This window comes from Bactrocera dorsalis, chromosome 5 (genome assembly GCF_023373825.1).
Source record: "Bactrocera dorsalis isolate Fly_Bdor chromosome 5, ASM2337382v1, whole genome shotgun sequence".
Lineage (NCBI taxonomy): Eukaryota > Metazoa > Arthropoda > Insecta > Diptera > Tephritidae > Bactrocera > Bactrocera dorsalis.
The window spans coordinates 52,812,385-53,100,742 of NC_064307.1; the positions used below are offsets into that span (position 1 = coordinate 52,812,385).

Below are 288,358 nucleotides of genomic sequence, written 5' to 3' on the forward strand. Positions count from 1 at the left end.
ATATATTTTTTAAAGAATCAAATGGCTTTTAAGATTGTTTTATGTGGGAAGTAGACGTAGTTGTAATCGGATTTCGCCCATTTTTACACTCTAACATAAGAATGTTAAACGGAATGTGATATACCGAATTGAATCGAATTGAAATCGATCGAGTAGGTCCCCAGATATGCGATTTCACCTAAAAATGAGCAGTGCTACTCTCATTAACTAATTTTTACTCTAGATGTTATAAAGAGTTCTCATATGGCTCATACATACTGTCATTTGGGGGTTAAATTTATGTCTCTGCAACTGCAAGAACCTGTGCCAGCGGTTCGATTACGTCCATCGATGAACTGATTATCACGTTTTTGTCAATGAACACGTCTGCGAAATTTCAATATTATATCTAAATGTTTACTCAAGTTACAGCTTGCACAGACAGACAGACGGACAGACAGACACCTCGATCACAACTCGTCTCGACATCCTGATCTATTATATATACATAAGTCAATAGTTTCAATAGAGTTGTGAACGCCCTCGCTCTCTTCACTTTTAGGAGTAATACATCCCTATTAATATTAAAATGAAGGATAAATGCTCGGCTGTCTTTTAAATATAATCCAATTTTAAGTTCTCTAACCTTTGCTGTTACTTACTGGGTACTTTTGTGGTACATATTACAAATGGCGGCAAAACACACAAAATTATGCAAATGGTTGGTTTGTAATGGGCAAATGTAGAAAGAACGAGAGCGTGCGCCTAAAATTATATTTATTTTGTAATTATGCGCAATAAATTAATTGAAAGAATACCTGTGGATATTTTCTACTTGTTGCTTTTACCATCTATTTCGCATTGTCGTAAGTTCTGTTACAAGAACAGGTCGTTATAAAAATAAAACTACAACACATTTTTTAGTTAAGTTTATTTTTGGAATAATTAGATTTTCCGCGACTTCGCTCCCATTTAATTTCTTTATAAAATAATAGAGATTATTAAAAAAAAAAAGTATCATGCGATGATCATCTTCTTGGTGGTGGTGGTAACCAGAAATACTCATTTTGTTTGGCTAAATTTTCAACAAACAATCATATCTTTTAAAGTAAATTTTTTCAAAATAAGAAAATAATTTATATTTTTAAAATAATAAGCATGCTATGTCCTTTCTTATGCCAATAAGAATATGAGTGCAAAGCTTTAGAAAGATCTGTTAAGTGGTGTGCAAGTGAAAGGGTAACAAACAGACATTCGACAGGACATGTTCCCCAACGTGTCCCCAGAGCTATGAGACCAGGAATATTGTTTTTAAGCTCTCCATTGAAGAAAGGACAGCTTAAGAAAGAACTGCTTTACTAGGGTTTTTAAAACATTTAGTTCGAACATTTTTGCTCAGGTTTTAATCCCTTTTTGCGGTGAAGAATTGTAAATCAATCCCGTGAGAGTAAGCGAATCACTGAAGAATGCGTCTGTTGAGCTTAATTTCCTTCAAGCACGTTATCAGAAGATGGCCAGTTGACCCACAGTATCTTTCATATGGATATCATCTCGAATATGTCTTGACATAGATTTAGTCAATATATCAGTTCTTCTTGACATGATTTTTTGATTTCATGGGGGTTTGAAGACAACCTCATCTTCTGCGATTGCCTTGGAAGCTTTTTATTCTTTATCTGTTTTACATTTAGATCTATTATTCAATATGTTAACGCGCCGTACATATCGGTCATATTTTAATTCGAGCGAAAAAAATTATATTTTCAATAGTTTTTTTTATTATAGCATAATTATATGATACTTAAAGAATATAATAAAGTGAGCTGGTGACACAGAATCTTCGCAGGCGTTCCTAAAAAAATTGATTGGCGGTGAACCGCATAAATCATGACTGGATCATTTGAAATTAAAAAAATCAAATTGACTTGATTAGTTGATAAGTTTCATCAGGTAACGCTGTCGAGTTTTTTTTAATGATTTTTCAATTTTTTACAACGCTCGGAACTCAAATTTTGTTGTTTAAAAATAAGTTAAAATTAAAAAAAAAAACTCGACAGCGTTACCTCGCAATTTATGTAAGAAAAGACTGTGCAAAATTTCAAAAGAATCGGTTCAGTAGATTTTGAGCTACAGAGTTCACCGGCTTCGAAAAACTGAAGTGTGAGAAAAACACGTTTAACAAACGCTCGCAATCAAATCGGAGGGCGGAGACTTACAAGTGTATATCTCCGTCAATTTTGCTTTAATTGCTCTCAAATTTTCACAGAATAATCTTAAGATATATAAATACTTTACTACACCCCTTAATAAAAGATAACGTCGGTGGGCCTAGAAGCATATATCTATCAATTATTTCATTCTTCACTTGAAAAGCACGTTAAAAACGCAGTTTAAAAGCCCACTGCAACTGATAAGCGATTTGTTTTATAAATGCCTGCCATCCAAATAATGCAACGTGTATTCGTATAGAGCGGGCGGTAGAATAACACTTTATGTTGTCGAAGAAGATATCAGATTTTAATTGGTTATGCTATTATTTAAAAAAGATACCTATATCGTTTTAAGAAATAAGGGCGTAGTAAAAATTTTGCAATAAAAATCCTAAGGCACTACATCGTAATTGAATGCCACGGGATATGTAGGGCAATTCCTTTGAACTCACCTCAATCCCATAGGGCTTATGAATTATTGTCATGCCAATGAACTCAAATATGGTAAATAAACAAGTCAACAAATCAAATTGTCTAAGTTAATGAACTTTGCACCCTTACAGCAAATTATTTATTTACAGTTATGAGTTTGAGAATTAACAAATATGTTTTAGCTTGACCTGTTGAATTTGCATTCAGTTACTTTCGTATAAATGAATTATTTATAACATCTATTCCCTCATTACACTTTTCTTATTACTAATGATGATTTTAAAATTAATATATATTATTATTCGAGAATATCCATTGTTTACACTTTATGAATGTGATGCACTTTCCAATAACCTGGTCATGAATATGTTTTCTTTTTCACGATTAGTTATAAATTCTTGAAGAGAGTGTTCGACTTCAATAAAACCTTAAATTATAGCTCGGAGGTGATCTAATAATGTCGCCAAATATTAAACCCAAATCTTTTGTGTGAATTTAGATTGCAATGAATTCCGCGACATGGCTCAATATTGTATTCCTCCAATTCCATGTCGATTTTTGACTACACTGAAAAGACAATTGCGATTGTTTTTTTATAGAAATATAATAAAAATAAACTTTACTAAAGAAGTACCATATAACAACCTTCATATATAAAATAGTATTGTAAAGTTTTGGAATAAATTCCTTCACCAAATGCCAACATTTAGTGTTACAATATCCAACTTTTATTAGCTTTGTTTGAGACTTCAAGTCTTACCAATACAAAAAAAAAGTAAAAAGTAGGAAAAATGTATATTTAAATAGAAATCATCTCCAAATCATCATTTCACTGATCGTTAAGTTTAAGCATTCCTCTCCTATTAAAGATTATATACATAAAAGCAAAACATGATATCCAGTTGAAAAGAAGGCAACTGGTATATATATTATTATTCGAGAATATCCATTGATTACACTTTATGAATGTGATGCACTTTCCAATAACCTGGTTATGAATATGTTTTCTTTTTCACGATTAGTTATAAATTCTTGAAGAGAGTGTTCGACTTCAATAAAACCTTAAATTATAGCTCGGAGGTGATCTAATAATGTCGCCAAATATTAAAAACAAATCTTTTGTGTGAATTTAGATTGCAATGAATTCCGCGACATGGCTCAATATTGTATTCCTCCAATTCCATGTCGATTTTTGACTACACTGAAAAGACAATTGCGATTGTTTTTTTATAGAAATATAATAAAAATAAACTTTACTAAAGAAGTACCATATAACAACCTTCATATATAAAATAGTATTGTAAAGTTTTGGAATAAATTCCTTCACCAAATGCGAACATTTAGTGTTACAATATCCAACTTTTATTAGCGTTGTTTGAGACTTCAAGTCTTACCAATACAAAAAAAAGTAAAAAGTAGGAAAAATGTATATTTAAATAGAAATCATCTCCAAATCATCATTTCACTGATCGTTAAGTTTAAGCATTCCTCTCCTATTAAAGATTATATACATAAAAGCAAAACATGATATCCAGTTGAAAAGAAGACAACTGGTAGCTAACTTATATATATACTCGTAATAACATAGTCTTAGATTCACTATCTTTTATTATAATAGTATTTTTAAGTACATATGTCATTTGTTTGTTCGATTTTGTAGACACTAAGGTTTGGCAAACTCTCTCTTTTTTACTGTCATATTTAAATTATTTTAAAGGACGACCTTATATAAAATAAATCGTAATTACAATTTTGATAATTATTTTTTAATTACATCATGCAGCATTTTCTACAGGGTTACTATACATATGCACTGTGCGTGGCTGTAGCGCGAACATATTTCTGCGACCGCCTTTTTCCTTTTACAGTGTAAGGTCTTGTTTGATTAGCGACAAATATTGCGTGCTGAACGGCTATCCGCTAATGCCTAACGCTGTTATCCCTTTGTACTCTCCATAACGAAATTTTTCTCGTTTCCACCAAATTGTAGCGCCGTAATTAAAGCGAGATCCCTGTATGGCGCACGAATGCATTGTTTTTCGAACGGCATCACGAGGTTGGGTTTTCGTTGACATTTAATTTCAGTGAAATTGCTTAGCTTGCGAGCATTTGTTTACTTGCACCTAGAGAGTATACACTCATTATGAATATTTAGATAAGTATGCTTGTGCACATCACAAACGCCAAAAAAATATACATATGTATGTGTCATAATTACGTTATAAATTAAATAGGAACTTGTATAATTACCAGCTCCTTTCCGCCCATAACACGATTCAGAAAAGTTGTAGCATTTTTAGTAAAATTTAATATAGTATAAAGCTGCCGAAAAATACTGTCTGTATTAGAGGACGGAAGCAATTAGACCTATTATGTTGCCTTGGCTAAATGCGCAATTTCACCTTGGTCTCCATTTAGCCTGTACCGAAATTGCTGGGTCAGAAGTGAAATTTGTATGCTTCAGCCCTCAGGCGAGCTGCCGTAACAACACATAATTTTTGTTTATTTACATATCTGGTATGTTAATATAAGCGAGCGTATTGATTTTTTGTTGCAGTTATTTATACAATAGCTTGCCTTGAAAATTATACCTTGCAGTAATATTTTCACTTTGCAGTAGCGTATCTATTGCAGACATTTTAATTTGAGGGGCTATAAGAGTAAGGCGTTAATAGGTCGCTAGTTCATAAGTACATATCGCAAAAATGAAAACTAGATCAGGTTTGAAAGAGAATAATAATAAGGCGTAACACTTTCAAAACTTTTAATTTGGAATGGAGTGTCCTAAAGTTCTAAGTTTTCTCTGAATAGCTGATGGGATTTTGAAAAAGCGTATATCAGTTTACCAAGTCAAGAATTCCTTTAGTAGGCAACTGTCAAACCTGTTTTTAAAGTAAACGCACGGGCTTTCATCCAAAATACATTGTACCAAGTTGTTCAATAAGTTTTGTCGTTCGATAAGAGAGGGCGTTGCTACTAACCCAAATTTTTTTTGTTTTGTTGTTTCATTTCAATCAAATCATAATTCTTTGTTTACAAGCCATTTAGTGTCGCCGTGTATTTTTTTACAATGAAAAAAATTGAATAACGCGCAGTGATAAAATTCTTATTTTTGGAAGGTGTAGCACAAAATGAAATTCACAAACGAATGTTTAAAGTGTATAAGATTGTTCACCTACAATTAGAGTAGTAGAAAGATGGGTTGCTGAATTTAAACGTGTTTGTACACGCCTGGAAGACGATACACGTGAAGGACGTCCAAAAAACACCTGAAATAAAAGCCAAAATACAAGATAAGGTTTTAGAAGATCGTCGATTGACAGAGACAGATTTAGTAGAGACTCTAGACATCACATTAGGCAGTGTGAGCCATATTTTAAGTGAAATTTTGGGTGTGTGCACAATGGGTGCCGCATTCGCTAAAAATGGAACAAAAACACATTCGAATGGGACTTTATCAGCAACATTTGGAGCGTTTTAAAAAAGATAAAGTGGAATTTTTGCATGGATTCATCACTATGGATGAGACTTGTGTCTATCACCATGATCTTGTATCAAAATAAGAGGCTAAAGAGTGTTGTGAACCTGGTTGTTCGGCTTCGAAACGAGTAACAATCAATTCTGAAAGAAATTCAGAAGAAAGAAATCCTTTTTCATCAGGACAATGCACCGTGTTACAAGAGCATTTTGACAATGGCTAAAATTCATGAATTAAAGATCACCAGATTTGGACCCCAGCAACTTCTAGCAAGTGTATTAATGTTCATGGAGATTATACTGAATAATAAGTCTATTTTGAATCATAAAATTGTGATTTTCTTATCAAAAAACAAAACTTATTGAACAACTGGGTAGAACATTCAAGTAATGATTTTCATAAGTTAGTATTAAGAAATGAAACATGGAACGGAAACTTAATCGCCCAAGGGCTTTCATTCAACAGAAAACGTTTTGCTATATTCTTGTAGCCATTTTTTTGATATGAGCAACCTTTAAGTTGAATTATGGGTACTTAAAAATGAAAATCTTATAAAAGCCTCTGTCATGATTTTTATGGCAGTTATATTTGGAGACTGTAGCGTTGCCTTGGATAATAATTCATATTAAATTTCGGGAATATATCCCGCCAAATAAAAATAATCCATTTGACTTTGATCGGACAGTTTGTATGGTCCGATATCGGTGGTTTCGACAACGATCTAATTGCTTCTTGATTTTTATACTAGAAAGTGAATGAATAAAAAATAATTTAAAATTGTGCTATATGGAATGTGGGCGTGGCTCCATTTCGATTTCGCCCATATTTACGCTGTAACATAAGAATGTTGTAAAAATGTTACGTATTGAATTTGATTGAAATCAGTGGAGTAGGTCCCCAGATATGAGATTTTACCTGAAAGTGGGCGGTGTACAATAAACCTTACATAGGGCCATACCCACTTTTTCAAGATTTTCAGCCAACAGGTATCCCTTCATACCGCATTCTCCTGTGCATAATTACGGTGCCTAAATAGAGTTCAATGTTGTGGACGTGGCAGTATTTCCATTACACCTATCTACGAACTCCGTCTTACCTTTTTGCCAAGAAACATATGTACCAAGCTTCTTCAAGATATCTTAATGTTTACTCAAGTTTCAGTTTGAACAGCCGGACAAACAGTGACCCGTATTTCAACTACTCTCGTCATCCTGATCATATATATATACAAGTATATTGCATATATAGATTGTATATATAACCCTATATCTACTTCGCTTAGTTTTAAGTGATACACACAACTGTTATGTGAAAAAAACTAGTATACTCTGTTGCAATATGTTGCAGGAGTATAAAAACGAAGTAAGAGTAAAAGAACCATTTTATTTAGTTCATTTTTTTAATGAACATATTATTTAGAAGACATTCTAAAATAGTTTTTTAGCAAACTTTCCTTAAACCTGATTCACTGATTCATATATACCAAGTTATTCGCATTTCTGGTGTTAAGTGTTTCTACAGAAGTAAATACATATGTAGATAATAGAGCAGAGTTTTAAGAGGGGCTTACCTTAGGGTAAGTATTTTTACTTACGTATGGTATTCGCCTCCATTACTGTCGGGTCTACGTAAACGGATCAATAAAATATTTATCAACTTTAAAATTACTTTTTTGAACTTAAAAAAATACAAATAAAATTATTGAAGACCTGATTGGTTTAAGTGACATTATTATTCCACTTCACTTAATTTGGTGTGATTTATGATTTTGTGCTACTCTATTCTAAATTTATTCGGGAATTTAATAATTCGAATCATTTTTGAACCGATAACATGCTCACTTAATTCAAGGGAATAAATAGCTTTGAAAATCTAACGAATTCTGCAAGGAGATATGTCCATTTGTAATCTGCTAACCGAGCGAGTAAATGACGAATATACTGCGGAAGACTACTGGCTTCTTACACTACCCCCGTACATAGTTCCTTACATATCTGAAGCAGAAAATTGAAAGAGTCTAATAAAAAAGCAATCAAAGCAAATTATGCCAACAAATGAATTATGAATGTCAATTAGCGAAGATTCTGTACTCGTTATTGTCGACATGGACTTGAACATAAAGCGCAATGTAGAGTTCCTACACTTCATTCGTATCATAAAATTTATATTTATGTATGCGATGCTGTTATCGCCGTAATTTTGACTTGTTGCTTGGCGAATTTCGCAGCAGATCAAAGTCTCTGCTGAAGTTTCACGTGTACACGCATACATTCACAACTGTGTAAGTGTGCATATGGCATGAGGAAAAGTTGATTGGTGGAAGGCAGGTGCGATAACAACCGTATGGCACAGCAGAGAAAACTGCCTTTATTTATTCACTTAAATATTCACCCCACTGAAATTTTTTGCCCAAGGCTAAGTGCCATAAGAAGGCAGGGAGGGATGGCAAAGATGAATCAAATAAGGTTTTTGAGATAAGACATAGGTGAAGCAGATAAAGAATTTAGTGATCTGCTAAGTTTTGTTTAAGCTGCTAAGGGCAATATACCCACTTCTGAAGCTGATATTTGCGCAGAGCCACATGTATTGGTTCAAAGAAAACCGTGGTATTACTTTCATTATTTTCCCACTAATAAAGTTGCTTTTTATTTATCGATAAGAAACAGAATACTACTACAGGTATTTCATCAAAGACAATCTCGCTTTTGGCGCACATGCAGAAAACCCTCTTAAAAAGAATTGCAGTGTTCGAATTTCAAATTACTATTTTTGAATATAAACTTTAAACCAAAGCAAATAAGAAAAAACGGGAAAGAAACAATAAAAAGTATATACTGTATTTTAAGAAAGGTTACAAAAGGTTTAAACATTTAAAATAGCTTCCCGTCGGAAATATTGTTGGGAAAACTGCACGGAACAAATTTTTATTGTGGGACCTTTCTCTTTATGAAGCGTAGCAAATATTAAGCGGATTGGAAATCGCAAAGATTTGAACGATATAATTAGCATTCGTGGTAAAAATACATATTCAACATGAAATTTTCCACTCAAAATAATGGCTTTAAGAATGTTTCACATGATTTTTTTTGTGGCTTTTAAATATCGAAGGCAAATTATAGGTAAGCATGGGTCATGCATGGCTGTAAGATTTTGTCGCTATTACATAAAATAATAAGTTCAATAATATGTATATGGTTTTTTATGCATACTAACAAAATTCTTGAAACAAAAATGACATCCTAATGTGATAGCTTACCTCAATTGACATGAAGTTTCAAAATATTTTCCCTAACTTAACCGCAGCACCAACTGTGAGGACAAACTAGAGTGCAGTCCGTTGGATCCAACATGCTTCATTCCGAAATAAACCAAATATTATAAATTTAAAATCGATTAAATAAAAAGTTTAAATTGGACAAGTTCCATGCACAGTTTCATTGAAATGTCGAATATATCATTGAGCGGTCAGTTTGTATGGCAGCTCCATTCTACAGTGGTCCGATTTGAACAATATGTTCGAGACTGTGATGTTGTCAAATGAAAAATATTGAGCAGATTCATGGGAAGAAAAGAACTAGGGAAAATTAAAGATTGATATCTCAAAAACTGAGGAATTAGTTAGATCGCTAAAACTTTTCTTTACTGACATGGACACCGCTTACGCGGTTATAAACTTAATTCGCTGAACTACTTATGTCAATGTCGGCGTATATCTCATAAAGCTCATCGTTCCATCGAATGCGATATTCACCGTGGCCAACTTGCAAAGGACCATAAATCTTTCGCAGAACCATAGGCGCAGTTGAGGCAAATTATATCAATGTCATCGGCGTACGGATGCAGCTATGCACTCTTATAGAAGATTGTACCTTCTCGATTCAGCTCTTCAGCTCGAACTATTGTATCCAGCAGAAGATTGAAAAAGTCGCACGACGGATTCGCCTTGTCTGCAATTTCATTTTGTAGGTTCTTCTCGATCCGGACAGAGCTTGTGATATCGCTCAACGTCAGTTTACACAGCCGTATTAGTTTTGCGGGGATACCAAATTCAGACATCGCTGCATAAAGGCAGCTACTTTTCATGCTTTCAAAAGCAGCTTTGAAATCGACGAAGAGGTAGTGTGTGTCGATTCCCTTTTCACGTGTATTTTCCAAATTTTGGCGCATGGTGAATATCTGGTCAGTTGCTGATTTTCTAGGTCCAAAGCCACACTCATAAGCTCCAATCATTTTGTTGACGGTGATCGTTAATCTTTCACACAATATGCTCGATAGAAACTTATACGGGATGTTGAGGAGGCTTATCCCGCGGTAGTTGGCGCATATTGTAGGGTCTCCCGTTTTGCGGATTATGCAGAACACACTTAAACTTTCGTTCGACCATATTCTACAAAGACGCTGATGCAAGCTTCTTATTAGTTTTTCATCGCCGTATTTAAATAGTTCGGTCGGCAATCCACCGGCCTCCACCGCTTTATTGTTCACGTAAGTGAGGAAAGTTTTCTGAGCGCCATTAATTTGAGAGTGGCTAGAAAGTATTATTTTACATATGGCTCAAGCAGCTGACGACTTCCGGTCTCAAACATCCGTTTGAAGGCGAGCTAAAATGAGAAGGCGAAAAATCCTTATCCAGGGTAGCGGGTCTTGGGCTTCGCCACGTAAAAAAACATCACCAATGAAATGTTTGCGAGTATACAGTCAAAAAGACGAACATGACTAAATCGACTCAGTCATTCTGATCTTACAAACATATACATATATACTCTATAGCTTCTTTAACGTTTCCTTCTGGGTGCAATAAACTTCACGGTAAACTTAATAAACCCTGTTTAGTTAAAATTTCGATATGCACATCAAAATTGTGAGCTTTAAGAAGTACTATATATATGACGAAGATATTATTGTGGGATGGTTACTAAAAATTTTTACTAATTTATGTAAATTAAAAGCAAAAAGAAGGAAAGACGTTGACAAGTTGTATTAAAAATCTCCAAGCCAGGATCTTAGATTAAAAATTATTATTTTTTTAATTCCGTTTTTAGAAAGTTTTGAATTCAAAAATTCACAACCCTTGCAGAGGACTTAAGTTTCTATTGAATGTAGTACATTTTGTATTAATTTTCGCAAGAATCGAATTTGCGAACGAGATGGTATCTCAGTGAAATATTATTATAATGTTCGCACTAAACTGTTGAAGAAATGGAAATTATTGATCAATGTATAAGTTCAGCAATTTAAAAGAAAAAAATAGAATCTTCCAGGGAGAGAAGTTAAATCAGCAGTAGAATGTTGTAGATAATTATAAGTGTTGAAGTGATGACTTTGCATGCTAAATACATATTTCCCGGTTGTTGCAGCTAACGAAATGTATTTATACACATTTCTCTAATTATATTTAATTTCTCAACATTTTATTACAACCAGCACATTTTGATGGACTTTGCTGCGCTACCGTTCTGAAAACTGAATGTGAAAATTTATTACGCGTCCAACTTCATGCCACACTTTGTTATTATTGTAGTGAATATTACAGTAATTTCGTTCGTTCCACACTCCAAATGAGAGTGTGTTAGAGTCACAAAACTTTTCGTAAGGATATGTGCCACTGTCTCTGTCTCTGCGGTGTGATTATGACGAAAGCAGCTGCAACAACATGGCCAAGAATTTATGAGTAGACGCGAATGTGTGTGTGTGTCTGTATTTATATAAGCGATATACATAAGTATTTGTGTAAGCCGGGAGCAACTATTTTCAGCTGCGCTGCTTTCTCCACAAATCACACACGCATACTTACCAGGCTCATGGGTTTGTACATTTGTTTGTCTAAGTGCTAGCCGCCAAGCATGAATACTTGCAATAAGTTTATAACTTTGCACTGGACGACCTTCGGCGCCTTCTGCTTCATTGTACATTTTAATATTCAAGTGCAAGGTAAAAGTGATGAGCGGATATATGAAATTGAAACGCCAGACGAGCGCAGCTTACTGAGCGCTGCCGAGAGGGGCGCTGGGAGGCACTGAGTTGAAGGTGAGTGTAGATAATATGGCAGTCAGCACATTTGTGGACCTTCAATATGCTTGGAAATATAATACCTACCCATGGCCTCCACACCCTTATAGCGGCCATACACAGGCACACTTGTGCGTTCGATCTGTGTGAATTCGTTTGCCCATACACGACACACAAATCCATTTTGCGTTCGTTCTTCACACAGTTAACATGTGCGACAGGCAAGCGGAACATTTCTTCGATTTTATTTCTAATGTAGCACTTTTATCTATTTCTTTGTATTTCGTTAATAAGTTATTCCAACTTTTATTTTTCTCAATTTTATTTTTATATTTATCACTTTTCGTTTGCCAAATTGCCAATTAATTTTTTATAAGATCAATAAATTCAGATACGAAATCTTTATTAAGGGGAGAGCCTGCTTTAGAAGATTCAAACAATCGCTTAAATCTCTTTAAAAATTATCTAACAACAAACAAAGTTATAGATTGGAACTCGAAATATTGTCGAAGCTAGAAGGGAAATAGTGTCCGAGCGTCAGACAGATTCATACAAGTATATGAGCGCTTGGGCAAAAAGCGAAAAGCGCGATTTCTCGGTTTTTTATTTTTACGATTATTTTAATTGGCGGGCAAAGTTGGAATTGGGCAAAGTTTATTATCTTTGGCATAAAATTGTCTTCTATTTAAACTAAAAAAAAAACTAGGAAAAGTCAAGTTTGAACATATTTTTAAAAAAATAAAGTAAATTTTTTTTGGAATTCTCTTAGTTTAAGTAGAAGATAAGTTATTAAAAAACATGAATCTCTTTGAATTTTTTTTTTTCCTGATAAATGCATATGCGAGATGCATCGGGTGATTGCTTCCTAAAGGCAGAATATCAAAGATTTCGTATTCAAAAAATTTGTGAAAGATGTTCAAATATATGACTATAAAGCCTAGAAATTTCGCTTGAATCAATTATTTCTTTCCCTCCCAAAAAAATCCTCAAAAAAATCGATTTTTTGAAGCCTCTAAAGCAGTCTCTCCCCTTAACACTTGCAATTGTCCGCGATCTTCACTGCTCGGCGACACGAGAGAAATGAGATTTTGTGCGCTCACAACGCCATACACGATAAACATGCTCGCGCACCGATCGTAAAAAATCAAACATTTTCGCGAACATGGATCGGTACGCGAACAAGCCCATACACGAGTAAACCGCATGTTTACACATACCGATCGAACGCACATGTGCGCCTGTGTATGGCCGCTATTAGCGTCTTTCTGTTGCACCAATTATCCCCCTTAATTTTTAGGGCTCTTTGCATATGCTGAAAAAAGTAAGAATTTCGAAAATATATGTCGTAATAAATATGTTTATAGTTGTGTACGTCTGCTTTTGCATGCATTATTTATTGCATATTTTTAGGTGCACAATAAAAAGAATTGAAAAGTTTCGCAGCGGAAACGAAATTGCAATGGCGAAAGTGTAAGGACGACAAAGTGTTTCACTAATAAAAATAACAGATGCGAAATGAAATGGAAATACGATTGCAGCTATGAAATGTTATTGCAATAAATTAAATTGGATGTGACGCTCCGCTATAGAGCGGCGGCGTGAGTGTGCTGAGAAGGCAAATATGCAAAAACTTTTACATAACAGTATCGAGAACTTATAATTAGGCAAGAAATATGGAGAAAATAGGAACATATTTATACCCTAAACTGAGTATATTAAGTTTGTCACGATGTTTGTAACACCTGGTCGATTTAGCCATATCCTTCCGTTCGTGTGTATATACGTGAAACAGTCCCTCAGTTTTTGAGAAAGAATTTTGCAAATTCTTTTTCTCTTTCATACAAACTGATCGATCAACTCAAGTTACCTCAAGTATGAAAAACGTTTATATCTTATATACTTTCCCGAAATGTCGCATTATTGTCCAATTCAACGTCACATTCTCCGAAGAAATTGCTAGGAAAAGACCATTAAATCATTTCTTTTTCTTTATTGGCGTAGGCATTGCAAATGTTGCCAAGTCCTTCTCCACCTGGTCTTTCCAACGGAGTAGAGGTCTCCCTTTGCTTTCCCTGGCGGATACTGAGTCAAATACTTCCAGAGCTGGAGTGTTTTTATCCATCATCCATGATGGCATGGCCTAGCCAGCGTAGGTGCTGTCTTGTAATTCGCTGAACTATCTTAATGTCGTCGTATATCTCGTACAGCTCATCGTTCCATCGAATCGAATCACACAAACTCGAAATTAACGTTTTTATTGTTTCTATTCCGACTGCATACTGAATTTACAGCCTTTGTTTTATGACTTCCATAAGAAAACTGCCGAAAATCTGGTATTCAATACTAAAGGATTGGGAAAGTCTAGAATTTGTAAAATATATTTTTAATAAAAAAATAAAAGTTGTTTTTCAATTACGCCGTTATATGAAAAATTTATACAGATCTAAAAGAAAACATAAATTATAAACAAATCTTATTTAGATCAAGAACACGATTTTTTTTTATTTCAGATATCAATAGTTTAGAATCATCTTCTCCTTAAGATACTATCTTAAAAAATGGGATTCTTAAGATTTCCCAAATGGCATGTTTTGTATTAAAATTTGAATATAAATGGCAAATACATGTTAAATAAAGTCTAAAGGAAGAAATTTATATTTTTTCCATGCTCACTACAAATACAGTAAAATTTAGGACCTTTTAGGGGCTCTAAACAAGTCTAATACATTAAACACACTGCAGTGCTTCTTCATCTTATCTATTTTTGTTTTTAAAAACAAAGTGTATAGAAATCTGTCTTAAATGTCTAAAAATAATCTTTCGCATTTGTAATTATCCTTAGATATCTAGGGGACTTTCTCGGACTAATCATATAATCACTGAATATATTGCATATGTCGCAGTATTGTACGAGTTGCTGGGTCGGCGAATTTTTCGGAAACTTTATTGACACGCTCAAAAATGCTCAAGCCACTAGGAAGGCACATGTTCTTATGGCGTGAAATTGTTGTGTCTCCTGTTCGTTAAGTCACGTTTTCCAAACAAATCCCTCAACACATACTCGTTTACCCACACAGAGCCTTTCATTTTGCACACTAAATAACCCTCTAGGAAAAACTAATTCTTTTTAGAGAACTTTTTAGTTTGCAACTGAGATTTCCACGATGTGCCTGAAAACATTTAATTATTAGTTCTCATTATCGAGTTGTTGGTTGACCTGATAATCTCGTGAATAACCACGATACCTTAATCCCTCCATTTACCGTCTATTTAGTAATTGGAAAAGTCGAAGCCAGCCAAGATCGTCGTACCAAATTCTGGGTATAATAATTGTATTGAACATCGGAAAAACGTTGGCTAAGAGCTTTTGATCCAGATATTAGTCAAGTGATTTCATTGTTAATTTTTAATCATACTTTTAATAAATCTCCTGCCGAATAAGACTTACACCTATCGGCATAGTCTTTAACTTTGAAAAATAAATGAAAAAAGCTGGGAAGAAATTTCTCTGTTACATAGGTCTAAAAAGAGGACGAGTTGGATCAATAATTGTTGAGAAATCTATTGGAATACATTTTGTAACTACCGAGTTTCCTGCAGGGACCCCACACCGATTTGCACACACAACAAATTTTGTCAACAAAAAGCTGGCATTCGATGAACTACCGTCTATATGGGCGTGATAAAGCACGACAAAGTGAAGTAAAACGCGTGTACGGGTAAATACGAATGTTGTGTGGATATCCTCCAGCGACGCGTGCAAATTGAAAGTAAACACGCGAATATGTGGGCAATGAAAGGAAATGAGCGAGTGAATTGGTTGACATTGCTGTCATGCTTTCACATTGATACAATTATGCAATACATACATATGTGTGTACGTTTATATATGCAGGATGTTGTTATAAAATCAGTATTTAATTCTTAAATTTTTATTAATATAATATTTTTTCTCCATATAGTTTTTGTTGTTTGTAATTTCCTAACACTTATTTCTCACAGTGTGCTCTTCCTTCGTCTACGATAGTCGAACTATGTTTGTCACGCACACATTTCGCAAAAAAGTTTGCTAATCTTTCTCTCCGTAAATGATTTTTTGCTCACCACTGCAAGCTTTCGGGCCAGTAAGCAACAGTTAGTCACACAAAGCGCCGCTAAAGCTTTCGCTAAACAATAGTCGCTCTTTTCCCCTCACCAACACTTGCCATCATAAAGATGCGCTCTCACAGTCAGTTTTCTCTCTCTCTTATGGTTCGTCCTAGCACTTACTGTTCGAGGTCGCTTGGTCCCTGTTGAAGGCTTTTACTAGCTTGCACGCTGCCGACTTGAAAATTCCGAAACAACGACAACAGTTTGTTGCTTAAGTTTCGCCGTTTCGGTCGTGTCCTGGTTACTGATTTTTGTAACAGCGGTGGCTGACAGAAAAAAATATCGAACTAGAAGAAGCGGATTAATTAATCTAAAATAAAAAAGTAATTTGGAGTAGTTATACTCAAACGGACACCCATACATATTTATAAGTTTAATGTATGTGAGCCGTTGTGGCGTTAAGTAAACGCGCGTATGTGTGTGCGTCATTCTACACGCTCAGGTGTGTTTTTATCGAAGGTTGTCGCAGTTTTCAAATTATTGGTAATAGTTTCGATGCTTGTCTGTATTGGTGAAGAGTGTACGAAGTGCTGCAAGGCATTTGTGTACAAGCTTGTACTTGTATTGGTGGAAATTTTTGAAAATTGTGAAGTATGAAGCGTAAAGTGAAATCGAAAAAAATAACTGCAGTTGTCTCCATTTTGTATACCACATGTATATTTAATTCATAAAGAGTTTAACCAATCACTTAAAATAACAAAAAATATTGAGTGGAGAGTGCTTTAAACTCAAAAATAGTGACAAAGCAAACAAATAAATTAAAAAAGTGATATGTAGGTATACTCAAATTATTATTATTTTTTTATTAAAATAATCAATATTTTGGATGATCAATTTAATATAAAATAATTATATTAATATAAATTAAAATGTTTTTTTCTAACAATCAATATATTGATCCACGATAGCATTCAATACTGCAAATCCGAAAGCGCAAGTGCTCTAAACTCAACTAACAGTGTTGCTTTGCGCCATTTGTGCGATTATGAAAAGTCTGTGAAAATGTTGTTTGCAGTGTGAATCCTCCCGGACACCGCTTGAAAATGTCATGTGTTGGTGGCATGTTGGCTGCACATTGGCGGTTGTGTATATAAATTATCAAATTAAATTATAATTAATTGTGTCGTGTTATATATTGCTGCACTCGAGCAAAAATTGCGAATAAATAATAATATAAACAAGGCTGGTACATGCAGAAGCCTAAACTAATAAATACATACATAAATACTCTCACATACACATGTATACAACTAAACAGAGTAATGGCATTGCTTCGTGTTCCCAATGGTGTTGTTTCGAGTTTTCGAACGCTTCAACGCATTCGATTTGAAACGACTAATGGGCTTAGGTATACATACATTTACAAAACATACTAACATATATCCATGCATACAAACGGGTAAACACACACTCAAGCAAATTTCGATACTTTATTTCCAATAAGTGTGCAATCGTAGCGCTGCGTCCACTTAACGGTTGATTTGGGTTGTCACAGTTTTGCAAATGTTTGCTTAATTTTATATTGGCAATAAATTTAATGCCAAAGTGTGAAAATATGAGGCGGAATTCAGGAAAACGCACGTTTTGCTTCATTTGCACTGTTTCACAACCCTAAGTGGATCAGTGTATTAATTCGAGAAATTATTATTAAAATTATAAATTGTTTCTGAATTGACATCAATTTATATTTTATCATTTTCTTCTACATACTTGCACTAAATTTTATCGTTAAACGGATTCTAAATTAATAAGTTATTATGAAAGAAAATTGAAGCGATATAATATATTACATTATATAAATTATAAATAGGTGTAGATTTTAACTAACGTTAGTCGGTTGAGAGAAGTCAGTGCTGTTTTTAAGTGAAAAAGTGAATCAAATATAACATACTTAATATAGTTTAAGTTTGTCTATCAGTAAATCCAGATTTGGCTTACGAGTTTTCAAAGATTGGCGCCCGAAGTACATTAAATTCAACTTCAAACAGAAGGTTTGGAATTCAGTCTGCCACTGGAATTTTTTTGAAAACTATGCCAAGCATTTTCCTAAAATTTGTAGCTTCCAAACCAAGGTTCAGACGACTTGTATAAAGTGGCAGACCATAGTGGAAAATATGATATTAGGTTTCTTAACAAAAAAAGAAATTGTGTTTAAACGAATTCCAACACGCTTAAATTTAATTTATGGTTGGAGTTCCAAATTGCAGAAGCGAGTTCAAGGATGAGACTCAAACATGATTAGGAAAAACTGCTGTCTCTATTAAATATGGTAAAAAACGTATAATTGCCTTTAATATTGGGTATGCCTACCGATTTTAATGTCCCGAAAACTTCCATAATTTTGCAGTTTTGATAAATACTTTTTATACTAAATGACAGCATTTCGCCAATGTGTGCCAGAACTCAGAACACGGGAACTAATAGAAAACATTTATTTGCGTTCATTTAATATGTATAGTATTTGAATATCACGCTCAAAGTATGAAAATATTGTCAGAGCTTTCTATACATACATATCCTAATATAAATATTTAGTAACTGCCTTTCCGTTTTCTTTTGTTATTGTGGAAAGTAAAATTTTTACTATAATGAATATCATTGTCATATCTCAGCAATGCAATTTTCTTATAAGTCTTTCTTTTATGATTTTTTGTTACAAAAATACTTTGCTCCAATCTGTGTAACGCTTTTAGCCACGTTCTTTCATAGTAATGTATATTCATGTTTTCAAGATGGCATGAAAGAGTTGAATTCCTTGCGTTAAACCTGAGAAATATTGATGAAACTTGATAAACGTGCTCCCTTGTACTCAAGAAAGATTGGTACGGAAATCCGATAACTAAACTTAAATCTAAGATACAAAACTACAATTTTCAAGAAATAGGCCAATAGGCAAAAAATTGGAGCCGGTTTTAAAATTGGACAACGGCCGTGGCCCATATTTAAGTGAAATCCCAATAACTGCTCTATAGATTTGAACACAATTTTATATGTTTACATGTTTAAATTTGTGCCTCTGACTAACTTTTTAACGAAAAGATCGGTCAATCTGTGAAATTTACTAATAAAAATTTGGATAAAGGCTTTTTATCATAAGTGTATGTTCCTGTGTCAAAAGGGGTACCATATACTCCCATAAACCTAATTTAAATATTCTCGAACTTCCAGTTAACCGATCAGTATAGGATATATTATAAATAAATAAAGAAAATTTATCGATAATGGATAAAATCGGACCGAAAAAGCCCTTGCTCCTTATACCTTACGTCAACAAGTAAGATACAAACTTAAACCTATTCAAAAATCAAATATCTACCAGAGCTTAATTTCGAAAATCTGTACAATTCGTCTCTGAATTACCACAACTTCCATTTGCTATATAATGTGCGAATTGTCTTCGTCGCGGATATACAAGGAGCATTCCAAAGTAAACAGGGCTTTAAAAAAAAAAACAGAACTAATGGGTTTTTCGGCGAAATCAGTCTATTTTATACAAAACAGTCTCCTTCTGTTTCAACACAGCTTTGAGCTACGAGTGTTTTAGCTTTTAAATGACCTCTATGTCTGCATAACGCTTTCCTGTCATGGGCAAATGCATTTTTCCGAAAAGTAAGAAGTCGCACCGTGCCATATCAGGTGAATACGGGGAGTGGTTAATGCTTAAAATGTGATTTTTTGGTCAAATAATCGGTCACAAGCGCCGATCGAATGTTGGCTTCTGAGCAATTTTTTATCGTCAGTCAATTTGTGCGGAACAAACCGTGCACACACCTTTCGTTAGCCCAAATGTTCGGTCAAAATACGATAAATCGATATTTTGGAGATGTTAAATTCCATTTTCATGAATTTCAATGATGATTTCGGCTGATTTTTGATTAATTCACCCACAGTTTCGATGGAATTTCCGGTGATCACGGATTTTGATTGGCCCACATGTTGATCGTCATATACATATGTCCTCACGACCACCTTGAAAACGTTGAAACCAATCGTGCACTCTAATACGAGATAGGCAATCATCGCCATAAACTTCTTTCATCAATTGAATTTCGGTAAAGTTTTACCAATTTCAAAACAAAATTTAATTATTATTATAATTATAATTTAATTTAATTGTTCGAAGCTCATTTTCGCACCGATAACACAAACATACTGACACTTAAAACGCAATTCACTTCCAATCGGTGAAATGTCATGAAATTCTTACTGAACAGTTGATAAAGATAGTAGATTCTAACGCACCAATCGACATATAGATGGCGCCACCAGGGTCGCTAGATTCAAATTTAAATTTCAGATTTACTTTGAAACGCACCTTGTATAAATTAAGTTTCTCTTCTTTGTTTGAGTTTATGTCACATCAATCTCAAAAAGCTTATTTTTATGTAAAATATTTTGAGAACGAGGCAAAATCCAGCATTGGAAGTAAGTGAATCTACGACCTACAATGTAAGTAAATACATGCTAAATACAATCATTCATGGTTTCGTCGAATAATAAGTTTCAATTCTTTCGCAACATTTTTATTCTCTGAACAAGGTATATGAATTTTTATATGCTGTTTGTAGCACCCAAATCGAAACGTCGGAGTACCTTTAAAGTGAATATATAAATTACCAACGGGACGAGCTGAATCGATTAGCTGTCCCTCTGACTGTCAGTCAGTCTGTGTGTATAAGCGCGAACAAGTCCCTCAAGTATTTTTCTCCCCTAAAGGCTGCTCATATGTCACTTTAGCATATATGTCATACAAGCTAAACCATCAGAATCAAGTTTTTGTATGGAAAACTTTTTCACTTGATGGTTTATATTCTAGAAATTTTGCAGAGATTATTATCCAAGGCATTTTTTATAATTTACGAACATATAGTTCAGCTCGACCACTACAGTTTATGGCTGCCATTCAAAATAACGGAGCAATACAGAGTGGAGAACTTCTTATGTTTTTTTAATTTCTTAAAGCATGTTGCTTTGAAGGGTATTATTACTTGGGTGCAGCCGAAGTTAACGTTTTTTAACATAAACCCTCGAGTCGACAATTATTTTAGCAAAGCAAAACTTACTTACTTTCTTTGGCTATAAAATAAAACTTTTATTCTTTTTCACAGTTTTAGTGCCACAAAATTCAGTACGATTCTTGACTCCTGCGAAATCTCTACAATTTAAAATGTCATACCTGCATATATACCTTAACCCTCGTCGAGACCAACGGGTCTGGCCAGGCATATTTTGTTTTTAAATGTTATTTAAATATATTTAGAGTGTAGCAAACGACTTGCGCTTCCAGGTAGCTTCCTAGAATTTTATTGTCTATAGAATTCATAAAAAAAAATTCAAGGATATAGTATCGAAAAGGACGAAAAAAGGATATTATAATATTACACCTTAGTCGAGACCAATGGTGCTTGGCTAGACCCCATATATTTTGTATGAAAATATATGAACTTTGGTATGTTTCTATCACTTCGCACGGTTGATTTATCTGTTTTCATGTTCGTTACATGTCCAAATTGGTTTGTATGTTTATCTAGGTCAAATACTTTAGCCGCTAGAGCGTTTTAAAGGTTAAGAAAAAATGTACTTTTTCTCAAAATGTTACATTTTTTGTGAACGCTATTGTCACGCCCCTGGTAGGGATAGAGGGGAAGTTGAGGGCTTTCCTGAAAGCCCCAGGGGTGAACTAACTCGCATAATGGTTTTGATCTCCCCCGGCCCCATACCCCCCCAACTGTAGTGAAACAAAGGGGGGGACATGGTGAAAACCCATTTTCGACTATTGCCACGCCCCCGGTAGGGCCTTGGGGGCGAATTATACATTTCCTGAAAGCTCTTTAAATTACGTAACCGGTGCAATTTATTTGACCTACCTATTTTAGCCGTTAGAGCGTTTTAAAATGTTAAGAAAAAATGTACTTTTTCTCAAAATGTTACATTTTTTGTGAACGCTATTGCCATGCCAAGCGTGGACATGGCAGTCAATTTGATTTCAATCAAATCGAGAGGTAAGAAATTTCAAAAATGTATCTATATTGTACATATATGAGCGTAAATACAACACGTATTTCCATACAAATGTATGTAAACACATAGGGGCCTAGCCAAGCACCATTGGTCTCGACGAGGGTTAAACTCTTGCCTTTTCAGAGTCATTTTGACTACTTAAACATAAACTAATAACAACAAAGCACTCAAACGCGTGAAACGATACCAAAAAGTCAGAGGTAATACACGAAAGAGTCGCACACTTCTATAAAAATATAATTCTTTGAATGAAAGCAAGCGTACGTGCTTGTGTTTGTGCTTTTCCTCCGTAAGGCTTGAGTCAAGGTTGTGCCAAAAAGGTGCAACAATTCACTAACAATAGCAACAATAACTGCTAAAAACATAACAGCACTTGAATGTTGAACAAGAAAAGTATGGAGGAAAACAAGTTAGCAAACAAAAAGCAGACAAATGCACTTATCTCAAAATAAAAAGCGAAAATGTGCTCACTTACTGCTGGACGAGAGGGCGGAGCGAATAGCGGTTCATAAATCCATACAAGTGTGTAATCTTTGTGTGTAGTTACATTAGTATTAGTAGATCTATGTGCGTGCAAGTGAGGTGGAGGTGCCAAATAATTGCGAAGTCACGTGGAAAATTCTTTACTTAATTATACTTGGATGGTGTTTCCAACGGAATAACTCCCTCGCTAATGCGAAAGGATTCGCAATAAGACTCTATCTTTATATGAGGAATACTAAAGTTGCTTGCATAGATTGTGTCAGGTTTCGTGACATTGTTACAAGAAAATTTTAGTAACATTTTACAAAAAAATGGGGAGAATGAACCCATTATGATTTATTTCGATGATCTCCGAAAAAAAATTATACAATAGTATATTAAAATTGATTCCACTCGATAGCGTATTTAAGGATTATCACGGATGGTAAAAATAAGTTTCGAAGTTATTTTGAGCCCGGAAATAGAATTTTAAATAGCTTTTTTGTAAATATCATAACCCTTAGCGCCACCTGGCTTTTGTAATAGTGAACTCCTGCCAAACCTGTATACCTATATACTCGTACACACATTTATAGACATTACACTTCATGACTTTATTATTTGCTCTATGTGGTATGGTAATTCGTAGAACAAAAACATTTTGGTTTCAAGAAACTAAACTTCTAAGCTCCTTTTTTGGAATAAGTTTACATAGTTTTAAAAAACATAAACAGCGAAATTTTATATTTTCAATTCGTAATTAGTCGACCTACATATGTATATGTTTAAGTGGTTTCAATTTTTTTAGTCAGAACCATAAACGTTTCTTAAATCTCCACATATTTTTCCAAATGTTATATAATAATTTCTTTTTTTTCTCAAATTTTTAAAGAATTTTTTTAGACTAAAATTAGTAGGATAATTTCGCCTGTAAATAACGATAGATAATCGCTTCTATAGACGCAATTTTTTTTTACATCTCAAGTATAATAATTTGTATAAAAAAATAATAATAATAAAGATAATAAATTATTGCTTTTGATAGTTCTCTCGGAATAAAATATTTAAAACGAGTCGACGGTCCATTATAGTGTAACACCCGATCATTTCTATTCATGGAAAATAACTCACATCAAATCAAATTTTTTTCCGATTAACAAAAACAACTATATTTTTCATACAAACCTTTATTTTGCATTTAGTCTCCTGAGACAAGCATGCCAACACTTCATCCAATCTTTCATGAAATTGGTATAACTCCGGTTGGTTTGGCCTTCAGCGTCTCTATCGTTTTTCGCTTTCGGCACATCTTATATTGTTGCACAGTTTCGATTTCATATTCATAAGCTCACGTCTCATCATCATCATGCGTTTGATGGTTGTGGGGTCCTTAGCTGAGTTACGACCTATATCTGCGTAAATATTACAAAATATTAAAGTTTTTGGTACAAGCAGACATATGCTTCCTACCCAAAATATTAACCAAAATGTATGAGCATGATATGAGGTGATGTTGAGATCCTTTGCTATGTCCTTGATGCCAACACGACAATTTCCAAGCACTGTTTCTTTAACTTTTTTCAATGTTTTAATGTTTCAGGTGGATGGATGGCTTACAGGAGGTCAGTTTACAATGACTTCACGGCCTACACTGAATGCTTTGTGTCACGCAAATACTTATTTGTTACAATTTTCATATTCAACATAAAACATTCAGATATCAAAATATGACTGCCCATGAGGGGTATAAGCAATTACCTCGTCATTGTGGTAAAAAATATTTTCCATTGATTCTGAGAACAATAAAGTGCCGCATATAGCATTTTCCAACATTTTCATGATTCAATTCGCATATAGTAAATAGTATATTCCTACCAAGCATAACTAAATAACGGTACGATACAAGTTGGTTTCCGAAATCCAGTTAGGTGTACACGTTTAAGTACGCTTAAGCTGTTGCATAGTTAACGGCGCACAAAACAATGCATGCTGCGCTACAACTATGTTTAGAACTGTACATTCACTTACAAACACACACAATCGCATTTACACGGAAAATGCATTAACGAGCAAACAAAGCACTTGACAAAGTCATTGGCAGAAACGAACAGTCCAAAGAGGCTGCTAGTCACGCTGGTTCCAACGCAATACAAATGCACGCATGTATGTGTGTGTGTGCGAGTACGTGTAGATGTGCATCCATTGCTGGCGGGCGGTTTCAGTGCGTATAAGCACCTAACTTGCGAATGTTGCAGCAACCAAAGCATTATATATACATATGTACCTTTGTATGTATGTATCTGCGTGTATAGTACACAATGCTACGTGGCGAGACGTGTGGGCGGGTGTGTTATGAAAAGTACAGCTTGGTGGTGCTTGGCTGCAGCTCAGCGGCGAACTAATGCAATTTCACAGGATTAAATTTATAATAATTCCATAATGAAGCACCGTAAGCAGGTGTCAAATTGTCTCATGTTATGTTATGTGGGGTATGCCTTTGTAGTGTGCTTTGCGTTTGTTGTGGTAAAACAACTGTGTAGAGCTCGTTAATTTCGGTTTTATTTTCAATTACTGTTATCATATGCTTCGTTATTTTAAGCCTTGACCGAAGGATTCAAGACCTTTAAGCCACCGCCGAATGGCTGGTTAATTTTTGTATTGTGCTCTTTTAATGTCCATTGTATAGGCTTAGTGTCTAATGTTTGGAACAGGCCAAAAATGATCAGAGTACAAACATGAATTGTATCACATTTCAATATATTTATTTTTTTGGGGAAGCATATGTCCTTACAACAGTTAACAATCGGATGAAAATAAGGAAATAATAAGAGTTGACTAAAAATAAAAAAATATTTCTTAATAATTTGAAGTAGACTGCCGAGTTGTTAGTTCTTCGCAGAATAAAAATTTTAGTTCGTTCGGATTAACCGCTTATCGTTGAACCAGAAAAGTTCATTGATTTTGGACTGCATATCATCAAAGGAACGGTCGCTTATGTTTTGATTTCTAAATTCCCTCATAAAAAGAGATCAGGACGACTTAAATTTGACGGCCTGAGTACCCAATCACACGACCAAGAATTTTTTATTGTGGAGGCGTTCTTCAATAGCACATGAAATACATTTGACTTTCCATAGATTTTTTCATTTCTTCTAAAAAATCTGGTCGCTTATCAACAACTTTAGAAATCCCATATTCTTTTTCACCCATTCAAGTTTGGCGGCAATATCCTTCGAGAAAATTACACTATGAAGCAAAGTTAAATAACACTAGTTAGCTAGAGGTTGTTTGGGTTGCTAAAACCAAAAATGATGGTTTAGTCAACATTTACTAAAATGACAAAAATAGCTGGAAAAATTTTTGTTCAGATTTGTAGAGTAGTGTAATTCTTCAAGGCTAGTATAAATATTGAATATTTTGAATAACACATAGGTAAACAAGTAAAGAAGGGTAAAGTTCGGATGAACCGAACATTTTACACTCACGCGAAGATCAAAGGCAGGTAAATAAATTCAAGTGTAGGCAGAACTTTATTTTAAGGTATGTTGCTAACAAACGCCAAACTAATTGTTTGTCGACAGATTTAAAGGATTACAATCATGATTTCTTATTAAACTATTTGAGCTTATTGTGGTCTAGATCTATTTAATTCATATGAAAGTATTGAGGTATCAAAAGTGTATGAATAGTGATCAAAATATATGACATATTCGGTGTAAAGTCAACATGAAGTTTGAAAATCATTATTCTAGATACATGGCGGCAAGAGAAAGTAGCGACCCCTTTTTACGCATTTGTTGATCAGACCCTCTCAATATTTCAATAATATATTCTCACAGTTTGGCAGCTAATTTGGGTAAAAAATCAACCATAAACACTGAGGTCTACATATTCGTAACAGTATGGAATTTATTATTGTGTTTTATGAGAAGTTTGCATGGTTTTAGTCAAATTTCGCTCATTTTCACATCCTTGGATAGGTATGGTAGGATAACGAAAATGACCAAATTTGAGTAAAATTACCTTAAGGTGGTCGTTACTACGCCAGTTGTAAAATTTTGATACCGCCTCCCATGAACCCCTTTCATGCCATCTCGCGTGAATATTTAAAATTTTTGACGCGTACATACAACATAACCATTTTATTTCCATACTGTCTGAAGGTACTCTAAAAATATTTATTCTGATCGAATTTAACGGATTATTCTTTAACCGTTTATTCACATGTATATTAAACATATTTTTTTCACAATTTGACGCCAAATCGAAATTCCAAGCAAAGCCAGGTTCAACGGAAGTTGAGGCCAATGATAGCAATATCATCGGTGTCCGTAGTAATTGTACATTCTTATAAAAGATAGTGTCTTCCCGTTTGGTATCGAATAGCTCAGAGAGGTCCTTCCCGATCCTGACGGAGCTTTTGGTATTGCTCACCGTTAGTTTACACAGCCGTATTAATTTTGCGAGGATACCAAATTCAGATCTCGCGACATGAAGGCCTTTCGTACTGTCTTTTCACGGGTCTTTTCCAAGATTTGGCGCATGGCGAATATCTGTTCGGTTGTTGATTTTTCAGGTCTAATCAGTTTGTTGTCCGTTCGATAGAACCTTATATGCGATGTTGAGAAGGCTTATCCCACGGTGGTTAGCGCAGATTGTGGGGTCTATCTTTTTTTTTATTTTTAAGACAGCTACTGTCCTTAAAATAAATTAATTTTAAGGCTAGTTTGCGATGTTTCTCTTAATTTCATTCTAATAAACCGAAATTAATGTTCTTCTGCACTTGCATTTACAACAAATATTTAGCATTTTGCTGTAGAAATTTAATTATTCCATTTCAACTTATAAACCTAAAAATAAATATAAAACCACAACACTGCTGACATAACCACAACTTAAAAAATAAGCTATGTAGAATGTATTATATTTGTACACATCTCAAACACACTCAAATAAATGAAATAAATAGCAGGGCATAAAGAGAAATCTAAATAATTTACTCACGCACTGCAGATGCAATAATTTTGCGTGCGGCTCAGTTGAATTGATGGCGTAGAACCGTTATACAAAACGCACAAACAAACAAACAATAAAACACACATGACACACGTGAGTTGCCTACGCGCGGTTACAACCAACACGTAGACATCCCTAAAAGTATGCAATACGCAAGTACTCATTTATGAATATTTACAGTAATTCATATGGGCGGCTTCCACAACCGACAGTTGAACGGAAGTTAGTAGGTGCGAGTTGAATAAATTATAACAACAAAGCCAAATTGGCATCATTTGCCAAAAGGAGGAAAATACACTTACATTCGTTTTTGTTGTTGTTATTTCTTATGAGTGATTGTGGTGCCCTATGATTATTGAGTGTTGTGAATTTGTGTGAGTGAATTTCTTGGTTAACGGAAGTTTGTAACAAATCTAGAACAAGCAATGACAACAAATTTAGTTGAACAACAACAACATACAATAAATGTTAACAAAAACTACTTCTTCTTTTATAAGAAGCGTTTGGCTGTGAATAATAGCTACATATGTATGTATATACCAAAAGCAAGTGTTTCACTAATTTAACAAAAACAAAAAATAATAAAACACAACAAAGTTACGAGAAAGTATCTTAGGACATTCCCACAGTGAAAAATAAAAAAAAAATTGTTAGAGAACGGTGAATCGCAGCCATCATTTTACCGCTAAGCAAGTAGATTAGTAGGAAGAAATAAACAGCGCAAAACAAACAAAGTATATGTACTTAAATCGACAAATACAAATAAAGCATTTGCGGTACCGTTCATGGATTAGCCCCATCGAGGGTGTTTCGTAAGCATGCAAGCAACGGAAATGAATACTTGAAGATGTGCAAACAAACGGATCAACCGCAGAATGAGCAACAACAAAGGCTGGCAGCTGAAATTTAAACGGATTACAGCTGTGTGCGAAATCTCACGCGGAAATAAATGGCGTGCGCCCACATATTTGTCTAGCTAAAGAGTACAAGTACAATGCTAAGAGGTGAGCAGAAAAAATTAATCAAATTAATGTTGAAGTAACATTTTAAATATTTGCTGACACATAAATCGCTAAACCGAATGTTAGCTGAACAAACTGTGTTTATAAAAATTGCGTTCACTTCACTATAATTATAGAAAATTTGAAAGATCGTGATTTAATAATAATAAATATAGTTAAGATAAGTAATAGAGAACCATAACGCAAAGACTTTTAGAACCAAATCCTATTGCGACGAATTTTAACTACTTAAGAATAACCTATTTTAATATTTTCAAATTTATTTCCAAACAAAGCATTAATACTTTTAGTTAAATAATACTGTCCCACTTGTGTCAGAAGTACACCATGGTCAAAGTTTCGCTGTAGATGTTATGTATACGTCCCGGCGCACAAAAGTTTCGAGTTTTCGCTTTAATAACAAAATTTACTTATTGTATTAAAATGTTTGTATACTGGACGATAAGAGTTAAAAACAAGTAAGGAAGGGCTAAGTTCGGGTGTCACCGAACATTTTATACTCTCGCATGATAAGGTGATAATCGAGATTTCATTATCCGTCATTTACATATTTTTTTTATTTTGGTTCCTAATGTATATACATACTCGTATTATACAGAGAAGGCATCAGATGGATTATATTGGAAGAAGGCGTGGTTGTGAACCGATTTCGCCAATATTTCGTGCATGTCATCAGGGTGTTAAAAAAATATTATAAACCGAATTTCACTGAAATCGGTCGAGTAGTTCCTGAGATATGGTTTTTGGTCCATAAGTGGGCGACGCCACGCCCATTTTCAATTTTTAAAAAAAGCCTGGGTACAGCTTCCTTCTGCCATTCCTTCCGTAAAATTTAGTGTTTCTGACGTTTTTTGTTAGTCGGTTAACGCACTTTTAGTGATTTTCAACATAACCTTTGTATGGGAGGTGGGCGTGGTTATTATCCGATTTCTTCCATTTTTGAATTGTATATGGAAATGCCGGAAGGAAACGACTCTAAGGCGAGCTAAAGTGAGAAGGCGAAATATCCCCTACTTAGGGTTGTGCGCTGGGTTTAGGACCCGCCACGTAAAAAAACACCCCCAATGAAAAAGCGTAAACAGCCTCGGATGAGAGACCCTCCTTTTGATGACGACCATGGCAAACGAAATAAGGACTACGAATTGAGAGCATGCACCTGGAATGTCCGGTCCCTTAATTGGGAAGGTGCCGCTGCCCAGATGGTTGATGTCCTCGTGAAAATAAAGGCTGACATCATCGCCGTCCAAGAAATGCGATGGACGGGACAAGCACAGAGACGAGTAGGTCCTTGTGACATTTACTACAGTGGCCATATAAAGGAGCGCAAGTTTGGTGTGGGATTCGTGGTGGGAGAGAGACTCCGTCGCCGAGTACTATCATTCACTCCGGAGAATGAAGGTCTAGCCACAATCCGCATCAAAGCGGATATGTTCTTCAACATGTCGCTGATTTGCGCCCACGCCCCGACGGAAGAGAAGGACGATGTGACCAAAGATGCCTTTTATGAGTGCTTTTCGACTTCAACGCCAGGGTGGGCAAAGAAAGTATCTTTGGCACTACGGTCGGTAAATTCAGCCTCCACGAGAAAACATCCCCGAATGGGCTGAGGCTGATCGACTTTGCCGGGGCCCGAAATATGGTTATCTGTAGTACTAGATTCCAGCATAAGAAGATACATCAAGCTACCTGGCTGTCTCCGGATCGAAAAATCACAAACCAGATCGATCATGTTGTGATAGATGGAAGACACGTCTCCAGTGTTTTAGATGTGCGTGCGCTCCGAGGTCCTAACATCGACTCGAACCACTATCTTGTTGCAGCTAAGATTGGCACCCGCCTCTGTGCAGAAAAAATGCTCGTCAATAAACACAAGGAAGGTTCGACGTCGAGAAGCGCAATCACAACAGACAGCCGAACGATTCTCTACTTGGCTTGCACTCCTCCTCTCTGAGAGCACTCGTCAACAACTCGGTATAAGGGAACTGTGGGACGGCATTTCAAACTCCTTACGTACAGCTGCAACCGAAACCGACGTCGAGAAGCTGCAATCACAACAGACAGCTGAACGATTTTCTACTCGTCGTGCACTCCTCCTCTCTGAGAGCACTCGTCAACAACTCGGTATAAGGAAACTGTGGGATGGCATTTCAAACTCCTTACGTACAGCTGCAACCGAAACCATTGGTTTTCGGAAAGTGCAAAAGAACAGCTGGTACGTCGAGGAGTGCCGTGTCGCAGCGGTGAGAAAACAGGCTGCCTACCTCGCAACGTTACGATCGACCACAACACGTGCGGGATGGGATAGATACCGAGAGTTGAAGAGGGAAGCGAGACGCATTTGCAGACAGAAGAAGAAAGAGACCGAAATGCGTGAGTACGAAAAGCTTGATAAGCTGGCCGACAGGGGTAATGCTCGAAAATTCTACGAAAAAATGCGGCGGCTTACAGAAGGTTTCAAGAACGGGGCATACTCCTGTAGAACCCACCAAGGTGATCTAGCCACCGATGCCCAGAGCATACTTAGATTATGGAGGGCTCCCTCCATATACTTCTCCAGCCTGCTGAATGGCAGTGAACGCACAACACCAGGAGAAGGCGAACCCGATACCGATGTCGATGACGATGGAGCAGACGTTCCATTGCCCGACCATGAAGGAGTTCGAATAGCAATTGCCCGCCTCAAAAACAACAAAGCGGCAGGGGCCGATGGATTGCCGGCCGAGCTCTTCAAACACGGCGGCGAAGAACTGATAAGGAGCATGCATCAGCTTCTTTGTAAAATATGGTCGGATGAAAGCATACCCAACGATTGGAATTTAAGTGTGCTATGCCCAATCCATAAAAAAGGAGACCCCACAATCTGCGCCAACTACCGTGGGATAAGCCTCCTCAACATCGCGTACATGGTTCTATCGAGCGTATTGTGTGAAAGATTAAAGCCCACCGTCAACAAACTGATTGGACCTTATCAGTGTGGCTTCAGACCTGGTAAATCAACAACCGACCATATATTCACCAAGCGACAAATCTTGGAAAAGACCCGTGAAAGGAGAATCGACACTCACCACCTCTTCGCCGATTTCAAAGCTGCTTTCGACAGCACGAAAACGAGCTGCCTTTATGCCGCGATGTCTGAATTTGGTATCCCCACAAAACTAATACGGCTGTGTAAACTGACGTTGAGCAAAACGAAAAGCTCCAACAGGATCGGGAAGGACCTCTCCGAGCCGTTCGATACCAAACGAGATTTCAGACAAGGCGACTCCCTATCGTGCGACTTTTTCAATCTGCTGCTGGAGAAAATTATTCGAGCTGCAGAACTGAATCGAGCAGGTACAATCTTTTATAAGAGTGTACAGCTGCTGGCGTACGCCGATGATATTGATATCATCGGTCTCAACACCCGCGCCGTTAGTTCTGCTTTCTCCAGACTGAACAAGGAAGCAACGCAAATGGGTCTGACAGTGAACGAGGGCAAGACGAAATATCTCCTGTCATCAAACAAACAGTCGTCGCACTCGCGACTTGGCTCCCACGTCACTGTTGACAGTCATAACTTTGAAGTTGTAGATAATTTCGTCTATTTTGGAACCAGCATTAACACCACCAACAATGTCAGCCTGGAAATCCAACGCAGGATTGAAAAGTAAAGTCCTCTCTCGACGAACAAAAGCCAAACTCTATAAGTCGCTCATAATTCCCGTCCTGCTATATGGTGCAGAGGCTTGGACGATGACAATAACCGATGAGTCGACGTTGCGAGTTTTCGAGAGAAAAGTTCTGCGAAAGATTTATGGTCCTTTGCGCGTTGGCCACGGCGAATATCGCATTCGATGGAACGATGAGCTGTACGAGATATACGACGACATTGACATAGTTCAGCGAATTAAAAGACAGCGGCTACGCTGGCTAGGTCATGTTGTCCGGATGGATAAAACACTCCAGCTCTGAAAGTATTCGACGCAGTACCCGCCGCGGGAAGCAGAGGAAGAGGAAGACCTCCACTCCGTTGGAAGGACCAAGTGGAGAAGGACCTGACTTCGCTTGGAATATCCAATTGACGCCACGTAGCGAAGAGAAGAAACGACTGGCGCGCTGTTGTTGACTCGGCTATAATCGCGTAAGCGGTGTCTACGCCAGTAAAGAAGAAGAAGAATGCAATATATGTTCAATATAAATTATAATTTTATTTCAATCGTTATGGATTAATTTGCAAGTAGAGAAGTATCAAACGTTGTTGGGAGTATTGATTCGAACTTATATATTTTGCTGTACTAAGAGAGTAGATATTTGCTACAAGTGGACGTAGCCTCGTAACCCATAATGATTCAATGTATCTATCTTCCAAACCGTTGAAGCTAACTAAACCAAACTTGCTGAGGAGAAGTCCTTTTACCACCCATTCATACGGCAAGAAAATAGATAACAGCAGGTAGCAACTCAGCCCACTCCCTACATAACGATTACGATGAAAACTATCAAAAGTGCGATAACTCAATAAATAAATTCATAAGCATTAAATAGTATTGAGATGAATTTATCTATTTTTGACATTATCACATACTATAAGCAGAAAAAATACTCTCTGAGTTTCAGTCATCTCACATACCTTAAGCAATATACTATTTTAAAGACTAAAGTCAACGAATGTTTACAAATATTGATATTAGTTATATGGGGGCTACGGAAAGTTGGGTTTGGGCTTTCTGTAGTCCTAATACGCTCGTCTACGAAAATCCATTTGTTTGATTTAATTGCCGTACAAAGGAGTAATATTCAGCTTCCCTTACAATAAAGGGATGTCCATTAACCCATTGATCAAGATATCAATTTAATCGAGTCTATGGGAATTCGCTTTTAAATAACAACTAGCCTTATCGATTTTTTAAATATATTCAAACAGAAATTTTTTTGGCTTCAGTAAAAATTAACTTCAGCCAGTGTCTGCTAAATATTGCTTTGTAAACATTAAATGAATTGAATTTATTTATATATATTTGTATATAATTCTTTTATTTTTACGTGTTTTGCATGTTTACTGTAGTTGAATTGCTCTATACGAATATTTTGTGTAATAAATGCCAACAAAAATATGTTCGATCATCATACAAATTGCACACATCTAATATAGTATCAGTATACATATTATGTGTACATATTTAAAAAATATATCGTACTCCAAACATTTTCAACTTAGATGAAAATTTAATGAGAGTTTTAATTCTTATTTCTTATTCTTAATTCATATGGCTCCTGTAGAGTAGATTGAAAATGTGGCGGCAATACTATATAAAACTACATTTTTTATTATTTCGAATATGAAAACTACGATTTCACAATTTTATTTAGATAACTCACATATTGACCGTATAAAGGCTATTGAAAAACGTACCTCTACTTAGATCAACCGTTATTAGGTATATAGGAGCTAACGGAAATAGTGACCGAATTCAAACCTTTTTTAACACACAGACATACTAAATACTATCAGGAAACGATGAATTTGAATTATATAATGTAAAAACTGAAAATGCAACTACAAGGTTTGCCCGAGAAGTAAAAGGACTGATTTTCTTCCGCCGCGACTGTACTTGGGAGCGTGCGTACACCGACTGGATTCGGTAGAAAGCGTTCCTAGCGAACGAACGAACGGCTGGTCAGTTGTCTCCGAGCCAGAACAAATATTTTCGCGCGACGAGTTTCTGTGAGTGGTGAAAGCCGAAACTCGGTAAAATTGCGACTGAGACGTCTGATATGATCAAGCAGACTTACCCAGTTGTTGCTTTGGCGAGAAGTGGTGTGTTTTGGTGGTACTAGGCCTTTTTGAAAGGCCGGGAAGAGGTCGCTGATGAAGACCGGAAAAATGAGCAAATCCAAAGTGAAAACAATGCACGACGAAGGGTCAATCGGGTCCGGCAAGACATCGTAGCCGATTCTTGTGAACAGCTAATTAACTAAGGCCGGCATCCCAACGCTTCCGCAGCCACCCAGATGTGGCTCCATCGGACTTTTTTGTTGCCTTGCCTGAAAGGGCCGATGAAAGGCAAGATTTTGACACGGCAGAGGGGATCCAAGCAGCATTCACCTCGGCTCTGAAGGCTATTCCGCAGAATGCCTTTCGTGACGCCTAGGAGCCTATTTTGAAGAATTGTAACGATTAGTTCAATAAATTTTTTTAAATCGACTAGTACTATTACATTCCGGACTAACCCTTTATAAGAACTGTGTCCACATATTCAGAACCTATGAGTCATGAACAATTTTGGTTTGATTTGGGTAATTTTTAGTCATAAGGTGACACATCTCAACTATTCGCGCAAGGTTTTATCCTGATATATTAATTTATTCTTGATTTGTACATTGGAAAGGAAAGTTTAAAATGGAATTTCTACATTTTATAATTGTGTTATATAGAAAGTATGTAAGTCCGATTTCACCCATTTTTACACTATAACTTTAAAATATCTGGGGAATGTTATGTACCAAATTTGGTTGAAATCGGTCGGGCAGGTATCGAGATGTGCGTTCATCTAAATGTGAGCGGTGCCACACCCATCGTCTAGGGAGTAAAATTTAATTTCTCTGGCGTATTTAGATATATCAATATTGCGCTTTTGATAGTTTTTAACAGTACCGTTATATGGGGAAAGAGGTGGGTTATCATCCGATTTCATCCAGTGTCACTGTCGGTGGAAGTTTCCACAATATTTGCTCTAAGCAAAATTGGTTCGAGTAGCTTAAGTAGTTTATGAAATATGGACATTAAACCTATTATAGGGCTGGGCCACACCCAGGTTTTTTTCAAAATATTTAACTGACTATGCTCATCTACGAACACGTCCCTTAAATTTTTGCAAGGTACACGTTTTCCAAGTTTTATTAGGATTCCACAATTTCAGTCATTGTACCGCTTGCAAAGACAGACAGCCGGAATTCAACATTCCACATTGTCGTACGTGAAAAAATAAATAACATTGTAAAATTCTTGCATATGTATGTATACGAAAAAATTATATATAATTTGCAAGAAATATAAGGTTCGGAAGCGAAGACAAATAGTACTAAAAAAGTTGATCAAGAAAGTTGAAAAAAGAAAATGTATCATCCTCGTCAACATCTCTGTGGACTAAAAAAACGGAAATATGTATAGTAATTCTTAGGCGTATATGGGAATCATAGCACAAAAGTTGTATATGTGAAATCTAAGCTGAAAGTAATTGGTTCAAGTCAAAAATTTCTCTAACGAAAGTCAAACCTATGAGAATGCGCATATGATTGAAAAGCTTTCGAAGACTTTGACAGCTATTCAATATGTACTTAAAGGTATCTAATTATTTGACCGATATCGTCTAGAATTCGAAAAAAAATGTCAAAAGTTCTGTAGTCTATCACACCTCCTTCGTTATATAATTAGCTTCACAATCCAGCTTTCTGAAAGTTATTTAATTTCGTACTGCACCCCATAAAATATATGCCAGCCACCCCCTACGAGTACAACAAAAATTATAACTTAGCTCCTTCAAGCTTTTTCGTTCATTTTGGTTTGCCTCTCCAATATTTCATAGACTCTCGACAATTGATTGTGCTTCGATTGCTTTTTGTCGGCCATAAGTCGGCGCATTTGAAATCAGGTACTCAGACAGCCGAACATTTTTGAATTATTCACAGACACGTGTTCGGTTTCAGGCATACGCACCCATTAACCTGCTGCTCCTCCGCAAGTTAAAAGCATGTATTTGAATGAGAGTGAGTGTATAAATGAGTGTGTGTTTGAGCGTGTGCGCGTGACTTGGTCAGTGCCTGTCTCACTGTGACGTTGCGTTTAGTAACAATTACTTTAATAATTTTCTGCTTTTGATGCTTGTTTTAACATTTCTTTCTCCCTTCTCAACAGGGGACAGTACAGCCCTCCGCTTCAGTGTTCGCAGTTAATTACTTTGCCACATTTCTAATGAGCTTGAACGCGTGTGACACGCACAAGCAAGAAAGCAAATACATATATGTATATTAGGGTGTGCCATTCTGAGGCAATCTTTTTATTCAACTGAAAAACAGGCTCAAAACTGTCGAAAATGTGTAAAAAAAGTCACTCAAGAGATGAGCTCCTAATATTAATATTAAGAGGTGCCTATTTCAAATTTTCTGTTTTCCATATAAATTACATAAAAAAAAATCATTTTTTTTTGTGGTGGTTATTGTGCGGAGGTTTTATATGTGCCCCGATGGCTGCCAGTAGGGATGGTAAACTCGATTCCGATTCTACTCGAGAATCGAGTTTTCTCGTAAAATAATCGATTTTTCGAATGTCAAGAACCGATTCTTAATCGACTTCGACTACGACTTCGATTCCGAAATCGATTATCTTTTGAGTGACTTTTTTTACACATTTTCGAAAGTTTTGAGCCTGTTTTTCAGTTGAAAAAAAAGGTTGCCTCAGAATGACACACCCTAATGTATATATTTATGTTTGTATAAAAATGCTTATATAAAGTATATTAGAAAGGCTTCACTATAATAATGTGTGCTTATGTAGGTTAACTCAGTTGTGTGCACCCCTCTGGCATGTGCGTGTGTGTCTTAGAAAAGTCTACCTCCAAGCCCGGCCGAATGTAGGTTTCCACAGTTATTCATGTAGCTTTTGCCATTTTTTATACAGAAACTTCTCTTTGTGATTTTTATCATTCATTGGACTCATCTTTCAACAGCCTGTCGACCTGCTCTACTTTCAGGCCGCACACATATACACACGCCTACAAAGCACAGAAAAAGGTAAACTTAGAGTGTCCTGAGCACTTGCCGATTGCAGGACATTCACACGAAACTTTTGTTTTGTTGTCATGTCTTTTTTTGGTTCATCATCTTTTTTGTTGGCTTTTTGTTTCAACTTATTGGAAAAGGTAATGCTTTTTTAATAATATATTATGAAAGAGTAAGGTTGCTTTCACATGTGCACACTTAGCTTCGGGCCAAGTACCGTATGAAATTTAAAATACGAATAGGTTGTGTGCATACATAATTTACGAGTTTCAAACGAATTTTATTTAGTATGCAATATTTTAATACCAAATAAAGAGTGAGACGGAAGTATTTTCAAAATAACATGTAAGCAAGGGTTAAATTTAACATAACCGCAAGTTATTTGATTCCTCTGTTTGTAAAAATTCATATAAAATATTTCGAAATCTTTATTCCTTTTGTTTGGTTACTATGCGAAATTATGTAATTTAGTTTCATTAAGGCATCCGACTTAAAATTCCGAAATTTCTAGTTTAAAGTATATTCTTCTTCTTCTGTACTGCTGTAGACACCGCATACGTGATTACAGCCGAGTTAACAATAGTGCGCCAGTCGTTTTTTCTTTTCGCTATTTGGCACCAATTCGAGATACCAAGTGCTGCCAGGTACTTCTCCACCTAATCTCTCCAACGAAATGGAGATCGTCCTCTTCCATTGCTTCCACCGCCGGCTACTGAATCGAAAACCTTCAAAGCTGCAGTATTCTCTTCCATCCGACCGCCTGTTATAAGATCGACGCCCGCTCGCAGCCGCTCCCGAAAAGTGAATATGTCGGATTAGGTCCGCTGTAGCTTCTTCTCTTTTAGCCGTACCCTAGACTCCCCACGGGCTACCGTAGTGAAAAGTTGAATATACATAGATGCGTTTAGAGGGCTCATTTTTCGAGGTTTATGTTTAGACGATTTATTTGAGATATATATCTATCAGAAACATTAATCACTTCTTTAGTGAGATTAACACAAAGTTTCCGAAAGGTTGAAGGCACATAAGACTGCATTTAGCATCAGTTTGTTATACTATATTCGCTGACCACAGCTCGAGTTCCGATAGCTTCTACCTGTTTACGTACAAAAAAATTCTACGCTTGACTATTTCGTTTATAAAAACTATAAGATGCAAAATATTTCGATTAACCATAAAACCATCAAGGCCTTAACATATTAGCAATCTCCTATTCGTCAAATCGTGTTAAAATGCGAATCAAACAATTAACTGTAATAAGTAAATTAAACTGGCATAATCTAAAAGATAGTGATTTAGCTAACTTTTATAACACTTTTTGAGGTGTGTACACTTCTCCTTGTATTTAATTCAACTTTATAAATTTGTTATTGGTTTTATATTGCAATTTTTTAGCAAGAGAGCGCGGGCATTTTTTTGTGCTTTCTTACTATTCCAAGTTGGAAGCATAAACCAAACAAAATGTCGAAAAGGGTTCTTATTTTAAGCGTCTGCATAAAAACTTACCGGCTGAAAGAAAGTAGCTCCTTCGCTTCGCTTTTGGTTTCACTCAATACCAGCACACACTCTCATTTACTCAGTACACTTCAATTATATTTGCATTGCCCATTCAACATTTCACTGAAAAGCAATTCATTATTTATTTATGGAAAATCAACATAAATTAAGTACACCTCATTGATTGCACCAGCAGCAGGGTGAAAGGGAAACATATTCGCCGGAAAAGTCCTTACATAATTGTATGAGGCACTTGAACGCAAAGCGAGTGCCTAGCCAATCGGTGAGGGAGATGGCTTTTTGAGATCGCCAGCCTACCAATTAGTTGAAGAGCCACATTGCAAACGCACAGTAAAACGTAAAAATGAATGGTTATTTGCCACTACCAATAATAAACGGAAATGTAGAAACCACAATGATTTCCACTTTTGTAGCGGAATTTGAAATTAAATGACCTCTGTCTAAATAAAAAAGCAAATCTAAACCATTTATTTTCTCTTCAGAATTTATTTTTATTTCCATTTTCATTGCCTTTGCAAAATTTTCCTTTCGTCGGAAAGTTATTTTACCGGAGCGGCTTTGCCAGTGAAGGCTGAAAAGCTTTGCCGAACGCCTAGCCTGGATCAACAGAAATAATATAAAATCAGACGTCACATTTTAATCGCCTTTATTTGTGGGTAATTGCATGGCAGACGAATTCAATGAATAACCGATGAAATACACAGCAAGAGAAAAGCCGTCAAAAATATACAAAAAATGAAGACTCTGAAAATAATGCTAAAAGCTGTTCGTGCTATTTTTAAGCAATAAAGTAAATGCACGAATACCCGCAAAGAAGAAAATTAAAAATCATAAAAGCAGACTCTTTTGTTGACGAAAAAAGTGCACAAAACATTAGTACAGATTTGAGCAGACGTGGACAGAAAAGATTATACGGCAAAATTCGAAAGCAATGTTTAGAAACAGTGAAACTTGCCTAATTTGAACATGACAGCTAGTTGAAACTCATAATAATAGATTAGTAAGTATACTATAGAGGGTTTGAAAGCGATGATATTATAATCATTGCAACTACCCTAAATACAGACAGCCAAATCAACGGCAAAGCTTTATTATGAGGTCCGAAAATCGGGTAAAACCATTAAATGGTAATTAAAGTTTTGTCTCAGCCGCCCATTATACTTTGACCTTCCCCTTTCCGACTACCATATACGAAAAGCATTCGATGAGCAATACTTTGAATAATACTATATATGTAGTACATGGTTTTCTTAAATATACGTTCCAATTTGTAACAAAACAACGAACGAATATAGTTATAGACCCAATATGTACGGATATTTTTGTCTAGTTGAACTTTGTTTTCTCGCTGGCTTACCACACAAACCTTCATGCATAAATTTATAAACAATATCCACCATATACACCAACATTTATATAAAAGTAAACATATATGATTAAAACATTCTACACTCATAAAAATAATAATTTTGAAACTTATCTGACGATACTAGTTTTACCTAATGATACGAGTATCAAGAAGCTGAATAAATAAATATCTACTCAATTTAAGAACAATTGACTGTACACCAAATAATGCTGGCAAATATGGAAATCTAACTACTCTGAGCTCCACGCCGTTCTCTTTCATAGAAATTTCTCTTTTACGTCAGCCAAGTTATGGCTCCCCCGAAATAATTCAAAATTAAATAATTTTAAACAGAAAATCAAGATTACATAATGGAACGAAATCCCTCTTAGAAATCTGATATCTTCGCTCAGATAAGCGAGCAATGTATCCCACGCTGTCTTATCTTAAGTCAAGTGCATTTTAAGTTAATTGCTTGCTTGCTTGTAAGATTGTTTCGTTCTAATTTAATAAAGTTTAATTGCTTTATAATCTTTAAATGAGATATTTATACCCTGAACAGGGTATATTAAGTTTTGTAAAACCCAGAAGGAAGGGCCGGAGACCCTATAAAGTATATATATAAATGATCAGTATGTCGAACTGAGTTGATATAGCCATGTCCGCCTGTCCGTCCGTTCGTCCGTCTGTCTGTATATATACGAACTAGTCCCTCAGTTTTTAATATATCGTTTTGAAATTTTGCAAACGTCATTTTCTCTTCAAGAAACCGCTCATTTGTCGGAACTGCCGATATCGGACCACTATAACTTAAAGCTGCCGTACAAACTGAACGATCGGAGTCAAGGGCTTGTATGGAAAACTTCCGCATTTGACGTGGTATCTTCACGAAATTCGGCATTGATTACTGCTTAAGGTAACAATATAATCTCCAAAAAAATTGTTCAGAACGAATTACTATAGCATATAGCTTCCATACAAACTGAACACATAGTTACTAACAGAAATGCACCTGTGAATGGTATTTAGCTTCGAAGAAGTTAACGTTTTTTCTTGTTTTCGTTCTTTTTGTATATGCAAATAAAACTAAGCGATGGACTTTATTGCCAAGTAGTACAAAATAGTTAGGAATTGTTTTTGGGCGTAGTGGAAATATTAACTTAAAGTGCAGTAATTAAACTGCGATGTAATGAGTGAGGAGAAACAATGATTTTTTATAAATCTTCAAATATATAAATATCACATTGAAGGTAAAACTGTCTTTGGGAGTGGCCGAGGTAGGTACATATATATAAAGCGTATGTTTAAATAAATATAAGGTCTAGTATACAGAAATTGTTCTATTATTATATATATACGTATCAAATATATTAAATAGTGAAAAGTTACAGGCTAAAATTTGATTTAAATAGCTCAAAGAAATTGAGAAAAACGTGGGAAATTTTAGAGCTCATAGTACATATACCGTTACAAGAAAAAGAGCAAAATTGATTAATTTTCAAACTATCTTCTATACTTTGGTAAAGTTCAAAGTATTGAATAGTAGAGGCACTTTTCTTTAATCTTGTCCAGGTAGATCCCAATAAAATTTGTTTTATGAATACAGATCATAAATTGGAACCAATTTCCGGTATCGCTTACTCCTATAAACAGTATTTTCACGCTTATTGTATTCGAGATGTGTTCAGAAAATAACGGATGTTTTACATTTTTTAAGAAGCGCTGGTATAAGTGCAAATAATAGTATCATATGCGAACTATTTTGAAGGCGACAACGTTAATTGCAAACCCACTCAATTTTAACTTGTTTTAACCGACTCTGAACCGAGTATGTTAAGTTTGCCACGAATGTTCTAACAAGTGATCCAAGTAGAAGTACTTTCAATAGCCTTTTTTGGCAGTTCAACTTTGAGTGTTTCGAGCGCTTCGATCAACTAATGGTCAACGCAGTCGGCGTAATAACCTATTCGCAACACTATCAACCATATTGAGACTCAGTGATCATGATCACGTCTAGCACGCAGTGAAGAAAATATAGCAGCCGTAGATGAGAGTGTACACGAAAACCAGAAGTTCGTGATCTCAGCGATATTTGGTTTCATCAAGATGGCACTACTTTCCGCATATCACATCAATCAAGGGATTTATTGATAGAACATTTCGGTGAGCAGATAATTTCAGGTTTTGGGCCGGTCGATCGTGTGATATCACACTGTTAGACCTTTTCCTCATTGAAAATTGAACTTAATGGATGAACCATCTCAGACATAGCCATGGCCGATATTTGAAAGAGATAATCTTCAAAAAATAAATGCCAAAGAATGTTCTTTCAAATGATAATAAGCATTCCTAATTAAATGATTATTTATTTTTCCTTTAAAAAAGTAGGGAACCTGTAAATAGATCACCCTTTGTTACCCAGTAGGATGAAACCAAATTCTTGTATGGATAGCATTTTTTTTAAATAAAATATCATTTTAAATTTTGGCATATATAATATTACTAGAGGACCCGCCCAAGTTTTACTGTGGCTGTTACATAGGTAGTACTACTAATACCATCGATATGATTTCTATTAGTTATATTATAAATATTATTTAAGGAATAATCGCATTTTTGGTGAAGCAACTTGTGTTAGTTTACAAAAAAATGAATCATAAAGAATTTCGTGCGTTAAGAAAGAATTGGTTTTTGGGGTAAAAATACTATTGAATTTGGGCTGTGCATCAGTGAAATCAATCGAGTCCAATCGATTGTCAGCCTGGTGGACTGCATATTAAGAAACGTTTCTCAAGAGGTGAAAAGACAAAAAATCGGCTGGCAAGGTTATGGCATCAGTCTTTTGGGATGCCCGTGGTATATTATTCATCGAATGATAAATGAGCCAGTTTTAATTCATTGCATTGTGTGTTTGATTGCAGTTCTATTCTACCATTCCTAATATTTAGCAATTTTAATATTTTTCAGGAAGGATCAGTTTGAAATTGTACGCATATATGTATTCATCGTTCCCGCTTAAATATCGCATTGCTCTGTGAAATGCTTCGAAAAGATTTCTGTATATCTCAAGTCTTAATAGACCTTTTTATCAACACTTTAGTTATGCCACTTTTTTTATGCCAGACCATTTGCAATTGTAAGTTGCCTGTCAAGATACCCCCTCCAATAGTTAGCAGGTGTGAAAAAAAATATTATAATATAGATGTATTGAATGACCCAATTTATTACTTAAGAACGAACAACTCTGTCCACAATATGAAAACTTGATCTACAGATGTCACCTGGGATCCCTACAAAAAGCTGTATATCGAAATTCTTTTCGTACAAAATTCTGAAAACTAACGTCGCGAAATTCTGTAGTGACAAAATTCTGCATTTACAAAGTTCTGTAAAAGCGAAATTCCGCACAGGCAAAATTCTGTATTAAAAAAATTCTGTATTGACAAAATTCTGTGTTGAAAAAATCGTGTATTGACTAAAGTCTGTTTTTTATTTGATAATTTCATGTACCAAGTGAGTTGCTATTAAATAGTCGTATATCTTATCAATAAAAACAATTAGTATTTAAGAAAAGCAAAAGATTTATAAACTCCAATATTAACTTAAGACATTATTTATACAAAGCAAAATAAATGAGAATTTTAAGTCCAAAATAAATATTCAACAAACAAAAGACTTCAATATTAATTCAAACGATAAGTACATGTATGCAAAAAATTAGAAATGAGTATTTCAAGTACGAAAAAGTAGTACATATAACGGGTGATTTTTTTGAGGTTAGGATTTTCATGCATTAGTATTTGACAGATCACGTGGGATTTCAGACATGGTGTCAAAGAGAAAGATGCTCAGTATGCTTTGACATTTCATCATGAATAGACTTACTAACGAGCAACGCTTGCAAATCATTGAATTTTATTACCAAAATCAGTGTTCGGTTCGAAATGTGAAAATCCGCTTTTTTATCGACAAATTTTGTTCAGCGATGAGGCTCATTTCTGGTTGAATGGCTACGTAAATAAGCAAAATTGCCGCATTTGGGGTGAAGAGCAACCAGAAGCCGTTCAAGAACTGCCCATGCATCCCGAAAAATGCACTGTTTGGTGTGGTTTGTACGCTGGTGGAATCATTGGACCGTATTTTTTCAAAGATGCTGTTGGACGCAACGTTACGGTGAATGGCGATCGCTATCGTTCGATGCTAACAAACTTTTTGTTGCCAAAAATGGAAGAACTGAACTTGGTTGACATGTGGTTTCAACAAGATGGCGCTACATGCCACACAGCTCGCGATTCTATGGCCATTTTGAGGGAAAACTTCGGACAACAATTCATCTCAAGAAATGGACCCGTAAGTTGGCCACCAAGATCATGCGATTTAACGCCTTTAGACTATTTTTTGTGGGGCTACGTCAAGTCTAAAGTCTACAGAAATAAGCCAGCAACTATTCCAGCTTTGAAGACAACATTTCCGAAGAAATTCGGGCTATTCCGGCCGAAATGCTCGAAAAAGTTGCCCAAAATTGGACTTTCCGAATGGACCACCTAAGACGCAGCCGCGGTCAACATTTAAATGAAATTATCTTCAAAAAGTAAATGTCATGAACCAATCTAACGTTTCAAATAAAGAACCGATGAGATTTTGCAAATTTTATGCGTTTTTTTTTTAAAAAGTTATCAAGCTCTTAAAAAATCACCCTTTATAATTAGATTAAAAACAAATATTTCTTGCTATTCTTTTCAAAAAAGATACTTTTCCAATAATTACTCTTTTTTTGTTATTCTTTTAATTTGTTTGTTAGATCTAATTGATTTTAACTTTTTTGGAAAAACTTCTCCATTTTCTACTCTTAAAATTTGCGATTTCACATAAATCATCTCTGCATTCAAGTTAGCTATAAGTTGATAAATACCGCAATTTTTTTTCCCTACAATGACATTAAGTCGTCGATGCCAAGCCTCTACACTATTTTGAGTTTTAGGAAACTGACTCGTTTCTACATTCCTATGCACTGACCAAAATGTCGGCTGATGTTTTACCAATGTAGCGCCTTTCAAACCAATTTGCGAGTCTCAGCATATCATAATCATCTAAAATACTACAAAGACTGTTGTAGTATTCCGCGATTTCATCGGGAGGAACAAAAGCTAGGCTTTTCAGCATTCGAACTTGCAACGAAAAGTTCTCATAATTTCCATATTTTTTAACCAGTCTAAAAACAATGATAGTAAATGAAGATTACGCAGATACATTTATTAAATGCAGACAATCACCTTTCCTTTTGAACTTTTCTCCAGATTATTTGACTGAAGTGGAAAAAGCAGCCACGCAAATCAGTGCCCGGGAAAGAATTTCTTAGCGCCGATATCAGTCCAACTTCAAAATCGCTGATAATTCTTTCTGGTTGAAGATTTTCGCCGTACTCGGATGCGATTCGGAACAATTCTTCAAATAAAACCTCGTATAGTTTTTTGGACTTGCGGCTCATAAGGCAAAACACGAGGGGGAATGTTTCACCTTCCATTATGCCATGAATTGTAAAGAGCTGTCTCATTATTTTCGGGGCAACGCAAAATGTTCCGTCCACAATCCAGCAAGAACTCTGACTCAGAAACTTTAAACACGACTTCGTACCACAAATAATTACACATTCATTCCTCTCTGTGAACTTTTCCACCAATACAAATAATTCTCCTTCCAGAGTATATAAATTTAAAGGAATATCTATGTCCTCCAAAGTTTGTGGTTCTCGAAAACGAGGTGCTTAATGCCTTGATTTTCGAATTCTAGCTTTTTGGGGATTTCGGGATGGTAAATAGTCCCGACAGCTCTGCTCTGCTTCCACTGTAGCTCTTTGTATTATCTGACTTGGCGCTAAGTGACTTCTCCGAGCCATGCGCTTTACTTTATTATTAATTGTTGCAATTGGTAACTCATTGGGAGCTGGTTCGTGGCAATGGTCCGCGGGTTGTTTAACAATAACGTGATTGTTCGCCAACACCTTTGTTACAATTCTGGAATTGCACTTATTTTTTAATCTTTTAGAACACGCCCAATTACAAGATTCCATTTGGATATAAAAAATAGCCGTCTAAGAACAATTTCTTTCCTCCTTTATTGGAAGTTATAATTTGTATTTGTGACATAACGAATAAATATTTTAATGAAAAAACATTGAGCAAAAACGACACGTGCTTTAGTTGCTTTGACAATTCTTACGACAATGATAGACATTAGACAAAGAAAAATACAGCAACGAAAATGCAGTCTACACTAACAGCTATTACCATTGCAGAGTAGTGATCATCAGCTTTGTTGTGCTTACTCACGGTGTACTGACTAGTTTAGTGACTTCACTGCATTGAAATTTTGTTTAGAATTGTTCAACTGCATTGCTCAGTTGACAACAACAACTTAAACGAAATCAATTAAAAAGAAGTAAAAAGCAAAACAGAGATAAAGAGAAATGCAAACAAAACCAGGTAGGTTATTCTGTATTTACTTAATTCTGTAAATAAATGATAAGAAATACAAAGAATTTTATAAAAAAGTGCGCACTTTAAATACAGAATTTCGCATACAGGATTTTGTCAACAGAATATTGTATAGTACAGCATTTCGTACTCAACCCATGTCACCTTTTACTTTGGCATCGTTTTGTTTAATGCACGTTTACGCCAATTTAAGGTTTGAATATTGAATACTGCGATGGTAGCGCCATCCATCGGTCAAACATTTAAAATTAGCAATTAATTACAAATGAAAAATTAATTTAAAAAAACATTTTCCAGTGGACCAAATTGTAAATCTAAACCATTCTCGAATCTCCTTGAACATACACACAAAATTTCATCAAAATCGGTCCATCCGTTTAGGAGCAGTTCAAATGCAAACACACGGTCATAAGATTTATATATAAAAAGATTGTCCAACCAACTTTACAATCTCCGAATAAATTGCTTAAAACGTGTTGAAGTTGTAATCTTAATATTATTAATATGGCAACCTTCTAAATGCACATGCATTATCTGCACATGTATTATCTGTATCATAGATTTCTAACTGTAACCGTAAATTACTTTTTACATTGTACATTGAATTCAGTTCAGTTCTTATTAAACCTTTAAACTATAAACACTGCGTTTTATTATCAGTGGTTCTCTGCAACAAAACGGAATAACAATAACGGCACATAACTGTCACAGAAAATCAAGATAAAAAGATTTTTAAGCAATTTTATTCCAAAGAAAAATTATTTTTCATATTTCGAATTTAAAGCGCTCTTTATTAAATTTTTAAATACCAGCAAAAGAAGGGTCGGTCTGTATTATTTTCAATTCCTCGCCACTTAAATAAACAATGGATTGCGAATATTCAGACGAGTATGCGCTTTCTTCTACGGGTTTAATGTGCCATTACAGTCGGGGCTACGAAACCCAAACAGACCAGTACTTTTATTCAGAACCAAGCATAACATTAACAATCCTCAAATATAATTGAACATTTTGCCCCTACAACAATAACATTTTTGACATTTGTCAGACCACATCATTTTTATACCCTAAACAGGATAAATAAGGTTTGCCACGAAGATCATAACACCCAAAACTGCTTTTAGTATACATATACATATATGTATACATATTAAGCTGCTTCAAAAAAAAGTTTTGAATTTTTTTTTCAACTCTTACCCCCTCAAATGTTAGTGATTGACAAACAAAAAATCCTCCCTCAAGCCAGGCGCTGTAGCTTAACTCTAAGGGATCGCTATTTTTTTAAGTTCCCATACATTTTACATAGGAATTTTACTTTTTTTGTTCAAACTAAAATTTCACCAATTAATTTTCATTTCTCAAAAATAACCATCACATATTCAGAAAGTTCACTATTCAAAATTTAAAAATTTCGGCGAAAAAGTGAGACGATTAAATGTAGTGATTTGAAATTTGGAATTTTTTCAATAAAAATATAAAAAGTTTCTGAGAATAATAATTTTGTCGCGGGTATATTAAAAGTTTGAAAAGCCAACTTTCTCGTTTTTCTCTCGATCTAAATAATTTTAATAATTAAACAAATTATTTTCACTTAAATATCTCTGCACTCTACTTGACATGCTTAAGCCAAATTTTGCTTTGACTTCGACCATTATTGTGCGTGAGGATTCGAAAAAATTTTACATTTTCGAACAATTATTTTATCATCGCAATGGAGCTGTTTTGTCAGGCGGCGTCATACAAATTATGGTTTGAGTTAATAGGTTGGGATCATACTTAAAATTTTTATTGATATCGTACACCTTTTTTATGGAACATTTCACTATATTAGCAGTTTTTACTTGGCTTGTACCGTTTTTGTGAAAGTCCCAAATGATTCCTCTTTTTTCAATGAACAGTATTTTCCCATTGCTAATTTATTAAAATTTGTAATAATCTTCTTCTTCTTTACTGGCGTAGACACCGCTTACGCGATTATAGCCGAGTCAACAATAGCGCGCCAGTCGTTTCTTCTATTCGCTACGTGACGCCAATTGGATATTCCAAGCGAAGCCAGGTTCTTCTCCACTTGGTCCTTCCAACGGAGTGGAGGTCTTCCTCTTCCTCTGCTTCCCGCGGCGGGTACTGCGTCGAATACTTTCAGAGCTGGAGTGTTTTCATCCATCCGGACAACATGACCTAGCCAGCGTAGCCGCTGTCTTTTAATTCACTGAACTATGTCAATGTCGTCGTATATCTCGTACAGCTCATCGTTCCATCGAATGCGATATTCGCCGTGGCCAACGCGCGAATCCTGCGTTGGATTTCCAGGCTGACATTGTTGGTGGTGTTAATAGTGGTTCCTAAATAGACGAAATTATCTACAACTTCAAAGTTATGACTGTCAACAGTGACGTGGGAGCCAAGCCGCGAGTGCGACGACTGTTTGTTTGATGACAGGAGATATTTCGTCTTGCCCTCGTTCACTGTCAGACCCATTTGCGTTGCTTCCTTGTTCAGTGTGGAGAAAGCAGAACTAACGGCGCGGGTGTTGAGACCGATGATATCAATATCATCGGCATACGCCAGCAGCTGTACACTCTTATAAAAGATTGTACCTGCTCGATTCACTTCTGCAGCTCTAATAATTTTCTCCAGCAGCAGATTGAAAAAGTCGCACGATAGGGAGTCGCCTGGTCTGGAACCTCGTTTGGTATCGAACCGCTCGGAGAGGTCCTTCCCGATCCTGATGCAGCTTTTCGTGTTGCTCAACGTCAGTTTACACAGCCGTATTAGTTTTGCGGGGATACCAAATTCAGACATCGCGGCATAAAGGCAGCTCGTTTTCGTGCTGTCGAAAGCAGCTTTGAAATCCACGAATAGGTGGTGAGTGTCGATTCTCCTTTCACGGGTTTTTTCCAAGACTTGGCGCATGGTGAATATCTGGTCGGTTGTTGATTTGCCAGGTCTAAATCCACACTGATAAGGTCCAATCAGTTTGTTGATGGTGGGCTTTAATCTTTCACACAATACGCTCGATAGAACCATGTACGCGATGTTGAGGAGGCTTATCCCACGGTAGTTGGCGCAGATTGTGGGGTCTCCTTTTTTATGGATTGGGCATAGCACACTTAAATTCCAATCGTTGGGCATGCTTTCATCCGACCATATTTTGCAAAGAAGCTGAGGCATGCTGCTTATCAGTTCTTCGCCGCCGTGTTTGAATAGCTCGGCCGGCAATCCGTCGGCCCCTGCCGCTTTGTTGTTCTTCAGGCGGGCAACTGCTATTCGAACTTCTTCATAGCCGGGTAATGGAACGTCTGCGCCATCGTCATCGATTGGGGAATCGGGTTCGCCTTCTCCTGGTGTTATGTGTTCCTCCATAGTCTAAGTATGCTCTGGGCATCGGTGGCTAGATCACCTTTGGGGGTTCTACAGGCAGGCTTCTGTAAGCCGCCGCATTTTTTTGTAGAATTTTCGAGCATTACCCCTGTCGGCCAGCTTATCAAGCTGTTCGTACTCACGCATTTCGGCCTCTTTCTTCTTCTGTCTGCAAATGCGTCTCGCTTCCCTCTTCAACTCTCGGTATCTATCCCATCCCGCACGTGTTGTGGTCGATCGTAACGTTGCGAGGTAGGCAGCCTGTTTTCTCTCCGCTGCGACACGGCACTCCTCGTCGTACCAGCTGTTCTTTTGCACTTTCCGAAAACCAATGGTTTCGGTTGCAGCTGTACGTAAGGAGTTCGAAATGCCGTCCCACAGTTCCCTTATACCGAGTTTTTGACGAGTGCTCTCAGAGTGAGAGCAGGAGTGCAAGCCGAGTGGAAAATCTTTCGGCTGTCTGTTGTGATTGCAGCTTCTCGACGTCGAACCTTCCTTGTGTTTGTTGGCGTGCGTTTTTTGCTGCACAGAGGCGAGTGCGAATTTTGGCTGCAACAATATAGTGGTCCGAGTCGATGTTAGGAAATCGGAGCGCACGCACATCTAAAACACTGGAGACGTGTCTTCCGTCTATCACAACATGATCGATCTTGTTGGTGGTTTTTCGATCAGGAGACAGCCAGGTAGCTTGATGTATCTTCTTATGCTCGAATCTAGTACTACAGATAACCATATTTCGGGCCCCGGCGAAGTCGATCAGCCTCAACCCATTTGGGGATGTTTCCTCGTGGAGGCTGAATTTACCGACCGTAGTGCCAAAGATACCTTCCCTGGCGTTGAAGTCGCCAAGCACTCATAAAAAGCATCTTTGGTCACATCGTCCTTCTCTTCCGTCAGGGCGTGGGCGCAAATCAGCGATATGTTGAAGAACCTCGCTTTGATGCGGATTGTGGCTAGACGTTCATTCTCCGGAGTGAATGATAGTACTCGGCGACGGAGTCTCTCTCCTACCTCGAATCCAACACCAAACTTGCGCTCCTTTATATGGCCACTGTAGTAAATGTCACAAGGACCTATTCGTCTCTGTGCTTGTCCCGTCCATCGCATTTCTTGGACGGCGGTGATGCCAGCCTTTATTTTCACGAGGACATCAACCAGCTGGGCAGCGGCACCTTCCCAATTAAGGGACCGGACATTCCAGGTGCATGCCCTCAAATCATAGTCCTTATTTCGTTCGCCATGGTCGTCATCAAAAGGGGGGTCTCTCATCCGAGGCTTTGTTTGCTTTTTCATTGGGGGTGTTTTTTACGTCGCAGGTCCCAAACCCAGCGCACAACCCTAAGTAGGGGATATTTCGCCTTCTCACTTTAGCTCGCCTTCAAACGGATGTTCTTAGGCTACCCAGAGGATACTTGGTCAAAGACCGGAAGTCGTGAGCTGCTTGAGTCACATGTAAAAGAATCGTTTCTGGCCACTCCCAAGTGAATGGCAATCAGAGAACTTTCCTCACTTGCGTGAACTTCTACACATGACTCCATCCTCCATCATTTGTAATAATATTAACTACTAAACACAACTTCGGGGAGTAGTTATTTGTTATATCAAACATAACCAATACCGAAAACTATACCTGCGATATTATCCAAAGCATTATAATAGGCGTGGGAAACAGTATTGATCTACTAATAATAAATACATGGAAATATCGCTCGCTTGTAAATAACAGTGATATTTTTATTTATAAGTATAAGTGCGGTAAATCTCTATCCATAGCTGTATATTTACTATAATATGGACACAATAGCTTCGGTGCAGCTGGATAATATATGCATATGCAATGAGACTGTTACAACCGTTTTATTGTCCGTTTGAAGTTTGAGCAGCAAAACTCAATTAGTATTTGTTCGGAAGCCGTTTTTATACGACGCGTATTTTCATTAGAATCAAGGCTAAGGTATCGTTGAAAATGTTGCAGAAACTGTCCAATCTAGCGAATGGCGCTCCACCGAAAAACCACTGAATTCTATGGAGCATCAGCTCAGGAGCCTATTTGGAAGACTATAGTAGTAATTTGTATTAAAATACGTTGCCCTAATTACCCTAGCTACCTGATGTTAGGCAGCTTTGATTATGTTATGACTGGTCATATAAAGAGAAAGCATGCTTGTTTTCGATTTTCAAGTAAAAGAATAAAAGTTCAGAAAATGTTGAAAACAAAGATAAGACCAAATGTGTTCAAAAATCGTTATGGCTCGACAAGGTTTTTCCGACAAGGTTATGCCGATAAACAATGAAACTCTATTCGCCATAAATCATACACGTACTTCTAAGCATAAAGACACCGGGGAAACCAAATAGGTATTCCGCAAAGGATGTCAACGTGTGATAAGAAAAACAACGAAACCCGTTACCCGCCAAAGTGTGCGCCTCCAAAGTAGCGAACGCAATAAAATCAACAGATACTCAGAAAATCATAACAAAAATATCAGTGCAGACAATAAGCAGTCATAACAAACAAGAAAGGAATTGAAGTACTGACAACTTGTAGAAATAATAAAAGCAACACTGCAATATAGTAAAACGCATGAAGTGGCAGGTTTTGTAGATCAAGTAGTGGCAACTTTTGGCGCAGATCTTGTAATGCGCAACGTGTGTGAGAAAGCAGCTGAGCGATGAAAGCGAAGGAAAGGTATTAAACAACGCATGACATTTGCATATTGTTTGTAAAAGCTTGTGCAACTAAAAGTATGTAATATGCATATGAGTCCGATATGTAAAAAGCTGGGCAAATGCCGCCTCTTCGTTAGCGCGCGGTAACTGCGGGCAGCGCAAGGCGAAAATAAAATAAGACAATACGCTCGATAGAACCTTGTACGCGATGTTGAGGAGGCTTATCCCACGGTAGTTGGCGCAGATTGTGGGGTCTCCTTTTTTATGGATTGGGCATAGCACACTTAAATTCCAAGAAAGCTAAAAGGAAAAATGAAAGGCATACTTGTAATACTGTATGCCTTGCCAGTGAACACGTGCCTCTCTTGCAAGCGCCTCGCAGGAACTGTGACTCACTTAACGGCAGCGAAGCCGCAAGGCTTTGGTAGTTTTCCATTTTTTACAACTTTTGCCATTTTATTTTGCATCTTTCTTTAAACATAGCCACGTGCATATATACGTTACAGTTTCAATTGTGTCTCGGTATTTTGCTATCATATTTACATATTTTTCTGCTGAAGAGTGTGCTTGTGTTTCTCGTGCGTACCTCGCGTGTTTGCGCCCGAAAGTATGCTATATACTGTATTATTCTGCGTGAAGTTAATTTATGTGCTGTTTGCTGGCTGCTTGCTTGCCCTTAACATATGATGGAATTGTCAACATTATTGCGTTTCTTTTCGTTTTTTCGTGTTTGTGTTTGTGCTTGTGTTGGGTTTTATTGTAAGGCCGTTTGTGGAACGTAGTATAAACATTGCTTTTGGTGTAATAAATTTTCGGCAACGCAATAAAATTATATGTAAACAGTATTGCATTACAAGGACGTCGCACACACACACATATACCTGCCTCCTTAGTCGCACACATATACACCATACTGGAAACATCGAGTTTCGGCGTGGCGATAAAAGACACGCATAAGCTTCTTAGATTTGTTATTAAATCAGCGTAAATTTTGTATGCGTTGGCAAATTCGTACACATTAAGGAAGTAATGAGCCATGCCGTGACTTCCACTAATGAACAAAGCGTTTTATTTGGACAACATATTGAGTGCAAATGAGTAAATTGTTTAAGTGATGTAAACGAAATTTCGCGTTTCTTAGCAAATACAAAACGAAAATATTAAAAAATCGTTGTTTAATTTAATTTACACATTATTGTACCTTTAATTAATATTTATTGTTATAACTTCGTATATATCTACAAAAAAAAAGAGAAGAGAAATATTTCCTCCCATTATTTAAATATCTGGGAGATTCATTGTCATCTTGTGTAACACTAGTTAAGGTCAGAACAATGGCAATAATGACAGTAAGTAAGGAAGGTATAAGATCAGGTCGAAGCGAACATTTTTAATCTCGCAATTTCTATAGAGCAAAGCCAAGTTGTTCAATAAGTTTTGTCCGTTGATAATTTACAATGAAAAAAATTGAATATCGTGCAGTGATAAAATTCTTATTTTTGGAAGGTGTAGCACCAAAAGAAATTCACAAACGAATGTTTAAAGTGTATAATGATTGTTCACCTACAATTAAAACAGTAGAAAGATGGCTTGCTGAATTTAAACGTGGTTGTACAAGCCTTGAAAACGATACACGTGAAGGACGTCCAAAAAACGCGTCACCACCTGAAATCAAAGCCAAAATACAGGATAAGGTTTTAGAAGATCGTCGATTGACAGAGACAGATTTAGTAGAGGCTCTAGACATCACATCAGGCAGTGTGAGCCATATTTTAAGTGAAATTTTGGGTGAGTGCACAATGGGTGCCGCATTAGCTAACACATTTGAATGCGACTTTCTCAGCAACATTTGGAGCGTTTTAAAAAAGATAAAGTGGAATTTTTGCATGGATTCATCACTATGGATCAGACTTGGGTCTATCACCATGATCCTGAATCAAAACAAAAGGCTAAATAGTGTTGTGAACCTGGTTGTTCGGATTCGAAATGAGTTCGTGTCCGCAAATCGGCCATGAAGGGTTTGCATCAGTTTTTTGGGATGCGAAAGGAATTTTGTTTGTGGATTACTTGAAAACTGGGAAAACATTTAGTTCTGAATATTATTGCAACCTTTTGGACGAGTTGAAGAAAAACAATCGTCAAAAAATACCCGGTTTGCAGAAGAAACAAATTCTTTTTCATCAGGACAATGCACCGTGTTTCAAGAGCGTTTTGACAATGGCTAAAATTCATGAATTAAAGTTCGAATTGTTGAAGCATCCACCGTAATCACCAGGTTTGGCCCCAGCGACTTCCATTTGTTTCCAGAACTGAAAAAAGTTATGACTGACAAGCGTGTTTCGTCAAATGAAGAGGTCATAACGGCTGTTGAAGCATATTTTGCAGACCTTCCGAATTCGCACTTCTGGGATGGGGTCCACAAATTGGAGGATCGTTGTAGCAAGTGTATTAATGTTCACGGAGATTATACTGAATAATAAGTGTATTTGGAATCATAAATTGTGTTTTCCTTATCAAAAAACAAAACTTATTGAACAACGCTTTACAAACCATCAAAGTCAAATTAAACGAATTCGCTCAAATCTTTTTGGCACCTTTTGGCACAGTCTGAGTTTGGGTAAAATTCCACTAACTACTACTAAAGGTATGATAATTCCTTAAATAAATGCATAAGAGAAATTAAGGGACAATATACATATGTATATACATTAAGAATTTTCAAAAATCGATTTTTTTGTTTTATTTTCTTAATATACAAGTACGAGTATATGTATTTAAGAAAAGAAAATTTCATATGGTTCTGTTGAATATTTCCACAAATTTGAAAAGGAGTTTCAGAGTGCTAGTATAGTGCAGTCAAAATGATGTTTTCAAAGTCGGAGACCAACGACTAAACCAAATAGTCTCAAGTTTTAACACGAGCTTCTTATATATATTTTGTAGTATTTAATCGAAGACTTTTTCTCACCGATTACTTTTTTTATAAACAATTTAAGAACGAAATTTTGGCCAAAAATCGATTTTTTATGCCTTTTTTTTATCTTTTAAAATTATTTTTTTGTGCTCATTCCTTGGATTAATTTTCTGATCTTGCATTACTTTATCGAAATTTGTTTGGTTTTTTAATTTCAGAGGATCCAGTTCAGAGATTTAGTGGTCACCGCAAAACGTCTTTTTTGAGAGGAGCTCCCGCAGATCAGCTGTAGATCCTTTCCAAATAAATAGTTTAACTTAGACTAAGTCTTAAAATATGGTTAAAAGATGCCATAGTACGAATATGTATACAAATTTTGGATAAAAAAATTTAAAAGTTTTCTCAAAAAAAATTTGGAAAATTCGCTTTTTTCGGCCTTCGAACTATATAGTATATAACCCCTTAATTTGACACCATAGATGGCATAAAATGAATTCATTGAAACCTCTGTCAAAATTGGAAAATAACCCAATTACTGAATATGTGGTCCCCGGTGGCTAAGGCTGATTTTTTTTAAGAATATATGAAAACATAGATCAATCTACCCATATGTAGGGTGTTCCAAGTAGAAGAACTTTTTTTAGTTCAAACTGTCATGTTATTTTTGTTCAGTATTGTTTGGCATTTCATCATGGAAAGACTTACGCCTGAACAACGTTTACAAATCGTTCAACTTTATTACGAAAATTCCCGTTCTGTAAAAAATGTGTTTCGCGACGATTTGGGTCGAAGAGCAAACTGAAAAGATCCAAGAGCTACCATTTTATTTAGAAAAAAACGGTTTGGTGTGGTTTCTGGCCGGTGGAATCATAGGTCCACATTTCCCGTGAGAACCTTACCGTCAATGGCGACCGTTATCATGCCATGCTAACCGACTATTTGATATTGAAATTGAAGCTGGTGATTTTGTGATTTTACCGATATTTCATTTCAACAACGACACCATTACCCACACATCATATCAATCTATTAATTTTTTGAGGGAACATTTCAGTAAGCAGATAATTTTAGGTTTTGGGTATGTCGATTGGCCACCAAGATTGTTTGACATCACACCGTTAGACTTTTTTCTGTGGGGATCTATAAAGTCTTAGGTATATGCGAAGAATCCCGCTTAGATTCAGACCTTTGATCAAAACATCCTGCGTGTTATTCGCCAGTTACCAGTCTAAATGCTGGAACCAGTCATCGAAAATTGAACAATATTTCAAAGAGATAATCTTCAAAAAATAAATGCGAAAGAATGTTCTTTCTAACGATAGTAAACATTCCCCATTTAATTTGAAATTTCTGTGTTTTTTATTTTAAACAGTAGGGAATTTCGAAATGGATCACTCTTTATTATTGATAGAGAAACGTTTCTATACAATGTACTAATAATGTGCCCTTGTGTCAAAAGTGGATTGAATCTGGATTGACAATGTTTCAATTCTGTCCTCTGCATTAACAATTTTTTCATGGTGCAAGGAAATATGTACACCAAGTTCGTTCAGATATTTCACTTTTCAGTTTCAATTGGTATCATCCTGATAATAAATAAAAATCGCAGACAGTTTATATAATTTATAATATTATAAGTTATTTTTTATTTGGCAACATATAAAACCTCATACTGAATTTACAATAATCGTACAGCAAACAGTAGGCAGGCGTTAGTCAGGGTTACCTTGGATTTTATACTGTATTCGGAAGTTAGAGCTCCATGCCTTGTATGTTCTAGCCGATTTTAATATAACTCACTATACTTTTAAATAAACGTAACAATGTAGATAATGAAATGAAAGAATTCATGCAACCATTCTTTAAATTTCCGTTATAAGCAGTTAAAGAAGCGATGGCTCAAGGATCGTCTCGTCAGTGTTGAGAAAGTAAAATGCGGCACACTTAAAGTCTATTTCGCACTCTCCTCTCCTGCAGCCATTGCAATCTGCCTCGGCCCACATCAAAAGGCACTGTCTGACACGCAACACTATTGCGGCTCCGAGCAGAATCCATAAATACTTCATGAATTAGCTAATTAAAATTTAATTTCTGCATTTTATCGCTTAACCAGTTGTCTAAAAGCCGCGCTGTAACTAAGGCCGCACTGCTGATGGAAGTCGGTGAATGTAAATTTTAACAACTTAACAACAACAACAATGGCAACAAATCACATTAGCGCGATGAAAAGTCGAAGACAACAAAGTTGTAGGTGCGCGGCGCTTCGTCGGCGCTCATTGGCTGTGGAAAACTTTTGCAGAGTTTGCAATTTGGATTTTGCAAATGCAACCGAAATAAAATCCTTCATAATTGTGGTGAATGCGCTTAACCGAAATTGCGTTCGTGAGCTAATTAAGTGCTGAATATAAAGCACTGTTTGGTTGGGCTTTTGAATTTTTCGGTGTCTTGATAGTTTTGGGAAAAAGCGCGTTCTTAAATGTAAGCTGATGCGATAACTGTTAATTAAAGAAAAGAAAAGGGAATTAAATACTGTATGTAAATGTGCCGCTATGCAACTTGACTTCAACTCGCAAACAAGAGGTAATTTTTTAAAATCAAATCATCAAATATATGGTGATTTTCAAACGGGATCAAAAAAGTCCTCAGTTATATAAAAGCTTCGCATGATAGCGGTATTTTAAAGTTATTAATAATGACTTAATCAATTTGGTGATTTTGCTTTTCTCTCCACTATTCTTTCACGCTCAATTAGTTTTCAATTGTCAACAATTTCCATATGACTTTTTGCTTTTGTTACTTTGTAATCAATATCAACTTTGCCCATTTTACGGTTTTGCTTTATTTGCGGTTTCTGTGCAATATTTGGCTAACTAAACTAAGCAAATAGTGTACGTTGTTGATTTCTCTCCTCTTTTCTCGCTTTTATTAGCCAGCTCTTGTCAAAGGCAATTTCTTCTAGTAGCCTATTTTTTATATTCTTGTAAAAGTTGATACACAGAGAGTAACAATTTTGGTCACCTAACGGTTGTTCGCATCACCTTAAACTAATCAAGATAGATATGTAGTTCCCATTTAACACAATTTTCCGTCAGATTCTTTCACTTAACCGTACAAGAAGTACCATATCGAAATATGCACAAATGGTTCCTGACTTTGACCGGAAAATATCATTATAGTTTGCCACGATTTTTCCCAAAACAAAATGTCGGACACCCTATAAAGTATATACCATAACATATTACATTACTCAAGGTAAATGATCAGCGGGATGAGATGAGTCGAGTGCCTGAATCGAAATCAAGTCCTTGTAAGGAACCTTTTGTGTTTGTGAATAGTATTATAGCTTCGGTGCTACCAAAGTTAGCGTTTTTTCTGGTTTTTCAAACAATGCGACTGAAGCAGCTATCAAAAAGTTTCAGAACTGTCGTCACCCGTAGAGATGCTTTTGCACAGCAATATTCTTTAATAAAATTGTATCAAAAGGTGCATAAAAATAACAATTAAGGGGGTATTTCTAGAGTTTTGAAAAATTCGGGTTTTTTCATATATTTAAAGTTTAGACCCTTAAGAACATATCCTCCAAAGGATTTTTAGAAATTAAAATTATTTTAAGAGCTACAGTTACTTTCGTGACGCATTACCTAGCCCGGAAGGTAGGTAGACTCACTTTTTTAAACGTGTTTTTCCCGAAACTACTTTTTTCCACACGGTACCGGCATTATCTCAAGTTCTGAAATTTTGTGTGAACCTTCTTTATATAATCCTTAATCCTTTGTTTTTAATATTTAAAAAAAAAAATCAGGAATTTCAAAAAAAAGCGTAAAAAATGATTTTCATTTTCAGGCAGTCGCCATTTTTCAAACAAATTTTTTTTCGTGTTCCCTGAGGTAGGGACTATAACAGCATCCTTACTGATTAAGAATTTCTTTTGATTTTTTTTTGAGACAACCAGGAGAGTCAGGATCAATGTCACCAGGATGCGCCATTTTTGTTTACACCTGTCTCTACCCCCTCTAATTATTTTAATTTTTAATATTTTTTAGTAAATTTTTTTTTCTGTATTCTTAATATATCAATAAAAACATTATAAAAAAATGGATACTAAAAATATTTTTGGTTTTTTTTAAATAAAATTCAAAAAACTGCCCAAAATTTGATTTCTATAGTAGAATACCCCCTTAAGGATTAAAGCCAGGGAAGCACCTTCCGGCACATAATGGCTGTTAGTTATATGGGGTCTAAGGCGAGTTTTCACTCGATTTTATTCATTCTAAGCTCAAATATGCACCGTTATAAGAAACATTATTGAGATAACTCACTTATTGGTCGATATAGGGGTATACTCGTAAAGTCACCCGGAAGTTCGAAAATCTTTATATTTCGTATATGAGGTTAACATAAGTACTAACCCGATTCAACACATTAGTAGCTCACAGACGTACTACTTTCAGGAAAGGGCTGTCTCAATTTCAGTTATAAATCTGACACATTGACTAATACTTTCGGTAAAAATTCAAATATAGGTACTGAGGTCCAAATATTCGGTATTTTTGGACAATTCTTGGCCATAAGGTGGCATATTCTAAAAGCATTGTTCGCGCAGAGTTTTAATCCTTTGTTTTTAATATTTAAAATTGTATTAAATGGGAAGTTGGCGTTCTTATAGCAGATTTCTCCTATTTTCACATTGTAACATAAAAATGTCAGGGGAATGCCAAATACCAAATTTGGTTAAAATCGGTAAGGCGGGTCTCGAGATATCTGTTTTCATCTGAAAGTGGACGTTGACCCGCCCATCGTTCAATTTTGAGCCCTATTCAATTAAAGCCTTGCCATGTCATCTCGGGAGTTAAAATTTAATGTCTCTGGCGTATATAATTATTGATTTATCGCCCTGTTTGGGGAGTAAGCGAGGTTATTATTCAATTTAATTTTGTGCTTACACTTGTAACTGCGATCCCCTAAATTGAATTACAGTTTTATATTTGAATTCAATGCCTAATTATGGCTCTTTGTAAGTTTTCAGTTAATTTTTTTTATTTTGTTTTTAAAACATCAAACTATATTTTGTTCATTATTTACTTCATATACTGATATTGTACATCACCTGAATTTGCGATACACGCCACATCATAAAACCTTTACCATAGGTACGAGATTTTATTTATTCAGTGCTGTTACAATTTTCCTCCAAACAATCTTACGACCTTTTATTACCAAAGATGCAGAACTTACTCTCATCTGAAACAAGTAAGGAAGGACTAAGTTCGGGTGTCACTGAACATTTTATACTCTCGCATGATAATGTGATAATCGAGATTTCATTATCCGTGAGATTTACCGATATTTTCGGTAAAAATTAGGTTAGGTTAGGTTAGGCACTGATTTCTTCGTGTTCGATATCAGGGACCTTGAAAAGTTATAGTCCGATCACGACAATTTTTCCACAAGGGATACCTCCGCACAAATACCGTATTTGTGTAAAGTTTTATTCCGCTATCATCATTGGTTCCTAATGTATATATTATACAGAGAAGGCATCAGATGGAATTCAAAATAGCGTTATTGGAAGAAGGCGTGGTTGTAAACCGATTTCATCCATATTTCGTACATGTCATCAGGGCGTTAAGAAAATATTATATACTGAATTTCATTGAAATCGGTCGAGTGGTTCCTGAAATATGGGTTTTGGTCCATAAGGCGGCGCCACGCCCATTTTCAATTTTTAAAAAAAGCTTGGGTCCAGCTTCCTTCTGTCATTTCTTCCGTAAAATTTAGTGTTTCCGACGTTTTTTGTTAGTCGGTTAACGCACTTTTAGTGATTTTCAACATAACCTTTTTATGGGAGGTAGGTGTGGTTATTATCCGATTTATATGTATATGGAAATGCCTCAAGGAAACGACTCTATAGAGTTTGGTTGACATAGCTATAGTACAAAAAACTTAGTAGAGGGCGGGGCCACGCCACTTTTCCAAAAAAATTTCGTCCAAATATGCCCTTCCCTAGTGCAATCCTTTGTGCCAAATTTCACTTTAATATCTTTATTTATGGCTTAGTTATGACACTTTATAGGTTTTCGGTTTCCACCATTTTGTGGGTGTGGCAGTTGGCCGATTTTGCCCATCTTCGAACTTAACCTTCTTATGGAGCCAAGAAATACGTGTACCAAGTTTCATCATGATATCTCAATTTTAACTCAAGTTACAGCTTGCACGGACGAACAGACAGACATCCGGATTTCAACTCTACTCGTCACCCTGATCACTTTGGTATATATAACCCTATATCTGACTCTTTTAGTTTTAGGACTTACAAACAACCGTTATGTGAACAATACTATAATACTCTGCTTAGCAACTTTGTTGCGAGAGTATAAAAATAATTTTTTCCAAAACTATGGAGGCTTTTTTATATGCTCTTTTGCAAAAGCCATCATCTTAAGTCGATACCCTTGATATGAGGAGCTCTCTACCTGCCACTCTGCTGCGAAATTTGGATTGCTGTCAGTCATGGATGACAGTTATTATGTTGCGGTCTTCTCTTTCAGTTAGTTTTTTGGATGTCTAGAACGTGGCTTGAACTCCTCGGAACTGAGGAGTACTATCGCCTAACAGTTTTTGGGATTTCTCGATAACTTTTGCTATTTTGCAACAAACTAATAACGATTTTTTCCCCAGTATACTTGTCTATTTTTTCGTTTCTGATCCAAAATAAAAAATAAAAATAACTACGGTGATTATATACTTTTTAGATGTGCTATTATTCAGGCTAATTATCGTTTATCTTTTACAGTAAAATTGATCTAACAACTTGTACTTTTCATGCAACAAACCTTCGCTATATAAAGTGAACGCACACTTTTTCTGCTCAATTTTCTTAAGTATCGGTTCAAAAATCCTGTTAACTCAGAAATGACTCAAATTCTACAACATTTTGCACATCACTCATCGAACAATTGCTTTTAAAATAGTGAAAAAACTAACGAAAATACATACAAGTATACATTTTTTTGGAAAATGCTTACATACATTTGGTACAGTGGATGAACGCAGACTTTTTCTGCCATGTATCTGTATTGTGTATTTCAAAAAATTTTTGAGTAAAATTGTCGGGTGCATATGTTGACTACCACTTTCGTCATCTCAACAACTTCTTAGTAAGTACAGGAAAGGTGCAAAATTTCAGATTGATATCTCAAAATTAAGGACAATTACATCTATATACCGACATACAGGCAGACATGGCTAAATCGACTTAAATCGTCACGCTGATCATTTAATTATCCCCTATAGAATATTTGACGCTTTCTGCTCAGTGTTAAAAAAAATCGTGGCAAACTTAATATAGTATAGCCTATTCAGGGCACAATTACAATAAAACGGAAAATAGTTTTACATTAGGACAATAATCACAATTAGGCGAATTTCAAAAAAATGTATGTTTATAGTGTTGTTCCGATCATAAAATGAGATATCACATTATTCAAATAAAAAATCTTTTAATGCCGATACACACATAATCATACTCACAATGCAACAGCAATCACAACTGTTGTAAAAACGAACGTAAAAAAGCAACACATATAGGAAATGGGTCGTACAGAGCACAACAAATAGTAATAAGCAAATAACTGGAACACAAAGTGGAAAAAGTCCTTAAATTCTCTGAAAAACAGAGAATAAAACAGCGTTGTTTTGGTTCAGCAAAACTGTTTTGCAATTGCGCTGCAAAATGTTATTGCAACGTTATGTTACGGCAACGTTGCAAAATGAAATGCAAACAGCGAATGCCGGGCGACCGACCGACATGTCACAGCGCTTCAACGGCATATTGACGCATACTTTTTTCCGCACTTGAGATTTGCATACATTAAGCGCACACACACAGACACAATCGCATAGAGCGTTGCCACACATGCGTGCATCTACAGGCATATTTAACTGCATTTGAACTTTAACTGCATTATAAAAATTTGCATATGCTACGCCACGCATACGAATACCGTTATTACGAGCTTAAACGCACACATTAAATACTTGAAATTATTCATGCGCGCTTCTATTTAATTCTAGTAAAGTGAACCGTAAGTGGGTTGTTGCTCCTACGGCAAGAGGAGCAGCAGTGTCGCAATAATTGTGGCGCTTTTACACACACACACACACATACGTTCATAAAAACAAATTTATATGCAAGTTTATGATAACGGCGCAATTTCAAATGACAATCATAATTTACGCAAACTTAAATTTCAAGTCCGATATTATTTTCCAATAACGGCATTGTACATTCCAACATATTTCCATTTATTGGCATAAAATAACGTTGTTTGTACAAATTACTGTAATGGTTAAATACTTGAAAGTATTGACAGTATCAAATTAATTACTTTCGAATACATGTTTTCATGGAGGAAACTCTTTGATAAGTAAACTTGGAATGCTGCCGACAAATAAATTGTTGTAAATTCCAAATTATTAAAATACATAACTCATCTGAAATCAATTCGGTATATGAAGATCGAAAAATATAAATATGTCTCTAACATATTGAATCGAACAAACAAATGGAACAAATCAAGTGGGTTGACTTAATCAAAAAACCTCTGACATAGCGATGAATCGAACAAACAACTGGCGCAATCAAAAAGAGGCAGAATTGCAGACAACAGTGAGTTATGCTCATAGTCACTTGTATTGAATTCAAACCATAACCTCGTTGTCTTGAGGTGTCTCGGATAGAGATTTGGCAAATCGAAGACCACTAAAGATTAAAACTAAGTTAACAACCTTTAATGTGCAACTCTTTAGACCCTGTGGTAAATTCGATCAATTGCAACGAAACTGTGCAAAGAATTAATAATTATAAGATTGCAACGAACGGTTGTTGGTTGTATCAGCGAAAACAAATTGGTTGTGTGAGAAACTTTGTATCTGCAATACTATCCTTTCATATTACAGATTAGAAAGATAGTAAGAGTAGTGTTAGAGTAAAAATGACCCTTTTAGCCTTACGAATATCAATATATAATATTGCCTTTTATATTTCGGAACTTGGCAACCCTTGTGTTACAATCTGGCAACTCGCAAATTTATCGTAAAGTTTGACTTTTTTCGTGTTACACATACTCAGAACATTATGACATATTTGTGTTTGTATACCATACAGTAACTCAAATAACCGAAATATAAAAGGCAACCTATGTATTTAAAGTTAGTGTTAAGTCAATAAAGAGCGTCAAAAAAAGAAATAATCGTGATTACATATAGTGTTACACTTGAACACTTGAATTTATTTAACTAGTCGTGTAACACGTTTTTTGGAGGTCTGAAAGCAAAAAAGAAATCGCACGGGTCCAGTATGAAGAACGCGGGGCAGAATTTCGTAGTATATGCCTTGCTATGATAAAATAGCATTTTCTTCTTCATTGAATATCTTGTCCTCTCCCAGTAATACATATTTCCGACTGAAATGACAAACTTTGCTTTTTATATTCTTACAACCTGTTGCGTGGCCCGCCCTCTAATAAGCTGAATGTACATAAATCCTAAGCTACTAAAGCTACAAGAAATTTGCTCAGTGCAAATATTATAGAACCTCCTACCGGCAGTGTGAAAATGGATGAAATCGGCCCCTTCACTCCCCATAAAACAGTACTATTAAAAAAACTAAATGCGCAATAAATCAATAACTACGAGTAATTACACCAAAGTCTTTCTCCGAGATGGTATGAGAAAGCTTTATGGAGCTAAAGTGAAAACTGGACGATGGACGTGGCACCGCCCACTTTTTGGTGAAATAACATATTGTTCAAATCCAACAAAAACTGTTCAAGTCCCTAGGTACCGAATATTTTGACTCAAGTTGACTCTTGTTCGAAAATATTGGTCAATATGTAAGATATATAATTTAAATTCAGGTATAATCCTTTTCTGAATATGATATGTCTGTATGTCAAAAAGGGGTTGAATGGGGCCATTTTTTCCCTTAGCTCTCATATTCCTAATATAAAGATTTTTGAACATCCGGGTACCGCATATATCGGCTAATTTGTGAGTTATCTCAATAAAATTAGAAAGCGTATTTTACTAATAATAGTATATCTTTGTGCCCAACATAGATATATGTAATTGGACGAAAACTTGAAGTAGCCCCCATATAAACATTACTAGGATTTTCGAACATCCAGCTTACTTCGCTCCATACGATTGGGTGATTGTACGTGAGCTACCTAATATGGGACATGATAGCGGTTAATAGATCAAATCGGGTTCATGCTACTCCATCTCTCATAACTACGTATAATGATTTTCCTTTTTCTAACAAATCTTATGTCGAATTTTTCGGTCAGTGTATAAGTTGTTAAAAAAAGATTCACGGGATAGAATCCACTGTTGCGACTGTTCTTTTGTCTCTGATGTATCGATATTCAATACATTTCTCAGCAAACTGCGTATTCAAGATTTATTATACAGTAAATTCATCCTTAGCCTTAATTTTGAATTGACAAAAGCAAGCACTTTCTTTTGACAAGTAAAAATTCTATACAAAAGTGTCAGATCTTGTGCGAGTTTATTTTGGAAGCAATTTGCAAATATCGTCTATACGTATAAGAACATAAAACAGGTCAATGCTTTCAATATATTGCACAATACCAAATATGATACATCAATGAAGGTATGTATACTTTCCGATTAAGTTCCTATTAAAGTAAAATATTTCTGAAGTTAGATCCGGTTGAGTTCTCTTGAAATAAAGTATTTCTGAGGTTATTTTGGGCTATGAGATCGATCATAATTGGGATTTCACTTGGACAGCTGAAAATGCCGGTCCGCCTTGTTACCTAAACTTCTATATAGGATCTAAGATTCTTGCAAATCGACAAAGCGCCTTGAGCTTATCACAAATATAATATATTGTTGTCAGTGTCGATAATGCCTCTTGAATCGCCGAAGATAAGACTGCCAGGATGCTTCAACCTCAGTTTTGTAAAGGCTGGGAGAAGAAATTGCCTGGATGTTTTCACTTCATGCTTCGCCATACAATTTTGACAACTTGCGTCCGTCAAGATTTTGTCAAATCAAAAGTGTTGAAAAACGATGATTTTTTTCTAATCGAATCATAAAGAAATGTCAATGCCAATTGGTCGCTTAGGTCCTGCTTGACTTTGTTATACAACTTTTTGTTATGATACATCAAACTATTGGTCAGTTTTTCAGATTTATGCGAATAAAAATGTCCATATGCTTGCTAGGGTCATAAAGTTCTATCGGAAGTTTGTTGTTTTCTTTCAAGTAATGCTAATAGTGTAAATCACAACTAAGTAATGACAAAAATTCACTATCAAATTCCACATAGATTAATATTAGGTAATTCCACAATCGTATATTGAATAAGATAACGCTGTAATTGTTTCCTTTATGCATACAAACAATAAAATCTCCTAACTCTCATTAATATTTCAAATATACATACATAAGTATGTATTCGCATTTTAGGTTTTACGATCCATTATGTGACCGTTATATGTCAATAAGTGAAAACGCTTGTCCTCCCCACTGACTAAGTGTTCCAAGAATTCATTGCTTTTGCAAAGTTAAGTTACTTATGTAATTTCCGTACACAGCAATTGCACAAACAATTCATTTATTATAGCACCTTGAATGGATCTGCGTATATCAGTTTCTATACACTTAGGTATGTAAGTGTGTGTGCTCATATAACTGTTATTATGCATCAGTCACACAGCCGTCAGACACAAATCCTCAGTTGCTGCTAATTTCATTTACGCAATCATAATAAAGCACACAAATCCCAACGGTCGAAGCCAACTGGCCGCAGCTCCGTTTGGCCGGATGTGGGATGGGCGGACAGGGGACAAAGGCATTATGCGACATTCGCAAATGTTACGCTGAGAATTTTATTGTCATTTTGCCGTTCGTGCGCATTTGACAAACTCAATGTGGTCATTGTGTTGCTGCTTTATGTGTACCGTCCTTTAGAGCAGATGGTGAATGTAGTCCAAGAGTGGCAGTGTGCTTGATGTCATGAAACTGGAATATTGAAAATCTTGGTTGTGTTAGATAAGGTGGAGTATAATTTTCAATAGAGTGCTCTGGAGCCATCTGTACTCTTAAATTAATTTGTAAAATGTTTATGGTAACTTAAGTATTGAGTATCAGATTGTCTATTTGCTTATATATCCAATCTTTTCCATTATTCCATTCCATTAAAATAAAAAAATCTGAAATTGCAAAATAATAGTCCAGTTTTAGTTTTATAGCTTAGGACTGTGCTAGGAGAAATTTAAATAAAACCCCTCTTCATTTTTCAATCTACTTTGGTAAAGTTTTAAAAGCCATGGCACTGCGGTCACTACAAATCTACTGTTGGAACGTCTCCACAAGTATTTTGTTATAATGTCCATACCTCATACTTAGAAGGGAAAACATTGACTATTGGAAATAAAATATTTTATGTCTTAGACGAATAAGCGTTCGCAACAGCTTTCAGGCTTTGTGTGAATACGTTATGTGAATTGAAAGTAAATAACTAAAAAGATCTTTGGTTTTTAACGTAGTACACCCACATTATGTCGTAAGGCACCTATTCGGTTATTATATATTTTTAATGTCTATTTCGATTTTGCTTCGACGACTATCGTGGTTTCATGGATAGTGCAACGCACTACCATTTATGACTTCGACCGCAGTTGCAGACCAAATACGATGTATTCCTAATAGGACACGCGGTGTGACCGCCAAAGGTTCCATCAGTTGTTCGGAGTGACTGCTCAAATGGGTGGGACTAGAAGAAATTGTTACCAAGTACCTAGCCGAGGTGAAATCATAATACACATACATATATACTCCCTAACCAATATTACAACCAAGGTTCAGCTGAAAATTTGCTAAATAAAAAATCGTCATGGCCATAGCTGCGGACAGCTGCTTCTTTGAATGCTTTCATACAAAGCAAACATATGGTGATATTTCGCTCCATTTTGCAGCTTTCTTATGGCTTATTTGCAGAGTCCGCAAATAATTTTACTCGCACAAACATTCCGTAGCCTTCCTTCGGCGCAGGGCTATTGTAATGTCCAGACCATAGAACGCATTAAGCAATTGTAAATTTATAGAAGTAGAAATAGATAGATTTAGTATACATAAGATATATATGAGATTTCTCCATAAACAGTGACCTGGTGGTTTGAAAAATCCTTTACTGAAAAATAAGCATACAAAAGAAGAGAATCTTCTCCATACTCTAGAAGGATTTAATAGCCTTATCATTCAAATCCTGGTCAGTCATACAAAGGGGCAAAGCTTAATGTACACTCATACAAATAAAGATTTAAGAATTTCTATGCTCAAGCATACACTTGCCTTACGCCAAAGTACCAGAGGCAGCTTTAAAGATTTTTGCAAGGATTTAATAATATTAAAAACGAATATCCAATAATGAGTTAGTTTGTATGTAAACTCTAGAAAAATATTAAGGGGATAAAATAGTATAAAATGCTAGTGAAATAAAAGCGCTCAGGGAGAGGGAGGAAAAGTAGAGAGTAGTGAAAATAAGATGCCGATAGAAAAATATAAAATTGTTGAATCAGCAGCGAAATAAAGAAATGAAGATATCCGTTCTGAAGAAATACCAATTCAATTCAAATAGTTGCTATGAAATAGAATACAAATACATTAACAGAAGTTCGTTTACACTTAGTCACCTCAATTACCTAATTTAATTAAATTCTGCTTATTAGAAATTTAATTAATTCACTTAATTTTAATTGAAAAAGCACCTCGATGCTCAATTTTATTGATTTGCAAAAACAACTCACCTCACTGATGAAACCATTAGTTAGTAATTTTACACATACATCTTAGCAAATCATTGCGCTCTTTAAAATGAGCGACAGAGAGACACTTTCCAGCATACCTGTTACAGTTTCAGCTGTATGTATTTAATTGATTTTAGATTAATGTAATTAACTTAAATTAAATTATTTTCTTTATTTACCTAATGAATATAATTTGGATATTTTAAATTTAGTAATATAATTTTTCTGGGAGATTTAGTGTTCATTTCAGCTTCCGTAAAAGTCAATACTTAATCTTGTGAGATTCAAAGTTTGCTTCAAAAGGAAATTTTAATTCTGAATTCAGTAAGTTTATAAAAATTATTAAAAATTACTAGCGGACCCGACAGACGTAAACCAATCGATAGCATGTGAGTATTGTGTATTAGTATGCTTTCAGAGATGTTAAATGTCGAAGCTGTGTTGAACAAAAACTCGAAGCCGTTTAGTGAAAAAGTTGGATCTTAAACTATTCTAATAACGGGTATTTATTCTCAGAGTTAATTATCTACAAATACTGAAATTATCGTAATGCCATCGGATGTACAATATTTTTGGTTAATCCTTGAGAGGTATAAATAAATAAATTCGATGGTTTTCCCACCCTCGAGCACGCAACGTATAATTGGCCATGAGAAAAGCACGGATTTTCTAAATCTAGTCCACAAATCGTCATCGTTTGACCTTGTGCCTTATTAATAGTCATAGCAAATGCCAAGCGGATTGGAAATTGTAAACGTTTAAATGGTATCGGCGAATCTGAAGGAATCATTGGAATCCGTGGTAGAAGTACATCTTCACCTTGAAATTTTCCACTCAAAATAGTGGCTTCAAGAATGTTGGCCATGATTTTATTATGACTAATCGCGTACCATTACACAATTTTGGCGCATTCAAATTTCGTACCAAAATTATAGGTGAGCCAATCTTTAATCGCAGGTTATGTGGTGGCATTCCAGGTAAATCCAGTGAATTTAAAAATTCAACAGGATAGTTGACAACTTCATCTGGATCAACAACAGCGTCAATTGATTTAAATGTAAATTCATTACCAGGCAGTGACTGTTGTATTTTGAAATTGATCGTGTCAACATCTACATTTTTTGCAGCTAAAATAGCTCGCTCACGTAGCCATATATGGTTTGTATAATTATATTGTATCTCTGGAAAAATACTTTGCATCAACTCTTCTTTGGTAGCCACCATAGTGCAGAAGTTTTCTGGAAGTTGAATTTATTGCGTATCCCCATACAATTGAATTTCACCATTACCAATGTTTAGCAATTGTTCAGAAAATCGTGACGCTGATGGGTCATTTTGGAGTTGAACACGCATATTGATTGTAAGGTTTAATTTACTGACATGTCGCCATAGATAGGACTCTTTCAAACATGCATTTATTTCGCCCGCATATGTTGCTAGTGGGATGACAGGCAAGGTTTGTCCAAAATCACCAGACAACAAAATCAGAGCACCACCAAAAAGCCTACGATTATTCCTTATATCTCTCAGGGTTCTATCGAGTGCCTCTAGCGGATGCTTATGGACCATTGTGCATTCATCCCAAATAATAATTTTGCACTTTCTCAGAACTTCAGCCGTTCCTGAATTTTTTTTATGTTACACATTGCGTCGGGATTTGTATGAATATTTAAAGGTAATTTCAGTGCTGAGTGGGCAGTTCGACCACCATCAAGAAGACTGGCTGCAATACCTGATGATGCAAACGCCAATGCAATGTGATTTTGTGAACGAATGCTCGCAAGTATCAGTGAGATAAGGAATGTTTTACCAGTACCATTTGGTGCATCCAACTAATAGAAACTTCCTTGTTGTGCTGCTATTGATAGGTTGATTTTATCGTATACATTTTGTTGCTCAGCAGTAAGCAATTGTTCATTATTAGCAACAAAAGTAGCCAAAGAGTTTATATCAAATTGCTGTTCACGCTGAACATCTGCTGCTGGGCGGCTGGGCGCTGCCATGCCAAACTGTATGAGCGGCGTGTTTGAAATCAGAATACAAAAGTCTTCAATAAATATTAATGCCTCATTATATATCTCAGCGGAGAATTCAATATTGACATTTTGATTGGTTATTCTAATACGATGCAAAATATCTTCACTCATTGAGTCTTTATATTTGTTCCACAGTGCAGATGCTTCAGATGGAAAACACGTTGTTAATATTATTGAAAATAATTGACGAATTTGGTGCGGCGATGAGCTCAGTGCTGCATCTGCAAGCGTGAGATCCCAATGATTATCATCTTCCAATAAACGTAACTCACGACAGGCATCGCAGAAAGTATTGCATACAATACTATTAACTGTACGCAAAGATTGGAAGGATGTGGGTCCAGGAATGTTGATCAATAACAAACGTAGGAAAAAGCATTCACGTTGCTAAGGATGAACTGTGTAGAGTCGGCCTAAAGTATTTGCCATAAATATATTGTGAAATCCTGGGACTGGAATGCCTCGTTTTCGTGGTTCCCAATGTTTTGATTGTTTATTCCATATAAAAATTTGCACATTATGAGAACGTCGACCAATGTTTTTTGCTCTTCCACGAAGACGTGGCATTTTTTTGTAGTAATAATATATACAATGAATCTATAAAGAGTTATGTAAAATATGTACTTCGTAATAGTAACAAATTCCAAAATTTTTTTTAAAGCAATGAATCTAATTTCACCCCAAATCGACTTAACAAATGAAAAACTGCATCCACTATTTCTATTATATGGAAAATATTTCAAAAAAAGACGACTTTTATTTCAAAATACTATATGACAATCTTTTCTTTTGATAAATATTAAGCGATGTGATAAAAACTTGATCCACAGATGTCGCCTTTTACTTTGGCATCGTTTTCTTTAATGCACGTTTACGCCAATTTAAGGTTTGAATATTGGATACTGCGATGGTAGCGCCATCTATCGGTCAAACATTCCAAAATTAAAAATTGATTAAACTTGAAAAAATAATTTTAAAAACATTTTCCAGTGGACCAAATTGTAAATCTAAACCATTCCCGAATCTCCTTGAACGTACACAAAATTTTATCAAAAGCGGTCCATCCGTTTAGGAGCAGTTCCAAGGCAAACACACGGTCAGAAGATTTATATATATAAAGATTGAGAATACGTCTAATACTAATAGATGTATAACTGGTTCTCAAGATGACGAAAGTTTTTATTGTCTCGAAGTATATATTAGTCTCCACTTTAACAATACTATTAGGTATTAATTAGATCCGATATCTCTATCACACAATACATCGACCCACTGATCCTTCGCTATACCAGATTGAGGTTAAACCACCGGAAATGACGTGAGTTTGTTGATTTTGTCGTGGAACAATAAAACGTTAACGATTTTTAAGAAAATCATCTTCTCCGATTGAGCTCACTTTCATCTGAGTGGTGTGGTAAAAAAACAAAAAATATCGATTCTAATACGAAAACAATCCTTAATTTATTCATGACAACCATTACATTCACCTCAATTGATATCTTGGTTTGGTTTATGGTCTGGTGTAATCATTGTTCCGTAGTTCCTTCGAAATGAAATTTATTAAAATAAATTACTCTTACGGGATGTAAAAGCAGCGAACTAAATTTAAAAATACTAGGAAAATTAAAATTTAAAATTTTGAAAATTAAGTCATATTAAATAAAAAATAAAAAAATGTTTGGTAGATCTTTTTTTTTAGTTTGGCAATATTAATTGATATGCAGTTAATTTAGCCCTCAGGTACAAGCACAAGTATTTGACTAGCTTTTGCCATTTTGCAGATTATAGCAAGTTCACAGTGAATTGCTTCATATAAAAAACATGAATTTTGCATATATAAATATGTCAAACTAGCGGTAGCTGCTTTCGCAAAAAGTTGTGCAAACTTTTCCGCCATAGTAGCTACCTGTGATGTTAACATATAATACAAAGAAGTATTATATCTGGATTCATTTACCATACATACCCGCTTAAGTATTCACGATTGACTCTGGCCTTGGATCGCATATTTAATATTGCAACAAGTCGAAATGCTATTATATATAATACGGTTATGACAACCATATATATATATATTTGTACCATATATTTCCATGGCAGTGTCTTTTAGCGCTATACTACAACTGCATTACATATAGATTTGTACGCTTACGCCTCTGGGGTAGCATTTAAAAAAGCCATTTTTGCGGCGGCGCATATGCGCCACAATTGTTGCCGCCTTTTGTAGTAGCCTAAATGTACATATAAAAGTTTAAAATGTTGCTGTAGTAAAGCATTTTGCATAAATTATTTGTGGCGTGGCAGAAACGAACATGACGTTCTCACGAAAGCCACTACAGAACAAAGCTTATAAAGTATGAGTGCATGAGTACATTTGCAAATGCCCAATGAGAAAAACGAGTGGCAGCTTTTTGACTTTTCGGCGTGAACTCTTATTCCAAAATATACAAAATTCTCATCGAAATTTTTGGAAAATTTCTCTGCATACATTTGCAGTTATATGATCCTGCATTTTACTGGCTACATCTACTTCCTTCATACTAATTCATCTTCTCTGCAGGGTACACAGCTATATTATACAACCTCACATATTGCCTTTTATCCATAGCACAATGTTTGCAAGGAAATGTGCTTTAACCACTCGTCACTCACCACTGCAGTATGCGCTCTCTCACCATTACTCACACACATGCAAACCAATTGGGCTTCCGGTTCCGGTTTTAATGCGGGTTTTCATAGCGTACACTCGCCAACAGCAAAATTGACAGAGTTGATGACGTCGGTCCGCGGTTGCCACCGTTTTTTCCGCTCTCTCATTCAAGTAGACACAATACACATTACATAATGTGCCGGTTGGTCGATCAGCAGTATTTCTGGGTGTAGCGGGCGCTGTTGGGTGGGCTTTATTTGTATGTAGACCACAAAATCCCACTTGAAGTCAATTTCCAGTTCATTGTTTAACTTAATACTGTAAAGATTGATGCAAGATATAGGGGTATAATAACCCGTTAGGACAGTCGACAGGATTCATCTAATAAAACACCAAATACATATTTATTTTTTTCATGGAAGAGTTAAGCTATTCAGTAATTTTTGATAAATTTCTTTTAAAGTGATAATAACTTGCTTTCGATGCTTGCTTTAGCGTTTAGCATTATTTGTGATGTCAATACCAACTTCTTTGGCATTTTCGCCTTTTCAATTAATATTAAAACTAGGCAATCATAAACCATTTTGTGGTTGAAATTTGAAAAAAAAAATCGGATGTCTTAATATAACTTTATACTTACTGTTTTGCAAAATGAGCGTTAGTATACAGATTTCAATGCTGTGTTTTCGTTATGTCAAATTAAATTACGAAAAAGTAGGAAAAAGAAATAAAAAGACTTCAGTCTTCAGATTCATGACTACGATTGTCAGTGAACTTGAGCTAAAGCATTTCACGAAAAACCCCAGTTCTTGACTTTAATTATGTCATGACTTCATGCCAATCAAAAATTTTGCTTTATGCTCACATATTTTAAGTAATAATGCAATGGCTGCATGTCTCATTGATTCGACAATAAATGTCAGAAAATTTGCCGTAATGAATACGACAGAAAAAATTACTAATATAAATGTCAGAAAATTTGGCTTAATGAATACCGCAGAAAAAGAGAACATATAGTCAGCGTTTAACTGAAAATGTTATTACATTAATAACACTATGTCAAGATTTTTACAAATACACTGCAATACGTATTGATATATGTATATTATGCGATAGGTGTAGTTCTACAATTTGTAAGACAACTTTTAAGAGCTAATTTTAAAACTATGCAAATATTCATGGAGTAATGTTAATTTTTTGAACCATATGTACAAAAGTACATTTCAACGTTAAAATGTAAAGCAACAAAATAAACTGTAATAAATTTCAGTTGGGCTTAATTATGTATTGTAAAGTAAGGTAGCATAAGTAAGAGATAAGGACCGTCCTTCTTAACCCCTATAACCCCTGTTGAAAAAATCAAAGATCTGATAAAAATATCAGCAAGTGTAATAAATGTAGAGGTCGTGTCTCGCTGACGGCTTGGGGGTATATTGCAAAATTAAATGAACTGATTTAATAAAAAATGGCATTATATGGGCAGTAGACGTGATTAATCTTTATATATAAAAAGGAAATTTATGTATAAAAAGTGTCACCTTGTTTGTCCGCGATAGACTCCTAAACTCCTGAAATAATTTTAGTAAAATTTAGCACACTGTGCCCAGTTCGAACCAACTTAAAAGATAGGAGAGTAAAAACAGTTCACATATAAAAAAATATAGTGAAAGCACTATTAAATGGACGGCCTATTAAGCGGACATCTCCATTAACCATGCACATTTGATGTTTATTAAGTGTAAGCGTACAACTCTATTAACTGGCCACAAAGGCTGGTAACCAGACATTAAAAACTTTCACTGTATTGAATAGTTTATTATATGAATGATAGTATAAAATGTATACCACAGCAACGCGTGCCCGGATCCCCTAGTTGTTAATACGATTATATTGAGCACCAATATTAAAGATATTCTAAATATTACTTAGATTCCACAATACACTTGTAAGGTATGTAGTAAATTATATCTGAAAGTAGAAGACAACGCCGTCATAAAATTTTTACTTCTATTAAATGTTATTGTTTTACTTTATTAAAGCTACATAAGAAAGGTAATTGATGATTACTAAGCAATTACAATGCTCTCTATGCGTTTTAGGGAAATCATAAAATTAAAAAAAAAACGATAGAGAATAAATTGGACAGATCTTAAAAAAATCATAAAATGATTGAGAAAAGAGAATTAAAAATTCTTGATAAAACTTATAGTTGTTCTGGCTCTTTGAAAAGTTTTTAAGGTGTATCTTACAATACTATGCTTTCGTACTTTAGTAGCCGTTCTAATTATCATGATATGAAAAATTATGATATAAATGACCTATACTTATAGGGTATACTTTAAAGACTTACTCTGGAAACTTCCAATAATTCAACTGAACTTTCCAGTTTGAAAAATAATACAAAATTATAATTCTTGCTTCACATGGATTAAGGACATAACTTAACTTTAATAAATAGTTTTTTCAACTCAGTTCAAATTGGATGAAACAGGTCTAAAAGCTATGGTATATGAAGAAACTATCTGAAGAGAGCTTGTAGCGGTATTCATTTTTGTGACATTAAGAGTGACGCCCTGGCAGCCTTTTACCTAAAATAATTTCAAACCATTGTTGAACGCAGCCGCTTAGTCCCTAAGGTGGCACTAGCACATGTTCACATTTGCGCCGTAACTACGGGATTTTCTCGTAGTGCATGAGTCTCAACACACACATACATATGTACATATTGTGTATTTATTTACGCGTGCTTTTGTGTTGAAAATTGGCATAGAAATGAGTGCAATCTACTTTCAGGCGTCCTGCTTTTTAATGGCTGTGTGTTTCTGCGCCTTTGCTTTCGAGGTAAAGTCATCAGCACGACACACAAAAACACTATAAGACATACAATACATGTGGGCTTTGCATAACAATGGCTTTAAATAGGCGAAGTTGAGTAGCAGCGCGGCGACTGTGACTTAATTGAGCAAGGATAATATGAACAAGAAATGACTTAGGTAATGAAATTTTTATAATTGCACAAGCGAGTTCTTATGCCACCACTATTGTTGTTGAGCGTGGATTTCTAAGCAAGTTAAGTGTTGTTGGCGAATAGAAAAAGTTTGAAAAGGATTTGAAATTAAGTATGAGAAAGAGAAAATACTATGAAAATGCTTGGTGTTGCTTCTCTATTTACGTTTGCAACCTTCTCTAAAGGACAAATATTTTAACTTCTTTTATTTAAAATATTAAAAGTATGTTTTGAGTTAATATTTCTATGGCTTCTTCGGATATTACTATAAACACATCCACTTGTAGTACTCATGCACACATATACGTTAGAGTGTTCCTTATTTCCAATGTTTTTGTTTTTGCATTACATTTCTTATCGCCACAACAAATAAACCTATAACTTTGAAAAGAGGATATTCTAATACAAATTTTAGCCATATGAAAAAGTGAATTAAAGTTATGCCTCAAACGTACTGGACATTTATATTAGGAAGTGCCTTATAAATTCTGTGTTGCTCATGCGACTTGGTACTGTACGAGTATGTATGCTCAGCACACTTCATGTATGACTTAAACCCTAGCATATTACCAATGTTCTAGCTTTAATTGAAAACAAATCACTGGTTATATAAATGAGAAAGAAAATATGAGCTGAGCAAAAATTGGAAGTTCAGGTTGGGTTTCTTCTTCTTCTTAATTGGCGTAGACACCGCTTACGCGATTATAGCCGAGTTAACAACCGCGCGCCAGTCGTTTCTTCTTTTCGCTACGTGGCGCCAATTGGATATTCCAAGCGAAGCCAGGTCCTTCTCCACTTGGTCCTTCCAACGGAGTGGAGGTCTTCCTCTTCCTCTGCTTCCCCCGGCGGGTACTGCGTCGAATACTTTCAGAGCTGGAGTGTTTTCATCCATCCGGACAACATGACCTAGCCAGCGTAGCCGCTGTCTTTTAATTCGCTGAACTATGTCAATGTCGTCGTATATCTCGTACAGCTCATCGTTCCATCGAATGCGATATTCGCCGTGGCCAACGCGCAAAGGACCATAAATCTTTCGCAGAATTTTTCTCTCGAAAACTCGCAACGTCGACTCATCCGCTGTTGACATCGTCCAAGCCTCTGCACCATATAGCAGGACGGGGATTATGAGAGACTTATAGAGTTTGGTTTTTGTCTGTCGAGAGAGGACTTTGCTTCTCAATTGCCTACTCAGTCCGAAGTAGCACCTGTTGGCAAGAGTTATCCTGCGTTGGATTTCTAGGCTGACATTGTTGGTGGTGTTTACGCTGGTTCCAAGATAGACGAAATTATCTACAACTTCAAAGTTATGACTGTCAACAGTGACATGAGTGCAAAGTCGCGAGTGCGACGACTGTTTGTTTGATGACAGAAGATATTTCGTCTTGCCCTCGTTCACTGCCAGACCCATTTGTTTTGCTTCCTTGTCCAGTCTGGAGAAAGCAGAACTAACGGCGCGGGTGTTGAGGCCGATGATATCAATATCATCGGCATACGCCAGCAGCTGTACACTCTTATAGAAGATTGTACCCGCTCGATTAAGTTCTGCAGCTCGAACTATTTTCTCCAGCAGCAGATTGAAAAAGTCGCACGATAGGGAGTCGCCTTGTCTGAAACCTCGTTTGGTATCGAACGGCTCGGAGAGGTTCATCCCGATCCTGACGGAGCTTCTGGTGCCGCTCAACGTCAGTTTACACAGCCGTATCAGTTTTGCGGGGATACCAAATTCAGACATCGCGGCATAAAGGCAGCCCCTTTTCGTGCTGTCGAAAGCAGCTTTGAAATCGACGAAGAGGTGGTGTGTGTCGATTCTCCTTTCACGGGTCTTTTCCAAGATTTGGCGCATGGTGAATATCTGGTCAGTTGTTGATTTGCCAGGTCTAAAGCCACACTGATAAGGTCCAATCAGTTCGTTGACGGTGGGCTTTAATCTTTCACACAATACGCTCGATAGAACCTTATATGCGATGTTGAGGAGGCTAATCCCACGGTAGTTGGCGCAGATTGTGGGGTCTCCTTTTTTATGGATTGGGCATAGCACACTTAAATTCCAGTCGTTGGGCATGCTTTCGTCCGACCATATTTTACAAAGAAGCTGATGCATGCTCCTTATCAGTTCTTCGCCGCCGTGTTTGAATAGCTCGGCCGGCAATCCATCGGCCCCTGCCGCTTTGTTGTTCTTCAGGCGGGTGATTGCTATTCGAACTTCTTCATGGTCGGGTAATGGAACGTCTGCTCCATCGTCATCGATTGGGGAATCGGGTTCGCCTTCTCCCGGTGTTGTGCTTTCACTGCCATTCAGCAGGCTAGAGAAGTGTTCCCTCCATAATTTAAGTATGCTCTGGGCATCGGTAACTAGATCACCTTTGGGGGTTCTACAAGAGTATGCTCCGGTCTTGAAACCTTCTGTAAGCCGCCGCATCTTTTCGTAGAATTTTCGAGCATTACCCCTGTCGGCCAGCTTATCGAGCTGTTCATACTCACGCATTTCGGCCTCTTTCTTCTTCTGTCTGCAAATGCGTCTCGCTTCCCTCTTCAACTCTCGGTATCTATCCCATCCCGCACGTGTTGTGGTCGATCGTAACGTTGCGAGGTAGGCAGCCTGTTTTCTCTCCGCTGCGACACGGCACTCCTCGTCGTACCAGCTGTTCTTTTGCACTTTCCGAAAACCAATGGTTTCGGTTGCAGCTGTACGTAAGGAGTTTGAAATGCCGTCCCACAGTTCCCTTATACCGAATTGTTGATGAGTGCTCTCAGAGAGCAGGAGTGCGAGCCGAGTAGAAAAACGTTCGGCTGTCTGTTGTGATTGCAGCTTCTCGACGTCGAACCTTCCTTGTGTTTGTTGGCGTGCGTTTTTTGCTGCACAGAGGCGGGTGCGAATTTTGGCTGCAACAATATAGTGGTCCGAGTCGATGTTAGGACCTTGGGTTTATAACAAAATAAAAGGCAAACCAAATGAGTACCTTCTTTGAAAGAAAAGTGTGTATGCTAAATTTCAGATCGATGTCTCAAAAACTTAGCAATTAGTTCGCGTATATGCAGACAGATAGACAGATAGCTGGACATGGCTAAATCGATTCAGCTCATTATGTTAATTATTTATATGTATGTATAAATATACATATTATATTATAGTGTCTCCGACATTTTTTTTTTTGGTGTTCAAAAACATATATGTATACTACTGTGATCAAATTGATAGGTGTATTTTTAATTTATACTTGGTAGTACTGTTAGTGACATCTATGGTAAATTTCACGTCAAAATATTTATTAATATTTGAGATACCTGTCATTTTGTGAGGCTCTAAAAGTGAATTCTTCGATTTTTACTGTGACTGAATTTATTGAACAAAGAGTGCGATAATGCACCATCTCATACTGCATTGGTTATTCGTAACCACGTTTCACCACATTTTTAACTAATATTGTGCCGCAACCACTCCATTCGCCTGATTTACCTTCGTGTAACATCTGCCTATTCAGCAAGTTCACATGACCACCCCGAAGATTGAGGATATAAAAGCTGAATCGAAGAAGGCTCTGATGGCCATCTCGATGGAGTATTTTTCCAAGTGCTATGATGACTGGAAAATTTGTTGGCATAAGTGTATAGCAGCGGGAGGGACCAACGAATGCCCTTATATACATATAAATATATATATACATACCTATATACATATCATACCTCAACATAAGACTAAATGTGTACTTTTTTGAAAGGTTAGCATTTGACCTTTGTGAATGACTGAATTTCGCAAGTGAAAAGGACAACTGCGATGAATTTAAGTGGCAACCCACAAACGTAGAGGATTTGATATTTTTGGCAGATAAATACAAGCCAAATGAAGCTTTCAAGATTATTTGAGCTCAAGAAAGTCTTAGTCAAAATTACTAGATAAAAGGAAAATTGTTTCAAGGTCGTTATAATTTGAAAAGCCAAAATAATTAATTTGAACTTGATTAGAAAAATGCTGTTAGCGTTTTATATCGCTTTGAGTAAAATCATTTGATCACAGTAAAGAAATATTATTCCTTTCTGTTAATGTATGTATACTTATATAATAAATTAGTAAATAAATAGAAATGATAAATCATTAGAAAAGTATGGGGAAGTAATGAATGGGTTCTCGTAACTGAAAATTAGTTGTAATTAGTTTTAGTAGGCATTGGAACAGTACCAGAGTTTAATATCGGCCTATATACCGGCGTAGTTTAATTAGCAATAACAAGTTTAAGGATTATATGTCTGAAGCCATGAAGAATATATTCTGACATTTCAATGACAACTGCATATCTTCTTCTTCTTCTTAATTGGCGTAGACACCGCTTACGCGATTATAGCCGAGTTAACAACCGCACGCCAGTCGTTTCTTCTTTTCGCAATGTGGCGCCAATTGGATATTCCAAGCGAAGTCAGGTCCTTCTCCACTTGGTTCTTCCAACGGAGTGGAGGTCTTCCTCTTCCTCTCCTTCCCCCGGCGAGTACTGCGTCGAATACTTTCAGAGCTGGAGTGTTTTTGTCCATCCGGACAACATGACCTAGCCAGCGTAACCGCTGTCTTGAACTATGTCGATGTCGTCGTATATCTCGTACAGCTCATTGTTCCATCGAATGCGATATTCGTCGTCCAAGCTTCTGCACCATATAGCAGTACGGGAATTATGAGTGACTTATAGAATTTGGTTTTTGTTTGTCGAGAGAGGACTTTGTTTCTCAATTGCCTGCTCAGTTCAAAGTAGCACCTGTTGGCAAGAGTTATTCTGTGTTGGATTTCCAGGCTGACATTGTTGGTGGTATTTACGCTGGCTCCAAGATAGACGAAATTATCTACACCTTCAAAGTTGTGACTATCAACAGTGACGTGAGTGCCAAGTCGCGAGTGCGACGACTGTTTGTTTGATGACAGAAGATATTTCGTCTTGCCCTCGTTCACTGCCAGACCCATTTCTTTTGCTTGCTTCTCCAGCCTGGAGAAAGCAAAACTAACGGCTCGGGTGTTGAGGCCGATGATATCAGTATGATCGGCGTACGCCAGGAGTTGTACACTACTATCGAAGATGGTACCTTCTCTATTTAGTTCTGCAGCTCGAACTATTTTCTCCAAAAGCAGGGTGAAAAAGTCGCACGATAGGGAATCGCATTGTCTGAAACCTCGTTTGGTATCGAACGGCTCGGAGAGGTCTTTCCCGATCCTGACGGAGCTTTTGGTGTTGCTCAACGTCAGCTTACACAGCCGTGTTAGTTCTGCGAGGACACCAAATTCAGACACCGCGGCATAAAGGCAGCTCCTTTTCGTGCTGTCGAAAGCAGCTTTGAAATCGACGAAGAGGTGATGTGTGTCGCTTCTCCTTTCCCGGCTCTTTTCCAAGACTTGGCGCATGGTGAATATCTGGTCGGTTGTTGATTTGCCAGGTCTAAAGCCACATTGATAAGGTCCAATCAGTATTTTGACGGTGGGCTTTAATCTTTCCCACAATGCGCTCGATAGAACTTTATATGCGATGTTGAGGAGGTTAATCCCACGGTAGTTGGCGCAAATTGTGGGATCTCCTTAAAATCTAATAATTGGGCATGCTTTCGACCGACCATATTTTAAAAAGAAGCTGATGCATGCTCCTTATCAGTTCTTCGCCACCGTGTTTGAATAGCTCGGCCGGCAATCCGTCGGCCCCTGCCGCTTTGTTGTTCTTCGAGCGGGCAATTGCTATTCGAACTTCTTCATGGTCGGGTTATGGAACGTCTGCTCCATCGTCATCGATTGGGGAATCGGGTTCGCCTTCTCCTGGCGTTGTGCATTCACTGCCATTCAGCAGGCTGGAGAAGTGTTCCCGCCATTATTTAAGTATGCTCTGGGCATCGGTGACCAGATCACCTTTGGGGGTTCTACAGGAGTATGCTCCGGTCTTGAAACCTTCTGTAAGTCTCCGCATTTTTTCGTAGAATTTTCGAGCATTACCCCTGTCGGCCAGCTTATCAAGCTCTTCGTACTCACGCATTTCGGCCTCTTTCTTCTTCTGTCTGCAAATGCGTCTCGCTTCCCTCTTCAACTCTCGGTATCTATCCCATCCCGCACGTGTTGTGGTCGATCGTAACCTTGCAAGGTAGGCAGTCTGCTTTCTATCCGCTGCGACACGGCACTCCTCGTCGTACCAGCTGTTCTTTTGCACTTTCCGGAAACCAATGGTTTCGGTTGCAGCTGTACGTAAGGAGTTTGAAATGCCGTCCCACAGTTCCCTTATACCGAGTTGTGACGTGTGCTCTCAAAGAGCAGGAGTGCAAACCGAGTAGAAAATCGTTCGGCTGTCTGTTGTGATTGCAGCTTCTCGACGTCGAACCTTCCTTGTGTTTGTTGGCGTGCGTTTTTTGCTGCACAGAGGCGGGTGCGAATCTTAGCTGCAACAGGATAGTGGTCCGAATCGATGTTAGGACCTCGGAGCGCACGCACATCTAAAACACTGGAGACGTGTCTTCTGTCTATCACAATATGATCGATCTGGTTGGTAGTTTTTCGATCCGGAGACAGCCAGGTGGCTTGATGAATCTCCTTATGCTGGAATCTAGTACTACAGATAACCATATTTCGGGTCCCGGCGAAGTCGATCAGCCTCAACCCATTTGGGGATGTTTCCTCGTGGAGGCTGAATTTACCGACCGTAGTGCCAAAGATACCTTCCCTGGCGTTGAAGTCGCCAAGCACTCATAAAAGGCATCTTTGGTCACATCGTCCTTCTCTTCCGTCGGGGCGTGGGCGCAAATCAGCGATATGTTGAAGAACCTCGCTTTGATGCGGATTGTGGCTAGACGCAGTGAATGATAGTACTCGGGGACGGAGTCTCTCTCCCCCCACGAATCCCACTGTAGTAAATGCCACAAGGACCTACTCGTCTCTGTCCTTGTCCCGTTCATCGCATTTCTTGGACGGCGATGATGTCAGCCTTTATTTTTACGAGGACATCAACCAGCTGGGCAGCGGCACCCTCCCAATTAAGGGACCGGACATTCCAGGTGCATGACCTCAATTCGTAGTCCTTATTTCATTTGCCATGGTCGTCATCAAAGGGGGTTTTCCCATCCGAGGCTGTTGTTGCTTTTTTATTGGAGTGTTCTTTTTACGTGGCGGGTCCCAAACCCAGCGCACGACCCTATGCAGGGGATGTTTCGCCTTCTCACTTTAGCTCGCCTTCAAACGGATGTTCTAGGCTACCCAGACGATACTTGGTCAGTTCGGTGGCCACTCCCAAGTGAATGGCGATCAGACAACTTTCCTCATTTGCGTGAACTTCTACACATGCCTCCATCCTCCATGGCGATCCTGCCAATGCATATCTGCAAAATATAATATTGAAATAATATGAGTGTATTCGCTTAAATTTAAATACCACTGTCCTAATCTTGATCAATGGAAAAAATGAATTAAAAAAAGAAATTAGTCGAAATTTCACAACTATTACAAAAGCGTTCTTATTATTTTACAAATGACATCTCAACACAAAGATTTATTTGTCAGTACTGTTAGTATCGGTTTCAAATAGTGACTAAAGACTGCTTACAGAATTGCGCTATTAATATCTTTGCTACCATTTAAATTGCAGTTACATACATATATGTTTGTATAATATAATGTTCAAAAAAATAGCGCGAAGTGGGTTGTTTTAATAAAATTGCGCATATACATAACTACAGGCATTCTAAAAGTTATGCGCTATTCGATCGTTTCAATGAGTGTAGATTTTCCTGGTAAAAAAACATGAAACTAACTGGTGTTACAAAATAAAGGAGTCGCCACCTCAGCAATAAAAATAAAAATGAAATAATAAGTGGTTTGAGTGGTTTGAGTGCTGTCCAAAGTGCATATTGTAAAGCACGATACAGTTAGGATTATAAGTAGGGAAGATATAACCTCCTTTAGCTGAAAAGCTCTATACAAATTATGGTTATTAAACTTTTCCCATTAGATTTCCATTGAGTTGAGATCGAATTGTGATCAAACTCTTGACCTTTTCATACATATGATTTTTTATATTTATATGGACTTTTAAGGATGCAAAATAAAACAATGAGCATTAAATATAATTCACAAGTTAAGCCACATAGATCTGCACATAATATATTATAATACTACATGTTGAAAATGACGCTTTGGACAGTAAGGATATGACACGTAAATTATAAGTATTCCAATAACAACACATTATCAATTTTAATTATCTTGATTTGGTAATGACGTCTTGGGCACTTTCTGCGACAAGTGTTTCTAATGACTACAAACATTACATTTCAAATCAGGTGGCATTTGCAACAATTTGATGAACGAGTACTTACATATCTAATTGATTTCTTCACATCGTTCCCAATTTGACCTAAAAATTGATGTTATAAATTGCTATAAAAATTGACAATAAGTATATGCATACAAAAGAACTGCAAAAACAACCTTTAGTGAAGGAAGATATTTATGAAGTAGTATGAAACATTACCCAGTAACTCATTTATAGAAAAAAAAAAAATTTAATTTTGAGCATTTAAATATTATTTAATTTTGCAAAATAGCCTAAAACTCTTTATACAGCAAAAGCTGTTAAGAAATTCTATTGTGCGTAGCTCGGTTAAAAAAACGGGATTGTTGTGGTTAATATTTCAAACCCCATCGAGTTAACTTTTTTGTTGTAATTGCTTATATGAAAAAAATTTCTATAACCTTAGCAGAGCCGCCGAGAAATCTCGAGTTATAACTATAGGAAAATATTTGACGAGGAAATTTACTCATCCGCTTATGGAGTAGAAATTTAGAGATTTCCGGTCATTGTGTATATTTAAATCTTACATTATATTTTTAAAAACAATATTACACCAATTATACGGCCAATTTACTGAATGCACTTGAAAAATCCGTGTAACCTACACCAATTTGATATTAAAACCAAATTGCAGGGCAGAAGGCATACATAACGTTGGTTTCTAAGCCTGCAGGCGTCAACTCAATCAAACTCAATTTTCTACACTTGCAAGTTTTGCTACAATTACCTAGGAAAGTTTATTATTATTTCGGATTGGTGAAAATCGATAATTTATTTTCTTACTTTATGTATTCAAGGGTAGCGAATTTTCCTTCCTTTTAGGCATGATGATTAGTGACTTTACTTCTCGAAGACACCTGCGTGTAAATTGCACAGTGTTAATGACGTTTTTTAATATTTCATGAACTTATGCAAACATTAGTTTTCGTTGAAATCCGTCCTAGTTTTCTTGCCATTGACACATTTTGTGTGGTGGTCATGCGATATTACGCGTATATATTTTGTATCCAAAAGTTTTTAATGCCCTAATGTTGTTCAGGGGTTGTATTTGTTATTCTTCCTGCCACATACTTGTATACACACTTTGTACATGTTTGTGTTAACACAAGCGATTTTCATGAAATGTTTGCCAAGAAAGCTTCTTTATGGCATTTAAACACGAATTAGTTTTCACATTTACATAATACCGTCTCGGAACAATAACTTTAAAGCTGAATCACTATAAAACATAAACAATAGCACAATAATACAGCTATTTTATACTCGTTAACTATGTCAACATTTATGAGAATCAATTGAATGTATATGACTTTAAATTGGCGCCGAAGTTTAATCTCTAAAGTTTGTAGAGTGACAAATCTAAGAAGCGACTGGTATAAATAAACATACTAGCACAATGAAACAGAAATATAATTGAAGCTTATACCAGTTTAAGAAGGCGTTTTCTTTAACTTTTTAGTTGCTCTAACATGCCAATTTTTTTCAAGAGGATTGGTCACAAACAAACCCCAAATTGACGAACGAGAAAAGTATAAATGATAAGGAACCTTTAAATGCGTATATCAAAAAACTTTTATTAAAGCCTCTTTACTTAAGAACATCTAAATACATAAAAACCTATCCCTTAGATTTCAGAGAATCTGCAATTGAAAATCAATGCTGGAATCATTGTTCTTTTAATCCCAATCGATGAACCGTTATAATTATTTCAAGTAAGCAGATTCCATAAATTCAAGTAAAACTCATTTAAAGGATCAAATGATTCATTACCATTATTGATACAGTGAGGGGTTTGTATCATCACCATCAGGTCTTGTCAGACCGGAATCTAATGCTCTCTTTAAGCCATGAAATTGGATACCGTTACTTATTATAGTAATACATAATTTGTTATGAAGATCGTTTTTAGCTACTTCGTCGCCATGAAGATTTCTTGTATAAATAACCCTACTACGAAAATTATGAAAAATTATCATTCTTTGAGTACCAAACCATAGTATACTAAGAGCTACGAAAATAACGTTTTCGGCCATATTTTATGAAATTCAACGGTGTTTATTTGGTAGCTGAAAAAAGTTTTAATCATGCAATTAAAATTCTATCTTCTTAAAACAACGAGGTAACTGAAATTGAATACCCAAAATAATAATAATAATTTTGAATAAATAAAACCGTTAATTTAATTCCAATTTTGCATTTCACTTGAAATAATATCAAATCACATAACTCACATACACACTTACACATGAAAGGCAAACGATTTATTATGTTTTAATATTTAAACAACCGTTTTGCCACAGCCCATCATAATTCAGAAAATTTCGCTGCCAGATGACTCCTTTATACATAATTTACGAGAAATGCATTTCAAATTTCACAGACCTTTTAATTTCTTTTTTCGGCCTTTCTTTTTTAATTTTTCTTACCTGTTTAGCGACCTTAACTCGTTTACTTGAAGCAGTAGCCGCATGGCCGACCGCCTTTATGGTTGCCTTTCACCTAACCCTTGCCTGTGCTCTCGTCTTTTTAATGTGTGTTGTTGCAAAAATAAGTATATCCCATTATTTTTTGATTACTTGGTTTCGTTTGAAAAAATAAAATTCTTTTTAACTTTCGCTTTTTAGCCGTCCGTTAGCCAACTTGGCAGCTCATTTCGTTCGTTCCTGAAAACAAAGGAAAGATAAGGCGAAATAAGAATATATGAATATGAACATTTTCATTTAACTAAAACTATTTTCCTTTTCTTGTTTGAATTTTAAACAGTTTCCCGGTAGAATGGCAATGACAATAAATCCACTTTTTAACTTTCGGGAGTATAAAGTAGTCCTTCCAGAAAACTTATTGTCTTAATAAATGGCATCTTAAGCCTAACGTAAAGGTTAATAAACAAATAAGATATGCAAATATGAGAACATTTTCATAATGAAAGCAATGAAATTAGTAGTATGACATGGCGTATGAGTAACGTTATTAAAGGCTGGTTGTGCGACGTGATGTATGACAAATTTTTTGAACATAGCCTTAAGGGGTTAGGGGTAGTCAGAGGCACGAAAAATGAGAATTTTCGGTTTTTGTTTTCTATTAAATCGTGTTATTTTACAAAAGTAGTAATATGGCATTATTATAGAATGTGTTGACTTGAAGTTACAAAAATTTCAAAAAAAAATAATAATATCCAAAGTTATAGTTGTTGGTGTTGACCCAGTTCCAAAAAGAGGTACTTGCGGTGACAACCATAAGTCTTTGGAGATTCATCTAAAACAAATCGGACAAAAAAATTAGTTTTATAAATATATAATCCTGGGCGTGATCGAAGGATTCTTTTTTCAAAAATTAACAAAATGGCGGCCTCACCCTAAATTTTTGGGAAAAAATCATTGGTCTTAAAAAATCGAAATTTTGGAAACAGTAAAAATTCTTCGATCAGGCCCGAGTTTATATGTATTCTAAAAGCTGTATAAATTTCTTTAAAATCTACTGAGCGGTTTTCGAGTTACCGTTGTCACCAGTTCAAAAAACATAGTTTTGAGAAAAACGCGGTTAAGGTTTCACACTAGCGCTTTGAAGTGCCAGAGCTCTCTTTTTTATTTGTCGAATAACTAAAAACTAATTATCGGATCAACGTGAAATTTTCAGAGAATATAGATAATACACTTAACGAAAATGAAAAAAAAATTAATTTTTTGAAAATTCTAACTCCCGTTAACCCCCTAAACTGGAGCCTAATAGGTAATAGGTGCATAAAGTCAGTATTGCTACATCTCATCTTTACTGGCGTAGACACCGCTTAAGGGGATATGGCCGATTTAACAACAGCGCGCAAGTTTCTTCTTTTTGCAATGTGGCGCCCATAATAGATTCCAAGCGATGCCAAGTCCTTCTCCGCCTGACGACATTACCTAGCCAGCGTAGCCGCTGTTTTTTAATTCGCTGATCTATGACAATGACTATGACATTCCATCGAATGCGATATTCGCCGTGGCCAACGCGCAAAGGACCATAAATCTTCCGCAGCACTTTTCTCTCGAAAACTCGCAACGTTGACTCATCACTTGTTGTCATCGTCCAAGCCTCTGCGCCATATAGCAGGACGGGAATAGTTAGTGCCTTATGGGGTTTGGTTTTTGCACCTGAAAGCAAGAGTTATTCTGCGTTGGATTTCGAGGCTAACATTGTTGTTGCTGGCAATAGTGGTTCCAAGAGAGACGAAATTACCCACAACTTCGAAGTTCTGCCTGTCAACGGTGACGTGGGAGCCTAGTTGCGAGTGCGACGCCTGTTTGTTTGATGACAGGAGATCTTTAATCTTGCCCTCGTTCACCACCAGACCGATTTTATTCACATCCTTATCCATCCTAGGGAAAGCAGAACTAACGGCGCTGTTGTTGAAATCATCATTGTCTTCACTTTTGACTCCTTGCAATTTTTTGGGTTTCGGATCGTTCCGTGCATTCCATTCAGCACTCTGGCTTTTGTTTCGGGATCATATTGCAAACACCACGTTTCGTTACCAGTCACAATATTGTAAAGGTAGTTTTTGTCCTTTTTGACTTCTTTAATGATGTCCTTCGAATGTTGGATACTGAGCAATTTTTGGTCGTCAGTCAATTTGTGCGGAACAAACCGTGCACGTACCTTTCGTAAGCCCAAATGCGATAAATCGATGTTTTGGAGATGTTCAATTCCCTTTCCATCAATTTCAATGATGATTTCGTCTGATTTTTTATGAATTCACTCGCAGTTTCGATGGAATTTCCGGTGATCACGGATTTTGATTGGCCCACATGTTGATCGTCATTTATGTCCTCACGACCACTTTGAAAACGTTGAAACCACTCGTGCACTCTACTACGGGATAGGCAACCATCGCCATAAACTTGTTTCATAAATTGAAGCGTTTCTGTAAAAGTTTTACCAATTTTAAAACAAAATTTAATGTTTGTTCTTTGTTTGAAGCTCATTTTCGCACCGATAACTTCTTCTTCTTAATTGGCGTAGAAACCGCTTACGCGATTATAGCCAAGTTAACTACCGCGCACCAGTCGTTTCTTCTTTTCGCCACGTGGCGCCAATTGGATATTCCAAGCGAAGCCAGGTCCTTCTCCACTAGGTCCTTCCAGCGGAGTGGAGGTCTTCCTCTTCCCCGGCGGGTACTGCGTCGAATACTTTCAGAGCTGGAGTGTTTTCGTCCATCCGGACAACATGACCTAGCCAGCGTAGCCGCTGTCTTTTAATTCGCTGAACTATGTCAATGTCGTCGTATATCTCGTACAGCTCATCGTTCCATCGAATGCGATATTCGCCGTGGCCAACGCGCAAAGGACCATAAATCTTCCGCAGCACTTTTCTCTCGAAAACTCGCAACGTCGACTCATCCGTTGTTGACATCGTCCAAGTCTCTGCACCATATAGCAGGACGGCAATTATGAGCGACTTATAGAGTTTGGCTTTTGTTCGTCGAGAGAGGACTTTACTTTTTAATTGCCTACTCAGTCCGAAGTAGCACCTGTCGGCAAGAGTAATCCTGCGTTGGATTTCCAGGCTGACATTGTTGGTGGTGTTTACGCTGGTTCCTAAACAGACGAAATTATCTACAACTTCAAAGTTATGACTGTCAACAGTGACTGAGTGCCAAGTCGCGAGTGCGACGACTGTTTGTTTGATGACAGGAGATATTTCGTCTTGCCCTCGTTCACTGCCAGACCCATTCGTTTTGCTTCCTTGTTCAGTCTGGAGAAAGCAGAACTAACGGCGCGGGTGTTGAAACCGATGATATATATATCATCAGCGTACGCCAGCAGCTGTACACTCTTATAAAAGATTGTACCTGCTCGATTCAGTTCTGCAGCTCGAATAATTTTCTCCAGCAGTAGATTGAAAAAGTCGCACGATAGGGAGTCGCCTTGTCTGAAACCTCGTTTGGTATCGAACGGCTCGGAGAGGTCCTTCCCGATCCTGACGGAGCTTTTCGTGTTGCTCAACGTCAGTTTACACAGCCGTATTAGTTTTGCGGGGATACCAAATTCAGACATCGCGGCATAAAGGCAGCTCCTTTTCGTGCTGTCGAAAGCAGCTTTCAAATCGACGAAGAGGTGGTGTGTGTCGATTCTCCTTTCCCGGGTCTTTTCCAAAATTTGGCGCATGGTGAATATCTGGTCGGTTGTTGATTTGCAAGGTCTAAAGCCACACGGATAAGGTCCAATCAGTTTGTTGACGGTGGGCTTTAATCTTTCACACAATACGCTCGATAGAACCTTATATGCGATGTTGAGGAGGTTAATCCCACGGTAGTTGGCGCAGATTGTGGGATCTCCTTTTTTATGGATTGGACATAGCACACTTAAAATCTAATAATTGGGCATGCTTTCGTCCGACCATATTTTAAAAAGAAGCTGATGCATGCTCCTTATCAGTTCTTCACAACCGTGTTTGAATAGCTCGGCCGGCAATCCGTCGGCCCCTGCCGCTTTGTTGTTCTTCGAGCGGGCAATTGCTATTCGAACTCTTCATGGTCGGATAATGGAACGTCTGCTCCATCGTCATCGATTTTGGAATCGGGTTCGCCTTCTCCTGGCGTTGTGCATTCACTGCCATTCAGCAGGCTGGAGAAGTGTTCCCTCCATATTTCACCTTTGGAGGTTCTACAAGAGCACCGATAACACAAACACTTAAAACGCATTAACTTTACTTCCCATCAGTGAAATGTTATGAAATTCTCAATGGACAATGATAAAGATTCAAACAGTCCTGATTACTTTGGAATGGATCTTGTATTTGTTCAATTCAACCCGTTTTTGACATACAGGCATAATCTTATTAGAAATGGAAGTTCTCCGAACTTCTACTATATATCTTACTTGTTGATACATTCTGGAAAGTGAGGGAATCAAATGAAATTAAAATTGGGTTATATGAGAAGTCGACATGACGTCCGATTTCGTTTAGTTTCGCACAGAACCATGGGAATGTCAAGGTAACATTATCTAACAAATCTGTTCTATATCGGTCTGGATGATCCAGAGATATGACTTTTCACCGAAAAGTTAGGAGTGTCACACCAAGTATCGTTTTTTGACCGGCTCCTATAAAGTCCTCTCGTATCATTATGAGTAAAATTTAATGACTTTGTAATATTTATTTACTGATTTATCGCACTTTTAGTAGTTTTACTGTTATATGGGTAGTGGGCGGGGTTATCACCCGATTTCATACGTTTTGCACAAACAACCGTTAGTTGAAAAACAAATTGTACTGTGAATCAATATGAGAATAATTATATAAATTGACAAAATTGGATTCACCACAAATCCTTCACTATACATTGTTATACAACCGAAGTTAGTAAAATGATTTAAACTATTTCAAGTTGTCTAAATAATTGCATCGGGTGGTATCCTTACTCAGTTATACTGAATCCGTTTTAATTCTTGCAATAAAAGCTTTCTTAGCCTGTTAGATATTCAAGAGGAACGCAGTTAAAACTTATTTTTCATTAACTTTAAAAAAGTTCAACTCTCACTCTTTGCCGTTTAAACCTTAGCAGTCCAGCAATACAATTTCTCCTTCGTGAAGTTCATTTCGCCCAAGAAGGGACCTCACTTGGGTGTTGTTGCTATGGTGATTTCCGTAACGAAACCTTTCAACCAAATTACAGCAAGCACTTTTTGAAGAGCAGCTCGAATGACCAACGCCAACAGCACACGCCCGCGCCCCGTCGTGTTTACTCGTGCACCCAAAACAGTCATAAACGCAACCGAAGCAGCTGGTAAAACTTTGCACCGACACGTGCTGGCCATTTAAAGTTTGTTGCGAACGCGACCCATTGATCCATCGGTAGAGAGTTAAATTGTACATTTCAGTGGATTTAAAGATGATGCTTGCGGTGACTCAATATTTTGTATGTGTATCAGTTGAATAATATATATTTTTTCCGTATATCGTCTCCTGAAATGCAAAATAACGTAACAACATTTTCGGTAATTTACAGTGGCATGAATGAAATACGAAATAAAATGGACCATGAGTGAAAAAAAAAAATTTAATATTTAAAACTGGTTTATACCTGAGCCCAAAACCTGAAAATGTTGAACATATGTAATATTATGTATGTAATTTAAAGTAGTGAAGCGTAATCAATAAGACTTTTTGATGATACGTTATTTTGCATTTCAGGTGACGATATGTAGGAAGCTTTTGAAGTGGGGGGCCTCATCTCAACTCAGTTTACAAAAAACGACTTGTAGCATGCCGAATATTCGAGCAGCTTTCTTTTGGTGCTTAAAAACAACAAACACTTTGAGTTTCGTCAAAATTTAAATTCCCCAAATTTTCCAAATCTAAAAGAGCTTCATGAAATTCTAAACCAATGAAGTAGTTATATTGAATATTGAGAACTGTTTGAGCACAAATAACTTTGACGGAGGGATAGACTCATAACCGGAATCAAAATTATTTAATACGTATTTTCGTTCCATTTGAAAGAGAAATTAGCTCTGCTCAATAGGTCTGCATATAGTATGCATCCTACATAGTAATGTGCATATATAGTTAATAATGGCACTTACTCTTACTCCTACTACCCTTTATTTGAAGATTTAAGACCATGCTTTTTTCATAGAACTTTTTTTATTAATTTTCCCATTGCTTTGACATACACATAGCATACCCATGTGCAAACGCTCACCCAATTATATTACAGTTACTACATATATATTGTGTATATATGTATGTATAGATTCAAATAGGCTGAAATACTTGTGTATTGCACTTTCCGCATGACTTAGTATTGTGAGGGAAACTTCTTCATCATTACGAAGTAAAAATTGTTACGATATCACCTCAATGAAACCGTACTAAAGGTGGGGCTTGCAATATAAAACCAATTTGCAGCAACTAAGAAACACAACCAACGAGCGTGGATATTCGCTTAATGCAGTGTTTCCCAAAGTGGGCGATAACGCCCCCTTGTGGGCGCTGCAGGTGTCAAGGTGGCGGTAAGAGACCCAGAAAGAAAATTGGGCGTTGTGTAGAGGCCTGGGCGGTTATTTGTAATTTTATTTAGCTAGGAGGCCTCTTAGACAACGACTACATGAGCTATCGACTCTCAACAACAACTTGTGGACATCAACTAATATGTATTAAAAGATTGCTCAAAGTCGGTTCTATATTTCTCTCCGCGTAGTTCATATATCTGTCATATTTTATTGAATATAAAAAAAATGAAAATCATGTCAATCGGTTGCTCCGTTTCATAACGGGGCATTTCTACAGGATAGAATTTATAGAATACTAACTGTCAAACGTATTGCTATTGCCATTGCCAAATCTGTATGTGGGCATTTGCTATCATAATATAATCATAAAGATCCTTATTTTACAAAAGCATTTCTAGGAAAAATAAGAATTCATATTTTTTGACTACTATATAATAACTCCTATATAAACAATGCAATATTTATTTTATATTCATTTGTGGTTTTGCGCGCAATAGATGAGCATTACTTACGCCTCCTTTACACTACTCGCGAAGTTAAACGTATTTCTCAAAGCAAAACAATGTCGGAAGTAAAAAAGAACAGACGGCAATACTGTGCGGAATACATTAAATTCGGATTCATTGAAAATCCCACAAACCCTTTATGTCTTCTATGTCTAAAAACATTTTCGAATGAAGCAATGAAGCCTTCAAGACTGCAAGATCATTTGAATAAAATGCATCCAGATAAGAGAGACAAGAATGTAGCATATTTTCAAGACCTAGAGAAGAGGCATTATACTCAGCCAAGTGTAGCAAAACTATTTTCGGCGGCTGCTAAGCAAGATGACGACGGACTTCGACCTTCGTACAATATCTCTTTATTAATTGCTCAAAAAGGCAAATCACATAACATCGGAGAAGAGTTAATATTACCAGCAATAAATAAAGTAATAACTACCGTGCTTCATAACCCGGCCGCAGATATTATCCGAAAAATTCCTTTGAGTAATAATTCTGTGCAAAGTTGAATTGATGAAATGGCTGAAAACATTGAAGAATCATTGTGCGATCACCTGAGGACAAGCCAATTCTCAATTCAGCTCGATGAGTCCACTTTACCATCTAATGAAGCATTGTTGTTGTCTTACGTGAGGTTTATTAAAGATGAGAAAATATGTGAAGAACTATTATTTGCTAGAAATTTAGAGACCGATACAAAAGGCGAAACCATATTCAATATACGAGTATTGGAAAAGTTTTGCGATGAGAAAGAGATTCCTTTGAAAAATATTATTTCAATTGCTACGGATGGCGCTCCGGCTATGATAGGGTACCATAAAGGCTTAATAGCGCACTTAAAAAATAAAATTCCAGTCCTTGGTGTACATTGCGTTATTCATAGACAACATTTAGTTGCTAGAAACTTATGTGAAAAACTATTTCAATCACTGCAATATGTCATCAAAGCAGTCAATAAAATCCGCAACAGCTCTTTGAATGATAGATTATTTCATCAGCTTTGTATTACTAATGACGAGGATTTCAATCGTTTGTTTTTTCATACTGAAGTTCGTTGGCTATGAAGAGGCAATTGTCTGACGCGATTCTACAACCTGTTTGACTCTGTTATAGAGTTCTTGGAAACTAAAGATACAGAATTTCAAGACAAGCTCATAACATCAAAAAATGATATAGCTTACATAACAGACCTGTATAAATTGTTCAACGACATGAATCTCTAACTGCAAGGCGATAAACTAAATTTAATTAAAACAAAAAACGTCGTTGCTGCTTTCGCAGCCAAACTACTTCTACACAAAAAGAATCTAGGCAGACGTGAGTTTCACAATTTTCCGAATTTGTTAGTATCATGCAGTAACGACGAATTGTTTGCCTACTGCCAACATTTGGAAAACCTCCACATTGACTTTACCGAACGATACCAGGACATTTTGAACTTGGAAATACCAGACTGGGTTTTGGATCCGTTTTCAAATGTCAACACAGCAATGTCACCTCAGCTGGAAGAAGAACTTATAGAATTGACAACAAACGAGGAAATAAAAATCAAGTTCAAAAATGGTTACCAAGAATTTTGGCTACAAAAACCGATCTCGCAATTGTACCCTGGATTGTGGTCAATCGTTCAACGATTCTTGATAGCATTCCCATCGTCATATTTGTGTGACAACACTGCTTACTAAAAATGGAAATCGTTTGCTTGTTACCGAACGTGGCGACTTGCGACTGTTCTTGAGTAAATTGGAACCTGATATTAACAAACTTATTAAACAGCATCAGATTCATCCTTCACATAAGTTTTTATATATGGATCGATTATTTTAGCTTCATTTTTAATAAAAGTTCTCTGTTTTAATACTATAAAGTTGTGTTTCAATAATCATTCTTATTGGCAGGTGGAGCCCGTAAGAGTTAACTTGAGACCTAAGCGCCGTTGTATGTTACCTACTGCGCTCAGGTTTCAAGTTGCTGGTTATAGTAAAAGTTTCGTTTAGAATTCTCCCTTAATATACATATGAGTATATAGGTCACAATAATAAATTTGAAGTTATATTGGTTTTTAAATAGGTGAAAAGAGGGGGGCGCTAAAAAAATATTTATTCTCAAAGTGGGCGGTAGACAAAATAAGTTTAGGAACCACTGGCTTAATGCTTTTACTATATTTTTGTATTAATGTGAGGCTGAATGAGTTCGGTGTCGATTTCTCGAAAATAAAACTATTGACACTCGTGTGGCTCGTTTCGCTGAAGACTTACCTTCTCTTCACTAAGGGTTGGTACAATAGTTAAATTCAATGTAAAAGGCGTTCATCATTCCTTTTGAATGGGCAATTTACCGATTATTGTTCAAGTAATCGAAAGCACCATCTAAATTGAGATGAGCACTTCACTAACGAAATAGTTATTGAATCAAAATAGTATAAATCAAAATATCTTTCTAAAACCAATTACCAACATTAATAAAAATTCCATAATTCACTCGGTACATAGAAGAACGTCAAGAACTTTTATTGCCGAATTTTGTTTCTTAGAAATAATATTTGTGTGGAAAATCAGCTAATCACTTTACTTTTTTCTCTTATAAAAAATTATTAAAAATTTTTTTTGTTATAAACATACACTACTAACAAAGAAATTCTGAAATTTTTAGAAAAAAATATTTTAAACTTGGCCATTGCGACGCCGTTTCCGGTGACTCATGAAAAATTAGGCGATTTTCGTGAATTTTTTTTTTTAAAGAAAGTACTCGATCGAATGTTTCGCAATTCTTTGAACATAATAAGGTATATTTTCAACTAGATTTTAAGAGTTTTTTTTACAAAGTGTTGAAAAATAGCGGAGTTATCTTCGGAGGTGCCAAAAAAAGTGTCCTGACATGATTCAGGCCGAATGAGAAGCTAAGACAAAAAAAATTCAAAAAGGTTATTGAAGTTGAAGGTATTTCCTGTACAATGATTCACGATCTTTGAAAAATATCAAAAACTAGAGGACGCGCTCAATCCTCACTGTGGCTAATACATAGATAATACTACTACCATCTATATGATTTTTATTAGTTGGATTATAACTATTAGTTAATGAGATGTAATATTTTGTGAAGATGTGTTGGTGTACAAAAAATGGATCATAAAGCATTTCGTGTGTTAATAAAGCATTTGGCTTTTTGGGGAAAATGCTATTGAATTTGGGCTCAGGGAAATTCACCATTGAAAAAATATTTGCTAACCTGGAAACAGGCGAAACGAGCAAAGTAGGTGCCTCGCAAGTTCATAATCCAACAAAAACAACGAATAACTGATTCTGAGAAGTGTTTCAGTGCTCTCTAATCGGAATAAAGCCGAAATGTTTCGTCAGTGATAGACACATAGCTCCATCATTTCCCACTGGAGTCCAATCGACAGTCATTGTAGTGGACTGCACATGATGAACCTGATGAACCGGTTCTCAGGTGTGGAAAAACGAAAAAGGCGGCGTGGAAGGTTATGACATCAGTCTTTTGGGATGCACGTGGTATAATACATACTCAACGACTGACTACTGAGTCAGTTATAATCTATTTCACTGCGTATTTGGTTGCAGTTCTTTTTTTTATTCCAAATACTTAGCAATTGTATTATTTTTGAGAAGACTCTGTTTAAATATATTCATATATTCAAATGATTCGAACAAACATGAATTTTGAACAAATGCTTATGATTTAAAATATAACATTTGAGTTTATGAGTTGTTTTAAATTTTGACATAAAGAGATTAAAGGTATCCTATGTCCTTACCCTGGTTCTAAGCTAGCTCTCCACCAGTTTTCAGCCAAATCGGTTGAGCCGTTCTTGAGTTATAAATGGTGTAACTAACATCAACTTTCTTATATATACATATATATCGCCACCTGAAATGCAAAATAACGTATCATCAACAAACTTGAAATTGAGGGTCTTGTTGATTACGCTTCACTACTTCAAATCACATACAGAATATTACATATGTTCAACATTTTCAGGTTCTGCGCTCAGGTATAAACCAGTTTTAACCAATATTAAAATTTTTTTTCACTCATGATCCATTTTATTTCAGGTTTCATTCATGCCACTGTAAATTTCCAAAAATGTTGTTACGTTATTTTGCATTTCAGGTGACGATATGAAGATGTGAGATTTTTTTATTGTTTTTATTTTTTTTTTTTGAAGAAATGAAATATTCAAATATTCCTACAAACATGAATTTTGAACAAATTCTTCTGATTTGAAATATAATTTTTGTATTTATGAGTTGTACTCAATTTTGACATAAAGATAAGCTACCTCCCCATCAATTTTCAGCCAAATCGGTTCAGCCGTTCTTGAGTTATAAATGGTGTAACTAACATCAACTTTCTTTTATATATATAGATTAACAAAATGGCGTAGTTCTGAAAAAAATGTTTAATTTTTAAGTAAAAAATGGTCGTTTTTTAATGATTATCATATCTTGCCAACCGACTTCAGAAACACAGTTTCGAGAAAAATGCCTTTAAAGATGGCGTAGTTAACCCAGCTAGCCTCGAGCGCACAAGTTCTCAAGGCTGTACAGGGTTTGTCCGGAAAGTAATACGACTGATTTTCTTCCGCCGACTGCACTTCGGAGGTTGCGCGCACCGACTGGATTCGGAACGAGGGCATTCCTAGCGAACGAACGAGCGGCCGAGTTGTCTCCGAGCACCAGGAGAGTCAGGACAACATTTTCACGCCACGTGTTTCTGTGAGTGGTGTAAGCCGAAAATGCAGCGTTCGTTAGAGCAGATATACGCGATTAAATTCTGTGTGAAACTCTGGAAGTCTGCGACAGAGACGTTTGAGGTGATCAAGCAGGCTTACCCAGATGTTGCTTTAGCAAGAAATGATGCGTTTTGAACTCAGTGGAAGTGTGCGAAGAAAATTTCAACATGTGTGAAAGTGACCCCCAATTTTTGAATAACGTAATCATGAGTGGTGATGAGTCATGGATCTTTGAGTATGATCACAAGACAGAGGCAAGAAAGGCAAACATTTTCAGACGACAGAGGGGATCCAAGCAGGACGCACCTTGGCTCTCAAGGTTATTCCGGCTGGCAGCGCTGTATCGACGCAGAAGGAGCCTATTTTCAAAGTTTTTAAAGAATTGTACCGATTGGTTCAATACATTTTTTTAAATCGACTCAATCCTATTACTTTTCGGACAAACCCTGTATATCCGAAACCCTTACTCGGATCAACTTGAAAATTTAGGACAATATTCTAGAAGTGTTGTTAACTTTAATAAGACTATAGAATTAATTTTTTTGTAACCCGTAAACCAATGTAACCCCTTAACGGCTAACCGGTTAAGCGGTTAATCAGTTTGTTCGCCGTCACTTGTTTCGACCTAATTCCAATTCCGGCCATTTCGGTTATCTAGACACAAAATATAGGAGTAAAGAATTATATTATAAACAGGATATGTACATAAAGATTCCCTACCGTACCTCTAGTAGTTTTGTTAAGCCTTCTCAGCATTTATTTCAGATACAGCCTTATGTATGTATTTAGTGACTTCCTTTTGCTATTACTTTCTGCAGCAGGTTAGTGAATTTTTTTTGCAAAAATTTAATAGCTGCCAAGGGCTTCTGTTCAACGCAGCTGTCGGTAGGAATAATGGCAAACTTTTAGGTACCGTTAAAATATTCATGAGCTTCAGTTAGTGCCAAAGAAAGCCCAACCTACAAACTGACTTACAAAACAAACAAAAAACTTAAACTAAACTGAATTGGCTCCATTTTCGTGGGTTGAAGCCGAATAAAAGCTAGTACCATTAATGATTTTCGCCTTGTTATTTTAATTGAATGAATGATTTTTAGCAACTGGCTGTTGTGATTTTACGCTTCAGAAAATTATTGGCTCTAGAAAATTGTTTTGCCTAAATTTATGTGGTTATATTCTGTATTGAGAAAATCGAACTTTATTTTTCACGTTTTCAGAAGATAGTATATACCTGATGTTATTTAATTATTCAAATTCTCCTGATTAAGTTATTTCATCCCATCCCATCCCATAAGAGATTTCTGTTTTGATCAATACTTCCATATCTGAGCTTACATTGGTTAAAGGTTAGTTGAATGGCTCTGCTGAGCTAGTTTGTGCCTCTAAACGTTAAAAACATCACTCCAATTATCTCCGTAACCAGTCTACGTAACCGATTCGGACCCACACTTACATCTGGCCAATCACCGTTAACTCTGAAAAGCCTTCCAAATTATTCTAAGTGGTTTCTACCGTTATAAAACTACAAAAATTTTAGTAAACTAGTTCACCAATTTCCACACAGTCTTTTGATTTCATCAGACTCTGATGCAAGTGCAAACCTTTGCGGAGATTTTTCAGGTGGATGTGGATAAGCGGATCAACAGTATTTCTAATTAGATTATTACAATATTCCTCGTACGCTAAATAAACTTATCCTAAACGGATATAAAGATGTACCTAATTTATTTATTAACTTTGAAATATAGAAACTGACGTATTCGTTTATACATCTAAGTTATTTGCATATTGAAACATCTGTCTCTAAAACACAAAATGTGAATTCACCATTCAACTTTCAAGATGCATTATTTGCCGAAGAATATTAAAGAGAACTAAACATAGGAAAAGAAGGATTCGAGTACCATTTTTATACACATATCGGAAAATATTAACTATAAGATAAAGCCTTAAATTACTTAAGTAGTTACTATGACCTCAAAAAATATGTAAAAAAGGTATGACAAAATAAAAATATAGAAATGATAATTTAACCGGGAAGGAAGTTTTGCAGCTTGCGAGAATCAAAGCCCGGAAATTCCTCAGGAGTTAGCAAAACTGTATTTTAAATTGTTGTGAAAGAGTTAAACATCTATTATTCGATGAAATCGCGAATAAATAACGATCAAATTTCAATTGAAGGTCATAGATACTTGTGACATTATACTGTTATTACTAAATTTTTTGCCAAGACCCCTATAACTAATAAGACCGATTTAGCCCATTTAAGCAATGCGATATAATAATTTCAAATTAAGGCTACATTCTAAATTTGGTTGAAATCGGTCGATAAGATCTCGAGACATTTTCACATAAGTGTGGGCGGTGCCACATTATTTGTTCAATTTTGACCCCGGATCCTTTAAAGCCGATCATACCATATCGGGGGTAAAATTGAATGAATGACGCATTTAAGTAGTTATGGATTTATTGCAAGTTTTTATTTTGTATAATACGATTTCACCTATGTATTTTCAAAGTATTATAAAATTTTTTTTTGAAAAATTTTGTCCTGTTATAAACTGTAACAACATATTGGAAGGGTATAAAAATACAGCTCTTCTTTATGCTAATACCGTTATAACTTCTCTTTTTTTATTAATACATTTTAATTTACAATCTGTCGTAAGACAATAATTGAATGTAATTGATTTATGCGATTCATATTGATGCATTAATAGCAAGTTGGCCTTAATATAAGGTTTTTTAGTAACTAGTATTAAGCTAAATTACGTAATGTGTATCAATATTATTACAATGTATATTATACTTAGATAGTTCTTAAGATCTAAATGGCTGGTCTAGTATGTTTATAGCGCATGTGTTCCAATTTAATCTTGTCATGTATCTTGAGTCTAAGGGTTTTTGACTGGAACCTTTGAATTATGTCTATGTTGGATCTTCTTGCTGTGCCCCAGATTTGAATGCCATAAGACCATTTCAACATAGTTTTATAAAGAAGAATTTTGTTTTGTAAACTAAATTTAGACTTAGGTCCAAGCAACCAATACATTTTTCTACTTTTAATTTTGAGCTGCGTTCTCTTGGCTCTTATATGTTCACACCAAGTAAGCTGTTTATCTAAGTGTAATGCGAGATATTTTACACAATTGTACTTTGGAATTAAAACATTATTAAGAGTCACATCGGGGCACTCTTCCTTTCTCAATGTGAAAGTTATATCAGTTGATTTTCCAGCATTTATAGAGATGTTCCAGTTGCGAAGCCAAGATTGTATTTCATTTAGCTGTGCTTGGGCAGTTTCAGCAGCTTCGATAGACGAGTAGGCAGATGGGAGTACAGCAGTGTCGTCTGCATAGGTGGCAACTGTTAAATTACTATTTTCCAATATTGGCATGTCTGCGGTAAAAATTGTACATATGTATATAGTATTGGTCCCAAAACACTTCCTTGTGGGAGAACTGCCTTTATTTTGTATATGTCTGAGATTTCATCTTTAATATTAACATAGAAATGTCTTCGACTCAGATATGATCTGAGGAAGAGATACAGTGGAGAAGATAGTATCTTTTTGATTTTATACATTAAGCCCGAGTGCCAGACTCTGTCAAATGCCTGCTGAACATCTAGGATAATTGCAAAACATTCTTTCGAGTATTTTCGAGAATATTGTCAGTAGGCTTATTGGTCTATATGAAAATAATTCATTTTCCGCCTTGTTTGGCTTTGGTATCATTATAATTTCTGAACATTTTCACTGCGGAGACTTTGGACTTCCATTTGGAGACTTTGAATTTTTTTATCGCGATATTTTAGATTGGACCTCTGAGAGTCTTACGTATGTAAGAGGCTCATCCATTGGACATAGGCAATCAACCCACCTGGAACCTGTCTTATGGTTGGCCGTTTTAAGTATTTGATGGATTTTCAGATGTTATACTCGTTTGGATAAATTTTTTTTTGAGATATTCTCCAATCAATTCTACTTTGAGTTCAGGTCACCTAGTTTTAAGCTCCTTAGTTGCTTCATTTTTTGTCATTCGAATTTCTGGTGTTGTGTCACATCCTTCGAAATCGCCTCTTGTTCTTAACCAATTTAGATATTTCATCAGAATATGGTTGTCCGCTGCTATGTATTCGAGAAGTTTTATTTCAATAGTTGGTTGAGGCTAAGAAGCTTCATGTATTTTGTTAGTGCAAAGTGCTCTACTGCATCATCTAAATCCCTTGCTGAGTTTATTTCTATGTTGAGATTTATATTGGATTCAAGCCGAAATTGGAAAAGTTTAATATCGAATCTCTTATTTAATATAATATACTTGTATGCTGCTTCTGAGCAGTAAGTAAAGCAGACAATTTAAAATGAATAATGGAATGGTCGTAATTTTTTATTATTTTGAGTAGGTTAGCGTCAATTCCAAAATAAACAGCAAAATCGATCAAATCAGGGATCTTGCTGGAATCTGTGGGCCAGTAAGTGGGACAACCATTTGAAAGAACATTTAAATTTTTTCCATAATGCTTTTATAGTTCGCGTCGTTTGGGATTAGTAAGACGAGATCCCCACCATGGATGTTTGGCATTGAAATCACCACCAGCTAGAAATCTACTGCCCATTTTGTTGAAAAATGTAGTATATGACTGTTTACTTATGTTGAAACGCGGAGGTTGATACAGTGCGGTTATGACAATCCCTCCATTAACGCTTGTGATTTCAACGGACGCAGCTTGAATTGAAGGCAACGATATTCTAATATCTTTTGTTTTAAAATTGACTTAACTATACTCGTAATTACAGATACGCCATGTGCTTTACCATCAGGATGGTTGCAAGTAATAAGATCGTAACCTCCTATTTTAAAAAAAGACTTGTTAGTGAAATGAGTTTCTGAGATCAGGAGAATATCCATGTTGTTAGTTACAATAAAATGTTCGACTTCTAATCTATGGTTACTAAGTCCATTTGCATTCCATATTACCATCTTAAGGCTTAATTTTATTGTTGGCCGATGGCTCTAAGTCAGCAAAAAATAGTGACATTGGCATCTTTGTAACTTTACTTTTTGCATTAACAATGTTATTCACAGTATGACCTTTTTGAGATAAGTCAAATAGTGAATATTTTTTATAACAATTTTATAGGGCTTCTCCTCTTTTAACTGATACGTATAAAAAATTATATTATTTATTTAAATACTTCACAAGTTTTCTATAAGAGTCACTGTTTGCAGGCACAACTCTGGCCTGTCCGTCTCGGCCGGACTTGTGCGAAAGTTTTCTCTACCAATTAAATTTGAGAAATTGATTATAATTTTATTAATATTGTTTATGAAAATCGGTGGCGGTTTGAAACCATTTGTAGACAACTGCGTTTTGCGCATTATTCTTATGAATGGCATTGTTATCATCACTTTGTGAGTTTGTGTCTAAGATTGCAAACCGGTTTGATATGTTTGGAGTATTGTTCGGCCTTAGTTGTTTTTTCATTACATTTGGAGATTCAATAGTTTTACGTTTCGTTGCTTTGGGCTGGTCCGTGCTTTGCCAGCCCCCGCTGTTATCACACATACCGACGTTTACAACGTCCTCACTAACCATGAAGTCGGGTTTTTTTTTGCGTTTTCGCTTTTTAAGACGCACGATAATTTTTTTTATAAAAATTCATGGATACTCTCCTCCTTAATTCTTTGCATTATATGTTCATCGTTACGTATAAAACTAAGCAGCAGAGCTCTTCATATTTATATATACATACATATGTCCAAACACAAATATGTTAAAGTTAAATCAATAGTCAGTCTTACCCCTTAAACCAAAAGCCGCATGCTCACACCAGCTTAGAGGGTCATGATGAATTTTAAAAATCACAAACACATGCCATACATATGTATGTATTAGGGTGGCCCATATTATATAGGCGAAAAACTAAATCGGGTTTACAGATCGGGGCACACCCCAAATTTTTTGCTATCGCCAAAACAAATATTCTGGGAAAGTTTCAATTTAATATTCCAACGGTAAAAGGGTGCTCAATGACATATAACATTAAGGAAAAAATGAAACAAGTAAGGAAGGGCTAAGTTCGGGTGTCACCGAACATTTTATACGCTCGCATGATAAAGTGATAATTGAGATTTCATTATCCGTTATTTACATATTTTTTTATTTTGCTGTAAAATTAATTAGATTAGTAGTTCCTGAGATATGGTCCATAAATAGGCGACGCCACGCCCATGTTCAATTAAAAAAAAAGCCTGGGTGCAGTTTCCTTCTGCCATTTCTTCCGTAAAATTTAATGTTTCTGACGTTTTTTGTTAGTCTGTTAACGCATTTTTAATGATTTTCAACATAACCTTTGTATGGGAGGTAGGCGTGGTTATTACCCGATTTCTTACATTTTTTAACTGCATATGGAAATACCTGAAGGAAACGACTCTATAGAGTTTGGTTGACATAGCTATAGTAGTTTCCGAGATATGTACAAAAGACTTAGTAGGGGGCGGGGCCACGCCCACTTTTCCAAAAAACTTACGTTTAAATATACCCCTCCTTAATGCGATCCTTTGTGCCAAATCTCAGTTTAATATCTTTATTTATGGCTTATTTATGACACTTTATAGGTTTTCGGTTTTCGCCATTTTGTGGCCGTGGCAGTGGGCCGATTTTGCCCATCTTCAAACTTAACCTTCTTATGGAGCCAAGAAATACGTGTACCAAGTTTCATCATGATATCTCAATTTTTACTCAAGTTACAGCTTGCACGGACGGACAGACGAACGGACAGACAGACATCCGGATTTCAACTCTACTCGTCACCCTGATCACTTTGGTATATATAACCCTATATCTGACTCTTTTAGTTTTAGGACTTACAAACAACCGTTATGTGAACAAAACTATAATACTCTCCTTAGCAACTTTGTTGCGAGAGTATTAAAATCCGCAATTTTGTTAATTTTTTTTAATAAGTACAACTACGTAGGAAGTAATAAATTCATTTATTGAAGTTATACTTCTTATACGACGCCGGAAAAGGTTGCGATAGATTCTGGTTGCGCAACCTTCCATATAAAAGTAACGCAAAGTTGCGCAACCTCGCTCCATCCATATGAATGTAACGCAACCTTGTCTGCGAAGATGTGCGAGCAGCAAGCGAAGCGGTGACAATCGGCGATCGTTTGTTCGTTTCTTTCGGCACAGCTCGGCCGACACAACAACACAACACAATGTTGCCATGCTTATGCTATTGTTGTTTTTGTAGAACAATGTTTCAATTTTTGGTTGGTGACATATTCACATGTGTGCGCATATGTATGTTTGTATGCTTGTGCATTATTGAAGTTATACTTCTTTTTCTTTCGTTTGTCTTTCATTTCTGCGAATTCTCAACTATTTTACGTATGTTTTGGTTGAAATACTCTGCGTTGGCCTTTCAGAATCACACAGGATCATTTCTGTGGTTTTTGAAATTAACCCACGAGGACGAGGTATGTATATCGTTTTATCTGGGAGCGTGAGATTTAAGAAAATCGCTCGCTTACAAGGGATAAAACGACTTCTGAGTGGCGATTTTAATGAATAAATTCACAGAATCATTTCTGTGGTTTTGGAAATCAATACTAATAAATATTTTTTTCTTACTAATAGAAAATAAATTTACCACAGCAATATACATAAACATATACATAATATTGCTGTGATAAATTTAATTTCTATTGTAAGCAAAAAATTAATAATAAATTTATTAAGACTATACTTCTCAGGGCATCACAGCAATGTTATGTATATGTATATACATATTATGCATATGTATTGCTGTGATAAATTTATTGCGAAAGCAAATGTTCTACAAAGTATGTATATTTCTATACTTAAACAAAATTATTAGAACCATCGTATGTTTCTTGCATTCATAACCAAATCATACTTAAGTCAGCGCAACCTAATTGTCAATGGGGGTGTTGGTGGTAAGCGCTTGGAAGGTCAAGATGCTAACACAGGTCCCAGGTTCGAATCCCGACAGAATAAATTTTTAATTTTTTGCTTTTAACATCGTATACTATAAAAATAAATATTTTTCTTTATTTTAATTTCTATTAGTAAGAAAAATATTTATTTGTATAGTATACGATGTTAAAAGGCATACATCTTCTATCCTATCTTGTGTATCTGCACATGCTCATATGAGTGTATGTATACGCATGTGCGCGCATTGACTTGCATGTTCATACATTCATATATACTTATATGTACATATATTTGCATACATTGCCGAACAAATAAATCACAAGCATACAAACATACATATGCGTACACATATGAATATGTCACCAACAAAAAATTGATCATCACAAGTCAATCCGGCAGCCAAATTGGCGAAGAACAAAAGAGAGATGATTACGCTGCATATTCTCTTCCGCAACGAAGAGACGGAACTACTTTCTGAGTCAAAATTCATTCATTTAGACTTTGCTTTATTCTTCATTTTATGTGCATAATAAATTTATAAAATGTGAATTTAAGTTTTCTAGTTTTCTTTCATACAAAATGATATGCATTTCTGAATATCACTAAGAAGTATAACTTCATCCGCGCGTAGGGACTCCACGCACTTTTTTTTATAGAATAATGTTAATAAATAACGCAATCTTATATAATAATAAAGAGGGATAAAAAAACATGGCTTATTTTCTTTGAATTTGCCGACCCCAAGCTTTTAACAACTGCTCTCTTTGTCGTTTGTGTCGGAACCCACTTTCTATTAGCTTCTACCACTTGTAGGAGCAACTGCTTCTCTTCTTCATCATTTGTTAGAAGCTTATTGAAGTCTTCAAACAGTTTGACTCCACGCTCAGCAACTTTCAGGTTTCTTACGATTTGTTTCCCTCCAATGTAATGCTGATTGATGCTCCATTCATTTGGATCTGTGTTTAAAAACGTTGAATTTATCTTTAGCTTTTCAAACACCTGCAAAGATCTTTGATTGGCAAAATTGGCCAATTCGGCTTGGTCACTTAAAAGTGACGAATCACCTCTTACTTTTCAGTCAGTTGGTTCACATCTTATCTTTTTGACAATTTCAGCCTTTGCATTATTTGTTACTTTATCTGAGAACAAACTCAATCCAACTAATTCATCCGAGAGGTACCAAAGATTTTATAGCATTTTTAACCACTTCACTTATTTGTGGATCAATAGCTTCATAAGTGGTCATGTTTTTCCATAGAGAAAGGTCTGACCAAGGAGCATTTGCAACCATAGGAGCCTCAAACCAATATTTCACATATACAAGCATTCAAAATTTCACAAAGCGTTCTAACTGTGATTTTTCCCTTTGTGTGGTTTCAAAAACATCTTCCTCACGAAACAAAAAGATTTTGATGGCGTATAAGAGTTTTGCCATCCAGCGAGCACGGTGTAAGGCACCCGGAGCTCTCCAATGAACGTTATCTAGAGAATGACCCAGGCCTAGTAGTGATAGCTCTATCGTCTCTGGATTGGGTTTCCGTCGATAAGATATCTAATAAAGAATTTACTGCATTAACATTTAAATTGTCATTGCCAGTAGCTTTTTCCAATGGTTTAAAGTTATTTAAGTGAATTGATGGCCATGCTGCCTGAAACCTTTTAAACAAGGGAATGTCAGGAGAGCTGGATGGTCCAAAACAAAGAGTAAATACCCTACTGAGAACAATCTCTAAAATATGATGCCTGCATGTTAGCCATAATAGATCTTTGCCAGTTTTATGTTCCAGAAAAACACAAGCTCCATTTTGCAACCCTGTATTGACGGCTGTAGTGTCAAAACACATGCCGACTACATATATTCTGTTAGTACGTCATATACTGCATTAGCCGAGTTATGGCCAGTGCCACTTACAAGTTTTGGTATTCCAAGCAATTTTTCCTTACCGTCTGCAGAAACTAATACTGGCAAACGATCTACTTTTTCATTGCTCAAAATATCGGGAAGAATCTTACCATCCCAATGAACTATAACTGGATCATCAAAAGAAACAGATTGCTTTATTTCCTCAAATATAGATTTTCGCCCTTGTTTTCTTTGGCGTTGAATAGTGCTGCGTGATAATGGCAACGAGCTAGGGTCTTGGCCCAGTGCTGCTGCGATTGGGACCATCAACTTCAAGGCTTCTCTATCAGACCCTTTATTGCGGTCTAAAAAGCTTATCACATGCTTAGAAAACAAGTTTTGCTTAGCAGCCTTCACAGGTTTGTCACTGTTCGGTTCATTAGCATGATGGTCAGTGATCTGGTACCGAGAGCTCTTCTTTACAAAAGTTGAAACTGGATATTCTTCATCTTCAGAGGAACAGGAAGTGTCACTAGAGAGTCCAATTTCGAAATAAGGCTCATACATTAAAGATGTCCCTTTGGAGGTACTAGGTGTTGTTTCTAAGAGCTGGGCTTTTCGTCTTCTCTCTTCATCTTCGTTAAATCTCTTTAAAGTTCTTTCCTGCTTTTTGGCTAAGCTTTTGTCAACTTTAGTCAGGCATTTTTCGCTGGGCTCGCTGATCTGCTAGAAATTTACGGTCTTCTTCAATCTTTATCAAATTTGAAGCATCTGTATGAGCTATATCAAATAAAGAGTCAAGCTCAGATGTAAATTTATCTTCACGAGCTTTTTGATGTTTTGAATTACAAGATTTATTTTTTTTAGCAACAACCACTTTGAATGGAGTTTCTCAATCTTATCAACGCAGTGTTTAATTAATCTTGTTGCTATGAGAGCTCTTTCTCATAACTGAGTTACCTCCTCAACTGTCATATGACTTGCAATACGCACTAAATTAAATTTATGCAAGTGCCAGTGAAAACGCAAAAGCCCTTGCCGATTAGTAGGTAGTGGATTTAGTCTTAATAGAGATTCCACATCTGTAATACCCAAAAGGAAAACATGGTCACACTGCCTTGTTGCAGGAGAATTGGACGCCATGGTTTTTCATAAGTTATTGATGAAAAATTTAAAACAGGTATCACTTTGGGTACTATTATAAGAATTATTTCGTAATAATAATAAGATTTGTCAATCTAGATCTTATTGATGATATTTTTCAGCATCTGTTTTAGATATTTGAAACAGCTGCAACAAAGAAAGAAAACTAATTATTAAAATATGAATTTTTTATTTTTTTTTTGTTATCAATCGTAAAACTTTGGGTTCTTTGAGCACCCTTTTCCCATCCATCAAAAAATCTGAAAAAATTACAGGGGTATATTGAACCCCATTCTAAAAAAATGGAGGGGTGCCCAGGGTGAATTTTTGAAGTTAGTTTTTTTTGGGCCACCCTAATAAGTATGTATGTACGTGTCTGCTATACAAACACAAATCACTCTTTGGATATTATATATGCATGTATTTGGAAAAATTAAATTAATGCTTGACACTTTTAAACATCGAAACGGGGCACTAACATTTTCAAATATTCACTCGCACATATGTACACACATCCATTTAATAATTCTGCTGTTGGCTTGACAGTTACAAGTATATCTCACGGACATTTGCTGGAAAACTCACTCAATAACTTCTTTATGACTTTTGCTGGCTTCGCAACGGGAAAGAAAGTCAGCCACTTTGTGGCAGCATTTTAGGTGCGTGAACATTCCTCTTTCAACCCGAAGAGAAAATTTAAGAACGAAGAGCAAGCATACCCTCCCTACACCAAGGGCATAACGGAATTTAATTTAAATGCAGACATATGAAACGAAATGATTCGAATCGTAAGAAGTTTGAAAAGAGCCTGAGAAGCGCAAATGTTTAACATGTTGACATATACATACATACATCCAATCCAAAGTGCACTCTGTTTGTGTGTGTGAAAATTGTAGCGACAGCGATGCTGTCGGTCTTCAAATATTTGAAGCGATGAAAAATGGTTCAACTGTCAGCTGTCAACTTTGTCGCCAAAAAAATGGCATACAGTTACGTGTGAGAGAGATGTAAATAGCGGTTTTTACGTTCAACTGGGCACTCGGCTGTAACTTAAATTCCAAACACGTGATCAATAGCCAAACTACGTGCTGTGAAATGAAATGCCATACCATAAGCAAACGCTGGATAAAAACCAGGCGGGAAGTGGTTAAGTGAGATATAAGCAGAAAAAGAGAAAAAACAGCAAAAAACGGAGCCAAAACGGGCATTATTGCGATGCCGCAGAATGTGAGGAAACGTTACGATATGTTAATCCAAATGCCAAGTGAGGCGAGAAGTAAAATAAATATGAGGAAATTTGAATAGACAAATTTACCCTAAAAGAGTGAAATAGTAGTGTCTTCAAACATATAGGAATAGTGTTGAAGAAAATAAGTATTAAATAAATTTTTCAAATCCTAATGTTGTAGTTGTACAAAAAATATGTAGCTTAGTAACTAGAAACCCATTTAAAACTAAAGATTAAATAACAAAAATTAAAATTAAATGTAAAAAAACCAAATAAATAATTGATTATTTTAAGAAAAATCGATTTATCCCGATTTACACACAACTATGAGCCCTAAAGCAAAAAATCAAAAAGTTATTTGGCAAAATTTTAGCAATGAAAATATCTTGAACTTCATAATTGATGTGAAAAATTCAAATAATCTAGTTTTTAGTTTTTTCATTGTGTCTTGTATAATTTTTTTTTACCTTTACGAAATTTGGAGTATACTTAACTTCTTATGTTCTAAATGTACTGTATTTTTATACTCCTGCAACATGTTGCTACAGAGTATAATAGTTTTGTTCACCTAACGGTTCTGTTCATCACCTAAAATTAATTGAATTAGATATCGAATCATATATACATAAATGATCAAGAGATGAGAGGGGTTGAAATTTTTATGGTTGACATTAAGCCGATGAATTGTATAAAGTAACCAATCAGTTAAGAAATTTTCCAAAAATAAATACATTCAACTGTTTTGATGCTACATATTTGATCATAAAATGCATAAATACATTTTTATTGCTTAACATTTTTTGTTCTTTAAAACGTTATGAACTTATCTTCCATGCTGTAATAATTTTATTTCGCGCCAATACTCAATTTTCGCTTTCTCTTTCAATCCATATCTTTTGAAATACCTTTATATAAATGAATTGATCTGCTGTTAATCGATGTGCATATACTAATAAAGCCATATATCATAATATATTTATATGTGTGAGGCCTCACAGGAAACACCTCAGCAATACACCTGCCTTAGAAATGTAATGCATTATTAATTCCTATTTAACCGCTCCATTAAAAAAGCAGTAGTCCACGTCTTTATGTACACATTCATTAAGTCCTATATATTGTAATAATGATTACCACCTAGTTACAAACTCATTTTCTATTGATGAAATCAGCGATGTGTCTGCATTTTTCTATTTCTACGCCATGTCAAACATACCATTATATATATATATATATATCTGGTGTGCGGCTTTTGTGAGTTGTCACATTCGCTGTCAATCGATGTTGTCATTCGTATGTGCTAGTTCAAGGCGTTTATAGTTTACCAACAAGGTCGGATAACAGCCATGACAATGGTAATTCTAAAGGTGCGGCGCAATAACGTTATAAGAAATGATTTAATAAATTGCGAAGGAGAAATTAAATGTGCTGCCAGAGTATATTTATATTATCACACATACAACATTCTATCGAACTAAGGTCGTAAGAATTTCATATATTGCACCTTACGTGCCGCTTACATGTGTGCAACGGTGCGTATGAGTAACTGCGGCAAAGTGTAATAACCAAATATACTAAGAACTGCAGAAGACACACATTACACTTTTGATCTGTTGTTTTTTATTGCACTCGTTTACACTATAATTCGTGTAATTTGAGCAGAGGGTCGCACATGCAAATATGTATGTGTGCTTGAGTTAAGGCGCTAAGAGAGGTTAGGAAGTGTTAATTCACAAGTCGGATAAGCTCAACAGGTTACTCCACACACGTAGGAATTTTATGTGGTCTCTATTGAAGTGCAATTGCAAAACTAGTAATGGTTTATCGTAAACTGAGTTGAGGGTTAATGTGCTATAATGTAACACGTGACTTCGTTAAATTTAGAGATTAGAACGAAATTAAAAACATTTTTTGTTGTTGTAGCAAAATTAAAACAAATTTAAGGAATGCAGCCGAGTTAATAGTCGTCAACATTTCAAACATGAAATGGCAAACATAATTTCATTACATTATTAACGCCATGCAGTATGTATCTAAGCATATAATGCAATAACAGGGAAATAAAGAATTTTTAAATTAAGTTTCAGTTGACTTTCACACTTTGATCAAATTTCAAGCTTCCACTGCCTATAAATTTGCATTATGCACCGTTGAAATCATCTTCTTCATCATATTAATTTCACTTTTCTTAACATCACTTTCTTTATTGCTGTTTTTTCGTAATTTTTTGCTGCCATTTTTGTCACTTTGTTTCGTAAACTACAACAATACTAACTTGCATTAGGAAATGAAATTGTTGTGCCGCTCTCAGTGAATGCACTTGAAACACCCAGAATATAAATGTGTAGCTCAGTGTACATACTATAATTGAATGTACATATAATACGAAAGTATCTGCTAGAGAAACTAAAGTCGCATTTGATGGCGATGACGAAACCTTCTCAAGCTGAAATAATTTGAAATGCTCTTTTGTTATTTTTGAAATTGTGAAGGAAATACGAAACGGAAGAAAGCTGCGCCTATTTTGATCCCAATTTTTAATAGTTGTTTCACTTTATAACGGGTGATTTTTTTGAGGTTAGGATTTTCATGCATTAGTATTTGACAGATCACGTGGGATTTCAGACATGGTGTCAAAGAGAAAGATGCTCAGTATGCTTTGACATTTCATCATGAATAGACTTACTAACGATCAACGCTTGCAAATCATTGAATTTTATTACCAAAATCAGTGTTCGGTTCGAAATGTGTTTATCGACAAATTTTGTTCAGCGATGAGGCTCATTTCTGGTTGAATGGCTACGTAAATAAGCAAAATTGCCGCATTTGGGGTGAAGAGCAACCAGAAGCCGTTCAAGAACTGCCCATGCATCCCGAAAAATGCACTGTTTGGTGTGGTTTGTACGCTGGTGGAATCATTGGACCGTATTTTTTCAAAGATGCTGTTGGACGCAACGTTACGGTGAATGGCGATCGCTATCGTTCGATGCTAACAAACTTTTTGTTGCCAAAAATGGAAGAACTGAACTTGGTTGACATGTGGTTTCAACAAGATGGCGCTACATGCCACACAGCTCGCGATTCTATGGCCATTTTGAGGGAAAACTTCGGACAACAATTCATCTCAAGAAATGGACCCGTAAGTTGGCCACCAAGATCATGCGATTTAACGCCTTTAGACTATTTTTTGTGGGGCTACGTCAAGTCTAAAGTCTACAGAAATAAGCCAGCAACTATTCCAGCTTTGGAAGACAACATTTCCGAAGAAATTCGGGCTATTCCGGCCGAAATGCTCGAAAAAGTTGCCCAAAATTGGACTTTCCGAATGGACCACCTAAGACGCAGCCGCGGTCAACATTTAAATGAAATTATCTTCAAAAAGTAAATGTCATGAACCAATCTAACGTTTCAAATAAAGAACCGATGAGATTTTGCAAATTTTATGCGTTTTTTTTTAAAAAAAGTTATCAAGCTCTTAAAAAATCACCCTATACTAAAGCTGTTCCTTGTAAGTTTTTCCAAATTATATTACCCAATCATCAAGAATTTTTATTGAGGTTCAAGGTGTAAGAACGAGTTTTTTAATTCGCTCTGTCTATTCAGATTGTGAAAGTAACCAATCAATAATAATAAAATAAAAACAAACAAACAAATAAAAATCAGTGCTACCAAATTATTAATAATAATAAACATTAACAAATAGTCAGATTTCAGATAAAAACAAAAAAAAAATCAATAATGAGTGCTTCGCAGCATCACCAGCATCCTTAAATCCTTACATCAGCTTTGTCGAGGCAACAAAACCAACGCCTGGCAAAAAAAAAATGTAACGACGATGATGAGTCATCGCAGCGATCAGCCGAAATGAAACTTAAGCAAGCGCAGTCAGCAGAAGCAGCAGTAAACAACAATCGGGCAACAACAAATGCGCCAACAGAATACACTATGCAGGTACCCACAAGCACCCGGATATGCAAAAAAGGACCATCTGTTCAGACTGGTATTGATCGCTAAAAGAAATCAAGTCAAATTAAATCACCGGTCAATACCAAAAAATTTCAACCAGTAACGCCAAATGATTAAAAACCACATACCCTTATTGGCAACAGTTTTGCCTTGCTGAGCAAGGAGTCTAACGATGCTGCGAAGGGTACTACCATAGTCGTGAATGCCAAATCTCCTCCAATATATTTGCGTAAACGTAGCTCAAATGGGCTTGTCTCCAAAATAAGCAATTTAATAGGCACAAACAATTTTCATATTGTGCCCTTGAAAAAAGGATGAAACAAAGATTCAAACATACACTAAAAAAGTGTCATGGATGTTGTAAAGTACTTGTCAAACAATAACAAGAATTACTCCTCTTACCAACTGAATACGAGTAGCTCAAAAGGCCTAGTTGTTGTCATAAAAGGTACAGAAGTATAGCATAGTAAATATTTTTTACAGGAACAAAGTCCCACAACCAATGTTCAAAAAAGAATTGATGCCAAATTCTAACCATCTAAAGAAAAATAAAAATGAAATACACTCGAATTACAATCCCTATCGCAGAATCACCGTTGAGGAACTACATAAGAAAAATGGTCGAGTACAATGTACAAACTGCCAAAAGTATGCACACACAAAAGAATATGCATTTTCTGTGTGGTGATCTACGTTCTACTTCAAATTGTACTGTTAAAAAAGAGGGTTTAAATAAAAAACGCAACAATTGTGGAGGAAATCACACGGCTAACTATAGGGGTTGCCCTGTATATAAAGATTTGAAATCGAAGTTGTTACAGGGCATTCAAGCACATGGTTACCAAATGTTATGGCAACCTCGGATAAAAGTTCAAATTCTATTACTTCTAACAATAATGATATGCAAGAAAGGTATGCAAATGTGGTGAAAGGCAACACTGTACAAATGCAACTGCCTCAAAATCTTCCAAATGGAGTTATTGAAACAATGATTTTAAATCTTGCACAGTGTATGACACAATTTATGTCTACAATGTAAAACATTGATTAAGATTTAATAAAATCACAAAATCAAATACTGCAAAATTGATTAAGTAAGAAATGAGCGTACTAAATATCTGTATATGGAATGCTAACGGTGTGTTAACCAACATAAATTAGAGATTATTAGATTTATGTCTGAAAAAAATATATATGTAATGCTTATATCAGAAACTCATTTTACAAATAAAAATTATTTCAATATACCGGGATTTAGACTCGGATGATTTGTATCCGGATGGAAAAGCACATCATGGCACGGCAGTGTTGATTAGAAATCGTTTAAGCCACTATTCTCTAGAATCTCATGCTACAGCACAATTACAAGCTACAACAATATCACTAAAAAATCGGTGTTGTGACTTAAACCTTACGGCTATATACTGTCCACCTCGTTTAAAAATTACAGATTGCGAATTTAATGACTTTTTTGGAACACTAGGTCAAAGATTTCTAACAGGTGTAGATTACAATGCAAAACAAACGTATGGGGCTCACGTCTTATTAATCCGAAAGGATGACAGCTGTACTACACTATTATGAATAAGCATAATAACCTGGAAATATTATCTCCTGGTAAGCCGACGTACTGGCCGAGTGATAGAAAAAAATACCAGACTTAATAAATTTTGTTGTGGTGTCAAAAATATAGATAGATCGCTTATGACAGCATGCATGTACAGACTTATCATCTGATCATTATTCCGTACTAATAAAGTTATGCGAACAGCCCATAATATTTGAGCCAAAAGATTCTCTAACATCACATGAAACTAACTGGTTGAAGTATCGAAAATATATCAGCGGCCACATCAATATTGATTGCAAAATAAATACAGGAAGAGACATTGATAAAATATAAGAGAATTTAATGATGTAATAACTTATGCAGCTGTATTGGCAACATCAGAATGAAACAATAAGCCAGTTGGTTTTAAGAAGATCACCAACAACGAAATAGAGGACCTTGTAATGGAGAAAGGGCGAGCTGGACGTGAATGGCAGTTAAGTCGCACCCCTTCAACTCTGCTTCAACTGGAATCTGCTGTACGAAAGTTAAAAAAAGCGCTTGAACGCGAAGAAGAACAGAACACTGAAAATTATATAAAAAAACTGTGTCCAAATTCTAGCAAGCAAAACTCCCTTGGGAAAGATCAAAAGTCTTTCAAGCCACCAGTAGATTCCAATATGCCTCTAAAACAGTTAAATCGTAATTGGGCACAGTGATGACGAAAAGGCAAATTGCTTTGCAAATCACCTAGAAAAGGTATTTCAACCCAATTGCCCAAATAACAACTTTCAGTTGCCAACCTTGCCCAATACCGCTAACGAGCCACTTATGTCTACAAGGACTTCTACTTCTGAAATTGCTAGTATCATAAAAGAGCGGAATCCGAATAAGGCATCAGAACACGATAATATTACCCCAAAAATGATAATTGAGTTACCAAATATTGCTATAACGGCGCTCTTTAATGCAATTATTGGTTTCAGTTACTATCCAATTTCGTGGAAAAAATCGCAACTCATAATGATAGACAAACCTGGTAACCTAACACAGCCGTCTTCCTACAGACCAATAAATGTATTTCTAAAATATTTTAAAAAGTGTTACTATCAAGGATGACTCGTTCCTCCACGAAAATAATAAAATACCAACGCATCAATTCGGTTTTCGTGCTAAACATGGCACTGTAGAGCAAGTAAATAGAATTACGAACGAAATCAGGAAAGCATTCGAGCACAGAGAGTACTGTTCAGCTATTTTCCTAGATGTAGCTTAGGCGTTCGATAAGGTCTGGTAAGAAAGCCTTTTATGGAAAATCAAAAACGTTTTACCTTACGAAACTTTGGAGTCATATTTAAGTATCAGGAAATTTACGGTTAAAGAGCAGACTTCATACCAAAAGAACGAGTATAATAAGGGCTGGTGTACCTCAGGGTAGCGTACTAGGCCCAACTCTGTACATAATATATACAGCAGACATTCCAACAGTTACTAATGTTTTGACATCTACTTTCGCGGATGACACAGCTGTAGTAAGCCGTAACAAATGATCCTCAGAGCATCAAGAGTATTAGAGCAGCACTTAACATTGATCGAAGAATGGTTAGTCAACTGGCGTATTAATATTAATGAGCCGATTTTATCTACTTTTAGCATGAATACATACTCTCAACAGCACAACATTCACTCTGAGTTTCATTTAGTTGGTTTTGACGGCCGATTTCACCAATATTTTTTTCATATAATAAATGAGTTAATGTATTACATCTTTGGATCATACAATCCATCATTTTCATCATCATTTTTGGAAATTCAGCCATTGGCTGTTAGTTTCCGGAGGGACCACCCAAAAACATCTCCTCACGGTGGTCAGTTTAAGAGATGAAGGATTCATCTAAAATCAAAATTAGTAGTTAGTAAATAAGATTAATCGTAAGATGTGGAAAACAAAAATTAATTTTTGGCAAAGTTGCAAACAAAGCAGTATTGTTTGGGTATAATTTTTACCACAAATTTCCTTAAAAATACTAGTTGTAATCGAAAAAAATTCTTCGGTCAATCCCGAGGTCATTCCATTTAAAAGAACTCAGAAAAATTTATATAAATTCGCTTCTCTAGTTTCTGAGAAGTCGTAACCAATGATATTTCGAGAAAAACACGATCAAAGATTGAAGTAGCCGACTAGCCGATATAGCTTGACGGTCTGCTTTCCCAAAGGTTCTATTCCCTACACTTTTATTGCGATTGCCATGAATTGGTAAATAGACATATCACTGTATTGAATTTATTTTCGATAATTTCAAAATCCACCTAATCCCTTAAATTGGCTCATATACCATCAATGTATAACGACTGAAGTAAATCGAATGCTTGAATATTGTTTTAGTTATATGGCGGCAAGGACAAGTTTTAAAAAAATTTAGTCCATTTTAGACACAAAGATCCACTGTTATTAGCATAACTCAATCTCTCGTTTTCACTACGATAACTCACATATTGAGGTAATACTTTGATTAAGTTTATGAAGGCTAAGTGACGCCGTTTTGACTTAAAGGAAAACTGTAGTCAAGAAAAGATTTCCTCTTAAACAGCAGTCAAGGAATTCGATTGCATTTAAAATAGTTTTATATAGGAAGTAGGCGTAGTTGAGAGGTCGAAATCCAATTTCATCAATTTCATGCTTAAACTTATTAGAGACCTCACCCCCTTTGACGACTCCTTTGAATACTACGATAGTCGTTTTACAAAACCATATAAATGAAATCATTTGAATTATATGTAATTAAAACAACTTAAACCTTCAATGGGCTTTAACTTTGACTTAATTTACAATGATGTATTCAACATAAAGAATTCAGTTTTTCAAAGGTATTAAATTGTAAAATTTAAATATATAAAACATAGACTTGAATAGCACATTCTATTTTAGATCATCTGGCAACTGCAAAATTTTATAGATTTTAACACTTCTATTATCGACTGACATACTATTTAGTAGTTTAGTGCTTTTTCGTGTCATAGTTGACTTCAGTGGTTTGACATTTATTGCAAACGAAATCTGCAAATTCAAAAACCTTTGCAACCTTGTCATTCGTAGGCAGGCGCATGAATTATTCAACCTTTTCCATTAAGTATAGGTATTTTCATTATGCATATATTTGAAAACAATGTATAAATTCATAAATAACAAAAAGTAGTACATTAATTTATGTTTTTTTATAATGCAAACGCTTCTCTCTCACATTTATTTGACTGCCTCAGTGCAATTTTAACTGTTGTGCTTTGCACAAATGCATTACACTCAATTAGTGACAAAGTTTTTAGGTGCTTCCCGCATCTGGTTAATTAATTTTGTTTAACATCTGCAGCTGACATTTATTGCACTTGGAAATCGTTGGAAATAAATGAAAACATGACAAAGTGAAAACTCTAAAAGAGTGAAAACAGTCTACAATTTCTCTTAATGTACTTACTAGATGTGTTTATGTGTTCTGCAAATTATCGCCATATGAAGCTTGCACAATAATATTTTAGTTGAGCATTAAGGTTGTTCGAAAGTATGACGCTTGTATTTTAGTGTTGCACGGCAGTTTTGAAGATTGCTTTTCACCTCCTCTTTTCTTTACTAATCATAATCACAGTAATAATAATACCCATCGATTACCATCCTTCCGCCCAACCGACGCGAGGGGCGCAATCCGCAAACGAGCGGAATTAGCCGAGTCACAAAAGGCAAGAGAGTTTTAGGCGTTGCGATCTTAAGCTGCTCAGCTGCAGACACAAAATTTCAATAGCCAAAATTAAGAATTAGATTACAGTAAGTTTATTATTTTTAAATGTTACTTGTTAAGAGTAGATAAAATATTTTTTTTATGATAAAGTGCGAGCCTGTTAGATCAAATGTGCTGGAATGAGAATTGAAATTGTGATTTTAAAAGTAAAGGTCTAAACTGCCTGGTAGAGCGCTCAGGAACGTTAAAAATAATATCAGATATGAGAGAAGGACTACAAACAGACTCATTCATGAGTTTTACAAGAAATATTATACCAAGCATTTCCCTACGACTAGCGAGCGTAGGGAGATTTATAAGTTTTAGGCGGGTATTGTCACTTGCGAAGCGAATTTATTTGGCGAAGCGAACGCTTTAGCGAACATACCCCAATTTTGCATTGTGAATGGCGAATGAACGTATTCGCTAAAATACGTCGTTGCCATTCATGAAAAAAGTAGTGCGTTCATCCGAATTTGACATTTGTGCCATTTATACTTAAAAATTTTTTTATTATATCAACTGAAATTTGAAAATATGTTTAATAACGCGGATCTGTATTTTGAAGATAATTACGATGTGGAAACGCGAACTAATCTTCTTCGACAGCGCCGTTTTATTAGAGATAATTCTAATCCTACAGAGCTACCTAACACAGTGTATGTATCCAGTTCAATTATAATGAATAATAAGAAGTTTTTGTTCAATGTACACGTATTTGTAGATTCGTTGCGAATTTCCGCTTGAACAAGGACGCATTTATGTATGTGCTGGATAAAATCAAAGACAAATTTCATTGTCGGATGTCGTCTTCCATAACGCCCATGTTAAAATTGTGTGCCGCACTCAGATTTTTTGCACATGGCAGTTACCAACAAGCTATAGGGAATGAATTTCAGTTGGGACTTGCTCAACCAACAGTTTCCCTTATTTTAAAAGAGATCATACCCATTTTGGAAAATGAAATTTGTCGTACCCATATAAGCGTAGATATGAGTGAAGAAGAAAAGCAGCAGGCAAGGAGCAAATTTTATTCAAGATCGGGAATACCAAATGTAATAGGCTGCATCGATAGAACCCATATCGCGATTTATGCTCCTACCACAAACAAACACCTCTATCTAAACAGAAAAGGATTTTTTAGCATAAATGCAATGATTGTGAGTTTTTATGAATTTAATACAGTAAAATTGGTATAAAAATTTTGTTATATTTTTATTACAGGCTTGTGATCATGATATGAATATCCGTTTTGTGGATGCTAGATATGCTGGTTCTACACACGATTCGTTCGTATGGAACAATAGTTCTCTAAAGGCATGTTTAGAGGCAGCGCATCAAAATGGAGATCAGAACTCTATTTATTTAGGTATTCGCAATATTTGACTACTGCGCAAGTTTAATCTTGAATATTGAAAACAATAATACATTTGCAGGTGACTCCGGATACCCACTAAGCCCTTATTTATTAACACCTTTCCGTCATGCAGAATCTGGAACTAGGGAGTCAATTTTTAATAAGAAGCACGCGAAAGCGAGAAATGTTGTTGAACGTACGATTGGAGTTTTGAAATGCCGTTTCAGATGTCTTCTGAGTGATAGAAAAATGCGCTACGATCCTGCTAAAGTAACATCCGTTATTAATATATGCTGCGCCTTGCACAACATTTGTAAAAAATTTAGAATGGGTGATCCGGAGGAGGCTGAAACCTTCTTTGATGCCGTTGTACCATTGGAACCAATTAATGAAAATGGCAATGGTTCACCAGGAGAGCGCCGCAGAAGACAAATTGCTGATGCTCTGATGTAAATGAAACTATACCGACTTCAGTGAATAATATATTGTATTCTTTTATTTTATTCAATACTTTGAAATTCAATATTACATAGATAATAAATATATAAAAATTACAAAAACTACATGCTTTTAAATTAAATTAAAAAAATCACAGATTCAATTCTGTCACTTACAATAATAAAGTAAAAATAAATTCATCACATGTTTTCTTAAAAAAATCACAGATTCAATTCCGTCACTTACAATAATAAAGTAAAAATAAATTCATCACATGGTTAAAATATGAAATAAAAAAAAATTCATCACATTCTTATGAAATAAACTATAAACTAAATTCAATCTATTTACAAGCACCCTATTTTTTTTGCATTTTTAATTTTAAAATTTGTAGTTTTATTTCCATCTTTTCTTTATGTCTTTTTTTTTTCTCTAAATATTCTTCCTTCTTCCTTTCTTCTTTCATTTTCATTAATTTAATTTCTTCCTGTTTAAGTTCATAAGTTTTTCTTGCATACCTTGCAATTTCATCTATTTTTCTTTCCATTTTTGCAATTTTGTTGGAAAGGATGTCTTGCACTTCGGCTTGCTTTTCCAACGCTTTCATCCGAATGACTTCACGTTCCTCTACTGTCATTCTAGGACGGCTGCTTGAGGATTGCGATGCCAAATCCATGGCTCGTTGTGTTTCCACGGTCGTGCGCTCTTCTGGCTGCATTTCATTATTATTTACCGCAGTTTCCACTTCATTAGAGCCATATGCTAAGCCTGTAGGATTTACAGCCGCCTGAAGGTGAAGAAGCTCATCCACACTTTGCTCTAATGGAGATAAACTTTGCTGAGCATAAGGTCCTCCTCCTGTGGCAACAGTTTCGCGTCGGTTTGTCGCTATTTTTTTTTTTAGTTTCAGTTTATAATCTAACCAAACCTAAATGCTACACATAAGTAACTTCAGCCAAACAAATTAATTAAATTTTTACCTTATTCCACTCGCGTCCGTTTCGCAATGGTGGACCAATGGCATTGAGTTCGGCAGCGAACAGATCCCATTGCTCTGCCCTGCTTTTCTTCGTCGATCCAAAATTCCCCATTCCTCTGGCGACGTCCGGATTATTTTCCATTAACGCAACCAATTTTTGAAATTGTTGCGTTGTTGTACGTTTTGTTCTAGAAGTATCGTTTTGTTAAATATAATTAAATAATTACATTTGCTCAAATAACGATCAAAATTTACTTACGTCCTTTCCATTTCAAATAGCGAATAAAAAATACATTCGTCAAATTTTGACACTAATGGCGAAGCGAATGACGTTTTTTCGCCAGTGGCAATACCAGAAATTTATTTTCGCCACTCGTTCGCCATTTTCTGGCGAATTCGTTAGAGGTTCGCAACTTACAATTCGCCACGGCGAAACTCGCCAAAATTTTCATTCGCTTCGCAAGTGACAATACCCGCCTTAAACGGTTAGTACATATTAGAGATGAGCGATATTGTGATTTTTCGATATCTGTGATTTCAGTGATTGCTATTTTTAAATCACTGTGATTTTATATTGCTATTGCGATCGCAACTAAGCCGACGTTCAAACGGGGACCTTTTGTTGTTGTTGTTGTAGCGGCAGATTCTGCCGATTTGACAGTGTTTGGCCGAATAAAAGTCCGGGTCCCTTCCAGGTACGTACAACGACGGAACTTTTTGTCGTTATTGGCGGCAAATTCTCTTTTGGTTCCTGTAACTCGAGTCAAGTTTTTCCGCCTTTCTTTTCACTACATTTTCGCAAATTTTGGAGCGGTTCGGCTACCTGTAACTTATAGCCCTGTCAGACGAGCAAAACTAATGCGCCTTAAGCAACGCTAATGCACATTGAAATTTTATGGTGACAGACGGCAGACTTGTGCATTTAGACAGCTGATATTGAAATCTGTTTATTTATTACAAAAAAAAGTGAAATAAAGGAAAATTATTAATATAAATTTTGGTATTTTTGGAAAATCAATATAAATTTAAAGAAAAAATTTATTTTTTTAACTACGTCAAAAGATAATAGAGTGAAATTAATAGCAATAATTGATTGTAATGCAGAAAAAGTGTGCGAAAAAGTTAAGAATATTAGAAAAATGGATAGCAACAGTGCAACATCTGTCAAAAAATAGCAAAAATCGGCAATTTTTGAGCAGTGTTGCCTACTAAAATTTGGTAAATTCAACCAAATGCACGAAATTCTTGTGCATTACAAACTTGCATTAACATGGGTCAAATGCGCAAATAAATGTAAATTAAGCCCGCTAATGCATATTAGCGCTGTCGTCTGTCAGGGCTATTAGAGCTTATTGCATAGTTCATTTGTATGTTGGTATGATCCGCTTTTAATATTTTCAAAGAAAAACTAATGACGAGAATTCCATAATTTATCAGAATGTTTTGAATACCCGCCAATAATATTTTCAAGACCAAATTAATAACGGCAGTTTCCTAATCTTTGGGAAAATATTAAAAACCCGTAATTTTTTTATTCCATATTTTTTTCTGAAATTAATTAATTACAATTCTTGTTTTAAATTAAATAATATTCGGTTAAACGAAATAATTATAAGAGCATCTTAATAAAAGAATAAATAAATATAAAACAGTAAAAGTAACTCCATTTTTATTAAAATTCATATAATTTATTACTAAGTATTATTAAAAACTTAATTTAAATATTTATGAACATTGCAACCATGAAAAGAGTTTCAATTTGTAATCTTTTTTCTACTATTTGATATTGTGATCGCATGTACTGTACTATTAAAAAATCACAGTTTCACAAATTCATTGTGAACTGCTATCGCAATTCACAGGTTCGAACTGCGATCGAAAATCACAGGATCTAACTGTTATCGCAATCGCAGTTCATAGAAGCGATCTGCTATTTATGAAATGTGATCGCAGTTGCGATTTGCGATATTTCAATCACAGTGAAAAAATCACCGGTAGTGAAATATCGCTCATCACTAGTACATATAAGGGGAAGATTTACCCTGGAAACCCAAATGCAAATAATTTAAGGCAAAAAGTAAAAACTGTTTTTGATCGGACTCTAACTTATCCGAAAGGACTTGATAACTAGGGTTCCAAACCACATAAGCATCCTCATAAAAGGTGTAAAAATAATTTTTTTGCATGAAGATTAAAATTGAGTTTGGGGTCCATAGTTACTCCCAGATCAACAAAACTGCATACTTGCTCCAAGTTTAAGTTTTGTATTACGCATGGAAGCAGGGTTTACAGATCTACATACGTGAAAAGATATATCTCTTCCCTAATACATTTCGGTCCTATATCACATACACCAAGGAATTTTTGAATTATATCCTCGTTTTTAAGCAATTTACTTTATCTATACGTTGTTTCTTGAGTTGAACCAAAAATAAGCTAGTCATGTATATATGTAGTAATTCTAGTGAAAATAATTTTGCTCGTGTGATGCCTGACTACTAGCTCTTTTGCTACAAAGAAAATACAACAATTATCATGTAAATGATTTATTAGGAAGTGCATCTACATTCTACATGGGCTCCATTTAAGCAACCTTGTCATATCTAAATTGACTGATTGATTGGCCGAAGTATCACCTGTTATTACCTTATGAATGCTCCATAGATATGGCAAAAATATTTTTGTAAAGTCCAACTACTATTTTTGTTTCATTTGCACTAATTCGGTTTAAACTGTAATTGGCGGTTCTGGCGGAAACTCTTAGAAGGTGATAAATATATTGAAAAATTTCAGATGTGTTACAGAGCCCGAATATAATTAATTCCAGAAAACATTATAGGGGGATTCTCTTGCTCAAGCAAGATTGCAGATTGCAAAAATCCTATACCGAAATATACAAGGGCACGAGAGCACCCATTGCAGAATCTAGTGATATATTGTATGAACGGTTGATTCGGTCAATTATAAATTCTATTTAAAATTTACCTACCTCAACAATTTAACCTCAAAATATATATTTAAGTAAAATTATAGCTGAAACAGGGTTGCAATTATATTTTTGCGTGGCATTGCACGCAACTAAACATAGGTTTTGGTCTGACATATATTACAGCCCTTGCAAATATTTTTCTGCGTGTGTTTGTTGTTGTGCCGTTGTATTAGGTGGAAAAATCTGCAATTCTTGCACCGTGCAAGGGTTTCGCAAGAGCAATAGAATACCCCTTATCTCTTTTCTTCTCGACTGCAATATTCTCAGGCTTGCATCACACCGCGTTGTAACCGAAAATAACTGTCAAAAGGCCTTCGGCCTTTTTGCTCATGGCTTCATAAACTAATGTATTTTTCTGTTAAACACACCAAACAAGTAACAGAGTTAATCTGTCGTAAGCTTTTCTGATATATTACTTATACATATATACATATATACTAGTACATGTCGCAATTTTAAAGCATTTGAAGAGTGTCCTTCAATAGTGTGGTCGTCCTCTGTTAATTAACATTTATGTTTTCTCCAGCCTAAATCCTGCTGTTTAACATAAATGGATTTCTGCTCAAAAAATATAACGGTACTAAACCAATTCCAAATTTAAACGTACTATTAAATTATTCAAAAAAGATATGCCGCTCAAGAGAGTACATTGGCAACGCCAGCAATGCATTTTATCACCATTCCTTGTAACCAAATAACTTGTCACAATTTCGTATGCAACGGTTCCTCGGAAGCTGTTAATATTTTGAATATTTATCGCTGCACTGCTTCAATGGCTCACCACAGCGGTGATAAATCAAAGCATTCAATTCGATTTCAGGGCAAAGTGGTGAAAAAGCATTTGTTTCCTTGCAATCCCGGGGCCAAGCGCATTGTGGCTGCCACCTCCCCGGGAGAGTGGCAGATGCAAAGCGAATAGGCTGAGATCATTAGTGAGATTGATGAGCTCATGCTGCCATGTTGCCAAATTACTTCCAAACACACAAGAGTACTTAGTGATGAGAGGAAACCGCTTGAAGGGATATGTTTCAATTACATGGGGACTTTGAGCTCACAACTAAAGATGTATGCAAAAGGAAAAAGAAATAGAAAATTGACAACATTTTTTGTCGCAGACTTTGTAACCGAGTTTACTATCGGCTGCATAGCGCTTTGTCTGCTTGTAGGCGGACCCACAGAATCTATCAACAACTTTTAATTGATTTTATTTATCTTTGCAGATTAGATGTTCATTGTGCAACTTTTTGATTGATATTCTTACCACAACAAGAGATTGGGGATGAAAAACCTAAATAAAAAGGATTTAATATCTAAATATGCAGGTAAGTGAGATGAAAGAGAGTGATGAATAGCAAGCTGGGGCTTACAGATGTGAACACGGCTTTCAATATAATTAACGAACCAAATAAGATCTGGAAAAAATAAGAAAAAAGTTTAGCTTCAGCTTCAACAAACAGGGTAATGATAAAAAAAAAGATGTTTATCTTGATTTTGATTGGTCAGTTTTATGTGCAGGTATACGATATAGTGGTGCGATAGGACTTGCATTTGTTTACATTTACATTTGTTCATATTATACTCGTATATGTATGTGCCTTACTTTTTATAGAATTCATCCTCATCGGTAACCAATTTTACCAACTGTTGCGTTGTTAGGGGGTCACTCCCCCTCTTTAATAACTTTTTAAGGTATGCCATAATTTGAGAAATGTTATACATCAGTAATTGAATAGATGGTGCAAAAAATCCCAAATTAAATACCAATAAAATAGCAAGTTGAGAGGCACGCGAAATTGAATTCACAATTGCCTCTCCCCATGAGAAGTTAAACAGAAAACAGAGTGAGCAGAAAAAGTAAAACAAACGTGAAACTAAATTATTTCCAGAAACAATGCAATACTGAAAATTGCTCCACAATGGCAGTGCACAAATTGTTACATGGAACCCAGAATGTTGCATAGATATACTTTCATATGTGTATGAAGGTACACATACAAAAGAATAGAGGTTAGTAGTGAAATTCTAGAGGAAAATAAAGGTATTTAATACAAAGTGCAAAGGCAACAAATATGGGAGTAAGTGTAAACTTATTTGCTATATAAGTATATGGGTATATTCAATATAACATACAAACAAAGAAAAGTTCAACCCATTTAGCTCTTATATTCTATTGCCCTTATTACCATGTCAAATTTATTTATATGCTTCATTTTATTATTTTCATTGGAATAATTGACTTGAGCTTTACTTTCGGTCAATACCTAGTATACCTTCTTCTGCTTCTTCTTCTTCTTTAATGGCGTAGACACCGCTTAAGCGATTGTAGCCGAGTTAACATCAGTGCGCCAGTCGTTTCTTCTTTTCGCTACGTGGCGCCAGTTGGAGATTCTAAGCGAAGCCAGGTCCTTCTACTGTAGTGTAGGTCTTTCTCTTCCTCTGCATACCCCGGTGCGTACTGCGTCGAATACTTTCAGAGCTTTTCATCCTTTCGAACAACAGGACCTAGCCAGCGTAGCCGCTGTCTTTTAATTCACTGAACTATGTACATATGTCAATGTCGTCGTATATCTCATACAGGTCATCGTTCCATCGAATGCGATATTCGTCGTGGCCAACGCGCAAAGGACCATAAATATTTCGCAAAACCTTTCTCTCAAAAACTCGCAACGTCGACTCATCGGTTGTTGTGATCGTTCAAGCCTCTGCACCATATAGCAGGACGGGAATTATGAGCGACTTATAAAATTTGGTTTTTGTTTGTCGAGAGAGGACTTTGTTTCTCAATTGCCTACTCAGTCCAAAGTAGCACCTGTTGGCAAAAGTTATTCTGTGTTGGATTTCCAGGCTGACATTGTTGGTGGTGTTTACGCAGGCTCCAAGATAGACGAAATTATCTACACCTTCAAAGTTGTGACTATCAACAGTGACGTGAGTGCCAAGTCGCGAGCGCGACGACTGTTTGTTTGATGGCAGATGATATTTCGTCTTGCCCTCGTCCACTGCCAGACCCATTTCTTTTGCTTGCTTGTCCAGCCTGGAGAAAGCAAAACTAACGGCTCGGGTGTTGAGGCCGATGATATCAGTATCATCGGCGTACGCCAGGAGTTGTACACTCTTATAGAAGATGGTACCTTCTCTATTTAGTTCTGCAGCTCGAACTATTTTCTCCAGAAGCAGGGTGAAAAAGTCGCACGATAGGGAATCGCATTGTCTGAAACCTCGTTTGGTATCGAACGGCTCGGAGAGATTGATCCCGATTCTGACGGAGCTTTTGGTGTTGCTCAACGTTAGTTTACACAACCGTATTAGTTTTTCGGGGATTCTAAATTTAGACATAGCGGCATAAATGCAACTCCTTTTCGTACTGCTGAAACCAGCTTTGAAATCAACGAAGAGGTGGTGTGAGTCGATTCTCTTTTCGCGGTCTTTTCCAATATTTGGCGCATGGTGAATATCTGGTCGTTTGTTGATTTTCCAGGTCTAAAGCCACACTGATAAGGTCCAATCAGTTTGTTGACCGTGGACCGCGATCTTTGAGAGACTTATTTGACGGCAGTTGACGCAGATTGTGGTGTCTTTCATTTTTGTAGGTTGGGCAAAGCACACTTAAATTCCAATCGTTGGGCATACTTTCGTCCGTCCATATACTACAAAGAAGCTTATGCATGCTCCTTATCAGTTTTTCGCCGCCGTATTTGCTTAGTTCGGCCTGCAATTCATCGGCCCCCTTCGCTTTGTTGTTCTTCAGACGGGTAACTACTATTGGAATATCTTCATGGTCGGGCAATGGAACGTCTGCATCATCGTCATCGATTGGGAAATCGCGTTCGCCTTCTCCTGGAGTTGTACTTTCATTGCCATTCAGCAGGCCTCCATAATTTTAGTATTTTCTGGGCATCGGTCACTAAATCACTTTTGGGGGTTCTACAAGAGTATGCTCTGGTCTTGAAACCTTTTGTTAGCCGCCACATTTTTTCTTAGCTTGTCAAGCTTTTCATATTGCCGCATTTCGGCCTCCTTCTTTTTCGGTCTATAAATGCGTCTCGCTTCCCTCTTCAACTCTCGGTATTTATCCCATCCCGCACGTGTTGTGGTCGATCATAACGTTGCGAGGTAGCAGTCTGTTTTCTCCCCGCTGCGACACGGCACTCCTTGTCGTACCAGCTGTTCTTTTGCATTTTTCAAAAGCCAATGATTTCGGTTGCAGCTGTACGTAAGGAGCTTGAAATGCCGTCAATGCCATATCGAGTTGTTAACGAGTGCTCTCAGAGAGCAGGAGTGCAAGTCGAGTAGAAAATCATTCGGCCGTCTGTTGTAATTGCAGATTCTCGACCTCGAACCTTCCTTGTAATTGCTAACGTGCGTTCTTTGCTGCACAGAGGCGGATACGAATTTTGGCTACAATAAGGTGTTAGGACCTCGAAGCGCATGCACATCTAAGATAAGGTAAGATAAATAATTGAGGAATTCACCGCGACCTTAGGTTTATTGTGTGCACACATCTAACACACTAGAGACGTGTCTTCCTTCTATCACAACATGATCGATCTGGTTGGTGGTTTTTGATCCAGAGGCAGCCAGTTGGCTTGATGGATTTTCTTATGCTGAAATCTAGTACTCCAGATAACCATATTTCGGGCCCCGGTGAAGTCGATCACCTCCAACCCATTTGGGGATGTTTCATCGTGAAGGCTGAATGGCGGTGATGTCAGCCTTCAGTCTAACGAGGACAGCTGAGCATCGGTACCTCCCCAATTATGGGACCGGACATTCCAGGTGCATGCCCTCAAATCTTATTCCTTAATTCGTTTGCCGATGACCATGGCAAAAGTGGGGTCTCTCATGCGAGACTTAATGTTATTTTTCATTGGAACGTTTTTTTACGTGGCGGATCCCAAACCAAGCGCACAACCCTGCGGAAGGGATGTTTAGCTCGCCTTCAACGGAGTTTCTTAGGCTACCCAGAAGATACTTGGTCAAAGACCGGAAGTCGTGAGCTGCTTGAGTCATATGTAAAAGAATCGTTTCTGGCCACTTCCAAGTGAATGATGATCAGAGAACTTTCCTCACTTGCGTGAACTTTTACACTTGACTCCATCCTACCTAGTTTATACTAAAATACGCATGTAATGCTATCTTCCATCTACACAATTGTGTAGCTTTATACAATGGACCAGACGAGCAAAATTATAGTAATATCTTTTAGGGCAGGTAATTTCAATTTTTATTAGAAGAAATTACAAGAATTAGAAAAAATATTTTTTTTTTAAATACGCTGTTGAGGATTAAAAGTTTTCAAGTTTTATTTTTAAGGGAGCCAAATAAATATACTTCTGTTAATAATGATTTAATAGCTTAGTAATGTATTATAATTATGGAACTGCTTAAAGTTATGTACAGTGATGCTCCAGTATAGCAAACGCCGATATAACGAATGTTCAATATAACGAAAGCTGTTTTTCAATACATTGATGACTCTATATAACGAAAGCTGGAAATTGGATGAACTCGATTTTACGAATGTATGGCGTTTGTATTTGGTTTTGGTTGTATTACAACAAAAAACAATGCAGGCAGTTAAATACCCGTTAGTTCTTGTTATTATTGAGCTATTTTTTTTAAAGAATTCTATTTATTTTTTTATGAACGCTTCATTGCGCGAAATATCAGTTGTGAGTTCAAAGTGGTAAAGTGAGGATATCGCATAAATTATTTAAAAATGCCTTCAATTCGGAAACGGCTTTGCTTGGGTGACAAATTAAAAATAATTGACGAAAATAAAAAGGGGAAAACCCTGAAAGAAATCTCTTTGAAATATGGTATTCCAAAATCGAGTGTTTGCACAATTTTAAAAAATTGCTGGAAAGTGATAAGAAGTGTTAAAGGTACACATGCTGGCACATTGAGACGACAATCGTTAAAGAAAGGCGAATATCAAACTTCAACACAGATGATTTGGAAGCATGGAACAGTGTAGACAATGTACTTGTAGAAGAGAACCCGAGTGCTGAAAATGAACTAGCTATAGAAATTTCGGAAGAGGAGGAAGGTGATACCGCTGCAGTTGTAGCTGTGCCGCCAATAAAGCATCCTGATGCCATCTACTGCTTTGAGAAGTGTATCAAATGGTCTGAGGAAAACAACGTGGAACAGGAAAAAATATTTTTATTGAAAAGCCTACATCAAAAGGCACAAGATCTCAAAATTTCTCGCCCACAAAAGCAAATGAGCATAGCAAATTTCTTTTTAGTTGAATAATGGTCATATTTTTGTTATAAAATTCAACTTTTATTGATTTTATTGTATGCATTTTCCATTGTATATGTATTTATTTCAACCAATGCTTATGAATTCATGAATAAATAGTTCTTTTTAAACATATATGTACCAATATTAATTTAGTTTTCGTTTCCGATATAACGAATATTTCAGTTTAACGAACGGTCCCAACATTATATCATTCGTTATATTGGAGTACCACTGTACTTTCTTCTTTCTCTTTATTAGGGCGGACACCGTTTACGCGGCTATAACAGAGTTTACAACAACACGCTAGTCATACTTGAAAAATGAAAATTCCAAACGTAGCTAGGTCTTTTACACCTGGTCTTTCCAATGAAGTGCAGGTCTTACTCTTCCTCTACTTCCCCCGGCGGGTACTGCATCGAATACTCCCAGAGCCGAAGTTTTTTCATCCATTCGGACGACATGGCATAGTCACCATAACCGCTATCTTTTAATTCGCTGAACAATGTCAATGTCGTCATATAACTCATACAGCTAATCGTTCCATCGCATACGATATTGGTTGTGGCCAACACGCTAAGCACCATAAATATTTCGGCAAACCTTTCTCTCGAAAACTCACAACGCCGACTCATCAGTTGTTATCATCGTTCACGCCTCTGCACCATATAGCAGGACGGGAATTATGAGTGACTTATAGAGTTTGGTTTTTGTTCGTCGAGAGAGGACTTTACTTCTCAATTGCCTACTCAGTACGAAGTAGCACATTTTGGCAAGAGTTGTTCAGCGTTGGATTTAGAGGCTGACATTGTTGTTGCTGTTAGTACTGGTTCCAAGATAAACTAAATTATCGACGGCTTCAAAGTTACGACTTTCAACAACAAGAAAAACTAAATTATCTACGGCTTCAAAGTTACGACTTTCAACAGTGACGTGGGCCAAGTCGCGAATGAGATGACTCATTTGCTTCACTTTACTTATCCTGTCAGGAAAAAGCAGAACTACCGGCTCGGAATGTGAGACCAATGATATCATCGGCGTGCGCCAGCAGCCTTCTTGATCCCGCTCGAATTATTTTCTCCAGGAGTAGATTGAAGCAGTCGCACGATAGGGAGTCGCCTTGTCTGAAACAGGAAGGACCAAAAAAGGACCTCTCCTTCTCGATCCTGGTGGAGCTTTTGATATTGCTCAACGTCGGCTTACACAGCCGTATTAGTTATGCGGGGATAGCAAATTCAGACATCGCGGCATAAAGCTAGCTCTTTTTCGTGCTGACAAAAACAGTTTTGATATCGACGAAGAGGAGATATGTGTCGATTTTCTACTCACGGGTCTTTTCCTAGGTTTGGCGTATGGTGAATATCTGGTCAGTTGTTGATTTTCCAGGCCTAAAGCCATAATGATAAGGTCCAATCAGTTTGTTGACGGTGGGCTTTAATCTTACACACAATACACTCGATAGAACATTATATGCGTTGTTGAGGAGGCTTACTCCTCGGTAGTTGGCGCAGATTGTGGGGACTTCGATTTCAAGAATTGGGCAGAGCACACTTAAATTCCAGTCGTCGTGCATGCTTTTGCCCCTTAAATTAATAAAAAATTAATTTCAGTTATAATATGTTTGTTTGCCATTTTAAGATTTAAGTTGTAGCATAAAGAAATGTTTTGTCATCACCTGGGCTAAGTTCTGTAAAAAAAAGTCTTGGTAGCACTGAGGAGGTATTTACATACGTTCGTGCTCGAATTCAATATACTAACCATGTTATAGAGGAATGGGGTATCGATGGCAAATGTACAGTTTCCCTGTTTTAGGCGAATATTTTATTGGTTAGAAATTTTTCACTGTAAATAAAGAAATAAAATGTATATTTCACAGTTAATCTTTTAGGTAAATATGAGCAGATTAATTTCTAAAAAATAATTAAAAACCTTTTTTTAGAAACAAGAAAAGAGACGCGAACTGCGTCTGAAGAGATTTTGGCGTTCACCAAAAACAACATCATCCGAAGATTCAACCGGCTATGAGAGCCCCACACGTACAAAGCCCGCAAGTGACGCACAACGTTTCAACCATTTGCACTACACGAGCTTAGCGCAGAGTGCTCCGGGTGGACCCGAAAATGGCACGGCCTACAACAAGCCGACATGTTCGCTGCCACTGCTGCAAGTGTGGCCCAGTCAGGTGTGTATTGAAAGCTTCCAGGTGTCTGCGGTTGTAGTTTCACGTGAGTTTCTTAACAGAAAAAAATCAATAAATGAGTTCTGGACAAACTCTATCTTAGTTTAGTGTTAGGTTCATAACACAACATCACTTTGTCTCCAGTCACAATTTAGGCTACATAGTGTACTTTTGTTGTGCCATTGTTATGTAATTGTTGTGTTGATTATTTTGGCTTACATTTATTATACAAATACCTACTTTCTGTTGTTTTCTTGGTTTGACGTTGGTTTTGTGGTATGTTGTGGTTAAAAATATAAACGAATATGTACTCGTGTAGCCACATTTACGACAGGAGGGCTTCGTGCAGTTGCGACGAAACAGCGGCCCTGAGGGCCAACGGGTAGGCGTGAGCATTTAAACTAATTTATTTTCTCAATCTAACAAATTTCCATACTTCAAATCTATTTCGAACTAATATTTGTAAATTGCATGTTTTTTTAAATAATTTTGATACCTTTTTCCCCTTACCAATGCAAAATGGGAACTTAGCCCTTACTTTGCTCATTTACAAATTTTTGGAAATATATAAAATAGTTTTGTACATTTTATTACTAATAACTTAACAGATTTTGTAATTTGATAATTAATATTTAAAAAAATATATATATTGTAGATTGAAAAAGTAATTCCCTACTAGAAAATATAGATCTAAATTAATCTCATTTTTCGCTAGACCCCACACAAAACTACCTTAAGTGTGATGTACATACCTCATTAGAGTCGATACATATAGTCGATGTAAAAAAGTGAAACGAAATATTCTACCAAAATATTCCGGATAATAACTGTTTTGTTATAAAAGCTCGACCACCCTGAACATGATACTATCGCTTATGATCTTTCAGCATTTAGATTTTAAGACTTACAGAAATGGCTATGAAATTTTGGTGAGATTTCGACCATTTGGCAACGTTTTCAGAGTGGCAAAGGTGGGGTGATTCCAAACAGAGCCGAGTATGTGTGAAGATTTCATACAGCTTCGTCGTTTCACTTTTTTAATAGACTGTACAGGCGTACGTTTTTAATAAGAAATACATTTTTGCACATTAATTATATAGTACTTCTATAATTTTCAACTAATTTGGTAAGCTTTATTGAATTTAAACTCTCCTAACAAACAACAAAGCACTTAGATCTGTATATAAAAGAAAATTCTTTACTACACAAACAACAATAATATTGTCTCACTTTTCACTCATTTTTCAAAGTTTTTATACTTTTAAAGCTAAAATATTTTTTGACTCATCACCACTTTGGGCCACATATTTTTCACTTCCGGCCATTTTTTTACTGCACACACCCACCCACCTTAGCTTCCTTCAAAACTTATTTAGTTGTAAAGTAACTCTGTAATGAAGCATTAACTAATCACTTGAATCGCTCTGACTCTTTCCATTAGGATTCGCCACGTGGCGAGGCGGATGGACAATCCTTCATCTTCCCTGTCATTGCCGAGACAAGTACGAGTAGCAGTAGCGGCGCCGGCAGCAGCAGTACGACTGGCGATAGTGCTGCTGCTGGCAGTTCGACCACCACTACCACCACCACCAGCGGCACCTCCGGCTTCAGCAACAACAATCACAGCAATAGCAATAACTTAAGTAATGGCAATCATTTAACGCTCAGCAACTCCTGCTTAGGCGAACGGCGTCGCAGCTCGCTTTACTGTGATACTTTGCATGCGGGCGACTCAGGCATTGATTCGGTGCAGGCGTCGCCTTCACCAAACGCACTGCCACCACCACCCGGTGCATCACTGCTCAGTGGTGGCCTGGGTATGGGCAGCAACTCCTGCAATGTCTCACCCGCCACAACACCCACACAGGGTTCACCGAATCTCTCGCTTGGTGGTGCACGCGCCGGTGCGCGCGCCAGCATCAGTGTCGGCGCAGCAAATTATCGACGCAAATCCAGTGCGCTACTACATCCCGATCATGCGCGCTTGTTTGCGTTGCGCATGAAACATGCTGCCGCCTTGGAACGCGCACAAACATCACCGGATCAAACATCCATCGAAGATGCAACCGAATTCCATGATAATGGTTTGGCAACGAATTTGCGCTTGTGCTCTGCGTCTTCGTCGACGACGTCGTCGCTGACTTCCGTCGCAGCGGTTAGCTTAGGCGGTGGCATGGGAGTGATCGGTGCAGCCGGCTCCTCCTCGTCCTCCGCTGCGGCTGTGGCAGCATGTCTAGCTGCCGGCGCTGGTGCGGGTTCACAGCAGCGCGTCTCCGACCCATGGCTGCAGCCGCAATCGGATCGTGAACGTGATTCGCGCTACGAACGACGTCGTTCCTCAACGATGACGGCACGCTACTCACTGTTTGATGCATTGGATTTGGAATATGTGCTGTTGCGTGCTGCAGCACGCGGTTCGGTCGGCCCATACTCACTAAGCGAATCTATACACAAACTGACATTTACACAATCGTTGGCGTTTCCGGCACTGGCACGCGGCCTCGCCACAAAGCGTCGGCGTTCGCATACGCGTACCAGTTCGCGACCGCTAAACCCCAATGAGTCGGGTCTTAATACGTGTGCGAAAGTCGTTACCGCCGTCATATTGGTGGGTATTTCGTTTATGGTGTTTCTGATTGTGTATAAATTTGTGCGGACGTGAGGTTTACTCCTGGCCCCGACAGATTTTCCCGTTACATATCAGCAATCGAACGCGAATGCAAATGTATACACGTTCGCAACGGGAAATGTTAGTGCCAGCAAAACACTGTCGGGGTTCAGGAGAGTATTGGGTCTGAAAGATCGAGATTAAATGCACAACTGTAACGGAGAGGTAAAAGTCGAATGTACTATTTTATACATACTTATTAATAAATTTTGTGATAAAAAGTATGTAATAAAGTCTAAAGCCTGCGCAGAATGGCTGCAATACTTTGTAATGCTGGAATCACGCCATTTTGTGTAACAAATGGAGCTGACTGTAAAAAGTGTTTCAATTAAAAAGTTTTGTAATTCAAAAACTTACACAAAATGCCTTTTTAAAATAGTATTTGCTACCTTTTAATACTCATACATTTTCAATACCTACTATATATGCTTATGTTTGTATTTAAAAACTCATGAATTTGTCTAAATAACTATTTAAAAGTCAAATATTAGATTAGATTTCTTAATTGCGCTGCTTAATTATATATTTGAATTATTAATTTGTTAAGTTCTTTATAATTATCTATATGGTTCACAAATATTAATTATCTATTTTTCTTTTCACAAGTTTTAGATCGTGGGTTCTGTATATTCGAAAATAATTTTGAATGCGTTTCAATTGTGGAATCAAACCTTTTAGCCAGTACGAAATTAGTAATACAAAAAAGTTAAGGAAGGTGCTGAAAAATGAATTAAATATTCTAAAAGATACTTGTAAGATTGTGATACCTGAACGCGAACAATTTCAAATTCCGTTTAGTATATCCGTTTAGTATATTAATTAAAATATTACTGTTACGAAAAATTCATACCATATACATAGGTGTTTCGTTAAACCCTGAAAGCTTGTTTTTGTACCAGGCTGATAATCGCGACATTTGCCACAAAAAAATCTCTCTTTCTGTTGCCAGAAACTCAAAAAATTGGATCCAAAGATCGATCAAAGATCGGCAAACTCTATTTGCTTATCACAAGATTGTTGAGGCGGCAATAGCGCTTCCTAATAGTTTGTTGAATTCGCCAAAGGTGTGGCTACCAAGAAGTTTCAACCTCAATACAATTAAAGCTGGACAGTGAAGAAGAATGCGGCTCCAATTTGGATCCACGCGCTAGGCATCAAAGTATATGCCAGACAAATAAGTACAGTGCACAGGTTGTCGGCACTAAGAGTTATCATTGCTTTCCGAACAATATCAAGTGATGCTATTGAAGTAAGAAATATGATGCCCACTGACATCCAGGGTGACGAATGCAAAAGCAGTGGCAAACCTCACTCAAATGACGGTGGACCTACGGACTGATACCGGACATTCATTGGTGGATCGACAGATGACATGACATCGAGCACGACATCACTCCGAATTGTAAGTCGTGTTCACAGTGCTCTGAGCATGTATTTTTTTATTGCCCGCTCTTTTTAAGAAAAAAACTTAAAACTACACTCGGTGTCAGTCCACTGAGAACTGGAGAGCAGTCAGCGAAGCGGTCCCCTCAATCATGAAGAAACTGAGACATACAGAGCAGAGTAGGCGTCCGTCAGTCTATGCCATAGAGGAGACTTAAGTGTCTTATCATACTTAATCAGAGGGTTCTGTGGGAGAGTTTGGAGTTAGGAGTAGGTTAGGTTGGTGGAGAAGAACTTTTAGTTTTCGTAATTCGAGGAACTGGCTTATGTACACTCCATTCTGGGTCAGAAATATCGCACAGCCAGATATGTGCTGCCGCTATAATTTGTTTAAATTTATATTTTATTTAATCTTAATTTTTGTTAGCGAGTGTTTTCTCATTTAAATATTATTTGCTCTTTCCAACTTATATTTCTACTCTAAAAGTGCCTATTTATCTAACAATCTTTACTCAAGCTTCGAATTTATTCAGAGGTAATTATATAGATACAATACTTGTATTTATACTATAAATTTTCTACCAAACCAAATTTATAAAATAAATGGATGAACTAAATAAATATCAATAGGGTGTGAGTTCTCAAGTAAAAATTTTAAGAATGAAACTTCTAGACCAACTCTCTGTAATTAATGAAAAGTTTTGATAAAGCCATAGTTTTTTATAAATCAGTAATAACGTGGGATTTATACCAAATTATAAGCTTTGTCGTAATTATATATACCATGTTCAAACTGGGTTGTTTGGAGATTTTTTCTCAATTATCTGAAACAATTAAGATATTAACTTTCTCATTTTTTTGGTCTTCAATTAGTGTTGGACAATTCTGTGGACTTAAATTTGGATGGATTTTAAATTTTCAGAAAACTAAGTAACAACTTATTTTTATTTCTAAATATATATATATTTCTTATTGAAATCTTTATAAATACAATTAAATTTTTTCTGATATTTTTGTGGTAATTCGTGGTCCAATTAAAAACACTATGCCTGAAATAATTTACATTTTTAAAACTTTTGCTACTTTTCTAAGAATATATTGTTAACTAAACACTAATTGGGTAATTAGTTAATTGCTTAATGCATGCTTAATTGAGAACAATTATGAGATACATTTTTGAAATTATCTTAATTACCTAATTAAACTGCTTCTGGTTGGACATGGTACTAGTTTTACCCTCAGTTTTTCTAAATACTACCCACTTATGAATAATACAATAGTTTCTTAAATACTTAAGTCAATAATTGGGAAATGTTTTCAATTCAATTAAATTTATAGTTGAAGAAAAAATAATTATAGAAGATGTATAATTAAAAAGCCAAACCAATAAAACTTTCTAGTGTGACCATTATAATAACACAATCATAATAACTCAAGCAGAAAATGCTGAAATCGCTGTAAAACAACAAAAGCATAACAAGTAATATTAAATCGAACAAAAGCTGTGGAGAAGACAAGAAACTGTTTAAGTGATAGGAGATACGTAAATATACATATAAAGGGTGATTTTTTAAGAGCTTGATAACTTTAAAAAAAAAAAAACGCATAAAATTTGCAAAATCTCATCGGTTCTTTATTTGAAACGTTAGATTGGTTCATGACATTTACTTTTTGAAGATAATTTCATTTAAATGTTGACCGCGGCTGCGTCTTAGGTGGTCCATTCGGAAAGTCCAATTTTGGGCAACTTTTTCGAGCATTTCGGCCGGAATAGCCCGAATTTCTTCGGAAATGTTGTCTTCCAAAGCTGGAATAGTTGCTGGCTTATTTCTGTAGACTTTAGACTTGACGTAGCCCCACAAAAAATAGTCTAAAGGCGTTAAATCGCATGATCTTGGTGGCCAACTTACGGGTCCATTTCTTGAGATGAATTGTTGTCCGAAGTTTTCCCTCAAAATGGCCATAGAATCGCGAGCTGTGTGGCATGTAGCGCCATCTTGTTGAAACCACATGTCAACCAAGTTCAGTTCTTCCATTTTTGGCAACAAAAAGTTTGTTAGCATCGAACGATAGCGATCGCCATTCACCGTAACGTTGCGTCCAACAGCATCTTTGAAAAAATACGGTCCAATGATTCCACCAGCGTACAAACCACACCAAACAGTGCATTTTTCGGGATGCATGGGCAGTTCTTGAACGGCTTCTGGTTGCTCTTCACCCCAAATGCGGCAATTTTGCTTATTTACGTAGCCATTCAACCAGAAATGAGCCTCATCGCTGAACAAAACACGCGCGCGAAACATATTTCGAACCGAACACTGATTTTGGTAATAAAATTCAATGATTTGCAAGCGTTGCTCGTTAGTAAGTCTATTCATGATGAAATGTCAAAGCATACTGAGCATCTTTCTCTTTGACACCATGTCTGAAATCCCACGTGATCTGTCAAATACTAATGCATGAAAATCCTAACCTCAAAAAAATCACCCGTTATAATATTCAAATAGTCAACTAGGAATGTATGTGGTTAAGTGCAGGGTCGCATTTTATAGTCCTTAACAGTATGTGTGAAAAGTAGCTAATTGTCAATCGAATAATATGATGATAGAATGCATAATTCAATTAGATAGTTCTAAAAACGCTGGCTGAAATTCTAAAGTATTCTTCTAATTAAATGCCTTTACTTGATCACAAAACAGAAGCAAAAACAAAAAAACATTTCGGCTTTGCTACAAACACAAACCTTCATATTAAAAACGGTACTACACAAATTTATAGCCACAATTAAAACATTTAATTAAGTAAAATAGAGGACATACAATTTTGTTATGAGAAATTATATGTATGTACATATATATTGTGGATTTTGTTGCATCGAAAAACATATTTATAACAAGCTGCTAATTGCAAATAATTATAGGGATATACTGCGTACAGCATAGCGAACAAATATCATTCTAATTTGAATCTAGTTCTAATTTTAATTTTAATATAAGATTCCTTTCTTAAATTACGAGAATTATTACCTTTTACTGCTTTTGTTAGTAGTCAAATATCTTCAGCAGTAATGCGTCGAATGTTATCTGCAAAGGCGTCAATCCTACAAAAATACGTCCAGCGGTGTTAAATTGTATGACACGCCACAGACTCATGAGGCAAGATAATGAGTAAGACTCCTTCAATCAGTTGCCTGTTTCTTATGGATGTATGACATTTAGCGCCAAGATCGTTCACATCAGCATCCTTCAATTTCAGGTACGAAAGAGTCAATGATGATGGCTCTTTAGTGTTCCACATTAGCTATATCATATTTGATGGCTTAATTTTTGAAGAAATATGGATCTATGGTTTCCTCTACCCATAAAGTACGCCATGTGGCACTCCTATTTCAACGATTTTGTTTATCAATGTTCATTAAAATTTTTCTGCCAAAAACGGGAGGTACAGCCATCTCGTTTTGAACCCATTCAGCGATCGTTCTGATTTATTTCTGAATCTAAATAAATAGATATTTCTTCGTAAAATCAACCATAATTGTCTCTAAGTGATCAGTATACAGTAAATTACATTTTTAATTTTCGAATATTAATAAATAAAATAGTTAAGTAACATTAAGAAATTAGGCAAGACAATCAATATCCTCCTGATACCAGATGACGTCTTGATTAAGTTTTGAGCCACCTATCGAGTTGATTATTGAAGCCTAATTTCTAAGTATTTAATTGTCTCTACACAATAACAGTCGGTGTATCGATAGTCCGCAGAACATGCAAATATACTATGGGCAAAAAATAGTAAGACAGTTCACAATTTTAAAATTCTTAATTTATTCTTCAAAATCATTCATTCAAAAGCCAATCACGTCTAATGTCTTCAATTGAGTTTGCTGAATAGCCGAAAGTCACACGTAGCTAAATCAGGTTATAACGTTGGTTGCGTTGAATCAAAGCAGGCTGCGACGGTGCAAAAACCAAGAAATTCCGGTCCATATCCATCCTCTTTTTTATGAATAGCATGGCACAAACGACTTATAACACCCAGTAGTAGTATTCCTTGTTAATCAAAGAAAACTTGATTTTTGGCCTGCGCTAACGTGGTGTTTTCGACTTCGGAATACATTGTTGCACAGACGTTATGAACGTTTCGGGTATCAGAAATTTGATTCCGCACACAAAATTTAATGGAACTTCTTCATTGAATAATTTCACTAATGGTAAAAATACAATGCACTTTACGTAGTTCAGGAAAATTTAGTTTTGATGTCACATTTGGCACAGATGTCACCGATAATCATACCAACCTAGAAAAAAATATTTCAACGAATGGGGTTTCGCGCGAAATTAAATTTAAAAGGTCTTACTATTTGTTGCTCACAGTGATATTTGATTCGCACTGTACAGTAGAAAATGTCGATGTTTCTCAAGCTGTAGGACGAAATAATCAATTTTCCTTTTATATTTATTACAATTAATTAACCTGATTTATAGAGCCGATTTCTACCCAGAAAGCTAAACTAGTATGACCGATCTATTTTCTATATACATATGTATTCTAATCCTTCATATTTCTTTCAAATCTTCAATCACTACATCGGAATAACAGCTTCTTTTGAACATTGTTCGCTTCAACTTTAGAAAAAGTTGTGTTATGTTAATTATAATATACATATTATAAAGGTATTTGTATGCTAACCTGAAAACTATATTTTAATTAAACATGTGCTGTTAAGAAAAATAAGATAAATAAGAAATCATGAAAATACTCTTTAATAAATATTCAAAAACCATATAAAATTATAGTTGTAATTTTAAAACTAGCTAACTTAGCCGTAACTTAAGTACATATGGAATTAGCTACAAGATTAAATATAATGAAAATAACTTATGTAGGAATCAAGTACTTAAGTAATAATTACAATCAACATTCAACATTATTAACAAATGACCGAAAAAATATACTTAATAAAATAAACTACTAAATATCTTATGTGCATAAAAGGTATATATGTAGATATTAGGTTAGAATTTTTTGCATACAGACCAAGCCAGAAAAATTAAACTCTATCTCTAGTTCAGAAAACATTATAGTCTTTACACAATTTCCTTAAAGACCCTTGATCTTAGTATAATGTGTATTTATTTTCATAAAATTGTATATGCTACCCAAATCAACATAGAATACCTTAATATTTATCCCAAAAACATGAAACATGTAAGAGAAGGCCCAACAAAAATAATAAAGAAATAAACACTTGATATGAAAATTGAAACCAAAAGAAGTTTTTTAAGTAACTAAGTTTTCTTATTATTGGTTTTTGGTTCTGATTCAGAAATCGTTTACCCGGTATTTTATAAGAATCACTGTGATTAAAGAACTTGGTTTTATTTTGCCATTTGAAAACCATCCGATCGGTCCAAATCTGCAACACTTTTTCTAACATCCAAAACTGTGGTGAATGTTGGTTAGCAAAGAATCGGTCGTAGATGTGCTAATAAGCCATGACTTTTACTTACTTCCAAAAAACTAGTCTTACGAAGTTAAACCACCTACTTCTCATTTTCAAATCTTGATACTACTCGGTTACATAAGTTTGTCCCTATTGGAATCAAATGATGTTTTCAAAGTGACCTAATGTGTCAGCATGCAATAAACAGTTAATCCAGAAAAATACATTTGAAATAATGTATGCGGAGTATAAGTATCAGTCTCACAAAACGTAAGGTTTACAAACGAATTTCCATTGATTCGCCAAAAAATACTGAACAAAAGTGTCAAATAAAACAAACCTTTACAACTAGTTTGATATACAATTTAGCAGCAATTTATGTGGTTCCATTACTAAGTTTTGCTACGTGTCCAAGATATTTACATTAAAATCCACCTAATTAGTTCAAATGAGATATGTGTGATATTATATATAGTAAACTCAATTAAATAGGGTATTTTTAATATATTGACGTGGTTGTAGTCCGAATTCGCGATTAATTTTGACACTGTATTATAACGACGTTGGGTTAATTTGATGCACCAAATTTAGTTGAAATTGATGTTGATAAGGTGAGCAGCTCTATGCCCATTGGCCAAATATAAAACCAACTCTTATAAGGCGTTTCTGTCGAATGATAATAATAATAATATACAAACGCACCAATCGAATTCAGAAAAGAACTTAAGCTTGACATAATAATCGCATTAATTAATACAATATTAATAATCCACATATAATAATCCCAAATATACTTTCATCACGGAGTACTGCCTTTTCTGCTGATGTCATTATAGGTATTTAAAAATATTCGAAATGTGATATGCCGTCAAAGGTAAACGCTTGTTAAGGTCTGCATCTGTAAGCACATGCCTACATTCATGTTAAATATATTTTACACAGAAACTGTAAATTTAGATGAACTTGCTATTGAGGTCAGAAGGGAGACCAGCAACATGACTCCTTGACTGCTATGCATCAGTCAGACAGAGTTAACGTCAATGCCACAAATTGTTGGATAAGCAATTGGAACCGAGGTGCTGCCAGCCCGCTTCGGTAGGCACGACATCCGCACTGCATCACGAGGACAGCACTGTCAGCAGCAATGAGCGGTGCATTTGCAACGTGCAACATCAATGGTGTGCGGCAATAAACAAAAGAATGATGAATCTACCGCAATACCCGCAACAGAATTGTGGGATACAATATCCGCCGCTGACATCCTTGAAACTAAAAATAAAACTCACAAGTGCACGGGTACAGGTGCTGCCGATGCGATGGCCGTAGTCGTATTTCCACACACACCCACATGTATATACATATACATATGTACACAGGAGCCCTTCCGTCGCATATATATGATGACGCGCTGAATGGAAAGAAAATATTTTTAATAGCATATTTTTTATTTCCAAAGGAACCCTTGGCATGTGTGTAGTTCTCAGCGATGATTGTATGGTAGGTATGTACACTCATATAAATATTAATGCATTTATATGTTTCAATCAAATATTCTTGGAAGTTGCATTCATTTTCTCATGTGGAAGCATTAAAATGCACAAACAGCATGTATTTTTAAGGGTTAGGAATTTGTGTTTTTTAGATTTTAAAACTATATTTAACATTTCAACTTGGAAGCTATTCAATCTCAATTGCTATTAAGGGCTCTTAACAAGCTTATTAAAAATTATGCGAGTGAGTATTTTTGTATATAATTGTGGGTAAAGGCGTTGGACGCACAGTGGTATATTTAGCAATATAATTCGGTAATTTTTCTGAAACACAAATCTTTCATTTTAATACTCCAGCAACATATTGTTACAAAGCAATAGCTTTGTTTACCTAACGCTATCACCTAAAAAAACGAATGAGGGTGTGTATAAACAAATGATCAGGATGATCAGACGAATTGAAATCCGGGATCCGAACTATAACTTGAGTAAAATTTGAGATATCTTGGTGAAACTTAGTACACATGTTCCTTGGCAAAAAAACGACGAGATCGTAGATGGGTTTAGTGCTAGATCGCTTTCGTATTAAATTGCGAGTGTATAAGACCGCTTGAACGAATAGAGTCCCCAATCCTATTGTCCAATTTTTTTGTTGAGGGGGTGGTGTACAGGGATACGAATTGGGTTGTATTATTTACGAGTGTGGTATCATCGACTATGGTGTTTTCCAACTTGTTCACAGATGTATTGTGCTGATGGGCATGTGGTACACACAGTGGTTTAAACTACGGTGTGCCATTTCGGTGACGGGTAGAATTGTAAGGGGGACTTAACTCAATTCTTGAAAAGTGAGCGTCATCCCGCCACCTAATGGGTTTTAAGCTAAGTCACTCAAATGTCCACAAGACAAATAATTCAGACAGCTTGCGGCGGCATGAAAATAGGTGAACGTCCCTTCTCCACGTAACCGTTTTGTTAAAAACTGCGAAAAATCAATAATTACACAGAGATATGGAACAAGAGATCTTTATAAGATCCGTTGTCAAAATTGGACAATGGGCGTAGCACCGCCCACGTTTATATGAAGTCCCATATATCCGGACTTACTTCACCAATATAACCCAAGTTTGGTACATTTTGTATTTTCACATTTCAATGTTACAGTGCGGAAATGAGGAAAATCGTATAAGAACGACGCTTACTTCCCATATAACAGAATTTTAGGTTCCATCTATTTCATTCTTTGTTAGTATATAAATCAGTACCAAGAACCAGTCAATATATATTTATAACGGGTGATTTTTTTGAGGTTAGGATTTTCATGCATTAGTATTTGACAGATCACGTGGGATTTCAGACATGGTGTCAAAGAGAAAGATGCTCAGTATGCTTTGACATTTCATCATGAATAGACTTACTAACGAGCAACGCTTGCAAATCATTGAATTTTATTACCAAAATCAGTGTTCGGTTCGAAATATGTTTCGCGCGCGTGTTTTGTTCAGCGATGAGGCTCATTTCTGGTTGAATGGCTACGTAAATAAGCAAAATTGCCGCATTTGGGGTGAAGAGCAACCAGAAGCCGTTCAAGAACTGCCCATGCATCCCGAAAAATGCACTGTTTGGTGTGGTTTGTACGCTGGTGGAATCATTGGACCGTATTTTTTCAAAGATGCTGTTGGACGCAACGTTACGGTGAATGGCGATCGCTATCGTTCGATGCTAACAAACTTTTTGTTGCCAAAAATGGAAGAACTGAACTTGGTTGACATGTGGTTTCAACAAGATGGCGCTACATGCCACACAGCTCGCGATTCTATGGCCATTTTGAGGGAAAACTTCGGACAACAATTCATCTCAAGAAATGGACCCGTAAGTTGGCCACCAAGATCATGCGATTTAACGCCTTTAGACTATTTTTTGTGGGGCTACGTCAAGTCTAAAGTCTACAGAAATAAGCCAGCAACTATTCCAGCTTTGGAAGACAACATTTCCGAAGAAATTCGGGCTATTCCGGCCGAAATGCTCGAAAAAGTTGCCCAAAATTGGACTTTCCGAATGGACCACCTAAGACGCAGCCGCGGTCAACATTTAAATGAAATTATCTTCAAAAAGTAAATGTCATGAACCAATCTAACGTTTCAAATAAAGAACCGATGAGATTTTGCAAATTTTATGCGTTTTTTTTTTTTTTAAAGTTATCAAGCTCTTAAAAAATCACCCTTTACAATTTTGTACGAATATTGCTTTTAAAGTAAATTGGAGAAAAACGAGTGAAAACTTGTCTCAGACCCCATATAACAATATCAGGATTTTCATTTCAACATCCGGTTGACTTAACTCACTATACATTGGTGATGGTATGTGAGGTACCTTAGTGAAACTCAGAGAGACTCTGCTTCTGTTAATAATATGTAATAATGCCAAAAATAAAGAAAATCGGATCAATTCTGCGCCCATATTCCACATACCTTTTAAAAGATTTTCAAAATTCTAATTGTCTTTATACCGTCAATATCATCAAATCCGATCTTCTGGTTGATGTTTTAAATTGAGCATCTTCGGACAAGGTCAGATAAACAAGATGCGTATCAAAGTAAACAGGACTTTTTGAACCTAGCGCTCCCTGGTGACGCCATCTAAATGTCGACTGGTGCGTTGAAATCTGCTATCTTTATCGATTGTCCAGTGAGAATTTCATGATATTTCATGAAGTTATTGCGTTTTAAGTGTCAGTGTTCTTGTGTTATTGGTGCGAAAACAAAGAGCAAACATGAAATTTTGTTTTAAAATTGGTAAAACTTTTACCGAAACGTTTCAATTGATTAAACAAGTTTATGGCAATGATTGCCTATTCCGTAGCAGAGTGCACGAGTGGTTTCAACGTTTTCAAAGTGGTCGTGAGGACATAAATGACGATCAACATGTGGGCCAATCAAAATCCGTTATCACCGGAAATTCCATCGAAACTAAAAGTGAATTCATCAAAAATCAGCCGAAATCATGGAAATGGAGTTAATGGAAATGGAATTGAACATCTCCAAAACATCGATTTATCGCATTTGGGCTTACGAAAGGTACGTGCACGGTTTGTTCCGCACAAATTGACTTACGACTAAAAATTGCTCAGAATCCAACATTCGAAGCACGATTATTTGACCAAACAGCACATTTTAACCATTCGAACAATTCCCCGTATTCGAAAAAATGCATTTGGCCATGAAAGAAAAGCGTTATGCAAACGTAGAGACCATTCAAAAGGCTTGCACCGGCATACTGGCGGCCGTACCGGCCAACAAGCTAAAACACTCGTTCGACATGCTTTTGGATCGTGCAAAAAGCTGCATTGAAGCAGAAGGAGAATATTTTGAATAAATTAAAATGATTTTTTTTAATGTCCTTTGCGTCTATAATATAAAAATGAATCGCAAAATGTGTTGCTAAGCGCATAACTCAATAACGCCTAGACCAATTTGACCCATTCTTTTTTTTTAATGTTCTTTGAAGTACAGAGATGGTTTTTACGGATAATTAATTAATTCGAATAATTGCCAGAAAACTCCTAAAAACAGCCCTTTTATTTTTCCCATACAAAGGAATAAATGTTTGTTTGTTTGTAATGCTAAGACTCGAAAACGGCTGAACCAATCTTGATGAAATTCTCAAAGTTGTTCGTTATGGATCGGGGAAGGTTTAGAAATTAAAAAAAGTCGTATGTTTTTTTTTCTATTCAAAAGAAAAATTATTCAATGAAAACGTTATGTGTGTTTCACACAAAGTGATCAATTACAGATTGAAATTTGTTACGCTGCCACGAAGAGGCCACTCTAATATCGGTCGACGTTCTTTTTGGCATCAACATACATTGGCAGCCCAAGGCACATTATCGAGAACTCCCAGGATGCGATGACATACGTGTGGAATTATGGATCGCGGTCAATCAGCAAGCGATCGTCACGATGTCACAGCACGAGTTTTCAAACAACTGCTACGATTCTTGATGGGCTTTATCTTGAAGCTACGTAGATGTACTGTGTCGAGTGTCCAAAGAGAGGTTTATCGCACGCACACATTCTTCTTTGGATGGTGGCTACACCAGATCAAATAAATGAAATCATTTCTGCGAAAATTCCTGATGCAGAGAAAGATCCAGTATTATACGAAGTGATGAAAACCAATATGGTTCATGGACCTTGCGGACACCACAATTCACTTCGGTTTGTATGTCTGACAATAAATGCACGAAACACTATTCACGTGCTTTTCTTTCGGGAACGCAAACTGGAATTGATGACTATCCACTCTATCGCTAACCAGACGACAATGGCGGAACATTCTGCATTCCATTTAGAGGAGTGAATATCGAAGTTAACAACACATGTCACAGACTGTTGTGGGCTCGCAGTTTCTTTGGAAAATGACCAAAGACTGTATTTCAATCTAGGGAATATTCATATTATAGCCAGTGGAAATACCGCAAGCAACAAAATTAACATTGACGAGTTTTTGAGAAACATGGCAGCAATTATAATCCTGGAACATGATAATCACTGGAATCAAATGGTGGACGATGTGATAGTTACTTCGCATGCCATTGAAATTCCCACACTTTTCGCGATGATCATTTCGACATATCAGCCTTTAAATACGCGTCAATTATGGGATACGAACAAAAATGACATTGCCGATGACAATTTACATCATATTCGCTAAGTAGGAAATGGGCAAATTCTGGTTGATACTTTCAGTGATTTGACATCAATTCCACCTGCCTTTTGCCAATTTACTTTAACGAAAGATGAACTCATCACGAATGTTCCCGGAGACTTGCTCTCATACAAATTGATCGATCGTCTTGACAATGAAGATTCCGTGAATTATCCAGTGGAATTTCTAAATTCTCAAAGTTGAATCTGTCGTTATTACGTTTCGCAATCTTCATGGGCCGCAACTGTGTAATGGAACCCTAAACATAGGTGGCAGAATTCTGGATTCTACGAATTCCTTTGAGTTCTAACGATTGGCCATTTCAGTTCAAACATATTCCGTTTCTAGTGAAAATTGCATTTGAGATGGCAATCAACAGGACAAAAGGATAGTCGCTAGAACTGTGTGGCATAAATCTAGAAATGCCATGTTTTTCACCCGTCCAGCTACGTGGCGTGTACACAAGTTGGAAAACCTTCTTCTGTGTACATTTACACACCGGAACAATAACCAAAAAATGCTGTTTATCAAGCTGCGCTACAAAAAAAACATATAGAAAAATCGCAAATAAATGATTTTCAACCGAATATAAATTCAACTTTCTTTTCATTTCAAAACACATAATTTTACGCAAGACAACGGCTGCGGGGTCAGCAAGTATAGTAATATAATAAAGTCTAAGTTAGTGGCCTTACTGACGATTTCTTGGAATAATTAATGTAGAATGTGCTTGCAACATTGTCTAATATAAAATTTTGAAGCACCTGAAGGAATTACTTGAACTTAATTCTTGGAAGATGGACTCATGTGTAGAAGTTCACGCAAGTGATGAAAGTTCACTTGGAAGTGGCCAGAAGCGATTCTTTTACATACGGCTCAACCAGCTCACGACTTCCGGTGTTTGACCAAGTATCCTCTGGGTAGCCTAAGAACATCCGTTTGAAGGCGAGCTGGAGTGAGATGATGAAACACCCCACAGAGCTGTGCGCTGGGTTTGGGACCCGCCACGTAAATAGCGCCCCCAATGAAAGATTACCAACCGCCTCGGATGAGAGACTCTCCTTTTGATGACGACCATGGCAAACGAAATAAGGACTACGATTTGAGGCCATGCACCTCGAATGTCCGGTCCCTTAATTGAGAAGGTGCCGCTGCCCAGCTGGTTGATGTCTTCTTTAGAGTGAAGACTAACATCACCGCCGTCCAAGAAATGTGATGGACGGGACCAGGACAGAGACCAGTAGATCCTTGTGACATTTACTACAGCGCCATATAAAAGAACGCAAGTTTGGTGTAGGATTATTGGTTGGAGAGAGACTCCGTCGTCGAGTATTATCATTCACTTTTGTGAATGAACGTCTAGCCACAATCCGCATCAATGAGAGGTTCTTCAACAAATCGCTGATTAGCGCCCACGCCCTGACGGAAGAGAAGGACGATGTGACCAAAGATGTCTTCTATGAGCGCTTGGAGCGCGCCTATGAGAGCTGCCCCCGCCACGATGTGAAAATCGTGCCTGTCGACTTTAACGCCAGGATGGGCTAAGAAGGTATCTTTGGCACTACGGATAGTAAATTCAGCCTCCACGGTCAGGTTGAGACTGGTCGACTTCGCCGGGGTCCAAAATATGGTTATCTGTAGCACTAAATTCCAGCATAAGAAAATTCATCAACGGCTGTCTTCGGATCGAAAAACCACCAACCAGATTCATCATGTTGTGATAAAAGAAAGACACGTCTCCAGTGTTTTAGATGTGTATACGCTCCGAGGTCCTTACATCGACTCGGACCACTACCTCGTTGCATCCGCCTTTGTGCAGCAAAGAACGCATGTCAACAAACACAACGAATGTTTGAGTTCGAGATACTGCAATTACAACAGACAGCCGAACGCTTTTCTACTCGGCTTGCACTCCTGCTCTCTGAGAGCACTCGTCAACAACTCGGTATGAGCGAACGGTGGGACAGCATTTCAGGCTCCTTACGTACAGATGCAACCGAAATCATTGGTTTTTGGAAAATGCAGAAGAACTGCTGGTACGACGAGGAGTGCCGTGTCGGATATATACCGAGAAATGAAGAGGGCAGCGAGACGCATTTCCAAACAGAAAAGAGAGGCCGAAATGCATGAGAATGAAGAGCTTGATAAGCTGCCCGACAGGGGCAATGCTCGCCAATTGTACGAAAAAATGCGGCTGCTAACAGAAGGTTTCAAGACCGGAGCATACTCTTGTAAAGGGTGATTTTTTAAGAGCTTGATAACTTTTTTAAAAAAAAAACGCATAAAATTTGCAAAATCTCATCGGTTCTTTATTTGAAACGTTAGATTGGTTCATGACATTTACTTTTTGAAGATAATTTCATTTAAATGTTGACCGCGGCTGCGTCTTAGGTGGTCCATTCGGAAAGTCCAATTTTGGGCAACTTTTTCGAGCATTTCGGCCGGAATAGCCCGAATTTCTTCGGAAATGTTGTCTTCCAAAGCTGGAATAGTTGCTGGCTTATTTCTGTAGACTTTAGACTTGACGTAGCCCCACAAAAAATAGTCTAAAGGCGTTAAATCGCATGATCTTGGTGGCCAACTTACGGGTCCATTTCTTGAGATGAATTGTTGTCCGAAGTTTTCCCTCAAAATGGCCATAGAATCGCGAGCTGTGTGGCATGTAGCGCCATCTTGTTGAAACCACATGTCAACCAAGTTCAGTTCTTCCATTTTTGGCAACAAAAAGTTTGTTAGCATCGAACGATAGCGATCGCCATTCACCGTAACGTTGCGTCCAACAGCATCTTTGAAAAAATACGGTCCAATGATTCCACCAGCGTACAAACCACACCAAACAGTGCATTTTTCGGGATGCATGGGCAGTTCTTGAACGGCTTCTGGTTGCTCTTCACCCCAAATGCGGCAATTTTGCTTATTTACGTAGCCATTCAACCAGAAATGAGCCTCATCGCTGAACAAAATTTGTCGATAAAAAAGCGGATTTTCACATTTCGAACCGAACACTGATTTTGGTAATAAAATTCAATGATTTGCAAGCGTTGCTCGTTAGTAAGTCTATTCATGATGAAATGTCAAAGCATACTGAGCATCTTTCTCTTTGACACCATGTCTGAAATCCCACGTGATCTGTCAAATACTAATGCATGAAAATCCTAACCTCAAAAAAATCACCCGTTAGAACTCCCAAAGGTAATCTAGTGACCGATGCCCAGAACATACTAAAATTATGGAGGACTGCTGAATGGCAGTGAAAGTACAACTCTAGGAGAAGGCGAACCGGATTCCCCAATCGATGACGATGGGGGAGACGTTCCATTGCCCGACCATGAAGATATTCGAATAGCAGTTACCCATCTGAAGAACAACAAAGCAGCGGAGCCCGATGGATTGCCGGCAGAGCTATTCAAAGACGGTGGCGAAGAACTGATAAGGAACATGCATCAGCTTCTTGTTAAAATATGGTCGAACGAAAGCATGTCCAATATTTGGAATTTAAGTGTGCTCTGCCCAATCCACAAAAAGGGAGATCCCATAATATGCGCCAACTACTGTGGTTTAACCTCCTCAAAATCGCGTAGGACCTCTCCGAGTCGTTCGATACCAAACGAGGTTTTAGACAAGGCGACTCCCTACCGTGCGGCTTCTTCAATCTGCTGCTGGAGAAAATAATTCGAGCTGCAGAACTTAATCGAGCAGGCTCAATCTTTTATAAAAGTGTTCAGCTGCTGGACAAGGAAGCAAAGCAAATGGGTCTGGTGGTAAACGAGGACAAGATAAAATATCTCCTGTCATCAAACAAACAGGCGTCGCACTTGCGACTTGGCGTGAGACGTCACTGTTGACAGTCGTCACTTTGAAGTCGTAGATAATTTCGTCTATCTTGAAACCAGTATAGACACCACCAATAATGTCAGCCTGGAAATCCAACGCAGGATAATTCTTGTAAAAAGGTGCTACTTCGGACTGAGTAGGCAGTTGAGAAGTAAAGTCCTCTCTCGACGAACAAAAACCAAACTCTATAAATCACTCATAATTCCCGTCCTGCTATATGGTGCAGAGGCTTGGACGATGATAACAACTGATGAGTCAACGTTGCGAGTTTTCGAGAGAAAAGTGCTGCGGAAGATTTATGGTCCTTTGCGCGTTGGCCACGGCGAATATCGCATTCGATGGAATGTCATAGTCATTGTCATAGTTCAGCGAATTAAAAGACAGCGGCTACGCTGGCTAGGCCATGTTGTCTGAATGGACGAAAACACGCCAGCTCTGAAAGTATATAAAGGGAAGCAGAGGAAGAGGAAGACCTCCACTCCGTTGGAAATACCAGGTGGAGAAGGACCTGGCTTCGCTTGGAATATCCAATTGGCGCCACGTAGCGAAAAGAAGAAACGACTGGCGCGCTGTTGTTAACCCGGCTATAATCGGGAAAGCGGTGTCTACGGCAATAAAGAAGAGAAGAAGAAGAATTCTTGCAAATGGCAAGAGTAGAAAACGTTCAGTTGCATCCGAACTTAACCCTTTCATACTTGTTCGTATTTAAAATGTAAGTTCATAAAGAATGGTTAGGTTCAGGAAGTATTCGTATAAAAATTGTAACTTACTCTAATTTCTAAAATTGAAAACCACGTTTGTATGAAGAAAAGGAAATTGTTTTCAGTAAAACTCACGAATATATTTTTAAAGCTATTTGAGTCTCATACAATTAGTAATAATTAATTTGGTATTGGAATTTGTGAAAATGGATTATTATTTATTTTAGCTCTCTTAAAGCCGAAAAATTATAAATTCGTCTGTTTTGTTGACTTTAAGCCGTACTGTGGTTTTTAGTCAGTATAAAATATAGTGCATACCTTCTTCTGAACACCTAATCAAACTCCTTCTACCTAAAGGATGTAGTTTATTGAGAACCCTCATAAACAATATTTACAGAAAAAGTCAAACAACACCGGACATCGTTTAAAAATATTTGATAATAACCATAAAAAAAAATCATGCTGAAAGAACCGAAAATGTTCGAATTCGTCTGGGACTGATGACTAACTTACCTGATGAAAGAGTCTAACATAGGAAATTGAAAATATAATTTTCTAAATTTACAAAGAATCCCTAAGTGCATGAACAAATAATATACAAAACTGCCTACGTGGGATTATGCCCGTACATTTTTTAGATGGCTAAATAATTCACTCATGCTTTGCATATCCACCTTTCTTGTTTAATTATGTAGATATGTATCTATGTATGTATATATGTATGTATGTATGTACTAATAAAAATCACATCAGAGCTAATCAGACAAGCGGTGTACTGCTGCTACGTTTGTATACAAGTAAAACAAACAACAACTTGTAAAGCGTGTACGAAGGAAACACAAACAAGCAACATGGAAAACACATCACGGAACTGAATTTGTCGGTATGTATATACAACCATAAAAACCTAAATAAACTTTATTAACTTTTATGACGGTTCACGTTTGTTTGTAACAGTAAAGCAGTAAGAAGCAAGGGTTGGTACTTTCTAGTGTTTTGCAGAGGTTCATAAAAAATGTTACGTATACGCAGCCAAAATTTGAGTTTCTGAAAACGTGGTCATCAATAAATTATATTTTCATTATAACGAAATTAAGTTTCGCTTAAAACCAAATTTCCCTCTAAATCTGAAAAATAGCATTACCGGTCGGTGATTCGTTTCCTGAAATTCGTTGAGAACTCGTCCAGTAGTGAAAAATTAGTTCAATGTTCCATTCGGAAACAGCGGATATCGCACCACTATGCCATAGTAGTGTCCTACTGATTAATCGGCACCGTTCACTTTTGGCCGATCCTATATCCTATGCATATACCAGCTTCGGTGTTTGCGAATTGAACGTTTTTTCTTGTTCTTACAAGGGACCGCCCTCGTATGTTCTAGTGTTGGTACCAGCAGCTACCGAGATTTTGTTATACCCACGAATTTCTTTTAAAATTTGTCTATGTATATTATATTAATTACTAGCTGACCCGGCGAACTTCGCCCCGCCCAATTTTTATTTTTTTTTGGAAGTCATAGACTCGTATAACTTTACCACAAATAATATATATAAACTTCAAACAACGCATTTTCATTTAATGTTTTTAATGTTTGTAGCGCCATCTACTGTAACATACCGCACTCAATACCGCTCTTAGCGCCACCAACTGGTGGATAGCTCTTTGCTAATAATAAACAAATAATTTGCAATAAATAAATAATGCGACTATAAGGAGAGTTATAAACTATCCTATCTTTCAAGTTGGATCAAACTGCACACAGTGTTAAAAATTTCATTAAAATCGGTTCAGTAGTTTAAGAGTCCATCGCAAACAAACAATGTGACACGTGATTTTTATATATTAAGATACATATTTATGGAAACTAATTTCAGTCAGTCAACTGTGAAAATATAATACTGAACGAACTGCTTTTCTAAAAGCCGCTTTAACATCCTTAATTTGTATATGCAGATCAAATTAAATTAGTTTAAAAGGATAACAATAAAATTCTTTAACTGTAGCTACCGTTATGTGGTTCAAGCCCTAAAATCCCATTCTCTGTAAAATACAGGACAAGAGACAATTTATTTAAAACGCTCATTCATTCAGAGTTAAGCTCTTAACATATGTTTTCACATAAAAAAAAACAAAATCGTAAAGTTTTCAGCTATTCGAGGACTGCTTAAAGCACATGGTTCGTATTTTCCAGATAACTTTAGTACCCAGGCACTAAAATTTGGGTAACAACTCTACCAAATAAGCATCAACGAAGTATGTACTACATTATTATTATCGTATTATAAGTATTTACGAATTCGGGAAAGTCTCTTCAAACGAGGTAATCATCTCAACTCAAAGCGTTTTTCCAAAGGACGCGCACGTGTTGGCGCTAATGTTCGGTAATAAATCTTTCTAAAACCATGTGTATGTACTTTCATATTAGGCTGGATCGAGATTTACGCAGAATAAGTTATAGGAACCAGCTGTTATAGTAAACATGGAAAATAAAAGCTTAAATAAGCTTTTGGTTGAAGCCCTAATGAATTTTTTTTTATCGAATACCGAAACTATGGATAAGGTTTCAGGTTCCAGTAAATATTTGTCGTCCTCTGTATTGAGGAGGAAATGCGGGTAGGTGCAATTTTTTAGCCACTCTTAAATATTTGGAACAGGCTATAGATAGTCCGAAATATAGAAAATCGAACGAACTCACGAAATTGAACGAAATTGTGTTATTCGTGTTGTAAATCATTAAAGACTTTCATCATGGTATGTTATTTGATATGCGAACTCGAAAATGCCAAAAAATTCTAGGAAACAAATTAGTAAACGATTTGACCCATCCTAATGTACACAGTCTTGTTGCAAGAAAATATATAATTTATCTAAGCTCCAAATATGTGTGCGCTCACAAATTGACGGCAACACCTACGCTACCGTATTTTGTAACGCAATTTTAGGGTCATGATGCGCCAAATATTCCCGCTGTCAGCACAGTGGCACTTCGCGCAGCTCATTTGTTTTTAATTAAGTTTAATTTAAAATGTAAATTAGTTGTATGTAATCACTCATGTATTATATGTGACTGTATATGGTATATTAGTATAGTTAGAAGTAAGTTTCTTAGTCGCTTCGCTGATGCATGTGACTACATATGTTGCAGATAATTAGCGGAGCTGCCACATGCAACACATTCGCAACCGCTTAAAGATTAATTAGGCACACTCAATTTACCGATGTTCACACGAATAAAGTAGAAGAAATTCCATGTAACTACCTGGGTGTTTGCAGGAGGACACAATCGCGACATGTTGTTTCATGCGGCGCATGTTATGTCAATAATTAGGGTGAGGGCAAAATTGGCAGCGGTTGACAGAGTTACATTAATTTTCCGGTTGAAGTACTTTACGTTGCACTTTGGGAGTAACTACCAGCAAAAGCGTTTGGAATAGTTGCTTTAGAGTGAACAGAAAGCATAAAAACTTAAACGAAAAGAGAACTCGAGTGAAGAATCATACACAACGAATGCGTTCAAAAGCATTTTAATTTCCCCATGGAGAGCCAGATATTTTACTCGTGTAGGTGTTTAGTATTAGCGCACGTATTGGATGAAAGAAAATATTATAAATATAAATTTCGAGCAAAGTAGAATTTGTAGAAATTTATGGACCGTTACTAATTTATTTAAAATTTTGAGTCTGACACACAGTAAATCCATAATTCTATAAATTTCTAGCCGCTGGAGATTAGAAGATATATTTGGTCTCTTTGTTATACTAGAGGTCTTCGATCTGACCCAAAGATCACGTCACAGACAAAATATATCTATCGAAATTCAATCGTTGTCAAGTTTGTTGTTTGGCCGTCCTTCCGTCTGTGCAAACTTTAAAATGAGATATTTTGATGAGCCTTAGTACATATGTACATATTAGGGTGGGTCGATTCCGGACTTTTTTCGATTCGGTATTTCTAATAGTGCGGAAAAGTTGCCTTAGTACTTCCTGATTCCAATGCAACTTTTTGTTTTGAGATCGGACTGCATCTTCAACCCGAACCTCGGCCTTGAAATTTCGGAAATTCGCCTAAAATCGTGAAATTGTCTACCTAGCACCTGAAATACGCATCTCATGGCAAAATGTATAAAACAAAAGTTATTTGTCACGTCATTTGCTACCGAAATGGTATATGTGATCATGGCCGTAGGACGAACCGTTCCCGAGATACGAGCGAAAAGGCGGCGCGCCACAGCGCAAGGTGAAAATCGGCTTGCGGCCACACTTCTTGACGTTGATTTCGCCGAGTGCTATCACTCACATTCATTCACCTACGCCAAAGGACACGTTCGGATAGGTCTCCACACAAATATTTTTTCATCGAGTTCCTTCACTCTTGTCGTTGATTTCGCCAGGTGCTATCACTTATATTCTCTCAACAAAACACAGAACTCAAAATGTCTGTATCTAAATTTAAATTTAGACAGAAATGTCCTGTGTTTGGCATATATCCGTACAATCTCTCTGAGTCCCAGTTACCTACTACTTACCAGGATGTTCTTTTGTGTTATCAGTTTGAAAGATTTGGTATAGGGCGACTCCGAGGCGACAACTATGAACCTAGGAGTAAAGAGGTTACAGAAATAGTTGCAAAAAAGGTTGAAAATACTTTCAAAAAGTCATCTATTCCGATAGTTTCACACACCAGAGTTGTACAAATGCTCACCACATACCATAAGAAATTTCTGACTCTTAAAAAAATGTCTCTTCTGCCGGAAAATTATTTGACATCGCTGCTTGTAAATGCATTTATTTTTCTTCTTGCACTTGTCCAAAGGAAAGGAAAGTTCCTATCAATGAACAACCATTTCTCTTGGACCAGAGAACCACAAGAATTGGTCGCATTGGAAGTGTTGATCTACCTGAAACAAAAAAGATTACAAAGAAAAATGAACGTAAAGAAAAGCTTTCAAAACGTCATTCAACATCAACACTTACCAGAAAAGTATCAGCTAGAACACGTGACCATTCAGATCAGCCAGACTCTCATACAGACGACAACAATGTAGGTGCGTCGCACATGGATTCTTCCAAAAACGACGCTGATGATGAATTTTCTCTTCCATCCTCTAAAACCGAACAAAGCACACTAGTATTAGAACACACTGCTTTAGCTGCCCAAAGATTTGGAGTAAGTGATACAGTAGCGGCCTTGATTGTTTCATCTGCTTTTCTGGATGCCAAAAAAGCAGGTTTGATAACAGAGGATCAGGCTAGCTTTGTCACTGACAAATTAGTCGGGCAAAAAAAAGTGTTGGAGTTAAGCTCCAAAATACCGAAAGTATTTACTCTGTATATGGGCTGTATTTTGACGGCCGCAAAGACAATACACTTACACAAGTCAGCGAAGGTGAAAAGTACTACCGCGACACTGTCAAAGAGGAACATATTTCTCTTATAGCGGAACCTGGTTATCATTACTTTGGCCACGTCACTTCTCCTTCCGGGTCAGCTGAGGATGAGACGCAAGCTATATGGCAACATTTACAAGACAATTCAGTTGATGTGGAACATCTAGAAGTTGTCGGTGCTGATGGCACCAACACGAACACAGGTTGGAAAGATGGAATCATTCGGAAACTAGAAGAAAGAATAGGTAGGCCATTACAGTGGGTTGTTTGTCTTCTACATTTCAACGAACTTCCATTCCGTGCTCTTTTCGAACACATAGATGGTGTCTCAAAGAGTCCAAATACATTCTCTGGCGACGTAGGTAAACTGCTCCCTTATTGTGAGAAGTTGCCTGTTGTCAAATTTGAAAGTTTTCCATCCTGCCAATTACCTTCTGAGGTTATTAATCCGACCCAACTTAGCACAGACCAAGCTTATCTCTATAAAATATCAGAAGCTGTTATTTCCGGTCAATGTTCCTCAGATTTAGCGTCGATGCATCCAGGTAACATGTGCAAATCTCGCTGGCTCACCTGTGCAAATAGAATTCTGAGATTATACATTTCTACTGACAAACCAACAAAGGAAATAAAGATTTTGGTCAAGTACATACTTACAGTTTACTCACCTTTGTGGTTCTCAATAAGATTCAACAGTTCAATCAAAGATGGCTCGCGCCATCTCTATGCTGCAATTCAAAGGTCGAGATACTTACCCGCTAAACTGCGCAAGGTTGTCGATTCATCCATTCAACAGAATGCTTTCTTTGCTCTTCCAGAAAACATTCTCCTTAGTATGATGACTGACGAACGGATAGAAGTCAGAAAGTTGGCCCTTGACCGTCTTCTGGAGGCCAGAGAAGCAGAGTCTGACACCATAAATGGAAGAGTTAGATGTAATAAAGTGCCAAAGCTGAATTTCAAAGCTAATAATTATTACGATATGATTAACTGGAAGACTATTACCTTGACTGTTCCACCAGTTCTTTGTTCAGTTTCTAACGAAGAACTCATAAAAGGGCTGTCGGGAGACACTGCAGAGGTATGGAAATTTAGTGAATTCCGCTCTCACACCGTGGCAGTCGAGGCATCTTCTAAAGTTATTGGCCCCCATTCTCGTGATCTTTTTATACGCTCTACACTGAAATCTAGGCAACAAGTGCCAAAGTTTAGTACAAAATCTGATTTTATCAATAAATTTGACACAGATTCAGACTAAAACAAGCCTGACATATGGTTGGTTGGTCGGGTTGGGCTTGGGAGGAACCCGAAGAGCAGCTACCTCCACGCGGTGGGTTCTGGGTGACCAATACAGGTTAGCTGAGAGCTGCAACAATTTTGACCTTGCGCCGCCTTTTCGCTCGTATCTCGGGAACGGTTCGTCCTACGGCCATGATCACATATTCCATTTCGGTAGCAAATGACGTGACAAATAACTTTTGTTTTATACATTTTGCCATGAGATGCGTATTTCAGGTGCTAGGTAGACAATTTCACGATTTTAGGCGAATTTCCGAAATTTCAAGGCCGAGGTTCGGGTTGAAGATGCAATCCGATCTCAAAACAAAAAGTTGCATTGGAATCAGGAAGTACTAAGGCAACTTTTCCGCACTATTAGAAATACCGAATCGAAAAAATTCCGGAATCGACCCACCCTAGTACATATGTACGAGTATGTTGTTACCACGCAAACAAAATGCTACTCACCGAAATTTAGGATAAATCAGCTATTTTCTATTGACATTCCCATGTTACTGTGAAAATGGGCGAAATCGCCTAGTTCCCATTTAATGCAACTACAAATTCCCGCCGATTCCTTCACTTTCCTCTATGCAAATTAAGTACTAGAAATATAATATATCTGGATTAAACCATGCCCAAAGAGTGCCTTTCAGTTAGCCCATCATAAGTCAAAAATTTTTCAAAATCGGAACATAACTCTTCAAGCCACCAGATACCAGAAATATGGACCTCAAAGGTTATAGCTGACTTTTTACAGAAAATATGAGTTAATGTGCAAGATAAGGGGGTACTCTCAATTGAACGCATACATTTTACCACTTTTTAGGAAATTTTTTTTATGCGACAACAAAATTCAATCATTTTAATTTTTTAATTTATTTTTATTTGTATTTTGAAATGTACAAAAACAATTTTTTTTTCGTTTTTTACATTTTTAATATATTTTTTTTTTAATCAAAGTAGTCCCCAACAAAAAAAAGTAGTTCACTGGACATGGTGATAGCGGCTGTTCACGTTGTCTGAAATAAAAAACCGAATGGATTATTATTCAGTAGCTCTGCGGCTATCGTCCCTACCAAATATTTAAAAAAAAAATGTCGAACTTCTAAAAAAAGTCACGAAAATCTTGTTTTTTTTTCGTTAAAAATCGTTTAAAAAATATGAAAATATTTTCGAAAATAAACAATTCTGGTAGGGACGATAACTATAAATAAGTAGAAGAACATATGTAAATTTTAAAGCAATCGGTTGAATACTTTTTTTTAGGGCCATGACAGTTTCAGAAAATGATGATTCGAGAAAAATGTGAATGAACAGTGTTGTCCAACGTGACTGTGTGCACGTTATGCTTGTGTTGGTTATTCTAGCGTCAACTGATCGCAAAATTCTTCTTTGCTTGCCTACGAAGTTGAATACAGTAGCACAATCGTGCTTTCACAGACACTTGTCGCGACATGTTGGTGTGAGGTGTCCGGCGCAGTCCGTGCGCTATTGTGCGCATAGGCCGTGGACAACGCTGGTTTAGACTCAAAATGGTGATAATTACGATTATGCACATCATGCAGATGATTATGAGCGAAAAATTGGTAATTAAAGCTGCAATGTGGGCTATTTTTAATTTTTCCAGATGATGTGTGTTGTTCAGATGAAGCTCCTTCATCATCTCCAAACTTAAAATTTCTTCTTCTTGAAACGATGGTTTATTTGTTTATTTGTGTTAGTTGTAAAATTGCTGCTACAAAGATCTTTATTAGATAACGGTATTCCAATAATGTATAGTAACATAGTTTCATTTGATGCAAGTTTAACATTTGCTAATTCGGTAGATTCTTCAATAATATTTAGTGTAAAGTTATTTAACATATTTAATTCTTCATTTGACAAAATATAAGAATTAACTATGCCGGCTTTTGCCCCATGTATTGCATAGTCTATATTAATTATCTCATCTTTTATTATATTTAATTTAAATTTAATTTCAATAGCAATATTATGTTGTACAACTTCATTTGTTTGTACTTCTTTTAAAATTTTATTTGATATTGTAGAAATATTATTTATTCTGTCGAAAATTACTTTATTGATTGTTATTTGTTCGTTATTATTTTGCTATGGGTCTATTGAAACGCGTCTTCCAAAAAAAGTTTCTATTGGTCTTTTTCTGGTTGTAGAATGTATTGAGTAATTATATTCGTAGGTGCAACGATCTAAAAGTTCTTGAAATGAGCGGTGGGTGGTTCGGTTTGAAGACAACGCATAATTTCAGAAAGTGTGGAGTGAAATCTTTCGACTTGTCCATTGACTTTGCTAGCGTAGGGGGGTGTTTTGAAAATGTTAATACCAAGTTGGTCTTCGACCATAAATTGTATTGAGGCTGAGTTTAAAGATTTTTCATTATCTATAACTATGGTTTTCGGTACACCGAAGGAAAAAAGTATTTGTCGCAAGGGTTCTCTGATATCCTCTATTGCTTTTGATCCTATTAATCTAACTTGGGCGTATTTCGAAAATTTGTCTACTGCGGTAAGTACAAGATTTTTCTCTGTACTGTATATATCAATATGAACTATTTCTCCAGGATATTGTGGAATAGGGGTTTCAAGTAAATGTGGTTTATTAGGATGACGATCGTATTTGTTTTCTTTACATATTTTGCATTGTTTAATTATTGGTTCTATTTTGCTTTCGTTTTTGGAAAATAATATTTTTGTATGAGTTGTTTTGAATTTTCGTCTTGGTTTCTATGTGCGCGTTTATGTTCTTTTAATATTGTTTCGTTTTGAATGTCCTCGTTCGTAATGTCATCAACTTTCATCTGAGTATATCGAATTTTATAATTGGAAAAATGGATTGGATATATTTGTAGAATTATTCCCATTATTTCTTCGGAAGTAAATATGCCGAAGGGTTTAATTAACGTTTAAAAAGTGAAATTAGGTTTTCTGAGGAAAATGTTTGTTTAATTATTACATGTCCATGGTATGTAGGGAATGGTATTTTAAATAGGTAACTATCTTCGTCTCCTAAAGAGATCCAAAGTTGGTTTTTGAAAACATTTATGGGTACTTCTTGGAGGGGGATTATTTGGTGTTTGATTAAATGGGTTTTGATTATGAAAACCATATTTTTGGTTTACTGGATTTTGGGGATACCGTTGTTGACCATAAGGATTAAATATTTGATTTGGTTTTGGTATAAAAGCTAACTCGGGATGGAATTTGGTTTGAGGAAGTTGTCGATTAAAAAAAAAAATTCAGTTGTTGGAATTGTTGTCTAAGAAATTGATTGTTAGCGTGATTTGCTCTAAAGTTTTGATTTTCTAACTTCAGGCAAAGGTGAAGAGCTTCTGGTAGGCTTTTTGGTTCTCTGATGCTGAGAAGCCTAGGAAGGTCACTCGAAAGTCCTCTGACAAACGTGTCAAGGGCTTTAGCACGGTAGTTTTCCGTAAGAAGATGTATTGCTTCCTCTCCTACTTCCATACAACCAATTTTGTTGAGGATTAATGATAGGTGCGAATACACTTTTTGGTAAAATTCGTTAATCGTTAGTCTTCCCTGTATAAGACAAGTCATTTGATACTCTAAAGTACCAATGTCTCTTTTGTCTGCATAATGGGTAGTTAGACAACAAGATCTTGCTGTCCAATCTAAAGGCGTGTTATACGACTCTTGTGCAATGTCCCCTTTCCCTATAATTTTGTTTCTAATTACATTTAAAATTCCGAGATATTGCTGTCCAATCTAAAGGCGTGTTATTAGACTCTAGTGCTATGTCCGCTTTCCCTATAATTTTGTTTCTAATTACATTTAAAATTCCTAAATATCTTGGTGTGCCTTTCGAGGGTTCATATATCCTCAGAATCCGCTCGACACTCTTTTTCCAGGAGGTAAACTCTGAAACGTTTCCTGAAAATTCTCGTAGTCATCGCACTACGTCGGGAATTTTGTCCATTTTGTTCATGTTGTCTCTGTATCTTTCGTCTATAGTTTGATCCCTAATGTTCTGGTTCGTACCATTATTCAAAATACTTTGTATTATGCTTTGTCCGTCTGTCTGTAACATCTGAGTTACAACGTTTTTAACTAAATGTGCCAATTCTGGCGAAATTTGGGTGCCAGAACCGGAAGGTCCTGTTAGTGCAACGGGAGTTGTATTCCCTAGCACTGGTGGTCTGATTAAATTATTTGGGTTAGACATTTCCTTTAAAATATATAAATATTTTTTCTATATTATTGTCTGGAGGATCCCTTTTACAGGAAAGTCGCAGAGTTATTTTACTTTTATAAGAACCGGAGGGTCCTCCGTTAGGTGGTGAATCGCGGCCCTTTTTAACTTTATATGTTATTGGCTGTACAAGCCCTTTTTTATTTTCTTGGTGGTGAATCGCAGAAAATTTTGTATGTTATAAGCTGGAGGGTCCCCCCGTAGGTGGTGAATCGCAGCTTTGTATTATTATTTATTATTGGCTGTACGAGCCCGTTTATTATTTGTAAAAGAAATAATTTTCTTATTGGAACTCTTAAAACTTTCTTTAAATTATTTACTTTGTTTTCCAAAAAAAATTTTTTAAATATTTTTAAATTATTAATTTTCTCTTATAAGTTTCTTTTTTTTTCATTCCAAAAAATTTGTTGATATATATTTCTAAATTATTAATTTTCAAAAAATGTTCTTTTCTCTTTTTTTTATATTCTTAATTATTAAATTTAAATAGCTTAACTTATTCCTTACTTAGATATCAGCTTCCCTTCGATGGCCGGTGACCGTGCAGTTGTCCTTTTTCCTCTTGATACTTGGGCGCACTCTTTCACTCCCTCGATGCCAGAAAGTCAGTTCCGCTGCTTGCTTTCCGTACTGCTTATGGTAAAAATTTGGTTGAAAAACTGAAGAGATAGCTGAAAGATTTTTATCGTGACTATTCATAAGCACATGAAACGTCTGGGATCAATTTCGAAGCTTGACATATGGGTTTCTCTTGTTTTTACAGAACGAAAATTGTTTTGCCGCATTAACGAAACGTGATTTGCTTATCAAGCGTCAAAGAAGTAATCCGCATTGTTACTGGGCAAGAAAACTGGGTTGTTTGCAGGTATGTAAAGCAAAAATAATCATATTCTAAAAGGAATGAACCAGCTCAAACCACTTCGAAGGCTGATAGTCATAAAAAGACGTTATGTTGTCTGTTTGGTGGGACTTCAAAGGGATGGCTTATTTTGAGCTTTTGCCCGACAATACCACGATTAGTTCTTAATTTTACGAGTATTGTGATCAGCTGGACAAAGTGAGTGATGCACTCAAATGTAAGAGGACAGAATTGATCAATTTCACTACAAGTTAAGCAAGGTTATCGTGCGACCTCATACAAGGTGCTTTCCAAAGTAAACAGGACTTAAAAGAAACAGAACAAATGATTTTTTCAGCAAAATCAGTTTATTTTATTCAAAACAGTCTCCTTCTGCTTCAATATAGCTTTTTCCACGGTCCGACGAGTGTTTTGGCTCGTTGGCCGGTTTGGCCACCTGTATGCCGGTGCAAGCCTTTTGAATGGCCTCTACGTCTGCATAACGCTTTCCTTTCATGGGCAAATGCGAATTTCCCAAAAGGAAAAAGTCGCGCGGTGCCATATCAGGTGAATACGGGGAGTGGTTTATGGTTAAAATGTGATTTTTGGTCAAATAATCGGTCACAGGCGTCGATCAATGAGACAGCGCATTATTGTGCAGCAAATGCCCTCTTTCATCTTCGCGATATTTGGGCCGATTACGGCGCACCAAACGCTTCAAAACTCCAAGAACTCCGCATTAACGTTTTGGTGAAATAAATTCTTTGTGGGCAATACCCTTGGAATCATAAAAACAAATCAGCATTGTTTTCACTTTTAACTTCTCCATGCGCGAATTTTTGGGTTTCGGCTCGTCCGGTGGCTTCCATTCAGCACTCTGACGTTTCGTTTCGGGATGATATTGGAAAGACCACGTTTCGTCACCAGTCACAATATTGTAAAGGAAGTTTTTGTCGTTTTTCACCTCTTTAATGATGTCCTTCGTATGTTGAATTCCGGTCGTCAGTCAGTTTGTGCGGAACAAATTGTGCACACACCTTTCCTAAGCTCAAATGTTCGGTCAAAATACGATAAATCGATATTTTGGAGATGTTCAATTCCATTTCTATGAATTTCAATGATGATTTCGGCTGACTTTTGATGAATTCACGCACAGTTTCGACGGAATTTCCGGTGATCACGGATTTTGATTGGCCCCATGTTTATCGTCATTTAAGTATGTCCTCACGACCACTTTTAAAACGTTGAAACCACTCGTGCACTCTGCTACGGAATAGGCAATCATTGCCATAAACTTGTTTAATCAATTGAAACGTTTCGGTAAAAGTTTTACCAATTTTAAAACAAAATTTCATGTTTTCGCACCAATAACACAAGAACACTGACACTTAAAACGCAATAACTTCATGAAATATCATGAAATTCTCACTGGACAATCGATAAAGAAGCGAATTCTAACGCACCAGTCGACATACTATACGAGTATATAGATGACACCACCAGGAGGCGCTAGATGCAAAAAGTCCTGTTTACTTTGGAAAGCGTTTGATAACTCGCCAAAAGCTTTTTCAGCTTGAAATCATGAAATTTTTTTAAATTAAACAATTAAAAAAATTAAGTTTTTGCCGGTAGAAGTCATTATTATAGTAAGAAAGAGGAAAAGGTGCATTATTGGATCTTACCTTTTCAAAAACATAAAAGAAGGGAATGAATAAATTTCTAGCGACCTTGATGAAAGCCTGCCTCCAACCTTCTCACCGATACAACCCTCGCCAAACAAATTTCTTCATCTATTATTAAATTATTCAGTCGCAACAGATAGAAGAGAAAGGAAATGCGAATAAAAATTCAGAAAAATATTTGGCATCGACGGAAAGGACAAACACTTTTTTTCATTTTCGCCAGTTAACACTCAACAAGAACTGTTTCGATTTGCAACTCAAGTGGTACTCAATCGCCAACTCCAGCGTCGAATTGCAATGCGAAAAGAATTTAACGAGCGGCATCTGGCAAATAGGAGGCGAGCCGAAGGTAAGCACATCGACAGAGAGACGGAAACTGCATTAATGAGCAGCATCTGGTTGTTGCGCTTGAGGCAATACGCGGTGGCAATGTTGCAAATTGCATGTACATATGTATGCGTATATGTGTTAATGTGTGTGTATTTACGTGCTAATTTTTTGTTTTGTTTTGTTCTTGTGGTACGTAAAATCTCTTATTTCTATTGAAAATGGCACCCAGGTTCCTACGAATTTTTGATTGAATTTTCCATTATAGTGAATTCTACAATTTTATCTGAAATTTGCCAGAAACTCTAATTCAGTGAAGAATTAATTAAATGTGAGAGCCTGCAGATATCTGAATATTATTTGCATATAGTGAAGTTATGGCGACATCCTTAAAAAACTAACTATCGCAGATGCAGGTAAAACATATCGAAATCGAGTAATTACGCGCATCGCCCGCCCACAATACGGTTATGGTTCTTTATGATTCATGTGTCATAAACGAAACGACCGATTTCTATCAAATTTGAAGCACTCTCGACACAGGTTGAAGAAGAGCGAAATCGAGTAATTACCACGCCTAACGTCATATAGTTTATTTCAAGTAGCTTCTTTTTCGTTACAAAAAATAACAATTTTATGCAAATAAAACATAACTCAAATAGTAATACTGACATATGCGAACACTGATCCAAATCAGTCGAAATTGGTTCATAATTTTTTCATGTATAAGCAAAGTTTTTGAAATCAATCCGGTTCATATCTTAACCCAGGGCCCAACGACGAATGTTGCTAATTTCCTTCAACAAAATTACCATAAAGTAACAGAGGAAGTAATTTTTATTTCAATAGCCTTTTGAATACGCTTTTTTTAGATTCACTTGTATGTATGCATGTTTGTTTGTAACTTTTTTAAGTGGTACTTAAACCTAGAATATTTGAGCGACACTGTAGGAAGGCGATAGTAAGTTTAAGCATCTCACCAAAAAGAGGCGCTAAAAAGTATGCAACATCTACATAAAACTAGTTTTGGTGACATTTAAATAGCATACTGAGTTGGGCGTCGACCGTTCATAGGATGCAAGGTTGTACAGTAGAATATGCAGTAATTTATCTGGGCTCTCGACTGTTTGCTGCTGGACAAGCTTATGTAGCACTTAGTCGTTGTAGATCTTTGGACGGTATTCGAATTGAAGAACTAGACTGTTCAAACTAAAAAGTGAAAAATAATTCTTTGTATAAACTAACAATAATAATGAATGAAAAATTCCTGCATTATTGTGAGAAAAGCGTGGGGTGCATTGGACATATTTTTCATATATCGAGCATGCCACGCTTTTCACACAATAATGCAGGAATTTTTCCTTCATTATTATTGTTAGTTTATACAAAGAATTATTTTTCACTTTTTAGTTTGATATGCTTTAAAAGCGTGTTTTTTAGTTTTTTTAAACTATATTTATTTTTTTTACAAATCACGCGTGAGTCGTGTCAAGCTGCCATGTAATTTTTGTTCAGTATTGTTTTGTATTTCATCATGGATCTCGCCTGAACAACGTTTATAATTGGTTCGACTTTATTACGAAAACTCACGTTCTGTAAGAAATGTGTTTTACACACTTCGCTTAGCTTATGCTCAACATAATCGGCCTACTAAACACACTATTCGCATCATCATCACCCATCTTGATACGCAGCATTCATTACGAGTATTAGATAATATTCGACCGAATAGACCACGTACGCAATTAATAAACAAGTAAGGAAGGGCTAACCGAACATTTTATGCTCTTGCAACTTGCAGGAATCAAAGCCAGGGGAATACGTTAAGGTATAAAACCTTAACCAGATGAACGGAATCTAAGAAATTTGATATCTACTTATACTATATATAACTCCTATACTGACAGCTGTATAGGGTTTGTTACAAAAACGAAAACCATTATATGTAGTATATGGAAGTTGGGGTAGTATCGACCAGATTTTATCTATTTTTCATAATACCACATACTATTAATTTTTATTTTTGACATAGAGACATACAATTGTCAAAAAAAGCCTATCTCTGATTTTCAATTATACAAGTATAGTATATCACAAACATTGACCAATATTTTCAATCAAAAGTCAGCTATAAGTACTGGGGTTCACATATTCTGTACCAAAGTTCTGGAACATTTTTTGTTAAATTTGAACAATTTTTGACAATATTTGTGCAAAGCTGTATCCCGTTATATTCACTGCTTCTTGATTTTGGAAATTGAACGATTGAAGTGTATTTACAAATTGTGATATATGGGAAATAGGCGTGGTTGTACTTAGCCCATTTTCGCTCTGTGACAAAGAAATATGAAAAGAGTAATTCCACATGCAAAATTTTTGTCGAAATCAGTGGGTAAAATTTAATGTCTCTGGCGTATTTAGTTATTGATTTATTTCGCTTTTAGTAGTTTTTAACGGTACCGTTTATGGGGAGTGAGCGAGGTTATCCTCCGATTTCACAATTTTACGATGATAGAAGTTCTTATAAAATATCTTTGCAAATTTGGTTCTTATAGCTTAAACGCTTTAAGAGACATGTACATTAAACTATTTAGAGGGCACTTTTTCAAAAAACATTGCTCACAGGCGTCCTTTGCTGCTGGGATACTCTCTGCCAAATTACAGTTTTACTATATAGTATATCTTAATTTAGTGATTAGTTATGGCACTTTATGTATATGTTTTCGGTTAATGGCGATTTATGGGCGTGGCAGTGGCTCATCTACGAATTCGAACTTTTTTTGTACTAAAAAGCCCGTGTATCAAGTTTCATTAAAATATTTTTTTCTCAAGTTACGGCTTTCGCGGACAGACAAAACTGTGTTCGGCGATGAGGCCCATTTCGGGCTCAATGGGTCTGTAAACAAACAAAATTGAAGCATTTGGGACGAAGAGCAACCTGGAGAAATTCAAGAGCTGCCATTTCATCCAGAAAAAAACGACGGAATCATCGGTTCATGTTTCTAAAAGATTCCGGTGAAAACGTAACCATCAAAGGCGACCGTTATCGCACCATGGTAGGCGACTATTTGATGCCTGAAATCGAAGTTCGTGATCTCGGCAACATTTGATTTTAACAAGACCGCTCCACTTCCTACACATCTTATCAATCAATGTATTTATTGAGAGAACACTTCGTTGAGCAAATAATTTCACATTTTGAGCCGGTCGATAGGCCACCAAGATCATGTGATATCACACCGTTAGGAATTTTTCTTGTGGGGATATGTAAATGACTATCGAAATGCTCGAACGAGTCATCGAAAATTGGACTCAACGGATGGACCATCTAAGACGTAGCCGCGACCAACGTCTAAAAGAGATAATCTCCAAAGATAATGAGATAATCTTCGAATGATAATAAACTTTCCCCCTTAAATTAAAACTTTCAGTATTTTTTATTTAAAAAAATAGGAATCTTCGAAATAGATCACCTTTTACATGGGTTATGGAGTTACCGATCTTGCTTCCAGGTTTGCGCGACTTAAACAATCTTATCTGAAAGTGACTATTTTCTTTTTTAGGCCTGAAATGATACCCTTTGTAACTATAAAAATTAAAATGTAACGTAATAAACTTGTAATATTGGGATGAAACAAAAGCAAGAAAAAATATTTTTTGAAATGAAAGTGGCCAATGAAGTAGAAAGTGATCATTTATTCGACAAGTTTGCAAATTTCGGCTGGACTTCTGTTTGTGAAACTTTTTAGAAATGTTTCTTTGGTGAGTTTCAAATAATTATGATGATTTTTTTAAGAAAGAGGCCTTACTATAGCGATAGTACTTACTTAATGTATAGGTAAAAAACTATTATATAAAGTTTTTTTTATTTCCATAAGCAAATCTGTAAACGTACTTAGCAGTACGAACAGTCTTAAAGAGCCTTTGTAGCCTCCCAGAGATGAACTTGCGTAGACCGAATCATTTTAAGAACTTGGGATTATATAACTTTTACAGGGTGTATGTTGAATAACTCGTTGGATATTAGGGATATTATTGCTTAGAAAGGACTTCACCAACATTATGATCGTAGTATGAAATTTACTTCGATCAATTAATAACAATGACAAATTTTCGAGAAATTTTGCTCCTGGGCCCTTCAAGACGAAGGTAGCAGATTGAAACATTTCCAGCTGTTCACCCACACGGTTACATTTTCTGAATTTTCAAATTAACTTAGAGAAAGCTTAAGTATAGAGAGAAAAACTATCGTGATTCGAAACATATTGCAATATTAACATGCTAAAATAGGAAAGGCGAATATATGTACAAGGAGAAGAAAAAAGTGCAATTTCAGGAAAAAAATAGAATTTTGAAGAGGTGAGTTCGTTCTTCGATAATTTTATATTTAATTTATTTTATATATAGAAAACTGCAACGCAGACATGACCAATAAGATAGCGTTGTGGTTTGTATGCTGTTTATAAAACTAAAACTCTTAATATTACAGAAAAATTGGAGCATTCCTAGGTCATCATATTGAGGATTACAAATCAATTCAGGTGAGTAAGTTATAAAGTAATAGCTTTACAAAATAAAGAAATGTAGTTAGATAATATATATGTAACATGTAATTTATGTCTTATTCATCTTTTGGTGCTACAAAAATTAATAAATATTAAATTTCCTGTGCATTATTTTTGTAGTTTCTGTGTGCACGTCTATGTGTGTCATTTATGATTTGTTTTTGTTGTTCGATGTCGGTTATGTCGCCAACCATGTTATGAGTTAGAACGATAGAGGCATTGGGAAACAGAGCCGTAACTAGGGCGTGGCGAAGGTGGCACCCGCCACGGGCGCAACAGTCGCAGAGGCGCAACGTAGGTTGAGCCTACATACGCCTGACGAAATATCGGTTGCTGAGCGTCCGAAAGAGCTACCGTCTGAAACTGGCGCGTCACCCACGGCGGGCGAAACAAGAGACATAGGGCGCGAACGGACCGAAAAAACTGGACGTGCTATTCCAGAAATCAGGGGCGCCACGCTGTTAGTGCGAGTCTTTCAGTCCTGTTTCTGTGCCCACTGCCGGCCGTGCCGTGTGTTGTGCTATAGGCCAGTCAGCCACAATCTGTGTTCATCTGTGATCCAGGTGACAAAACGCATGCTTTTCAATACATATGATGCAATGATGTAAAATTGTGCAAATTGTAGATTTTGTTTTCCATAGACAATGAGGACTATCGGAAGGTGCTTTCTGATTTTCGGTATAACTTCCGGTAAGTTAAAATCGAAAACAAGAAATGTACAATTGAAGAAAGCTTCATCACGTTTATTAACACCGAAGAAAAAACCGGTGAAGGTCTTTCGGGAGAAATTCTTGATAAATTAAGAAAAGATGGGCTAAACATTGCAAATGTACGAGGACAGCCTTATGACAACGGAGCTAATATGGCAGGCAAATATAAAGGTGTGCAGTCGAGAATATTAGCTTTGAACGTGAATGCTCGGTTTATTCCATGTACTACTCATAGCCTAAATTTGATTGGGGTCAATGCTGCCAACGTGATACTGCAAATGCAAACTTTTTTTGGTATCATCCAACAAACGTACAATTTTTTTGTTGGATCGGCAACTCGTTGGAAATTTTTGCAAGCAGAACTAAAAATAACGTTGAAAGGAACCTGTGACACGCGGTGGTCGTCAAAAGCTAATGCCGTGCACGCCCTGAACTCTCAACTGCCTACTGTTGTGGAAATACTAAAAAAAATGACAAAAGGTGATCATCAGACAGGCGATACAATAGTACAAGCCAAATCTCTTCTCAAGTCGATACAAACCTTCGAATTCATAGTACTACTGAAGTTTTGGGATTCGCTTCTATCGCAAATCAATCGTGTCAACCTCGCACTGCAAGACAAAAAACTCGATATTGCTCGTGCCGCAAAAATGATAAAAGGATTGCTGTCACAATTAACCATATACCGAGAGACTTTCTTCACAACAATTTTGCAATCATCAGTTGTGACAGCTGAACAATTGCAAGTAACACCAGATTTCCAAGATACTCGAAAACGACCAAAGAAAATGATGCCGGGAGAAAAAGCGAAAGATGAATCTCCATCTATAAGTGCCCAAACTCATTTCTAAGCAGGATTGATCCAAGTTCCTGATCTTATGATTGCCCAAATGAATACCCGGTTCATCGCTTTAAATGAAGTTGTCGATGATTTCGCATTTTTGAGCGGTCAAGCAATTGTGAACACCAGTGTTACTGAACTCACCAAAATAGCGGCAGATCTCGCTATCAAATATCCTGATGACTTGGATCCGCATGAATTTTCATAGGAAATTGAGAGTTTCAAATTTCAAGCAACGGCGCTGATGAGTGAAGCCACAGACATGAACCATTTGAATGTATTAGAAAAAATATTCGATCTGTCGCTCGAGGATGTATATCCGAACATAACAACAGCACTGAGAATATTCTTATGCATGCCTGTTACGACGGCTACTTGCGAGCGTTCTTTTAGTAAGCTAAAACTCATCAAATCTTATCTTCGTTCCTCTTTAGGCCAGGAACGGTTGGCGAATATCTCTATTTTGTCGATTGAGAAGGATACTACAACAGTCTCAATTTCGATAAAATAATCGATTTATTTGCAGAGGCGAAATCCAGAAAAGTATTATTCTGAACAATATAAGCGATCCTTGTATAAATTATTATTAAAAAAAAGATGTACGTTCTTTCACTTGTAAATATATGATTTTTGATTTGGACAACATCGGTTTCCATTATACTATATGGTAAGGGCGCAAGCAAGGTTGTTGCCACAGGCGCTGAAGCAGCTAGTTCCGGCTCTGTTGGGAAATGTATTGATAATGTCATTTTCGACGTAAAATAATAATTGTTCGCCTATTTTTATAGCGTTTACTACTTTTGGTTCGATTACATTTTTAATATGTCTAATAGCTCAGTCTTAGTGTTAAAGTATGTCTACTATAATTAAAAATATTTTGCGATGATATTTGGGCGTGGTTCCCATCTGATTGTTTTATGATAATTCGATTTTTAAAGCAATTTAATGGTTATTTTTTGTATAGGGGAGCTTTGTGCTGATACAGTGTTATTAAATGGTAATATTGAGTTAGTACCTTCATTTTGTTGCATTATTTTTTCAATTTCAGATCTATATTTTTCATTGCTTACTGTATAATTAATTTTTTGCAAAATTTCTCTTTCTTTCTTGGCCCTATATTTATAATTGAGCTTATACTCGAAAAGGTTAATCTCTGCTTTAAGTGTTCTGAGTCCCTGTTTGCCCAGAAGCATATCAAATTCTTCTAATGCATCAGTTTCAAAAAATGTAAGGAAATTATCTAACACTGATATTATTTTTTTTGATTTTGATATTGAGAAACCATGAAGAGTTTTTACTTTTGTAGGTTTGATTGGAATAGACTCACCGATATTACATTTTGTACTTATGTAATTGTTTGTTGCTCCAGTGTCGATGAGGATATTAACTGCTTTGCCTGTATCCCTGCAGTGGCGTTGAAGACTCGGCAATTGATTCACTCGCTTGAGAAAAACAAAGCCTGTCTTATATTCATAATCATCACTTTGTTTTGTAGCAGGTGATCGTAATTCATCGCCGCCATGTTGTGGTATGAGAAAGCCTAGTTGGTTTACTCGTTGTATCTTCTCTGGTGCGTTGTAGTTGCGAGATGAAAGATTTTGGTGCCTCTTCTGTGTATCTCCTCGAATTGGGTTATTTGGAGGTAATCCTTGCATTTGACGACTATAGTTGTTTTGTAAAGAGGCTTGGACGATGTCAACAACAGATGAGTCGACGTTGCGAGTTTTCGAGAGAAAAGTTCTGCGAAAGATTTATGGTCCTTTGCGCGTTGGCCACGGAGAATATCGCATTCGATGGAGCGATGAGCTGTACGAGATATACGACGACATTGACATAGTTCAGCGAATTAAAAGACAGCGGCTACGCTTGCTAGGTCATGTTGTCCGGATGGACGAAAACACTCCAGCTCTGAAAGTATGCGACGCAGTACCCGCCGGGGGAAGCAGAGGAAGAGGAAGACCTCCACTCCATTGGAAGGACCAAGTGGAGAAGGACCTGGCTTCGCTTGGCATATCCAATTGCCGCCACGTTGCGAAAAGAAGAAACGACTGGCGTGCGGTTGTTAACTCGGCTATAATCGCGTAATCGGTGTCTACGCCAATTAAGAAGAAGAAGAAGTTGTTTTGTAAAGGTGCAGCGTTGAAGTTGGTGGGTCTTCTGTATTGCCAGTGGCGGATTAAGTATTTTGCCGCCCTAGGCCCTGTCTGATTAGCCACCCTTTTTAAAGGATGAAATTTATTTCTTTGAGTCCGTTAATTTTATTAAGATGTAATATTTATTTCATAAAAGTATAATTGTTAAACAATATTAACAACATAAATAACAGTCAGTGTTTAGGCCAGTGCCTAAATTCTTATTAACCACCCTAGTGAGTATATAACGAACTATTGCCAGTTAAAATCACTACACTTCACTCAATGGCTTAGCAAGCTAATCACTTTTTTTCAACCCTCAACCAAGAAGGAAGAGAATCAAGACGACCACCGGCCATCATCACCATTCTTATTAACAAAGGTAATTTATAACAATTTAACGTATTAGACACAAAAAATTCGTTTTATATATTAAGCACAAAATTGGGTGTTTTTTCTTAAACTAATACACTTTCCTTTTTTTCTTATTCTTAATAATCGACGCATCGTCCTCCTTGAGTGACGCGTCGAGAATTCGAGAATAATCAGTCAGTTTTCTTAAACGATAATGTATAACTTAATTTTTAAATATCTTCTTTCTGGCTTTCGTCTAAGCAAAATCATCAAATATGTCGTTGTAATCAATTTCTTGAACTAGTTGGTCTTCAATTGACAGTAGTGCTAAAGCATTGAGTTTCTCTTGGCCCATACTTGCGCGTAAATACGTTTTGATTCTTTTCAATGTGGAAAAAGATCTCCTGAACAGTTTGTAGCCGGAATACTCAAAAAAATACGTAGAGCAATGTCTACATTTGGATAAACATCTTGAAGATTTTGAGAATGCAAAAAATTGTATGTTCCTTGCGCGGAACGAATATCTTTTGTGTTCATTAGAAAATCTTTGAGTTGACAGTGCAAATGAATACATTCATTCGCGTAAGTATCTTCCAAATCATCAGAATACTTAGTAACTAATACATCGCGCGAATTTTTAATTCATTGGTATCTATTTCATATAAATTGTCAAAAAAATTAATAAATAAATAAATTAAATATATTATATATTCTTATCACAGATGATAAATCAGCTTGAGAATCCTGAAGCTTCATATTCGCAGCATTAAAGCGATCCAAAACTGCATTCCAAACAATGACTAGAATTGCTGTTTCTAGATGTTGTAATTTTTGCTGCAGTCCCTTAGCTTCAGATCGCGTAGTAGGTTTTTCATCTTTGTTTTCACCAATAAAGTTTAGTGAACAATTATTCTAGGCCACTCTTTTTCTAATGTGTAGCATGCATCATTTCGAGCCGACCAACGAGTTTGAGAAACGCTTTTAAGTCTTAAACTTGTATGCTGCGGTAAAAAAATTATATAATTTTTGCAAAGTAGAAAAAAAGTCAACTGCTTCGGTAACAGATTCAGTGCACAAGCTCCCACAAAATTTAAAGGGTGACCAGCTAATGGATTAGTTGTTTTGATTCGTGCTTGCACTCCTGAATATAAACCTGACATGTTGCTTGCATTATTGTAAGATTGACCACGACAATTCATTATATTGGGTCTTGCGGTATTTTTATGGATTTTTTTTTTTATTGAAATTGAAATGAATTTTTAATGACTCATGCCCAGCTCTTGACCGATGCTACGGCTGCTACTATGCCGGTCTCTTTCGACCAATTCAGCGATTTTATCGCAATTTTCGACGACAGGCCTTCCGGAGCGAGGCGCATCTCCGACCACCTCTACACCAGAACGAAAACGTTGAAACCACCGTTGTGCGGTGGAAATGTAAACTGTATCGGGTCCATAAACTGCACAAATTTTATTGGCGGCTTGAGATGCCTTTTTGCCTTTATCGTAGTAGTACTGTAAAATATGTAGTATTTTCTCTTTATTTTGCTCCATGTTTGCGACGCTATAACTCACGAACGACTTAAAAGAAACGACAATCAATCAAACACGTGTTAGCGAAATGAGCTTTCCAAAAAGGTATAGCATGACCCGATGCGATGAATAAAACTAGAACTACGCGCTTTCAGCGCCAACTAGCGAAAATACCGCAAGACTTTTTTGATAACCCAATATTTAAACCATTGTCCTCAAGAGATTTTAACAAAGCATCTTCAATATCTTTAGCCTTATGGCCAGTATTTGGAATGAATTCCAGAAATCTTTCGATAAGCTTACCATTGTTACGTACATATCTAATAATTATCGTGAATTGATCAACATGAGCAATATCAGGTGTGGAATCCACAATTACAACAAAATACTTAGCAGATTGCACTTCTTTAGAAATATGTTGCAATACTTTATTTTGAATTAATAATATAATTTCTTCGTAGATTGTCTTAGATAAATACGAAGTATTTCCACGGTCAGGGTGCGCATATAATTTTAAATGTTCTGATAAAAACGAATCAAATTTAGCAAGAAGCTCAACTGAACCTAAAAAATTTCCATTATGGGGATCTCCAATTCGTTCTAAATGTTCTCTAAATGACAGCCCTCTTATTGCGAGATCTCAATTACTCGATGCGAAACTGTTTTCCAGTATAAAGTTTCTTCATAGAGCTGCTCCATTAAACGTTGATCAACACGGCCTTGAATGACAGCTCGAGCTTTGAAGTGACTAATGTTAGTTTTGTGAAAATCAGAATTTTCATGAGCTTCAATGCACGCTTTTGAGTTTTTTCCAATCTCTAAACCCTTCACCAGTAAAAGCGTTTACTTCGCCACTCCTACCAAACAGTAAACATAGAGCAAAAAATACTGATCCTTTACTTTCTGAATAAATTAACCACTCACGATGTTGAATTTCTCCGCTCTTTAAATTAAGTTGAAATAAGCTTTTAGAACAAAACTTCGTTTTATCATAATAAAAATTTGGTGAATTTTTAAAATCCGTTACATTATTTTGTGGTAAACCGTTTATAGTTATAAAATCTCGTGTTTCATCATTTATATCCCATAGAAAAGGATCACCACTTAATTGAAACATATCAGTTGTTGATTGACTTTCTTCCGCATCTTCTGATGAAAAAAAAGTTGACGACGTTTTGTTTTGTGCTGAAGTGTCATTTAATCCCGGCTAAAAACCAAAAAATCTTTTAGCCAGGGACATTAATTCATTCATTAAATTAATAAACAAATAAACCCTTTTTAGCCTTTTAAAGAACTTTGTCAATTGTATAAGGTCTTATTGCTTCTTATGACTATGTGTGCTATTTGCGTGACCACGGCTGTATATATCGACATAAATATATACAGTAGAATCCCGATTATCCGAACATCGATTATCCGAATATCCGATTATCCGGACTCATTCGTCTCGGCTCAAATTGTCAATCGGATCCCATTCAGTTGTTACAACTGAAACGCATCAGGGGCTTGGCCACAATGAAACGATGTGATTCTTTACGTCAAAGACCAATAACAAGTTATTTCCAACCAAAATTTTAAATTACATAGGCATTATGTAATACATTATTTATCGTTATAGCTCGGTTTTTATATATCGTACATATTATCTAAACTACATTTGTAAAACTTATTACATAATAAAACTTTATTATATGTAATTTAAATATTTGTGTGATCTACTTTGAAATCGTTTATCCGGATTTTCGATTATACGGAATACCCCTGGTTTTGTTTGATCCGGATAATCGGGATTCTACTGTACTTGAATTTTAATAACATTTTACAATAATTACGAATTATTGCTTTAAGCTATAAAAGTTCGTTAATATTCGTCAAAATAATTCACAATATTGCGAAAATGAAACATCAATGTTATTAAATTTTTATTTTCTTCAAATTGTTTGAATTTTTCAAAACATTGGCTATAAAATGAATATATTCATTTATTTGCCTCTATAGAAATCATTTTTAAGAATAAAAATATTTTTATATACAAACAAAAATATGAATTTTAAATGAATACTTATATCAATTCATATATGAAACACCGGATTCATTGAAAATAAAATAAGAAAACATTGTGTAATTTTAGAAGCGGCTCACTTGTAAGATTAACTTTACTAAAGATACAACAAGTCAACAGAGCTTTGAAAATTCGTCAGAAAAAGCTTATCAATATTCAATTATTTCTTTTATAAAACATTTTTTATCAGTACTGCAATTAACGAATAAAAAAGTTAATCAGAAAATGAATTACATTCTATTTCATAGAAAATTATTTTTAAATTTAGATAAAACAAATCAGAATAAATCGTTAAAATGTATTATCGTTACATTATATCAGATTTAAAATTTTAACATTCTGAAAAATTTGCCGCCCCCAAATTGTGCCGTCCTAGGCCCGGGCCTCGCGGCCCTAAGCGGTAATCCATCACTGTGTATTTTCGTGAGGAATCTACGTCCATTGGTTGGCTCTTTGGGGTGGGTGCACTCTGTGTATATTGCACTTGTACGTTTAGTTTATATCTTCGCTGATCATCGCGGTATCTTCTGTTTCGAAAGGGTTGATGTTGCATATTGTATTTCCTGTAGTCATCGTACTGAGGAAAATCGAATTGCAATTTCTCGTTGTCGTGGTATATCGTACTTGCGATGGCGTAGGCGGTTTCTATATCCTTTGGATTGTGGCTGTAGAGAGTGCCGCATGTATACTTGCTGTTCAAGCCATGAATAAACGTTCTGAAGGCTTCTTGATTCGCATACTTTTGCATTTCTGATGGGTCACCTGAGCTTCCTATTTCAATTTTTGTTAGAGCAAGATTCAATGCCCTGCTGACTTCGCAATGAAATTCCGTCAGCGTAAGTTTGTTTTGCGTAATCCTTTTCATTTCGTCTAGTAAGACGTAAAAAGGTCTCTGGTCAGCATACGTGTAGTCAAGGCGATTTATGATTGAGTAGAAGTTGAACTTCGTGTTGTGGTTGATTAAAATATCGGCTGCTTCTCCTTGAATTTTCGAATGCATTATCAAAAGTGCGATATAATATGTCGGGGTTGCGGCATATTCTTTTATTTTTTCCATGTGCGTCCACGCACGTTTTCTCCAAGATCTGTATTGATTTATATTGCCGTGAAGTCTGGCAATGCTTTAAAAATATCCAGGTTAATCTGCATTTCGTTGATTATATTTGGTTTGCAGTCCTCGTGCTGATCCGTAATTGTCACATTTGATGGCAGACTGTGGGTAGCCACTCTTTGTTTATTCTCGGTTAGAGATGTAGTTAAATCAGCAATTTGGGCCCTGAGATTTGCAATCTCCTTTGCAGACATCTCGAAGTTGGTGTTCAATAAGGGACAATGCAAATTGAACAGTTTTGTCTCTTTTTATGAGATTCCAGCGAGATTTCGATGTTTACCGGTGCTTCTGGTGCTGCTACTGGTGCTGCTTCCAATTTTTCAGGAACTTATTTTTTTCCTTCTTCAGGAACGTGGATTTTAGTTTTATCCCTTTATGTCAGGATATGGCAGGTTCAGCTCAAACTAAAAGAACGGTTGAGCCCCCAGTTAACAAACTGTTGTTGCGAGTAAAAGAAATTATATTTATTTGGGCAGTACACTTTTTTTCGTGTTGCCTTTTTTATTTATAATTTCTTACTGACTACATTTTATAATCTTAGTGCTATTTATACTTATGGAATGCGGCTGCTGTTATCTGCATACAACTTCTTTGTTGTAATTCGATATCCGTTATCTTGCTAGAACAAAGATAGTTTTGTTATGCTTATCAGTCTTTCGATATGGAATTCTGTCTGTTGTGTTTATAATGCAGGAATTTTATTATTTGTTTAAGTTAAGTGTGAAATTTACTTTGGCTATCTTCAGCGTCGCTAACTCGGGCATTAATTTCAGTCGGACGTACAGCCTGCAACCTATTCTCATAACCTCACAAAAATCACCACTGTCGCTATTGTGAGGCTTTCCGTATGCTGAGGTGATTTCAAAAGCACAAATGCTCACAATTTCCTTACAAATTTGTGATGTGTGACAGCAAACCTCTCGAAGCAAAATCGGCTATGTTTGGTTTGTTAATTTCAATATTTTCAAAGAAATTTGCAATTACTTTATTGAAATAGAATGGAAAAACTATTCTTCCAAAAGTGTTATCTATTATAACTATAAGTATTTGTTTATTACAATAAATATGTAACTTACCGTCTTTGTACATTTTACTACCTTCTAAGTATGAATAAAAAGACGTATATGTACATATTTATGTTTAAATAATTCGGACAAGATTTTATTTGTAAACATGTATGTTTTTGATACATATGCGAATAAAAATATATTTGTGTTTAAATAATACAGGGTGGGCCAAAAGAAACCAAGGGGTGTAAAAGTTTAATAACTTTTTCGTTAGTTAATTTTTTTTTTTCTTCAGATTAGAGGTACACAACGTCTAAATTTTGCAGTTAAATTTCAAGAGTTGGCCAGAAATGAAATCAACTTTATTAAAAATTTGATTATGAGTGATGAAGCTCATCTTTATTTGAATGGCTTTGTTAATAAGCAGAACTGTAAGTTCTGGGGTTCTCAAAATCGAAGAGCCATTCATCAACGCCAATTACACCCCATCAGGTGTACAGTATGGTGTGGGATCACATCTGAAAATGTCATTGGGCCTTACTTCTTCGAGAATGAAGATGGAAGTGCTGTAACCGTAAATGGAGAGCGATATCGGTTTATGATAGAAAATTGTTTACGTCCTGCTCTTGAAAACCGACCTGGAATGTGGTTTCAGCAGGACGGAGCTACTGCCCATACTGCCCGAGACACAATGGCACTTTTAAGTCAAATTTTTTTTACACCCCTTGGTTTCTTTTGTCCCGCCCTGTATGTTGCAATCTTGCAACTGCTGTTGAGTTGTTCTTTCAGATTTTGCAATCCTAGAAGTAAATGCAATAATTATATATACACAAATTTACCATATTTGCAAAGTTACTCACTTTTCTTGGTTATCCATTTCACAATTTTGTTGTGTTTTTTTTCGAACAGGTGGTTCACAGCAAAGTGATTTTCACCTCGTGTGGTGAGGCTTTTGTGCATTTCTCTTGAGAGGTTTGAGTAAGAATAGCCTTACAGAATAAACCTCACAAACCAGTTGTGAGGTTTTCTCAAAATAGGCCTGTTAAATTCTATTTGGTCACTTCTTTCAAGATGCAATTAATATTACGGGATACAACTTTGCACGAAAAATGCCTTTATTTTGTGTTACCCTACGATCAAAGATTGTTCAAGTCCAACGAAAACTCAAGCCTCTTGGTACCGAATTTTTGGACCACAGTATCTATAGTTCGCTTTTGATCGAAAATATCAGTAAGTAGGTGAGATACGTAATTGAAATTCAGAGGGAATCTTGTCCTGACGATAGTATTTCTGTGTATCAAAATGGGGTTGAATTCAATAATTCTCTGATTCCGCATATACATACAAGGTGCTTTCCAAAGTAAACAGTACTTTTTGAATTTAGAGCTTCCTGTTGGCGCCATCGAAATGTCGACTGGTTAGAATCTGCAATTGCCCAGTGAAAATTTCATGACATTTCATCTATTGGAAGTGAAGTTATTGCGTTTTAAGTGTCAGTATGTTTGTGTTATCGGTGCGAAAATGAGCTTCGAACAAAGATCAAACATTAAATTTTGTTTTAAAATTGGTAAAACTTTTACCAAAACGTTTCAATTGATGAAAGAATTTTATGGCAATGATTGCCTATTCCGTAATAGAGTGCACGAGTGGTTTCAACGTTTTCAAAGTGGTGGTGAGGACATGCTTAAATGACGATCAACATGTGGGCCAATCAAAATCCGTGATCACCGGAAATTCCATTGAAACTGTGTGTGAATTCATCAAAAGTCAGCCGAAATCATAATTGAAATTCATGGAAATGGAATTAAACATCTCCAAAATGTCGATTTATCGTATTTTGACCGAACATTTGGGCTTACGAAAGGTGTGTGCACGGTTTGTTGCGCACAAATTGACTGACGACCAAAAATTGCTCAGAATCCAACATTCGAAGCACGATTATTCGACCAAAAATCACATTTTACCATTAACGTATTCAAAAAAAATGCATTTTCCCATGAAAGGAAAGCATTATGCAGACGTAGAGACCATTCAAAAGGCATACTGGCGGCCATACCGGCCAACGAGCTAAAACCCTCGTTCGACATGCTTTTGGACAGTGCAAAAAGCCGTATTGAAGCAGAAGGAGACTATTTTGAATAAAATAAATTGATGTTGCCGAAAAAAACATGTATTCTGTTTTTTTTTTTAAGTCCTGTTTACTTCGGAAAGCACCTTGTACTTAATACAAAGATATTCGAACTTTCAGGTGACTTTATACTACATATACTCGTATAAGACGAATTTGTCGGTCTATGCCACAAAAAAACAAAAGTCAAAATTGTTTAGAATTTGAGTGTGTCTTTATTTGTTAGATGGTGACTTAAGACTAAACTTCCATTTTATCATCCGCAGGAATGAATCTAAATTCTTTCTGTCGGCAATGATGCCTCTTCTAATTCAATTTCCTGCGGCATATTCTGATTTTGTTTTCTTAATTTTGCATATAGCTTTATAAATGGATTTTGGGTAACATATTTTGAGTATAAGAATAATAAAATAAGTGCAGTGGTTATAATAATTATTAGTATATAAAGTGTAGTGTTGGTTTGTGAAATGAGTTCGACAATATCGTTGTGTTGTACAATGGGGTTAAGTCAATTTTCTGGACTTAAAAGGTTTTCACTTAGGATTATGTTATTAATTTATATTTTGCATTGCATCACCCTTATCATTTTGTTTCCTTCTATTTCTGTATTATTGTTTGAATTTTAACAGTTTTGTTTGAGATTGGTTTTGGTCAAATTCCAAGTAATGTATTAGGTTGTATTATATTTTATTATATCTCTTCTCCTTCTTAATTGACGTAGAGAATCTCCAGAAGCAGGTTGAAGAAGTCGCACGATCGGGAATCGCCTTGTCTGAAACCTCGTTTGGTATCGTACGGCTCGGAGAGGTCCTTCCTGATTCTGACGGAGCTTTTGGTGTTGCTCAACGTCAGCTTACACAGCCGTGTTAGCTTTGCGGGGATACCAAATTCAGACATCGCGGCATAAAGGGCTTTAATCTTTCACACAATACGCTCGACAGAACCTTATATGCGCTGTTTAGGAGGCTAATCCAACGGTAGTTGGCGCAGATTGTGGGGTCTCCTTTTTTATGGATTGGGCATAGCACACTTAAATTCCAATCGTTGGGCATGTTTTCGTCCGACCATATTTTACAAAGAAGCTGATGCATGCTCCTTATCAGTTCTTCTCCGCCATTTTTGAATAGCTCGGCCGGAAATCTGTCGGCCCCTGCCGCTTTGTTGTTCTTCGAGCGGGCAATTGCTATTCGAACTTCTTCATGGTCGGGCAATGAATCGTCATCGATTGGGGAATCGGGTACGCCTTCTCTTGGCGTTCACTGTCATTTAGCAGGTTGGAGAAGTGTTCCCGCCATAATTTAAGTATGCTCTGGGCATAGGAGACTAGATCACCTTTGGTGGTTCTACAAGAGTATGCTCCGGTCTTCAAACTTTCTGTAAGCCGCCGCATCTTTTCGTAGAATTTTCGAGCATTACCCCTGTCGGCCAGCTTATCAAGCTCTTCGTACTCACGCATTTCAGCCTCTTTCTTTTTCTGTCTACAAATGCGTCTCGCTTCCCTCTTCAACTCTCGGTATCTATCCCATCCCGTACGTGTTGTGGTCGATCGTAACGTTGCGAGGTAGGCCGCCTGTTTTCTCTCCGCTGCGACACGGCACTCCTCGTCGTACCAGCTGTTCTTTTGCACTTTCCGAAAACCAATGGTTTCGCTTGCAGCTGTACGTAAGGAGTTTGAAATGCCGTCCCACAGTTCCCTTACACCGAGTTGTTGATGGGTGCTCTCAGAGAGCAGGAGTGCAAGCCGAGTAGAAAATCGTTCGGCTCTCTGTTTTGTTTGCAGTTTCTCGACGTCGAACCTTCCTTGTAAAACACTGGAGACGTGTCTTCCGTCTGTCACAACATGATCGATCTGGTTGGTGGTTTTTCGATCCGAAGACTGCCAGGTAGCTTGATGAATCTTCTTATGCTGGAATCTAGTACTACAGATAACCATATTTCGGGCCCCGGCGAAGTCGATCAGCCTCAACCCATTTGGGGATGTTAAAGTCGCCTAGCACGATTTTGATATCGTGGCGGGGGCATCTCTCATAAGTGCGCTCCAAGCACTCATAAAAGGCCTCTTTGGTCACTTCGTCATACTCTTCCGTCGGGGCATGGGCGCGATATGTTGAAGAACTTCGCTTTGATGCTGATTGTGACTAGACGTTCATCCATCGAGGTGAATGACAGTACTCGGCGATGGAGTCTCTCTTCCACCACATCCCGCACCGAATTTGTGCTCCTTTATATGGCCACTGTAGCAAATGGCACAAGGACATGCTCGCCTCAGTCCTTGTCCCGTCCGTTGTATTTCTTGGACGGCGGTGATGTCAACCTTTATTTTCACAAGGTCATCAACCAGCTGGGCAGCGGCACTTTCCCAATTATGGGACCAGACATTCCAGGTGCACGCCCTCAAATCATAGTTCTTAATTCGATTGCCATGGTCGTCATCAAAAGGGGGGTCACTCATCCGAGGCTTGCTGTTTCCTTTCATGGGTGGTGTTTTTTTACGTGGCGGGTCCCAAACCCAGCGTACAACCCTAAGTAGGGAATATTTCGCCATCTCACTTTAGCTCGCCTTCAAACGGATGTTCTTAGGCTACCCATTTTTTTAATTGTTGATTTCTTCATTTTATTTATTTTATGTTTTAATTTGGTTGCACTGCTGCACTTTCGCGGTTTTATTGAGGTAACCTTTCGGATTTACGTCTTCTCCCGATTTCTGTAGCGTCTTCCTGATTTTTATTTATGTTTTATCTATGCCGTAACAGATTTTTGCGTTATACGGTGTCACACTATTGTTCGATATTCTGTTCTTCTGTGTTTTTTTTGTTTATGAATGTGCCACTTATGTTATTATAGCCCTATGCCATAAAAATAAAAAAAAAAACTCAAAAATTATTAAAATTTGAGTGTCTTTATTTATTAGATGGTGACTTAAGACTAAATTTCCATTTTATCATTGGCAGGAATGAATGTAAATTCTTTCTGTTGCAATATAAACCAAAACTGCAAACAAAACAGTTTTGCCACAGCCGCACTCAGAGCACTTAGAGCATAAAGACCAAAATACTGTAAACAAATTTTGTAAACCGTGAGTGTATGGCAGAATGCGTCACTATATATATATAAAATAAATTAGACTCCTATCCTCCGGTTGAGATTTTACATCATAAGATATTTCCTTAGCTTTAATTCTTGCAAGTTGCAAGAGTTTATAATGTTCGGTTGCCATTTCTTACTTATTTCTTGTAAATTTGTTGTATAAGGATATTTTAATTTCCAGTATTTTATTTTAAACTTAGTTTATAAATAATTTTAAAGTTTTGTTACCTTTAACATATAAGCATGTTAGCAGGAACAAGCAGTAACAAGCATATCCTTACCCATTTGTTACTTCTAGGAAATTCAATTCTTTTAAATAAAATTCATTTTTTTTTTTATTATTTCGCTTTATTTAATAATAATAATATAATACTGCGTTACTTACTTTGTCTTTTAGGGACTTTTCAATGGCAGTGAGACGGGTCTCAATGGCATCCAGCTTCTGGAGTATATATCTGAAAAACATGAATGTATTTTTTTAAAACAAATACTAATATATTTATATACAGAAAAAGCTCCGTATTCGCGTTTTCACTATTCGCGGATTAAAAAAATGAGACCCAATTTTTATATTGGCGACTAAAAATTTTTTTATTCACGGATCTAATAAGTATATACATATAATAAAATTATTCCAATAGGTATCCAACCCAATATTCTTGTCAAATGGACTAATAAAAAAGTAAAATAGATCTTAACAAGTTAGCCTAAAATAATGTTGTTAAATGATATCGCCGCGATCGGTTGAATGAAAGTAACCTTATACCTCAATAAATAAAGTACACTTGTGCTCACACAATTAAGCCACATAAACGTTATGGTGTACAAATTCATAAAAGTTTAATTTTATTGATAAGTTTCACAAAATTAAAAGAAATTACTTAAACTTTATTGTACTTAAAGTTTTTAATTTTAATGTAAAAGCAAAAGTCTGTCTTCTTCTTCAGCCACCTGTAAAAATAAGCTGTCAGATAAAAGAGTTCGATGTTTTGTTCAAAAAAACTTGCCTTATATTGATTTATATTTTGTTGGGAATCCCTTTTGCAAAATTACTTCCCTGCAGCGTTGGTTCATTGTACGGACCAGTGTGTTACATTAGTCCGGAGTAATTTTGCCACATTCTTCCTTTAAAATTTGCCACAATGTAGCCTTATTTGACGGGTTTCTCGCCGCAACTGCCTTTTAATAATCCCCCATAGATTGTCTATAGGGTTTAAATCTGGGTTTTGGACAGGCCACTCAAGACATTCTTCAAATCATTGCCTAAGCCTTAAGATAATTAATTAAAATGTTAAAAAACATCAATCAGATCATTTTTTTATATACCTCTTTGTTTTTTTTTTGTCAACTAGGAACATATCCCCTTTAATCTCATATACATTTCCATCCCGTATTCACGGTTTCTGTATTCGCCGCATATTTATAGAACATATACCCCGCGAATAAAGAGCTTTTACAGTATTAATACATTGTACATACCTGCATGGCCACCAGACGGTGACGGTACCACAATTTTTGATGGTTCTACTGGAGGAGCGCAAACGAGATTATAAGATATTTTTTTAAATACTTTATCTGTAAAAAAAATATTATTAGAAATTCCAAAATATTTATGTTCAATACAACCTCTATGGGGACTCAACGGTTGTGAGCATTCCACTTCGAAATCCATTTCTTCCACCAGGTCATCAAAATATTGTACTTGCGAAATATCTTCTTAGATTAACATCTAAGTAAAGAAGTTGTATATTTCAGCACTAAGGACAAGACTGCATAATTTAATAGTTTAAAAAAATTAAAATGTAAATATCCTCTTTTGAAAATACACTCCTCTAGAGACCACTATAATTCAGTTTCAATTTTTAAAAACCTGCTACGGAGCAGAAATGCGTATCTGTACATACATATATTCGAACTATGTTCACTTTTATTCATTATGAAACACTAATGTTCAAATATCATTGAACATGCTTACTTATCAGCAAAGCCGAAAATCTACTAAATATAAATATCTACTTATATATTAATATGCTTACATATGTACATACAGATATATGTACATAATGCATTTACATGCAATGCACATCTACCGTGCGATTCTGTAACTTGAGACAGTCTCAAGTCTTTAAATTTGAGATTTTAAGTTAGAGACAATTTTTGAGACTTGAGACGATTTTGCTATTCTGTAAGTGACAGTCACTAAAAATTTGCGAGTCTCTCAACTGAAAACGAACAGGTCTGAACATCTGTCACATTTCATTATTTAGAGATGTATGTAAAACCTGAATGAAAAAAGACTGTCGATAACAAATATTAAATTATCTTTAATGCAGTGAAAAAGGTTAACTACCAATTAAAATAAAAATAAAATGTTGTACTTGAAATATTATAGAGCTAAAATTTATGTGAAATTGATTTTTTTCTACTTTTACCTGATTGAGTTTTGTATAAAACATAGACACCAACAATCGATTATTATCTGTGATGATCTCTATAAGTGAATTGTCAATACATATGTACATACATTCAAAATGGAAAGCAGAGGTAAGTAAACGTTAAATTAAAGATTTGCTGTTATATTCTTTTACTTTTATATAATTAACTGTTGCATTTCCAGAATCCTTGCGTACAACAAAGGAACAAATAGAATGCTACTTAGCCTTTCTGGAGCTTCACCCTCAAATGAAGCTCCACAAGAATGATCCTACGCGGCCCAAAAGGTTGGAAGAGCTGTGGATCGAGCTTGCCCAACAGCTAAACGCTCTAAAGGGTCCATCCCGTTCGCCCACCAAATGGAAGGAGGTAAATCTTTAAATATACACTTATATACTTATACATCTATATTTCAATTGTAATAAATATCTTTTTTATTTTACAGTGTTTGAACCACTGGAAAAACCAAATCCGATCGAGGGCAAGAAAAGCGAAGGTAAGCAGAATATTAACTGGTGGAGGACCAATGAAAGATATTCAGTCCTCCGAGTTGGAAGAACGGGCGATAGAAGCGTTAGGGAGGACCGTTGTTGATGGCCTGCCAGATGTCCCAACAATTGGAGTGGAGGTATGATTAAATAAAATATTTGCGTATAATATGTTTATAAATACATTTATATAAAATGGAATGATATTTTCTTTTTTTCGTTTAGAACGACATTATAATAAATATGGATCCGCAGAGTCCTTTAGTATGTGAAATGCCATCTACATCACGTTCACGAAGGCAGACTTCGCAAGAAATGTTTGCGGATATGATGGCTGCAATGCAGAGGAGGAGTGAGGAAGAAGCAAAATTTAGAGAAACATCGCAACAATGCTTCGAAAAAGTTGCTGAATCTTTAAATAATATGGCAAGTGCTATTGTACAGCTATCAGAAGCTGTTCTAAAAAAAAATTAAAAAAAATTGTGTTTAAATTAAGATAATATTTTTAAGTTCCTCTTAATGTATATAATGTAAATACACACCAAAGAATATGTTTAAGTTAAGAAAATATTTTTAAGTTCCTCTTAATGTATATAATGTAAATACACACCAAAGAATATGTTTAAGTTAAGAAAATATTTTTAAGTTCCTATTAATGTATATAATGTACATACATACATATAAAAGAAGACTGAATAAGTTAAATTTTTTTTATGTTCCTATTAATGATTATTATGTACATACATATAAAAGACTGAATAAATGAATCTATTAATTTTTTGTGAAAATATAAATGAAAGATTTATTTGTAAAGATATTTATTTACAAAGATTGTGTGAGAGAATTTAAGCAGTTACGTCGTGTATTTATTCCTGCATTGTAATACTGATTTGTTTGAGCTGGAGAATTATCATTGAAGGAAGAGTCTTCAAAGTTTTCAATATCTATTTCATCGAAGTCACAAATACCATGTTTTTGCAAAATGTTGTGGAAAATTGAGCAAGTATAAACTAAGAACGCGGCGTTTGAGGGTGTATACCTCAGTACTCGCTCTTTAGATAGGCAACGGAAACGAGAATTTAAAACACCAAAGGTTCTTTCAATTATGTTCCTGGCCTTTATATGGATTCTGTTATAAAGAAATTCATTTGGTGCAGATGGGTTTGATGTAGGAGTCAAAAGCCCTGGCTCTAGTCGATAACCTGAGTCATCTAGAAGCCACTTAAATGAACCAGAAACATGTTGCCTTAATAATTTTATTCTGGCCGGCGATGTTCTCCAAATTCCGGAGTCATGGCATGAGCCAGGAAAACGAGCATTTAAATGGCGAAAAATAAGTTTGTCGTCACAAATCTAAAATTCATATATATATATATATGTTAATTACATTAAATTAATACTTTAACCTACCGCTTCTACGTTAATACTGTAGTAACCCTTTCGGTTCATGTATTCATGTGGAATAACGTTAGACGACGAAGACGGTCCAATTATTGCAACATGGGTGCAGTCAATAGCACCAATCACTCCTTTTATTCCAAACTTATTATGGAAACTAGAAATATTTGTAAGATTTAATATACTTGTTTTAATTTAACTCCTATATAGTATATACTTTACCCCATTTTAATTGTGTTGTAGTGCTCTGTTGCATTTGGGAAGCTTATTTCCACATTTTTGTGTTCCAACACAAGTTTGCATATATGCCTTATACTTCGGGATATGCTAGGTTGGCTCATTGCAGATAAATGGCTATTTCCAATGCAGTATTGGTATGAACCATTTGAAAAAAAATATAGCACTGAAACGAACTAGAAATAGTACACCAATGTTTAGTAAAAAATTGTAATTTAAAAGCATGAACACTCACCCGAATCTCAAAAGGAATAGCAAACTTTCGGAAACGATTATCATAAGGTTTCAAATCCTGCAACGATTTCGGAAAACGAAAATATTTTCTAAATATTCCTTCCTCCAAAAAAATAGATCCTCAGTATTCCTTAAGTGCGCCAAATTCCTCCTGTTTGCATTTCCAATTGAAAGAAATTAATAATATTTTTATATTCATTGCTATTAAACAATACTTACCTTTCTTCATTTTCATAAGTTTGTAAAATTAACAAAAAAGCTGCAACTTCTTCGTCCATTGCTTGTTTTCTATTTTCTTAATACGTTTGTGACCTGCTTATTACCAGCTGACAAAATTTGAGACTATGTTTTGAGACTAGAGACTGAGACTGTATTGTGAATAGTAACTAGTCTCAAATTGAGACTTTGCCTCAAAATGTCTCAAATAGAGACTAGAGACTGGTTACAGAATCCCGCTACTAATAATAATAAAAATGCATGAGACACAACTCATAAATTTACAGAAGAGATAACACACACACACACACATGTATTAAATTGTAAATTTCAAAATAACCCCATGTCAAGCAGCAATAAACAATATGCTGCAATACGTACAAACATACACATATATTTAGTTATTTAAGATGGTGTCAAAATTTGTATATAAGCAAGAAAAATACGAAATAAAAACCAGAATGAATATATTCTCCCTCGAGATAAGACGTTTCATTTCCCCCCCCACCAGTGGTAAGGAATGACAAGTTCTTTTTTGAGGTCAATGTTTGACAACATAAATCAAACATTTTTGGTCATTGGAGCCGGATAAAGAGCTCGGCCAAATTAAAAAGTCTTATTTACAAAACAGGCAATATACAAAAAACCCTGTTCAAAATACAGGTAAATTAAAACAAAAATATTTGTAAGACGGGTGTATATTCCCGCATTAAAACCGATCGCATAAGCCGTTTTAGCAGAGACTAAACGCAGTGATCTAGCTGCTATTCAAGAGATATTCAGCGGCTGTGAGTCGAGGCACAGCAAGGTCAACAAGACGACCAAATCAATATACCTCCAACGATTTCTTTGGAGAACAACTAGAAGTTTATTAATAAATACGAAAAGTGTTGCGGAAAAACTCTCAAAATGGTAATAAACAAGAAGAAAATTCCAACATTTTTCCAACAGAGCCATCAAGTAAAACAAAAATTGAAGTAGTTGAAGCTAAACACCAAGACTTAGATCGAAAAACTTCCTTATTCATGAGGAAAGTTGAAAACCTCAGAAGAAAAATGGAAGATCTAAATATAAAATTAATGATCAACAACGATCATTTAAAGTGTTTAGACTTTTTATTCGCAGATATTCAAAAACTAAAAGGCAAATTAAAGTTCAATGAAGAAATTGAAATCTTATTCGAAGAAATTTATGACGAATACTACGAAGAGCTTAAACATTTAAAGTTACAAAAAGAAGAGCCTAAATTTCTTATCGCCCTAACTTTGAAGAAAGAAAAATAATAAAAATTCCAACATTTTATGGCGATATTAAGGAATGGGCCAAATTTTCAACGTGTTCAAAGTTATGGTACATGACAACGAGCAGATGAAGAACACAGAGAAAATCCTGCGTCTTCGTCAATGCTTAAAAGGCGAAGCTGCACGAGTAATACAGCATTTTCAAATTTCGTCAAAAAATTATGAAGCTGCATGGAGTTTACTTAAGAAAAAGTATGGCAATCAGCCAATTCTGTTCATCGTACCCAAATTATCTACAACTGCGACGAAACTAACTAATGCAGTACAAAAGATTGAAGATGAAAACCTTATAAAAGTTCGACTACTCTCTCTATCTTCTGTTGAGGAAAAAACAACAGAAATAATAGAGAAAGATAGAAAGGAAAAACAAACTGAATTGGTACCTTCGCACTTATCTCTTCCGGCAGGCTCACATTTAGGAGAAATGTGGGAAAGTGCAGAAAGGAAGGGAAAGATTTCGTAAATTATAAAAACCAGCCAACAATTACAGTTCGCCAAACTGCTAAAATGATGAACCATTCGGAAGATGATTGGAATGATTTTACAACCATAACCAAACGGAAAGGACTTCAACGTTGGATTGGTGACAGACGAAGTAGATGCACACCAACGACTGCAGCAATATCCGGCACAAAAGTGAAGAAATGGATGCATCGATATTACAAGCGCAAAAAGACTAAATTTAAGAAAGTTAAGTTTAAGTACCATACTTGTACATATAAATATTCATATACAGTCCACTAGTTTTAAATAATCATTTCTTTCCCTCGGCAATATGTTCAAATATCATTGAACATGCTTACTTATCAGCAAAGCCGAAAATCTACTAAATATAAATATCTATTTATATATTAATATACTTACATACATACATATACTTATATGTACATAATGCATTTACATGCAATATACATCTAATAATAATAAAAATGAATACACATATATTTAGTTCAGGCCTGTCCAACATACGGCCCCGGGCCACCATCCGGCTCGCATAGGCCCTTCATCCGTCCCGCCATCGCTTAGAGTCCTTGGGCATCCCAGTTGTATAGGTTTGCTTCTATATGTTTACATGTGTGTGTGTCAATTAAAAAACTTACTCTATTGCAAGTAAAACAGTGCTCCCTGTAGTAAATAAAATAAGTAGTTGATCAAAAAGAGTACCTATAAAGTACTGTACTGTGCAAGTGCCTACAAATTGGTTTAAATCTCATGAGTATATCAAGCAAAACGCGTACATGTCCAAAAAGAAAACAAAACAAAAGAAGCGTGCCATATGGCACGAACTGATTCAAATTGCGCAACAACAAATTCATGAGAAATATTTCCGTCACAAACATCAGCACGAGCTAATGGGAAAACCTGTGTATTTGTGTTTTCGCATTCTCGCTCCAGCAAATTTTGTGGAAAAAATAGCAACAACATTCATCATTTTTTCGTATGATCCGTTCATCAAGAAGTAATAGGAAATCCTATATATCTACATAATATTAATTACATACAAATTAATATAATATCAATTACATACAAATTGTTTGAAAAATAAATAATTAGTAATGACTTCAAAAGTCATCTGTCTCTTATTTGCCTCGTGTGCGTGTGATTGGGTATGTACACGATGAATGTGTGCTTACATCATGTAGAAAAAAAACGGCTCTCAATAAGTCGGATTCAACTTGTTTTGACAGTTTTAAGACAACGATCGGAGCGATTCAAGCGATACATAAGCGAGGAAGAAAGTGAATTTGAGCAGTGTTTTGTGTTAAATCAGTTTGTGAATTAGTTGTGTTTTTAATAAAGAAACCACTGTTTTTCGGGCTTTGGCACTACATATATTATTTCGTGATTTATTGCATTGAAATAATGAAACGGTAAGCAAATAATCCAATTCTCCAAAAATGTAATTATTTTAGTTATGATGTTTTTCTTTAGTTATAATTTATAAGTTGTGCTACAATTAAAATTTTTCAGATCAATATGTCATCATCAGAAAAGAGACGTAAAGTTGATGCAGAATGTCGAATGTTTAAAAATAGTTGGACGGAAGCCTTTTTTATCATAGAACAAAATGAAACTATACTGTGCCTCACGAAAAAATATCACTTTGCAAGGAACACAATATAAAGCGCCATTATTCTACAAAACACGCTTCTAAATATGATGAGTACAAAGGTCAAATTCGAATTGATCGCGTAAACAAGCGATGTTCAAAATACCGAAAGAAAATTCCGAAACTGTTACAAAAATTAGTTTCATGATAGCAGAAGTCATTGTCAAGCGAAGCAAACCTCTATCAGACAGAGAGTTCGTCAAGAAATGCTTGGAGATATTCGCTTCAGTAGCCTGTCCGGAGCAGAAAAAAATAATAAAAAATATAAGTTTGTCACATCAAACCATAGCAAGAAGAATAGATTTCATGGCCAACGATATTGAGTCGTCTTTAAAAACGCAATTGCAGAAATGTGTTTTCTATAGTTTAGCGCTCGACGAAAGGACTGATATGTCAGATACAGCCCAATTGGCAGTTTTCGTGAGAGGAGTATCCGAAGACTATACCGTTATCGAGGAATTGTTAGATTTGCGTTCAATGAAAGATACAACCACTGGACAAGACATCTACGAAGAAGTTGTATAGAAAAATATGGACTTCAAACAGAAAATCTTTGCGGCTTAACAACAGATGGTGCGCCTGCAATGACAGGGAAGAGAAACTGCTTTGTGGCTTTGATGCGTAATAGCATCACACATACAATCATACAGCATCATTGTATTATTCACTAAGAACAGCTATGTGCAAAAGTTCTAGACCTGAAACACGTGATAGATAAAGTAGTGCAGACAGTTAATTTTATACGCGCAAGAGGGCTTAGCCACAGACAGTTCCAGGCTTTTCTGGCTGATGTCGGTTCAGATCACGAAGACGCGTTCGCTGGCTCAGGAGAGCAGCTACACTAAAACGATTCTATTCCCTGCTGGACGACTTAAAGATTTTTCTTGACAACAAAGACCAAGAAATTACTTTCCTTACTGATGAGCAGTGGTTGGCTGATCTGGCTTTCCTGGTTGATATATATACTTAACTAAATATCTTTCTGATCTTAACTTGAAACTGCAAGGGAAAGACCAACTATGCACACAGTTATACGAACACGTTCCAGCTTTCACAAAAAAGCTTTTGTTGTTGGAAAAGCAGCTGGAACAAAAGCAGTTCATTCTTTGGGAGACCTTATCTACAAGAAAGCAAGATACCTTGGATTTTGACAAGTACGTGTTGATGTTACAAAGATTAAGGAACGAGTTTGATGACAGATTAGCAGACTTCAAATCACAAACTCCCTGTTTCAAAATCCATTTGATGTTGAAATTGAAGGCGCTGCGCTGAATTTACAGCTGGAGCTAATACAATTGCAAAGCAGCTCTCATCTAAAAGCAGCATATAATGATTGTCTTCCAAACTTAATTGAATTTTACAAAAAGTATATTACACCCAGTCAATACCCAAACCTTACTAAGCTGGCTATTCAACAAATTTCTTTATTTGGTAGTGCATATGTATGTTTGCGAGCAGCTGTTTTCTCGCATGAAATTTAACAAATCAAAAACCAGATCATCTTTATTAGATAGCCATCTTAAAGGCATTTTGCGCATAGCCACTTCTAAAACTCCAGCTGACATAGATGCGCTATGCAAACAGAAAAAATGTCAGACATATCTTTATGTGCCAAGGCCATAGTTACATTAATAATAATATATTAAGTTTTATGTGATGTTGCTTTTTATAAATAAAACCGTGCGTTAAGAAAGAATTGGTTTTTGGGGTAAAAATACTATTGAATTTGGGCTATGCATCAGTGAAATCAATCGAGTCCAATCGATTGTCAGCCTGGTGGACTGCATATTAAGAAATGGTTCTCAAGCGTGGAAAGACAAAAAAATCGGCTGGCAAGGTTATGGCATCAGTCTTTTGGGATGCCCGTGGTATATTATTCATCGAATGATAAATGAGCCAGTTTTAATTCATTGCATTGTGTATTTGATTGCAGTTCTATTCTACCATTCTCAATATTTAGCAATTTTATTATTTTTCAGGAAGGATCAGTTTGAAATTGTACGCATATACATATGTATTCATCGTTCCCGTTTAAATATTGCATTGATCTGTGCAATGCTTCGAAAAAATTTCTGTATATCTCAAATTTTTTATCAACACTTCAGTTATGCCGCTATTTTTCTTATGCCAGACCTTTTGCAATTTTAAATTGCCTGTCAAGATACCCCCTCCAATAGTTAGCAGGTATGAAAAAAATGTTATAGCTACCCATAGATGTATTGAATCACCCAATTTATTACTTAAGAACGAACAACTCTGTCCACAATATAAAAACTTGATCCACGGATGTCGCCTTTTACTTTGGCATCGTTTTCTTTAATGCACGTTTACGCCAATTTAAGGTTTGAATATTGGATACTGTGATTGTAGCGCCATCTATCGGTCAAACATTCCAAAATTAACAATTTATTAAAAATGAAAAAATAATTTAAAAACATTTTCCAGTGGACCAAATTATAAATCTAAACCATTCTCGAATCTCCTTGAATATACACACAAAATTTCATCAAAATCGGTCCATCCGTTTAGGAGCAGTTCAAATGCAAACACACGGTCAAAAGATTTATATATATAAAGATAAATATAGATACTAAAACTGAAGGTCATTTTATTTTTTTTTTTTTGGCCCGCTACGGTTATGAAAATGCTAAACATGGCCCTTCACAAAATTATGTTGGACGGGCCTGATTTAGTTATTTAAGGTAGTTTTAAAATGTGTATATAAGCAAGAAAAATACGAAATAAAAACCAGAATGAATATATTTTCCCTCGAGATAAGACGTTTCATTTCCCCCCACCAGTGGTAAGGAATGACAAGTTCTTTTTTGAGGTCAATGTTTGATAATACATACAAATCAAACAACTCTTGCGTTTTGTCAAAGAGTCAAGTGCTGAACACATTGAGCACGACAGACTGCAAACGACATCTGTCAAATATTAAAACACACACGTTCTTAGGGACACAGTTATGTAGTTGTGCAGCTGCCTCAATACCTGTGTCCCTAAGAACGTGTGTATTCTAATATCTGTCGCGCTCATTGGTTCAGCGCTCGTGTGATGATAGAAAATTCAAGCTGTGCCGAAAAAAATAAACGAATGGCCGCCTATTGACCGCTTCCCTTGCCGCTGTAACAGCTTCGCCTACAAACTAGCGTAAATATGTATGCATATGTATGAGCTTGCATACATATCGACGAAGATTTTTGCGAGTCACGGAAAAATATTTTAGAATGGACAAATATTATAAATCGACAACTCCGTTGTTGCCACTTTTCTGACTTCTTTCTGTGAAGAAGCATTAGAAAGTTGTTCAATTTATGATTTTTAGCTTTCGTCATCGTCACGAAAAGACGCTTGTAGGCAAAGGCATGTTCGGGGAGATGTTTCGACGTCTGTTTTTATGAATGAAGCGAGGTCGCTTGTAGAATTTGCGCCTGCGTTTATGAATGAAATCGTTTTTGTTGTAAAATTTACTACATTTGGGCTTCGCCAATTCGGCTGCCAAATTGACTTTTGATGCTTCTGCTATTTGAGCAATTGTTTTTATACCCTGAACAGGGTATATTAAGTTTGTCACGAAGTTTGTAACACCCAGAAGGAAGCGTCGGAGACCTTACACAGTATATATATAAATGATCAGTATGTCGAGCTGAGTCGATTTAGCAATGTCCGTCTGTCCGTCTGTCTGTACATATACGAACTAGTCCCTCAGTTTTTAAGATATCGTTTTGAAATTTTGCAAACGTCATTTTCTCTTCAAGAAGCTGCTCATTTGTCGGAACTGCTGATATCATACCACTATAACATATAGCTGCCATACAAACTGAACGATCGGAATTAAATGCTTGAATGGAAAACTTTCACATTTGACAAGATATATTCACGAAATTTGGTAGAGATGATTTTCTGAAACAATAGAGTAATCTCCGAAGAAATTGTTTAGATCGGTTAACTATAGCATACAGCTGCCATACAAACTGAACGATCGGAATCAAGTTCACGAAATTTGGTATAGATTATTTTTTAAGCCAACAATATAATCTTCAAAAAAATTGGTCAGAACGGATTACTATAGCATAGCTTCCAAACTGAACACATAGTTACTAACAGAAATGCACCTGTGAAGGGTACTTAGCTTCGGTGCAACCGAAGTTAACGTTTTTTCTTGTTTTTGTAGAACAATGCTTCAATTTTTTGTTGGTGACATATTCACATGTGTACGCATATGTATGTATGTATGCTTGTGCATTATTTGTTCGGAAGTGTATACAAATACATGTACATATGTACCAGAGAACTGCAACGAGTAATAAATTTTTGTGTATACTTAAGTACTGATCCGTTACTCTGTCTGATTCTGTCAGTTCAGTTCATGTACACGAAGCGAACTATTTGTCTTCAAATCAGCGATAGAGAGCAACTTTGTATCACTAGCGATCAGTTTATACCTGATTTGTTTATGAACGTTCGTATCAGCAGAAAATACCCAAAGTGATGCAAATTCATGCTTCAATGATTGAAATGATCGACAGCGTTCGGTTTGTATCAGAGAGCTGCAATGATCACAATTTTTTCAATCATACCCGATCATTGACTCAAATTTTTTGTGACGGAAAACTTTGCTTCAACAAAAATGAATGATCGTAAGCGAGCGTGCTCAAAGCGAACATTCAGTTCCAATCACTGTTGCTTGTTTCGTCATGATTTTTCTCGATCGAAAGCCTTGTGTGAGCAGCAAAGAATGTTCGAGAATGCTGCTTGCATTCCGATCGATCACAATCATAGCGTTTAGTCATACCGGGTGGTTCCTGCCAGCAGCGCAGTGGCAGAGCGTTCTTTTTCTTTAGCTGGAAATATTATAACTGAAAAAAGAAATAGGCCATGTTCAGTTGAAAGCTTATTTTTTTTTAATTCATTTTATAAAAGTTTTAGCGATTAAGATTGAAACCAGAAAATAAACCTTTTTTTTAATTTTAAGTTTTTGTTGATCTCAATGAAGAAGTGATTAAAATTAGAAATTTGTGTTTCCTAAGATTTAATTGAATTTTAGTTTTAGGCGTTAAAAATGAAGAAATATATGCAGTAATGTTTTGGTTAATTTTGTGCATCGCAACTTGTTTCCGTTAAAACACACAAATATGTACATACAAATTATGCACATACATACATACATATTCGCAGGGCAATTCTCGATCTGATTGGTTCAATCACAATCAATTCAAACGCACAGTTGATCGATGTCGGAATTTTCGTGCATCGTTGGACTTGATCGTCTTTTTCTGTACAATCATTTCCAATCATCATACCAGAACCAACCAATCAGTTTCAATCAGTAAGCAGAGCAATCAAATCAACTGATCGAACTCCTTCGTTTTGAGCACGAAACTCGATCGAACAATTTTGTAGCGAACCGCTGTGCTGAGTTTGACCGTTTTGAGCGTGGCTGATCAAACCAGATCGATCATACTCAATGCAGGTCTCTGGTTTGTATTTCATCCTTTCATCCCCTAAACACTAATTTACTCTAGTGCACTTCTGTTCTATTTCAAATACATATGTTTGTATACACATGTATGTACATATGTATATACATATGTTATATGTATATGTAATCGATGCAATTTCCATTGTTTACGCTTCGAAAATTTGTAACATGCGCATATTTTCAAAGCTGATACATTTTTTGCAACACATGATTCAAATCAGTCCAGCAGAAAATTTTTGTTGTTTGCTGTACTTTTAGATTTACCCATAGATTTACTGGTAGATTTACTTATAGTTTACCCAAAGTTTCATTTCAATTCAATCAATCGTCGCAACGCTATGAACTGACATGATACGATTGCAACCGAAGCCAGCCATACGTTCACACGATCGTGATTGCCGAAGAACAGATTGCTCGTGTTGCATCAGATCAGTTGACGCTGACAGGTACACGAATTGATTAACAATGTTGTCTATGCTGAACTAAATTGATTTGATTGTGTTTTTGGCACGACTGTTTGTTCCGATTTTATCATACTCGTTGCAGCTCTCTGGTATGTACATATACATAAGTATATATGAATGTATGAACAAACAAGTGTTTATCTAGATTAATGCGCGCACACGTAATCAGCCCTATCACGCAATCCATCGTAGAGTATTTTTTCGGGAAAGTTACGAAACTGCTATCATGCAATTCGAACAGTTCCGAAAGTAAGTTCGAAATTCGTAGAGTTGCGTTCACTGAATTCACTCGGAACGGAAAATGTTTAAGTTTAGCGGAATTTTTGTACGACAGGTTTGTGCTAACGGAGAAATAAATTTCCATATGTGAGAGTCATGATTGCTGCCAGGAAACTGAGCATTCACATAACGTATTTTCATTTTATTGTCACATATCTGCAAAACATTGATTAAGATGTTTGAAATGCGAATTTGTCACCAAACTTACAATCATGGCATTGATACTAAAGTATCCTTTGAGGTTATAATAGAGAAATTTATCTTTAGTTGGAGCAACGATTTTAATATGTGTCCCGTCTACACACAAAATCGCGCCTGGAAATCAGTATTTCTGAAAAAAAAAAAAAACTTTTTCGCTTCACTTTTTTCGACGTTACTTAACTCGAGGTTTATCCACTGAGGGCACAAATGGGACTGAAGCAATCCCAATACTTCTTTTAAGATGCAACAAAATGTTGACTGAGCCATTGGAATATCGAAGTCTTTACCCACTCCATGCTGATAGCCTCCTTCAGCTGAAAACCATAAAATCGAAGACAATCGATGAAGTAAAGATATAGATGACGATTTTGAAGAACTTGCATTCCTCTCTAGAACATCGCAGATATACGTAAAGGCCGCCTTATTTAAGCGATAGTTTTTAATAAACCTGTTTTAGAAAAATTATTTTAATAAAATTTAACAATGAATTTTTGTGGATTTTTGAACTGTACATTGTTTCGTCCACTTCGAAAGGGTTGCTCTTGTCCCTCAGTGATTTTCGGTGAATTTTTAGATCACGCCGACTTCTCTCACGTTCTTCCTCAAGCAACATAAATAAAAACGTTAGCGAATACATATTTTGTTCATAAAATCAATTTGAATATAAACGATTTCACTTTTATGAATCAAAATTTTAATTTTTTCTTGTACACAGCTGATTTCGAAATGTCAAAATTCAAAATTAAGTCTGGCAACAAAAGTTTCGAATTCACATGAATTCAATGATAGCAAATTATACGTATTCGTAGCTTCGCTACGATGGATTACGTGATAGGGCTGAATATGTATCACTACATATTATAAAACAAAGTCACTTTTTCTGTCCTTATGTCCCCTTAAATGTTTAAATCTTGAAAACTAAGCAACTGATTTTGATGCGGTTTTTTTTAATAGATAGATTGTCTGAAAAGGAAGGTTTATGTCATTATAACGTGTAGAAATATATAAAGTGGGCGTGGCACTCGGACAAAATGTGGGAAAAACCATACATTTTTTGTTTACACAGCCATACATAAACGAATCCGCCGATTAAAATGAAACTTACTTGAAGTTAAACTTTGAAATATTTACTTTCGTTCTGCATCAAAAAAATAGTTGATTCATTTCTTATTTAACCAAAATTGTTTAAACAAGAGCAGCACTTTTTCCAAAAAAAACAGTTTGTGTGTTTGTTCGCTGTCAACCGAATGAAACATTAGAAGTTATGTGGGAATCTCACCCCACCTCATTCGTGTTCAGTTAGATCGTATGGTGAAAGAACTCGGTACGTACACATGTATGTAGTACATATGTATGTACGAATCTCTCGCATCATTAAATTTCGGACGTATGTATGTATGTATTTTCAATTCATGTCGTTATTACCATACTGAATTCCATGTAATTCGGCGGTGTTGTGTTTGAACTCATTTCTAATTTTATTCAAATTGCAATCACAATATTTGTCACATTGGTAAAGAGCTGATTCGAATATTGGTTTTGTGTATGTTCGAAAAGATGAAAATCCAATCAGATTCTGTGACACCATTTAAAATCAGAATTGGTTTTCAATTCTGACAGCTAGGCAATTCTGTCTTGGATTTCACAACACCCCTGATTATATGTACATTAAATTTTTTCAGCGAAATAAACCGCTCTGTTCACGTTCAATAATTAAAATACAGTTTTTGAATAGTTTTTATTGATTCGGAGCGCGTTAAATTTGCTATCGATTCCAACGACTACACCCACAATAACATTTTTTGTCATTTACTTTTTACGACAACTAATCGCTTATTTTCGAAGCGATTTTAATCAATACAGCGGTTATCCTTATCCAATTAAATACCTTAAATACATTGTTGATTTAATATGAATATTTTTGAAGATATTACATCAGTAATTTTCTTATGTTTCTAAATGGTAAGTATTTACATATTTTTTACTGCGGCACATAATAATGTGGCAATTTGTGCGTAGTTAATAATACATACATATAGAACTGAGTAAATTTTGTACTGAAAGTAAAGTCATGTCTGGAAGACGTCGTCGTCGACATAGGTCGAAGTACAGTGAACGCCAGAAGACTACGTTCAGCAAGAGATGAAGAATCGTGAACGGAACGTGAGGCTCGCCTTAGTCAGGCTCGGGATAGATATAGAGCTGAGAGAGAGAGAGAGAATCTTCAGTAGAGCGTGAGGCTTGCCGCACCCGAGAGAGGATAGACATCGAATACAGAGAACCAGAGAATCATCAGCACGAGTTACGAATCATCACAAAATGGTATTGAAAGTAGGTTGTCCTGTTATTTTATTAAGAAACCTGAATCCACCTAAACTTTGCAATGGCACGCGTTTGCTGGTAAAATCACTGAAAACTTTCATAATAGAGTGCACAATACTCACAGGATGTGGTACCGGAGAAGATGTATTGATTCCCCGAATCCCTATGATACCATCGGATTCACCATTCCAATTTAAACGTTTACAATTTCCGGTAAAGACATCTTTTGTAATGGCCATTAATAAATCGCAGGGTCAAATCTTCAACGTTGCAGGCTTAGATTTGAGCGTTGACTGTTTTTCACATGGCCAACTGTATGTCGCTCTTTCAAGAGTTATCTCAAGAGAAAACATGTTTTTATTGTCTAATGACAAGAAAGCTGTGAACGTTGTATATAAAGACATTCTGTAATATATTAATTGTTGTTGTAAAAATAAAATAAATATGTAAAAATGCAAAAAAATGTAGGGTATGAATTTAGATATTCCAAAGATAGCAAGGAAATCTTCATGGTATAAAGAAAGGAGAATTGTTTTACTCCAAATTAACGCGTGCGGGCCACAGTGAGTGACATAGGCCTTATATTTTATTTCCGTGCGAAGCCGGGGCGGGTTGCTAGTAAGTGATAAAATCATGATTTGATTTTCTGAACGCGCACATGCGTATACATATGAGCAAATAATAAGATTAATATGATAGCCGATATATGTATGTATGTATGTATTTATTACTGTTGTGATAAATAGAATTTCTATTACTACTATTAGTATAGTATATTATGTAAAAATCAAATAAAATTATTAAATATTCAAGTCCAAATTGACTGTAAATAGTACTATGCATGCAAATTAATAATTAAGCCAAGTTCTGGTGGGCAACTACGGGCAACTGCCTGTGGTCAACTCGCCTCGTTTTCTTTATTACTCTGTCTTAAATACAATATTTTGCTTAAGCCTAGATACAAATATTAATCTTACACTCTAGGAAGTATGTATATCTACAATCCACTTGAGATAGGACATATGTTCCAAGTGGAAAGATTCATCTTACAATCTATGAATTATATTTTGGGACCACTTAAGGTGGACAGTATTAGCAAAGTACATATAATGTTTAAATACGGACCATATGGGTCATAAGTGTCATGTTACATATTTATGACAGATAAAGAATATGTTCATGTAATATGAACTCCCCCACCTCTAAATTGAAGCATCCCGATTCAAAGAGGAATAGTGCTTGAACCCCTCCATCATTTGATCGATAGGTTGGGCTTGATCTTGCAATGGAATTTGTTCAATGTTAATTTTAACCTATGTGCTTTTATACTTTTTATATTTACAGATTATTAGTATTACTATAAGGCTGACAATTGTTATCAGATTGTAATTTATCATTTTACTTTTTTTTGCTTCATATCTGAGTTCTGTTATTTCCTGAATATTTTTATGTTTTGAAAATGTATTTCCTCCATACTTAAATTCTTTGTGATTGTAATATTAATAACCTTAACTGGATTTGGTAATAATTTCATTGTGAGAGGCTTACGATGTCTACAGACTAAGTTATCAATTTGAACATTACAATTTTCAAATCATATTAAATAATTACCGTTAATAGTAAAGTTGTTAGAATTACAGTTGTGACAAATGGTTTAATTTTTTGCATTGACTACGTAAATATGGTTTGTATCCATTTCTAATACTTTTGATTGGTTATTGTACTTATAGTTACAATTCATCTTAATTTGACTCCTAAATAAATATTCGTCTTTGTATTCTTCTAATTCTTTTTTAATGGAAGTCTTTTTATATGTGACATCATTTATTGTATTATTGCCTGAATACATCTCAGCAATTTTTTGCTTTTATAACATTGAAATTATTTATTTTTAAAAAATTAGTACCACCTTTTTTTGAGTATTTTTTTTTTTGTCGATATTATCTTCGACTGGCGTCTTAGGATTTTCTTGTCCCAAGTAATATAAATTTTGTATTTTAATATTTTTATATGTATATATATTTATATTTATTATTTATATGTATTCTATATTTTTTTCCATTACTTTTTGTTTTATTTTGCCGGTATGAACTTCGGGCGGCGTTGTAGGACCTTTTTGTCCCAAAATAAATTTTTTAAATAAAATGTTGCCGGTAAAATCTTCGGCAGGCGCTTCAGGAGTCTCTGCTCCCAAAAAAATGATATTTTTCTTTCATTTAACTTTATTTTTCAGTTTTTTTTTAATAACGGGTGATTTTTTTGAGGTTAGGATTTTCATGCATTAGTATTTGACAGATCACGTGGGATTTCAGACATGGTGTCAAAGAGAAAGATGCTCAGTATGCTTTGACATTTCATCATGAATAGACTTACTAACGAGCAACGCTTGCAAATCATTGAATTTTATTACCAAAATCAGTGTTCGGTTCGAAATGTGTTTCGCGCGCGTGTTTTGTTCAGCGATGAGGCTCATTTCTGGTTGAATGGCTACGTAAATAAGCAAAATTGCCGCATTTGGGGTGAAGAGCAACCAGAAGCCGTTCAAGAACTGCCCATGCATCCCGAAAAATGCACTGTTTGGTGTGGTTTGTACGCTGGTGGAATCATTGGACCGTATTTTTTCAAAGATGCTGTTGGACGCAACGTTACGGTGAATGGCGATCGCTATCGTTCGATGCTAACAAACTTTTTGTTGCCAAAAATGGAAGAACTGAACTTGGTTGACATGTGGTTTCAACAAGATGGCGCTACATGCCACACAGCTCGCGATTCTATGGCCATTTTGAGGGAAAACTTCGGACAACAATTCATCTCAAGAAATGGACCCGTAAGTTGGCCACCAAGATCATGCGATTTAACGCCTTTAGACTATTTTTTGTGGGGCTACGTCAAGTCTAAAGTCTACAGAAATAAGTCAGCAACTATTCCAGCTTTGGAAGACAACATTTCCGAAGAAATTCGGGCTATTCCGGCCGAAATGCTCGAAAAAGTTGCCCAAAATTGGACTTTCCGAATGGACCACCTAAGACGCAGCCGCGGTCAACATTTAAATGAAATTATCTTCAAAAAGTAAATGTCATGAACCAATCTAACGTTTCAAATAAAGAACCGATGAGATTTTGCAAATTTTATGCGTTTTTTTTTAAAAAAAAGTTATCAAGCTCTTAAAAAATCACCCTATATTTGTGAGCTTCATGAAATAGCATATATGTATAGTAATACTCACAAAAATATAGTTAAATTTCTTTTTGCATATATCTATTGTAATAACTTCCTATTAAAAATATTTAATTGGCATTTATTTTGTTGCCTGTCTATATTTAAATATTTGTTTTGATCTTTTCTGCGAAAAGATACTCTTTTATTCTGGAGGGTCTGGAGTTCAGATTCGCAGAATTGAGTTTATATTATAAACCGGAGGGTCCCCCTTGCGGTAGTGAATCGCGGTTTTAAAAATATTTTATTATTTGGCTGGTCGAGCCTTCATTTAACATTTTTAAGATTTAATTTAATATAATTTGTATATATTTGATATACTATTTTTTATTTTTAAACACGGACAGTTGTGAGTGGCATGATTATTATTTTTATAATACTCACAGTAAACATTTTGTACTTAATGCAATTAATGGATATAAGAGCTACTTACAACTATTTTGTTGTTGTTGAATTTGATGCTGCTGTTGAAGATGTTGTTGTTTTTGTTTATGAGGTGCTGTATTCTTTTGCTGGAGCTCTTGCAGTCGTCTTTGAAGACATCAATTTATCCGTATGTGTAAAGTTGCTGCTCTACCACAGTCAGTTCATGTTCAATACACAGAACTTGCCAATTTCGGTTTGTTTTTCTCTTTTCTCCTCAGTAGAGGATACTTGATTTATTTTTCGACGGTAACACGGGGATTTTTTGTCCCCTTAAACGGTTACCGCCTAATCTTATCATTGCATTTTGGTCCAACAGGAGTTTTACGCAAGTCCTGGTAGGATCGCCAATTAGTAATTAGGCCAAATTCTGGCGGGCAACTACGGGCAACTGCCCGTAGTCAACTGCCTGTGGGCAACTGCCTGTGGTCAACTGCCTCGTTTTCTTTATTACTCTGTCTTTGCTTAAGCCTAGATACAAATATTAACCTTACATTCTAGGAAGTACATATGTATATCTACAATCCACTTGAGATTAGACATACAAATGTTACAAGTGGAAAGATTCATCTTACAATCTATGAATTATATTTTGGGACCACCTAAGGCGGACAGTATTAGCAAAGTACATATAATGTTTAGATACGGACCATATGGGTCATAAGTGTCATGTTATATATTTATGACAGATAAAGAATATGTTCATCTAATATGAACTGGTGGTATTAACTTGCATTCATACAAAATTATACTCATATCATAATTATTTTTACATGCCATTATGGAAATTCCGACGGCAAAACGCAAAAGCATACATATTTGCATACATTGCGAAAGCAAAAATTGAAGCATGAAAATATCACAATGCTGTTGTTGGGAGTATCATAAGGAGCATGCATACATACATATATTTATGACTCTTCACATTCTTGGGTATGTGAGGCAGAGACCACAATAAATAACGTCTTTATGTTATGTTATGTGGTTAATATATTCAAAACATCATTGGAACGAATGCCATCGGATACACACAAATTTGTCATAAGAGCGGATTGTATCCCAACAGGTGAACATGTGCGAAGATTCATTGCACCCACCGTTAATGATGTTTTTTTTTTTTTTTTTTTTTTTCAAAAATTATTTTATTTATTGTATCTGCTTTTTCTTAAAGCCTAACAATAAGTAATGAAATCTTAAATCTATTTAAAAACTAAACAGACTCAAGCAAGTGATTGAGCTGTTTTGGTGTTACGTCGCTCTTTAATACGCAGGCATATCTCTTCTTTTAAGTCGTGTTTGATCGCAGGAATGTACCAAAGCATTAGCCAAAGGGTTTGGGTGATCTCGGAGTTTAGATATATATTTAATTCTGCTGTCTTCTACTTCTTTTTTTACCATAGGAATACCAAGGTCTTTATGGATATTTTCGTTACGCATGTACCATGGTGAACACGTGATTGTTCTAAGCATTTTTGATTGGAACCTTTGTATTAGATCAATATTAGTTGCACAGGTCGTACCCCACAGTTGAATGCCATACATCCAAATCGGCTTTATGACCGCATTATATAAGAGCACTTTGTTGTCTAGGCTAAGTTTGGAGTTTTTATTTAAAAGCCAATTTAAATTTGCAGCTCTAATCTTCATACATGTTATTCTACTAGATACGTGTTTTCTCCACGTGAGCCTTCTATCTAGGTGAATACCAAGATATGTTACTTCGTTCGCTTGGGGTACTAAGATATTGTTTATTTTTACTGCCGGGCACATCTTTGGTCTTAGCGAGAATGTAATGTGCTTACACTTCTGTTCATTAACATTTATACGCCAGTTCGCTAGCCATTCTTCGACATAACTTAAATGCTCCGTTAATATTCTTGATGCTAAAATGTGGCATTTGTTACGGCTCACTATTGCTGTATCGTCCGCAAAAGTTGAAGTTAATACATTGTTAGCTGTTGGAAGATCTGCTGTATATATGATGTATAGTGTTGGGCCTAAAACACTGCCCTGGGGTACACCAGCCCTTATCTGACGTTCATCAGATATGAAATCTCCCACTTTTACCGTAAATTTTCTATTTTTTAAATAAGACTCCAAGGTTCTATACAATTCTAAAGGTAGAATTTTTTTAATCTTATATAAAAGACCTTCGTGCCACACCTTATCAAACGCCTGAGCTACATCTAGAAATATTGCTGAACAGTACTCCCTGTGCTCAAATGCTTTCCGTATCTCGTTAGTAATTCTATTTACTTGCTCTATTGTGCCATGTTTCGCACGAAATCCGAATTGATGCATTGGTATTGTGTTATTTTCGTGGAGAAAAGGAGACATCTTTGATAGTAATACTTTTTCAAAAACTTTTGAAAGACAGGGTAGAAGACTGATTGGTCTGTATGAAGACGGCTGTGTTAAGTCTTTCCCAGGTTTATCTATCAAGATAATCTGCGACTTTTTCCATGAAATTGGATAGTATCCGAAACTAAGAATTGCATTGAAGAGCAAAGAGAGCACCTCTACAGCAATAATTGGTAACTCAATTAGCATTTTTGGGGAAATTTTATCATGTCCCGGCGACTTTTTTGGATTAAGTTCTTTGATGATACCAATGATTTCAGAAGGTGAAGTCATAAGAGGCTCGAGCGACTGTGTTGGGTAAGATTGACAGCTTAAAGTTGTTCTTTGGCAAATTGGGTTGAAATACCTTTTCTAGGTGATTTGCAAAGCAATTAGCCTTTTCCTCGTCACTTCGAGCCCAATTTCCTCCCAAGTCTCGTATAGGCATGTTGGAGTCAGTTGGTGGCTTCACGGACTTTTGGGCTTTCCAAAGGGAATTTTGCTTGTTTGAATTCGGACACAGCTTCTTTATATACATTTCGGTGTTCAATTCTTCCTCACGTTTAAGCGCGTTTTTTAATTTACGTACAGCAGATTTTAATTGAAGCTGAGTGGAAGGGGAACGATTTATCTGCCATTCACGTCTTGCACGCCTTTTTACATTTACAAGCATTTCTATTTCTCTATTAGAGATTTTTCTGAAATCAAGCGGCTTATAGCTTTTGTTTGGTGTTGCTAAGACAGCTGCGCTGGTTATTATATCATTGACTTCTCTTATACTTTCGTCAATATCTCTTTCTGTATTTATTTTGTACTCAATATTAATGTGGCTACTGACGTATTTTCTATATTTTAGCCAATTTGTTTTATAAGAAGTTAGACCCACTTTTGGATTAACGAATATGGGTTGTTCACATAATTTTATTAGTACCGGAGAGTGGTCAGAAGATAGATCGGTACATGTATCTGCTGTTATGTGCGATTTATCTATATTTTTGATAACAGCAAAATCAATTAAATCTGGTATTTTCTTCCGATCACTAGGCCAATATGTCGGCTTACCAGGAGATATTATTTCAAGGTTATTGTGCCTATTTATAACAGTTTGATACAGCTGTCGTCCTTTCGGATTAATAAGACGTGAGCCCCAGTACGTGTGTTTTGCGTTGTAATCTCCACCTGCTAGAAATCTTTGGCCTAGAGTTCCAAAAAAGTCTTTAAATTCGATTTCTGTAATTTTAAAACGAGGTGGACAGTATATAGCCGTAAGGTTTAAGTCACAACCCCGATTTTTTAGTGATATTGTTGTAGCTTGTAACTGTGGTGTAGCATAAGATTCTAGAGCATAGTGGTTTAAACGATTTCTAATCAACACTGCCGTGCCACCATGCGCTTTTCCATCCGGATGATTTGTAACATATAGTCTAAATCCCGGTATGTTGAAATTATTTTTATTTGTTAGATGAGTTTCTGAAATAAGCATTACATCTATATTCTTTTCAGACAGAAATCTGATAATCTCTAATTTATGTTGGTTAACACCGTTAGCATTCCATATACAGATATTTAGTAAGCTCATTTTTTACTTAATAAATTTTGCAGCATTTGATTTTGTGATTTTATTAAATCTTGGATCATGTTTTGCATGGTAGACATAAATTGTGTCATACACTGTGTAAGATTTATAATCATAGTCTCAATACCTCCATTTGGAGGATTTTGCGGGAGTTGCATTTGCACAGTGTTGCCTTTTACTACATTTGCATAGCTTCCTTGCATATTATTATTGTTAGAAGTAATAGGATTTGTACTTTTTTCTGAGGTTGCTATAATTTCATTACGGGGCGTTTGTAACATTTGGTTACGACGTGCTTGAATTCCCTGTGACAACTTAGATTTCAGGTCTTTATATACAGGGCAACCTCTGTAGTTAGCAGTGTGATTCCCTCCGCAATTGCTGCATTTTTTATTTAACTCTTCTTTCTTAAGGGTGCATTTAGAAGTGGGATGTAAATCACCACATACCACACAAACACTGCGTAGAGTGCAGTATGATTTAGTATGCCCATATTCTTGGCAGTTAGTACATTGTACCGGACCGTTTCTTTTATGTGGTTCTTCCACAGTTACTCTACGATGCAGCAAATATTTCAAATTATAAATGGGATGGGTCTCATTTTTTTTAAGTTGATTCGAATTCGGCAACAATTCAATTTTAAACATTGGCTGTGGTATTTTGTTTCTATTTAATATATTTAAAACTGTTTTAATTCCAAAACCACATTCTTCCAATGCTTCTTTGACTTCACTAGAGTCTACAGCGGACTCTATACCCTTGATTACAACAACTAGGCCCTTAGAGCTCTTCAGTTGATACGAATAATAATTTTTGTTTTTATTTGACAAAAATTTAACTATGTCCATAAAACTTTTTTCAGTGTAGGACTGAATTTTTGTTTCATCTATATTGCCTTTTTTCAAAGGCACTATATGGAAATTGTTAGTACCTACAATTTTAGTTATTTCAGCAACGAGAGCATTACTGCTACGTTCGCGCAAATATATTGGAGGTGGTTTGGCATTAACGACTGTGGTGGTACCCTTGGCATCGTCGTCTGTTCCATTGCTTAGTAAGGCAAACCTATTGCCATTTAAAACTTCCGTTTTATTCTTAATTGGTGTACCGCCTTGGAATTTCTTGGGATTGACCTCTGACTTTGAAGGACTTAAATGACAGTTTATGTTAAAGAATCGGTCAATGCCAGTTTGTACAGACTGGCCTTTTTTTATTGGTACATTCTCACCTTGCTTTATGTTGTTCTTCGCTGCCTGCGTACTTGCTGGTACCTGTTTAGTTGGTGTGATCATGCTTGCTGCTGGCCGTTGTTGACTGCCGTTCTCTCCTGCTTTAGTTTTTTGTAAGCTCTGCTTATTTTGCTGCTCAGTTGGTCGCTGCGATGACTCATCCTTCTCACCGTTGCCTTGTTTGTTGGTAGGAGCTGAACTCGCAGGCTCGACAAAGCTGAAGTAGGCATTCAGAGAATGCCTACGGCCTTGTTGGTGGGGCTGCGCTGCGCTCATGCCTTTGTATTTTTTTTTTTTGTTTTATTTCCACTTATTATTTGTTATTTTGTTATGTTTTTTTGTTTACAAACAGTTAATGATGTTGCTGCAATTATTGTTGGCAATCTAACTAAATCGTGAGACATTGTCGTTCAGCGAAGAAGCAATATAATGCAAGACACATTGTTTGTACGATGCGTTCCAATATCCAATCATTTATTGGGAAGGGCAAGACGGATACGACATCACGTTGAAGATGGTCGATCCAAACACAGGTACAATATTCATACACTAATTATTGCTATTATTGGTTTCCATTAATAATTCATTTAATTTTGCATTTTCCGGCGTATCAACGAATAAAAATCTACTCGCAATGAATTACTATGCGTATCGTATGATGATTCGTACACATGAGGAGAATGTCATTCTGAATTGCCGTCGGCTATTCCAGCAATTCGCTGTCGACATGTACATATGTTAACGTCGAGACCGAACGTTTAGCCTTCATCCGATTCAATCAGGCAAAGCTACGATCTGAGGTCTATATACACTTGTGTGATGCTATTCATTCTGATGGTGATGTTCACAATATTGGACGTCTGACGATTCTCCCATCATCTTATATCGGAAGCCCACGCCACATGCACGAATACGCTCAAGGCGCTAAGACGTACGTACGAAATTATGGAACTCCGGATTTATTTATTACGTTCACATGCAATCCGAAGTGGACGGAAATTGAACGTGAGTTGGAACTGGACCAAAAACCGCAAGATCGCCATGACATAATCGCCAGAGTATTCAGCAAACACACAAGGTTATGATGGATGTGCTCACTAAGTATCGAGTTTTTGGTGACACACGTTGTTATATGTACTCGGTGGAATGGCAGAAGCGTGGACTACCGCATGGTCATATCCTAATTTGGTTGCTGAACGGCCAAAGAGTTTACTTCACTGAGGCTAATGCGGCACAACGAACTGAGAGATCACCATCGATAACATTGACAATCTTCTTTGCAATGTATGAAGCAGATCCATTCGTAGCGACGCTGATGTGCGGCAACCAAGGAACTCCAGTTCCAGATTGGCCACATGTATGTTCCACTGATTCACTAGGTCGTATGTATACTGTTCATCCTAGAAATGATGAATGTTTTTATTTGCGACTGCTGTTGGTAAATGTACGTGTACCAAAATTATTTGCGCATTTGAAAACTGTGAATGGCCACCAATGTCAAGCATATCGAGAAGCATGTCAACTATTGGTTTGCTATAGAACGCTTCTTATTGGGATTTAACACTTGTGGATTCAGTTGTTTCATCAAATGCGTACCAAATACGAATGCCCTTCGCAATTATCATCAACACATGTTTTCCTTCACAACCAATTCAGTTATGGAACAAATACAAAGACGACATATGTGAAGATATCTTGCATCGCTTGCACATTCAAACGAATTATCCTGACATCCAAATATTGATTCTGATTGAGGATCAATGCTTGACATTTGCAAACAAGCTACTGATTGAAGTAGGAATGAAATAACAACATTTTTGGTGACTTGATGATACTTTTGGCAAGCGATTTCAGGCAGACGTTGCCAGTAATTCGTCGTGGAAAGCCTGCAGATGAATTGAATGCTTGCCTGAACGCATCACCTTTACGGAATAACGTAAAAACATTATCGCTAACCACTAATATGAGAGTTCAACTTCAAAATGATCAAATTGCTGCACAATTTTTCAAACAATTGTGAGCTGTTAGAAATGGAAAAGTTCCAGTTAGTGAGAATTGTCAAAATTATGCTTGGTTAAGTCAACGAGCAATTCTTGCCGCAAAGAATAATGATGTACACGCACTGAATTTCACAATTCAATCAAAAATTGCTGGCGATTTGGTGACATACAAATCCATTGATTCCATAGCAAATCCCGATGATGTAGTAAATTATCCAACGGAGTTTTTGAACTCTCTGGAGTTACCAGGATTTCCACCACATAACTTGCAACTCAAAGTTGGTACAGTTATTATGATATTGCGGAATTTGAATCCATCGCGACTTTATAACGGTACTCGACTTTCGGTAAAAAGACTTATGCCGAATTTGATTGAGGCAACCATTATTAACGGAAAGTACGCAGGTGAAAATGTATGTATTCCTCGGATACCAATGATTCCGACTGATCTTCCGTTTGATTTCAAACGATTACAATTTCCAGTTCGCCTTGCGTTCGCAATGACAATTAACAAGTCGCAAGACCAATCGCTTAGTGTTTGCGTGATAAATTTAGAAAATCATTGTTTTTCACAAAAAAAGTTGCATTCATCTTATAATCACCAAACGAAATGTTACATAAACGAAGCCATCTGGTGGCGAAACGGACTTCGCCGGGTTTGCTAGTATTAATATAAAATAAAAAAAAATTCAAATTACCAAATATATAGTATACTTTCATTTGAAACCTTGAGCTATTGCAACCATGAAAAGAATTTCAAAATGAAAAAGCAAGCTGAATTGTCTAGCATCCAACTGTTACAAACAAGAACACAAACCGTGCCATCCCAGAACAAGAACCACGGTCCTTTTGTTTTTCTTCGTCGTCCTCTCGCCCACAAAACACTGGTTTGGGCAACAAAAGAGTGTGTGTGTGAACAATATAAATACATTCACCTCAAAGCGAAGTAAAATGTTGGGCAACTCTAATTTTTCACGCTTTGCAAACAAAAGCCCTCAATTTCACGGAGAATTTTGATTCTTCTTCTTTACTGTCGTAGACACCGCTTACGCGATTATAGTCGAGTTAACAGCGCGCCAGTCGTTTCTTCTTTTCGCTACGTGACGCCAATTGTATATTCTAAGTTTCCTCTGTTTCCCCCGGCGAGTACTGCGTCGAATACGTTCAGAGCTGGAGTGTTTTCGTCCATTCGGACAACATGACCTAGCCACCGTAGCCGCTGTCTTTTAATTCGCTGAACTATGTCAATGTCGTCATATATCTCATACACTCATCGTTCCGTCAAATGCGATATTCGCCGTGGCCAATAATATCATAAATCTTCCGCAGAAGTTTTCTCTCGAAAACTCGCAACGTCGACTCATCCGTTGTTGACATCGTCCAAGCCTCTGCACCATATAGCAGGACGGCAATTATGAGCGACTTATAGAGTTTGGCTTTTGTTCGTCGAGAGAGGACTTTACTTTTCAATTGCCTACTCAGTCCGAAGTAGCACCTGTTGGCAAGAGTAATACTGCGTTGGATTTGCAGGTTGGTGGTGTTAATTCTGGTTCCTAAATAGACGAAATTATCTACAACTTCAAAGTTATGACTGTCAACAGTGACGTGAGAGCCAAGTCGCGAGTGCGACGACTGTTTGTTTGATGACAGAAGATATTTCATCTTGCCCTCGTTCACTGCCAGACCCATTTGCATCATCGGAATACGCCAGCCGCTGTACACTCTTATAAAATATTGTACTTGCTTGATTAAGTTTTTAGCTTTTAGTGTTGCTCAACGTCAGCTTACACAACCGTATTAGTTTGGCGGGGATACCAAATTCAGACATCGCGGCATAAAGGCAGCTCCTTTTCGTGCTGTCGAAAGCAGCTTTGAAATCGACGAAGAGGGGGGTGTGTGTCGATGCTTCTTTTAGGGGTCTTTTCCAAGATTTGGCGGATGGTGAATATCTGGTCGGTTGTTGATTTGCCATGTCTAAAGCCATACGGATAAGATCCAATCAGTTTGTTGACGGTGGGCTTTAATCTTTCATACAATACGCTCGATAGAACCTTATACGCGATTTTGAGGAGGCTTATCCCACGGTAGATCTCGCAGAATGTGGGGTCTCCCTTTTTATGGATTGGACATAGCACACTTAAATTCCAATCGTTGGGCATGCTTTCGTCCGACCATATTTTACAAAGAAGCTGATGCATGCTCCTTATCAGTTCTTCGCCGCCGTGTTTGAATAGCTCGGCCGGCAATCCATCGGCCCCCGCCGCTTTGTTGTTCTTCAGGCGAGTAATTGCTATTCGAACTTTTTCATGGTCGGGCAATGAACGTCTGCTTCACCGCCATCGATTGGGGAATCGGGTTCGCCTTCTCCTGGCGTTGTGCGTTCACTTTAAGTATGCTCTGGGCATCGGTGACCAGATCACCTTTGGGGGTTCTACAAGAGTATGCTCCGGTCTTGAAGCCTTCTGTAAGGCGCCGCATTTTTTCGTAGAATTTTCGAGCATTGCCCTTGTCGGCCAGCTTATCACAGTTCCCTTATACCGCGTTGTTGACGAGTGCTCACAGAAAGCAGGAGTGCAAGCCGAGTAGAAAATCGTTCGGCTGTCTGTTGTGATTGCAGCTTCTCGACGTCGAACCCTTCTTTTGTTTGTTGACGTGGGTTTTTTGCTGCACAGAGGCGGGTGCGGATCTTGGCTGCAACAAAATAGTGGTCCGAATCGATGTTAGGACCACGTCTAGAACACTGGAGACATGTCTTTCGTCTATCACAACATGATCGATATGGTTGGTGGCTTTTTGATCCGGAGACAGCCAGGTAGCTTGATCTATTTTCTTGTGCTGGAATCTAGTACTACAAATAACCATATTTCGGGCCCCGGCGAAGTCGATCAGCCTCAACCCATTTGGGCATGTTTCGTCGTGGAGGCTAAATTTACCGACCGTAGTGCCAAAGATACCTTCTTTGCCCCCCTAGCGTTAAAGTCGCCAAGCACGATTTTGACATCGTGCCGGGGGCAGCTCTCATAAGTGCGGTCCAAGCGCTCATAGAAGGCATCTTTGCTCACATCGTCTTTCTCCTTCGTCGGGGCGTGGGCGCAAATCAGCGATATGTTGAAGAACCTCGCTTTGATGCTGATTGTGGCTAGACGTTCATTCACTGGAGTGAATGATAGTACTCGGCGAGGGAGTCTCTCTCCCACCACGAATCCAACACCAAACTTGCGCTCCTTTATATGGTCACTGTAGTAAATGCCACAAGGACCTATTCGTCTCTGTCCTTGTCCCGTCTATCGCATTTCTTGAACGGCGGTGATGTCAGCCTTTATTTTCACGAGGACATCAACCAGCTGGGCAGCGGCACCTTCCCAATTCAGGGACCGGACATTCCAGGTGCATGCCCTCAATTCGTAGTCCTTATTTCGTTTTCCATGGTCGTCATCAAAAAGGTATATTGATGAGGCTGGTTGTTACTGCTCGCTGGAGTTGTGTTTTTACGTGGCGGGTCCCAAACCCAGCGCACAACCCTATGTAGGAGATATTTCGCCTTCTCACTTTAGCTCGCCTTCAAACGGATGTTCTTAGGCTACCCAGAGGATACTTGGTCAAAGACCGGAAGTCGTGAGCTGCTTGAGTCATATGTAAAAGAATCGTTTCTGGCCACTCCCAAGTGAATGGCGATCAGAGAACTTTCCTCACTTGCGTGAACTTCTACACATGACTCCATCCTAGTATTAAGTTTGGTATTTGTATTGCTATATGCATCCCTTATTATAAATATTGGGCGCCGCGTTTGGTCATAGTACCGAAGTCCATGATCCCGAAAGTATTGAAAGAATATCACAATGGACCTAGTGGAGGACACCTTGGAATTACAAAAACTATAGAGAAGATTAAACAACGGTTCTACTGGATTGGTTGTCGAGATTCATTAGCAGAATGGATAAGTAATTGTGCAAAATGCATGGCAGCTAAAGGTCCTAAAGTCAAAAGTCGCGGTAGGCTGCAACAGGTCCGTTCCCAACTAGTACGGCCGGAAACAAACATCTACTGGTTGTCATGGACTATTTCAGTAAATGGCCAGAAGTGTATCCCTTACCAAAACAAGAAGCGAAGACAGTAGCCGAAGCGTTTGTAGAAAATTGGATAATGAGGTTCGGAGTACCCGTCGAATTACACTCAGGTCAAGGCAGGAATTTCGAATCTTCCATTTTCCAAGAAGTCTGTACATTAGTGGGCATCCACAAGACACGGACAACAGCGTTACATCCACAATCAGAGGGGTTGGTAGAGAGATTCAACCGAACGCTCGAATCCTGCAGCTGTAAGAAATGATGGAGATTATTGCTCTGCCTTAAAGGAAAAAATGAATGAATTGCGTGTAATGGTAAGGCAGCACACGCATCTGATGAGCAATAAGATGAAGGATCGGTTTGATCAAGCGGCAAGTTCAAAAGGTTTTGAAGAAAGTGATCTGGTCCTGTTGTACAATCCACTTCGAAAGAAAGGCTTGTCCCCGAAATTGCAGACAGCCTGGGAAGGGCCCTATGTGGTGATGAAACGACTTAATGACGTGGTATACCGCATACAAAGAAATGGAAAAGCACGATGTAAAATGAAAGTAGTACACTTGGAGAGGCTCGCCCCATTTGGTTCAAGAGGATTTGTACCTAATCGGGACGATTAGGCTTAAGTGGAATTTGTATTTGTATTGCTATATGCATCCCTTATTATAAACATTGGGCGCCGCGCTTGGCGCCGTGCTTGTCTATTTAAACAAAGTTGCATTTGGCGCGCGACAGTTGTCTGGTTGTCTACTTAAACAATAGCTGCATTTGGCACCGTATAGCATTATGTTCTTATAATTGCCAGACGCAATATTCTAGAAGGAGACTTTGGCGTCAGCGAGGAGTGCGTGGCTATATAAGCCGTGGCAGCGCCAACGTGATCATCCAGTGCTAAGAGTAAACTGCTATAGTGTAGATTACGTAATAAAGAGATGTTGTTGAATTATAATGTTTTTGGTTTTATTTGTCAATCCAGAGGTACGAACTAGCAAGCAGTAAATTCGCAACAATAATCCAAATTCAAGATGGTAAAATTCGGGGAATTGAGAATTCAGCAATTAAAAAAGGAACTGGAGGAGCGTAATTCGCCGATAAGCGGACAAAAGGCGGATCTGCAGGCACGATTACGTGAAGCAATGGAAGCGGTTGGAATTAATGTGGACGAATTCGAATTTGATAGCCCAGAAACTTCCACAAAGGTAGAAGAGAAAGTAGAAGAACAACGAACATCATCAAGTGTAGACATGAACACGCTGTTAGTGGCTATTAAGCAAATGGCAGAAAATGCAGTGCAAACAGAAAATCGTCTGGCACAGCAAATAGCTGAAAATACATCGCAGTCTTGCCTTACACAACAAATGACTGAAAATAATACGCAGTTAGAAAAGCGTTTGGTACAACAGATTACAGAAAATACTACACAAGTACAAAAACAAGTGCAAGAGAAATTTTCAAAATTTTAAGAGGAATTAAGCACGTTAAAAAATGAAGAAGAAAATTTAAAATCAGAAGTTCTTCAATTGAGTAATCGTATGCGAGAACTGCAACTGCATGGCCCTGCACCATCAACAAATAACCCAAGATTGAAGGCACCCACATTCGATGGAATTTTTCAAACTTCATTTCAAATTTTCAAACTTCAGTTTGAAAAGACAGCAATGGCCAATAACTGGAATGCAGCGGACAAAGTAGCGTCCTTGTTTGTATCATTGAAAGGACCTGCAGCAGAAATCCTTCAGACTATTCCAGATTGTGAGTGCGATAGAAAGACGATATGGTAGTGAGCACCGGAAACAAATATACCAGATCGAACTGCAAAATAGGGGTCAGAAGATGAACGAGTCATTGCAAGAGTTCGCAACTGAAATAGAACGACTGGCTCATTTGGCAAATGCAGATGCACCTGTTGATTACATTGAGAGGGTAAAAATTCAAAGTTTCATAAACGGAATTCGTGATGTGGACACCAAACGCGCCACATATGCATTGCCAAAAAGAACGTTTGCTGAAACGGTTTCGCACGCCCTCACACAGGAAACAGCTTCTCTTCTAAGTAAACCAGCACACAAAGTACAAAAAGTCGAAATGGAACAACCGGCGCTGATGGAAGAAATGTTGAAGACTCTGAAGACAATTGCTGCACCGCGAGTAAATACAACAGGCAGATGTTTCAACTGTGGAAAAGCGGGTCACTTTGCCCGAAATTGCAATATAAAAATAAACTCATCAAAACGGAAACAACCAACAGATAACGAGGACAGAGTATCCACATCTCACAAGTCGTTAAACTAAAACGGAACAGTTCAAAGGGGCGTGAACTGGTTCCCACAACTATTTGCCCCGCCATCTCGATATCACAAATAGGTCGCCATGACAACAATCTTACTATCAACGGTATCGTAAATGGACGACTGTCAACGCTTACTTTGGATACTGGTGCCACACATTCAATTATCCGACCGGACGTGGCAAGAGGAACGGTTGAACCATTAGTCGGTTGCAAGCTTCGAACGGCCACCGGGGAGGAAGCAGCTGTTGCGGGAAAAGTGTTTTGCGAAGTGATGATTGGTACCCTGGTAGTTAATCACACCTTCATCGTAGCAGAAATCACGGATGAAATTATAATGGGAGTAGATTTCATGATTGATCACGGGGTTACTTTGGATTTAAACAAGCAAATGCTGTTTTGCCAGAACATGGAGATGCCTATAAACACCGGATATGTGACCAACGTTGAAAGTAAGAGGGTGATTGTTGATGATAATCAGAGTATTCCACCATAATGTGAGGCGATTGTATAGGCTAAGGTGAATGGAGGAGGTGGGACTGAAGAATTGTGGATTGTGGAACCAACAAAAATAGATACACCCATATTGGTAGGAAGAACGCTTGTGAAAACTAGAGAAGACGCTACCATTCCGGTCAGAGTAGTGAATAAATTCAACACGCCATAAGTCTGAAGGAGCAGTAATTGGACAGTGCCAGAATATAAGTGCAATAGCACGATGCGAACGGTCACAACAGAAGCCTACTATTGAGTCACGGCAGATAAGTCCTACACTCCTAAACAATTTGCTGAACGAACTGCATGGAAATGAAAAATTAAAAGCAGAAAAACTATTAGAAAAATACGCATCCATATTTGCAAACGAAGTAAACACAGGAAGAACCGGCATTGTCAAATATCGCATAAACACCGGAGACGCTAAACCAATCCGACAAGCTCTGCGTAGGGTTCCACTTGCAAAACGTGAGGATGCTAACAAAATTATTGGAGACATGCACAAAAACGGTGTGTTTGGTGTATCTTGATGACATTATCATCATGGGAAAAAGTTTTGATGATCATCTAAAAAATCTAGAGGAAGTCTTTCAGCGAAAAAATGTTCATTATGGAAGAAGCAGGTCACATATCTCAGACATAAAGTGTCAACTGAGGGGATTCACACCGAGGAGGGAAAAATAAAAGCAGTTAAAGATTGGCCTCGACCCACCAACATAGATGAACTCCGCAGCTTTCTCGGCTTATGCGCGTATTACCGCCGTTTTGTACCTGGATTTGCGAACGTGGCTAGAAGTTTACATGATTTAGCAAAGAAGAATCGCCCGTTTGTATGGCAGTTGGAACAAGAAAAAGCGTTTGAGCAGCTTAAAGAACTACTTTGTACGGCGCCGATGTTAGCTTATCCAATACCTGGAAAGAAATTCATCCTGGATACAGATGCGAGCGCTTATGGAATTGGAGGTGTCCTGTCTCAGCTCATCGACGGGCAAGAAAGAGTAATTGGGTATTACAGCAGAGTGCTCGGGAAACCAGAGAAAAACTACTGTGTGACGCGAAAAGAACTACTAGCCGTGGTGGAATATGTAAAACATTTCCACAAGTATTTGTATTGACAACGATTCTTGCTGAGGACTGATCATGCAGCATTAAAATGGTTATTACAGTTTAAGAATCCGGAATGCCAAATTGCACGATGGATTGAAAGATTACAGAATTACGACTTCGAAACAGAACACCGAAAGGGGATTCACCACAAAAATGCGGATGCATTATCACGTCGCCGTTGTCCACTGGAATGTAAATATTGCTCCAAATCAGAAGGAAAAGAAGGTATAATCGACGTATGATTACTGAATATAGAACCTGAAGATGATTGGTCTCCTCACCGCATCAGAATCAATCAGCTGGAGGACCCTGATCTTGCAAAGCTGATTATAGCCAAAGAAAATGGGGTACGACCAACAAAGGAACAAATAAGTAGCGAGAGTCCAACTGCAAAAGCATATTGGGCCCAATGGAACAGCATAAACCTCGTTAATGGATACCTTCATCGTACCTGGGAAAGCGAAGATTGCAAACAGTCTCGTCTGCTGATCATAGTACCGAAGTCCATGATCCCGAAAGTATTGAAAGAATATCACAATGGACCTAATGGAGGGCACCTTGGAATTACAAAAACAATAGAGAAGATTAAACAACGGTTCTACTGGATTGGTTGTCAAGATTCATTAGCAGAATGGATAAGTAATTGTGTAAAGTGCATGGCAGCTAAAGGTCCTAAAGTCAAAAGTCGCGGTAGGCTGCAACAGTACAACGTGGGATCACCATTTGAACGAGTCGCAATGGATGTTGCAGGTCCGTTCCCAACCAGTACGGCCGGAAACAAATATCTACTGGTCGTCATGGACTATTTCAGTAAATGGCCAGAAGTGTATCCCTTACCAATAAAAGAAGCGAAGACAGTAGCCGAAGCGTTTGTAGAAAATTGGATAACGAGGTTCGGAGTGCCCGTCGAATTACACTCAGGTCAAGGCAGGAATTTCGAATCTTCCATTTTCCAAGAAGTCTGTACATTATTGGGCATCCACAAGACACGGACAACAGCGTTACATCCACAATCAGAGGGGTTGGTAGAGAGATTCAACCGAACGCTCGAAGAACATCTGCGGAAAATCGTTGATAAAGATCAACGGAATTGGGACAAGTGCATCCAGATGTTCCTGCTGGCGTATCGTTCAGCGACTCCCTACTGATCTTAAGTTTAGAACGAATCCTGCAGCTGTAAGAAATGATGGAGATTATTGCTCTGCCTTAAAGGAAAAAATGAATGAATTGCATGTAATGGTAAGGCAGCACACGCATCTGATGAGCAATAAGATGAAGGATCGGTTTGATCAAGCGGCAAGTTCAAAAGGTTTTGAAGAAAGTGATCTGGTCCTGTTGTACAATCCACTTCGAAAGAAAGGCTTGTCCCCGAAATTGCAGACAGCCTGGGAAGGGCCCTATATGGTGATGAAACGACTTAATGACGTGGTATACCGCATACAAAGAAATGGAAAAGCACGATGTAAAATGAAAGTAGTACACTTGGAGAGGCTCGCCCCATTTGGTTCAAGAGGATTTGTACCTAATCGGGACGATTAGGCTTAAGTGGAGGGCAATGTTACAAAAGTAGTATTAAGTTTGGTATTTGTATTGCTATATGCATCCCTTATTATAAACATTGGGCGCCGCGTTTGGCGCCGCAGCTGTCTGCTTGTCTACTTAAACAATAGCTGCATTTGGCGCCGTATAGCATTATGTTCTTATAATTGCCAGACGCAATATTCTAGAAGGAGACTTTGGCGTCAGCGAGGAGTGTGTGGCTATATAAGCCGTGGCAGCGCCAACGTGATCATCCAGTGCTAAGATTAAACTGCTATAGTGTAGACAAATTACGTAATAAAGAGATTTTGTTGAATTAAACGGTTTTTGGTTTTATTTGTCAATCCAGAGGTACGAACCTAGTAAAGTAAACTAGCAAGCAGTAAATTCGCAACAGTATTAGATTTAAAGCAGAGCAACAACCGAACATTATACTTTTACTCATTGAAGAATTTTATATACATGTATGCTGGCACATATTTTTATTTCTTGTAACTTGTTTTATATTCACTTTAATTATATTTTCTGAATAATAATATTTCAAAACAGTTTACATTTCTTTTTACCTCATAAAAATATACAAATAAATTAAATTCCGTAAAGCATAAATAAATTATGATCGTATATTAAATAGAATATTAATTTAAATTTTAAATAATTCAAACTTGTTTTGGTAGCACTTCCACTTTATAGGGATTGGCCGCACTTGCTCCTGCATGCAACCCTCAGGATTTAGGCAGTTGGATTGTATTTATTAAACATTTGCGGCATTTGTTTTGATTTCGATTTGCTTCTACATTCGGTGATAATTTGAATTCAGACAATTTTGCAATCATGACCACCAAGAAGGACATTTTGTATGAAGTGGATCGAAACCAAAAGCGCAAATCAAATATCTACAATACCGATAAAGAAACAACTGAGGATACTACCGTCAATGGTGGTAGTCCAATGGAAACATTTCAACAACAGGTATAAGGTTATAATACTCAATGCTTGGCTTACGTTTCAATTATGTATCAAATATAAAAGGCTTTAGAAATACGAGAACCCGGTCCTAATTTCGATCCCTCTGTAGCACCAAAAGACGGCGATGAATATCTTATGCATATGTTGTATGAACGAAAAAATTGCCCAGCTGTAATGGTACGGGAGCCGAACAAGTGTAAAAAGAATAGAACTGCCGCTGCTTTGGCCGAAAATTTCAAAGATGAAGACGTAAGTGCATTATTTATGTTATTTATTTAATGAAGTGATTAATATATAAGTATACTTAAAGGAACCTTTGAAATCTATCGCTTATAACGGAATACTGCCTACAAAAGAGTGGAAGGACTATCAGATTAAAGATTTTGAAGCTACGCGCGAGAAAATAGTGCTTCTACGTTTAGAACTGCACAGACAACGATACGACCAAACGCTGGAACCTCCATTAATAGCTGATCCAATTGCATGGCATCAATTCTGTCACGACAATCCACCATACCTAAAAACAATTTTGCGCTTCAGCCAACGCACCTTAGAACAACTTTTGGAATTTATTTGTGATTGGCTGCGTGTTGGTGAAGAGAAAGTAGTTTTGGAAAACATTTCTTCAGAGGACGACATAATGCCTTCGACTTCAAGTGCCGGTTGCAATGAAAATATGAAACCGGCCATATTAGATCTCACAGATGCAAATGCGTGGTTAGGTACGTGGTTATATGGTGCCTTAACCTGCCTACATATACCCATTGAACCAGAGGTGCATAGTACTTTGCGCGACATAGCACGTGTTTGCATACGATTGCGGGGTCGTTTACCAGCCACAGCATCGGGTAAAGCTGTGCCATACAATTTATTCATACTATTGATTGCAAAGGCATTTGGACAAATGGACTTTGCCGAATTCGTTTGATGAGCCACGCTCCATATGGACAATTCCACAAGCTTGTAAAATAAATTTTACTAAACGATATAGAAAAATAGAACAGAAAGTTAAAGCATTAACTAAAAAAGTGCGAACTTCAAAATCTGGAAAGTAGTTTTTATATAAGTGAATAAAAAATATGTCTAACATCATAACATCAGTTTGTATTCAGTAGCTCTGTGTGTGTAAATTTGTATAATATTTGCTATAGAACACTTTTCGGTACGATTGACAGGTCTCACATCGACGCAGGTGGTCGTCCGGCGCTGATATCGAGGAAACTGTGCAAATAGAATGACATTGTTGTGAGGGACTACTCATACGCGTAACTTGGCTGAGATTGTACGAACTAGTATTACTGAAATTACTAAAAAGAAGATTTATAAATCGGTATGCAAATGTAAAAAAGGATACATCACCTAGAATCTGTTGAAAGGCGACGTTCGCTGTTTTGACCTGACACTGCATCTATTTTGTATGACTTTGGCGCATTCGAGCAAGGAAAAACACTACTTTTCTTTGAAAACCTTGTGAGCGAAACGTAGTCAAATGCATGTAATACATAAGTATAAAATACTAAGTGAAAATACACACCCACTGCCACAATTTGTTTTCAGGTGGCAAACTGGTCGCTGACGTCGTTTCTCTTCCAAATAGTTAAAACAATTATTTGTGGGAGATAGTGACTGCTGAGTGTGCCGGTTTAGTTTGCATTTAGCTTCAAATTCTAGTTTCTTCAAATTTATATTGTTGTCAGACTGATGTACAAATTTTTCATTTTCCTCATCCCGTTGTGGACGGTCCTGAACACCTATATGCGCGCTTAACTCCACTTTAGGTGCAATAATTCCCTTGAAGACCCAGTGGCACATTTTGGGAAATGATTTATAAAATAAATGTTTTTTTTTTTTTAATTACCGGAAATGCTGGCGTGGCTTTCATCAGAAGTTGTACATTGATATTGTGTTCACAGGACAATTTAGGTATATCTGATTTCATTACATCGGCCAGTTTACCAATAAAGAACGCCATGCGTCGCCCGTTCTGCCAAAGCGTTATCTCCATTTGCTCAGCGGCTAACACGCGTTCCAGGTCATTCCGTGAGCCGACAGACTTAAAGTAGCCATCCATACTGAATTTGTCATGGCAGAGCAGGGGGAAACGTGGCTCCATAGCTCCGGTACGAAAAAAGTAACCCAATGTTTTGATAGTAACCTCCAAATAACCATGTGTACAAAGCCACACCCCGGGACAAGTCACCTAAATAACGGTAATAGTGTATTCCAAATTGTACATATAATAATTATTTTTATAATAAATATTTGCTTGCATTTGTTCACGAATTTATAATTAGTGAAACTGCTTACCGCATGTAACTGAAATTCTATTTTAACAAGCAAACGTTTCGGATACATTTTCGACACATTTAATTTTATTAAATTAAATTAAGGAATAAATTAGTATAAAACAAAATTTTTCTGTTCAGTTCTGTTCTGGGCGCCCTTGAAAATAATTGTTTGTATAGAAAGTGGACAGTTGTTTCGTTTTGCTTTCGTTAACAACAAAAGGTTGTGGAGTTGGGGCCGCAAGGGGCTGCTCCCTTTGAACTACGTTCGGGCGCAATCATATACATATGTATGTATATGTTTAATTTTTTGTTTTGCCGGTGAATTTAAAAGGAACGCGTAGCTAACCAGCGGTTGCTAACGGTATTTTCTAGGTTAGTATTCTACTTTTTCTGTTTGAATATTCAGATGTACAAGTGTTAGATATGTATTTATGTTTAAGCATAGCACGTCCATAAGTAGTACTTGAACTACTAAATATGTATCCCGTAAATATGTATGTAAACAAAATTTTAATGCTATATAATTAATATTAGCACTAAATTCACGGAAACTTTATTAAATTTATTTTAAACTTTTTTTAAGCTACAACCCAAAATGTATTACAAAATTAAATTATTGTGTTAATGCATTGAAATAACACAATAAATATGTTACACTTCTGATCACCAAAAAATATGCCTTACTTACCGCTCCAGCTATTCCGACAGAACCTGCTGATACAATAATGAACCTACAACTAACCAACTTAAAGATGAAACTTATCGTCCAAACTTATCCATTCATACTTATGTTAAAAAAAGAACGAAAACACTCGCCAAAGGTGATTGTGCTCTCACGTGCTGCTCCGTTGTTGGCACAGAAACTTTGTGCAACACGATAGGGTCCCCAATAGTACATCCAAACAAAGTCAGCACCTTACAACGCCACGAATGGTCAGCGATTTAAGGGTGGACAGAGTAAAGGACACACACACACACAATTCGTATATGTGTATCTACTTTAAGCATACTTAGTACAGCATAAGTAATGCTAGTGTCTGGAGTAATGCGCCAAGCTTTTGTGGCTATAAAATTGAAATTCACTCAGAAGAGTGAAATAAATGAAAGCCATATTTTTGCCATTTCAACAATTAACTGACAGCAATACGTAGCGGTTCATTGTAGATTAAAGAGCTTATTTATCTGCCGAATATATTTCTAAGAACTGGCTATTTTTTAAACAAATAAAACTATTCTTCGATAAAATGAGCTATAAAAGCTCCTTTATTGAATCGTGCGTTGTTTGATACTTAATTAATTTCTTCGAGTTTGATAGCATACATTTATATTTACTTAGTTAATAGTTCTGATATCATTTATATTAATAATTTTTTAAATATTTATTAGTACATATGTCTGACTTTTAAATAAAAAATAATATACTATAATTACTACATCATTTCTTACAACTACGTATAAATTGTGCACAGTGCGTACACTGTAATAAGTTTTCATAGTTTGTTCAAATGGCGTATGGGACAAGCCTAGCCATTAAACATATTTAACTACGTATGCACATTTACTTAGAGTAGTGTTTCATATGTTAATTTGCAATGGTGGAACTATACGAACTCAGCAGCCATGAATAGTGCCGATTCCTTAAAGTGTACGCACACTTTAGCACAGCCATCGAATCCCAAATTAACGGATTACAACTGCATTACATCCCATTCTTCGTCCAAATAATGAAGTATAGGTTTATCATGCAAACGATCCCCAAAGACTTCTCGCAACACTTCCAATACTCTTTCTTGAATAACTCCCACTTGATGTTTGGGACAGTAATCATCTTCGGCAGAGCAAGCCATTGTTATGAGCACCGGCGGAGTGGGTAAATTTTGTAATAAACATTTAAATTGTCCGATATATTGTTCCAATTCTTTGGATGTGCTAATGTGGTGTGGTAATCCATTTGTATCGGTTGTACTACCTGAATCATATATTAGCAGCCAGTCTATTTCATCGTCTGCATAATGTTTCTGTAGTGATTTTGCTAGATTCTCAATGCGAGCATAAGTCTCTGGCGCAATAATGTTCGGATCAGGGGCCGGTGTTAGACCATCCAACGTTCTTGTTTCTTCCAAATGTTCAAATATCTTTTTTAGTGCTTCCAATTGCAATTTGCGTCGCTCAGTTGTGCCACCACAGTCTTTGACTTCTGGTTCAAAGTGGAAAATATCTGTGAGTTGTTCATAACAATTTGCATCTTTATAAATTTCTAAAAATGGATTGGAAGTACTGAAGAAATCCAAATCAATGTCTAATACAAAATTTGGTCCATCTGCCTCTTTAATGAACTGTGCGGTGTCAATTGGTGCACTGCTACTCGAAGTATCTACATTAATTACTTGCAGTTCCATATTGCGCGTATCCAGCAACTCTTTTGTATCACAGTAGTTACCCTCAGATATAAAATAATCAAGCGGGCAATCTACACTAATTTTATCATTCTTATGGCCAATCTTAAAGCTGTATTTACCTATAGGAATTTGTTGACACCAAGAATTTTTCAACCAAATAACTCTATTGAAGTGACCTAAAAATAAAAATTAGCAATACATATTTTTCAAAAATAATTACATTTTTACCTGCATAGCAAGCCGGCATAATCCAATTTTCAATGCTAAGCTCTGCCAACATGGTTTCCTTGTCATAAGAAGCACTAGCTGGAATTTCTCGTGATATAACCATATCAGGATGCGAATCAAAATGTATTAGTATATTATTCTCCAACGGCAGGTGTCGAGTGGCCAAACAACGATATATAAATTCTAACACATCATTGTGATAGTCCGCAATAAAAATAGGGATGCGTTGGAATTTGCGCGGTTGTGCATTATTCAAAACTTCTGTATCCAAAGTAAAATCTTTCGGCTTTAACGCAACTCTATCTGATACAGTTCCTGCTATAGAAGTGGTGGAGACATTCCCCAAACCACTTTCTTCGTCTAAATCAGATTTGGGGCGCTTTGTTGGCGGTTGTTCCTCCGTTACCGCCTCGCTTTCAGTCGTTTCTTTTGGAGCATTAACCGTATCAATCTTTTTCGCTGACACGCTTTCACTTACCGCCGACGATGATTCTACAAGTCCATCACTAGCCTCTATTACCCCTTTTGGTGATATCTCCACCGCGGACGAGGCACTATGTTCATTTGAATCTCCTTCCATTTCAAATTAGATTTTTTTAATATACTTGCCAAGCGAAAATGTTGTTAAATCACTGTTTTGTTTTCTTTTTGTAATCTAGTCCGAAAAGTGCTTTGAACTTCTTTTTCTCTGACTTTATGCTTTGAATATGAGTGACGAATTTCGGCGAAAATCAGCGACTGTTTGCGTCTTCTTCTTCTTCTCATTCGAAAGCCTATTCACAACTCTAGTGCAGCGGTTAGAATAGAAACTTTTTAGCTGTGACTAATTTGCTCCATAACCAAAAATAAATAAATAAAAACCAATAGGAAGTTTATTAACAAAATTTTATACTCAACCAAAGAGATTCAACTTAAATATTGAGAGAAAAGTAACTGGAGCTTCGAATACCTTTATAAATTAGAGTCTCGAAAAAGTTAATCAGGTATAAGGGGACTAATGAATTTATTTACGAGATTTCTTTTTCCAAGCAAGGACACATTATTATCAGGAAACTATTCTTTCCGAACTTAATTAATATATCACAAATACATAATTTTCTTAAAGCTACTCAAAAACAGGTGCCGTTTTATTGGTCATTAGAATAGATGCACTTAGGCTTTCAAATTTTTTATAAGAAAAGTATTTTTTTTGTTTCAACTTAAATTTTTAGTTCTCGTTAATATTTGATTTATTAAAAATTAAAAAAAAAAATAATTTCAGTTATAAATATTTCCTCCTCTGTTAGTAATATCTTCATATATTAGGTTGTCAAAAAAGTCTTGCGGTATTTTCGCTAGTTGGCGCTGAAAGCGCGTAGTTCTAGTTTTATTTGTCGCATCGGCTCATGCTATACCTTTTGGGAAAGCTATACCTTTTTGGAAAGTTAAGATATCGTTAATATTTGATTTATTAAAAATTAAAAAAAAAAATAATTTCAGTTATAAATATTTCCTCCTCTGTTAGTAATATCTTCATATATTAGGTTGTCAAAAAAGTCTTGCGGTATTTTCGCTAGTTGGCGCTGAAAGCGCGTAGTTCTAGTTTTATTCGTCGCATCGGGTCATGCTATACCTTTTGGGAAAGCTATACCTTTTTGGAAAGTTAAGATATGGAGAATATGGGGACCATGTCATGGCATTAACGTTTTGACTCGAAATAAACGACTTTACTACTCGACCGTTATGAACAGGAGCATTATCATGTTGAAAAATCCAAGGAATTGTTCCAAAGAGATCACTTAATTTTGGAAATACGGACCCCAACGATGTCTTGAAGTGATCGCCGTTCATCCAGAGAACTTAGGGCATAGAGAAGATGCAGATTGAATTCTGTATGATGTTCGAGCTGATAGAATTGTAGTGTGGAATTCACCATTCTCGCTGCTATTTAGCAGAAATGAACACGTTCAAAGGCAGAAATATATTGTTACAAAAGTAGTATTAAGATGTATTTGTATTGCTATATGCATCCCTTATTATGAACAATAGCTGTAGGAATATGGAATAGCATTTGTCTTGTTGTAGACATCTGGCGCCGCGGCTGTCTGCTTGTCGAAACAATAGACATCTAGCGCCGCACTGTCTGCTTGTCGAAACAATAGACATCTGGGGCCGCAGCCGTCTGGTTGAACAATTGCTGATTCTGGCGCCGCGGCTGTCTGCTTGCGTCTGGCGCCGTATAGCATTATGTTCTGGTAATTTCCAGACGCAATATTCTAGAAGGACACGTCGGCATCAGCGAGAAGTGCGTGGCTATATAAGCCGTGGCAGCGCCAACGTAATCAATCAGTGCTAAGAGTAAACTGCTATAGTGTAGACGAGTTGTGAAATAAAGAGTTGTTGAATTAAATTAAACAGTGTTGATTTTATTTGTCAATCCAGAGATACGAACCTAACAAAGTAAACTAGCAAGCAGTAAATTCGTAACAATTGGTGTCAGAAGTGGGATTGTCAAATAATCCAAATTCAAGATGGTTAAATTCGGAGAATTGAGAATTCAGCAATTAAAAAAGGAACTGGAGGAGCGTAATTTGCCGATAAGTGGGCAAAAGGCGGATCTGCAGGCACGATTACGTAAAGCAATGGAAGCGGATGGAATTAATGTGGACGAGTTCGAATTTGATGGGCCAGAAACTTCTACAAAGGTAGAAGAAAAAGTAGAAGAACAACGAACATCATCAAGTGCAGACATGAACATGCTGTTAGTGGCTATACAGAAAATAGCTGAAAATACAGAAAATGCAGTGCAAACAGGAAATCGTCTGGCACAGCAAATAGCTGAAAATGCAGAAAAAGCAGTGCAAACAGAAAATCGTCTGGCACAGCAAATAGCCGAAAATATATCACAAATAACAGAAAATGCAGTGCAAACAGAAAATCGTCTGGCACAGCAAATAACGCAAATTGTTGAAAATACATCACAGTTAGAGTCTCGCCTTACACAACAAATGACTGAAAATAATACGCAGTTAGAAAAGCGTTTGGTACAACAGATTACAGAAAATAATACACAAGTGCAAGAGAAATTTTCAAAATTTGAAGACGAATTAAGCACAATAAAAAATGACGAAGAAAATTTAAGATCAGAATTTCTTCAACTGAGTAATCGTATGCGAGAACTGCAACTGCATGGCCCTGCACCATCAACAAATAATCCAAGACTGAAGGCACCCACATTCGATGGAAGTATTCCATTTCAAATTTTCAAACTTCAGTTTGAAAAGACAGCAATGGCCAATAACTGGAATGCAGCGGACAAAGTGGCGTCCTTGTTTGTATCATTGAAGGGACCTGCGGCAGAAATCCTTCAGACTATTCCAGACTGTGAACGGGACAACTATGAGGCATTGATGAGTGCGATAGAAAGACGATATGGTAGTGAGCACCGGAAACAAATATACCAGATCGAACTGCAAAATAGGGGTCAGAAGATGAACGAGTCACTGCAAGAGTTCGCAACTGAAATAGAACGACTGGCTCATTTGGCAAATGCAGATGCACCTGTGGATTACATTGAGAGGGTAAAAATTCAATGTTTCATAAATGGAATTCGTGATGTGGACACCAAACGCGCCACATATGCATTGCCAAAAAGAACGTTTGCTGAAACGGTTTCGCACGCCCTCACACAGGAAACAGCTTCCCTACTGAGTAAACCAGCACACAAAGTACAAAGGGTTGAAATGGAACAACCGGCGCTGATGGAAGAAATACTGAAGACTCTGAAGACAATTGCTGCACCGCGAGTAAATACAACAGGAAGATGTTTCAACTGTGGAAAAGCGGGTCACTTTGCCCGAAATTGCAATATAAAAGTAAACCCATCAAAACGGAAACAACCAACAGATAACGAGGACGGAGCATCCACATCTCACAAGTCGTTAAACTAAAACGGAACAGTTCAAAGGGGCGTGAGCTGGTTCCCACAACTATTTGCCCCGCCATCTCGATATCACAAATAGGCCGCCATGACAACAATCTTACTATCAACGGTATCGTAAATGGACGACTGTCAACGCTTACTTTGGATACTGGTGCCACACATTCAATTATCCGACCGGATGTGGTAAGAGGAACGGTTGAACCATTAATCGGTTGCAAGCTTCGAACGGCCACCGGGGAGGAAGCAGCTGTCGCGGGAAAAGTGTTTTGCGAAGTGATGATTGGTACCCTGGAAGTTAATCACACCTTCATCGTAGCAGAAATCACGGATGAAATTATAATGGGAGTAGATTTCATGATTGATCACGGGGTTACTTTGGATTTAAACAAGCAAATGCTGTTTTGCCAGAACATGGAGATGCCTATAAACACCGGATATCTGACCAACGTTGAAAGTAAGAGGGTGATTGTTGATGATAATCAGACTATTCCACCAAAATCTGAGGCGATCGTATGGGCTAAAGTGAATGGAGGAGGTGGGACTGAAGAATTGTGGATTGTGGAACCAACAAAAATAGATACACCCATATTGGTAGGAAGAACGCTTGTGAAAACTAGAGAAGACGCCACCATTCCGGTCAGAGTAGTGAATGAATTCAACACGCCTATAAGGCTGAAGAAAGGAGCATTAATTGGACAGTGCCAGAATATAAGTGCAATAGCACGATGCGAACGGTCAGAACAGAAGCCTACTATTGAGCCACAGCAGATAAGTCCTACACTCCTAAACAATTTGCTGAATGAGGTGCATGGAAATGAAAAATTAAAAGCAGAAAAACTATTAGAAAAATACGCATCCATATTTGCAAACGAAGGAAACAACACAGGAAGAACGAGCATTGTCAAACATCGCATAAATACCGGAGACGCTAAACCAATCCGGCAAGCTCCGCGTAGGGTTCCACTAGCAAAACGTGAAGATGCTAACAAAATTATTGAAGACATGCACAAAAACGGTGTAATCGAACCTTCAATAAGTCCATGGAGCTCACCTATCGTCTTAGTTAAAAAGAAAGATGGTAGCACCCGTTTCTGCGTAGATTATAGGAAGTTGAATGATGTCACAAAGAAAGACAGTTATCCTCTACCGAGAATCGACGATACATTAGACACCTTGTCTGGAGCGAAATGGTTTTCTACATTAGATCTACAAAGTGGATATTGGCAAGTCGAGATTGACGAACATGGCCGTGAAAAGACCGCTTTCAGTATGGGCGACGGGCTATGGGAATTCTCTGTGATGCCATTTGGGTTATGTAATGCGCCTGCAACGTTCGAGCGACTGATGGAACATGTGTTAAAAGGACTCAACTGGAAGACATGTTTGGTGTATCTTGATGACATTATCATCATGGGAAAAAGTTTTGATGATCATCTGAAAAATCTAGAGGAAGTCTTTCAGCGAATAGCATCAGCCGGATTACGCTTGAATCCCAAAAAGTGTTCATTATGGAAGAAGCAGGTCACATATCTCGGTCATAAAGTGTCAACTGAGGGGATTCACACCGAGGAAGGAAAAATAAAAGCAGTCAAAGATTGGCCTCGACCCACCAACATACATGAACTCCGCAGCTTCCTTGGCTTATGCACGTATTACCGCCGTTTTGTACCTGGATTTGCGAACGTGGCTAGAAGTTTACATGATTTAACAAAGAAGAATCGCCCGTTTGTATGGCAGTTGGAACAAGAAAAAGCGTTTGAGCAGCTTAAAGAACTACTTTGTACGGCGCCGATGTTAGCTTATCCAATACCTGGAAAGAAATTCATCCTGGATACAGATGCGAGCGCTTATGGAATTGGAGGTGTCCTGTCTCAGCTCATCGACGGACAAGAAAGAGTAATTGGGTATTACAGCAGAGTGCTCGGGAAACCAGAGAAAAACTACTGTGACGCGAAAAGAACTACTAGCTGTGGTGGAATGTGTAAAACATTTCCACAAGTATTTGTATGGACAACGATTCTTGCTGAGGACTGATCATGCAGCATTAAAATGGTTATTACAATTTAAGAATCCGGAAGGCCAAATTGCACGATGGATCGAAAGATTACAGAATTACGACTTCGAAACGGAACATCGAAAGGGGATTCACCACAAAAATGCGGATGCATTATCACGTCGCCCTTGTCCACTGGAATGTAAACATTGCTCCAAATCAGAAGGAAAAGAAGGTATAATCGACGTGCGATTGCTGAATATAGAACCTGAAGATGATTGGACTCCTCACCGCATCAGAATCAATCAGCTGGAGGACCCTGATCTTGCAAAGCTGGTAATGGCCAAAGAAAATGGGGTACGACCACCAAAGGAACAAATAAGTAGCGAGAGTCCAACTGCAAAAGCATATTGGGCCCAATGGAACAGCATAAACCTCGTTAATGGATACCTTCATCGTACCTGGGAAAGCGAAGATGGCAAACAGTCTCGTCTGCTGATCATAGTACCGAAGTCCATGATCCCGAAAGTATTGAAAGAATATCACAATGGACCTAGTGGAGGGCACCTTGGAATTACAAAAACTTTAGAGAAGATTAAACAACGGTTCTACTGGATCGGTTGTCGAGATTCCATAGCAGAATGGATAAGTAATTGCGTAGAGTGCATGGCAGCTAAAGGTCCTAAAGCCAAAAGTCGCGGTAGGCTACAACAGTACAACGTGGGATCACCATTTGAACGAGTCGCAATGGATGTTGCAGGTCCGTTCCCAACCAGTACGGCCGGAAACAAATATCTACTGGTTGTCATGGACTATTTCAGTAAATGGCCAGAAGTATATGCCTTACCAAACCAGGAAAAGAAGACCGGAGCCGAAGCGTTTGTAGAAAATTGGATAACAAGGTTAGGAGTGCCCGTCGAATTACACTCAGATCAAGGCAGAAATTTCTAATCTTCCATTTTCCAAGAAGTCTGTACATTATTGGGCATCCACAAGACACGAACAACAGCGTTACACCCACAATCAGATGGGATGGTAGAGAGATTCAACCGAACGCTCGAAGAACATCTGCGGAAAATCGTTGATAAAGACCAACGGAATTGGGACAAGTGCATCCAGATGTTCCTGCTGGCGTATCGTTCAGGGAAGCACGAGACAACTGGTTACACGCCAGCAAAGATTATTTTCGGATCTGATCCGCGACTCCCTTCTGATCTTAAGTTTGGAACGAATCCTACAGCTGTAAGAAATGATGGAGATTATTGTTCTGCCTTAAAGGAAGAAATGAATGAATTGCATCTAATGGTAAGACAGCATACGCATCTGATGAGCAATAAGATGAAGGACCGGTTCGATCAAGCGGCAAATTCAAAAGGTTTTGAAGAAGGTGATCTGGTCCTGTTGTACAATCCACTTCGAAAGAAAGGCTTGTCCCCGAAACTGCAGACAGCCTGGGAAGGACCCTATATGGTGATGAAACGACTTAATGACGTGGTATACCGCATACAAAGAAATGGAAAAGCACGATGTAAAATGAAAGTAGTACATTTGGAGAGGCTCGCCCCATTTGGTTCAAGAGGATTTGTGCCTAATCGGGACGATTAGGCTTTAGTGGAGGGCAGTGTTACAAAAGTAGTATTAAGATGTATTTGTATTGCTATATGCATCCCTTATTATGAACAATAGCTGTAGGTATATGGAATAGCATTTGTCTTGTTGTAGACATCTGGCGCCGCGGCTGTCTGCTTGTTAAAACAATAGACATCTGGCGCCGCACTGTCTGCTTGTCGATACAATAGGCATCTGGCGCCGCACTGTCTGCTTGTGTAGTTAAACAATTGCTGAGTCTGGCGCCGCGACTGTCTGCTTGCGTCTGGCGCCGTATAGCATTATGTTCTGGTAATTTCCAGACGCAATATTCTAGAAGGACACGTCGGCATCAGCGAGAAGTGCGTAGCTATATAAGCCGTAGCAGCGCCAACGTAATCAATCAGTGCTAAGAGTAAACTGCTATAGTGTAGACGAGTTGTGAAATAAAGAGTTGTTGAATTAAATTAAACAGTGTTGATTTTATTTGTCAATCCAGAGATACGAACCTAACAAAGTAAACTAGCAAGCAGTAAATTCGTAACAATATGTATGTAAAACGACTAAATTAATTCGAGAATGATTAAAGAGAAATTCTTTGAAGAAAAATATACAAAGTCACAGGAATATAAAAAATCATTCTTTGAGTCACATATGCGTGATTATTTTGTATTATATGAACCATTGTTTTCCGAAAAATGGTAAAAATTTTAATTTTTTTACAAAATCGGGAAAAATTAGGTAAAAATAAATTTAAATTTCATTTCTCTCTAATTTAATTTTTTTTTTTTAAATAAATTAATATTTCAAATAAATTCTATTTATTTCGACTATTACAAAGTGAAGATGTGCCAAATTAACTTCATTTCTTCAAACGACATTGATGACCTCCAAAAAATATGCATATTCCCGCTATTTCGATATAATATCTACATTTGTACCAATAGAATTTCTACGGCATATACCTGTCTATATGTCGGCGCACCCTAATAGTGTGTGGATTTGGTATGCGTGTGCGAGTGTATGTGTATACAGTTTAGGGAATTTCATTAGAAGACTAAGTTCCTCATTATTGCATCAGCCGTTAATTGTCCTGTGATTGGTTGTATGGATGTTGTCACTTCAAGAAGTACCGTTTTAGCGGGGCGACAGCGTGGTGTCGCTACCACCGAGTGTGGTTGCCTGCATGTCGTCTCTTCAAGGAGTACCGTTTTAGCGGGGCGACAGCGTGGCGTCGCTATCGTCGAGCGTGGTTCGGTGGTAAGCACAAAAGGAAGAAAACGACGTAGAGTCAGTCGTGTTTAGGACTTGATATTGTGGTCGTGCTGAGGACTTGATATTGTGAAGTAGTGTTTAGGACTAGATATTGTAAAGTCGTGTTTAGGATTTGATAGTGAGTGTGTATTGTGAATTGTGAGTTGTGAAGTGTGCAGCCGAAACTCGCTGCGCTACAACAATGACTATCGAAGACAAAGGTATTCCGACATACATACATATGTGTATTATTTCTTTGGCGCATTTGTATGTTTACGAATGTAAATGCGAGCCACATACATATCGCTCATTTGCTGCAAGACCGGCATAATTCAAAAAACGTGATTTTTGAGTTAATGCTGCAGAATTGTTCGTTATATCATACTTCATGTTGAGTGAAAAATTCATATGAATACCTCTTATATGCTCCGCTTGAGAAGTGTGTTTTCTGGCGAATCGATTTTTTTGACTTATGTCGGTCTTGCAGCAAATGAGCGATATGTACATACATTCATAATGACAAGTGTCGCACGCTTCTTTCACATCTCCGTTGTCACGGTCAACCAATGACCGAAACTTGCGTTTTGTCAAAGAGTCAATCAGTCGAAGCACTGACGCGATGACAAAGCGTCACAACATTGTGTTGCTGGTAGAAAATCCAAGCTGTGCCGAAAAAAATAAACGAATGGCCGCCAATTGGCACCGCTTCCCTTGCCGCTGTAACAGCTTCACCTACAGCTAGCGTAAATATGTACATATGTTTTCGTATGAGCTTGCATACATCTCGACGCTGATTTTTGTGAGCCACGGAAAAATATTTTAGAATTGACAAGTGTTGTAAATCGACAACAGCAATGTTGCCACTGTTCAATTTATGATTTTTAGCGAAAAGACGCTTGTTGGCAAAGGCATGCTCGGGGACATGTTACAGCGTCTGTTTTTATGAATGAAGCGAGGTCGCTTGTAGAATATGCGCCTGAGTCAGAGAACGTGAAGTATAGAGAAGGTGCAAATCGAAATCTGTATGATGGTTCGATTGCGCGGCTAACAGAGCTGATAGATTTTTATTAGGGAATTCGCCGTGCTCGCTGCTATTTAGCATAATTGAGCACGTGGAGTGGCAGAAATATATGTAAATGACTGAAAATAAATAAAGAGAATTTGCTTCGTAGAAAAATATACAAAATATACAAAGGCACACAGAGAATGTAAAAAAGCATTCTATGTGTCACATATGTATGCATGCTTATATTGCACTATATAATATGAACCATTGTCACATATGCGTGATTACTTTGTATCAAATGAACCATTTTTTTCCGAAAAATGGTAAAAGTACATATGAATACATATTTACGCACGTTGGACGGCGAAGCTTTTACAGCGGCAAGGGAAGCGGTAACAATCGGCGATCGTTTGTTAGTTTCTTTCGCGTCTCGTCGCGTCAATGCTTCGACAGATTGATGTGCTGAACACATAGAACGCGACAGACTGCAAGCGCCATCTGAATCTGATATTGAAATACACACATTCTTAAGGACACAGTTATTTAGGCAGCTGCACAACTACATAACTGTGTCCATAAGAACGTGTGTATTTTAATATTTGACAGATGTCGCTTGCAGCCTGCCCCGCTCTATGTGTTCAGCATTTGACTCTTTGGCAAAACGCCTGTTTCGGCCATTGGTTGACCGTGAAAATGGAGATGCGAAAGATGCGTGCGACACTTGTTATTATGAATGTATGTACATATGTATGTATGTGGCTCGCATTTGCTTTCGGAAACATACAAATGTGCCAAAGAAATAATATACATACATACATATGTATATGCCATAGAAATTCTATTGGTACAAATGTGGAAATGATAACGAAATAATGCGAATATGCATATTTCATGAAGGTCATCAATTTTCTTTGAAGAAATGAAGATCATTTTGCACATCTTCACTTTGTAATAGTCGAAATAAATATTAATTAATTTAAAAATTAAAAAATAAAAATAAAGAGAAATAACATTAAAATAATTTTCCCTTATTTTTCCTGATTTTGTAAAAAAAATTAAAGTTTTTACCAGTTTTCGGAAAAAAATGGTTCATTTGATACAAAGTAATTACGCATATGTGACAATGGTTCATTAATTCAATATAAGCATGCATATGTGAAAATCACGCATATGTGACAAGGGTCATATAATACAATATATGCATACATATGTCACTCAGAGAATGCTTTTTTACATTCGCTGTGTGCCTTTGTATATTTTGTATATTTTTCTACGAAGCAAATTCTCTTTATTTATTTTCAGTCATTTACATATAACTATTTCTGCCACTCCACGTGCTCAATTATGCTAAATAGCAGCGAGCACGGCGAATTCCCTAATAAAAATCTATCAGCTCTGTTAGCCGCGCAATCGAACCATCATACAGATTTCGATTTGCACCTTCTCTATACTTCACGTTCTCTGCTTGCGCTACGTACTCGGCATATAATATAAACAAAAAATACGAAGCAGTAATAAAAAAGAGAGTGTGCTTATGACCGCACGACTGAAGTAAAACTTCTTTCTCTCTATCTATATGTATATATATGAATGTGTGTGTGCAATATATACATGTATGTCTATTATTACACGAGGCGACAAAAGTTGCTAATTCTCGGGCGATTCTCTTTTGCTGTCGCCCATTACCTTCACACGAGCAACTTGTGTTGCGCAACTCTGTTCGAGTTTTTTTCTCATTCTCTTTCACTTTACTTTAACCCATTGTCTACTCTTTACTTTAACCCATTGTCGTTTCTTTTTCCTTATGGGTATTTGGGCCACTCTATCACATATATTAATCAGTTCTGACAATTAAGAAATACATTTTATTTATAATTCAAAATTAAAACAAAGATTATATGACAGACTTTCACATAAGTATGTACATATGTCACCCTTTTCTCTATCGTCTGAATCAATTTGTATGGCTTTCTTCATACATTTCAAAATATCTTTAATTAATTCGATACTCGTCATACTCCATTTTCTAAAATATTTATATTATATTATGTATATCTGTATACATATTTGCAAATTACTTGCCAAAAGATGAAATTAATTTTTTTAAATATATTCAAAATATTAATTTCAAAAAAATATACTCAAATGCAACTATGTACTACGAAAGAAAGAACACGAATGCTGAAAAACGTCGCAGCGAACTGCTACGAATAAGAACACAAAGCGAGTTGCTGAACACTGGAAACTCGGCGCGATTCTCCTCTCCTCGTCGCCCCCTCGCCTATAAACCAAGAGTTGCCGAGACAAAAGTTGCTGCGTGTAATAAGCGAGTATGCACATATACATATATTTATTTCCTACAAATATTTAAATTTATTTTATGTTTTCATTAGTAAATTAATACTTTTGCATAGATCTTTTATTTTTTGTTTTATTCGTTATTTTCATTATTGGGTACATCAGTAATTACTGTGGTAGATTGTAAAACTGAGACAATAGGCTTATGATACGAGAAATACGATACATATATTTTAGAATTAAAATTATACAGAAATCTAGAAAAAACTGCATCGATTGTTGTTCCATGTTTTGTAGTTGGCTCATTACGGTCATTATTCATTTGTAATTCTAATTTATCTCGTAGAAAGTTTATCAAGAGTTGTCCATTTTCGGATGCGAAATTGATATTGAAATCTCCTGCTAAGATTAGTGGCAACGTATGATAGTTTTCTCCTAGTTCTTCAGAACCTACTCGACCATAAATCATAAGTCTTCTGTATATAAACTTTATGATATTATTAACTGTGTTATTGGGCGACATGTAAACAACTACCATTATGATGTTTGTTCCATCGTTCAAAACACGGGAAAAATTAGGAAAAATTATTTTAATTTTATTTCTCTTTATTTTTATTTAAATAAAGTAATATTTCAAATAAATTATATTTATTTCCACTATTACAAAGTGAAGATGTGCAAAATGAACTTCATTTCTTCAAAGAAAGTTGATGACCTTCATGAAATGTGCATATTAGCATTATTTCGTTATCATTTCCATATTTGTACCAATAGAATTTCTATGGCATATACATACATACATATCTATATTATTTCTTTGGCACATTTGTCTGTATGTTACGAAAACAAATGCGAGCCACATACATATGTACATATGTACAAACATTCATACTAACAAGTGTTGCACGCATCTTTCGCATCTCCGTTGTCATGGGCAATCAATGGCCGAAACTCAAAGAGTCACGCCCGGAACACATAGAGCGGGGCAGGCTGCAAGCGACATCTGTCAAATATTAAAATACACACGTTCTTATGGACACAGTTATGTAGTTGTGCAGCTGCCTAAATAACTGTGTCCTTAAGAATGTGTGTATTTCAATATCAGATTCAGATGGCGCTTGCAGTCTGTCGCGTTCTATGTGTTCAGCACATCAATCTGTCGAAGCATTGACGCGACGAGACGCGAAAGAAACTAACAAACGATCGCCGATTGTTACCGCTTCCCTTGCCGCTGTAACAGCTTCGCCGTCCAACGTGCGTAAATATGTATGCATATGTATGAACTTGCATACATATCGACGCTGATTTTTGCGAGCTAAGGAAAAATATTTTAGAATTGAATATTATAAATCGACAACTCCGTTGTTGCCACTTTTCTGACTTCTTTCTGTGAAGAAGCATCAGAAAAGACGCTGTTGGCAAAGGCATGCTCGGGGAGATGTTACGGCGTCTGTTTATATGAATAAAGCGCGGTCGCTTGTGGCATACGCGCCTGCGTTTATGAATGAAAACGTTTTTGTTGTAGAATTTACTACATTTGGGCTTCGCCAATTCGGCTGCCATATTGACTTGTGATGCTTCTTCTATTTGAGCAGTTGTTGTTTTTATAGAACAATGCTTCAATTTTTTGTTGGTGACATATTCACATGTGTACGCATATGCATGTTTGAATGCTTGTGCATTATTTGTTCGCAAGTGTATACAAATATATATAAGTATATACGAATATATGAACATGCAGATCAATGCGCTCACATGTTATTATTGATAAGTGATAATATACATGTGAATATAAGTTTTGAATAATAAAATGTACGATTAATGTACATTTATCACTATTGTAATATATTAAATTTTTTTAATATATTATGATAGTCTGTTATATATGTACATACATACATATGTACATATGTAATGAAGTATACACATAAGTATGAATATATCAATTACAAATATAATTAAAAAAATAGGCTTTATTTTCACATAAACTACGAATATTGCTTTGAAAAAGTGATTAAATTCAAATTTATTCAATTGCACATGTATTCATTAATATGAACAAAAAGAATTCATACGAATACACATGTTTGCATATATCCATATAAGAATATAAGCAAAAGAGCGAACATACGTCTGTTAGAGCAATATATAGTTTTGAGCATAATTTTAGTAGAAAAAAATCTAACTACTTGCATATAGTATACAAAAACTTTTCCAATCAAAAAGCAGAATAACCTCATTATGTTTCATTTTGGCGCTATTTCCCCCGTAAAACATATGTACATATTTGTATATGTTAGCTTTAGAAAAAGTCATACATATGTATGTAGCATCCAGGAACTTCTCCGCCTACCAGAAATCACCTGCATATAAATACACTTGTGTGTATATTGCCCTGCATTGGTTCTCTTTTATTTACATTAACATGTTATTGCTCATAGACTCTAAAAACCACTCAATATGGTGAAACACGCTCATAATTTGTATGTGGTGAAACTGGACCATCGCGACCGAGTTAGCCAAAAATATTTTTATGTTCTTCGCGCCGTGAACCTTCTCTATGATAGACGTTCTCTGGTTTTAGCTTACGTTATGATTATTTGATGTATAGAAATAAGTTCTAGCTAGTAAGAACTCGTACATATGTAAGTTTTTAGTAAGTAAGCAAATTTTGATTATAAAAACTAAGTAAATTTGTTGAATAATGAGAGTTCAATTTTTGCCAGCAGCAAAGGTGCGTGTTGATATTATTGGTGGGCAGCATTAACTTGCATGCTCCTTATGCACGTTCATACATATGAATACATATTTACGCACGTTGGACGGCGAAGCTGTTACAGCGGCAAGGGAAGCGGTAACAATCGGCGATCGCTTGTTAGTTTCTTTCGCGTCTCGTCGCGTCACATACTAAACACATAACGACGACCAGACGACAAACGACAAACGAGAGTACGAAATGAAAACAAAACAACGCATGTACACAAAACAACGCAGCTGTCCATTTTGCATGTACACAATTTCGTTGTGGCCATACTAATACCTTGCACTTCAATGAAATTTTAATATTTTGTTCAAAGTTAAATTTTTTATGCAAAAAATAAGTAAATAGGTATATAATTTTGTTTTAAATTATCAATTGTTATTACAAATGATAAAATAGAGCTATTTTATGCTTTTATTTGTAAAATAACGTCAAGTTTGTAAGAGCTGTGAATAATTTTACATTTTACATATTAGTGGCATCACCACTCTTCCTCATCTCTCTTCTTCATTCTACTGTCGTTGGCAAATAGGAATTAGCGAGAATGACAACTGTCGGCCTACAGTCGTGTTTTCGTGTCGTTGTCAAAATAAGTGTCCATAAGAACGTGTGTAATATTTGACAGATGTCGTTTGTCGACCTGTCGTCGTTATGTGTTTACAGCATCAATGCTTCGACAGATTGATGTGCTGAACACATAGAACGCGACAGACTGCAAGCGCCATCTGAATCTGATATTGAAATACACACATTCTTAAGGACACAGTTATTTAGGCAGCTGCACAACTACATAACTGTGTCCATAAGAACGTGTGTATTTTAATATTTGACAGATGTCGCTTGCAGCCTGCCCCGCTCTATGTGTTCAGCATTTGACTCTTTGGCAAAACGCCTGTTTCGGCCATTGGTTGACCGTGAAAATGGAGATGCGAAAGATGCGTGCGACACTTGTTATTATGAATGTACAGTATCGGACAAAACATTTGCAACTGAAATATGGTATTGAAAATAATGTCGATTACACAGAAAATAATTGCGGGAAACCTACTCTTTTAATTTTATTTTAAATATTGGATGCTAATTAAGGTAAACAACGCAAGTTTAATAATATTTTTCAGTTCATTTGTTTAATGTATATAAAAAACCGATATAACATCTATATTCAATAAGACAAAACAATTGCAACTCAAAGAAAAGGGTTCACTATTTTTAATAAAATAAAAGAAAAACTTAGTATTTTGTAGCAAACTCATTACTCTCAATAACTGCTTTGCATCGCAGCGGCATTGAAGCTGAAAGGTCATCCACTAAGGTTTGGGGTATATTTCTCCATGCCTCCAAGGCCCTTTGGAAAAACTGATCAGTATTTGACACATTACTGCGATCAATTTTTTTTTTACAATTTCCCTTAAATTTTCTTTGAGATTAGGGCCTGTGGACTGTGGAGGCCACTCCATTACATCCACTTTATTTCTCTGTAATCACGATTTTATGGAAGACTCACTTAAGTGGCATTTCCCATTCACCATGTGGCAACATTACGGTTTCCAGAATGTCTTTGTAAACAAACCGATCCATGGTACCATTAATACGATGAAGCGGCCTCAAACCAGAAGCAGAAAAGCATTCCCAGACCATAACATAGCAAATATGCTTGATGTTTGTAGGCAATAGAAATTTTTAAGACGCTTATTTCGTGGGCGTCGAACAAAACTCACGCCATCACTTCCTACCAAATTAAGTTTGGACTCATCACTAAAAAGAACAGTTTTCATCTTGCTTGTTGACCATTCTAGATGATTTTTAGCAAACACAATCGTTTTAGTTGGTTACGTTTGCTAATAAGTGGTCTCTTCGTAGGTCAGTAACTGTGTAAATCAGCGTTATTTAGGCGATGAGCGACCGTTCTTGAGTAGATTGGTAACCCAAGCTCCTTTACCAATTGCGGAGCGCTTTAAAATGGAAATTTTTTTATCTCCCTTACAATTGAGCTGTCAGTTTTTTCATCAGTTTTTCTTGGTCGGCGACCACGATGCACTACTTCGACAGTTTTGTTCCTAATAAAGTTACAAATTATTCGTGAGATCTATGACTTGTGAATTGTGTACTTTGCAGAAATTTCTTTTTGAGAAGTTCCGTTATTATAATCACCAATAAAACGTGATCGGAGTGCTTCACCGAATTTATTTAGAGCCAATACTTTTTTTGTAAAAAAATTTAAAATAAAAACATATTTTCGCAAAAATTCAGAGCAGAAAGTATGCTCAGTAAATGTTCTAATTAATTGAAACTCAATACCGTTAGAAAAAGAAACAAACAAAGGAGAAAAGACATGAACAATACAGAGTTGCAATTGTTTTTTCGCGGTGGATTGGCGTACATTTGAAATTGTTTTCAAATATAACCGGAAAAATAAAAAAAGATCGCGATAAACGTTGCCAAATATGTCACTATAATGCTGTAAATTTAAAAACAAAAAACAAAAAGGAATTCGAAAGAAAAGTAGCATTGTAAGACAAAAAAAATGTAGAACGTCGGCTTAGTTGCAAATGTTTTGTCCGATACTGTATGTACATATGTATGTATGTATGTGGCTCGCATTTGCTTTCGGAAACATACAAATGTGCCAAAGAAATAATATACATACATATGTATATGCCATAGAAATTCTATTGGTACAAATGTGGAAATGATAACGAAATAATGCGAATATGCATATTTCATGAAGGTCATCAATTTTCTTTGAAGAAATGAAGATCATTTTGCACATCTTCACTTTGTAATAGTCGAAATAAATATTAATTAATTTAAAAATTAAAAAATAAAAATAAAGAGAAATAACATTAAAATAATTTTCCCTTATTTTTCCTGATTTTGTAAAAAAAAATTAAAATTTTTACCAGTTTTCGGAAAAAAATGGTTCATTTGATACAAAGTAATTACGCAGAGTGACAATGGTTCATTAATTCAATATAAGCATGCATATGTGAAAATCACGCATATGTGACAATGGTCATATAATACAATATATGCATACATATGTCACTCAGAGAATGCTTTTTTACATTCTCTGTGTGCCTTTGTATATTTTGTATATTTTTCTACGAAGCAAATTCTCTTTATTTATTTTCAGTCATTTACATATATTTCTGCCACTCCACGTGCTCAATTATGCTAAATAGCAGCGAGCACGGCGAATTCCCTAATAAAAATCTATCAGCTCTGTTAGCCGCGCAATCGAACCATCATACAGATTTCGATTTGCACCTTCTCTATACTTCACGTTCCCTGCTTGCGCTACGTACTCGGCATATAATATAAACAAAAAATACGAAGCAGTAATAAAAAAGAGAGTGTGCTTATGACTGCACGACTGAAGTACTAAACACAAAACGACGACCAGACGACAAACGACAAACGAGAGTACGAAAGTGAAATGAAAACAAAACAACGCATGTACACAAACAACGCAGCTGTCCATTTTGCATGTACACAATGTCGTTGTTGCCATACTAATACCTATCACTTCAATGAAATTTCAACACTATATTCAAAGTGAAATTTTTTATGCAAAAAATAAGTAAATAAGTAAATTTATTTGTTTTAAATTATCAGTTGTTATAACAAATGATATAGCAGAGCTGCTTTTATTATTTTCTTTGTAAAGTAACGTCGGGTTTTTCAGAGCTTTTAATAATTTAACATTTTACATATTAGTGACATCACCACTGTTCCTCATCTCTCTTCTTCAGTCTACTGTCGTTCTACTGTCGTTGGCAAATAGGAATTAGCGAGAATAACAACTGTCGGCCTACAGTCGTGTTTTCGTGTCGTCGTCAAAATAAGTGTCCATAAGAACGTGTGTAATATTTGACAGTCGTCTGTCGTTGTATTGTGTTTAGAGCTTGAAGTAAAACTTCTTTCTCTCTATCTATATGTATATATATGAATGTGTGTGTGCAATATATACATGTATGCACATATACATATATTTATTTCCTACAAATATTTAAATTTATTTTATGTTTTCATTAGTAAATTAATACTTTTGCATAGATATATAGATTTATTTTTTTGCATTGTTTTATTCGTTATTTTCATTATTGGGTACATCAGTAATTACTGTGGTAGATTGTAAAACCGAGACAATAGGCTTATGATACGAGAAATACGATACATATATTTTAGAATTAAAATTATACAGAAATCTAGAAAAAACTGCATCGATTGTTGTTCCATGTTTTGTAGTAGCTCATTACGGTCATTATTCATTTGTAATTCTAATTTATCTCGTAGAAAGTTTATCAAGAGTTGTCCATTTTCGGATGCGAAATTGATATTGAAATCTCCTGCTAAGATTAGTGGCAACGTATGATAGTTTTCTCCTAGTTCTTCAGAACCTACTCGACCATAAATCATAAGTCTTCTGTATATAAACTTTATGATATTATTAACTGTGTTATTGGGCGACATGTAAACAACTACCATTATGATGTTTGTTCCATCGTTCAAAACACGGGAAAAATTAGGAAAAATTATTTTAATTTTATTTCTCTTTATTTTTATTTTTTAATTTTTAAATTAATTAATATTTATTTCGACTATTACAAAGTGAAGATGTGCAAAATGAACTTCATTTCTTCAAAGAAAGTTGATGACCTTCATGAAATGTGCATATTAGCATTATTTCGTTATCATTTCCATATTTGTACCAATAGAATTTCTATGGCATATACATACATACATATGTATATTATTTCTTTGGCACATTTGTCTGTATGTTACGAAAACAAATGCGAGCCACATACATATGTACATATGTACAAACATTCATACTAACAAGTGTTGCACGCATCTTTCGCATCTTCGTTGTCATGGACAATCAATGGCCGAAACTCAAAGAGTCACGCCCGGAACACATAGAGCGGGGCAGGCTGCAAGCGACATCTGTCAAATATTAAAATACACACGTTCTTATGGACACAGTTATGTAGTTGTGCAGCTGCCTAAATAACTGTGTCCTTAAGAATGTGTGTATTTCAATATCAGATTCAGATGGCGCTTGCAGTCTGTCGCGTTCTATGTGTTCAGCACATCAATCTGTCGAAGCATTGACGCGACGAGACGCGAAAGAAACTAACAAACGATCGCCGATTGTTACCGCTTCCCTTGCCGCTGTAACAGCTTCGCCGTCCAACGTGCGTAAATATGTATTCATATGTATGAACGTGCATAAGGAGCATGCAAGTTAATGCTTCCCACCAATAATATCAACACGCACCTTTGCTGCTGGCAAAAATTGAACTCTCTTTATTCAACAAATTTACTTAGTATTTATAATCAAAATTTGCTTACTTACTAAAAACTTACATATGTACGAGTTCTTACTAGCTAGAACTTATTTCTATACATCAAATAATCATAACGTAAGCTAAAACCAGTGCGAACCTCAGTTTGGTTGTGAAACGGCTCACATAGCGGCGGCACGGTTTCCGCTTGTTATAGTGCCGACGAAATGTGTTTTTGTTATTGCAATTTTTGGAAATTAATTTTATTTGATTTAATTTTACTTGAGCAATGCAAAATATTGCTGAATTAGATTTTACTTACAAAATTGTCTGTATATTTTGTATATGTGCTAACTCCATCAGCATCAGCGTCTCTCTGATAAAATTTCATTTGCTACTGAAATCTGTGGATAATCTACTATTGGTGGAATAAAAAACGAATTCCTATTTTTTGGTTTTAGTATGATATACAAAGCTAATGATAGTGTTATTGCAACAAGAATTGCTACGAAGCTTGAGCTAACTGAAAGAATGTTTTTTGCTGTTATGCGTTCTAGCTTATTTACATTATTTAAATGAAGTTGATTTAAATAGTTTAGATCTAATTTAATTTCATTTTCTGTTAGGTTATTCTGAAATATTGCGGGTAAGACCTGGTAGGAACTTGTTTGCCAGTTTGTGTAAGTAACGTTGTTCAAGGTTATAGTTTCATTAAAGAAGTTTATAAGAAATGTACCATTTAGTTTAAGAGATGTATTATTATAAGTAATATTTCCAATGAAATTTGAAAGAAATAATGTTCCTTCTTCGATTAACTCAATTATAGCTTTATTTTCGTATTGGTAATCGCATAGCGTTTTCTCTCCGCTAAAAATTTGTGCGATGCAGTGGGTTTTGTCCAGTTTTTGAAGTTGGTTTCTCTTGCATATTTTAGTGTCATCTATTTCAATGCATTTCCCAAGTATGCCGTATTTGTCATTTTGGGATATGAAAAGGTTAGTGAATTCTAAATAAACTCGCTTAAGGTGTTTTACAGTTGAACGTATAATAATATTATTGAATATGGTATCTTCGGTTTGTGGTAGTGAAATTACATATAAAAGAAGTGAATCTTTGACAGTCATAGAGGGTTCTGCGTATTTGAGTGCTTGCAGTTCATTTCTGAATGGCAGTGTCTCGGTTTGAGAAAGAACATTAGCGATATCTTCCTTATTTAAAATTTGGGAATGGACAATTCCTTGTTTTGCTAGCTGGGTTGCCATTATAATTTTCGCAATTTCATCTTTTACTATACCTAACCTATTATACATATAATGTCTGTTCGAACAATTCCCTGTTATCCTTACTTATTTCGTCCATTATTGTGTTATAACTATCTAGTATTTCATTATTTGTCTTGATAAGGTATTCGTTTGTGGTATATTGTATGTTACTGTTACTTAGTGCAAACGTCAGCGGCTGGTGGTCGGTAAGGATTTTTATTTCCTTAGCTCCATATAAGTAGGTCCTTAACTTGTCGAGGGACCATACTATGGCGAGCATTTCTTTTTCAATTGTGGAGTAATTCTCCTCGGTTTTATTGAGTGATCTAGATATGTAAGTTATGGGTCTATCTTTACCGATTTCCCCTTGTGAAAGGACTGCCCCAATTGCTGTATTGGAAGCATCTGTCGTCAAAATAAATGGTTTATTGAAGTCTGGGAATACCAGGATTTCGGAAGACATAAGCAGATATTTTATATCATGAAATGATTTTAAGCATTCCTCTGTTAGCGATATTTGTATTCTTTTAGATTGACTTGCTTTCACTTGCGCATTTTCGCCTCTAGTTAAATTTGTAAGTGGCTTGACAATTCTCGCAAAGTCTTTTATAAATCTCCTATAATATGACGCTAAACCTAGGAAACCTTTTAATTCCTTAAGCTTAGTAGGTGCAGGAATCTTTTTAATAGCGGATATCTTTTCAGGATCTGGCAAAATACCTTCTCCTTTAACGATATGCCCTAAAAATTCCACTTTCGTCTTGAAAAATTTGGATTTTTCTAGATTGACCTTTAGATTTGCTTTACACAAGAGCGCGAATACATCTTTAATATTGTTTAGATGTTCTTCTTTAGTTTTCCCTTATTTGTTTTGATACTTTTTGTTTTAGTGGCAGTACCACATCCCCGAGGGTTGGCGTGTCATTTTTTCTGTTTATAATCGCTCCCGATTCTTTGAGGGTATCATCACCTATGATGCCATCAAAGGACTTTAAATTAGGTAATATAAAGAAATCAATCTTATTTGTTATACCTATACTTTTAAAAAATGATCCACACAGTTTATGGGTTATTTTTACTGGACCCGCGGCTGATTGGACTTCAAAAGGACATCTAAGTTTACTGGAATTCCTTGAAAGTTTTTCACACACAAAATTTTTATTAGCTCCTGTATCTATAAGGAACTTTAAGGTACCCCCATTTTTTAAGGTGAGTTCTAGATGGGGTAAACTAGAGAGGCGTCTGTCATAAAATTTATTTCTTCGCACTCTCCACCTTCAGTAAATTCTTGGTCCTCTGTTTGAATATTAAATAATTTTGGGTGTTTCCTAGGAATATTTGAAGAACTGTTGGATGGCCTTACTAAAGGTATATTTACCGGTCGGTTCATATAATTTATTTTTTGTGAATGTATTGAAGGGTCTACCTCCATCGGGACTGCAGGCTTGGGTTGGGTTGGCCTAGGTGGAGGTAGCGCTTGAGTTTGAATATTTTTATTATAGATTTGATTTTTTTCGAACGAGTTTAATTCCTTTGGTACAAATACCTGTTTTGGGTTCATTTGGTTTCTTTGCGTTTGGCTTAAGCTACCTATATTCCTTGGGTAGATTGAATAGTTTCTTAAGTTAATGTTTTGTATTTCAAGACAGGAAGCGTATGCTTCGGGTAAGTTCTTGGGTCGTTGGATGACTAGCATCCTGGATAGTTCACCGTTTAGGCCTCTGATGAATACATCAAGGGCTCGGTTCCTATAAGTTTCTAGTAGCACGCTACTTGTTTCTCTGGAATAGTCCTGTCCCTTTATTTTATTGATTATCAAAGATAATTGGTGATTAATTCGAGCATAGAACTGCTCTACGCTAAAGTGCTTTTGAGATAAGGATCCTAGTTCGTGTTCTAGGGTCCTTAGGTCGCGTTTGTCTGCGTAGTGCAGCGACAAACAACTCTTGATTGTCTCCCAGTCGTCATCAAATATATTATATGATATTAAGGCCGTATCCGCAGGACCTTTCACTTTTTGCCTAATGTGTCGTAAGATGGCTCTATAGAGTGGCTTCGTCCTTACCACCTCATAGTCCTGTAAAATAGATTCTACATTGTGGATCCAGGAGATAAATTGGATGGGGTCTCCTTCGAATGTCGGTAGGTTCTTTACACTATCAGGCAATCTGCTAATTTCGGCTAGGTCTGCCTCTGTTAAGTGAATAAGGTTATTTGGGTTAGCGCTTTCGCTGTGTGGGTTGATTCTAGCTTCTAATTGATTTATTCTATTGCTTAATATCTTAGCTTGCTCGATTTGCGCGTTTATAGCGCCTGTCAAGTGTGTGATAGCTTCTTGTACTTGTTCCATACTGAGGCTCACCAGTTTTTACAATTTTTTCTATTGCTAATTGTTATAATCTTGCTCTTATTACAATTTATTTTAAATTGCTCAATACATAAATTTGATTACAAAAAGGTGAATAACTTAATTTTAATTCTTACAACAGTATCGGGAGTATCAGCTTCTGCATCCTGATTTCGGGCGGTCCACTTGTTCCTTTTTGAGGTGTTTTACTCCGCTACTTGGGAGTGGATGACGTCACAGTTCAGGCTTTGATTGTTGTCTTGGTGGTTTTGCACTTGTGTCTACACAGTTGAATTAGCTGCGAGAATAATTTTCTCAGTTGCACAGTTATTATTGTTGTATTAGAGTCACTTTGAGCACTTGGTGTTATGGCAGCTTTTCTACGTTGATTCCTTCTTGTTTAGGGGCAGTTTTGAGTCTCTTTGAGCACGTTTTTAGATAACAGCAGTTTTGTTAAGCTGCTTAGTTACTTACACGCGAATAACAGAAGTTTTATTAATGTGCGATTAGAGTTACTTTAAACACTTTGTTCAGATAACAGCAGTTTTCTAACGCTGTTTTTTTTTCTCTGCTCGCGGGCAACAACAATTTTATCAATGCGCGATTTAGAGTTTTCTAACGCTGCTTTTTTCAACCGATATAGACAATTTAAATTTGAGGTCTCGGGCGCCAGTTAATGCTGCCCACCAATAATATCAACACACACCTTTGCTGCTGGCAAAAATTGAACTCTCATTATTCAACAAATTTACTTAGTTTTTATAATCAAATTTTGCTTACTTACTAAAAACTTACATATGTACGAGTTCTTACTAGCTAGAACTTATTTCTATACATCAAATAATTATAACGTAAGCTAAAACCAGTGCGAACCTCAGTTTGGTTGTGAAACGGCTCACATTGCGGCGGCACGGTTTCCGCTTCGGTTTCCGCTTGTTATAGTGCCGACGAAATGTGTTTTTGTTATTGCAATTTTTGGAAATTAATTTTATTTGATTTAATTTTACTCGAGCAATGCAAAATATTGCTGAATTAGATTTTACTTACAAAATTGTCTGTATATTTTGTATATGTGCTAACTTGCATGCATGTATTTATGTCTTCATATTCATATTCATGCATACATACCAGTATATTTATGTCTCTTCATATTCTTGCGTATGTGAGACAGAGAACATAATGTATTTTGTACACATTTCTCTTCATATTCTCGGTTAGAATATGTGAGAGAATTGTAAACAATGTTAAAATTGCGAGGCGAATTCCGACCTTACATACAATGTTAACAAATTTTATGTTCTCTGTCTATACTTTTAAGTTCTCTGGTTCTTGCAAATTTGTTTACATGCACACATAATTACATATGTATGTACGTGAATATGCGCGACCGCTTGGTCTTTTAATATGTACATATGTTAAATGAAATGTCGTAAATTTGGCAACGCGGTGAGCCTTCTCTATATTATACGTTCTCTGCGTTCGCCTCGCCTGATCACACTTTTCGTTGCGCGTTCGTCAGCTTACTCCCCAAGCCTATTACCGTTCGCCTGCCTGATCACACTTTTCGTTATAAATTCGCCTGATCACACGTTCGCCTGATCACACTTTTCGTCACGCGTTCGTCAGTTTACTCCCCAAGCCAAGCGCGCCTAAAGAAGTTTTACTTCAAAAACCACTACTGCATTAATTGCTTAGCCAGGTCGCACAAGACAGAAGGATGCACAAGCAAGAATCGATGTTCCATTTGTCATGGGAAACATCATTCATTCCTACACGGAGATCCGAGGCTATACCCGGCCAACGAAGCAAATATTGTTGAGAAACATCCACTTGCGATAGAGACCCGACCACCATCCTTACTGGCTAAGCAGACCCTATTACCCACACTGAAGATCCGTTTAAGATGCGATGGTGAATGGCTTCAATGGTTCGAGCCATTTTGAACCCTACCCTTAAAATTACGAATATAGCGGCCGAACTCGTAAAAAAATTAAAACTGCCGATTACATACAAACATACAAATCATCAGAAATGGATTCTTTAAACCAGACAATGGTATAGTGGTAGCGAGAATACAGCATTTGGCTGGACCCTTACTGGCATCATTTAACCCTAAGTATACTGCTGATAATATCTCCAATCAATATCAAATCTTTCAATCAATATGTTACCCTATTAATACTCAATTATTTCGCAGATTCTGCAAGGTGGCCGGGATGTTTAATCCAAACAAATACTCCTTTGCATTACTCCTACAAATTACATAAAGTAATAGAGGCGTAATGCAGAGGAATATCAACCGCCCCAACTTCACACATAAGAACAGAAGGAGAAACAAAAAGAAATAACTTTCCTGCGCTTTTACCAAAAAGGCTTAATATTATCCCGCCAACATATCAGCGAACCACAAGTGAAACATACTCGTATAACAAGTGAAGTACACAGTGAATACGAAGAAAAATAAAATTAAGTAAAATTAAACACAAGTGAACACAGTGCAACATTCAAGTGATAAAACAAACAAGGCATCCACACAACATTAAACAGCGATACTCTACAGCGAGGGAATCAACAACAACAACAACACAGGATAAAGGAAATATAAAGCAGCAGCAGGTTACAATAATTTAATAAACTAACATAGATTTACATATATCTACAAAATAAACCAATTAACCCATATTGGTAACACACACCCACACCTATACTTGTATATATCCACATTTATATTAAACTAAGTTTTTATAACGTTTGAACTCAAATTAATCACCTTTTAATTATTCGTAATCGGCCCCATTCGTCGACATACGAGTACCCCGACACTCTCTTATCGTTCAATTCAGTATTGGTTCGGAGCATCCTGCAGTCATGCTTCCTAGCTTTTATGCGGAGAATATTACCTCATCACAAGTTTATTTCACAGATTAGACTGTTCCCGAAAATAAGCGCAATAAAAGCCAAAAGAGGCAAAGAAAAGAAATATAGCGGCACCTATTTAGTTTAACAGTTGTATACGTTATATTTCTTTATACATTCAATAACGTCGTCATCAATAAGGTACTTCACAGACTGATCACGTTTCAGTAAAGGACGCACCAGAGTGGAACTCAAATTATCTGTGGACCAATTTGTGACCAACTCAATGTTACGCTAAAAAATAGCAAATAAAACTTCTGACATAATTTAGAAAAATATAAGTAAAAGTACTTACAGAATACTTCGGGAGTACATCTGATTCTAAAATTACCTTTTCAGGCTTCGAACCAAAGAGGGAAATCACCATCAAGCCATAACTGCACATCGTTTCAACCTGTACAAATGGATAGTTACCATAGATAAAATAAAGATATATAAAATCTTATATGCACCCCTTCATTCGTCCACAACAGCGGATCGACAAATGTTTCCAACAAATCGGCGCCTGCCAAAAATCTCAAATGCACTTCCTCTGTGCGCGCGGTCAGTTCTGCCGGCAGCCATTCCGGCAATGTTAAATCCCCACTCCCTTCCACTTTACCTTTCATCACATTATTTATGCAGTCCTTGTGATATTTCGGCACTTCCACCGTTGGTGTCCATTGCGGTTGTTGCAACTCTCAATCGGAGACCTAAATTTGCATTACAAATTGAATTGCATTGTAACACTGCCATTAACACACGTGTCTGTCCCAAATCAACTCACTCATATCCAATTAAAAGTGCGCAGCGCCAATCTCGGCATGGCCAATCTGTATGCGCCTGCCACTAATCCTTGCTTCCCTTGCGCATAATGTACTGGTGACATTATGCCACCGATTACCACAAAGGCACCACGCTCCATTAGGTGATTTCTCGCAATCTCTATTGGGTTAATAAAATACTATCGCACCTCTTTTACGGTAATGCACTCAAGTTGGCTCACCAAACATACGCAAGTGCATCAAAGTCGGTGGACTGAACGCACCGCATGCAATCAGTATTAAACGAAGCATTTTTGCTTTGGCATTTCTTGTATTTCTCAAATAGTTTTTTAATAACAAGTATCAAGTGTCAGAGAAGTTTTCGCTTGAAGTAAATATATTATAAATCAATCAAATATGTACAAGTATGTACATAAGCAAAGTTGATAAACAAAAACAATAGGCAATTAATGATACTTTGAATATAAAATTTCAATGATTATTTAAACTTAACAAAATTGCGATTTTCAAACATTTTCTCGTTTTCTTGGTCATTAGAATGGACGCACTTAGGCTTTTAAATTTCTTATAAGAAAAGTATTTTTTTTTCAATTTAAATTTTTAGTTCTCGTTAATATTTGATTTATAAAAAAAAAATAATAATTTCAGTAATAAATAGGTGTATAACGTAATGCCGACAATCAAAATCTCTAAATTTACAATCCCGACAGTTAAAATACCGACAAATCAAAACACCGATAAATCACAATACCGACAAATCATAAAAACGTGGCGTTCTTCGTTCGAAGCCCTGCGGCCTTTGGCCTTCGGCCGCGAACACACTCAGGATCATAACCCTTAGTCAGCAGAATTCTCTTTCTGTGCTTCGATAGAAATAAGGGCAGACAAGATAAAATATTTTTCACATTTCGAATTTTGTGTTTGTCGGTATTTTGATTTTTCGGTATTCTGATTTGTCGGTATTTTGATTTATCTGCATATTTAAATTTTGTCGGTATTTTGATATAATATATCGGCATTTTGAATTTCGGTATTTTAAGTGTATCCCCTCTTTCTGTGCTTCGGTAGAAATGGGTGTATAACGTAATGCCGACAATCAAAATCTCGAAATTTAGAATCCCGACAGTCAAAATACCGACAAATCAAAACACCGACAAATCAAAACACTGACAAATCAAAATACCGACAAATCGAAACATCGACAAACCACAATACCGACAAATCAAGAAAAGGTGGCGTTGTTCGTCCGAGGCCCTGCGGCCTTCGGCCTCCGGCCACGAACACGCTCAGGATCATAACCCTTAGTCGGCAGAATTCTCTTTCTGTGCTTCGATAGAAATAAGGGCAGGCAAGATAAAATATTTTTCACATGTCGGCATTTTGGTTTGTCGGTATTTTGATTTTTCGGTGTTCTGATTTGTCGGTGTTTTGATTTGTCGGTATTTTGATTTAGCTGCATATTTAAATTTTGTCGGTATTTTGATATGTCGACATTTTGAATTTCGATATTTTAAGTGTATCCCACAAAATTTAAATATGCAGCTAAATCAAAATACCGACAAATCAAAACACCGACAAATCAAAATAACGACAAATCATACAAACTCCGTAAAAAATATGTTTGAAAAATATTTACAACATCAAGTTCTATAGTCAAGGACTTGGAAGAAGTTCAACACAAAAGAACTGGGCACACCCAGGTGTTGGTCCGGCTGAGGGTTATTTTTTTAAACGCGGCCAAAGGCCGCCAACGCAAAAAGGAGCTCAACGCAAAATAACTGAACACACCCAGGTGTTGGTCCGACCGAGGGTAATTTTTTTGAAGCGCGGCCGAAGGCCGCCAACGGAAAAAGAAGTTCAACACAAAAGAACTGGGCACACCCAGGTGTTGGTCTGACCGAGGGTAATTTTTTTGAAGCGCAAAAAGAAGTTCAACATAAAAGAACTGGGCACACCCAGGTGTTGGTCTGACCGAGGGTAATTTTTTTGAAGCGCGGCCAAAGGCCGCCAACGTAAAAAGAAGTTCAAGACAAAAGAACTGAGCACACCCAGGTGTTGGTCCGACCGAGGGTAATTTTTTTTAAGCGCGGCCGAAGGCCGCCAACGCAAAAAGAAGTTCAACATAAAAGAACTGGGCACACCCAGGTGTTGGTCTGACCGAGGGTAGTTTTTTTGAAGCGCGACCAAAGGCCGCCAACGCAAAAAGGAGCTCAACACAAAATAACTGAACACACCCAGGTGTTGGTCCGACCGAGGGTAATTTTTTTAAACGCAAAAAAGAGTTCAACGCAAAAGAACTGAGCACACCCAGGTGTTGGTCCGCCAACGCAAAAGAAGTTCAACACAAAAGAACTGGGCACACCCAGGTGTTGGTCCGGCTGGGGGTTATTTTTTTTAAGCGCGGCCAAAGGCCGCCAACGCTAAAAGAAGTTCAACACAAAAGAACTGGGCACACCCAGGTGTTGGTCTGACCGAGGGTAATTTTTTTGAAGCGCAAAAATCCGCCAACAAAAGAACTGGGCACACCCAGGTGTTGGTCCGAAGGCCGCCAACGCAAAAAGAAGTTCAACACAAAAGAACTGGGCACACCCAGGTGTTGGTCCGACCGAGGGTAATTTTTTTGAAGCGCGGCCAAAGGCCGCCAACGCAAAAAGGAGCTCAACGCAAAATAACAGAACACACTCAGGTGTTGGTCCGACCGAGGGTAATTTTTTTGAAGAGCGGCCAAAGGCCGCCAACGCAAAAAGAAGTTCAACATAAAATAACTGAACACACCCAGGTGTTGGTCCGACCGAGGGTAATTTTGAAACGCGGCCAAAGGCCTCCAACGCAAAAAGAAGTTCAACGCAAAAGAACTGAGCACACCCAGGTGTTGGTCCGCCAACGCAAAAAGAAGTTCAACACAAAAGAACTGGGCACACCCAGGTGTTGGTCCGACCGAGGGTAATTTTTTTGAAGCGCGGCCGAAGGCCGCCAACGTAAAAAGAAGTTCAACACAAAAGAACTGGGCACACCCAGGTGTTGGTCTGACCGAGGGTAATTTTTTTGAAGCGCAAAAAGAAGTTCAACATAAAAGAACTGGGCACACCCAGGTGTTGGTCTGACCGAGGGTAGTTTTTTTGAAGCGCGGCCAAAGGCCGCCAACGCAAAAAGAAGTTCAACACAAAAGAACTGGGCACACCCAGGTGTTGGTCCGACCGAGGGTAATTTTTTTGAAGCGCGGCCAAAGGCCGCCAACGCAAAAAGGAGCTCAACGCAAAATAACAGAACACACTCAGGTGTTGGTCCGACCGAGGGTAATTTTTTTGAAGAGCGGCCAAAGGCCGCCAACGCAAAAAGAAGTTCAACATAAAATAACTGAACACACCCAGGTGTTGGTCCGACCGAGGGTAATTTTTTTTAAACGCAAACCCAGGTGTTGGTCCGCCAACGCAAAAAGAAGTTCAACACAAAAGAACTGGGCACACCCAGGTGTTGGTCCGACCGAGGGTAATTTTTTTTAAACGCAAAAAAGAGTTCAACGCAAAAGAACTGAGCACACCCAGTTGTTGGTCCGCCAACGCAAAAAGAAGTTCAACACAAAAGAACTGGGCACACCCAGGTGTTGGTCCGGCTGAGGGTTATTTTTTTTAAGCGCGGCCAAAGGCCGCCAACGCAAAAAGAAGTTCAACACAAAAGAACTGGGCACACCCAGGTGTTGGTCCGACCGAGGGTAATTTTTTTGAAGCGCGGCCAAAGGCCGCCAACGCAAAAAGGAGCTCAACGCAAAATAACTGAACACACTCAGGTGTTGGTCCGACCGAGGGTAATTTTTTTGAAGCGCGGCCAAAGGCCGCCAACGCAAAAAGGAGCTCAACGCAAAATAACTGAACACACCCAGGTGTTGGGCTGACCGAAGGTAATTTTTGAAGCGCGGCCAAAGGCCGCCAATGCAAAAAGGAGCTCAACGCATAATAACTGAACAAACCGAGGTGTTGGTCCGACCGAGGGTAATTTTTTTGAAACGCGGCCGAAGGCCGCCAACGTAAAAGAAGTTCAAGACAAAAGAACTGGGCACACCCAGGTGTTGGTCCGACCGAGGGTAATTTTTTTGAAGCGCGGCCGAAGGCCGCCAACGCAAAAAGAAGTTCAACGCAAAAGAACTGAGCACGCCCAGGTGTCGGTATTATGAGTTGTCGGTGTTTTGATTTTTCGATATTTTGATTTGTCGGTGTTTTGATTTGTCGGTATTTTGATTTGTCGGTGTTTTGATTTGTCGGTGTTTTGATTTGTCGGCATTTTGATTGTCGGAATTATAAATTTCGAGATTTTGATTGTCGGCATTACGTTATACACCCCTTTTGCGTTGAATTTTTTTTTGCGTTGGCGGACCAACACCTGGATGTGCTCAGTTCTTTTGCGTTGAACTCTTTTTTGCGTTTAAAAAAAATTACCCTCGGTCGGACCAACACCTGTGTGTGCCCAGTTCTTTCGCGTTGAACTTCTTTTTGCGTTGGCGGCCTTCGGCCTTCGTTGATTTAGCTGCATATTTAAATTTTGTCGGTATTTTGATGTGTCGGCATTTTGAATTTCGATATTTTAAGTGTATCCCGTAGGAATAAGGGCAGACAAGATAAAATATTTTTCACATGTCGGCATTTTGGTTTGTCGGTTTTTCGGCCGCAGGGCCTCGAAGAAACAACGCCACCTTTTTAGGATTTGTCGGTATTGTGATTTGTCGGTATTTTGATTTGTCGGTATATTGACTGTCGGGTTTCTAAATTTCGAGATTTTGATTGTCAGCATTACGTTATACACCCTTGAAAACAATTTATTTGTTTATTTTTAGTATTTACTCAATAAAAAAAACTGAACTTGTTTACGCAAAGAAATGTAAAGTGCGTCTGTGTCAGTGAAAGGCAACCGAAAACGCACGTGATGGCCATAGACATTTCTTTAATTTTCGAGTGTACAGTTAATTTTTCGCAAACCAATCAACTATGAGCAAATATTTTTCGAACAAGTTTCGAACTTTGATAAGAAAAGAATTTTGGACAATAGGAGCAAGTATGATTATAAATATAATAATTTATTAAAAAAAAAAGAACGATGGTGCGTCTAACCTAACACCAGCAGTGTATATCGGATTAGTTTTAGGTTTTACAAACAGCCGTTAGGTGAACAATCAAGTATCAAACTGTGTGTTGCAACATGTTGAGAGAGTATAAAAATTAAATATTGCAATGTAAATGTGCAATTATGATATTATTGTTGAAAACTCATTGTTCTAGTTTCTAGAAACTGTTCAGATACAATGGCATGATTAATGAACTCATGGGTGTATTAGATAATTCAACAAATAAGTTGTACCCTTATTTGTTCTTTCTCTTTCTGTACCAACGAAATTAGAGATGTACAAGAGTTTGGAATCGTTGGTGCGAGGGAGAAGACCATTTAGAAAGATTTTATCATGACTTTTTGGAGAGCGTTAGTGATTTCAAAATAGTCTACTTATATTTCGCGCATCAGCTGGCATACTTATTTAGATTAATAAATTTTTTCATTAAAATATGTAAGCAATTCAATTTGGTTTGGAAAATATAACAAGCAATTACCAAAACGAAAAATGTTGGGATTACTGAATTGCTACAATCGCTAAGTTGCGCGCCTTGTATCACATTGTTCTAACAAAATGAAGTTGGGAACTTTTCCTGCAGTTATCACTGGATTCTATATTCTTATTCAATTTACATCGGTTTTTGCATATATAAAGTATACGAATGTGAAGTGTGTGAACTACGATAAAAGCTTCGCGGAATCCCGACAATGCGAGCTTGAAGTTTTGTCCCACAATAAAGTCGCATTTTTCCTTCACATTCATTTTTTGCAATTGCCCATAAATAACATCAGCGGGAACTTACACGTTTATAGAAAGGCGAATGGCTATCGTCCTATTTTGTTTAATTATTCAACAGATTTTTGTAAGTTTATGAAATACAAGAAGCGAGTACCTTTTGGCAAATTAATTATTGAAATGTTGCAATTATATTCCAATACTAGCTGACCCCGCAGCCGTTGTCCTGCGTGAAATTACATATGTGTTTTGAAATGAAGAGAAAGTTAAATTTATCATTTCATTTCTTTTTCTTTTCAATGTAACGCAGCTTGATAAACAACATTTTTTTGGTTTCTGTTCCGGTGCGTAAATGTACAGAGAAGATAGTTTTCCAACTCGTGAGCACGCCACGTATTTTTGGCCGTGCAAAAAACATAGCAGTTCCAAATTTATGCCATACATTTCTATCGACTACCCTTGTGTAATGATCATTGTCATCTCAAATGCAATTTTTACTGGAAACTGAATCCGTTTAAGCTAAAATGGCAAATCAATAGAACTCAGAGGAACTCGTAGAATCAAGCATTCTGCCCCTTGTATTCGATAGGTGCATCACAATCAGTCGGGTTCCATTACACAGTTTCGGCGCATGAAGATTGCGAAACATAATAACGACAGATCCAACTTTGAGACGCAAATAATGCGGTGGCATACCAATCCTCTCCAAAGAATTTAGAAATTCCACTGGATAATTCACGGCGTCGTCTTTTGAATTTTCCAGTTTAAATCAACAACATCGGTATTTTTAACAGCTAACATTGCGCGTACACTTAAGGAATCGCAGTTACGATAATTAGACCAATATTCGGATACACATTCGTGATGAGTTCATCTTTCGTGAATCGATATACGGCCGATGGAATTGATATCAAACCATCGGAAGTATCAACCGAAATTGATCCCTTTCCAATTTTTAGTGAAGATGATGTAAAATGTCTTCGGCAACGTAATTTTTGTTCGTATCCCATAATAGACGCGGATTTGAAGGCATTTGCATTCCAGTGATTATCATTTTCACGCAATTGTAATTGCTGGCTTTCTTCTCAAAAAGTTGCACGCACCGTATCATTCACAGTACGCAATGACTAAAATGAAGTCGAACCGCGTGACAAATTTCAATCTGTAATTGATCACTTTGTGTGAAAAACACATAATATTTTCACTGAATAATTTTCAAAAATTTTTGAAGCAAACGACAAATTTGAACGATTCAAATAATTGAAAAACAAAACAATAAAAAATTGAAAAAAAAATTTGTATGGAAAAAATTAACTTTTTGGTATTGTCCAATTTTCCGACTTTTCCTCAAGAAAAGCATACAGGTTTTTTTATTCCTAAACCTTCCCCAATCCACGCAGAACATTCTCTGCAAATTTCATCAAGATTGGTTCAGTCGTTCCCGTAGCGTTGCTAATAAACAAACATTCATTCGTTTCTATGGGAAAAAGAAAAGGGCCGTTTTTAGGGGTTTTCCGGCAATTTTTCGAGTTTTTTTCTCCGCATAAACCATCCCTGAACCTCAACGAACATTTTATGAAAAGAATTATCGAATTTGGTTCAGTCGTATGAAAGTGATGAGCGTACATACATTTTGGCGATTCATTTTTATTTATATATACATAGATAAACCACACCTGCCCCTATAACGTAAGATTTCGTGTAATAATGTATGCTCGCGATATTTTACCATAAATCATTTCATTTCTAGCATCACCTAATCATTAAGAATTTTGTGCTCAAGACAGAACATCTTCAATCACTACCTATGCCAACTGGTGAATACCTTTTGCGATTTTTGGTTGGATTCTAAAATGTTTGGAAATATAAAATCGAGACATATGTATATTGGCTTGTCAAAAAAGTTTTGCGGTATTTTTGCTAGTTGGCGCTGAAAGCGCGTAGTTCTAGTTTTATTTGTCGCATTCGTGAGTTATAGCGTCGCAAACATGGAGCATCGATTAAATAAAGAGAAAATACGGCATATTTTACAGTACTACTACGATAAAGGCAAAAATGCATCTCAAGCCGCCAATAAAATTTGTGCAGTTTATGGACCCGATACAGTTTTCATTTCCACTGCATAGCGATGGTTTCAACGTTTTCGTTCTGGTGTAGAGGCGGTCGAAGATGCGCCACGCTCCGGAAGGCCTGTCGTCGAAAATTGCGATAAAATCGCTGAATTGGTCGAAAGAGACCGGCATAGTAGTCATCAAACCGTTATAAACCATTTGAAGAAGCTTGGAGTCACTAAGAAGCTCGATTCACGAAGCACGAATTGATTCAATAAAAATACCGAAAGACTTTTTTGACAACCCAATATACAAATAGTAGAATAATGAATAATTATTATGATTAATTCTAATAAAATGTAATAGTTTAAATACAAAATATAGACCAAGTCGTAAGATATATGTCATACATACTATAATGTTTTTGGTCGCCTAACGATTGCTTGTAAATCCTTCAATTAATCGAAATACATACATACATATGTGTGTATAGAGTTTTATACTTTGCTCAAGTGAAAATGGGCGAAATGAAACTACAACCACCCCTATCTTTACATATTGCGAGAGAAAAAAAAGTTCAACTACACCCGAACTTAAATTTATGCATATTTTTTAAGGAATTGTGAAAAACGTGTTTTATTAAAAGTGACTGTTGGGAAATAAATTTGACAATTGAAAAATTAATGTTGGTAGAAAAAATTGTTTGACGAAAAATTATAAAACAAACCAAAGTCAACCGGATGTTCGAAAATTCTGGAAATAGTTATATGGAGGTAAGGTCAAGTTTTCGGCCAAATGTATCTAATTTAGACTCAAAGATATACTGTTATGAGTAAAAGATATTCTGTAATTTTCAATGAGATAACTCAAATATTGGCTGGTATATAAAGCATGAAGTCATCTGGATAATAAAAGAATCAAGTGGAAATTTTACAATGTGAGACAGAAGTATTAGAAGAATGTTACGTACTAAATTTAATCGAAATCGGTGGATTGGGTTCCGAGATTTCGCCTAAAACTGGGCAGAATAAATTGCTCCCTCATTAAACATTTACTTGAAACTTGAAGATTATTATACACATTACATATAATAATAATTTTAGTAGTCTTTATACAGTTTAATAATTATTGACCTAATATCAAATCCTACTAAATTGTACTGTAGTCAGTTCGTGTATTGAATAGAAAAATATTAGAAAAGTTTTGAGAATATTTTTAGAAAGAGAGGACATTAGTGGCACGACGTTGCCATTATCCAAAAGGCCTTTGAATCTATCTATGAAGCAGTCAAGATTTTCCATTTTTTTTTGTTTTCAAAGTACATATTTTTTTGAGGAAGCAGTAAACTTAATTGAAATCCATCCAATACGTTTCTAGAAAAGCGCGTCTTCAAATCTTCGCCTATTGTATCCAAGAGAGGAATGTATACTGAGACCCTGTGGTGTTCTTCTCAAGTTCTATCGGAGATATTTTCGCGTTTTGTCAACTTTCAGTTCTGCCGCCATTTTTTTCGTGTCTGAAGAAATAGATCGAAAACTTTCCTCAACTTTTTGCCTTCGATTTCGAAACGTTACAAGCAGCGTATCTGTCATATTTGATGCGTTTGCAGATCGATAGATTCTTTCTGAAGAATCACACTGAGTGAATGCAACGTGCCGTTCAACCCAACTATTTTCTCTATGTCGTATGTTTGGGATACGTGTCCTTGAAATTTTAGAAACTTTTAATAGGAAATTAACCCACATTCCTCAAATTTATGTAACATGTTTACATAAACAGTTTCCAAATCCGATATAAACGGTGCTACCAGCACGTTTTCATCTTAACTTCGAATTTTAGTGCGTTTGTAAATTTACATAAAACCCAATAAATCAGATTTTGAAATCAAGATTTGTTTAAGTGCCTGGGATACAAAACATTGTCAAAAAATTTGTCCATATTCAAAAATTACCTTTTTTTGAAATGGAATTCTAGGTATTTGTTCAAGATTTAACCAAATCTAAAGCAATGCTGATGTTAGATCGACCTAATGATCTTGAATAAAAAATACCGTCTTTTAGGGGCTGTACTAGTGTGACGCATGAAAAATTAGGCGATTTTCGTGAATTTTTTTAGGAGAAAGTACGCGATTGAATATTTCGAACTTCTTTGGACGGAATAAATTTTTTTTAGCTATTTTTTAAGATTTTTTTTTACAAAAATGTTGAAAAATAACAGAGTTATGGGCTGTCTTTGGAGGTGCCAAAAAAAGTGCCCCAACTGCTGACATGATTCCGCCCGAACGAGTAGCTGAAACAAAAAAAATTGAAAAGTTTATTAAGCTTAAAGATATTTCCTATACAATGAGTTACGATCTTTGAAAAATATCAAAAATTAACAAAATGGTATAATTTTGAAAAAAATCGTTTTTTTTTAAGGCGAAATTGAAAATGTTCAATCAATCAAAAATATCGTAGTCCATTGTATAGTAAATGTATTCAAAAATACTCAGTTTTAATTTGAAGTCGATCGGTCAATTTCTGGTTGAGTTGTGATGCCAGCAATTTTGAAAAATGTCATTTCGAGAAAATGCGTTTAAAGTTTCACTTATGTATATATGTTTGCACCTCCGAGCGGTCGCTCTTTAGAACGCTACCATCCGAAAACTATTCAGGATACGATCTTCCCAATTTTACAGGATATTTATGAAAATATATTCTATCGAGAAAGCAAATAAAAAAAAATTTTTTTGAAAGTGTCACACTGGTATAGCCCCTTAACGTCACAAAAGAATCCCAGTTTTGAGTAATTATGCCTTCTCCCTGTGAATCCGCCACTGCTATCTCCGAATTGCAATAATATATCTCATTGCTTATATTCTTTGGTTTTTGATTTGTATACTCAAAAATGAAAGAATCAAATGAAGTAAGTTGTATGAGATTTTGCTAATTTTCGCAGTGCAACACAAAATGTTACAGTAATGTTTGTACCTAAGTTGGTTGAATGGTCGAGCAGTTTTGGTGATTTATGAGTTCTTCTAATTGTGGGCAATGCTCGCTCATCAATTTCGCCATCGGATCAATCAACAACTTTTGTACCATCTTAGATATAAAAACTAATGTCTCTGACGCATTTAGCCACTGATTTATTGCACTTTTATTAGTTTTTACCAAAACCGTTATACGGGGAGTGAACTGATATATCGTTCGATGTTATCCTGCCGTAGGAAAGGTCCTTTAGTAAGTTTGGGTAATATAGTTCGAATGGTTCGGGAGAAAAAGACATTAAGGCTAATATGTAGCCACGGCTTTTTTAAATATGTTCAAACTTTAAGTGCCCCTAATTAAATTTTATATCATTGAAGATATGTCTCCTTCTGGACCATAATATTAAAAAAGTGAAAGATATGGTGCTTGAAAATTGTCAGGCAAGTATTAGCAATCGAATCGAATGATTTTGGTGGATATTTTGGGTATGAAACGCATTCTTACTCAACTCGTTCCAATAAAGCTGATTTTTTTTTTTCAAAAAGAGTACGATTGTGACAAATACCATCGATCAACGCTGTATTTGGCTCCGTGCGATCTTTTTTGTTTCCCAAATTGAAAGTGCCGCTCCGTGAAACCCATTTCAAGTCGATTGAAGAGATAAAACACAATTTGCTGAAGAAACTGAAGCCATTCCAAAAAGTGCTCATGAAATATGTTTCGAGGATTGGAAAAATCCTTGCCATAAGTGTAGTGATTACTTTGAAGACGATCACATAAATATTGATGAAAAATTAAATATTTTGCGTTTTATTTACAATTACAGGGCACGTTTTTGTCTTAAGGGATCGTCTCAGTGTGACCCTCCGAAAAGTCACTGTGTTTGTTTCGTTACTTTTAGCCACCACTACCTCGGCACTAGATAATTCGGCAAAATATTTAATTAAAAGAAGGACACAGTATGTTGTGGGAACAAAGATTATCGATTTTGGTTCTTTTTTCGACAGTTTTTCGTTTTAGAATATTTCAAACTGAGATGATCCCTTAATGTATACCTATAATTACGGTTTTCAATTGCTTTCGGTTGAGATAAGTACCTCAACAATTTTAAGTCGAAATTTCATTGCTGTTGCCAACCTTAAAAATTAAAATTCGACAAATAATTAAACAGCTAAATTTTTAAAATGAATCATCAAAACAGTTCAACTCAGTTATTGCTGACGAAAAAGTTAACAAATCTTATTTATTTATTAGGAGAAATATACAACGTAATATTAAACCTAAAATTAAAAAAATAAAAGAGTACGAGCTATTAAAGCCATCGACTCTGAACAAACAAATATCTTAGGTTACCAGCTAAATATAAAGTTATATTTTATTTTGTAAGTAACAATCAGTAATAAAATTATAAATGCTTGTAATATTTGTGAACGAAAGGAGTTTTAACAATTCTTGATAGTTTGAAAACAAATTGTGCTTTTGCCTAATACTCGCTAAAGCCGAACATTCGTTAAAGATGTGATGAAGTGATAGCGTGCTTGGGCAGAGAGGGCAAGATGGTTTTACTTTGCCAGTAAGGAGGTGCTGATGTGTAAGTTGTGTGGGGCCAATCCTTAGGCGGGTGAAGATGGTAGCTTGTAGGCGAGATATATTCCTAGGATATACAACTTTTGTCTTTGTGATTGAAGGTAGAGTACCAATGATCGAAACGTTTCCATTCCGTTTGTTTAATTTCGTGAACGTAGCGGTCCAACATATTACAAAGGTCGTTTCTATCATGTGGCTCATATTGTAGGGTTGGCGCTGATTCAGAAAACCGAGCTGCGTGGTCTGGTGGGTAAACTTTTTAAAATTTAACTTTGAAAGAGGAAGTTTGTTTGAAGTGAGATCGATATAGGGAATTGATCACTACCTCTGAGAATAGAGGAAGCTTCCCAACTGATTCTGGGGGAGAGCTGGGAGAGGATAGGGAAAGGTCGACGCTCGTTAGGGAAGAGTGGGTAGAAAAATGTGTGGGGGCGCCATTGTTAAGAATAATTAGGTTGCTGTCCAATAAGAAATTCTCTATGATTGCACCCCTTGTGTTTGATTTTCGGGAACCCCAAAGTGTATTCCACGCGTTGAAGTCCCCAGTCCACAAAACCGGAGGGGATAGTTGGGAAAGTAAATCTTTCAAATCAGTTTCGTTAAAACTTGCTAGGGTGGTATATACGTATTAATGATAGTAAAGCTAAAATTTAAGTTCATTTTAAGAACTATTGTTGATAGTGTGGAATTTAAATTGATAATTTCATGTGGTATGATTTTGTTTATTAAAATGCAAACACCTTGCTTATTGCTTTGTATGTTATGTAAATTAGAAAAATAACCGCTGTATTGCCTAGGACAGGAAATGTTGATACTGGGAGTAACTGAGATATGTGTTTCTTGAATACAAATAACGTCTGGGTTTTGCTCTTTTATGAGTAATAAGAGTTCATCATAATTGTTATTGTACCCGTTTATGTTCCACTGGATGATTTTAAGCATCATTAATAAGACAGAGAAAAAACAAAAATATTTTGTTTAACTGTATATACAGTACATAGTATGTTCAGATATCGTTTGTCTTAAATTTCATCTTCGGATGTAATTAATTCTTGAGTGTTGGAAAGTACTTGAGAAAGGGAAGGAAGGGGTTCGAAAGGTAGGGATTGGAATTGAGGAGACGGCGAGAATGGTGGGTTTGTTTGGTATGATGAAGTAATTTGAGTGGATGGCTTGTATAGTGAAAGAGGTGGACTATTATTAGTGGTGAGGTTAGAGGTGAAATTATTACAGGCAGAGAGTCTTAGTGGACTATCAGAGTTTATGGAGCGGCGAGGGAGGTTAGTTCCGTTAGTCCGTAGAGTCGTTGAGATGTTCCTTTCTAATGCTTGAGTGGATTCCACTATGGGCGATTTGGAAATATTGCTTTGCTGTAAAGGAGAAATGTTTTTAGATTGAGTGCTATTTTTGGTGAATTTGATCTTTGAATGTTGCTGAGAGAACTAATGTTGTTATTTTTTATGGTGGTGGAAGAGTCAACGTTAGTGTTTGTTGTTTCGTTATTTCCGTTGGAATTGGACGCTATTGAAGCATATGTGTTATTGGATAGAAATGCGGGTATTGTTTGTTCCTTATGCATTTTTATTGCTTCGCGCATTGAACATTTGTTTATTGTTTTAATTTTTATTATCTCTTTTGCTTGTAAGAATTTGGTACATGTGTTTAGAGGATGATGCGTGTTGTTGGTAGCAGTTGATGCAAAAAATGCGTTCGCAGTCAGATGGGACATGGGGAGGGAGTGAACAATTAACACAAAGAGGGGAACGATTACAGCGCTTTGCAGTATGACCGAGAAGTTGGGAAATATTGACGTACCAAAAGTTTCCACCAGGCAACGTTAGTTTTATTTGGTATCTTGTAGAGGTTGAAGGTTAGTAACAAATCCCCCGAGGGATGCGGTTTTCCTTCAATAAACTTAATGTATTTAAATACTGATACGACGCCTTGAGAGCTGAGCTCGTTTACTATCTCCTCCTCTGAAACGTTGTTTAGAAATGGAGCATATATCGTTCCTTTTACTTGGTTAAGAGACTCGTGTAGAGGGGCTGATATTGAAGATATGTTGGACAGTTCTTTTACTTTCAGGAATTTTTTTTCAATATCGCTATTCTTGACAAGTAGAAGTAGTTTACCATAACGAAGGGTAGTTATGGAGTGAACGTAATCACTAATTTGCTTAATGGCACGGTAAATGGCAAAGCAGGAATAGTGGGAAAGGGCCGAGTCAGTAGCTTCCATCGCTACGAATTTGGGGTCGTCAACTTTTATATCTGGGATTTTTGGAAAATCCATAACCGAAACACTTTTACAAGCTTTACGTTTTTTTTTTACCAGGTCCTGTATCGAGTACGGCGAAACGATTCGCCTCGATAATTTGAGGCCCGGGGCCATTATGCACTAGAAACACTGATGCGCACTTTTTAAGACGATTCTGCGCGCGAACAGTAAAAGAAAAAGTAAGAAAGAACGGATTAAACGTATATAAAAGGTCGGAAAAGAAGAAACAGAAAATGTCGAAAAAAAAACACTCGAAAAAACACTTGAATTGCAAAAACACCACTTGTCGGCGCGAGAGCTAGTCGATGACTGTAACAAATCTTAAAATGAACATTAGTTATGATTTATATTACCAAGACAAAAATGCTGGGGCCAAAACTGATGTGCTGGGCATACTTGTAAGAAAAAGCCTGCCAATTAATATAGTTAACGAACCCTAACATCAAGTACGCCATAGTTTAACTGGCAACTACATAAATAGCTTTTAATTAAAGTTATTGTAGATTCATAATGTGTTTTACTAAAATACTTAGATGAATGAATATTACACAGATTACCATTCCGTCTCCGAGCTGACGAAGCAGTTTAAATGATTTTAACTTTGGGCTGACGCAGACTAGGTTATACAGTGGGTAATAAAAGTCTACGTACGACCCATATATTTGATGTCTTGCAGAATGTAAAAGTAATAGGGGAAAAGTAATTATATATGGAAAATTAAATTTGTGACACAAGTACATTAATACATAAATATACACATGTAAACAATAAATAAAATAAAAAGAAAATACAGTCTACTAAATGTCAAGTGCAATGGTAAGCAACAAAATTGTAATATGAAACTTGCTCATAAAAATGTGAAAATCATTGCCTATTGAATAAATCTCATAAACCAGTATATACTTAAAACTAATACAAACATACATACTCCAAATACTAATGCACATCAATGCGTTGGTATCTGCAGTACACAATAACAAGAAAAAACGTTAACTTCGGTTGCACCGAAGCTAAATACCCTTCACAGGTGCATTTCTGTTAGTAACTATCTGTTCAGTTTGTATGGCAGCTATATGCTATAGTAATCCGATTACATAGTTGCCTTAGAAAATAATCTATACCAAATTTCGTGAATACATCTTGTCAAATGTGAAAGTTTTCCATACAAGAACTTGATTCCGATCGTTCAGTTTATATGGCAGCTATATGTTATAGTGGTCCGATATCGGCCGTTCCGACAAATGAGCAGCTTCTAGAAGAGAAAATGGCGTTTGCAAAATTTCAAAAGGATATCTTAAAAACTGAGGGACTAGTTCGTATATATACAGACGGACGGACAGACAGACGGACATGGCTAAATCGACTCAGCTCAACGTACTGATCATTTATATTATACTTTATAGGGCCTCCGACGCTTCCTTCTGGGTGTTACAAACATCGTGACAAACTTAATATACCCTGTTCAGGGTATAAAAATAGAATACTTATTTACACATATATATGTACACTAAGCATAAACACATAAATATATATACATACATATGCACATAGTTAAGAGATTAAAATTAAGAAATGTATCGAGAAAAGAAATTTTAATAAAGAAGATCAGAATCAAACGTGAACTCTCGCGACACAAAAGAAATTTGAAGCCTGTTTTTCTGTACATTTGGTCCTTCGATCCTATTATTGAACTGGATACGTTTGGTCAATCAAGCCTTAAAGCTGCAAGTATTATAAGCCTCAAAAAATAAAAAGAGCATTAAAAAAAATAACGAAAAATTGTTAAAAGCGTCCTTGTGGCTATAACATTCTTTTTCTTCTTTACTGGTGTAGACACCGCTTACGCGATTATAGCCGAGTCAACAACTGTGCGCCAGTCGTTTCTTCTCTTCGCTACTTGGCGCCAATTGGATATTCCAAGCGAAGCCAGGTCCTTCTCCACTTGGTCCTTCCAACGGAGTGGAGGTCTTCCTCTTCCTCTGCTTCTTGCGGCGGGTACTGCGTCGAATACTTTCTGAGCTGGAGTGTTTTCATCCAACTATGTCAATGTCGTCGTATATCTCGTACAGTTCATCGTTCCATCGACCAAAGGACCACAAATCTTTCGCAGAACCTTTCTCTCGAAAACTCGTAACGTCGACTCATCGGTTGTTGTCGTCGTCCAAGCCTCTGCACCATATAGCAGGACGGGAATTATGAGCGTCTTATAGAGTTTGGCTTTTGTTCGTCGAGAGAGGACTTTACTTTTCAATTGCCTACTCCGTTGAAGTAGCATCTGTTGGCAAGAGTAATCCTGCGTTGGATTTCCAGGCTGACATTGTTGGTGGTGTTAATGCTGGTTACTAAATAGACGAAATTATCTACAACTTCAAAGTTATGACTGTCAAAAGTGACGTGAGAGCCAAGTCGCGAGTGCGACGACTGTTTGTTTGATGACAGGAGATATTTCGTCTTGCTCTCGTTCACTGCCAGACCCATTTGCGTTGCTTCCTTGTTCAGTCTGGAGAAAGCAGACAGCAGAAAGCGCGGGTGTTGAGGCCGATGATATCAATATCATCGGCATGCGCCAGCAGCTGTACACTCTTATACGAGATTGTACCTGCTCGATTAAGTTCTGCAGCTTGAATAATTTTCTCCAGCAGCAGATTGAAGAAACCGCACGATAGGGAGTCGCCTTCTCTGAAACCTCGTTTGGTATCGAACGGCTCGGAGAGGTCCTTCCCGATCCTGACGGAGCTTTTGGTGCTGCTCAACGTCAGTTTACACAGCCGTATTAGTTTTGCGGGGATACCAAATTCAGACATCGCGGCATAGAGGCAGCTCTTTTTCGTGCTGTCGAAAGCAGCTTTGAAATCGACGAATAGGTGGTGCGTGTCGATTCTCCTTTCACGGGTCTTTTCCAAAATTTGGCGCATGGTGAATATCTGGTCGGTTATTGATTTTCCAGGTCTAAAGCCACACTGATAAGGTCCAATCAGTTTGTTGACGGTGGGCTTTAATCTTTCACACAATACGCTCGATAGAACTTTGTACGCGATGTTGAGGAGGCTTATCCCACGGTAGTTGGCGCAGATTGTGGAGTCTCCTTTTTTATGGATTGGGCATAGCACACTTAAATTCCAATCGTTGGGCATGCTTTACAAAGAAGCTGATGCATGCTCCTTATCAGTTCTTCGCTGCCGTGTTTGAATAGCTCGGCCGGCAATCCATCCGCCCTTCTTCTTGGTCGGGCAATGGAACGTCTGCTCCATCGTCATCTATTGGGGAATCGGGTTCGCCTTCTCCTGGCGTTGTACGTTCACTGCCATTCAGCAGGCTGGAGAAGTGTTCCCTCCATAATTTTAGTATGCTTGGGGCATCAGTGACTAGATCACCTTTGGGGGTTCTACAAGAGTATGCTCCGGTCTTGAAACCTTCTGTAAGTCGCCGCATCTTTTCGTAGAATTTTCGAGCATTACCTCTGTCGGCCAGCTTATCAAGCTCTTCGTACTCACGCATGTCGGCTTCTTTATTTTTCTGTCTACAAATGCCTCTCGCTTCCCTCTTCAACTCTCGGTACCTATACCATCCCGCACGCGTTGTGGTCGATCGTAACGTTGCGAGGTAGGCAGCCTGTTTCCTCTCCGCTGCAACACGGCACTCCTCGTCGTACCAGCGGTTCCTTTGCACTTTTCCAAAATCAATGGTTTCGGTTGTTCGTAAGGCGTTTGAAATGCCGTCCCACAGTTCCCTTATACCGAGTTGTGGACAAGTGCTGTCAGAGAGCAGGAGTGCAAGCCGAGTAGAAAATCGTTCGGCTGTCTGTTGGGATTGCAGCTTCTCGACGCCGAACCTTCCTTGTGTTTGTTGGCGTTCGTTTTTTGCTGCGCAGAGGCGGGTGCGAATCTTGGCTGCAACAATATAGTGCTCCGAGTCAATGTTAGAACCTCGGAGCGCACGCACATCTTAAACACTGGAGACGTGTCTTCCGTCTATCACAACATGATCGATCTGGTTGGTGGTTTTGCGATCCGGAGACAGCCAGGTAGCTTGATGAATCTTCTTATGCTAGAATCTAGCACTACAGATAACCATATTTCGGGCCCCGGCGAAGTAGATCAGCCTCAACTCATTTGGGGATGTTTCCTCGTGGAGGCTGAAGTAACCGACCGTAGTACCAAAGATACCTTCTTTCCCACCCTGGCGTTAAAGTCGCCAAGCACGATTTTGACATCGTGGCGGGACTCTCTCATAAGTGCGCTCCAAGCACTCATAAAAGGCATCTTTGGTCACATCGTCCTTCTCTTCCGCCGGGGCGTGGGCGCAAATCAGCGATATGTTGAAGAACCTCGCTTTAATGCGGATTGTGGCTAGAGGTTCATTCATAGGAGTGAATGATAGTACTCGGCGACGAAGTCTCTCTCCAACCACGAAACCAACACTAAACTTGCGCTCCTTTATATGGCCACTGTAGTAAATGTCACAAGGACCTACGCGTTTCTGTCCTTGTCCCGTCCATCGCATTTCTTGGACGGCGGTGATGTCAGCCTTTATTTTCACGAGGACATCAACCAGCTGGGCAGCGGCACCTTCCCAATTAAGGGACCGGACATTCGAGGTAAATGCCCTCAAAGCATAGTTCTTAATTCGTTTGCCATGTCTGTCGCGCTCTATGTGTTCCGGGCGTCCCTGTCATAGAGTTGCAAACCGTAATAACACAAAAGGGTTAAGGTTTGACAACACTTTGATAACATATGGGCAACACCCATATTGCTGTAAATAAATTTGGAGCGGTATGTTTTAATTATTTTCTTAATTCGTTTGCCATGGTCGTCATCAAAAGGGGGGTCACTCATCCGAGGCTTGTTGTTTCCTTTCATTGGGGGTGTTTTTTTACGTGGCGGGTCCCAAACCCAGCGCACAACCCTAAGTAGGGAATATTTCGCCTTCTCACTTTAGCTCGCCTTCAAACGGATTTTCTTAGGCTACCCAGAGGATACTTGGTCAAAGATCGGAAGTCGTGAGCTGCTTGAGTCATATGTAAAAGAATCATTTCTGGCTACTCCCAAGTGAATGGCGATCAGAGAACTTTCCTCACTTGCGAGAACTTCTACACATGACTCCATCCTCCACTTACAATATAAAAACAATACGAACAATATCTATTAAATAATCTTTTAACAATTATGTTAATGGTGACAATGAGATCAATTAAGTCTTACACTAACTTTTTGCGAGATTTTAAATTCGCAAAATTATTAATTATATCGTCGTATGAGATTTTGTTCATTAGTTCTGACTGTATGCACAAAAGAGATAAGGCGTTAAGCTTCTCTTGACCTAAAGTAGATCGTAGATAGCTTTAAACAAGAAAAGCTCCTCTCACCTGAACAATTTGTCACTGGTGTATATAGAGCCATGCGAAGTGCTATATCCAAGTTTGGATAAATGTTCTCCAAATTCTGTTTTCGTAGAAGCAAAGATAGATTTTTTTAATGATTTTTTTAATGGTTTTATTAAAATTCTTTCAGAAGAAAGGTGACATTGAAAGTGTACGCATTCCTAAACTAAATCAGTTTCTAAATCATTGGGATACATTTTTTCCAAGGAAAGGGCTTTTTCCGTAGGCGTTTTGTCGTTTTTCTGACTCGGTCACCAGTTCATCTACGAGAACGAGAAACGTATTAACCCTGAAATTTTCAATCGCAGTTATTGTAATAACTTCTTCTAATGTTTCATCAATTTTTTTTTTCTTTTCGGTTGCCTTTTTCAAATTTCTGTTGTGTACTGTTACGTTTAATTCCGTCGCCTTTTCTTCGATACTTGAAATTCTCTCGTTCAGCTACGAAAAACTTACGAAGTGATTCGTAAAGTTCGCAACGGTGATCAAATCTACGGCGGAAGCCTGAATTTGAACATTCACTTTGTTTATTCTTTCCAAAAAAACATTCCACACAACAACCATTACCGCCGTTTTCAGTTTCTCCAAATTCAAAAGTATTCCCGCCGCTTTTTGTCGCGTTACAGGCTTTTCGGTACAATCGTCTTTGATTGATTCCAAAGTCTTAAGAACTTCGTGCCAAGAATCTCTCAAACTTTTACACGCGTACTCTCTCGCTGACCAACGAGTCAGATTCATTCTTTTCAGGGTTTTGCCTTTCCCGATTTCACTCATTAATTTAAGCCAGCTCCAAAATCGTTTTGTTTCGTAGATAGCAGTGTTTGGTACTTAACCGTCGTGATTTAAGTATAATAAAACAAAAAGTGTGAATTTTTATGCAAACCTTCCAAATTAGAATCAAGTTGAATTACTGATTCGTTGCTGATGATTTATTGTAATACATTAGAATTTCTTACCTTACTATAAGTATGTATTGTATGCACCGGTGATGTACATACAATCCACTAAACAGTCTGAAAAGTTAAAGCACACAACCACAGAAAAATGTGCCGGCGAATAACGCATATTAATACGTAAGGAGTTACTAGAAATTGCAGGACGCAATCGACCAATGTGACTTTTGATTTGCTTTTGTTTTGAAGAAAATCCTAGGGTCTCCCCGTTTGTATTGCCGCTCTATATCTATCTCTCTCGATCTTGAACTCAATGCCCATGCCGCTGCCGCCGCCTACATCGTCTCCCGCACGCGGCAACCCGATGGCGACGCGAACCGGGCGCGCTAGTTATGTTTAAAAGAAACACTTATTTAGTTTCGTGGTATTCAACTTAGACTCTTTTTATTTTTATTAGTTTCGTGGTATTCAACTTAGACTCTTTTTTATTTTTATTTTATACAAGTGTTCGCCTTGCTAGTTCGCAACCAACTGCCGACTGCTGGCCAGCCGAAAAACTGTCCGCCTTGCTTCTGATTTTTTCTCTCGTGGCGTCAGCCAGTCGTCTACGTATAGCGGTTTCTATGTGCGGCACCAATGATCGCCGAGTTTTTTGCATAAGCACATAGACGAGAAATTAGTATTTGCCTGTCGCTTCATTGTTCCAGGAATGTGCGACTTGTTGTACAGCAGAAGGGTCGTGGAAGATATGATAACTCCTCCCCCCCCCAGTGTGGAGAGTAAGCCATAGTTTGGACATGGCGAGATCGACAAGTAGCGGAGATGGGACACGCTGTAGGCAAGCTGTGCACATCTGTGGTCGTCTTGTTGCAAACACGAAGACTGATAAGGTGTACGCCCGTTGTGAAATAGGCGGCCAAGATTAAGTAATTCGTACAGGGATCTAAGTGATCAATCTTCCCGACTGACGTCCAGTTATGCAGTGTGAGATGACCGGCAATCGGACTTTAATTTGTGACTGGTCTGGCCCTCATGACGCCGCATTCCTATTGAAACCGGTGTATACCGCTACTGTTGTAAGCGAAACTCTGATGATACATTGGAACTTAAATATAGGTAGCAGGACAGTATGAATAAATGTCGTAGAGAACAATTTGTGCGAGTTCCGATAAATGTATATGTTGCTTATGGATAATTAAACTTAAAATTATAATTTTTTTTTCAGGTATTACAAAACAATAATATTGGCTTGTAGACGTGTTTGTCTAGTTGTATATGTACATTTTTTTTTTTGTTTTTTTTTTTAACAAATACGTGTATGAATTTTTGGGATTAGTCCCAGCTTACTGACTAAAATCGAAATGCGAGTGAAAGGTTTGTTAGTTATTAGTGTTCGTGTCTTGGGTTTGGGTATTTCTATTCCTCCTAATGATTCTTCTAATTTTTTGTTTATGGAGTTTCTGACCTTTGGTGGTTAAGAATGTGATACCTTTATCTTTTGCTGCACTGTGTAGTGAAAACCTTGGTGTTACTTTGCTCCTTCTGTTTTCTTTTCTGAATACTGTGTCATTACTTTCAACAGCGATTGGCGGTTCCATATCCTTGTTTAATTTTGTAAGTCTTTTCTCGGTAGTGTTGTTTAAATGTTGCTGTATTTTAGGAAAAAGGTCCCTTCTGAATTCGTTAAGCTTTCTAAGATAATCGTGATGGTTGTCGTATGAAATAGTCTTTTCAAACATGTGTGTTCTACCATGGAAGAGTTCGAAAGGGGTATGTGTTGTGCTAGCGTGTATTGCGTTATTGTACGTGGTTAATACTTCCGTAAGTATTTCAGAGTGTTCGCATTCTAGGTGTAGTTCCTTCCTGCGATTCATAATTATTCTGTACAACTCCGTCATGGTGGAATGAAGTCTTTCAACGGGTGCATTCCCGGTTGACTGCTGGAATGAGGTTGTGTGTGCTATTATGTTGTACTGAGCGAGAAAATCATTAAACAGGTTTCCGGAGAATTCCGCACCCTGGTCAATAACTAGCTTTTTTGGTAAACCGAAGTTGCCCATAAATTTAAACAAGGCCTCAATAACTTTCATAGAGCTTCTGTTACTAAGTGGGTACGCCTGTGCGAATTTAGAAAATTTGTCAATGACGGTGAGGTTGCAGGTATTATTAATAGAATAAATGTCAATGTGGACAACCTCTAAGGGTCCTGCTGGGGCAGGCGGGGTCTGCATGAATGGCTTTTGGGGATGTCTGTCGTATTTGAGGGTTAAGCAAATGTTGCAGTCTTTTATCACTTGAGTAATGATGTTTTTCATGCATGGGAAATAAATATCCCTTCTCAGGTGATTGAAGGTTTCATCTATTCCCCTATGATTATTGTTAATATGATATGTGCGTATCTTGCTTTTCTGGTCTTCTGGGTCCGTGACTTCCGGTAGAAATGTTTTACATCGACTAATCTTGTATAGGTCACCTTCAGCGAAATAATTGTTGTAAGATTCTTCTATGATTAGAAAAATATGGTCGGGTGCAAATATTGCGAACGTTTTGTTGGGTTTTAGAATTGTTTGGAGGATGTTGGTGATAGAATCGAAGGTATATACAGGTTCTGAGATTACACGTCTTGTTTTGTAGGCAAATGGCGTTGTTATCCGTATTGAAGACGTCCCAATGCAAAATACCGTTTGATTGTTAAAATGGTTTAAAGGTTGTTGGACAACCGGTATTCTCTGTGGGTCTTCGTTAATGTTTAGATTTGGTTCTATTCGGCTGAGTGCGTCAGCGACTACATTTTGTGACCCTTTTTTATATACTACTTCATAGTCGTAGGCAGCCAGGGTGGTTTTCCACCGAAGTAACTTGGGATTTTGGCCTTTTAAGTTTTCTAGCCAGATTAGTGGTTTGTGGTCTGTAACTATTCTGAATCTTCGGCCGAAAAGGTATGGCCTGAAGTGCCCCACAGACCAAACGATAGCTAGCATCTCTTTTTCGATTGTGGAGTACCTGATTTCTGTATCCGAAAGCGTTCTACTAGCGAACGATATTGGCCTGTCATTTGTATCTGGGCCTTGCGACAGCACTGAACCTATAGCGTAATTACTTGCATCAGTAGTCAGTGTGAACGTTTTGGTAAAGTCGGGGTATGCCAATATTGGGTCGTTGCACAAGAGGGTTTTCGAAGTTTCGAATGCGTTTTTGAAATCGTCATCTATTACTATAGACTTTTTTCCTTTTAATTGACTTGTTATGGGTTTAGTTATTTTTGCGAAATCCCTTATGAATTTCCTATAGTACCCAAGTAAGCCCAAAAAAGACTTGATCTCCCTGGTGGTCCTTGGACAGGGAAAATCTTTTATAGCCTGGATCTTGTCTGGATTCGGTTTAACACCCTCTTGGGTAACGATATGTCCAAGAAAATCAATTTCCTTTCTCAGGAAGTTACACTTAGTCGGTTGAATCTTTAAGTTGGCGTTTTGTAATTTTGTGAATACTAATTTAATGTCCCCAATATGTTTCTGAAGCGAAGGCGAAAATATGATAATGTCGTCTAGATAAACGAGACAAACGTTTCCCACTAGGTCGCCTAGGACGTTGTCCATAACGCGTTGAAATGTTGCAGGTGCATTTTTGAGGCCGAAAGGCATTCTTGTGAATTCGTAATGTCCATTTTCAACAGTAAATGCCGTTTTGCTTGCATCATGTGCATTCATTTCGATTTGATGAAATCCACTTGCTAAGTCTATTGTTGTGAAATATTTTGTTTTTCCTATATTATCTAGTATGTCTGCTATGTTTGGGATCGGATATTTATCGGAAATGGTTTTTTCGTTTAGTTTACGAAAATCTATTACAAGGCGCCATTTTTTCTCACCCATGGCGTCGGTTTTTTTTGGCACAACCCAAACGGGTGCACTCCAAGGTGAATGGCTGTTTTTAATAATATTTTGTTGAAGCATTTTAGAAATTTGCTTGCGAACTTCCTCCTTGTGTATGAATGGGTATCGGTATGACTTCGTGTGTATCGGGACATTGTCTACTGTCGGTATGGAATGCGTAATGGTATTGGAAAATGTAAGTTGGTCCCCTTCGTTGTAAAAAAGTTTTTTGAAAGATTTGCATAGTTTGATCAAATTCTGTTTTTCTTCATCGTTTAAGTGTTCTGTCCGAATGTTTAGTTCTTGTTGGCTAATTTTTTGTTTTGCGTTTGACGCTGCAAACATGCAGTGCAGTTGTCCGTAATTGTGAAAAGAGAATTCCTCTGCCTGTAGCGGTTCCTCCAAGTAGAGTGTTTGATTTTGGTCGGAACCGTTACAGACTTCGAAGTATGCGAAACCAGCAGTTGCAGTGTACAACCCGCCCGAAATAGATAATTTGTTGTCAAAGTTTGTGGTCTCGCAAATGAAATCTCCCTGCATAAGGTTTACCGGGAGTGGCAGTCTTATTTTGCTATTTTGTGGCACGGTATGTAATACGTCTACATGGTTTGCTCGTGTTAGAATTGGAATGGCAGTTTCAGGGGTTTCCAAAATAGAGTCTGAAATGTTTATTTTTACGTTCAAAGCGGATAGGAGGTCCATGCCTAAAAGGCCATTAAAGTGTGGGTGAAAATCAAACAAAAGGAATTTGAAGTTAATCGTTTGTTTAAATTGCTGAAACGTAATGGTATCTGTATATTCCTCGATTTGGAACGTATTCAATACAGTGTGGATATTGACATTTGTCTCTAGTTTCTTTCTATAATTTTTTGTAATTAGTGATGGGTTTATAAATGAATAGGTGGACCCGGTGTCTATTAAGAACTTGAGGGGGTTTGTAACAATAAGCTTTGTGGATAAGAGAATATACGGTAAGGATGTTCCGTGGGTCTCTTTGTTTAGGTACCCGACTGGTCTACCGAGGCTCCTAGCGGAAAATTTCCATCATCACTGATGTTGCATAGAGTAGCACCTGTAGAAGGACCGTTACCGCTTTGTTGGTTTGACGAAATTGACTTTCCGTTATTGCGGAAGGGGTTTTGGTTGCTAACTGTTTGTCCTCGTTGTTGGGTGTTTGTTTGTTGGTGTGAAATATAACGGTTGTCGTTGTTATTATTGTTGTTATTGTTCGATTGTTTTTGTTCCTGCTGATTTCTTCTTAAATATGGGTGGTTTCGGTCTTTCGATCTGTCGTGGTTACGATCTCCCTGTTGTCTGTTCTGGTAAAAGAAGCTTTGCTCAATCTGTCCGTATTCGTAGGCTTTCTCTATTGTCTCTGGGTTTCGGGTTCTGATTATTGTCCTTAGTGGGTCTTTAAGCCCGACGATAAATGCGTTAAGACAGATTTCGTCATATAGGGCACGTTTGGCTGCAAGGCCGTAACTATTCTGGTCTATATCTTTAGCTAGTGTCGTTAATTGACTTCTCAATTTGATAATTGTAAAGAATAACTTTCCCATCGTGAGCCCGTCTGGGAGGGTTTGGATTTCCCTAAGTAACATGGCTTCAGTTTTCTTACTGCTATAAAGGCGTTTAAGGTTTGTTTTGACATCGTCCCAGTTTAGCCGTGTGTCACAAAGAATTAAGGCCTCGTCTGCTTTGCCTATAATTTTGTTTCGGACGGCCCTAAGGAGAAGTTGTCCATATGGTGTCTGATCCACTGATTTAATCAATAAGAGTAGTTCTTCTACGCTAGTTATAAATTTTTCGAGGTTATCAGGGGGGCCTTCGAATTTAGGGAGCTGTTCGACAAAGGCCAATATGTCGGTTGGGTTAAGGCTAGTATTAATGAGGGTATACGAGCTACTGCGTGTGGAACTTAGAAGACCTGATGAATTGCCAGAATCCATATTGTTGTTATTGATTGGTTGTTCCGACTGACGCACATGCTCTAACTGTTCGTCTTCTTCTAATGTCCTTATCTCAGAAAGATTGCCACCGCTTCTTAAGCCTAGTCTGCTCCTGATCTTGTTACTAGTACGGCTTGTTTTTGACATTGGTAATAATATTATTATGCTGTACTGTGGTGTAGTGTAGTGTAATGTAGTGTAGTATAGTGTAATTTGTAGTAGTATTGGTATAAAATTATGTTAATATATATGTGTGTGATATGTGACTTATTAATCTAGTGATAATAATGGTATATATATGTAGTGTTGACTTAATAATAAGTTTGTATATGTGTGTAATGATTCAATAATATTGTGAAAATAATTGTATGTAATGTTGACTTAAGATTATGTTTATATATGTGTGTGTTCTCCTTTCCTTTTGGTGAGTATGGTGTTGATGTAAGCTTCAAATTTAACTGTAATATACATACATGTTTTAGTAATAATTCTCAAAAAATTATTTGTATAGGGGTAGGTTAGCGAACACGCGGCTATATTGCAATGTTTTAGGTTTTGTGTGTGTATATTTAATACTTTATATATAAGTACATGCATACATGTACATGGTTAAATACGCGGCACAATTTGCGGCGGCTGGTGTGCTCAATAGAATAACCCAGCACGGTTTCAAGCGTCAACTCTACCCCTCCCCCGTCGCGTCAGCAGTTTTCGACACATAAAGACGTTCGTGAATTCCACATAGACGAGAACAGAGGAGAGTGGGCATTTAACATTGATTGATTTTTTTTTTTTTTTCTTTATTGCTAGTGATCCCGGTGCCTTATCAGCGTTTGATGTGCACATATTCGGTCACTGCGAATAGATACATAAATTGCACTATGAACTACACCGCACACACGAATTGTCGCCTGGGTCATAGCCGCCAAACATTAATCATTTGTTTGTTTATTTGTTTTACATATGTTTATTAATTATTTTCCTTTACACACTTAAACTGCGTCACGTGTTCGCTTACCTAGGCTTACTAGTAGAAAGTTTCAGACAGCGTAAAGGGCGTTTAATCCCTAGTTCGTGTCCGGCTGCGCCAGTTATGTTTAAAAGAAACACTTATTTAGTTTCGTGGTATTCAACTTAGACTCTTTTTTATTTTTATTTTATACAAGTGTTCGCCTTGCTAGTTCGCAACCAACTGCCGACTGCTGGCCAGCCGAAAAACTGTCCGCCTTGCTTCTGATTTTTTCTCTCGTGGCGTCAGCCAGTCGTCTACGTATAGCGGTTTCTATGTGCGGCACCAATGATCGCTGAGTTTTTTGCATAAGCACATAGACGAGAAATTAGTATTTCCCTGTCGCTTCATTGTTCCAGGAATGTGCGAATTGTTGTACAGCAGAAGGGTCGGGGAAGATATGATAACTCGCTCGCTTATGGTTCGTGCTGTCAATTCGTTCAGCCAGCCAGACACTCTTAGCGAACTGTCATATCATTCGTTCCCGCGTAGCAACGCAAAAACAACTAAGTACGCAAATACATTCATACCTAGTAGTAAATATTTAAATTTTGAAACATATTACACGTTAAATATAATATACGTATTTAATTTTATAAATAGGTCAAATCTCTTTGTGTTGGTATACAATTTTATTTTATTTCTGTAAGACAAAATAAAATGTTTGGGCCAAATTTGGCGCCCCTAAAATCTGCCGCTCTAGGCTCCAGCCTATTCAGTCTGCTGGTAAATCCGCCACTGAGTATAG

General features: G+C 36.7%; 9 protein-coding genes, 1 long non-coding RNA gene and 1 pseudogene across 12 annotated transcripts; 7 read left to right on the forward strand and 4 right to left on the reverse strand.

The window, feature by feature from the left end:
• Positions 1-16,409: 16,409 nt before the first annotated feature.
• On the forward strand, positions 16,410-146,548 carry LOC105228195 (uncharacterized protein DDB_G0271670). 2 transcript variants are annotated; one of them, XM_049458102.1, is made up of 6 exons: positions 16,410-16,740; positions 28,174-28,760; positions 128,367-128,468; positions 135,332-135,574; positions 135,891-135,953; positions 137,013-146,548. In XM_049458102.1, exons 3-6 carry the CDS (start codon positions 128,463-128,465, stop codon positions 138,231-138,233), a joined length of 1,533 nt encoding a protein of 510 aa, XP_049314059.1. In that variant the 5' UTR covers positions 16,410-16,740; positions 28,174-28,760; positions 128,367-128,462; the 3' UTR covers positions 138,234-146,548. The 2 variants fall into 2 exon arrangements, with proteins under 2 accessions (XP_049314059.1, XP_049314060.1); XM_049458103.1 differs by lacking the exon at positions 135,891-135,953 and having other exon boundaries at positions 16,413-16,740; positions 137,013-146,547.
• Positions 107,350-107,483, forward strand: LOC125779075 (small nucleolar RNA U3; annotated as a pseudogene).
• On the forward strand, positions 121,526-123,193 carry LOC125778804 (putative nuclease HARBI1). Its single transcript, XM_049458113.1, has 4 exons — positions 121,526-122,042; positions 122,108-122,543; positions 122,608-122,752; positions 122,820-123,193. The coding sequence occupies exons 1-4, from the start codon at positions 121,921-121,923 to the stop codon at positions 123,191-123,193; spliced, it is 1,077 nt and encodes a 358-aa protein (XP_049314070.1). The 5' UTR covers positions 121,526-121,920.
• Positions 123,411-124,639, reverse strand: LOC125778809 (uncharacterized). The gene is made up of 3 exons (XM_049458121.1): positions 124,417-124,639; positions 124,159-124,345; positions 123,411-124,106 (listed from the first exon to the last, which is right to left on the reverse strand). The coding sequence occupies exons 1-3, from the start codon at positions 124,425-124,427 to the stop codon at positions 123,537-123,539; spliced, it is 768 nt and encodes a 255-aa protein (XP_049314078.1). The 5' UTR covers positions 124,428-124,639; the 3' UTR covers positions 123,411-123,536.
• A 41,731-nt stretch (positions 146,549-188,279) lies between the features above and the next one.
• On the forward strand, positions 188,280-192,766 carry LOC125778811 (uncharacterized). Its single transcript, XM_049458123.1, has 4 exons — positions 188,280-191,611; positions 191,685-191,869; positions 191,946-192,128; positions 192,214-192,766. The coding sequence occupies exons 1-4, from the start codon at positions 191,599-191,601 to the stop codon at positions 192,460-192,462; spliced, it is 630 nt and encodes a 209-aa protein (XP_049314080.1). The 5' UTR covers positions 188,280-191,598; the 3' UTR covers positions 192,463-192,766.
• Positions 192,767-192,775: 9 nt separating this feature from the next.
• LOC125778808 (putative nuclease HARBI1) lies at positions 192,776-193,918 on the reverse strand. Its single transcript, XM_049458119.1, has 3 exons — positions 193,609-193,918; positions 193,399-193,543; positions 192,776-193,341 (listed from the first exon to the last, which is right to left on the reverse strand). Exons 1-3 carry the CDS (start codon positions 193,725-193,727, stop codon positions 192,811-192,813), a joined length of 795 nt encoding a protein of 264 aa, XP_049314076.1. The 5' UTR covers positions 193,728-193,918; the 3' UTR covers positions 192,776-192,810.
• A 33,139-nt stretch (positions 193,919-227,057) lies between these two features.
• Positions 227,058-228,572, forward strand: LOC105222435 (protein Gemin2). The gene is made up of 3 exons (XM_011199777.3): positions 227,058-227,480; positions 227,541-227,726; positions 227,788-228,572. Exons 1-3 carry the CDS (start codon positions 227,343-227,345, stop codon positions 228,403-228,405), a joined length of 942 nt encoding a protein of 313 aa, XP_011198079.2. The 5' UTR covers positions 227,058-227,342; the 3' UTR covers positions 228,406-228,572.
• Positions 228,555-230,857, reverse strand: LOC105222422 (uncharacterized). 2 transcript variants are annotated; one of them, XM_029549133.2, is made up of 5 exons: positions 230,454-230,857; positions 229,336-229,677; positions 229,012-229,268; positions 228,837-228,944; positions 228,555-228,784 (listed from the first exon to the last, which is right to left on the reverse strand). In XM_029549133.2, exons 2-5 carry the CDS (start codon positions 229,588-229,590, stop codon positions 228,586-228,588), a joined length of 819 nt encoding a protein of 272 aa, XP_029404993.2. In that variant the 5' UTR covers positions 229,591-229,677; positions 230,454-230,857; the 3' UTR covers positions 228,555-228,585. The 2 variants fall into 2 exon arrangements, with proteins under 2 accessions (XP_029404993.2, XP_011198057.2); XM_011199755.4 differs by lacking the exon at positions 230,454-230,857 and adding an exon at positions 229,785-229,942.
• A 138-nt stretch (positions 230,858-230,995) lies between these two features.
• LOC105222443 (UPF0489 protein C5orf22 homolog) lies at positions 230,996-233,143 on the reverse strand. Its single transcript, XM_011199788.4, has 2 exons — positions 232,393-233,143; positions 230,996-232,340 (listed from the first exon to the last, which is right to left on the reverse strand). Exons 1-2 carry the CDS (start codon positions 232,970-232,972, stop codon positions 231,454-231,456), a joined length of 1,467 nt encoding a protein of 488 aa, XP_011198090.2. The 5' UTR covers positions 232,973-233,143; the 3' UTR covers positions 230,996-231,453.
• A 28,180-nt stretch (positions 233,144-261,323) lies between these two features.
• LOC125778819 (uncharacterized) lies at positions 261,324-264,213 on the forward strand. Its single transcript, XR_007422957.1, has 3 exons — positions 261,324-261,460; positions 262,842-262,975; positions 263,392-264,213. It is a non-coding gene; the product is annotated as an uncharacterized LOC125778819 (long non-coding RNA).
• A 121-nt stretch (positions 264,214-264,334) lies between these two features.
• On the forward strand, positions 264,335-267,917 carry LOC125778891 (uncharacterized). The gene is made up of 2 exons (XM_049458505.1): positions 264,335-265,818; positions 267,374-267,917. The coding sequence occupies exons 1-2, from the start codon at positions 265,462-265,464 to the stop codon at positions 267,473-267,475; spliced, it is 459 nt and encodes a 152-aa protein (XP_049314462.1). The 5' UTR covers positions 264,335-265,461; the 3' UTR covers positions 267,476-267,917.
• The last annotated feature ends 20,441 nt before the right edge of the window (positions 267,918-288,358 follow it).

Coding starts and splice junctions, on each gene's coding strand:
- LOC125778804 (XM_049458113.1), top strand. CDS start 121,921: ATGTTTAATAACGCGGATCTGTATTTTGAAGATAATTACGATGTGGAA. Junction 122,043..122,107: donor ACAGAGCTACCTAACACAGT/GTATGTATCCAG, acceptor ACGTATTTGTAG/ATTCGTTGCGAATTTCCGCT. Junction 122,753..122,819: donor TCAGAACTCTATTTATTTAG/GTATTCGCAATA, acceptor ATACATTTGCAG/GTGACTCCGGATACCCACTA.
- LOC125778809 (XM_049458121.1), bottom strand. Junction 124,107..124,158: donor ACGGACGCGAGTGGAATAAG/GTAAAAATTTAA, acceptor TGTAGCATTTAG/GTTTGGTTAGATTATAAACT.
- LOC105228195 (XM_049458102.1), top strand. Junction 135,575..135,890: donor TGCAAGTGTGGCCCAGTCAG/GTGTGTATTGAA, acceptor GTACTCGTGTAG/CCACATTTACGACAGGAGGG. Junction 135,954..137,012: donor GCGGCCCTGAGGGCCAACGG/GTAGGCGTGAGC, acceptor TCTTTCCATTAG/GATTCGCCACGTGGCGAGGC.
- LOC125778811 (XM_049458123.1), top strand. Junction 191,870..191,945: donor CGCCCACCAAATGGAAGGAG/GTAAATCTTTAA, acceptor TTTATTTTACAG/TGTTTGAACCACTGGAAAAA. Junction 192,129..192,213: donor TCCCAACAATTGGAGTGGAG/GTATGATTAAAT, acceptor TTTTTCGTTTAG/AACGACATTATAATAAATAT.
- LOC125778808 (XM_049458119.1), bottom strand. CDS start 193,727: ATGAGCCAACCTAGCATATCCCGAAGTATAAGGCATATATGCAAACTT. Junction 193,544..193,608: donor TACAACACAATTAAAATGGG/GTAAAGTATATA, acceptor AAATATTTCTAG/TTTCCATAATAAGTTTGGAA. Junction 193,342..193,398: donor ACAGTATTAACGTAGAAGCG/GTAGGTTAAAGT, acceptor TATGAATTTTAG/ATTTGTGACGACAAACTTAT.
- LOC105222435 (XM_011199777.3), top strand. CDS start 227,343: ATGACCACCAAGAAGGACATTTTGTATGAAGTGGATCGAAACCAAAAG. Junction 227,481..227,540: donor TGGAAACATTTCAACAACAG/GTATAAGGTTAT, acceptor CAAATATAAAAG/GCTTTAGAAATACGAGAACC. Junction 227,727..227,787: donor AAAATTTCAAAGATGAAGAC/GTAAGTGCATTA, acceptor GTATACTTAAAG/GAACCTTTGAAATCTATCGC.
- LOC105222422 (XM_011199755.4), bottom strand. CDS start 229,832: ATGTATCCGAAACGTTTGCTTGTTAAAATAGAATTTCAGTTACATGCG. Junction 228,945..229,011: donor AAAACAAATTGTGGCAGTGG/GTGTGTATTTTC, acceptor TTCGCTCACAAG/GTTTTCAAAGAAAAGTAGTG. Junction 228,785..228,836: donor CGCCTTTCAACAGATTCTAG/GTGATGTATCCT, acceptor TCTTCTTTTTAG/TAATTTCAGTAATACTAGTT.
- LOC105222443 (XM_011199788.4), bottom strand. CDS start 232,972: ATGGAAGGAGATTCAAATGAACATAGTGCCTCGTCCGCGGTGGAGATA. Junction 232,341..232,392: donor TATGCCGGCTTGCTATGCAG/GTAAAAATGTAA, acceptor TTTTATTTTTAG/GTCACTTCAATAGAGTTATT.
- LOC125778891 (XM_049458505.1), top strand. CDS start 265,462: ATGAAGTTGGGAACTTTTCCTGCAGTTATCACTGGATTCTATATTCTT. Junction 265,819..267,373: donor TTGAAATGTTGCAATTATAT/TCCAATACTAGC, acceptor TTTCATTTCTAG/CATCACCTAATCATTAAGAA.